This window comes from Cervus canadensis, chromosome 2 (assembly GCF_019320065.1).
Source record: "Cervus canadensis isolate Bull #8, Minnesota chromosome 2, ASM1932006v1, whole genome shotgun sequence".
Lineage (NCBI taxonomy): Eukaryota > Metazoa > Chordata > Mammalia > Artiodactyla > Cervidae > Cervus > Cervus canadensis.
In genome coordinates this window covers 98165719-98415511 of record NC_057387.1, presented here as the reverse complement: position 1 = coordinate 98415511, position 249793 = coordinate 98165719, and the positions used below count along the sequence as shown (strand labels likewise).

Genomic DNA, 249793 nt, shown 5'->3' with positions numbered 1-249793 from the left:
GCAGAGAGGTCTTCAGGCTGGCTGCAGACACCTGCCTCAGGTGTTTTAGCTTGGGATTTCCCCTCCCCGAGGAAAAGAGCCAGTGAGACCTCCCCTCCCGTTTTCCGACGGTCCACGGTCGTCCCCTGAGACCGTCCCCACTTTGTGTTGCTGACACCCACCTGGTGTCAGGCTGGTTCCCGTTTCACTGCTTTCCCTGCAGCTCTGTTTTTCACTGCAGGAGTTTCCTCAATCAGGGAACGGGCTTCCCCCGAGGATTACTGCTCTTCCCCTGGCCTCAGATCTACGGCACTCTTAGTGAATCACAGCTCGTCAGAGCTCCCAAGAGGCCTTGGCTTCTTCATTTGTTAGGAATTTTGGCTGAATCCCTTCTAAGTCAGACAAGATTTGAGTAGCAGGACCTTGTGTCACATCTAAAGGCCTAAAGAGGCAGCAACCGGATGTTCTGCTTGCTCAGGGATGTTCTCTTGTTCTAAAGTGAGGGTCCTCAGCGCCAGGGTCTAGTGCCTGATGCTCTGAGGTGGGGCTGATGTAATAACGATAGAAATAAAGTGCATGAGAAATGCAATGCCCTTGAATCATCTCAAAGCCACTCCACCCCCTCTTGTCTATGGAAAAATTTCTCTCCATGAAAATGGTCCCTAGTGCCAGAAAGGCTGGGGATCACAGCTCTAAAGAACATCATTATGACAATGGGTGATATCTGAATTAAAGTCTATATTTCATTCTTTGACAGTATCCTACTAATGACTAATTTCCCAATTTCAATGATTGTACTAATGAGAATATGTAAGAGAGCGTCCTGGTTTTTAGAAGATCCATATTAAGTATTTAGGGATAAAGGAGCACCATGTCTGCAACTCACTTTCAAACAATTCAGAAAATAATGTGTATTTATGGAGAGAAAGTGATAAGGCAAATATGATAAAATGTTAACGTCTGGGGAATCTGAATGAAAGACATATGGGAATCCTTTGAATGAATACTCTGGATAAATCTGAAATTATGTCAGCCTCTTCTGCTGGGTTCACCTCTTCTCCGTTAAACATTCTGTTTCAGGGCATTTCCTGAGGTTCTTATCCTTCTTTCTCTTTCCTTCCCTAGGTTGTCTCCTTCATTTTCAGAGTATTAATTACCATCCACATGATGCTCTTGATCTCTCAAACCCAGGCTTCTTTTCCTAATGTCAGATGGCGTGTCCAGTTTTCTGCCTTTTCATTGCCCCTCAAATGTTTCGTGAGTATCTTTAAACTCACCATGACCCAAGCTGAATTCACATTCTTCTCTCGCTCCCACAAACCTGCTCCTTTTCCAGGGCCTCCTCAAGTGAGGGCACAACCTGACCGCATGTTCAAACCAGAGGAAAGGAAAACACACGCCAGCAGTCATTTACGGCTGCTCTCCTGCCCCTTCATCCAGTGCTGTTTCCTGTGGTAAAGTTTGACTTTCAAGGCCTGAATAGTCTTTGTTCATTGAAAACTTTTCTTCCTTATTCTTGAAGATGTTCTAGGATTGTTTCTTGTTTGTAAGCAAGGGACAACATTTATAATATATAATCTTGGTTTTATATCTTGATCTCAATAGTAAGATTGCTTACATGCTTTTCAAATCTGCTGTTTATTGAAATATTTATTAATTATTGAAACTGCATACGCATATATATTAAATTAAATATTTATCTCCATCTCATCATCATCCATCTGATGAATATCAGGAAAGATGTACTTTTTCTAGCAAACAAAATGATGACATTGTTTGTCATTCAAGTAATGCTTCATTATCTTTTCTGAAGCATCTACTTGGCCAGAAGTGTGTTCTGTATGACCTCTTGTTCCTGAGATATATTATGCTTCATAGAGCAGTTGTGAATACAGAAACCTCACTTGCATGGCGTACATCTATAGTAGGACCTACTGGTGGCAGAGCACTATGGTGTGCTAAAGTTGTGCAACGATAAAATATTGGTGAGTGGGTACTCAGAGCAACTACTCAATGTCAATCTTTGTTAAATAAAGGTTCGTAGACAAAATGACATAATTTGTAACAGTGCATATGTACTTGCTAGTAGAGAACATTTATCCAAGCCTTTCAGAAATGATCCCTCAGCTCCATACCTGCAAATTCTATTGAAGATGCTTAGGGAAGTTTACCTGGTGGCAAGATAAGAGATACTCTTATTTCCCAAGAACTGGTTCTCTTTAACCTGTGTATACCTTTTTGGGTCAGGGAAATCACATTTTGGTTTCCCAACTGGTGCATTGGTAAAGAATCTGCCTGCTAATGCAGGAGATGCAGGAGACGTGGGTTCGATCCCTGGGTTGGGAAGATCCCTTTGAGTGGGAATTGGGGACTTACTCCAATATTCCTGCCTGGAGAATCCCATGGATAGAGGAACCTGGTGGGCTACAGTCCATGGGGTCGCAAAGACTCGAACACAACTGAGCATTTATGCATGCACACAAATCACATTTCATAGAGAGCGTCAGAATTGAGACTATGTCCTGCATCACTGTATCATGTATGAACGTGAAATACATTTTCATTGAAGAGTCAAAAAAGAGGGCAAAATAAAACATTTTTGAATCAGTGAAAGAAAGAAAATTTGAGAATTTTCCATCAGCAAACTCTTTATTATATATAAAATAATAATAATAATTGTGATTTGTGGGTTCAAGATACACATGAAATAAGTAAAAGTAATGATACATAAGTTGGGGGAAGAAAATGCAGTTTAAAGGTTTTAAAGTTCTTATATTGTCCAGGATAAGGGTAAACAACCTGAATAACTTTAGACTTTGATAAGATAGGGATGAATATTTGAATTTCTGGAGTAATCACTTAAAGAATAGAAATACAGTGTATAACCTACAAACTAGCAGATGGAGATGGGGGAAGGTAGAAAATGGAATGAGAAAAAAATACATAATCAGTCTAAAAGAAAGAAGAAGGAAAATAGAACATGCAATACAAATAGAAGGCACAGAATAATAGATTTAAATCCAAAAACTTTAGCACAGAAATAAAATGTAAATTGACTAAATGATTGTTTTTAAAATTACAGATATAAAAATATCTAACTATGATACTTGTATGAGAGGTACATACAGAACGTAAGGGTACAGATTGCTTGAAAGTAAAAGGTTGTAAGAAGAAATAGTGTTTAGTCAGAGTTTAGTTAGGAAAAAGGTAGTTTCCTTGAGCAGTTTGAGTAAAGAGACTGATTTTATATAAGGAATTAGAATCTTACATGATCTTTGAAATGGTTGGATAATCAGGCAGCCAAGGTCAGCAAGGTTCTTTTATAGGAAATCTGCTTTCAGGAAAGCAACCGGTGGGTGATTCTCAGGAAGATTAAGGGCTCCTCCTTCTCATGTGGCTTCCAAATATTGTGCAATTGCCCCTCATTGGCTGAATTTATTCCAGAATCATCAAAGGAAAGAGATACTGGGAACTGTAGTTCCAAGCTTCCCCTCTGAAGCAGAGGTAAGTGCTTAAGCAGAGGTAAATGATAACACCTTGCTGATAACAAGCTATCCAGCCCCAAGGGAAATAGGCATAGCTCTGTTAGTATGCAGGTAGGGCTCATTTGGGCTTCCCTGGTGGCTCAGCTGCTAAAGAATCTGCCTGCAATGCGGGAGACCTGGGTTCGATCCTTGGGTTGGGAAGATCCCCTTGAGAAGGGAAAGGCTACCCACTCCAGTATTCTGGCCTGGAGAATTCCATGGACTATATAGTCCACGGGGTTGCAAAGAGTTGGACACGACTGAGCAACTTCCACTTTCACTTTCATGTTAGTATCAGAACAAAATATTCTGAAAGAGGAACTCCCCAGGTCAGTAGGTGCCCAATATGATACTGCAGATCAGTGGAGAAATAACTCCAGAAAGTATGAAAAAACTGAGGCAAAGAAAAAACAACACCCAGTTGTGGATGTGACTGGTGATAGAAGCAAGGTCCAATGCTATAAAGAGCATTATGGCATAGGAACCTGGAATGTTAGGTCCATGAATCTAGGCAAATTGGAAGTGGTCAAACAGGAGATGGCAAGAGTGAATGTCGACATTTTAGGAATCAGAGAACTAAAATGGACTGGATGGGTGAATTTAACTCAGATGACCATCATATCTACTACTGTGGGCAGGAATCCCTTAGAAGAAATGGAGTAGCCATCACAGAAAACAAGAGTCTGAAATGCAGTACTTGGATGCAATCTCAAAAATGACAGAATGATCTCTGTTCGTTTCCAAGGCAAACCATTCAATATCACGGTGATCCAAATCTATGCCCCAACCAGTAATGCTGAAAAACCTGAAGTTGAACGGTTCTATGAAGACCTACAAGACCTTTTAGAACTAACACCCCCCCAAAAAATGTCCTTTTCATTATAGAGGACTGGAATGCAAAAGTAGGAAGTCAAGAAACACCTGGAGTAACAGGCAAATTTGGCCTTGGAGTACAGAATGAAGCAGAGCAAAGGCTAATAGAGTTTTGCCAAGAGAACGCACTGATCATATCAAACACCCTCTTCGAACAACACAAGAGAAGACTCTACACATAGACATCACCAGATGGCCAACACCAAAATCAGATTGATTATATTCTTTGCAGCCAAAGATGGAGAAGCTCTATACAGTCAGCAAAAACAAGACTGGGAGCTGACTGTGGCTCAGATCATGAGCTCCTTATTGCTAAATTCAGACTTAAACTGAAGAAAGTAGGGAAAACCACTGGACCATTCAGGTATGACCTAAATCAAATACCTTATGATTATACAGTGGAAGTGACAAATAGATTCAAGGGATTAGATCTGATAGACAGAGTGCCTGATGAACTATGGATGGAGGTTCATGACATTGTACAGGAGACAGGGATCAAGACCATCCCCAAGAAAAAGAAATGCAAAAAAGCAAAATGGCTGTCTGAGGAGGCCTTACAAATAGCTGAAAAGAGAGAAGCCAAAAGCAAAGAAAAGAAGATATTCCCATTTGAATGCAAGTTCCAAAAGAAAAGCAAAGGAGAATAAGAAGAGCCTTCCTCAGATCAGTGCAAAGAAATAGAGAAAAACAATAGAATGGGAAAGACTAGAGATCTCTTCAAGAAAATTAGAGATACCAAGGGAACATTTCATGCAAAGATGGGCTCAATAAAGGACAGAAATGTTATGGACTTAACAAGAAGCAGAAGATGTTAAGAAGAAGTGGCAAGAATACACAGAAGAACTGTACAAAAAGATCTTCATGACCCAGATAATCACAATGGTGTGATCACTCACCTAGAGCCAGACATCCTGGAATGTGAATGGAGAAATTGGAGAGACTCAGCATGCGCACAGGACTGGAAAAGGTCAGTTTTCATTCCAATCCCAAAGAAAGGCAATGCCAAAGAATGCTCAAACTACTGCACAATTGCACTCATCTCACACGCTAGTAAAGTAATGCTCAAAATTCTCCAAGCCAGGCTTCAGCAATATGTGAACAATGAACTTCCAGATGTACAAGCTGGTTTTAGAAAAGGAACCAGAGATCAAATTGCCAACATCTGCTGGATCTTTGAAAAAGCAAGAGAGTTCCAGAAAAACATCTATTCCTGCTTTATTGACTATGCCAAAGCCTTTGACTGCATGGATCACAATGAACTGTGGAAAATTCTTAAAGAGATGGGAATATCAGACCACCTGACCTGCCTCTTGAGAAATCTGTATGCAGGTCAGGAAACAACAGTTAGAACTGGACATGGAACAACAGACCGGTTCCAAATAGGAAAAGGAGTACGTCAAGGCTATATATTGTCACCCTGCTTATTTAACTTACATGCAGAGTACATCATGAAAAGTGCTGAGCTGGATGAAGTACAAGCTGGAATCAAGATTGCTGGGAGAAATATCAATAACCTCAGATATGCAGATGACACCACCCTTATGGCAGAAAGTGAAGAACTAAAGAGCCTCTTGATGAAAGTGAAAGAGGAGAGTGAAAAAGCTGGCTTAAAGCTCAACATTCAGAAAAACTAAGATCATGGCATCTGGTCCCATCACTTCATGGCAAATAGATGGGGAAACAATTAGAAACAGTGGCTGACTTTATTTTTCTGGGCTCCAAAATCACTGCAGATGGTGATTGCAGCCATGAAATTAAAAGACACTTACTCCTTGGAAGGAAAGTTATGACCAACCTAGACAGCATATTAAAAAGTAGAGACATTACCTTGCCAACAAAGGTCCGTCTAGTTAAGGCTATGGTTTTTCCGGTGGTCATGTATGGTTGTGAGAGTTGGACTATAAAGAAAGCTAAGTGCAAAAGAATTGATGCTTTTGAACTGTGGTGTTGGAGAAGACTCTTGAGAGTCCCTTGGACTGCAAGGAGATCCAACGAGTCCATCCTAAAGGGGATCAGTCCTGGGTTTTCATTGGAAGGACTGATGTTGACGCTGAAACTGCAATACTTTGACCACCTGATGCAAAGAGCTGACTCATTTGAAAAGACCCTGATGCTGGGAAAGATTGAGGGCAGGAGGAGAAGGGGATGACAGAGGATTAGATGGTTGGATGGTATCACCAACTCAGTGGACATGAGTTTGAGTAAACTCTGGGAGTTGGTGATGGACAGGGAGGCCTGGCGTGCTGCAGTCTATGGGGTCACAAGAGTCATACATGACTGAGAGACTGAACTGAACCGAACTGAAAGTCAAAAGCATTCCTGGAGATAAAGAGAATCACTTCCAAATACAAAAAATAAGGATTCAATTCACCAGGAAAATATTTGAATTTGTACTTGCCTAATAATCAAGCCCCAAAATATGTAATGCAAAAATTGATACAACTGCAGGAAAAATAGATACAGCCACAATCATATTGGAGGGATTTCATATACCTTTCTCAGAAATAAATTAAAAATTCATCAGTAAGATGCAGAGTTTGAAAATGTGAAAAAAAATTTATTTAATGGACATATATAGGGCATGGTTCCCAATAATTCCATCCTTTTCCAGCACACACAAAACAATTACAAATACATATTAACTATGCTCTGAGCCATAAAGAAAACTTCAAATAATTTCTTAAAGTAAAAATTGTACACAGAATATTTTATGATCTCAATAAAATTCAGCTGGAAAACAACAAAGAGGTAATTAAAGTCACCATCTTTTAGAAATTAAGAATCATACTTCTACATGACTCATGAGTCATAAAAAATTAAGATCTATTTAGAGCAAATGATAATAAAAATACTTTTAATAATATGTGGGATCAATGAAAGCAGTATTTAGAGATAAATTTATAGCTTTAAATTCAAACCTTAGAAAAGCAGAAAGGCTGAAAATAAATTACTAGACATGATGCAAAAAAGCAGAACATTATGGGCCATCACCAAGAGGAAAATCAGTCAACAGGAACAATGAATTGAAGCAATAATTTTATTAATATACTCAGTGGAGAGGATTCATGAAGAAGAATTCAGATGTGGAAGGAATAGAAAACAGGGGGGAGGGGGGAAAGAGGCCAGTGACTATAGTAAAGAAAAGAGTTCGAGTTTAATGTAATGGATGTTGAAGGACTTCTTTAGAACAAGGAAGTTCTAATATTTTCCTTTAACTTCTCTGCTGAAGAACTGTTCATCCTTCTCCTCACTCCCCCAAACTTCATTAAAGATCTCTTTGGAAGAGCTGGCTCATATTTGAAGTGAGAATCAAAAAGGAGTTGCGTCCCTAAAGAGATGAAAAAAACAACTACAAGACAAGATGTGGGAAGTGTGAGGGTAACTGAAGCTAAAAATGAAAGCAAGAGCCAGGTAGAAAAGTAAGGCCTTTGGGACTTCGCAGTCTTTGAGAATCCTAAGTGTACCCCAAGGGGATTTTACAGATCCAAAAGGGCAAGGTGTAGCCATCTGACTTATTTTTATTAATATTACATGTGTCTAAGTGAATTAACTTCAGTGAGGAATATAAAACTCTGATAGGTCTTTTTTTTTAGGGGGATAGTTAAATTTTTATTGAAGTATAGTTGATTTATAATATTGTCTTAATTTCAGACAAACGGCAAAGTGATTCATTTACACAACCGTATGTAAGGGAAAATGAGCCATTTCAGATTGTGTTTATCACCTGGGGAGATGATACAATATACATTTAAAAATTAGGAAACAGAGTGTACATAAGACTGATCTCTATTAGATATATTTTTATGTTTAGAAAAAATATCCAAAATGTTAGCTACGGCGTCTCTCTATGAGGAGTTCTGGGTGGTTTCTATTTCTTCTTTATATATAACTGTCCGCCATAAGTATGAACACTCCGTAAGTATGTATTTTTTAAAAGTTATATTGAGGTAACATCTTTTTCTTTTTAAAAAGTTTTTTTAATTGGAGGATAATTTCTTTACAACATTGTGTTGGTTTCTGCCATACATCAACACGAATCAGCCATAGGTATACATGTGTCCCCTCCCTCTTAAACCTCCCTCCCATCTCCCACCCCCATTCCACCCATCAGAGCACCCTGTGACATACAGCAAATTCCCACTGTCTATCTATTTTACATATGCTAATGTATATATTTCCATGCTACTCTCTCAATTTGTCCCACCCTCTCCTTCCACCTCTGTGTCCATAAGTCTGTTCTCTGTGTCTGCATCTCTATTGCCCTACAAATCTCTAATTGCATCTCTATGGCCCTACATCTCTAATGCCCTACAAATAGGTTCATTGGTACTATTATTTTAGATTCCATAAATATGCATTAATATGTGATATCTGTTTTTCTGACTTACTTCACTCTGGGTAACAAGCCCTAGGTTCTTTCTCCTCATTAGGACAGACTCAAATGTGTTCTTTTCTTATGGCTGAGTAATGTTACATTGTATATATGTACCACAACTTCTTTATTCATCTTAAAGCAGACATCTAGGTTGTTTCCACGTCCTAACTATTGTAAATAGTGCAGCAACAAACACTGGGGTACATGCATCTCTCTCAGTCATGGTTTTCTCAGAGTATATGACCAGTAGTGGGATTGTTGAGTCATATGGTGGTTCTATTCCTAATTTTTTAAGGAATCTCCATATTGTTCTCCATAGAGGCCGTATTGGTCCTTCGTTTTTCTAATTTATTTTATTTTTGGCTGCCCTGAGTCTTCATTGCTGCACCTGGGCTTTCTCTAATTGCAGCGAGTGGGGGCTACTCTCTAGCTTCAGTGCGCAGTCTTCTCATTGCAGTGGCTTCTCTTGTTGCGGAACATGGTCTCTAAGGTGGACGGGCTCCGTAGTTGCAGCTCGAAAGCTCTAGAGTGCAGGTTCAGTAATTGTGACACATGGGCTTAGTTGGCCTGTAGCATGGGGAATCTTCCCAGACTAGAGAGCAAACCACGGTCTGCTGCATTGCAAGGTGGATTCTTAACCACTGGGCCACCAGGTAAGTCCTTTGACAGGTCCTTGATTTGCATATCCTCTCCCTGGTTTAGATCTATCCAGAAAGCAAAGAGCTAATGGGCAGGCTGCTTGGCGAGTCTGGAGCAAAAATGTCTGCGCTAAATGACCAGAGTCCTCAATGGGACAAGTTGATACAGTCATGGCCACACCTGGGCCATCTTAGAATGTAATGAGATTGAGTGTGTGGGGGCAGTGAGTGAGGGTCACAGAGCTAGTATGTGAGAAAGCTGGGATGTGAGAACCAGGCATGTCTGCTCCCGTGCCTGCCCTCTGTCCCCTACATCACAGGAGACCTTCCAGAGGACTTCTGCCCTAGACAGTAGAGATGACTCACATCCACTTCAAATAACTCTCTGAGAAAAGAGACACCAGCTTGGAAAGGTAACTTAGCCCATCCATACTGGAGCTCCTTGAAAGGTCCCAGGGGCCTTTTCTGCCCAAGACCTACAATTTATGTCTGCATTTTGCAATTTGCTTTCTATGTGTCACACATCCTTTTTGCTCCTCCATTCCTCCTTTACTGCCTGCTTTTCCATTAAGTGGATCTTTCCTAGTGTGCCATTTTAATTTCTTTTTGATTTTAACTGTTTTTAGAGTAATTTTCTTAGCGATTGCTCTAGGAATCATAATGGGCATTTTAATCACAATCTACCTCAAATTAATGCTAACTTAATTACAGCAGAATAGAGGAACTTTACTCCAGTATAGCTCTAATCCCTACCCCTTTCTTTGGCAAAGAACGATGAAGCATGAATCACTGGGAGACCTCAGAGAAATAAGATAAACTATTTGCAGTTTAATTATGAATACCTTGTTAGTGAACTGACAGCACATTATTCAAAGTTGTACAAAGTCATAATAAGCAAGAGTTTTACTGATCTCTGTGCCAAAAGCTCTACATTCCCCCAACATATGCTGTGTAACAATGAAAACACAGCTACGAGTGCAGTCTCAGGGGAACAGGGTGGGTGCTTCAGCAATTCATAGCACCTCAGTGCTCCTGTGCAAGGCTGAAATACTTTAGATGCTCAGTCGTCCCTGATGCAGAGCTCATGGGTCACTAAGTAATGGGTTGAGCTTCCTTAACTGAGATGAGATTTAGTAAACCCTGAATGGTGTCTTGTTCCTGGACACTGAGCTTCTGTTTTTTGGCTAGGTGGAGGGCTTTCAAGGCATATTCCTCTGCCTGAAAGAGAATTGCAGAGACAAAAGGAAATTGTCACAGAAAAGCATTCTGTTGGAAGCCCCACCTCTGCTCAACCCCAGAAACATGGGCAGGACCCTTCAACTTCTCATACTACCCACTGAGCTCTTTGTGAAAACTTGTGAACACATGACCTAGGTCTTCATAGCTAGCCTCACATGTGGGATGAGGGTGAGAGAGGTCAGGGAACAGGAAAACCTGGATGCTGAATTTCTGAGTTTATAGTGGACAAAGCCTCTTTTCTCCATTTCAGGGCCCTTTGAACCAACATTGAGAGGCATAGAGGTGAGAGGTGCCACAAGTAAATTGCCATCTGGGGAGTCCAGGTGGCCCAGAGTCTTGATTTGGACAGAAGTTTCACAGGACATCCTGAGACAGACTCTGGCTCATCTTTCCTTCCTCCCTACCTTCCCTTCTTTCCTCCCTCTCTGCCTTCCTTCCCCCTTTCCCTCCTTTCTTTCAATAAACATTTATTGAATGGCTACTGTGTTTCAGAGACTGTGACTATAGGCAGAAATTCCTAACCTTGTGAAATTTACTATATAGTAGGAGAGAGAGGCAATAAACAAGACAAATAAGTAGAATACGATGGTATCTTAAATAGTGATTCAAGCTGAGAGAAAAAACTAAAGCAGGTAGGGAGACAGAAAGTATTAGTGATGGCAATGCTCCTGCTGCTGCTGCTGCTAAGTCGCTTCAGTCGTGTCAGATGGGGGGTTGCCATTTCAGACAGAGGACAGGGAAGGCCTTATTCAAGAGCAGATAGCTGATTCCAGACCTGAAAGAAGCAAGGCACCAATCTGAGTAGAGAGAGGTGGCCCTTTCTTCTAAGAACCTCTTGTAGACCTAACATCCTTAAAATACCTTGGAGGAATGACTTCCTTCAGCAGAAAATGGGACCCTGAAATGCAGAGGTTTTGTCCACAGTAAACCTGGAAATGCAATGAAAATGCTTCTCTGTTCCCTGACCCTTCTCACCTCCATCCCATATAGGGTGGCTGTCCCTCCTCCATGCTCCCACAGTGCCCCAGGCTTTGCTCTCACACTCTGTTATAACCCACTGATGGGGAACTCCTCCAGGCCCTGGTATACAGTAGGTGCTTAGTAAAAGTTTGCAGGCAAATGGAAAGAATGAAGGAAGGAATGGAGGAAGGGAACAGGGGAAGGACATCTTAACTTTCCCCATGTCACCTGCACAAAATTGCCTCCTCCAACCAACCCTCTCTCCTCTTTCCTCTTGCCTGCTTTGTTTTTCTTTGTAGAGCTTTTCAGCCTCTGAAATTATGTTACACATTTATGTGTTCACTTGTTTATTGTGACTTCCCCTCCTCCAGAAGAACCTAAGTTCCTTGGAAATAGGCAACTTGGCTGGTGGTTCACCACTGTACCCTCAGTCTCTAGAACCATCCTTTGCAAATGGCAGAAGTTCAATAAATTATTGAATGAGTGGATCAGTCAATCAATAAATTAAGGAACCTGAGATTTGCCACTTACTCTAGAAGAAATTTGGCAAATAATGGATGCACTCTGTGCCTCAGTTCCTTACCTGTAAAGTGGGAATGATAAAAGACTTACTTTGTAAGGTTGATATGGGAATTACATGTGATACTTCATGTAAAGTACTTAGGCTAGTGACTGGCATGTAATAAGCACTCAAAAATGATTACCTTTGGAATTGTTTCTGCCAGGATCCCTCCAGCAACAGGGAACTCACTATCACTGTGTAGTCAGAGTGACTGCTCCATTTCCCCAAGAACTCTCCAGAGCCCTTCTGTCCTACATGCCTCCCAGCACTGTCCCAGCCTCAGTCTACCTGTGCAACCCTAGGGTGGTCCCCTTGAGGGAAGAAGACAATCCTGTTTTCATTGTGCAGTTGGACTTAACACAGGGGAAATGTTGTGAGTGTCTGAACTTTTTTGGAGTGAGGGCTTACTCTGAGGACAAAAGCTAGTGCAGCTGGACAAAACAGCCGAATCCAACCAGAGGAATTTCTCCCTCTGTTTTAGATTTGCTGCTTTTCTAGGGGAACTTGCCTTTGAAGAATTCATCATCAGGAAGTAAAGCATGAACAGAATTTTGAGAACAAAGATTGTTTTTTGGGGGGCTTTGTTAGATGTAGATTCTCGAACGTTCAAGATTGAAGTCAGGATCTGAATAGCTTCTGCTTCCTGGGCTTCATCTGCAATGGAAAGAAAGGGAGAAAAGAGGAAACAGGCCCTGGGGCAGCTGCATCTACCCTCAGGGATAAGCACTGAGCAGTTAGGGCACCCGGCCTTCAGGCAGTTTGCCAGCTTTGTCCAACGTGCCATCATCAGAGTAAACTGAAAGAAAAAAAAAAAGTTCATTCCTACAGGTCCCTGAGTTGCTTAGCTTGCTTTCTTTCAGAGTCCTAGATTTCTCAGGCCCCCGATACAGGGAATTTGTCCTGGTGTGATTCCTTGGGTCCAACTCAGCTTTCATTCTATAGCAAGAGGAGGGAGACAGGCTTCTGGTAGTCACAGAATCTTAATTCTTCTTCCCCAAATCCTTTCCGCTTTCCCCATGTGAGGCTAAGCTAAGAGAAAAAGACAGAAAAGACATACACTGTAATGTTAAAGTTGACGCTCTTTGGATAGCAATGATTTTCAAGTTTTATGCTTTAACATGAACCACTTTTATAATGAGAGAAAAGTCAATAAAGTTATGAATTTTTCTAAGCTTAGCTCAAAACTTCTCCAAGAAGTCTTCCTTTTTCAAAACCATCCAACTGTCCTCATTTCTTCATTCTGGGACTCACCTTGTAATATAATTTGTACTTGTTGAAGTTATCTTTTCTTTCACATAGTTCCTGTCTCACTACACTGTTTGTCTCTTTTGAACAGAAACTAGATCCTGCGTCAATTTTTATGATCTCAGAAGGAATGGTGCTATATTCAGTCCTCAGCTCTTTGCTGAGCTAAGGATACAGAGATGACTCAGAATCCACCATGAGAAGAATCATGCTGCTGAGAAGCTCACGGTCCAGTAAACGAAGGGGATGAGGCTCCAGGACAAATGAGCAATGGGACTTCCATGTGGACACTCATGTGTCCCGGGAGGATAACACATAAAAAACGGATGCTGTGCAAAAATCTCGGGGGGTTCTAGCCGGGTTTTCTTTCCTTCCAAATCTGTCCCTCATTAACCCCACTGGAAAGACTGTGTGTGATGCTGCGGTGCTGTGCTGGGTTAAGTCACTTCAGTTATACCTGACCCTGTGCGACCCCATGGACTGTAGACCACCAGGCTCCTCTGTCCATGGGATTCTCCAGGCAAGAATACTGGAGTGGGTTGCCACACCCTCCTCCGGGGGCTCTTCCTGACTCAGGAATCAAACCCACCTCTCCTGAATTGGCAGGCAGGTCCCTTACCACTAGTGTCACCTGGGAAGCCCATGGGTGATGCTAGGGACCTGAATTTTTCACAACACTGGCCAAATCTCTTTGATTCCTCTGTCTCAGTTTGCCCATCTGCAAAATAGGGAAGATTGCACGGATGCGCCCCAAGACAGGGACAGCTGTTCTCCCTCTGAGGGGCAAAGTCTATGGATCAGAAGAAATGAAGCCACTGCTCTGTTTCCCAGGAAGAATTGCCACTTACCCAAGCCAGTGTCAGTCTCAAATCGTTTGCCCAGTAGATCTATTTGTTGGATGCGAGCCTGTGAGAGGACTTGATAGTGATCATTCAAATATTTGTTCCAGATCTCAGAGACCTGTTGGGAAAGGAGATGGTAATCAGACAAGCAGGCTGGACTTTAGCCATTGGACCAGCCATTTGAGAGGGTGGAACCTCTGGCCAGGCTTTCTGACCATCTACAGACTCCCCATTTCATTGTGCCTGGAGGCAGGGGGAGCCCTAGGAGCCTGGAGGTCCTTGCCCAAAGTAAGTGTGACAAATGCTGGACTGCAAAGGGCACATGGCAGGCTGATCTGGGGACAGCCCTGGTGGGGTCTAATTATAATAGCTGCCATGTATGTACGAATGAATACCAAGAGGAGAAAGAGGATGGGATGAATTGGGAGATTAGGATTGACATATATACACTACTATGGTGGTTTGCCTGAGCACCCACTCACACATGTATAAAATAGATGACTAATGAGAACCTACTATATAGCAGAAGGAATTCTACTCAATGCTCTGTGGTGACCTAAATGGGCAGGAAATCCAAAAAGAGGGGATATATGTATACATATAGCTGATTCACTTTGCTGTATAGCAAAAACGAACACAATACTGTAAACCAACTATACTCCAATAAAAACTAATTTACAAAATAAGGTTTAAATATATTCTTAAATAAAAATGACTGCCGTATGTTGAGCACATACAACTTCTTTTATATCCTCCCAACATCCCAACTGAAGTCTTATTCTTATTACTCCCAATTCACAGATAATTAAACTGAGGCTCAGAAAAGTTAAGATCACACTTGACTCAGTAAGAGCTGCTATGTGGCACAGCCAAGGTTTAAATTCAAGTCTGCCTGATTCCAGAGCTCAATTTTTTTTTCAGCTACATCACAATGCCTCGTCCTCAGAAGTGGGTCTAAAATATGAATAAACAGTCACTGCATGAGAGCCTATACCACATGCAAAAATGGTTATTTGCTGAGTAAAATGTATATGAACATAACCAACATTTTAATATATTAGAAAGAGTTTAAAATCTTTCACAGGTAAAGATGGACATTTTAAAGTACTTTCATGTTCTTTGATCCCTTCACAAGACCTTTCCACAATCAATTTTGCTTAAAAATCTAATCTCCTCCTCTATCCCACACTTCAACATGACCACCTTAGCTTGCTGCTAGGGATATGACAGAGCATGTATGTGTGTATATTAGTTGCTCAGTCGTGTCTGACTCTTTGCGACCCCACGGACTGTAGCCTGCCAGGCTTCTCTCTCTATAGGATTCTCCAGGAAAGAATACTGGAGTGAATTACCATTCCCTTCTCTGGAAGATCTTCCCAACCCAGGGATCAAGCCCTGGTCTCCTGCATCACAGGTAGATTCTTTACCGTTTGAGCTACAGCGAAGTCCTATGACAGAGTATGTGGAAGTCTGTTTGGAGGGGTTTGGTTCTTATTGACCCATAATTTGTTATTTGCTAACTGCTCTATGGATGCTAAGGACTAAACTATTCTGGTAGAGGAGAAACAGAAAGAAAGAGAAGTGGAATATGTCATGCTATTAAGGTATGTGACCTTGGGCCAGTCACTTCATTCTGTCTGTGTCTTGAATTTCTCATGAATGGTCTGACACCAGGTTCAAGATATAAGGCCTAAGTATCAAGGCTCAGCTCCCGTATTCCCAACTCACTTTGGTGTACAATGTGTCTGCCAGGTCCAACTTTTTAAGGCCATTGAAGATGTTGGCCAGGTGGAAGTAGCCACCTGAGGCTCTGATGTGCTCTGTTCCAAATGCACAACTGGCAAAATAAATCTAGAAGGAAGAGAGAGAGTGTTTGAGTTTTCTTTGTAAATCATGTGTCTAATAAAGGACATGTATCCAGAGTCTATAAAGAATTTTTACAACGCTTCATTTAAAAATGGGCAAAGGATCTGAACAGACAAGTCACCAAAAAGATACACCAATGACTAATAAGTACATGAAATAATGCTCAGTATGATTAATCACTGAGGAAATGCAAAATCGAACCCACAATGAGCTACGTCTTTAAACACACACAGTAATGACTCTAATTAAAGACAGAAAATAACACATATTGACAAAGACATGGCAAAAATGGAACCCTCTTGTCCACTGCTGGTGGGAACATAAAATGATGCAGCCTCTGTGGAAAACAGCTTGCCAGTCCTCAAAAAATTAAACATAGTTTAATCACATGACCCAGCAACTCTATCCTTAGGCATATACCCAAGAGAAATAAAAACATTCCCTGACAGCTCAGTTGGTAAAGATTCCACCTGCAATGCAGGAGACCCCAGTTTGATTCCTGGGTCGAGAGATCCACTGGAGAAGGGATAGGCTACCCTCTCCAGTATTCTTGGGCTTCCCTTGTGGCTCAGCTGGTAAAGAATCCACCAGCAATGCGGTAGACCTGGGCTTGATCCCTGGGTTGGGAAGATCCCCTGGAGAAGGGAAAGGTTACCCACTCCAGTATTTTGGCCTGGAGAATTCCAGGGACTGTATAGTCCATGCGGTTGCAAAGAGTCAGACACGACTGAGCGACTTTCACTTTGACTTCCTTCACACACAGACTTATATACAAATGCTCATAAACAGTATTATTTATAACAGGCAAAAGATGGAACAACCCCAATGTCCATCAACTGGTGAAGGGTAACTGTGGTATATCTAGGTGGCAGTCAACTATAAGACAAATGAAGTATTGATGTGTACACAACAACATGGGTGAAACTCAAAATAATTATGCTAAGTGAAAGAAGTTAGATGCAAAAGATCACATATCATTGTTTAAATTAAATGTGTAAATTAAAAGGTAAATCTAGAGGGACAGGAAGTGGCATGGGAAATGGTTGCAAATGGATATGAGGGCTCTCTTTAGGGTGAACACTGGATTATGTTGGTGGTTACAGAACTCTGTAAGCTTACTGAGAAATCATTGAATTGTACATTTAACTGTACATACCATTGAATTTTATGGTATGTATCAATAATTTGGGTTTTTTTTTTTAACTTAGGCTAAGGAATCTGAGCTTGATCTAATGCCAACTGTGTGGTCCAGCTCAAGACAGAATTTGCTTCTGCTTGATCTGTTGGAGGTTGTAGAGTATAGAGAGGAAACACAAATAAAGAAGTGCATGAGCCAAGCTCCTAGGTGGAAGTATATGGTACCCTCACAAGTATTTCCTGAGGACGGTTTAATAAAAGGTTTACCTCCAGAGACGTGGAAGGGGTAAGGAAGCAATGAGAGTTAATGAAGCACTAGGGACTGTGCTATTGAGACTGTAACAGTGAGACTGGTACAGTCCAAACTCCTGAGAAAACCAGGGGAGAAAGCAGGGTTACGAGGGCCAGCAAGAGTGAGAGCTGCGGATGAAGGCTACCTGATGGGAGCTGTGGCCACGAGGAGCACTTGCCCTGCCGGAAGTGTGCTGGTGCAGAAAGGTAGCAGAGAGAGTAAATACCTCAACCTCTGTCTCCTCAGAACCTCCTCTACCATGCCTCTCACTCCCCAAACGCAACTGAGGCCAGAGAGCAATGAAGTCCAGGTTCCACAGTCCATAAAGGCCAGCCTTCCAGGGCAGAGTAGAGCAAAGAATGGATCTGGGGTAAGGGGATATGGAGAATAACCAACGCAACAAGGTTTCTAGCAAATTTAGGGACACTGTGTAGCGGTAGGCAACCAGAGGGAAGGTTGCCCAATGGAGAGGCTCAAGAAAGGCTCAGCCTTCATTGAGACTGCAGTCTGACCCCAACCTCATCCCGATTTCAGACTCAGGAACTCTTCTTTCTGGTAATATTGTCCAATGTGCTGTTCTAGGTTGCTTCAGTCATGAACAACTCTTTGCGACCCTATGGACTGTAGTCCACCACGCTCCTCTATCTATGGGATTCTCCAGGCAAGAACACTAGAGTGGCTTGCCATGCCCTCCTCCTGGGGATCTTCCTCACCCAGGGAATGAATTCGTGTCTCTTACGTCTCCTGCATTGGCAGGTGGGTTCTTTACCACTAGTGCCACCTGGGAAGTCCCAATATGGTCCAATATTGAAATCCTAATAGAAACCTTTGGAAGAATAGCTCAGTCATCACCCACATCATCTTGTCTAACCATGTACAGAGTTCTATAGTTTACAAATGACTTTCACACAACTCCAGGTCATTTAAATGTAATAACCACACTCTGAAGTAAAGATGTTGATGTTACTTATAAAAATAATAGCCAAAGTACTGCACATGCCCTGCTGTCTTATTCATCTCTGCAATGACCCAGTGAGGCAGAGACTGGCTTATGGTTTCTGTCTTACAGGTGATGAATGACATGAAATAATTTATCCAAGTCTATGTGTCTGGTGAAAAGACACCACTAGAATGAGAAGGAAAGCCCATAAAGCATCTTAATCAGGATGCTCTTCTGCCTCCCTTTATCATCCTTGGAGCAACTGAGGCTTGGGAAGTGATGTGATGTGGACAAGGATGTACAGACAAAAAGTGGAAAGTCCTGAACTCAGGTTGCTAGAATTGTGTTCTTGCTAATAGTCCACCAAACAAACAGTTGTAAACAGAAAGTGTCAGAGAAATGCTCAGTAAAAAGAAAACAGCAATAAACAAAAACCAAACAGAGGTGTTCTCAGAAACATTCAGGTGTCGTAATGTAGCTTGTTTACATCATTGGCCAGATGATAGCGGGCTTCCTCATAGTTTTCCTTAGCCATGTAGAGAAGTCCCAGGTTCCGATGCAGTAAGGAGTGGATGGCATAACTACATTCGGTTGATTTGAGGACTGTCCACTGAGCTTGGGATAGATATTCCTCAGCCTGGACGACCCGGCCCAGACCTGCCCAAAAGAAATAAAGATTGCAATTCATATCCTGGCCAGAGAACACAAGATGAAAGATGAGTCATCACTCATACACTCACTCATTGACTTAAATACTGATTGACACACAAAAACCTGTACATGAATGTTTTTAGCAGCCTATTCATAATAGCCAAAATATAGAATTTAAATGTTCACCAACTGATGAGTAAATATACAAAATATGGTCTTTCCATATTCGTGAGTGGCATATCATTCAGACACAAAAGGAATGAAGTACTGATACATATTACAACACAGATGAACCTTGCAAACATTGTATGAGTGAAAGAAGTCAGAGACAAAAAGCCATACATTGTACGATTCTGTTGATAAAAATTTCTAGAATAGGTAAACCCATAGAGACAGAAAGTGGATTAGTAACTGGCCAGGGACTGTACTCCAATATTGTGGCCACCAGATGTGAAGAGCCACCTCATTGGAAAAGACCCTGATGCTGGGAAAGATTGAAGGCAGGAGGAGAAAGGGACAACAGAGGATAAGATGATTGGATGGCATCATCCACTCAATGGACGTGAGTGTGAGAAAACTCCAGGAGATAGCGAAGGACAGGGGAGCCTGGCATGCTGCAGTTCATGGGGTCACAAAGAGTAGGACATGACTGAGCAACTGAACAGCAAAAACAGGGACTGTGGGCATGGGGACTGAGGTGTGACTGCCGATGGTATTGGGTTTCACTTTGGGGTAACAAAAATGTTCCCGAATTAGATGTGATAATAGTTGCACAATCTTGTGAACACACTAAAGCTACAGAATGGTACTTTATTTATTTATTTTTTTTTCAGAATGGTACTTTAGAAGGGTGAATTTTACAGTACGTGGACTATATCTCAATTTAAAAATATATGTATATTCATATTCAATACCTTCCATGTGCCTTGTGTGAAGTGATAGGAATTCAAAGATGAAATTTTACAGGGAATGAATGAGTGACATGGAAACAAGAATATTCATTGTTGTTGTTCAGTCGCTCAGTTGTGTCCGACTCTTTGTGACCCCATGGACTGCAGCATGCAAGGCTTCCCTGCCCCTCACCATCTCTCAGAGTTTGCTCAAACTCATGTCCATTGAGTCAGTGATGCCATCCAACCATCTTCTCCTCCTGCTTCAGTCTTTCCCAGCATCAGGGTCTTTTCTAATGAGTCAGCTCTTCACATCAGGTGGCCAAAGTTTGGAAGCTTCAGCTTCAGCATCAGTCCTTCCAGTGAATATTCAGGACTGATTTCCTTAAGGATTGACTGGTTTGATCTCCTTACAGCCCAAGGGACTCTCAAGAGTCCTCTCCAACACCACATACAGTTCAAAAGCATCAATTCTTCGACGCTCAGCCTTCCTTATGGTCCAACTCTCACATTCATACATGATTACTGGAAAAACCATAGCTTTGACAAGATGGATCTTTGTTGGCAAAGTAATGTCTCTGCTTTTTAATATGCTGTCTATGTTGGTCATAGCTTTCCTTCCAAGGAGCAAGCATCTTCTAATTTGATGGCTGCAGTCACCAACTGCAGTGATTTTGGAGCCCAGGAAAATAAAGTCTTCCACTGTTTGCATTGTTTCCCTATGTATTTGCCATGAAGAGATGGGACCAGATGCCATGATCTTAGTACTTTGAATATTGAGTTTTAAGCCAGCTTTTTCACTCTCCTCTTTCACCTTCATCAAGAGGCTCTTTAGTTCTTCTTCGCTTTCAGTCATAAAGGTGATGTCATCTGCATATCTGAGGTTATTTCTCCCGGCAATCTTGACTCCAGCTTGTGCTTCATCCAGTCCGGCATTTCACATGATGTACTCTGCATATAAGTTAAATAAGCAGGGTGCCAATATACAGCCTTGATGTACTATTTTCCCAATTTGGAATCAGTGCATTGTTCCATGACCAGTTCTAACTGTTGCTTCTTGATCTGCATACAGGTTTCTGAGGAGGCAAGTAAGGTGGTCGGTATTCCCATCTTTTTAACAATTTTGCACAGCTTGTTCTGAGCCACACAGTCAAAGGCTTTAGCATAAGGAAGCAGATGTTTTACTAGAATTCTCTTGCTTTTTCTATGATCCAATGGGTGTTGGCAGTTTGATTTCTGGTTCCTCTGCCTTTTCTAAATCCAGCTTGAACATCTGGAAGTTCTCGTTCATGTAATGTTGAAGCTTAGCTTGGAGAATTGTGAGCATTACTTTGCTAGTTGTGAGATGAGTGCAATTTTGTGGTAGTTTGAACATTCTTTGGCACTGCCTTTCTTTGGGGTTAGAATGAAAACTGACCTTTTCCAGTCCTGTGGCCACTGCTGAGTTTTCCAAATTTGCTGACATATTGAGTGCAGCACTTTAACAGCATCATCTTTTAGGATTTGAAATAGCTCAGCTGGAATTACATCACCACTATTAGCTTTGCTCATAGTGTAAATAAGTACACTAGTATATTTGTAATATATACTAGCAGATTCATAACATACATAATATATTCCTAATATAGTGTAAATGCAATCATAGTAACATTATAAGGTTTTCAAGTAAAGCAGAGTTGTTGTTTAGTCACTAAGTTGTGTCTGACTCTTTTTCGACCCCATGGACTATAGCCCACCAGTCTCCTCGGTCCATGGAATTTCCCAGGCAAGAATACTGTAGTGGGTTGCCAATTCCTTCTCCAGAGGATCTTCCCAACCCAGGGATCAAACACGCATCTCTTGCATCTCCTGCATTGTCAGATGGATTCTTTACTACTGAGCCACCAGGGAAGTGTTTAATTCTGTGGATGGGGTAGAGAGGGACAATGGGGTGGAGAGAGGCGTGGTCAGTGCTTTGGACTGAATGTTTGTGTTCTTGAAATTCATATACTGGAGCCCTAATCCCCAGTGGGATGGTAATTGGAAGCGGAGCCTCTGGGAGTTAATTAGATTATGAGGGTAGAGCCCTCATAAATGGGATTAGTGCCTTTACAAGAAGAGACATGAGAGAGATGATCTTGCTTTTGGCCTTGTGAAGATACACCAAGAGAAGGCAGCTGTCAACAAGTTAGGAATTGGATTCTCACCAGATGCCAGCTCTTTTGGCACCTTGATCTTGAACTTGTAGCCTCCAGAACCGTGAGAAATAAATGTTTGTTTAAACCACCCCGTCTATGGTATTTTTTATACCAACCAAGCTAAGATAGAAAAGTCTGAGCTAGGCTTGGAGGATGAATATGTTTTCCAGATAGTTAAAGAAAAGAGGGCATCTCAGGCAGAATTAACACATATGCAAAGCCTAGAGATATGACGTAGTATGCTGTGTTTAGAGAATTATACATTAGTCTGTGAAGCCAGAGCACAAAGTATAAGGGATCGAGTGGCAGGAAATGAGAGTAAAGAGGCAGGCAGGGCACAGATCATGGAGGGCTTAGTAAGTCATGCCAAGGAGCTTGCTGCATGTGGATAAAAATTAGAGGGTTTTCAGGAAGGGAGAAAGAACTGGATTTAGATTTAGAAGAATCCTCTGGAACTATGCGGAGGAGAGACCAGAGGGGAGGAGGAAGAGTAAAACACTCATCCAAAGACTTTTTAAATCATTCCAGCAAGTACTTGAAGCTAGTACTAAGGCGGTGAATAAGGCTGGAGTAAATAAAAAAGACATTTAGGAGCTAGAATGGGTTAGGTGGTTAACCACGTCACATGGTTAAGTGAAAGTCACCTTTATTTCTGATAGTCAGATATTCTTGACACCTAAACCTTTTTGTTTAGCTGTAAAGATATCTAACGGTTTCCTGCCTACCTGCTTGCCTCCTAGGGAGATTGTGAGAACTGAGCAGAAAACTACTCTGAGAGCATCTGCAGCACAGGAGGCATGACCTCACATGGAGTGAAGTATTCCATGTGCTGAAAGCTGCAGGAGAAATGGTATCAGTAAAGGGTAGGGCGATGAGGACCCAGACCCCTCCAAAGTCAGCCTTCTGTTCTTGGCATTTCCTCCCAGGCATACTTCATACGTAAGCACTGATTTATTCTAGTTGTAATCATACATCACTGAATTACTGGAGGAGAGGTGAGGAAGAAGCAGTCAACAAGAAGCAGCAAGTAATTTTGCCTGAGTGATGCTTACACTAAAATGGGAAAATATTAGAATCGAGAAGCATTGGCCCAGGATCTTGGCTCATGTTAATTAAATAGGCAAGTCACACTTTCCAACTGGATTTTGTCTAGAAATTAAGGGCTTTAGACTGAGGCCTTCTCAAATTTAAAGAAGCAAATGACTCTTAGCTAAGATATTTGCGTGCGTACGTACTCAGTCATTAAGTCATGTCCAACTCTTTGGGACCCCATGGACTATAGCTTGCCAGGCTCCTCTGTCCATGGGACTTTCCAGGCAAGAATACTGGAGTGGCTTGCCATTTCCTCCTCCAGGGGATCTTCTCAGCCCAAGGATCGAACCTGCATCTCCTGCATGGCAGGCAGATTCTTCACTGAGCCACCTGGGAAGTCCAGCTAAGATGTTTAAGCTCAGGAAAAACTGGTAGAGGGTATTGATATCTATTGAAAATTAAAATTTTTCAAGTCCAGGTCTCATTTATGGAGATATTGCTAGAAAAGGAAGGCCCCAGGCCAAGCTGAACCACATCTAAACAAGGATCAGTACCAAAGGAAAAAGTGTATGTGCGAGGAAAAAAAATGACAAGGCTGCAAATTCAGAGAGCAGGATATAATGAGGTGAGCAGATCAAGCTGTGACAAGCAGGTGGGAATTAAGACTGTGACTGGTGAGTGGGTGAGCTCAGGCATGCCCTCCTCCATACAGCACTTACCTGGAGAGGTGCAGGGATAGAGTGGAGGTAACAGAGACATCAGGAAGGGAAACTATCCTACAGGGCAATTTGCAGATTATATGCAGTAGAGAGAGAAAAGATGGCCAGTTAAGGAACAGTGGTACTTGTCTCAAGGGGGAGACAGCAGGCTTACACTGGGTTGTGGCAGATTCAAGAGATATTATAGTGGAAGATTTTGCAGGACTTGGTGCTGAAAGTAAAGAAACCCAGAATAAAAGTCACAGATGATTCAAAGGTGTGACTGGGAATCGCCCAGGGGAAAAAAAAGGAATCAGCATTTAATGAGGGCCTACCTTACACTGTGCCTTCCACTGGCCTTCCACCAGGTGAGGCCACCTGCATTTGTGATTACATCTGCAAACCCTATGAAAGAAATATCTGAGAAGGAAATCATATGCCTTCAGTTAGTCTAAGTGCATCAGATCTGTTCAGTCTCTACCAGTCTGCCAGATGCTCATTGCATGCTGCAGTCCTGACCTCAAGGAGTTTACAGTCCAGTTAAATCGTTACACAATAAAGAAACAAAAAGTGAAGTGCTAGGAAGGAAATGAACAGAACAGTTATCAAAAAAGGCAGAAAGAAACCTACTTTGGATGATTACGGGAGACATCTCTGAGAAGGTGGTGTTTAACCAGATGCCTGAATGTTGAATGGAATCAGCCATGTAAGAGGGAGAAACAAGCATTCCAGGCAATGTGTGAGAGAGCCCTAAGGTAAGACAAAGCTTGATGACTGGGTTCCCACAACTAGTGAGGAGATGAAATTTAAACCTAGGTTCTCCCAGTTCCAAAGTGCTGACTAGAGTGAGGGAAGGTGAGTAAAGTGGCTCCTCTTTGAAGTGTTACTGAAAATGTCATTTTCCAGTGGGTTAAAATTCCAAAGTTTTACTTTAAAAAATAAAAAAAAGATGAATGCCTGTAATTTTTCCATTCCAGTCTGGAGGAATCTCTAAGATGGGAGAGGAATGTGGCGGGGGCGGCGGCATGTGATTTATTTAGACTTTCAAAAAGGTTGGTAAGGTTATAAATCAGTATCGGTGGGAGTTATAATGAAACCTTCCATCTAGACAGCACTTTCCTGCTTGCAAAGCACTTTCATGTTCATTACACACAAATTCATTTAATCCTCAAAACAGTCCTGTGAAGAGGACTCAGGCTCAACAAATGCTTACAGGGTTCCCATTTAGGTGTCAGGTCCTGTGAGAGGGTTTTAGAGTGCCTTCTCTACACTAAGTACTGTTCTCGATGTAAAGACACTATGATGAGTAAGAATATACACAGTCCCAGGTCCCCCTGAACTTATGGTCTATCGCAGGAGAGGGACTTGAATTAAATAAGCTCATCAACAATGTTGTTCTTGTTTAATTACTAAGCCATGTCAGACTCTTCTGCAACCCCATACACTGTAGCCGGTCAGGTTTCTCTGTCCGTGGGATTTCCCAGGCAACAAAAACGGAATGGGCCGCCATTTCCTTCTCCAGGGAATCTTTCCAACCCAGGGATCAACCTCGCATCTCCTGCATTGGCAGGCAGATTCTTTACCACTGAGCCACCATGGAAGCCCCATCAACAAATGTATAATTATTATCAAGGTAAGTGCCCAGAAAAAAGAAAGATGTTTCTAATTGCATACACAAAAAAAGAGAATCGACTCAGTCTGGGAGCTTGGGAAAGGGTTGTAGATGGGAGTGGTGACTCAAGCTGAGCCTGAAGGATGAATAGGAGTTAGTCAGGTGAGGGGGAGGGGAGGAGAAGTGGGGAGAGTAGCTAGAGAAGAACCTTCGAGAACAAGGAAGCATCGCAATGCCAACGAGAGAAGGTCAACGCAACTGAAAGGGAGAGAGAAGATGAGAGGTGAGGTAGAGAATTCATAAAGGCTGGACCAAGCATGGGCTAACAGGTTGCTTTGGGAACTTGGTCTTTATTTATTGGAGTGACTTGGTCACATTTTGTTTAGAGACCAGATTAGAGGGAGGCCGGGGAAGACTGCAGAGGCCAGTTGGCAGGGAGTAATTCAGATGAGAGATGACAGGATTTAGGCTAGGGTGACTTTTCAAATATTCCATAACGAGTCAGTGTCAGAGATAAACAGAGCCTAGGCTGTATTTCCTTGTTCAGGGGTCTTCCACTAGTCATGGAGGAGGGACAGGCCAGAATGGGGAGTCGGACCAAAGCAGGATAAAAAGGGTATTCTTGCAGCTAAGTGGCCTGGGATGAAGAGTCAGAGTGCAAACCAGTGGGGGGGAGGGAATCCATGCAGAAGAGGCACCCCAGAATATGGAGTCAGAGCCCACAAAAGGAGAGGAGGGCATCTGCAAGGGGAAAGAATAGGATTAGAGATGGGAGGTTAACTCATACAGGGTAACAGATTAAATATATAAATACATCAGTGAAAATGAAAGCCAACATTCTCACTCTCAGAGAAGGGGACTACAAATATAGAATGGGAGAAAATGAGATTGAACCCTGTGGATTTAAATGTAGTTCTAGGGACCCAAGATCATATATAGATACAGATGTACAGAGAGATAAAGAGATTCAGTAATAATGTGCATATACATATACACATTCAGTTCAGTTCAGTCGCTCATTCGTGTCCAACTCTTTGCAACCCCATGAACCACAGCACGCCAGGCCTCCCTGTCCATCACCAACTCCGAGAGTTTACCCAAACTCATGCCCATTGAGTCGGTGATGCCATCCAACCATCTCATCCTCTGTCATCCCCTTCTCCTCCTGCCCTCAATCTTTCCCAGCATCAGGGTCTTTTCAAATGAGTCAGCTCTTAGCATCAGGTGGCCAAAGTACTGGAGTTTCAGCTGCAACATCAGTTCTTCCAGTGAACACCCAGGACTGATCTCCTTTAGGATGGACTGGTTGGATCTCCTTGCAATCCAAGGGACTCTCAAGAGTCTTCTCCAACACCACAGTTCAAAAGCATCGATTCATATACACATTATCATACACATATTTCCTAATTCTGTCCACTGAGAAGCCTGGGAATAGCCACACCTCACTAGCAATGAGTATGTCTAGTGCACAATTCATGGCTTCTAAATTCCATTTTCCACTAAAAGAAATCAGGGCTCCTTGCAGATAGGTTTCAGAAAGCAGGAAAAATGATCAAAGAACGATGGGGAGGGAATTCCCTGGCAGTCCAGTGGTTCAGTGCTAATGCGGGACTTCTCTGACGGCTCAGATGGTAAAGAGTCTGCCTGCAATGCAGGAGACCCTGATTCAGTTCCTGGGTCAGGAAGATCCCCTGGAGAAAGGCATGGCAACCCACTCCAGTACTCTTGCCTGAAAAACCCGATGGATAAAAGAGCCGGGTGGGCTACAGTCCATGGGTTGCAAAGCATCGGACACTACTGAGCAACTAACACTTCCACTTTCACTTTTCAGTGCTAATGGATTCCATGCTTTCTCTGCAGAGGGCACAGGTTCTATCTCTGGTCAGGGAACTCAGATCCTGCAAGCCTCACAGCCAGACACACACAGACACACACAACCTCCCAAAAAACAAACAAGAAAGAAAGAAAGAGAACAGTGGGGATGTGTCAAGGGAACACAGAAGCCAGCGTGATGAGCTGCCACTTGCCAAATCAAGGACAAAGATACTAATGGATTGTAACCCATTAAATAAAGTATGAAAACAAAGGTCTATCGTGATATAAATAAATATATTCACTGAAAGTTTGTTGAGGAATGGGATATTTATATAGTTTCAAATACCTCTCTATAACTTATTGATTGCAAAGAGAGGAAAGAGTAACTTTACAGAGAAGAAGCCTGACAGATACCACCTTAATAAAGTAACTTGAATATCATCAATAATGGAACAAACCAAAAACACATCCCAACTTCTAGGATGGGATGAGAAGAACACAGCATCACTTCTGTGATATTCCTGCCAAAGACACATCACCTGAGTTCAGTCATGAAGAAACATCAGAAAAACTCAAATTGAAGGACATTGTATAAAATAATTGGCCTTTAATCTTTAAAAGTGTCAACATGGTAAACATCAAGGAAAGCTTGAGAAACTATTCCAGAATGAAGGAGACTAAAGAGCCAAGGCAACAAAATGAGACTGTGGTTCTGGGCTCTGTCCTTTTGCTATAAAAATGTGATTGAGACAATTGGAAAAAGCTGAATGGGGTCTGCTTAGTAGACAATCGTCGATAATGATTACTGTGGTTAAGAAGGAGACATCTTTGTAGGATATGCACACTGAAGTAGTCAAGGCATAGGAAATCAGGTAAGCAGCTTACTCTCAGATAGCTTAGGGGGAAAGTCCTTTATAGTATTTCCAACAGTTTTACTTTTTAAAAAGTTTTTTTAAAAAAATAATGGCTGTTGAGATATACAAAGCAGTAGTACAGTATTGAAGGCAAAAGGAGAAGGGGGCAGCAGAGGATGAGATGGTTAGATAGCATCACCAACTCAGTGGACGTGAATCTGAGCAAACTCGGGGAGATAGTGGAAGACAGAGGAGCCTGGCATGCCACAGTCCATGAGGTCACACAGAGTCGGAAAAGACTTAGCAACTGAACAACAAAACTACCTAAAATGCTGTAGATGCTCAAAAATGTTCATTCCCCTCAAAAATGCTAATTCTCCTCTTGTAGAAACCACCATGTGTGCTGTCTGCTAAGTCTGTGCTCACTGCTCTCAGAACCGCCTCTCCCATCAGTAGGAGCAGGTTCCTAATTTTGTGTTTGAACTGTGTGACTCCAACACAAAGGTAGATACAGATGGATACCACACTCGAGCTGAGTCAACACAATTCTTTTTTTCAGGAATTTAATATTGGAAATCAGATGCTAATTAGTTTCTATTACCCACCTTGAACCTGGAGGATGTGTAAATTCAATGTAAATTCAGCTACCTATGGTATTTTGAGGTAGCTGTCTTCTGCAGTAAACAGAGGGTAGAAAAAGCTTGTCTGTAGAGATGGAAAATAAAGCAGAATGCAGAGAGAAACAGACAAGACCCAAGAGAGAGAAACAGCACTAACCTTGGCTTCTTATAGCATTCAGAGTCTAGTATCTCACAAAGCCTCCCTTCCTTTAGGACACTCCAGCGTCCTAATAAATTTCCTCCTTTTGCTAAGGCCAGCTAGCATGGATATGGGTTGGTTATAACTAAAAGTCCAAGACATCTCCTTCCCCACCTTGTACCAAACTTTACAGCAATCCTGTTCTTCCACAAAATGTGTCTTGGTGCCATTGCCAGAGATGGACATTTTGGCTATTAACAGGACCCAATATGTACTTACCTGGTGGCTCAGCAGTGAAGAATCTGCCTGCAATGCAGGAGATTGCCTGCAGTGCAGAAGACGTGGATTTGACCCCTGAATTGGGAGGATCCTCTGGAAAAGGAAATGGCAACCCACTCCAGTATTCTTGCCTGGAATCCCATGGACACAGGAGACTACAGTTCTGTAGGGGGGCTACAGTTCGTGGGGTCGCAAGAGTTGGGCAGGACTTAGGTACTAAACCTCCACCATCATGACTCAATGCAGCATTTCTTACTGGTTCCAGGGGGTCTTTGTCAGTTTCACTTACCAAGGCTGGCTTCGGCCAACAGCAAGTAAGCAGGCACCAGCTCAACTGAACTCAGGCCGTGCACATTCATGCGAAAGCGAAGAGAGTGCAAAGCTGCCGGGACAGCATCTTCATGTTTTCCTTCAAAGATGTATTTCTGGGCAACGGTGTAGCAGAGTTCAATCAAATGCTTCTGTGGAAGAAGAAATGAGGCTATCTGAGACATCTAAGGGTAAAAGGTAATGGTGGTTATAGGTACCCCTGGAGATAAGGGCAACACCTAACGACCTGGTCAAGAGCCTGTAGTGAGCCTGCCCACATTGAGGTGGACTTGAGACCCAAAACAGGTGATTAGAAAGGAAAACTGGACTGTGAGTTCCTCAAGGTCCAGGGACAAGGATCTTTTCATCATAGGTCAGTACTTGGTATAAATGAGTGCTCAATATAAAATTATTATGTTCTTAATAAAATTTTAGTTTAGCAAAACTGTAATGTTTCAGGGGAGTCTAAAACTTTCTGCCTTTCTGAGTTAATTTTGAGACAAGCATATTTTTCCTTCTGGAATTATCCTGCTTAGTTAATAGTAGAAATAACTTTGACTCTACATCATTCTAAGGCCACTCTCAAAGTGTCACTATACTAAAATCAATGAATTTTTGTTTTGAGATTTATGCCTTATAAAGCATTATTTTTTCATAATAACTGAGATGCTATCAATGCCATAATAATAATTTTCCCAATCTCCTTTATTTATTAACTAGTATATTCATTCATCATTTCTTGACCTTCTACTATGCACCTAGGCTCTTATCACAATACTTAGCATGTTTGGGAGCTATGGCTGAATTTTGTAACCCCAAAATTCATAAGTTTTTTTAAAGATTTTTTTTTTTTTTGATGTGGACCATTTTTATAGCCTTTGTTGAATTTGTTACAATATTGCTTCTGTTTTGCATTTTGGTTTTTTGGCCATGAGGCATGCAGGAACTTAGTTCCCTGACCAGGGATCGAACACGTACCGCCTGTACTGAGAGGCAGTCTTAACAACTGGACCACCAGAGAAGTCCCCAAAATTCATATGATGAAGCCCTAACATCTAGTACCTCAGAATGGGACTGCATTTGGAGATAGGGCTTTTTAAAGAGGCAGTCAAATTAAAATGAGGTAATGGGGTATCTCCTAATCCAATCTAGTGGCGCCTTTGTTAGGGGAGGAAATTTGGACACGAGGGATGTGTGCACACAGAGGAAAGACCACAGGAGGACACAGCAAGAAGGCGCCGTCTGCACGCCAAGGGGAGAGGCTGCAGAAGAAATCAACCCTGCTGACAATCTACTGTTGATCTTGGACTTCCAGCCTCCAGAACCGTGAGAAAATAAATCTGTTGTTCAAGCCCCCTATCTGTGGTACTTGGTTATGGCAGCAGCTCTAGGGAGCTAATGCTGCAGTGATTCAGTGAATTTGTGGACAACTGAATGAATGGAATTGAAGGAATAAAGACATAAAACCACACCTCTGCCTGCAGAGGCTGCAATTCCGTGGCCTTGCACAGACCGCCCCTTCACTGGGGCCGCTGTGCTGCACCCCTGACTTAGACCTGCAGCGTCCCACAGGCCCTACCTGACGCTGCTGCAGCTGCTGCAGGCCATGCTGCCGTTCTTCCTCCGAGTTGTAGAAGGGCATGGAGGTGCGCAGGGGAATCAGGAGCTGACATATCTTCTCGTGGATGCTGCCCCAATCAGCTCTCTGATGAACCACACCACTGACAACGGAAACACGACTTCGTTATCTCTACCTTGGGCTTGACCGCGGATTCTCCTGGCCCTATTGCTGGCCGGGCCCTAGGGACTAGAAGAGTAAGCTCAACACAGACCAGGCAGGGATCCCAAAGCCATTTCTGACACAAATTGCTCTTCCTTCACATGGTGATTGGGTGGGGTAAAGACCAGGGGTGTGTGGGAGGAGTAGTGGGATGATATTTCTGGGCTATTCTGCTTTTCATCTTCATTAGTAACAACAAAGACAATGTTAACACTGTATTGGTCTAAGGTCATTTTCAAAATACCTGAACAGTGAAGCTGATGAATTTAAGGATCTTTTTCTTAGGGAAAGGAGAGAGCCTCTCATGAGGCTCTTGGAGACACTTTCTTTATAGTTGGGGCATGGCTGGGAAGAGCACTGTGCTCCACGGGGGGCATTCGCATAGAACACACTGTGAATATTCTCCAATCCTAGCAGTGCAACAAGTGGTCTCACAAGTAACTGTTCAACGTTTTGCAAACAAACAAACAAACAAAAAAATTAGTTTTTTAAAGGTAAGGAAGCATGGGTGTGGAGAGTAAATAGCTACTCTAGGCCTGATTCCAAAGCCAGTATTTTTTAGCTCTCCAGAGAAAAGCATTGTGGCAGTTTAGTTTACAGCTTTTCTGACTATTTTACTTGCATATTTAATATTTTTTAAACACTTAATTGGACAGCACAAATGTAGAACATTTGCATCACTATAGAAACATTCTATTGGACCGCACTTCGACAGAGAGTCCACTCCCATTCCTTTCATTTTTTTACTCAAACTCATGTCCATTGAGTTGGTGATGCCATCCAACCATCTCATCCTCTGTTACCCACTTCTCCTCCTGCCTTCAATCTTTCCCAGCATCAGGGTCTTTTCCGAGGAGTCAGTTCTTCGCATCAGGTGTCCAAAGTATTGGAGTTTCAGCTTTAGCATCAGTCCTTCCAATGAATATTCAGGACTGATTTCCTTTAGGATGGACTGGTTGGATCTCCTTGCAAGTCAAGGGACTCTCAAGAGTCTTCTCCAAAAAAAAAAAAAAAAGAGTCTTCTCCAACACCACAGTTCAAAAGTATCAATTTTTTCGGCACTCAGCTTTCTTTATAGTCTAACTCTTAGATCCATTCATGACTACTGGAAAAACCATAGCTTTGACTAGACAGACCTTAGTTAAATATAAATCAAAACAGCAATGAGATATCACCTCACACTTGTCCGAATGGCTATCATCAAAAAAGAACACAAATAACTAATGTTGGCAAGGATGTGGAAAAAAGGGAAATTTATACACTGTTAGTAGAAATGTAAATTGGTACAGCCACTGTGGAAAATGGTATGGAAAATTCAAAAACTAAACAATAGAGTTACTATATGACCCAGCAATTCCACTCCTGGGTATATATCCAAAAACATTCATTTGAAAAGATACATGCATATATATATACATATATATACATATACACACACACACACATATACTTCCCAGGTGGTGCTAGTGGTAAAGAACCCACTTGCTAATCAATGCAGGAGACGTAAAGAGACATGGGTTTGATCCTTGGGTTGGGAAGAGCCCCTGGAGGAAGGCATGGTAACCCATTCCAGTATTCTTGTCTGGAGGATCCCACGGACAGGAGCCTGGCAGGTATACATACACAGACATACAGACACAGACAGACACAGACACAGACACACACTGGAATACTACTTAGTTAAAAAGAATGAAATTTTGCCAATTGTAGCAATATGGATCGACTTGGAAGGTATTATGCTAAGTGATATAAGTCAGAAAAAGACAAATACTGTAAGATGTCAATTATACGTGGAATCTAAAAAATACAAAACTAGTGAATATAACAAAAAAGAAGCAGAGTCACAGATATAGAGAACAAACTAGCAGTTACCATTAGGGAGAGGGGAGGGGAAACAATATAGGAGTATGGAGTTAAGGCAAACAAATTATTATGTATAAAATATGTTGCAAGGATATATTATACAGCACAGAGAATATAGCCAATATTTTATAGTAACTATAAATGGAGTATAACCTTTAACAATTGTGAAATACTATATTATACACCTGGAACTTATGTATTATTGTATATCAACTGTACTTCAATTAAAATAAAAATCTGCAAAAAAAAAGAAAATCTATCAACCATTGATGGATGTGGGCTTCCCAGGTGGCGCTAGTGGTAAAGAATCTGCCTCCTAATTCAGGAGACATAAGAGATGCGGGTTCTTTCCTAGGGTTGGGAGGATCCCCTGCAGGAGGGCATGGCAACCCACTCCAGTATTTTTGCCTGGATAATTCTGTGGACAGAGGAGCCTGGTGGGCTACCATCCACAGGGTCACAAAGAGTTGGACACGACTGAAGTGATTTAACATGCATAGATGTATGTGCTTATTTTTGGACTCTCAATTATATTCCATCAATCTATATGTCTATCCTTATGCCAGTAACACATTATCTTTATTTCTGTAGCTTTGTAGTAAATATTGAAATTGAGAAGTGTGAGTTTTCCAACTTTGCTTTTTTTTTTAGATTGTTTTAGCTATTTTAGGTCCCTTTCATTTTCATATAGATTTTAGGATCAGGGTGTCCATTAATGCAAAAATGACAGAATTTTTACAGGGATTGCATTGAATCTGTGGTGGTGGCTGTGGTGGTGTTGGTTTAGTCGCTAAGCTGTGTCTGATCTTGTGATGCCATAGACTGTAGCTCACCAGGCTCCTTTGTGCATGGGATTTCCCAGGCAAGAATGCTGGAGAGGGTTGCCAGCTCCTTCTCCAGGGGATAATCCCCACCCAGGGATGGAAGCTGGGTCTCCTGCATTGCAGGTGGATTCTTCACCGACTGAGTCACCAGGTAAACTATTTCATATTAAGTCTTCTTGTCTATGAATATGAAATATCTTTCCATTTATTTAGGTTTTGTTTAATTTTATTCAACAATATTTTGTATTTTTCCAGTGTATGTCTTATACTTCTATGATTAAATTTATTCCTTTATTTAAAGTGCTATTGTAAGTGGAACGATTGTCTTAATTTCATTTTCAGATTGTGCCTTGCTAGTGTACAGAAATATAGCTGATTTTTGCATATTGATTTATATCCTATAACCTTGCTTTTTTGTGTGAGGGTTCTTTTGGGATTTCTCTATATAAAGATCATACTTTTACTCCTTCTTTTCCAAGCTGGATACCTTTTATTTCATTGTCTTCCCTAATTGCCCCAGCTAGAACCTCTAGTACAATGTTGAAGAAAAGTAATGAAAGTGACATTCTTGCCTCATTTCTGATTTTAGAGGGGAAAACTTACTGTCTTTGACTCTTAAGTATGAGGTTACTATTGTGTTTCTCTACGGTTCTTTTATGGATACTCTTTACCAAGTTACAGAAGTTCATTTCTATTCCCATTTTTTTAGTGAAAGTCACTCAGTCATGTCCAACTCTTTGTGACCCCATGGACTATACAGTCCACGGAATTCTCCAGGCCATAATACCAGAGTGGATAGCCTTTCCCCTCTCCAGGGGATCTTCCTAACCCAGGGATTGAACCCAGGTCTCCCGCATTGCAGGCAAATTCTTTACCAGCTGAGCCACAAGGGAAGACCAAGAATACTGCAGTGGGTAGCCTATCCTGTCTCCAGCAGATCTTCCCGACCCAGGAATTTTGTTAAGTGTTTTTATCATAAAGGGAGTTGGATTTTGCCAAATGTTTTTCCTATTGAGATGATTATGTGATTTTTGTCCTTTATTAGATTAAGATGGTGTTATATATTGATTGATACTTTTATGTTGAACCAACCTTGAATTCCTGAGAGAAATTCTACTTGGTTATGATATATAATTCTTTTTATATTCTGCTGAATTTCGTCTGCTAGTATTTTGGAAAGGATTTCTGCATCTGTATCATAAGAGGTATTGGTCTGTGGTTTTGATGTTTTTCTGGTTTTGGTGTTAGGATAACACTGGCCTCATATAATTAGTTGGAAGCTATTCCCTCCTCTTTTAATTTTTTCAGAAGGGTGTGTGAAGAATTGTTAATGCTTCTTTAAATATTTGATAGAATTCACCAGTGAAATTGTTCTGGGCTTACTTCGTGAGAAGCTTTTTTTTTAATTACTTAGCTAAATTTCTTTAATTATAGATCTACTCAGATATTCTATTTCTTCTTGAGTCAGTTTCAATAGTTTGTGTCTTATCAGGAATATATTTCATCTAGGTTTTCAAATTTGTTGGCATACGATTGTATGTAGTATTCTCTTATAACTCCTTTTATTTCTATAAAGTTGGTAGCAATGTCTCCATTTTAATTTTCTGATTTTAGTAATTTGATTCTTCTTTTCTTGGTCAGTCTAGCTAAAGTTTTGTCAATTTTAACCATTTTAAAGAATCAACTTTTGGTTTTGTTAATTCTGTTTATTGTTTTCCTATTTTCTATTTCGCTCAGACAGTAAAGAGTCAGCCTGCAGTGCGGGAGACCCAGGTTCAAACCCTGGGTCGGGAAGATCCCCTGGAGAAGGAAATAGCAACTCACTTCAGTATTCTTGTCTGGAAAATCCCATGGATGGAGGAGCCTGGCAGGCTACAGTTCATGGGGTCGCAAAGAGTTGGACACGACTGAGCGACTTCACTTCACTATTTTCTATTTCATTTATCTTTACTGTAATCTGCACTATTTCCCTCCTTCTGCTAGTTTTGGGTTGATTTTGCTCTTCTTTCTCTTAGTTCTTAAAGTGTAAGACCAGGTTATTGATTTGCGATCTTCCTTCTTTTTTAGAGTATTTGTTTACAGCTATGAAGTTCCTTCTGGGTACTGCTTTCACTGCATTCCATCAGTTTTAGTATGTTGTGTTTTTGTTCTCATTTCATTTCAAAGCATTTTTTAATTTCTCATGTGGTTTCTTGACCCATTGGTTGAGTGTATTATTTCTACATATTCATCTATTTCCCAAATTTCCTTCTGTTATTGACTAATTTCATTCCATTGTGGTTGAAAAACATATTTTGTATATTTTCAATCCTTATAAATTTACTGAGATTCTTGTATGATGTAATATTTGGTCTGCCCTGGAGAATGTTCCACATGCATTTGAGAAGAATATATATTCTGTATTCTGTAAATGTCTCTTAGGTCTAGTTGGTTTATATTGTTGTTCAAGTCACATTTCTTTGCTGATCTTTTGTTTAGTTGTTCTATTCATTATTAAAAGGGGAGATTTGCATTTCTATTGCCTATTATATACTTTTATTTAAAGATGAGAGAAAGTTGGCTGTTTAATTCCATTTACACATACTCCAAAATAGGTAACAATAACTGAGGGCAGGGATTAGCAAAGCTCTTCTTGGGGCCAGATAGTCAATTCTGGGCTTTGAGAGCCATGCGGTTTCTGTTGCAACTACTCAACTCGTTGTTGCATAAAAGCAGTCACAGACAGTAATTGCTGCGCTCAAATACTCTCCTGCCTTCCTTTCTTCTGGGACAAAGAAATGAATACAGTATTTGCTTTGTAAACTGTGATGGCTCTCATACAAATGACAAAAAGCATTTTAAAGGGTTTTTTGATAGAGAATTACTGTAAACAAATTAATAAAAGCACTTAACAGTCAGAATAAAGAAATAGGTGAGTTCCACAGGGTATTCATTAAATAGGGGCTTAGTGAGTAATTGTGTGAGCAATGGAAATATTAACTTACTTAACTGCCTGAACTTTTGTTTTGCTGAGCGCATTTGCATATCTTGCCTTTCTAAAGAAAGGCAGCATATTTTATATATTTATGAGCTCTCTGCTTATTCATCTGTATCATCCCTAACAGTTGTCACAGGGCCATGCATAAAGAAGGATTGGAAAAGTATGCATTCAAATCAGGGATCACAAGCAAATAGCTTGTGGGTTAGACATGTTTTGTTTGGCCATTACCAGGTTTTTTAAACTGAAGTAGAAGACTATTAGGCAGAGCCTGAATTCTCCAGTTCACCACAGATCCTACTATTGAATACCACCTGCCTGTTTTCTCTTCCTACACAGTGAAAGCATTTTTATTTGTGCCCCATTTGTTAAATGAAAGGAAAAATTATTGCAAATTACTCTTATCTCTATGCTACAACTTACTAACCTATACTACTAAAGTCTCTTTTACCTGTAATGGTTCAGTGTGCTTTATAAAATTGCCTTCTCTTAAAAACGTCCTATTTCCTGGGAACATTCTCACAGTCCAACACAGAATGATATGCACAAGATTACACAGAATGTAAAAAATAAATGAATTTATAGGAAAAGAACATAAGAAAATTCACCAAAATGTGAAGCTATTAATTATCTGGATTGTGAGGTTATGGATTATTTTTCATATTTATATTTTATATTATATTATATATTGCATTCAGTAATTTCAAGTTTTCTGCACTGAGCATGAATTACTGCTGCTACTGCTAAGTCACTTCAGTCGCGTCCGACTCTGTGCGACCCCATCCCTGGGATTCTCCAGACAAGACACTGGAGTAGGAATTACATTTGCAATCAAAAAATTATTTTGCAAAAAAATTAACTTTCACAAATTCAATTTGACTTCCCTTCCTGATCTTTAAATTTGGAGTGAGGAAAAACAATATCTATTGACTGCCAACTTGATCTCAGGCATGGTGCTAGATGCTTTACATTCAATCGTAAAAACCCTATAAGGGAGTACTAAAGGCCCTCATTTTTGAGATAGAGAACAACTATCACAGTTTTATTTTCTGGAAAAATCATGACATCTCTAGGACACAAGGATATAGATATCTGGAAAAAAGTTAGGGGGAGAGGAGAAGACCTTAAAAATAATTAAAGGGAGTGAAAGAAGAGAAAGGAAATAATGGAGGATAAGGGCATAGGAAATAATAATTTATTCATGGATTCATCAAATATTTAGTTTCAACCATTTCAAGATACTTTGCTGGAGACCATAGGGTATACACAGATGGGTCTGAAACAGATCAAAGAGAACATATGACAGTCTGTCTACATATTAAACATAATACTATTCTGCATTAATGGCACGGCATGCTGTATTAATGGAGCATAATAAAATTGAGCTAACAGGCTTGCCAACAACTAAAATGAGTCAGGGAAATAAGAGTCATCTGAAAGATTACAGAGTAACTGCAAAGTGAGTTGACAGGAAGGAGGAATTACTTCTGGGCTTGAGGGATGAAGAGGACAAAGGAGGAGGTAGATGCTTGTATCAGGCAAAGAAGTCTTATCTCTCTCCAGAATGCCAGTCCTGCACTTAGAAGTGTTTACTCAGGACTTCCCTGGAGGTCCAGTGGTTAAGACTCCATGCTTCCAGTGCAGGGTACAAGGGTTCAAACCCTGGTTGGGGAACTAAGATCCCATAAACCACACAGCAAAAAAAAAAAAAAAGACATTAAACAAGTGAGACAAAAATATAAAAGTACTGAAAAAGTGAAGGAAAAATGTGAGAGAGAAAATGAGATGGAATTTAGCTTGGGTTTAGCAGAAACACCTCTTTGAAGAAATAACATTTCTGAGACGAGAAAGATGAAAGGGAATTAGGAAGAGCTGTGACTGTACAGAAAAATTCCCAACAGAGGCAACAGGCTGGGCAAAGAAACTGAGGGAGGAAAGGAATTGGCAAATTAGAACTGAAAGAAAGCCTCTATAACTGCATCCAGGAAAAGAAGGGTGAGTATGGTGGGAAATGAAAGTAGAGAGGGAGCCAGGGCTTTGTAGCTTTTGCTACAAATTCTGAATTGTATTCTGTATGCAATAAAGAAACAACAGTGAAAACAGAGATGCCGCCCTTGCCCTCATGAAGCATACAGCTTAGTGAGGGATACAGACCACTCAACAAATGATTTCAATCTGTCATAAATGTGAAGATAGGGGACATAACGAGTGCTGTGAAGGCACTGAGGAGGGACACTGGATTCAGTCCAAAAGGTACATTCAGTCTCCACTGGGATCACTGCAATCGAGGAGTTATGAGCCTTTAGTGTCTACTCTCCAGCCTAACTTCACATTGATACCTGTCATCTTTCCTTAATACAAATGAGGGCATGAGAAAACCATCCATGGCCCCCCAGAGGATAAATTCCAAACTCCTTGATCTCATATCACTGTTTGGCCCTAACTTCTATCTTCTTGGTATAAACTCCTACTACTACCTATCACAATGATTTTCAAACTTTTTAAATGGGAATACATGTAACTCCATGGCTGATTCATGTCAATGTATGACAAAACCCACTGAAATGTTGTGAAGTAATTAGCCTCCAACTAATAAAAAAAAAAAAGAAATGAAAAAAAAATCAACCTATAGTAGGAAATACATTTCACTAGTACAAACACATATCCACATAAAACACTAAAACACAACTCTGAAGAAACAATTCAAGTAGGATTACTCTGATACTTGATAGGTTTTCCTTCCCCTTAAAATGCTGGTTGTGATTTATTCATGACCTGCCAATGGGGCCTGGACAGCAAGCTTACAGTCGTAACTGCTCTCTCCACCATTACCTTCTCAACCCACCTCGGACAAAGTCTGTTCTCTCATTGTTTACCAAAGCAGTCCTGGATGCAAGAAGTGCCTTGCCTTTCCTTCTCCATTTCTCATTCACCTAGCAACTTCCTTCTGATCTTTCAAGACTTTGCCCAAATATTACTTCTTCAGAGGAGCCTTTGCAGATACCACCCCAGTCATGCTTCCATCCTTAGAGGTCCCAGGGAATAGCACTCCCTGAGTGACAGCACTTGTCATATACGGTTGTGTTATAACTTACTTTTAAAAACAGGTTAGCCTGCTCTGAACTAGGTTTCTGAACGTCAGCAACCTCACTGTCTTATCTCAGGACCCAAATAGGGTCCGATCTGAAGCAAAGGTCAGGGGATGTTATGCTGAAGTAAATGAAAACTAATATCATACCCTTCCCATACCGTCGCGATCTTGGCTGTGCACCGACAAACTAGCTTTCTATCTGTTCTTCAAACACAGCAAGGTCTTCCCTCCCTCGGAGCCTCACTGCGCCACTGTTCCCCCAGCGTTTCTCGGGCGGGCTGTTCCTATTCAATCATATATCCATAGTCTACCCTCAGAGAGGCTGTCCGCCCAACCTCACATCACATTTTCTTTGTCTTTAAGGCATTTTGTTGCTGTTGACACATGGACTGTAGCTCGCCAGGCTCCTCTCTCCGTAGAATTTCCTAGGCAAGAATACCGGACTACTCTCTGGAATTATTTTGTTTGGTCTGTTGGTTTCTTTATCTAGCTTTCTCATGACAATATTACTTTTCTGGGAGACGTGGTCTCCCGAGTTTCTCCCCAGTAACTTCAGCACCTAGAACAGTGCAAGGCGCACAGCAGGCGCTCCACAAAACATCTGGTGACGAACGAGCGAGCGGAAGAGGAAGCAAACGCAGACACTGATGTCTTAGGGACCTGTCCTGAAGCCTCCTAGACTCTAGAACCTAGAGGGTTCCCTGGCTGAGGGGGAGACGATTGAGGCGCCCAGGGGCCACGTTTCAGGGCCTACCAGTAATAAGTGACTGTGCAGGCCCCGCACACCCGCTCGGCCGGGGCTTCGCACACCTCACAGCACAGCCGGCGCCCCTTGGGCACCGCCAGAGGGTAGATCACGTTCATGCCGCGGCAGACGGTGTTGTCAGTCTCTAGGACGGTTGCCTGGCGAGGACACACCGGACAGCGGTGTCACGTGACCGACACGGCGCAGCCTCATCCCCGGCCTTTCGAGGGGAAGGGCGTGTGGCTCGACTGACAACTCGGGAGTGCGTTTGTAGGGTTTTTTTTTTTTTTAAATGAAGGACAAAAAAAAACAAACAGAAAACCAAGTCACTCCTCCACCCTTCCCCCTCCCGCACCGCTCCAAATCCAAAGGTTAAACAGCCGGGCAATCAAATTTTTAGCCGGGGTCCGAGTCTAGCAGGGTCTGTACGGTGGCCGATAAGGATCAAACACGGCCGGACCGTCACTCAGGCTAGGAAACTAAACAAGGGGGTGTGCCTCTCAGCCGAGAAGTCAAGTGTCAGACTCGCAGGGTGCAGGGCGGAACCAGCTCGTATTTCCAGACAAGCGGAAACCCTGCGCTGACGTCCAGCGCACCGTAGCCAACCGCCCAGTGACTATTGCGGCTGCGCGCGGGCCAGGTAAGGGGACAGGGGGCGTGGCGCCGAAGGGCCTAGAGTTTGCGCAGACGCGGGGGCGCTCCGGGACTGATGGCGGCCGTGGACCTGGTTGCCGAGTTTCCCCAGCCCGCCGGTGCTGCGCGCTGGGCAGAGGTTATGGCTCGCTTCGCCGCCCGGTTGGGCGCACAGGGCCGACGGGTGGTGTTGGTCACTTCTGGCGGCACCAAGGTCCCTCTGGAAGCCCGGCCTGTGCGCTTCCTGGACAACTTCAGCAGTGGGCGGCGCGGTGCTGGCTCGGCCGAAGCCTTCTTGGCCGCGGGCTACGGGGTCTTGTTCCTGTACCGCGCGCGCTCTGCTTTCCCCTTTGCCCACCGCTTCCCGCCCCAGACCTGGCTGTCTGTTCTGCGGCCCTCCGGCCAAGCGCCTTCGGGCTTGCTGAGCCTGGAGGCCGAGGAAAAAGAACTCCCAGGCTTCGCCGCAGCTCTGCAGAGCTACCAGGAAGCTGAGGCTGCCGGCACCTTTCTGGCCATAGAGTTCACCACTTTGGCAGACTATTTGCATTTGCTGCAGGCTGCAGCCCAGGCTCTCAACCCACTAGGTGCGTGCCTTTAGGAGTTCATCGGATGCCAGGAGGCAGAGCCTTTACCCCTAGACACATAGCCCCTTACTATATACCTAGGGCTCTCACAATGGAGGAACCTGAGTTGAAAAGGAGCTGACTCCATACACTTCTCTGATTTATTACACTCTGTGCTTCTTTTTTCAGGTTCTTCTGCGATGTTTTACCTGGCTGCGGCCGTGTCAGATTTCTATGTTCCTGCCTCTGAAATGCCTGAACACAAGATCCAGTCATCTGGGGGCCCACTGCAGGTGATGGGCGCTTCTCTTCCAGAGATCTGATTTCCTATAACCAATCTTGGGTTAATTTCCTTTTGATCTGGAGATGGCCTTTCTGCATTCCGTATGTGCTAGGCACTAGGGATACAGAGATGAATAAGACACCGCCCTCCCTCAAGAACCTCACAATCTGTTGAGGTTGCTGGACACAGACATAATTACAGTACAGAGTGATAAATGCTCTAGTAGAGGTACGTACAAAGTGAAGTCAGAGCATGGGGTGAGTGAATCTTGGGGAAAGTCAAGGCTTTCTGGAGGAAATGGCTTGAACTGGGTTTTAAAAGATGAGCAGAAGGTGTACCAGACCAAGGGAAGATCATTCCGGATAGAGTACACAATTGGAGCTTAAAAGTGAGCATTGTGTTGTGAACTGACATTGTCTGGTAAAGCTGGAGAGTGGTGAGGGTGGAGGGCAGACTGAAGGGACAGCTTCCTTCATAGGAAATTTTGTGTTCCTTCTTAAGGAGCTTGAACTTAATCCTTTGGAGCCAAGGGAAACCTAAGAGAATGAGATAAAGTTTTTGTTTGTGAAGAACATTCTGGCATCATTGTGAAAGGTGAATTAGAGTGGTGGGGGCAGATTAGATGGTAGTTATTGTTGCAGTTTAAGGAGAAGGTATGGGGAGGGTAGTGGTGTGGTGAAGATGCTGAAATCATCTGGCTTCTTGGAACCTGAGGGAATTCTTAGTCTTTTATTGGGTGATACAAGTAGGATTTAAATAGGAGAAACTACCTGTGGAGCATTTGCTGATTCTGTGGGACAGTTCATTTTTTCATTTCTTCAACAAATGTTTATTGAGTACCTACTATATGCCAGGCACTATTGTAGGAGATAAGGCAGTGAAAAGAAACATACTGTGCCCTGGTTTTGCTTATTCTCTGCAGAAGGAAACAGTAAGTCAAATGCATACTATATTAGGTAGTGATAAATTCTAAGGAGAAAAGTAAAATGGGGAATGGGTATGTGATCCCTGTCACTTTTGCTAACTCTTTGAGGGAAAATTCTGATGATTAGCTTAGTGATTTCACACTTTTTAAATTCTGGGAACCTTACTTTATCCTGTAATTCTTAGTTCTGTCTTGTACTTGAAAGTACACAAAACAACTCAACATTCCCCTTAGAAGGGATTGAGAATGATATTGTGGTGTGGATGAATAAAAATAAAATCAGTTCTGTTTCCTCAGTGCTAAGATGTTACAAGTGACAGTTTTTTTAATGGAATCAAATAGCCAGTCCACCAGTGGAAGAAATATTTTAGACTGAGAGATTTAAAAACTCAACCTTGAGCTTCTGCCAGAGTAACATTTGTATAAACAGATTATTTGTATTTGTTTATTTGAGGGTTTGGTTTAAAAAATATAAAGGGAATGTTTGAGAAAATGTAATGCTATTTTTTCAGTTTTATTTATGGTAATGAGGGTTGCAAGGCAGGGCTAATTGATAAGATGTGGTTTGCCCCAGAATATGCATGAAGCTTTGAAATCAGGCATCCTTATGAATCCCACAAAGGCAGGACTTTTAAGTAAGCATTTAATACGCTTTAAACAGTTTGGTAGTGAGAAACCCTACTGAAATTGACATAGCCAAACATCTGAGTCCCTGCTTCCTTAATTTCCTTTGAGATTCACCTGGCTGGTAGGTAGTAACCTTGTTTGCTTATTAAGATTCTCTTTTTCCAATACAGATAACAATGAAGATGGTGCCAAAAATGCTTTCTCCTTTGGTTAAAGACTGGGCTCCCAAAGCATTTATAATTTCCTTTAAGTTGGAGACTGACCCCTCCATCATAATTGATCGTGCACGGAATGCTTTAGAAGTTTATCGACATCAAGTGGTGGTGGCAATATCCTTGATTCACGACGATCTTCTGTGGTTATTATAACCAAAGACTCAGAGACCAAGTTACTGTTATCAGAGGAAGAAGTAGAAAAAGGCATAGAGATAGAAGAGAAGATAGTGGATGATCTTCAGTCTCGACATACTGCTTTTATACATGACAAAAACTGAGGTAAAAAGCCTTTATTTATAGGATCAAAAATTGTTCAGTGGACCAGGGCTCTTATAGGTGGTGAGAAGTAGAATAAATCCTTTGCTTTCATAAAGACAGAAAATGAAGGGGAAAAGCAGTGAGTGGTGGGCAGACTAATGTGGCTCGGCATCTGTCTTTTAAAGGTCTTTCAGTACTCAAAAAATGAAAGCAAAGGCAAATCTGTTATGACCGAACCACCTGACACACTCACCTGAATGTTATCTTGATTTTGAGAATGACTCTAGCTGTTTCTCAGCTTAAAAAAAAAAAAGCTTATTGGGTATCATATTCCTCAAAATATACCTGTGGGGCCTGAATATCAGCCTTCTTCACACTATAAAAAGGATGATGGATGCCTGAATGGCCATGCTTATTTGGTTGATACCTCAGGTAGGTTGATACCTACCTACTATGTGGTAGGCCCTGAGGATTTTGAAGATTCAAAGGTGAATTGTTGTTCAGTCGCTAAGTCGTGTCCAGCTCTGTGACCCCATGGACTACAGCACGCCAGGCTCCCCTGTTCTTCACTATCTTCCAGAGTTAGCTCAACAAGATGAATAAACATGTCTAGTTTGGGAAATGGGTATGTAAAAATTAAGTACAATAAAGTATGTGCCCCAAAATCAATACAATGATGTTGTTTTTTTGGAAATTTAGTAAAAACGGGTGTAGGAGAGAAGGACACCTCCCCAAAGATAGATTAGCTGTAGATTGATGATTATCCCACTACATTTACTTCTTGCTTCTTGTTCTAGACTCACTTCGTATTTGAGTTAAGAATTTACCTTTCAAATATTTTATAACTGCTCTTGTGGGAAAGTTAAGCTGGAGGCCAGGCGGGACCCAGTTGGTGACCACTGACCTGAAGGAGATAAAGAGTATGGGTTTTGGAGGTGTCTTAGCCAGATTTCACCCTTCCAGCTGTGCCATCTATTCACTTTGTAAACTTAGATACCTGACTTAATCTGAAGTTTCCTTATCTATAAAATGGTGGTAATTTCTCTGCAAAGTAACACCATTTGTTGTGGGGATTAAATAAATAAAATGGTGCCGGTAAAGCATGAGTCTGGCATTTGACACATAATTTGCACAATAAATGGTTGCAATTGCTAGTTTTCTTACTTAGCAAGGCAGTGTTACTGCTGGTGCCCTGCTTGATTCCTGAATCCTTGAGAAGTTTTCAAAGCTCGCACTGTCCTGGGCTTTGGGTTGGGAGTGCAAAATAAGTAGACCAGAGAAGTACCCTCAATGATCCATAGGATGGTCCAGAATGCAGTGTGAAAGACTGTCATTAAGAACTAGGTATAAAAAAGTACTTGACATAAATGAGTTAAAATGCAATTCATGGAGTGTGTTGGGAAGAGTAGTCCAATGTATCTGTCTGATAATAGAAGTATAATAAACTTTGAGATGTGCCCATAAGTCCCAAGTTACACCTAAATATGTCATCAGATCAGGAAATGTGACTTCATTAAATTAGGAAACAGGAAAAGTAACTGCAGCAATCAGGACTTCTCTGGAAGCAGCAATCCCATTGAACAAAAATCTTAAATTAATTTCTGATCCAAATAGCAAAATCTACAAAGCAACATACTGTAGACAGTGGCTGCAGTACTAAAGGAGCATGAAGTAAAAGACTGACTTCTTCCGTCCTCTACATCTGTAGGTTCATATGGATGATGGCTGTCATTATCTTTGAATGTATAATGAGGATAAATGGAGCTAGAACTATAAGTGATTATAATGTTTGTTTTTATTAATATCATTACTCCCCTTGGGAACCATTTTCTACTTTGTTAATGCTTTAAAACAACCTCCGTTACCCTAAATGGAATTGTTTAGCGTGTTTTCCAGTTCAGTTTCATTTGCATTCAGAGCATGAAAAAATTCCAAGAGGTGGTTTTTTTAGTCAGCAAATGGAAATGTGTGAAGAAAGCAAGAAAACTAAGAATGAGGGAGTTCCCTGGTGGTTACACTTTGGTGCTTTCACTGCCATGGCCCAGGTTCAGTCCCAAGCCAGGGCACAGCCCAAAACAAAAAACTAAGAATAAAAAGGAACATAAGTCAATAAGAGCAAATAAGAAGGATCCTGAATCTAAATTGGAGGACTAAACAATGTATCCCTGAGGAGAAAATGACGCTTGAACTGTTAAAAGTGGGCTGGGGGAGATGGTGGTGAGCATTTTAGATCAGAGGGGAAAAAAACACTTGCAAGGGCTCTGGTGCCAGAGGGAGAGTTTAGGAAGTGTGAGGGATAAGATCTGTCCAGATAATGCATGTAGAACTGGCAAAGCTTTGGAAAGGAGCATGTGAGAAACTAGAATAAGGTTAAGAAATGTTAAGTGTATGTTCAGGATACCAGAAAAGCATGGGCCCCAAAACATGAGTAAAATCAAGTTTAGGTAAACTAGAATCTTGCATTAAGAGCATTTAAATGAAGAGCATATAAACCAGTCCTTTGTTAAATGTTGTGTCTTTTATATATTTTTATTTTGCCTTACATAGTTAGAGAATACGGTTCACGAAAACCGAATTTTCAGTGCTTAGGACTTCTAAAGGACTTTAGGAATAGTTGTAGTCAAGTTCGGTTTCGTCATTTTTACAATAACAAGTGGGTTCCAAAAGTTGTGATGTGTCTTAGGTGCCCCACCCAGGTAATGAATGACGAGTCCTGACCTAAAATTCAGAACCCCTGACCTAGCTCCCCCCGCCCCCTTTTAAGAATGAAGTTACTTCTAGAAAATTTAATCCAAATTTGTTAGACTGGGGCTCTAGATAAGGTTTGGAAGGAAGCTAAGAACTATTAATGCCCTGTGACAGAACTTGAAGTTGTAAATAGGCGCCACGACGTTACCATGGTTACTGCAGAGCCACTGGGAGGAGCCGTGCCTTCGTTACCGCGGGGCTAACCCAGAGGCCAATGGTCTGCGCCGTAGCAATGATCTCCGGCAGGAAGCGCAGCTCCTGAGCCAATGGTGCGCGTCGTTTCTATGGTTGCCGCCGGAAGGCCAGGCGTCTCCGCGGCGAGCGCGGTTGCTATGACGCCCGGGACTGAGCAGGCACCTGCCGCTCGCACCCTGGATGCCCTGAACCCTCACCGCGCTTTCCAAGAGACAATTTCCGGCTTGGTTCCTGAGGTTCCCGCCGCAGCCCCAAGGAAGAAAGCCGCTATTCTTCGCTCTTTTTCAGCATTCCAGGCCTTTCCCGGCAGGGCCCAAAACGACAGGAGAAGAGCCTCACCTGGCTTGGCTTTTCTAGCCGCGGGCTGGAGGGATTCGGCCTGAGAATAGATTGGTCGGTTTCCCGGGACCCACCCGTCGCAGGCCCTTAGAATTAGGCTGCTGCTTTTCTTTAAAGAGAGTTTAGAACACTCAATCTGCTTAAGTAGGCGTTCCTTTGCTCACTTTCTAGGCGAAGAGGCACCCCTACTCAAGAGACTGCGCGTGAAGGTAGGGGCCATGACAAAGTCCACCAAGCTACGGCATCCTCTGAGCGTCGGCCTGTGAACAAAGAACTGCTGTTTCCTCCCTTTTGCCGTTTGTTCGTCATGCAGAACTTTAATTCCTGATGAAGCTCTGGAGGCCCTTTGTATCCTCAACATCAGACGTCATCAAGTCAGTTACCTTCTGCCTTTCAAGCTACAACCTCATCCACTTCTCTCATTACCCTGAGCGTCATTTTTTTCATCCTGATCATTGTACGGCCATTCTCACCCCTTCTTGTCCACACTGCACATTCCTGAATGTTCATTCGTCTCCATCACCTCTGTTATCTCTACACCCCCTCCTTCTTTCCTGCTACAATGCTTTGGGTAACTAAGCATTTCACATTCTCCAGCCCTGGAATCTTTTGGAAGATTTTCTTTGTGTCTCTGTACTACGGCAAGCTTTCTGTCTTGAGTATACTCAAGACAAAAATGGAAAAGCATACATTGGTAAATACAAACAGTAAATTTCTACAAGTCTAGTGTGTTTTGAAAATGGAGGAGAAAAAAATCCAAATGTATTTTTGGACTTATCTCAGTTTTATTTAAAGAAAGAAGATGTTTCTCCTTAAGTGTATACTGTTTTAGGCATTCATTTTAGTGACGCGTTCACGTATGTGAAAAGATCATTCAGAATGATCATCCTACAACTTCAAGTCCGTATGAACTCAACACCATGACAGGATAGAATTTTCAGGAAAGGAGATGCTTGAAACAATTCTTGTGCCTGCTCTTCATGATAGTTCTTAATCAGAAAACATTCCTTGTGATATAAGATGAGAAACAAAAACAGGAGGAATGATTGAAAATAAATATTTTTGGCAAGGGGGCAGGCTTATAAGTCCTCAAAAGATTGGAAAAGCGGCTGTAAAAGTAGAATATGATTTCTTTAGATCCAGTGCAATTGTAATTGAGCTTGGAAAACTTTAATTTCTCTTAAAGTATGGGTTTCTTCTTGAGTTTTACTACTTTATATATATAAAGTTATTTTGAAGATATGCAAAGTGTACATTTTAAATGGGTATTTGTGGGGATAGAATGCTTTAGATATTTTTATTTCTCAGACTAATTTCATCAGTTATTTGTGATAGTCATGCTCAAAGCCAAGTCAAGTGTCCACACAGAAATTCAGCTTTCTCTTCTATAATAGATTGGAGAAGAAAAATGAGTTCTGTGGCTTTTTAAAACTTTTCATATTAAATGAGAGCTGAATAAATTTTAACTCTTGGTAATAAGTGCTGTTAGATGCTATATGTTAAGGGGTTTTCTTTTCCCTTTCCAGTATATATTTATTAAACAAACATCATTATGGCAATATTAACATAAAATTCAAAAAGCTTTCCTCATACCCCTAGCCTAGTGCTACTAAACCTTGGATGGGGCAGCGGAGGGGAGGATTTTGCTCCCTAAGAAACATATGGGAATGGATGGAGACATTTTTAGTTGTCACAACTGGTGATATATAACTGGCATCTAGTTAGTAGAAGCCAGAGATTCTGCTCTCCATTCTTCTGTCCACAGAACAAGAAAGAATTTCCCCACAAGAACGAGTTAGCCAGCCCTGAATGGCTGGCTGAGTCTGACAGCAGTGCTAAGGTTGACATATCAATAGTTCATTATTCTGTTCTCTGTCAATCCTTGCTCACGTGCATATGTTTTTTACATAGTTACAGTGGACATTTGCTTCTCTATTTCACTTAATTTTGTATTTTAAGTGTTTAAACATTGCTATGTTGTCCTCAACGTTTTAAAAGTATTTTTCTCCTTATTTTATTTGCAAATTGAAAAGAAAAAAACTGTGTAATGGATACTGTATTTAAAACATTTGTATGTTTTAATTTTATATTTGTGTAGGAGGGAGAAAGAAGGGCTAGGATGAATAACCTAAGTGGATTTCTCAGTTTTCATGGCCATACTCTTTATTGTGTTCCCTTATGTCACTCAAAGACCATGGGGTCACAGGCTCATCCTTTGTTCAGCGCCAGGAGATACGCTGTATAGCATGAGGTATGGTCCTGGACCCTGCCCTGTAGTTGGAAGGCACCTACTGCAGCACTAAGAGCAAGTCGAAATGACTGCACTCATTCTTTTGTCCTCTTCCCATTTAAAATTCTTTGCCTCTGTCTCAGTTTGCTCTTACCAGCTCATTCTTTACATCTAGAAGTTTTTAGAAGCTCCAAAAACACCACAGGATGTACTTCTTTCCAGACCATGACTTTTTAAGATACTTAATGACCATGTATTCAGTATCTCCTTTTAAAGAATAGTATGCTTATATACTTTGTTATGTGGGCAAGTTTAGGCACAGTTTAGATGTCAGAGCATTTAGAATTCAAAGAATGAATTTATATTACCTCAAGATCTGCTTTTTTGTAAGTTTCAAATTACTCAACCATCGGGACTCAGTAAATCCATCGGGAAAATGTTAGTTCTGGGATGTCAGAGCAGAACAGGCAGAAGGACCCAGGATTCCAGGCAGAGGGACCTAAATATTCAGAGTCATGTAATGAGCAGCATGATCAGTCCATACACTGGCATGAAGGGCTGTCAAGGTGTGGCAGAAGATGAGACATGCAGGGCTCATGTTGTGAAGACTCCGGTGCCAAGCTGAGGATCCAGACTCTTCCTGAAAACAATGGGAATGTTAAGCAGCAAGTGATTTGCATTTACAAGGGTCAGTCTGAGAGCTTTATAGAGTACAGACTGGATGGGGGCCAACCTGGCAGCAAGAAAATCAGTTAAGGACACTGTTACACTAAGTTGGGCAAATGATGAGGTGAGGCTAAACTAAGAGGATTAATTAGAAAATGATCGAAGAGATGGAATCCACAAATGCAGGGATTGGTTGTCCATGAGAGTGGGATGAATGAGGATAGGCCAAAGATGACTCCCAGATTTCTAACTTGGGAAACTATATTGATAGTGATTTTATTAACTGGGATACAGATGGAAGACCAAGTGTTAAGAAAGATGAGTGGATTTTTCAAACTGAGTTGTACACTAGAGAGTTGGATATGCATTTGATCTTAACTAGTAGATTCATTTGGAGAAGGAAATGGCAGCCCACTCCAGTATTCTTGCCTGAAGAATCCCAGGGACGGCGGAGCCTGATGGGCTGCCCTCTAAGGGGTTGCACGGGGTCAGACATAACTGAAGCGACTTAGCAGCAGCAGCAGTAGATTCATTTTGTATTGCCTTCTTGCCTACATTCTCTGCCCTGGAACTTGTAATTTTCTGCCAATCCTTGCTTAAAGGTTAGGCTTGGTGGCTGTATTTTTATCCCTACTTCCCACCTATCCTAGCCACAGCTGACTGAACAAGGAATATTGTACAACTAACTTTGGAGAGAGGAGAGAAATTGATGGGATGAGCAACAAATAATTGTCTCTATTTCATAAACTTGAACTAAAAGGGATAGATATAAGAAATGACTTAATCTGAAAAATTACATGGGTTTAGGACTAAGATGACTGTTTTTAGCTTTGCTGATGAGCACACAGAGAAAGTCCATCCATGTGGAAAAGTAAGTAATGGGAGCAGGTTCATAGGGAAACGCACAGGCAAAAGACCTTATGGGTCAGGATAGACTAGCAATGACTGTCTATTTCCATGTCCATTTTCCATGTAACTAGGTTTCAGTTCAATTCAGTCGCTTGGTCATGTGCAACTCTTTGCAACCCCATAGACTGCAGCACGCCAGGTTTCCCTGTCCATCACCAACTCCCAGAGCTTGCTCAAATTCACGTCCGTTGAGTCGGTGATGCCATCCAACCATCTCATCCTCTGTCCCCTTCTTCTCCTGCCTTCAATCTTTCCCAGCATCAGGGTCTTTTCCAATGAGTCAGTTCTTTGCATCAGGTGGCCAAAGTATTGGAGCTTCAGCTTCAACATCAGTCCTTCTAATGAATATTCAGGACTGATTTCCTTTACGATTGACTGGTTTGATCTCCTTGTTTGCAGCATATGAACTTCTATCTTATTCTTCCAATAACCCTCCTAAGTAGTTGGAATTGGTCAGCTGTAAAGGCCAGAAAACTCAAAATAATAATGGCTTGAAAAATAGAAGTCCATAAAAGTCAAGAAGCAAGCACCCCAAAGCTGATAGGGCAGCATTTTGAAATTGCCAAAGGTTCAGATTTCTACTCTCATGATAGTATATCATCCGTGGCCTGTGGCTTCCACATCATGGTGTCCAAGATGGATGCTCAAGCTTCAAACTATCTTTGTCTGCATTCCAGCCAGTGGAAAGAAAGAGGATGAGTCCATCCTTTTCCTTTAAGGACATTTGCTAAACTAGGTGGCCCACAATTCCATTTACATCCTATTGGTCAGAACTTAGTCACATGGGTGTATCTAGCAGAAGGCAGGCATCCTTGTGACCAGTACAAAAAAAAATCTTATTTCTGCAGGAAAAAAGAATACAAAATCATCAATCAATTAAATAGATATTTTTAAAAGAATATATATTGAAGGAAAACTGGCAATTTCTGCTACATTTACTTATTTATATTTGTTCTAACTTCAGTGTATTTGTTTCTTGCCAATTTTTCTAGATAGACCTGGGGCTTAGCAGAGATGGATTATTGTTTAATTCTCCTAATAACCCAATGAGATTGGCATTACTATTATATCCATTCTATTTGGAGGCAATCAAAGTTTAAGGAAGTTAGATGACTTGTGTTAGTCACATGACTAGAAAGTGGTGGAGCCAGGATTTGAACCAAGGCATGTCAGACTCCCCTGCCCAAGCTGTTCATCACCATGATAGTAAGAAGGGCGGAGAGCCAAAGACAGGGTTCTTAGGAATGGTGGCATTTGATGTGTCTGTTGAAGAGCCCAGGAAGAAGACAGGAGAGACAAGGCCAGGGAAGTAAGAGTGAAAACAGGAAAAAGTGACATCACAGAACAGAAAGGAGTGGACAGATACCACTCCTAAAAAGAGCAGAAACATAGCCAGTTGAATTTGGCATTTTGAGGGTTGTTGCTGAATGAGAGTATGAGTACAGTAGTAAGAGCAGAAGCCAAAGGCTGTGACTTGAGGAGGGTAAGATAGATTAGAAAGAGGACAGTAACTTGAGAGGGGGATATGGTAGGATCAAAGGAGAGTTATTTTGTACCTTTATTTTTACCATCAAAGACATCTTAACCTAAGGACATGACATCAGTTGGGAGGGAGATAGTGAGCCAACAGAAAAGAAAAAAGAAGCAATCCGAGATGGGATCTGGAACACGGGTCAAGGGATTTGCTTTGGACAAGAGAATGGAAAAACTCTTCCTCTGAGAAGGGAAAAGGAGCAGGGTCTCTAAAACTGGTGGTTAGTGTATTGGTGGTCACAAAAGAAGCTGACAGTTTTATGATGGCCTTAGTTCTTACTAGTGCTGTGGGAGACATGGTCATCTGCCAACAGAGGGGAGAGGTGAGGTTTGGAGTTTGATGGGAGAGGTGGAAGTTCTGAATATTTACTGAGTGAAATGGTAGCAGAAACTAGCCAAGTGCATGGAATGGCCTATGCACGTAGGGAAGCTTGGTTCAGGCGGCAGACCATGGATTTGTAGTGGCTCCAGTTTGCATACTTGTTCGTTTTTTTCTCCCAGCACTCAGCAAACTAAAGTAGGTAGAGACAAATCAAATGGTCAAACTTTTCCCCCAGTTTGGATTTGCAGGGAATATGGGACAAGGGGTTAGATAACTGGAAACATTGATGAGAGACTGATTGAGATGAACCACAGTAGGGTCCAGGCTTGAGGCGGGAAATAAGTGAAGCCAAAGAGTATCTGGTAGTTTGAGACAGGATGTAATGGTCCAGGGACTGGAGGTTTCAACTGTCATTGTAGAATAGTTTAAGAGAGCAACAACTTCACACCCATTTCTATGGCTATTATTTTATATATTTGTGGCAGTTCTCCAAAAAGTTAATATACATAGATTTATATATCCAAAAATTCCATTCCTAGGAAGATGCCCAAAACAACTAAAACAGGGACTTAGATGCTTGTTACATCAGTGTTTCACAGCAGTGTTATTCGCAATAGTCAAAAGGTGGAAACAAATCAAGTGCCCATCAACAGATGAATGAGTAACCAAAATACACACAGTGAAATGTTATTCAGCCTTAAAAAGGAAGGAAATTCTGATCCATGCTATGAAGAGGGTGAAACCTGAAGACATGCTAAGTGAAATAAGCCAGAAACAAAAGGACAAATGTATAATTCCACTCATATGAGGTACCTGGAATAGGCACATTTATAGAGACAGAAATTAGAGAGTGGGAAATGGGGTCTTGTTGTTTAATGGATACAGAGCTTATGTTTGGGATAATGAAAATGTTCTGAAAATGGATAGCAGTGACGATTGTATAGCACTATGAATGTTCTCAGTGCCACTGAGTTCTGCACTTAAGTATGGTTAAAATGGTAAATTTTAAGTTTCGTGTATTTACTATACACACACAAAAGAGCGGAAGGTGGTAGAGTCAGACATTTGGAATTTAGAATTGTGGGATTTCAACAGTAGTTTAGGTTATGACAAGAGCTCAGTGGAAGCCACGGGCTTAGATGAATAAGTAGAGTGGAGGTTAAAGGTCTCTGGCTTTGGAAGGGTGTTTGGTCTAGGAGCTTGGATGAGTCACACTTGGCTATTGACTTGCATCCTATACCACCCTCCTGACCAGACAAGCTTCCTTTTCCTGTATCGCTGCTTACCCTCTGATACCCCAAATTTCCCAGAAGCCAGAATGCAACGGTATTCTCAATATGCCCCATCCACTTCTCCTTTCAGCTTCCTCCAGCTTAAGACTGCCCCGCTCTACCCCACAACATGGTAGGGTGACGGGGGGTATGCTACTCTCTGGGGGCAAGCAACTCACAGTGTAGGACATGTAAGAATTCAAACATTTATTTTCTTATTATTCATAATCTCACCAATTTATCACAGTTGTGTTTTAAAATTTTGATGTATTTGCTTCCATTCTTATGTGTCTGATTTTTACATAGTTGTAATAATACCTTTATGTTCTACTTTTTCTCTTTATTATAACAGAAGCATTTTTCTATATTGCCAAATGTATTTCTAGTGTCTTAGGTCCTCTAATACTCAGAACTAAAACCACAAGGAACTGAATAGTGCTCAGAGACCTTGTGGGAAGGAGGATATGAATGGGGACCAGATGATGGGAGTAGGGTGAGGAGGAGCACAAGAAGACTTTTAGCTATAAGTCATGGGGAAGATGCATGGGGGCACTAAAATTCAGATCTGGATCCTTTTTTTCTTTAATGCATCAGATGGTAATTAACATTTTATATATCATCCACAAGAGCTGTTGATGTGAAAAGAATGAAACTCTGGAAAACTTATCAAGAAAAGATAAAAATAATCAAAACATAGTTTTGCTGTTAAAAAAGCAAAACTGATCATGATTATGTAGACTAACTGCAGTTCAATAACAGTCATGCTTTCCCTATAATCTGGGTCACATTAACTTAGTTAAAAGTCATTAATATATTTGATTATACCAGCAAGTCTTATTCACAATTGTTGTTCAGTCTCTTAGTCATGTCTGACTTTTACAACCCCATGGACTGCAGCACGCCAGGCTTCCCTGTCCTTCACCATGTCCCGGAGCTTGATTAAACTCATGTCCAGTGAGTTGGTGATGCCATCCAATCATCTTGTCCTCTGTCATCCCCTTCTCTTCCTGCCTTCAATCTTTCCCAGCCTCAGGGTCTTTTCTAACCAGTCAGATCTTCTCATCAGGTGGCCAGAGTATTGGAGCTTCAGCTTCAGCATCAGTCCTTCCAGTGAATATTCAAGATTGATTTCCTTTAGGACTGACTGGTTTGATCTTCTTGTAGTCCAAGGACTCTCGAGTCTTCTCCAACACCACAGTTCAGAAGCATCAATTCTTCGACGCTCATTCTTTATGGTCCAACTCTCACATTCATACATGACTACTGGAAAACTATAGCTTTGACTATATGGACTTTTGTTAGCAAAATAGTGTCTGTGCTTTTTAATACACTGTCTAAGTTTGTCATAGTCTTTCTTCCACGGAGCAAGTGTCTTTTAATTTCATGACTGCAGTCACCATCCACAGTGATTTTGGAGCCCAGGAAAATAAAGTCTGTCACTGTTTCCATTGTTTCTCTATCTATTTGCCATGAAGTGATGGTATCAGATGCCAAGATCTTAGTTTTTTGAATGTTGAGTTTTAAGCCAACTTTTTCAGTCTCCTCTTTCACCTTCATCAACAGGCTCTTTAGTTCCTCTTCACTTTCTGCCATAAACGTGGTATCATCTGCATATCTGAGATTATTGATATTTCTCCTGGCAATCTTGATTCTAGCTTGTGCTTTATCCAGCCCAGCATTTCACATGATGTACTCTAATATAAGTTAAATAAGCAGGGTGAGAATATACAGCCTTGATGTACTCCTTTCCCAATTTGGAACCTGTCCATTGTTTCATGTCCAGTTCTAACTGTTGCTTCTTGACCTGCATACAGGTTTCTCAGAGGCAGGTAAGGTGGTTTGGTATTCCCATCTGTTTAAGAATTTTCCACAGTTTGTTTTGATTCATACCATCAAAGTCTTTAGCATAGTCAATGAAGCAGGAGTAGATGTTTATCTGGAAGTCTCTTGCTTTTTCTATGATTCAGCAGATGTTGGCAATTTGATCTCTGGTTTTTCTGCCTTTTCTAAATCCAGCTTGAACATCTGGAAGTTCTTGGTTCACGTACTGTTGAAGCCTAGCTTGAAGAATTTTGATCATTACTTTGCTATCATGTGAGATGAGTACAATTGTGCCGTAGTTTGAACATTCTTTAGCACTGCCTTTCTTTGGGTTTAGAATGAAAACTGACTTTCCAGTCCCGTAGCCAGCTGAGTTTTCCAAATTTTCTGGCACATTGAATACAGCACTTTCACAGTATCATTTTTTAGGATTTGAAATAGCTCACCTGGAATTCCATCACCTCCACTGGCTTTGTTCATTGTGATGCTTTAGTAATTCTCATAACACTTATATCACTCCATCAATCAGCAAACATTTATCTCTTCCACACCATGTAGTGCAAGCTGTTATGTAGCATGACTACTTTCAGGTTAAAAAAATTAAAGACAGTATCAATGGCAGGCTTAGATCAAGAAGTTTTAGAAGTGAGCTAAATGACTTAGATGTCAACAGAAGTTATAAGACACTTTCTAGGAGCAAAATAATTCCTTGATGGTACAGAATTAATGGCTTTCTAGCTCCCAGAGGAATCCTTTTATTTCTAAATACTTAAAAGCCAAAAACTACTTTGGGATTTATAACATTGCAAGGGGCCTTGGGGAGATTTTCAGATTATTAAATTACAAACTTCAGAACTGTGCAGGCAGAAAGCTTGTGTTTTTTAACACGTGCATTTCTTATTTTAGAGGATATAATAGAACTCTTCAAAGCTTTAATTTTTTGTATTTTAGCTATTTCATGTATGTGCTCATTATAACGGAGAAGGCAATGGCAACCCATTCCACTACTCTTGCCTGGAAAATCCCATGGCAGAGGAGCCTGGTGGGGTGCCGTCTATGGGGGTCGCACAGAGTCAGACATGACTGAAGTGACTTAGCAGCAGCAGCAGCTCAGTATAACTTGATAGCATAACTGTTAATTAATAGGGAAACTAAGCTATACTTTGTAAGGAGTCTAACTCTAGGCATATAAACATAACATTTCTTGTATGCTCAGTTGTATGTTTGTATGTGTTTGTTCATACATACATATGCTTATTTCTTTTATCAAGGGAAAATTTCAATTAGAAGATTTAGTTCACCATCCTGAGAAAGAAGGAATTGAACTGCTTGTCTTGACAGAAGAACAACTCTTGTTTTGTCTGGGACTTGTTACAGCAAAGACAGGCTGATGACTGCTTCCAGAAATCTAGAAGAGCTGTCAGCAAAGCACGTGGAAGAAATTAAAGACGTAAGAACTAATATCATACTTTTGAGATAGCCATGGTTTTGGGACATCCCTGGTGGTTCAGTGATTAAGACTCTGTGCTTCCACTGTAGGAGGCAAGGGTTCTATCCCTGGTTGGGGAAGTTCTGCGCAATGTGGCCAAAAAGGGGAAAAAAACCCAAAAAACTGTGGTTTTGTTCATCATCCTTCCATTATGTTAACATATTAAAAGTGATATTTGAATATCACTGTATAATTTGCAAAGCACTCATGTGTACACTATTTTTTTCCATGAAATATATCAACAGTCTGTATTGGTTTCCAATAGAATACATATACAGGACATTGCCCAGAGAGGACTGGTTGAATATCCAAATAGGTCTGCTGAAGGTGGCTTTCATTATCTTAGTAAATGCATCTTTATCTCAATAACCAACCCTCTAGCTGACTTTCTGGCTAGTAGACTTAGAAACCTGACTAGCCAGCCTATAGGGAATGGATCTGCTTCTCAAAGGTGGCCTTGTATTGACCAAACTCACAGAAAAGTTTGTAGAAAAATTGAACCAGCTTTTTAAATAGCAGTAAGAAATATAACTACCAAAGGAACCAGACACATATATCCTGTGGCTGATGCATTTTTCCTCTATAGACACACTACATAGGAAGCCAAATTTTAATCAAATGTTTACTTGCTGAACAAATGAAATGATTCTGAATTTGTAGAGCACCAGCTAAGATAACCATATTTCTACAATCAGACTATCACACCTGCCCTTGCTTCTGGACCTGTTATATCCTAGAACCTCAGTACCAGGCCAGTAGAGGAGTGTATAATGACACTTCTGACACTTTAATCACTCTTTTTGATGTGTCCAGTACTGATTAACCTACATTCTTACATATAAGATACTTTATTTTCTTTACTCCAGATACTTAAATTTCCTTTAATAAAGTTATTTACAACTTCTCAAAATATAAAGAAAAAACTCCAGTATAAGAACAAAATTGTATTTCTCTTTCTAGAAATAAAAGGTAATAAAAATAAGTAAAACAACTCTCTTTAATTCTTTGCTGATCCAACCTTTCCTTGCCTTGGAGGAATGGCTATTTACAGTGTATCTTTAAGTATTAAGTTCAACAGCTGTTAAACATCATTGTGATTTGATTAACAAGGGACATTTCATTGCTTCTCTAATGTTGGGCTTTATATCCTGTTTGCTACCTAGGCAGACATCTTCTTTAGTTTTATAAAGTGCCATTTTGCTATTTGGTATTTCTCGAAAACCACACAAAAGAAAGAAAGGGGGAAAAAAAGAAAAAAAAAAAACTAAAGTAAATGAGCCACCTCAAGAAATATTTTTGACAAAGTCCTTGAGTGTACAACCAGCCTCTTCAGTCTGCCCAGTTAAGCTATTTTCTTTAAATGAGTTAATAAATTCTCTCAGGTCACTTGCAGATCACTCTATTGTGTTCTGACAGCTCAGTTCAGCTAACTTGTTGATTTTTAAAGTTGACTCTTAGAGGGCAGTCTGATTTCCAAACTCTTAAGAGGGCAATTAGCATAGTAGACCATAAAATTTAACGTTAGGCAGATTAGGGTGAAAAATTGCCTTTGGCACTGACTCTCTTGTGTCACCTTGAGCAAGTTACTTCTTTGAGCTTAAAATTTCTCATCTGTAGTTTGGAGCTGATAATAGCTCCTTAAAAAGGATTTGTGAGGTATACACACAATGTGTATCAAACATTTCACATATGTTCTTGGCACCCACCAAGTATTTGATAAGTACTTGGCACCCACCAAGTACTGGAAATAGATAATTCCTGCCATTTTAAAGAGAAGGAAACTGAATCATACCAGGAAGTGATAAAGTTGGGCTGCAGTTCTGTGTTCCTTCTACTATACCATTCAGCTTTTTGTTCATATTCTGAGCAGTTGTCCCAGAAGGCTTCAACACAATTCAGCAAGATGCAGTTACTTTGGTAGTCTACTTCTAAGCAGTTTGGCCTAGCGTGAAGTTTGGTTCCTCCCTTTCTGTCTTGCTTGACAATGCAACTCTCTCAGCCTCTCTCAGCCTCCTCCCTCACCTATAAAGGAGAAGATAACAGTGTCATAGGACTGTGGTGAAAACTCAGTATTTGATGTCCTTAACAGAGTACCTGGAACATATAGTTTGCTTTCAACCTATTATTATTAGCCACATAGAAGTGCCTTTTGTGAAGCTGCCCTATTAATCAGAAACTATTTTTAAAGAATACCCAACAGTTTATTTTAATAAAGCTCCTACCAACATTTCATCATTTTTAATACCTTAAAAAATAATTTATGCAATAATTTTAATTTGAATTAATAGTTAATTAAAATAAGCGATTATTATGAATGAAAAAAATTTTAGACACTGTAATCATGAGTTTTGCTTAAGAGTATAAATAATTATTGTGTAGATATTTCTCTGTTCCTGAGTATCATGACAGTATTTCCTAAGCCATAGATAAGGAGACTTGATTTGAAACCTGAGTTGTTAATGGAAAAAAAATCAGAGACTGTGATTTTCCCAGAAATTTGTGGTGATTTGTCATCCTATCTGTGGGGAAACAGCGTCTGATAACATGACAACAGGAAGTTTAGGGAGAGACATCAAATACTGAGGACATTAGATACTGAGTCCATGCTTAAGCAAAGCTGAGTTTTCTTTTATTTCTCATATTATAAACATTAATAGTATGGTGATCTCTTAATGACTCTTTGACTTAATAGTCTGGTAAGAAAATGTATTATTTTCTTCTTAGGTGGAAAACTATGCAAACCATGTCTGTGACTTACCAGAGGAAAAAGAAGCATTTTCTCGTAGTTATGAAAGGGAAAACAAACAGCCTAGACATGAGTTTAAAGAGCTCCAACTCAAACCAGGTAATTTTTCCTTTTGTAAAAAATGTAAATCTTTTCTCTAATTCTAATAAGTAGAGTTTGACAATTATAGAAAATTCGGGAAATGTATAAAAACAGAAGAAAGGAAAAAAATTACTACATACCCTTCACCTCAAGAAAAGTATTTGTAATGTTTTAGGCTTATTTTCTGCCTATCTTTTTAAAGTATGTATTCTGAAATATCCTGAAATGTATGTGAGAGAGTGCAGAATGGTTATTTTCTTTAATGTCAGTTACAACACTTACCGCCCTAGGTCATCCTTACCTGTGTCAGCTCTCCTGGGGCAGAGGTCACATCCCAGTCTTCCTGGTTTCTATATTCTCAACAGCTCCAGCCTTGTAAAGTACCTAGCATGTTAAGGGCTCAGGAAATGTTTATTAAGTACTCCAAAGCTACAAAGGAAGATACAGACAGGACCCCTTTAAAATATTGTATTTTTTTTAACTCCATAAATTAGCTTTTATTATAATAGTCAGTATTTATTTAGATTTCAATTCAATTCAGTCACTGAGTCGTGTGTGATTCTTTGTGACCCCATGGACTGCAGCACGCCACAGGGTCATTTTATGCCAGTAAATATTTATATTTACCACACATTTATTATTTTCTTTGCTTAGCATTTGTCTTTCATTTCAGATATCCTATATGGAATCATTTTCCATTTTTCATTTTAGAACTTTCTTTCACAAGGGTCCGTGATGGACAGTTTTCTGTATTTTAAATCTCAGGTACAGAGTGAATTGAGCTAATCATAAGATGTAATTCATTTGTACTTCACTCTAGTTTCATTTTTTCCCCCCTTTTTTGTTTTCCACTGGATAACTGAGTTTTCTTCTGCTGCCTCAAAAGCTTGCATTCTAGTTTTGTTCATATTCTGGTTGCATTTTAGGAATTTTTAATTTTTCCTGGCATTTTTAGTTTTTCTCAGCTGCAAGGTCATTGAGTGCTCTAATCTGCCTTACTGTAAGAAGCAAAAGCTCCTCTGTGTTCTGTTACTAGCATAAATTAATTAGCTCATGAAGTATTGAGAAATAGGGGAGTAATGTCACTACAATGGGAGTTACACGTGGAAGTTCACATACCCTTTTCCCCAGCGTATTAATGATTTGTAGACCCCAGCATATTAATGATTTGGGTTCACCAGCAAGCCATGGAGTTTACACCTAAAACCCATTCATCCCACTTTCCTCTTCTGGGCTGTTTGGCCACATATTTTGCCTTGAGAGTGCTTATTGCAAAGATAGTCCTAATCCTTTTCACTTTGCCTTTTTTTTAACCCTGCAGACTCAGCTCCTTCTTGATCTCATCTTTACAGCAAACCTGATTTTTAAAAAGAAGAGAGTCCTATATTTGCTATGTATCTGTGTATGTGTGCTCAGTCGTAGTCTGACTCTGCAATTCCATAGACTGCAGCTGCCAGGCTCCTCTATCCATGAAATTTTCCAGGCAAGAACACTGAAGTGGGAAGCCATTTCCTACTCTAGAGGATCTTCCTGACCCAGGGGTAGAACCCATATCTCCTGCATTGGTAGGCTGATTCTTTACCACTAGTGCCACCTGGGAATTCCCTATATTTGCTGTGTTGTTCAGTTGTTCCATCATGTCCAACTCTTTACTACCCCATGGACTGCAGCCCACCAGACTTCCCTGTCCTTCACTGTCTCCTGGAGTTTGCTCAAACTGAGTCAATGATGCCATCCAACCATCTCATCCTCTGTCACCCCCTTCTCCTCCTGCCCTCAGTCTTTCCCAGCATCAGGGTCTTTTCCATTGAATTGACTCTTCACATTAAGTGGCTACAGTATTGGAACTTCTGCTTCAGCATCAGTCCTTCCAAGGAACATTCAGGATTGATTTCCTTTAGGATTGACTGGTTTGATCTCTTTGCTGTCCAAAGGACTCTCAAGAGTCTTCTCTGGCACCACAGTTCAAAAAAATCAGTTTGGCGCTCAGCCTTGTTTATGGTCCAACTCTCACATCTGTACATGACTACAGGAAAAACCATAGCTTTGGTTATGCCTTTGTTGACAAAGTGATGTGTCTGCTTTTTAATATACTGTCTAGGTTTATCATAGTTTTTCTTCCAAGGAGCATCATCTTTTAATTTCATGGCTGCGGTCACCATCTGCAGTGATTTTGGAGCCCAGGAAAATAAAGTCTGCCGCTGTTTCCATTGTTTCCCCATCAATTTGCTATGAAGCGATGGGACCAGATGCCATGATCTTAGTTTTTTGAATGTTGAGTTTTAAGCTAGCTTTCTCACTCTCCTCTTTCATCTTCATCAAGAAGCTCTTTAGTTCCTCTTCACTTTTGCCATTAGGGTGGTATCATCTGCATATCTGAGATTATTGATATTTCTCCTGACAATCTTGATTCCAGCTTGTGCTTCATCCAGCCAGGCATTTCACATGATGTATTCTGCATATAAGTTAAATAAGCAGGGTGACAATATACAGCCTGACGTACTCCTTTCCCAATCTGGAACCTGTCCACTCTTCCATGTCCAGCTCTAACTGTTGCTTCTTGACCTGCATACAGGTTTCTCAGAGGTAGGTAAGGTGGTTTGGTATTCCCATCTGTTTAAGAATTTTCCACAGTTTGTTGTGATCCACGCAGTCAGAGACTTTAGCATAGTCATTGAAGCGAAGTAGATGTTTATCTGGAGTTCTCTTGCTTTTTCTATGATCCAACGGATGTTGGCAATTTGATCTCTGGTTCCTCTGCCTTTCCTCAATCCGGAGTATACATCTGGAAGTTCTTGGTTCATGTACTGTTGAAGCCTAGCTTGAAGGATTTCGAGCATTACGTTGCTAGCTAGTGAAATGAGTGCACTTGTGCTGTAGTTTGCACATTCTTTGACGCTGCCTTTCTTTGGGACTGGAATGAAAACTGACTTTTTCCACTCCTGTGGCCGCTGCTGAGTTTTCCAAATTTGCTGGCATATTGAGTGCAGCACCCTAACAGCATCATTTTTTAGGATTTGAAATAGCTCATTTGGCATTCTATCACCATCACTAGCTTTGTTCGTAGTAGTGCTTCCTAAGGCCCACTTGACTTCACATTCCAGAATGTCTGGCTCTAGGTGAGTGATCACACCATCGTGGTTATCTGGGTCATTAAGACCTTTTTGTATAGTTCTTCTGTGTATTCTTGCCACCTCCTGTTAATATCTTCTTTTTCTGTTAGGTCCATACCATTTCTGTCCTTTGTTGTGCCCATCTTTGCATGAAATGTTCCCTTGGTATCTCTAATTTTCTTGAAGAGGTCTCTAGTCTTTCCCATTCTATTTTCCTCTATTTCTTTATATTGTTTACTTATATTTGCTATAGTATTCCCTTAATTTTTTTAGGAATTTGACATATCTCTTTAATGAACTGATATAATTAGGATTCTCAATGTTTTTTATAGCATTAATTATGCAATGATAAAGGTTTTGAGTGCTCCAAGCCAACATTTTCCCATAAGCTACATTATTTTTAGTGAGCATTTTTGTGAAATACAGATTCCCTTGTTTATTTTAGGAACACATATGTCAATCACATCAGAAATGTGTCTGTAATTAAAGGATGTCTTTTGAAGGTGGAGCAAACATGATTTGATAATGGGTTTTTTGGAGCCCTATACCAAGGTCTTCCCTTGGGGTTTCCCTTGTAGCTCAGTTGGTAAAGAATCTGCCTGCAATGCAGGAGACTTGGGTTCGATCCCTGGGTTGGGAAGATCCCCTGGAGAAGGAAATGGCAACCCACTCCATTGTTCTTGCCTGGACAATCCCATAGACAGAGGAGTCTGGCGGGCTATACAGCCCATGGGGTCGCAAGAGTTGGACACGACTTAGTGACTAAGCCACCACCATACCAAGGTCATGGGCTTCCCTGGTGGCTCAGATGGTAAAAAATCTGCCTGCAGTGTGGGAGACCTGGGTTCGATCCCTGGATTAGGAAGATCCCCTGGAAGAGGGCATGGCAACTCCAGTATTCTTGCCTGGAGGATCCCCATGAACAGAGAAGCCTGGCAGGTGACTAAGTGCAGCACAGCACATACCGAGGTCACATATTTCATGTTGCGTGGGAGAAAAAGAGAGAAATTACTGGTGACCCCAAGCTCTTTGGCCTGAGCAGTTGGAATACTGGAGATCCTAACTACTCAGATGGGGTAGATGTGGGAGGTCCTATTTAGGGAAGACAGTAAAGAGTTTGCTCTTGGACATCCGCATCTGGATGTGAATATTAGACATCTGAGTGGAAAGGTCAGATAGGCAATTTTGTTTATGTCTGGAATGCATTGTGAACTAGTGATGTAAATTTGGGAGTCATCAGGTACAGCAAATACTTAAAGCCTTAGGATGGTAGGAGATACCCTAGGGAGTAAAGAGAAGTTTCAGAGCTGGGCCCTGATGTGTTCCATTGTTTAGAGGTAAGAAGTCAGCAAAGGAGTCTGAGAAGGAGTGGCATGAAAGGTAAGAGGAAACTAGCAGAGTGTGGTGCCCGAGGTGAGAAATGAGGAAGGTGTTTTCAGAAAAGGAAATGAACAATTAATAGGCTACGTGGAGTGAGGATAGGAGATTGACCATTGGATCTGGTCACGTGGAGCTCATTGTGTTTTTGAGGAGAGCTGTTTCTGTGGAGCAGTGGATACAAAAGCCAATGAGTGAATTCAGGAAAGAATGATAGGAGAAGGAGGGGACATGGCTATGGCTGATCCTTTCTTGAAGTTGTGCGGCAAAGAGGAATGAAGAAGTGGTGGAGGAGCTGGAGGGCGACACACGTGTGAAGCAAAGTTTTTGTGCTTTTCATTACCTTGTTTTTACTTTTATTTTTTTTTTTTTAACTTTTCATTTTCTAATTTTTTGGCTATGCTGTGTGCAGCATACAGGATCTCAGTTTCCCACCCAGGGATTGAACCCATGTCCCCTGCATGGAAGCATGGAGTCCTAACCACTGGACCACTAGGGAAGTCCCTATGACTGTTGTTTTTCATGGGAGATATTATACCATGTCTCTAAGATGAATAGTTGGGAAGAAAGCTCCATGAGGCAGCAGAGATAAGAGTCAACTGCAGGAGCTTTTTTTTTTTTTTGAGAGGAGAAGGAATGAGATCCAGTGCATAAGGAGAGGGGCTGGCCTTAGGAACAAGGGTAGCTTGTTTAATCTCACAAGAAGGAAGAGTACCAGAGAGCTGGCAGATTTGGTAAGGGGAGCTAGTGGGAGCTCTTTACGGAGTACTTCTCTCTTCTCAGTGAAATAAGAAGTCAGGTATTCAGCTGAGAGTGAGGATGGGAAGGAGGTATTAGAGATTTGATGAGAGAGGAGGATGAAATAATGGTTTAGGTCTCTAGAAAATGAGAGAGAAAGACAAGCAGGGGAATGCAGGAGGATTGCTGAGCAGCAGTAGGGGCCCACTCAAGGTTGGTTGGTAGTCATGAGTTTGAAATGAAACCAAGTGCTGTCTGTGCAGTGTTCTCCAGCTACATGCAGCTTCTGGAGTGCACTGGTGAAGTGCTGGGTTTAACAGGTTGAAGTTTTGTCACCAAGTATAATGGAAGGAAAGGAGGCAAGAGAATTGTGAGTGTTTTCAGGGGAGTGATTGTAATGATGGGCTGTAGAATCCAAGCTGGGTAAGAAAGGAAATGAGAATAGGGATGGCATAAGGAACGCTGAAAAGTCTTTATAGTAAATGGATGGAAGTTTCCAGTATGGTCAAAAATTGTTGAAATTGAGCTGCTAGTACAAAGAGGTGGGAGGGATGATTGGAGAATAGGATGTTTGAAATTGAGGCTAGGGAGAGGCTATAGAAACTGTACAGGCTAATGACAAGGTCTAGGGAATTACTACAGAGTAGGTGACTGAGATGGGATAAAGGACCAGAGTTTTGGAAGTTAGCTGGTAAAGGAACTGAAAGGACAGGCTCCTGGAATATAATCATTGACCTGAATATTGAAATCATCAAGAATTTCGGCAGGATTAGCTGAGTGACTATGGACAGATTTCTTGGTGCCGGAGCCCTCATCTCTTAAAAGTGATAATATGATTCCTACCTCACTAGATTAAAACAGATAAATTTATCTCAAATGCTTAGTATAATACCTGCCACAAGAGCAAACACTAACTGAAACAACAATACACTTTGAAAGTTATGCAAGGACAAATTTTAAACTTACATAGGTAGTAATATCTAGAATACCAACCTAGACAGCATATTAAAAAGCAGAGACATTACTTTGCCACCAAAGGTCCATCTAGTCAAAGCTATGGTTTTTCCAGGAGTCATGTATGGATGTGAGAGTTGGCCTATAAAGAAAGCTGAGTGCCGAAGAATTGATGCTTTTGAACTGTGGTGTTGGAGAAGACTCTTGAGAGTCCAAGGACTGCAAGGAGATCCAACCAGTCAATCCTAAAGGAAATCAGTCCTGAATATTCATTGGAAGGACTGATGTTGAAGCTGAAACTCTAATACTTTGGCCACCTGGTGCGAAAAACCAATTCATTGGAAAAGACCCTGATGTTGGGAAAGATTGAAGGCAGGAGGAGAAGGGGACGACAGAGGATAAGGTGGTTGGATGGTAACACCGACTCAGTGGACATGAGTTTGAGTAAGCTTCGGGAGTTGGTGATGGACAGGGAAGCCTGGCGTGCTGCAGTCCATGGGGTTGCAGAGTCAGACACAACTGAGCAACTGAACTGAACTGAAGAATATCTACCTCTTTTGAGAACCTTTTCCCACTACTTTTTAGTTATTTGCCTGCATTTCTTGTAACAGTATTGTTTCTGCTATTTCTTCCTAACAGAAGTGCAAACAAAGGAAGTTGAAATGTATCAAGAAGCCTTGTCTACAGTGGCTCTGAGCAGCCCCCGTGAACAGATCACACACTTAATCATGGAAAGAAGTACACTCTTGAGAAAACTGGAACTTGGGAACCCCAAGCCAGAACCACAAAGATGTCTGAGCCAGAACCTGCAGAAAGACTTTCCCCAGGTATTCCAGAATTACCTACAGAATTGAATAAGAAGCAGGCCAGTTGAAGAATGCATGCATTTATTTAACCTTTCATACATTAAAATATCAGGAAGCCAATTTTGATAGTGCTTAAGAATATAGACTTTAGGTTTGAATGGACCTGCTCTGCCCCTTGTGAGCAGTATGTCCTTGAATAAATTACTTAATTTTTGTGAGCCTCGATGTCATATCTGTAAAATCTGGGAGCAACTCACCTACTCCACAAGATGATCATGAAAATGAAATGAAATTGTTTAATATATGTATAGCTCTAAAATGAAACCCCACATGTTAATTAGCATTTTTATTGTTGAGAACCTATTGTGTGCCAGGTTTTGTGCTAGTAGATGTAGGAACAAAGTTAAATTAAATGTGATCTGGACTTGCAAGGAAAGAAAAATGAAAGAAATAAATGAAGCTAATGAAGGAAAGAAATAAACTAGTGGTTATAACTCAGTGTGGAAAGTTCTTTAGTAAAATGAGGCACAGAAGGCTAGGAGAACCCGGGGGTTCTCAGTCAGGATGGATAGAAAAGGCTTCCAGAAGAAGTGATATTGAGTAGCATTTTGAAAGCTGAGTAGGTGTGAGCTGGATGAAGAAGAAGGGAAAGGCATTTCTGGCAGAGAAGACAGTGCATAATACATACTGGTTCATGTGAGTCAATGCTGAGAAATGCACCTGGAGATATTTTCAGAAACCACTTCATGGTGAGACTCACATGCTAAACGAGAGAGTTTGGACTCAGCACCCAACAGTGTTCCTGGAGCATACTAGAGGCATAAAAATATTTCAAATTGACTAATAACTGACTGCTGTGAGAGATCTGGAGAGTCACTAAATGATTTTAAGAGAAGAGCAACATGCACTTATGCATGGCATGATCTGATTTGTGTTTTAGAAAAATCACTCTGGCCATCGTGGAGAGATGGATTGGCAAGGGGCCATATTGGAAGCTGGGGTTTCAGGAGATGTTAAATAATAAATAATTAAAGAATGAGAACCAAAAACAAGACTCAGAGTGTAAATGGAGAAGGGAAGATGAACTAAGGAGTTATGAAGGAGATGGAATCTATAAAACAAATTGGTGTTTTGAAGGTGAAGTCTTAGATGATCTTAAGGCTAAGATCATAGTTTACTTAGATCACTACTAAGTCATAGTTTTACAACTCATGGACAGGAAGAATTAAAACAGATAGTACAAAGGATTTTGTTACTATAAAATGTAACTCATAACATTTCTGTCACATTCCTGTTTATATTTTGTTTAAGCTAATGTTGTCATTTACCTGAGCATAAAGTAATCAGTAGAGTCACTTTTTTGTAGAAATTGACAAGTTGATTCTAAAATGGATAAGGAAGGCAAGGGAACTAGAATAGCCAAAAAAACTTTGAAAAAGAAGAACAAATTGGATGATACACTCTTCCCGCTTTCAAGACTTACCACAAAGCTGCAGTAATCAAGAAAGTGTGGTATTGGTGTAAAGGTAGATATATAGATCAATGGAACAAAATAAAGACCTGCATCTGTATGGTAAATTGATTTTCAAAACAGATGGGAAGGTAATTTAATGGGGAAAAGATGCGCTTTTCCACAAATGGTGCTGGAACAATTGGACAGGCATATGCAAAAAACAAACAGAAGAAACTCCCTCAACTCTATTGAGTTCCCTTCCCCACTGGTAAAGGAGGGAGTCCCTACCCTAAATACTATGAGATAGTCAAACACATGATACCCAGCACTGGACAGAGATGTGGCTGTTAGTGAATCACACAGACTCACAGCCCAGGGGTGGACGCTGCCTGTCAGGCAGGGCCGCAGGGGGTTGTATTCAGGAACAGAGTGAGCTCACAGGACCCACGGGAGACAGACTTTGTGGTAACAGGAGAGGCGCTCCTTTGTTCCCCTGGGAGGGTATGACTAGCTTGTTTAAAACATTCCATGAGTTGGCGGCGAAATGACAATTGTTAAATAGCTGAGGACCAGGCAGAGTATAGCTGTTCGGGCTGAGAGGGGAACTAGCTGGGTAGGGAATCTTTCCTGTTAGATGGGGGTATATCTGGCAAAAGCAGAGGAATTCATGGTTAGGCTTTTGGTGCACTGTGAGATACAAGAGTGTGAAGGTAACACATGAAATTTTAGGCTTTATAATACCTTTATCCTACCTGTATACAAAAATTAACTCAGAACAGTTCATAGATCATGTAGGAGATAAAATCTATAGAAGAAAATTTTAGTGACCTTGGGTTTGGAAAGATTTTTATCAGACAGGAATAGCACAGAGTATGAAATTGGATTTTATCAAAATTCAGAATGTTTGCTCTTCAAAAGACAAAAATAAAAGAGGAAGGCACAGACTGGGAGATAATATTTTTTTTTAAATGTGTCCAACAAAATCTTTCTATCTAAATATATAAATAAATCTTATAGCTCAATAATAATAACACATACAACCCAGTTAAAAAATGGGCAAAAAATTTAAAAAGCAACTGCACCAGAGAAGATATACAAATAGTAAATAAGCACATTAAATAATGCTTAAATTCATTTACTATTAGGAAAACACAAAAATCACGAGTCACCACTATCAATTTATCAATATCAATGAATGCCCAGAATTAAAGACTAACCATATCAAGTATTGTTGACAATGTAAAGCAACTATAATCCTCATATTCTACTGATGGGAATATAAAATGATATTGCCACTTTGAAAATTGCTTAGCATTACCTTAAAAAGTTAAACATGCAACTGTTACATTCCACTCCTGGGAATATACCAAGAGAAATGAAAGCCTGTGCCTGTGTAAAGACTTACACATGTCACAGCAACTTTCCTTGTATAATCAACTCAAATGTTCATCAACAGGTAAATGTATAGATCTATAGAATGGAATATTACTTTATAATAAAAAAGAAAAAATACACAACAAAACAGATATATCTCAATTATCTGAGTCAAATACGCCAGACCAAAAGGAGTGCATAGTCTATGGTTCCATTTGTATAAAGCGGTAGGAAATGCAAACTGGTCTATAATAACAGAAACAGGTCATTGGTTGTCTGAGGACCATGTTGGGAAAGAATAAATTTAAGAAAGCATATGAAACTTTTGCCTGTGGTGGATATTTTCATTATCTTGATTGTGGTGTTGGTTTCATGAATGTATACATGTAACAAAAAATTGTACTTCTGACCTACATACAGATTTCTTAAGAGGCAGGTCAGGTGGTCTGGTATTCCCATCTCTTTAAGAATTTTCCACAGTTAAAAAGCCAACAACAAAAAAAAAACTAATGTTAAGTAAAATATAGTTCATATTGTAGATCAGGCCTTGCAAAACTTCTTGGGCTTTCAAGTCATCATATGTGGTCCCATTTTCGTAGGAATGATTCTCTCATCTACTTTATGCACAGGTTAGTTCAACATTAGTCTATGTAAAATATAACTGGGGAGGCAATGAAATTTTTACAAGCTACAATTCGTGATAATAAGATCCTTGAAATTTTTTTTAAGTTTTTAAAAGGTATAATCAATATACAATAAACTGAACATATTTACAGTGTATAATTTTTTGTTACATGTATACATTCATGAAACCAACACCACAATCAAGATAATGAAAATATCCACCACAGGCAAAAGTTTCATATTTAAGTTTCCTTAAATTTATTCTTTCCCAACATGGTCCTTAGAACCACTGATCTGTTTCTGTTATTATAGACCAGTTTGCATTTCCTACCGCTTTATACAAATGGAACCATAGACTATGAACTCTTTTTGGTCTGGCTTATTTGACTCAAATAATTGAGATATATCTGTTTTGTTGTGTATTTTTTCTTTTTTATTATAAAGTAATATTCCATTCTATAGATCTATACATGCAGGTCAGGAAGCACAGTTAGAACTAGACAAGGAACAACAGACTGGTTCCAAATAGAAAAAGGAGTACGTCAAGGCTGTATATTGTCACCATACTTATTTAACTTATATGCAGAGTATATCATGAGAAACGCTGGGCTGGAGGAAGCACAAGCTGGAATCAAGACTGCCGGGAGAAATATCAATAACCTCAGATGTGCAGTTGACACCACCTTTATGGCAGAAAGTGAAGAAGAACTAAAGAGCCTCTTGATGAAAGTGAAAGAGGAGAGTGAAAAAAGTTGGCTTAAAGCTCAACATTCAGAAAGCTAAGATCATGGTATCCGGTCCCATCACTTCATGGCAAATAGATGGGGAAGCAGTGGAAACAGTGGCTGACTTTATTGTTCTGGACTCCAAAATCACTGCAGATGGTGATTGCAGCCATGAAATTAAAAGGCGCTTACTCCTTGGAAGGAAAGTTATGACCAACCTAGACAGCATATTAAAAAGCAGAGATGTTACTTTGCCAACAAAGGTCCATCTAGTCATGGTTATGGTTTTTCCATTAGTCATGTATGGATGTGAGAGTTGGACTATAAAGAAAGCTGAGTGCAGAAGAATTGATGCTTTTGAACTGTGGTATTGGAGAAGACTCTTGAGAGTCCCTTGGACTGCAAGGAGATCCAACCAGTCCATCCTAAAGGTGATCAGTCCTGGGTGTTCATTGGAAGGACTGATGTTGAAGCTGAAACTCCCAATACTTTGGCCACCTGATGCAAAGAGCTGATTCATTGGAAAAGACCCTAATGTTGGGAAAGATTGAGGGCAGGAGGAGAAGGGGACGACAGAGGATGAGATGGTTGGATGGCATCACCGACTCAATGGACATGGGTTTGGGTGGACTCTGGGAGTTGGTGATGGACAGGGAGGCCTGGCGTGCTGCGGTTCATGGGGTCGCAAAGAGTCGGACACGAATGAGCGACTGAACTGAAATGACTGATCGGCTTTTTAACTTAATACAGGCACATAGTAAAAAAAGGATTCAAGCAGTATAAAATAGAATGAAAAACAAGCTATCTTCTCACCCCAATTCCTCACTTCCGTACTGCTAAGCAACCACTGCCAACAATTTTTTAACCTATCTTTCCAAAAAGTTTCCATTCTCTTAAAAATTCAAATTATATTCCATTATGCCTGTTGTTTTCACTTTCTGTATTAGTGTGTAGAGATTTTCCTTTGTCTTTTTGATAACATAGATCCTTTAAATGGATGTATCAGAATTTATTTAACCACTTTATTGTTGCATGGGGCAGAGGACAAAGAGATGACTTATAATGCCAGGAATAATCAAAGTTGTTTTTTTTTTAATATTTTACTGCAGAATATGACAGAATATGTGCAGAAAAATGGTAACACTTTAAAAATACAGTTTGACTAATAGTTGTTGAATAAATACCCATGTGACCACTGGTCCTGTTAGGAATACAACATTGCCAACTGCCTAGAACATTTCTTATCTGATCACAACCCCCTTCCTCTCCACAAAGATATGCATCCCTAAATAATATATTAGTTTTGTCTATTTTTGAACATTACATACAAGGAATGAACTTTGGGAAGTGCTTTTTTGTAAAACGTTATGTTTATATTATTTATTTTTAATCAGCTTGTCACTGCTATATATTATTCCATCATGTGAATATACAACAGGAGACTATCTATTCTATGCTAATTTGGGTTATTTCCAATTTATATCTATTTTGAATGTATTTTAATTTTATCAGTTATGCTGCTGTGAGTATTCTTCTGTATGTGCATTCGTTTGTATAGGGTATACACCTAAGAGGAGATTTAGGAAATTATAGAGTTATGTGGATCTTCAGCTTTACTAGATAATGTCAAACTTTCTTCTTAAAGTAGTGGTACCAGTTTATTCTGGCACTAGTATTGTATGAGAATGCCTTTGCTTCTCATCAACACCTGGTGTTTTCAGACTTTTAAATTTTTGCTGAACTACTAGGTGCATAATGATATCCCATATTGGTTTTAATTAGCATTTCCCTGATTACAAATGAATTTAGCATGATTATTTGTCACTTGAATTTCCTATTTTGTTAGTGTTTTTTCAGGTCTTTTGTCCATTAAAAAATTGAGTTGTCTGTCTTCATATTTACATGTATTGTCTGTGTTCTGGTTTCAAGTCTTTTTATTGATTATGTATCAGAAATACTTTTTCCCCACTTTGTGACTTGTCTTTTTAATATTCTTAACAGTGTCTTTTAAGGAACAGAAGTTCTTAAATTTAACATTGTTCAATTTATCAATTATCTGTTTTATAGTTAGTGTTTTTCTGTCCTGTTTAAGAAATTCTTTCCTTCTGGGATTTTGATTTTTGGTTGCATTGACTCTATAAATTTATTTGAGAGGAGTTGGCTATCTTAAAATATTTATGTTATCTGTGATCATAGACTATCTCTTCATTTACTTTTTAATGTATATAAGTAACGTTTTATCACTTTTTTCACAAAATCTTGCCCATTTTTTGTTGTATTTATTGCTAGTTACTTCATATTTTTGGATGCTATTAGTAGTAAATGCTGTATGTTTTTTGAGAATTTAATTTTCTAATTATCTATTGCTAGTATTAAAACTATAATTATTTTCACATATTGACTATACTTAGCAATATTGCTAAAATTTTGCATTCATTTTAATAATTTATTTGAAGATTTTGTGCTTTTTCCACCTGTATCTGAGAATAATGATACTTTTGTTTCTTCCTTTCCCATCTTTATTCCTTTAAATTTCTTTACTTACCTTACTATACTGACTTGGATCTTTAGTATTATCTTGAATAGCAGACATATTTGTCTTGTTAATGATATCAGAGAGAAAGTGTTCAGCTATTCACTAGTATGATGTTTGATTAAGAGTTGCTGTTTTTTCAAAAAGTTGTCTAATTTTTGCAAAAGAGGTTAGATTTTTATTATTCATATTTTCTTTTACAGTTCTACAATTCCATCACAGTATTTTTTTTTAAATAAGTCAGGAGTTATGAGGATATATTAGAAAAGAAAATAAGTTATGTAGACTGTAAATGTTTTTATTTGTAAGATTCTATAAATAAAGCTATATTCTGTAAAAAAAAAAAAAAAGAGTTGCTGTTTTTTAAAGATAGACTTTATTGAGTTAAGAAAGTTCTCTTTTATTCCTAATTTGTTCAGAGCTTCTATTAGGAATTAATGTTGAGTTTAGAAAATGTTGAGTTTTTTCTACAGCTACTGAAATGATGAAGTTATTTAGAACTTTTACCTGTTAATATGAGAATTTCATTGATTAAATTTTCTAATGTTAAACCTATCTTGTATTCCTGGGATAAATCCAACTCCTTCATGATATGTTATCCTTTCTAAATAGTATAGATTCAGTTTGATAAACTTTTCTTTAAATTTTTGCATCTATGTTTATGAGTGAGGTGGCCCTGTAATTTTTCTTTTTGTGTTACCTTTGTCAGGTTTTAATATCAAGGTCCATCTAGGCAGTGTTAGCCAGCCTTTTTTTCATTAAACTTCTATAATAAGATAATTTTTTCTATCACTCTCCCATGAAATCTTGGTGGTACTGATATAAAGTAATTCTAAATATGTACCATAGGCATCTGTACTTTGTACTTAAAAGGGTAAGATTTCCCCCGCTTAGGAATCAGTCTGAACTCCCCTGGGGGCAGTATTATCTCATTGAGAATGCATAGTCTAGCCTCATAAAATTGACTGGATTGTGCTCCCTCTTTCTCTACTTGATTATATATTTTTTAATTTAAATGACATTTTTGTTCATGAAGCTGATTGATATAATTTTCATTCACCTCACTTAGGAGAAACTTGAACAAACCCACCAGCCTCTGCAAAAGGAACATCAGAAACATCAAGGACCTGTGCATCAGTCTAAAAAAAGTCTGAGTGAGGTAAGAAAAAATTTACAATCTTTTGCTTAATAATAATAGGTAATTACAAGTTAGTTTTACCTTGGAAGTATTTTGTTTGAATACATTAAAATGTATAAATCCATGCTGTAAAAGATATCAGTTGTGCATGAGAGTATTATGAACACATCATAGAAATTTGGGAAGAAAAAATAAATTGTTTAACACAATAGCTGATTTTTATTGAATGTATCAAAATTTAAGCAATCAATATGTGTTATGTCCTTTGAAAAATCACCTTGGGACAGCACACACTTCTTTCCAAATATATTCAAAGCTTCTTTTTGGGGGGAGGTCCTTTAAAATGTGTAACACATTATTTTAAATATAAGTAATTCTTTGTGGAAATTATTTTTGATCTAGGGAAATGTTATTAAGAGTTAAATTCAGTGAATAAAGTATATATAGAGAATTTAACAATGGGAAGCAACCAAGATAAATATATGTGGATGAAACCATAATATTACTTTCAATAGCAAAAATGGAAAAGTACCAAAATGTTGAAATGATTATATAAATTATGCTACACCCACTGGTACATTATATAGCCTCTAAAAATTATCATTACAAATCTATACAGCAATGTAGAAAAATATTCCTAATATAATGTTAAATGAAAAAGCTAGACAGAAATGTGTACATAGATTGAGATTATGACTATGTAAAAAATATATGTAAATGAAAAATACTGCAAGGAAATATACCAGTAAGCCGAAAGTAGTTTTGTTATGTAGATTGCACTAATATTTGGTTGTTTTCTTCCTTTTTAGAAAAATTTGTATAATGAAGTTATATTCATATACGAAATACATATCTTGGGGATCAAAAGCCAAATATAATTGAGATTGAATTTCTCACTTAGCTTTTAAAATGCTTTAAAAATAGTTGTAGGAAAGGAGCTCTAAACATGAATTGAGCCTTAATTGTTCCAACTTTGAAATTAAATAAAATTTAATGTAAAGGCATTTTACAAGCTGTATTTAATTACCATATAAATGAGGACTATTTTCCCTCTTTTTTGTCAAAGATTATTTTTATGATTGAATTTCTAGTTTTTGAAATAATTATATAACCATAATCTCTTAAGTAGGTTAGGTTTGAAGGTGAAATTGTATAAAAACAATAAAGTATCACCAATTTTATATGGTTCAACCTAATAAAAGAAATGCACATAAATAATCTACTCTTCTTTATTGGCTTTCAAACACTTATAGGGCAATATCCTAAGAATATATTTACTTTTCAGTGTACTACTAACGACAGTTTTATTTCAGTCCCATAATGAAGATCCAGAAAAAGATAAAACACCACAAAACTGCAGAGAGAGAGATTTGGAGCAAGTAGCATGGAAGCTAGAGATGGCCCATGAGGAGATCCGAAGGCTCACTGTTGAACTGCAAGGGAAGGAGAAGGTACAGAGTAAATTAGGTAAGCTGTGGTGACAGATGAACATTTCTGACCATGTTTTAAATGTAATGGTCCTGCTAAGGGTAAAACACAAGTACACTGAGAAAATAAATCTTCTAAGATAAACACATAAACGTCTGATATATAGTCCCATTTTCTACAGTGTCCAGAAATTTTTGTTGAAGCATATCATAACTACCGAAAGGTGTACAACTCCAATACACCACCCAGTGCAAGAAATTTCCAGTACTCCAGAAACTGTTTCTTCTCCCTATGTCTACATACTCTCTCCTCCCCCAAAGTAATGACTAGTCCTAACTTTTAAGGCTGTTTCTGAGTTTTAACTACAGAAAGTATACATTCTTTAGCTTGTTTCTTTTGTACAATATTATATTTGTGAGATTCATTCATATTGTTGCATGTAACAGTAATTTGTTCACTTTTGCTGTTTGTACTCTAGTATTTCATTGAATAAACATACTCCATTTATTTTATTTATCCCTTCTACTGTTGATAGACATTTATGTTGTTTCCAGTTGCTGTCTATTATGAACAGTGCTGCTCTAAGTATTCTTGTCCTTATCTATATGTTTCTGATCATGATATACCTGAGTAGAATTATTAGATCAGATGGTAAAGGATTTGTTCTGTGTTGGTAGATTACTGCCATGCTGTCTTTCAAATACTTGTATCAATTTAAGCTCTGCTCAGTTGTGTATGAGTTGTTAGTTACTTCACATTCTTTGTCAGTGCTTGGTATCATCAATCTTATTAATTTTACCTTTTCTGGTGAGTTATGTAGTAGTATTTAACTGTGGCTTTACTTAACATTTCCCTGACAGTTAACAATGTTGAAAATCCTTTCATATGTTTGTTGTTGTTGTTGCTTATTTAGGTATCAGTTCAGTTCAGTTCAATTGCTCAGTCATGTCCAATTCTTTGAGACCCCATGGACTGCAGTACCCCAGGCCTCCCTGCCCATCACCAGCTCCCAGAGTTTACTCAAACTCATGTCCATTGAGTCGATGATGCCATCCAAGCATCTCATACTCTGTCTTCCCCTTCTCCTCCCACCATCAATCTTTCCCAGCATTAGGGTCTTTTCCAGTGAGTCAGTTCTTCGCATCAGGTGGCCAGAGTATTGGAGTTTCAGCCTCAGCATCAGTCCTTCGTATGAGTATTCAGGACTGGTTTCCTTTAGGATGGACTGGTTGGATCTCCTTGCAGTCCAAGGAACTCTTAAGAGTCTTCTCCAACACCACAGTTTAAAACCATGAATTCTTTGCTGTTCAGCTTTCTTTATAGTGCAACTCTCACATCCATACATGACTACTGGAAAAACAATAGTTTTGACTAGATGGACCTTTGTTGGCAAAGTAGTGTCTCTGCTTTATAATACACTGGCTAGGTTTGTCACAGCTTTTCTTCCAAGGAGCAAGCATCTTTTAATTTCATGGCTACAGTCACATCTGCAGTGATTTTGGAGCCCAAGAAAATAATGTCTGTTACTGTTTCCATTGCTGCCCCAACTTCTTGCCATAAAGTGATGGGGCCATATACCATGATCTTTGTTTTTTGAATGTTGAGTTTTAAGCCAACTTTTTCACTCTCCTCTTTCACCTTCATCAAGAGGTTCTTTAGTTCCTCTTGCTTTCTTCCATAAGGGTGGTATCATCTGCATATCTGAGGTTACTGATATTTCTCCTGGCAATCTTGATTCCAGCTTGTGCTTCATCCAGCCAGGCATTTCACATTATGTACTCTGCATATAAGTTAAATAAGCAGGGTGCCAATATACATCTTTGACGTACTCCTTTCCCAATTTGGAACCAGTCCATTGTTCCATATTTAGTTCTAACTGTAGCTTCTTGACCTGCATACAGGTTTCTCAGAGGCAGGTAAGTTGGTTTGGTATTCCCATCTGTTTAAGAATTTTCCACAATTTATTGTGATCCACACAGTCAAAGGCTTTGGCATAGTCAATGAAGCAGATGTTTTTCTGAAATTACCTTGCTTTTTCTATGATTCAGCGGATGTTGGCAATTTGACCTCTGGTTCCTCTGCCTTTCCTCAATTCACCTGGAACATCTGAAAGTTCTCAGTTCATGTACTGCTGAAGCCTAGCTTGGAGACTTTTGAGCATTACTTTGCTAGCATGTGAAATGAGTGCAATTGTCCGGTAGTTTGAACATGCTTTGGCATTGCCTTTCTTTGGGATTGGAATGAAAACTGACCTTTTCCAGTCCTGTGGTCACTGCTGAGTTTTCCAAATTTGCTGTCGTATTGAGTGCAGCACTTTCACAGCATCATCTTTCAGGATTTGAAATAGCTCTGCTGGAATTCCCACACCTCCACTAGCTTTGTTTATAGTCATCCTTCCTAAGGCCCACTTGACTTGGCACTCCAGGATGTCTGGCTCTAGGTGAGTGATCACACCATAGTGGTTATCTGGGTCGTGAAGATCTTTTCTGTATAGTTCTTCTGTGTATTCTTGCCACCTTTTCTTAATATCTTCTGCTCGTTAGGTCCATAGCATTTCTGTCCTTCATCGTGCCCATCTTTGCATGAGATGCTCCCTTGGTATCTCTAATTTTCTTGAAGAGGTCTGTAGTCTTTCCCATTCTATTCTTTTCCTCAGTATGTTTGCATTGATCACTGAGGAAGGCTTTCTTATCTCTCCTTGCTGTTGTTTGGAACTCTGCATTCAGATGGGTATATCTTTCCTTTTCTCTTTCGCCTTTCGCTTCTCTTTTCTCAGCTATTTGTAAGGCCTCTTCAGACAACCATCTTGCCTTTTGGCATTGCTTTTTCCTAGGGATGGTTTTGATCACCACCTCCTATACAATGTTACAAACCTCTGCCCATAGTTCTTCAGGCCCTCTGTCTGTCAGATCTAATCCCTTGAATCTATTTGTCTCTTCCACTGTTTAATCATAAGGGATTTGATTTAGGTCATACCTGAATGGTCCAGTGGTTTTCCCTACTTTCTTCAATTAAATCTGAAATTTGCAATAAGGAGTTCATGATCTGAGCCACAGTCCCTGGTCTTGTTTTTTTCTGACTGTATAGAGCTTCTCCATCTTTGGCTGCAGTGAATATAATCAATCTGATTTTGATTGATTATCACCATCTGGTGATGTCCATGTGTAGTCTCTCTTGTGTTGTTGGAAGAGGGTGTTTGGTTTGCTATGACCAGTGTGTTCTCTTAGCAAAACTGTTAGCCTTTACCCTGCTTCATTCTGTACTCCAAGGCCAAACTTGCCTGTTTTATTCCAGGTACCTCTTGACTTCCTACTTTTGCATTCCAGTCCCCTATGATGAGAAGGACATCTTTTTTTGGTGTTAATTCTAGAAGGTCTTGTAGGTCTTCATAGAACCGTTCAGCTTCTTTGGCATTTGTGGTTGGGGCATAGACTTGGATTACTGTGATATTGAATGGTTTGCCTTGGAAACAAACAGAGATCATTCTGTCATTTTTGAGGTTGCACCCAAGTACTGCATATCAGACTCTTTTGTTGACTGTGAGGGCTACTCCATTTCTTCTAAGGAATTCTTGCCCAAAGTAGTAGATACAATGGTCATCTGAATTAAGTTCGCCCATTCCAGTCCATTTTAGTTCACTGATTCCTAAAATGTTGATGTTTACTCTTGCCATCTCCAATTTACCTTGATTCACGGACCTAACATTCCATGTTCCTATGCAATATCGTTCTTTACAGCATTAGACTTTACTTCCATCACCAGTCACATCTGCAGCTGGGCGTTGTTTTCACTTTGGCTCTGTCTGTTCATTCTTCTGGAGTTATTTCTTCATTCTTCTCCAGTAGCATATTGGGCACCTACTGACCTGGGGAATTCATCAGTCAGTGTCATACCATTTCGCCATTTCATACTGTTCATGAGGTTCTCAAGGCAAGAATACTGAAGTGTTTTGCCATTGCCTTCTCCAGTGGACCACATTTTGTCAGAACCCTCCACCATGACCCATCCATCTTAGGTGGCCCTACATAGCATGGCTCATATTTTCATTGAGTAAGACAAGGCTATGATCCAAGTGATCAGTTTGGTTAGTTTTCTGTAACTGGTTTCCATTCTGTCTGCCCTCTGATGGATAAGGATAAGAGGCTTGTGGAAGCTTCTTGATGGGAGTGACTGGCTGGAGGGGAATATGGGTCTTGCTCTGATGGGCAGGGCCATGCCTACACAAATATTAACTCAAATTGGACCACAGAGCTAAATGCAAGAATTAAAACTATAAATGTTTAGAAGAAAACATAGAGTGAATTTTTATGATCTGGGCATAGGCAATCATATGTTAGAAGTAACACCAAAAGCAAAAGTGATAAAATAAAGCCTAATAAATTATACTTAATTGAAATTAAAATTTCTGTACTTCAAAAGATACCAACAGGAAAGTGAAAAGACAAACCGTGGACTGAGAGAAATGTTTGCAAATCATGTGTTTGATGCAGAACTCATATCCAGACTACATGAAGAATTCTTACTTATATATTATTTTATGTTATTATAAAAAGACAGTCCAACTTTAAAATGAACAACTTGAGTAGACATTTCTTTAGATAAGGCATGTGAATGGCTAATAGGCACATGAAAAGATGTTCAAAATCATTGATCACTAGGGAAGTGCAAATTAAAACTACAATAAGATCCCCCTCCACACCCACTAGAATGGCTGTAATAAAAAAGATAATGTCAAGTGTTGGCAAGGATGTGAAGAAACTGGAACATTGTTTTATATTCCCCATATAATGGTGAATATAAAATGGTGCAGACACTTTGGAAAACAATTTGGCATTTTCTCAAGGTGTCAAGTGTAAAATTATCATGTGACCCAGGAGAAATGAAGATATATGTCCACTAAAAAGCTTGTATAGAAATTAACACAACATTATAAGTCAACTATACTATAATAAAATAAATTTTTTAAAAAGTTGTATGTGAATGTTCGAAGCACTATTATTTACAGTACTAGCCAAAACATATAAACAGCTTAATCGTTGGTGAGTGGATAAACAAAATGTATATCCATCCTGTGCAGAAAATAGTTAAAATAGAAGACTTGACCCTGCTGTCCTTAGAAAGTCCTGTTTGTTAGGTTAGCCCTTGGCTAGCATCTGAGAACTTGGATTTGGAGAAGGTTCCCTCCCTCCCCCAATTTATAATAGTGGCTCACCTGTGCCTGACCTGTTTGTACAATGTGGTTTATGCTGAAAACCTGCTTTCCTTCTGAGAGTCTGGAATTTTGGTATGTCGTAGGCAGAAGGTGATGTCTATGTAAGTTCAGTTCAGTTCAGTCGCTCAGTCATGTCCGACTCTTTGCGACCCCATGAATCACAGCACGCCTGGCCTCCCTGTCCATCACCAACTCCCAGAGTTTACTCAGACTCATGTCCATGAGTCGGTGATGCCATCCAACCATCTCATCCTCTGTTGTCCCCTTCTCCTCCTGCCCCCAATCCCTCCCAGCATCAGGGTCTTTTCCAGTGAGTCAACTCTTCGCATGAGGTGGCCAAAGTATTGGAGTTTCAGCTTCAGCATCAGTCCTTCCAATGAACACCCAGGACTGAAGTAGCCCCCAATAAAAACTTTGGCTGCTGAGTCTGTAATGAATTTTCTTGGCAGACTTTTCATGTGAATTGTCAATTTCATTGCTGGAGAAATTAAGCCCATCCTGTATGACTGCTGAGAGACGACTCTTGGAAGCTTGTGCCTGGTTTCCTCTGGACTTTGCCTCATGTACCTTTTCTATGTGATTGGGAATGATCTCTTGTAAGATTCATGTTGGTCCCTTCTGGGAGATTCCTCAACTTGCATTATAGGAGGCCTATCAGCTGTAGCATTGGTGATGAGTAGACCACAGGAGGCAAAGTGATAAAACCTGGGTTAGAGAACACAAATTCAATAGACTCCAGTGCCCCATATACTTTCTCTATGCCATTCTGCAATCCTCATACAATTCTTGAATAGTACCAAAAGTTATTTCTGAAATTTTTCTGTTTTGCTATTTCTAGGAACAGCTGGTGAAATTCTAAGTATTATTAATTTCAGGCATTAATTTTAAGTATTTATGGGTGTAATTTCTTTTTACTAAATTTGTAGTACCATGCTTAAAAACTTTTAGCTATTCCTTTTGTTTACAGTGGTCCAAACTCTTTAGCATAGAATCTGGTTAGGGAAACAGGGAAAGATTACATGATCAGACAATATTAGGGGTAGGAAGAAACCTAAGATGTAGTAGGAACATTAATAAGGGACTCTGGGAAAGCTTCCTGGAGGAGGTGACATTTATGCAGAAACTCAGAGGACAGCCATCAGAAAGAAAGTGTTCCAGAAGGTCATTTGAAATTTATTATGCTAATCATTTGCTCCTTACACAAATATATTGCTCTTTTTTTCTTTTAGATTCTGCACTTGAGAAGGCTCAACTAGAAATTGAGAAATTGAAAGAAAATTTGATAAAGCTGAAAGAAAATGGTGAGTAATTTTAACAGATATTATAATATTTAATAATAAAACATTAAACAATAATATAATTTATGTTAAGTAATATTATTAAATAATATTTAATAAATAATGATATTACTACTAGTTCTATTATTACTATCTCTACCATCTTATTACTGTTACTACCACTTGTTGCTTACTAACTCATACCCTATCAGGCATTTTACATGCATTATCTCTAATCCTAACATCAATGCCAAGTTGTAGTATTATTCTAACCATTTCATAGATAAAGAAACTGAGTTATGGCAAGGTTAAATGAATTATCCAGTAGCTACATTAAGTATTAGAGCTATACGTCTGACTGCAAAACCTTTGATTAACACAAACAATATGTGTTTTACTGGGACCACTGAGGTTAAGACACTGTATAATGCATTTAACAACACCTCACCCTAACTTGGCTATGTATGAATGATACTAGCTACAGTGAAATACAATGAAATTTGAGTGTTATAATGATAGTAGCTACAAAAATAATTTAAAATATGTTTACTGGTTTTATACTTATAAAACTGGTTATATAAAACTGGTTTAATAGTCATAAAACTAGGTTTATTTACCCTGTGATGTTATAATTTATAATAAGTAACATGTATTTGGTCTTCACCCTAATAAAGGTGTCTATTGTCTTGACAGTGAAGACTTCTGGAAAGTCCCTAGGTAACCACAGGATAAGCTTCCCTGGTGGCTCAGTGTTAAAGAATCCACCTGCAGAAGACGCAGAAGATGTGGGTTCAGTCCCTGGGTCAGGAAGATCCCCTGGAGGAGGAAATGGCAGCCCACTCCAGTATTCTTGCCTGGGAAGTCCCACAGACAGAGGAGCCTGGTGGGCTACAGTCCATGTGGTCACAAAGAGTCGGACATGACTGAGCGACTGAACACGCACGCACACACACACACACACGCACATTAACAACATTATTTCAGGTCAGGGTAGATAAGGGTTGGATGAGAATATCCGCTCTGAACCTAACTGTAGAGGTTGATTTTTTAAATATAATTTTATTTATTTATTTATTATTGACTGTGCTGGGTCTGTGTTACCTCACGAGCTTTTCTCTAGTTGTGGAGAGCAGGGGCTCCTCTCTAGCTGCAGTGTGTGGGCTTCTGATTGCAGTGGCTTCTGCTTGCAGAGCACGGGCCTTAGGGTACCTGGGCTTCAGTAGCTCCAGCACGTGGGCTCAATAGTGGCTCCCGGGCCCTAGAACACAGGCTCGATAGTTGCTGTGTTTGGGCCTAGTTGCTCTGCGGCATGTGGAATTTTCCCAGGTCAGGGATAGAACTCATGTCTCTTGCATTGGCAGGCAGATTCTTTAACAGTGAGACACCAGGGAAGCCCTAGCTTGATGTTTTAAAAAACAAAAAGTCTGTATTCCATTTGTGATAAGCAGAACAGAACTAATTTTAGTGACCTATGTAAAATAGGCCATTATTCAACTGTATTTTTAAGATTTATGAAAATTAAAAATACTGGTAATATATAGTATAGAGAAATAGACAATGCCATTGTGAAAACGTAGCTTTGTACAATCTTTCTGAAGAATAATTTGGCAGGCTCTGTCAAATTTTTTATATGCGCATGTCTTCTGATCCTGCTATGTCATTTCTTTCTGGGGATTAACTTTTTTGGAAATAATGTCATAAGGACTTAGAGATTGATGAATAAGGAAAATCCTTGTATAATTGTTTACAAGAATAAGCATTGGCAGCAAATCTAAATCTTCATCAGTAGGAGGAAAGTGAGATTGAAATGGCAATTTGGACAGTGGTTTACTATGCAGAACAAAATCAGATACTGCATTAACAAATCATAGTATATTAATAAGATGGACTCAAAAGGAACAAATTATCAATAAAATACAGGTGAATCCCCTGAATACTGTATATATTGAGTAAAAGTAGCCTGAAATAAACATATATGTTTTGTTAAGATTTAATTTATATGAAAACCAAGAATGAGCAAAGCTATTAATAGTCTCTGTGATAGAAGTCAGAAAGTGACTGTAGGGGTGGGTGGGAGTGGAGAACTAACTGAAAAGGATTTGAGGGTATGTTATGGTGTGATGAAAATATTTTGTATCTTTTTGAAGGCAAGTTCACAGGTATATAAAATTCTCAAAATTCGTTAAACTGAGCATTTATGATATGTTTGCTATATTGTATATAAATTATATCTCAATTTAAAAATAGTTCCACATAAGAAATGAAAAATGACTTTAGGTGAACTATCCTGTAAAGATATCCATGATGTATTCACAGGTGGTAAATTTGCAGACAGTGTTGTATAGCATTGTTCAAATTTTTTTAAACTGCATATGCAAAAGTTAGAACAAATCTTGCCTTCCATATATGTATATGGATTGTAAATTTTTTTTTCTTTTTGGCGTGTTTTCAGCATTTTTCAAGTTAAAAATTCACATGCTAAGGAGAAAAAGGGGATAGCAAGGGAAACGAAAAAATGAAGAAAGAAAAAATTAATACAAGTTAAAAACCAGACAGGCAATGAAGAAGGAAGACAAAGGAAACTTTACGGCAACAAAAGAAAAACAGGAAAAACATAAGTGAAAAAAAGAAACAGCTGCTGATCCAAGAAAATTACCGGCAACAAGTTTATACTATTGAAACTTTGATGAGTGCTAGAAACAGCAGATCTCAACATGAAGTGCTGAGGTGAGAGTGGCCTACAGGCAGAGCTGCTACAGGAGAAAGATGATTTTGATGAATTAATCTGATTTCACTTGGATAGTCTGTCTGTTCGCTGCTCCTAGCTCAGTGCATCAGCTGTCTATGGGGGTCCTGCTGTTAACAAGTGCAAGAGAAGTACCAAGAAATACATGAGGTGTGTAAGAGAGACTTTCCCAGGTGGTACTTGTGGTTAAGAACCCACCTGCCAATGCAGGAGACATAAAAGCTGCGGGTTCAGTCCCTGGGCTGAGAAGATCCCCTGGAGGAGGGCATGGCAACCCACTTCAGTATTCTTGTCTGGAGAATCCCATAGACAGAGGAGCCTTGCGGGCTACAGTCCACGGGGTCGCAAAGAGTTGGACATGACTGACGCGACTGAGCATACATGCATGTAAGAGAGGTGGGACCACAGGAGCTTAGGAAGATGATTTTCTTGGTCATTTAGGTTTTAAATGTTTTAAATTGTTTTAAAAGTCCAGGTCCTGGAAGAACCTCTATTGCTGGAAACACTGCTCTGAAAAAGTCCAACTCATTAGACTGGCATGAGAATTGAAGAAACATTCTGTTCTGTTTCATGAGTTGGTACAACATTCTAGGGTTGGACTTGAGAGTCTAGCAGCTCTTCTTTGCAGAGAATCACATGTGCAGAGACATGGTAGAGCTGACAAGAACAGTAGGAAATAGTACTTCCTCAGTTTTTAGACTTAGTGCCCCCAAATTAAAACTTCAATCCACGGACTTCCTTGGTTGTCCAGTAGTGAAGAATCTACCTTCCAATACAGGGGGCACAGGCTGGATCCCTGGTCGAAGAGGATCGCACATGCTGTGGGGCATCTAAGCTTGTGTACCACAACTACTGAGGCTGTGCTTCACAAGAGAATCCACCGCACTGAGAAGCCTGCACACCTTTGCAAAGAGTAGCACCCGCTCTCAGCAGCTAGAGAAATCCCACGCACAACACCGAAGACCTAGTGCAGCCAAAAATAAATTAATTCGAAAAAACTTCAGTCCAATTGAATCAATTGCGTTTTCTTTGTTTTAGACTCAATTGACCTACAGAAAGCAAAGGAACATAATCAGAGACTGGATGAGGAAATTCTGGCTCTAAGAAATCAGGTTCAATCACTTGACTCAGAAAAAAAAGTACTTGGAGAAGAGGTAAGTTGTTTAATTAAATTTGTTCCTAGAGTTAATTTAAATGTGTATAGACTAACAGCAGTTAGAGCAGCCTAGACGGAGACATCAACCACTGGTCATTAGTGAAGTCTGATTCTGGTGGCTGGAACAATGCAGGTAGATGCCAGACCTTGACCTGGATGCTTTGTATCAGTATTTCTGCTTCATACATTTTAACCACATATGCTGAACAGTAATGTTATTGCTATTGTGATGCTGGGGGCAGGAGGAGAATGGGACGACAGAGGATGAGATGGCTGGATGGCATCACCGACTCGATGGGCATGAGTTGGAGTAAACTCCGGGAGTTGGTGATGGACAGGGAGGCCTGGCGAGCTGCAATTCATGGGGTTGCAAAGAGTCGGACACGACTGAGCGACTGAACTGAACTGAACTGATTGTGCTTTAATTTAGGATCTTTTCTTTTTAATAAGGACTTAGATAATAGTTTATACTTTTCACATTTACCAAAGTTTGAGGTTGTTAATACTAAACACTTAGTTGTGTTATGTTTTTGAACCATTTTTAATGTGTACTTCCAGGTTCTAGATACACTATATATTAGTTCAATTTTAGTTATATTCATTTCACAATCATATCTCTAGTATCTAATACAATGCCTGGCACACACTGTAAGTGTTCAAGAAATTTTATTGCAAGAATGAGTAATTCAATCTCAAAAATATACAAGCAACTCCTGCAGCTCAATTCCAGAAAAATAAATGACCCAATCAAAAAATGGGCCAAAGATCTAAACAGACATTTCTCCAAAGAAGACATACAGATGGCTAACAAACACATGAAAAGATGCTCAACATCACTCATTATCAGAGAAATGCAAATCAAAACCACAGCGAGGTACCATTACACGCCAGTCAGAATGGCTGCTATCCAAACATCTACAAGCAATAATGCTGGAGAGGGTGTGGAGAAAAGGGAACCCTCTTACACTGTTGGTGGGAATGCAAACTAGTACAGCCGCTACAGTGTGGAGATTTCTTTAAAAACTGGAAATAGAACTGCCATATGACCCAGCAATACCACTCCTGGGCATACACATTGAGGAAACCAGATCTGAAAGAGACAAGTGCACCCCAATGTTCATCGCAGCACTGTTTATAATAGCCAGGACATGGAAGCAACCTAGATGCCCATCAGCAGACGAATGGATAAGAAGGCTGTGGTACATATACACTATGGAATATTATTCAGCCATTAAAAAGAATTCATTTGAATCAGTTCTAATGAGATGGATGAAACTGGAGCCCATTATATAGAGTAAAGTAAGTCAGAAAGATAAAGACCAATGCAGTATACTAATGCATATATATGGAATTTAAAAAGATGGTAATGATAACCCTATATGCAAAACAGAAAGAGACATAGATGTACAGAACAGACTTTTAGACTCTGTGGGAGAAGGTGAGGGTGGGATGTTCCGAGAGAATAGCATTGAAACAAGTATACTATCAAGGGTGAAACAGATCACCAGCCCAGGTTGGATGCATGAGACAAGTGCTCAGGGCTGGTGCACTGGGAAGACCCAGAGGGATGGGATGGAGAGGGAGGTAGGAGGGGGTATCGAGGTGGGGAACACATGTAAATCCATGGCTGATTCATGTCAGTGTATGGCAAAAACCTCTACAGTACTGTAAAGTAATTAGCCTCCAACTAATAAAAATAAATGGAAAAAAAATAAATTAAAAAAAGAGTAATTCATTAGGATGGCTATTATCAAAACAATAAAAAATAACAAATGTTGATGAGGATGTTGAGCAATTAGAACCCTTTCTATATTGTTAAGAATGTAAAATGGTACAGACACACTTGAAAACAGTATGTACTCCCTTTAAAAATTAAACATAGAGTTACCAGCCGTTCTGCTTCTGGGTATATACCCAAAAGAATTGAAAGCAGGCACAGAGATTTATTCACTCATGTTCATAGCCAAAAAGTTGAAGCAACTCAAGTATCCATTGACAGATGAATGGATAAACAATGTATGGTGTATATGTATGTGTGTGTGTGTGTGTGTGTGTGTGTGTGTGTGTATATATATAATAGCTCCTTAAAAAGAAAAGATATTTTACCATATGTTACAACATAGGTGAAACTTGAAGCCATTATGCTACTTAAACAAGTCACACAAAGACAAATAGTGTATAATTCCATTTATATGAGGTACCTAAAGTAGTCAAAAATCACAGAGACATAAAGTAGAATAGTGGTTTCTAGGGGTTGTGGGGAAGGGCAGGATGAGGAGTGAGTGCTTAATGATTACAGAGTTTCAGTTTTGCAAGATGAGAACTCTGGAGATGGATGGTGGTGATGGTTACACAATAATGTGAATATGTTTAGTGCTTCTCAACTGTATACTTAAAAATGGTTAAAATGGTAAATTTTGTGTTATGTATATTTTATCATAATTTTAAAATGCAATCATAAGAATGAATAAACACTGTTCAAGTTGTCTAAATCTCTATAAATTTGTACATATAATACTGATAAAATATATTCAATGTATGTTAAACATGTTTGTGTATGTTTTGTATATACATACACATATATATTTATATATGTTTGCTCAGTCGTGTCCAACTCTTTCTTAACCCCATGGACTGTAGCCCATCAGGCTCCTGTGTCCATAAAATTCTCCAGGCAAGAATACTAGAGTGGGTAGCCATTACCTTCTCCAGGGGATCTTCCCTACCCAGGGACTGAACCTGGGTTTACTGCATTGCAGGAGGATTCTTTACCAACTGAGCCGCCAGGGAAACCTCCCCCGCCCCCAAAGGAAAAAAAAATATATATATATATATATATGTATGTATGTATGTATGTATGTATACACGCAAAGAGTCAGACGTGACTGGGCGGCTCAACAACAACACACATACATACATGTGAGATAAAGTTCAGGAAGAGTATATCCCAAACATTGTTACTTCTGGAGAGGGAAATGGAATTGTGGGGCAAAGTTATGTGAAGGAAAAGATCATTTTTTACTCTATATACCTATATGTTGTTTAAATTTTTCACAAAAAGAATGTATTCATGTATAACCTACATATTTTTAAAATAAAGCAACCCCCCCTCACTGTGTATTTAAAATGCTTTTGCATTTCAGGTTGAACGACTTAAAAGAGGAACGTGTGACTCTCAGCAGAATAAGCATCTTGGAAACCACTCTCCTGGAAAAACTGTGGGTGCTGGACAGAAAGTAGAGGTATTAAAGTTCTGTAATTTCTGACTTCTCGTTTTGAAGTGAGCTGCATTTTACACAGTGCACCAGAGCACTGGGTGCTGAGCACAGGCTACTCTTCTCTTGCCTGCCATTTCCTATTGCTTTGCCAGAGTGTGGAGAAAGAAATTTGAGTACAGAGGACAGGATATGTTTCTGTTCACTTCCTCCCCACAGGGAATGATTAATATGAAAAATATAATGGGTTTCTATAAAGAAAAAAGAATCTTACAAAAATACAACCAGTATGGGCATTTTTAATCATCAAAATGAAAAGTTGCTTTATAGAGTCAACCGGTGGTAGGGGAGGGGTAGTGGGAACCACATATCAGAGAGAACTAATGTGGTTTAGGCTCCAACGTGTACAGCTTGCGGTCTTTTCAGCACAGTCAGCCTCTGAAGTGGTGGTCAAAATGATCAAACACGAGGCAGACTGTAGCAAGAGCCAGTGTATCACAGAGAGGGTGGTTTCAGACTTTGAGCTCCAAGAGAGGTGGTTTTGCTGCAGCCTTTCTCTTGTACACCTAAGACGAGTAACGTTCCTTGTTGCTGAGGGATCTCCTTCACTGGAACTTGTCTTTTTTACTGTAACTCCCTGGGCCCTATACCCGCCACCTCCTCAGTATCAAGGAAATTATAGCCACCGGATTTCTTGATGCCCTACCCAAGGAGCCAATGTTCTTCTTGTCTTCCAAAACTCTTTCCCAGGTAATAATGCATTTTGTAGGAAGGAAGGAAAGAAGGAAAGGTAGGAAGGAAAGAAGGTGGAGGAAGAAAAGAATGAAGGAAGGAGGGTGCTGGAGGGAGGAAAGAAAAGGAGGAAGGAAGGGAAGAAGGAATTTCCAGGCAAGGTTTCAGATTGTCTATCAGAATTTCTCCCAGGCAACCCAGAATGGTGGCACTCTGATTTAAAGTTGACTTAATTAACTTCTTATTTATCCTTCCAGTATATCTTTATTCATATAGAAGCATTTTGAATATTTATTCAGATTTCCTCTTATTTATTCAGATTTCCTCCTTTCCTTCCTTTTTTTTCTTTCTTTCTTTTTTTTACTAAAATGCCTCTGGAGATCCTTCCATATCATACAAAGAGATCTCCCTCATTGTTTAAAGCAGCTAGCATTCTGTTGTGTGGACGTACTATAATTTGTTTAACCAGTCTCCTGCTGATGGGCACTCGAGTTATTTCTAGTCTTCTGCATATTTATACAGGTGTTTCTGTAGGATAGAGTCACAAAAATGGGATTATAAGGTTAGAGTGTAGATGCATCAGTAATTTTGGTCAATGTTGCCAGATACTGCTCAGTGGAAATTGCATCATTTTCCTTTTCCCTCAGCAGTGTATGAGAAAGATAGTTTCCCAAAGATTCACTAACTGAATATATTGTCAAATATTTGCATTTAGTAAACATGCAAATGTTTATGAAATCTTTACCAAATGCAAATGAGAATGGGTATCTCAGTGTAGTTTTCGTTTCAATCATCTAGTGGTAGTGAGATTGAGCATTTTTCAAATGTTTAAAACTTATTTGTTTCTTTTATAAAATTAACTTCATTAAAATATTTAATACAGTATAAACATACATATTTTAAGAGTTGAGTTCAATGAGCTTTGACAAATGCATACATCTGTATAACCACAGCCATTGCAATCAAGAAAATAACATATTCATTAACCTAAAATGTTCCCTCACCTTTTGTTATCAGTGCCTCCCACTCTACCACTTTCTATGACCATACCATTTCTAGAATTTTAAATAAATAGAATCATCTAGTATATACTCTTGTGTTTGGCTTCCTTCACTTATTAATATAATAATGCTTTTGAGATTTGTCCATGTTGTTTCCTGTATCAGTAGTTCATTTTTAAACTGCTGAGTAATATTCCTGTATATATAGATATATGATGCATTGTTTATCTAGCCACTGGTTAATAGATAATCAGGTTGTTTTCAGCTATTATGAAAAAGCTGCTACTAGTATTCACATACCAGTCTGTTTTTTTTTTCCCTCTTAGATAAATACCTAGCAGTGGAATTACTGAATCACAGAGCAAGTGCATGTTTAACTTTATAAGAAACTGTCAGATTGTCTTCCACTTTGTGATGAATAATGCTGGTATGAACATCCATGTACAAAATTTTGTGTGAACAAGTTTTCATTTTTCTTCAGTATGTACATAGGAGTGGAATTGCTGTGTCATATATTAATTCTATATTTAACTTTTCATAGAACTGCCAGACTATTTTCCAAAACAGTTGTACCATCTAACATTCCCACCAGCAGTGTATGAATGCTCCAGTTTCTCCATGTCTTACCAACACTTGTTACATTTTGTCTCTTTTATTATAGCCATCTTAGTGGGTATGAAGTAATATCTCAGTATAATTTTGACTTGCATTTCCTGATTGACTAATGATACTGAGTGTATTTTCTTATGCTTATTGGCCATTTCTTGAGTTCATCATTATCTTGCACAGGTCCACATTTCCATCTGGTACCATACTTCTTCAGCCCAAAGAACACTGATTAACATTTCTTCTAGTGCAGATATAGTGATAAGCTTTCTGATTTTGTTTGTCTGCAAAAGTCTTTGTTTTACTTATTTTTTTCTATTTTTTCTTTACTGTAGTAAAGTACATAAAACAGAAAATTTACCTTGTTAATGAATTTTAAGTGTACTGTTCAGTGATATTCAGTTCAGTTCAGTTCAGTCACTCAGTCGTGTCCAACTCTTTGCAACCCCATGAACTGCAGCACGCGAGGCCTCCCTGTCCATCACCAACTCCCAGAGTCCACCCAAACCCATGTCCATTGAGTCGGTGATGCCATCCAACCATCTTACCCTCTGTCGTCCCCTTCTCCTCCTGCCCTCAATCTTTCCCAGCATCAGGGTCTTCACCACCATCCACCTCTCGACCTTTCTTCATCTTGCAAAACTGAAACTCTATACCCATTAAACAATAACTCCTTTTTTGCCAAAAGTTTTCACTTTCGTCTCAGATTCAAAGGATTTGTTAACAAAATAAGCCACTCATAATATACAAATAAATAATACAGAAATATGTTAGAGAATTATCTAGCTTACTTTCAACATAGTAACATTAACAGAAAAGAGAAATAGAAAGAGCAGAGAATACATCACCAAATTGGGTTTTGACCAACATCCAGACTTAAACAGCACTGGGAAGTCCTGTGTCACAGCACATCTGGAGTCCCTGTTGGGAAAGGGTCCCAGGCAGCATGCTGGCTCCGTGGGTGAGACTTCAGAGATTGCAGTTCAGGGTTCTCACTTATAATCCCAGGATGGATGCAAACTGGTATCATCATCAGTCTGTGACCAAATTGCGAGCCTGGTTTCCTGTTAATGCTGTTTGTTTTGTTTTGTAAAACTTGGAAGTTGCTAAGCCTGGGATGAGATGGTTGGATGGCATCACTGACTTGATGGACATGAGTTTGAGTAAGCTCCAAGAGTTGGTGATGGACAGGGAAGCCTGGCGTGCTGCAGTCCATGCGGTCTCAAAGAGTCGGACATGACTGAGCAACTGAACTGAACTGAACTGAAGCCTGGGGCTTGGTTAGCCAGGCCCCCTTCAGGGGCTCAACAATCTCAAGATTCTTCCCCCATCTTATTTATGGTGCTGCAAGTTTTGGACTCACAGCAGGCAGTCACTCCCAGTCAGGGCAGTGTCCAAGCAGGTTTTAAAAGGTTTAAAGGTTTAAAGGTTTAAAACAAGGTCAGAGGCCTTCCCTGCTTTGTCTCTGAAGCCTAAACAAGACTATTTATTTAATTTCCCTAACACTCCTCATTCTGCCCTTCCCTTCCAGCCTTGGCAACCACCATTCTACTTTCTTTCTCTATGGTTTTGACTACTCTGAGTACCTCATTTAAGTGGAATCATACAGTGTTTGTTTCTTTGTGACTTTCTCACTTCAGTTAGCATGATATCTTCAAATTTCATCAGTGTCATAGCAAATGTAATTTTAATATGATGTATTAATCTTTTAAATCACGTAAAAAACAAAAAGTAGAGTTGCAAGCCATTGTTGCAATAGTACTAGCTTTATAATTGCTCATATATTTACCTTTGCTGCGATCTTTATCTTTTCATATGGCTTTGAGTGACTGTCTAGTACCCTTTGATTTCACTCTGTATGAGTCCCTTTAGGATTTCTCATAGGGCAGGTCTACTGGTAGCAAAGTCTCTCAACTTTTGTTGATCTGTGAATGTCTTCATTTCTTCCTCACTCTTGAAAAGACAGTTTTGCTGGATATGGGATTCTTAGTTGACAGGTTTTTTTCTTTCAACATTTTGAATATATCAGCCCACTGCCTTCTGGTCGCTAAAGCTTCTAATGAGAAATCTGCTGATCTCATTGAGGATCCATTGTATATGACGAGTCACTTCTGTCTTGCTGTGCTTTCAGGGTTATTTCTGTCTTTGTCTTTTAGTAGTATGATTCTACTGTGTCTCAGTGTGGGTCTCTTTGAGTTTATCCATCTTGCAGCTCACTGAGCTTGTTGGATATTTATATCTATGTCTTTAATCAAATCATCCTTTTCTTTTGTTTTTAATGGTGACCATGTTTGTGGCCCATTCTTTGTTCTGTCATTCATAAATCAACCTGAAGGAGGCTGCTCTAGGAAGCAACACCAAGATTAGAATTACAAGAGTTGTCCTTCACAGGGGTGGTACCTGTGAAGGATAAAAGGAAGGAGTAGACATGGACAGGCAAAACCTTCAGGTCATAATATAGTTCTCACATCTGTTCAAGAAAAGAGAAAAAGCAGGAAAATTGGTTAAGAAGAGCCTAAGACTATCTTGCAGCCCTAAGTCTAGCCCAGGCCAACAGGGGGCTTTGGCACAATAATAACCTGTAGAGGATCCACACTGGCCAGAAATGGCCAGGCTTTATTATTTTCAATATGCTCAGTCATTCACTGGAGCCTGCCTGGAAAGAATGCGGCATGTTCTTTCTTGAAGTGAGATATGATACCTTGTGGCCCTTTGTATCATGGAATTCTTGACAATAAAGAAGACCCTTGTAGAATAATTGGTTAATCTACCTTCCTCTATGATAGACGTTGTCTATGACATTCTGGGTAAATGAGAATCTATCTTATTTTTAAAGATGTTCCAAAAAGAAGGTCATACAGTTTTTCTCCCTAAAGTACTGGAAAATTTTTTCTGTCTCATCTCAATTGTCTAGGCTATGATAGAAACCAGTTTTCTTTTCCTTGTCATTAAGGCTTGAAATATGTGTGGGTTTCTAAAATAATAAAGCTTTATATTGACCCTCACTGATCCTCTCACCTACTTCATCCCACACAGAGCCGGCTGGAAAGGGGCACTGAGGAACACTGTAAGTAAATGCTTCTTCTCTATAAAGTAGAAGGTCTCTAAAATTAGAGAAGTTACTTAAGAAATAAGTAGTCAATTATACTTAAATGATTTTTAAAGTCATTTCCTGAGGAAAGAGGTTGTAACTATAAATAGATTTTTGCTTTCAAAGTTCTCTCTTAATCTTTCATGAAGAAAAAACCTCAAGCTTCCTTGATTATGTTTAGTAGCTGGATGGATATCAATAAGTGTTAAGTCAAGGGTCTTTTCAGTAGGGGAATGAAGGGAACTGTGTACTGTAATCAGTAGGGAGACAATAGCAGCACTTTTCCTTGAGCTCATTTCCAGATTTTGACCTAGTGCCATGCTTTCCTTGTCATGGATCTTCAGTTTTCAGACAGGTCTTGGGAAAGTGAAAGTTACTCAGTTGTGTCTGACTCTTTGCAACCCCATGAACTGTAGCCTGCCAGGCTTCTCTGTCTATGGAATTCTCCAGGCAAGAATACTGGAGTGGCTAGCCTTTCCCTTCTCCAGGGGATCTTCCCAACCCAGGAGTCGAACTGGGATCTCCTGCATTGCAGGTGGATTCTCTACGAGCTGAGCTGCCAGGGAAGATGCCAGGTACTCAGTGTCTCATGCAGTTATCCTGACCTGTAGCTACTTTATTTTCTGTGTCCTACAGAAAGTAAGTAAAAGGATAGAAACTAATATTTGAGTACCTATAATGTTTCAGTGACTTCACTGGGGGTGGGGGTTTTAACATAATTCACTTAAGGTTAGCAAGCCTTTGGAGAGCTTAGGTATTGTTCAGCTTGCTTTACAGATGAGGAAACCAAGATCATAGATGCACAAATGTGGAAGTCAAGATTTCAGATTTCAACTGACTGCAAAGCTCTTTTTTTTTTGCCACTATGATTTCCAAACTGTGTTTCAGAGATTCTTGCTGTTCGTAGGTGCAAATCTCTAGGTCTCCTACCTCCACATCAGCCAGAGACGCCTCCATTTGTGGGCACTATGTAGTTTCTCCATAAGAATTCTTCTGAAGATAAAAGGAAGCGGGAAGCCCTGTAACTTCAAAAGGACAAATAATTTAGAAAACCACTCCCTTAAGTCAGACAGACTCCTCCATATATGACTATGTTCTTTATCCATTTTTACATGCAGACAGATTCTTAGTGCTGCTAGTATCCATGTTCTCAAAGAAATGCTTAGTTGCAGCATGTAGTATGTGGGATCTACTTCCCTGACCAGGGACTAAACCTGGCCCCCTTCATTGGGAGCATGAAGTCTTAGCCACTGGACCACCAGGGAGATCCCAGAAGATGCTTAAAATGGAAGAAAAGGTAGGTATCTGGCAGGAATAAAAAGTAGTCATGATGTATTTATCATCTGTCATATGTGTGATCTTGTTTTACTAACATAACCTTATATAATCCTTATAACAGTCCTCCCCGAGGTAAGTAGGTATGTTCTGTTTCACACTTGAGTAGAGGAACTTGATAAAGTAAGAGGCACAACCAGGAATTGATCCAGGTCTGTCTGGCCTTAGAGACCATTTTCTACCTCATACCAACTCTCGTGAGGATTCATAGAGGGAGCATATTATAATTCATGGGGTCTACAGCACACCCAGCACTGAGCACGTCCCTATCTGGAGGTGATGACCCGGCAGCATTTTTTTCTCTGCAGGGCCTGCATCTGCCCTCTCCTTTGACTGTGCCCGTGAGAGAGGACAGCATGACACAAGCACGTGGCGGGCGAGGAGGGGGAGGCTCGCGGTTGCTCTCGTCATACGGTGCCTGGGGGGCACAGTTTGGCTCAGAGTGTCAGACGGCCCCCACCCTTCTGATAGTAGAACACTGCAAGTGGGAGATTCTGAGCTGTTACACTGTTCTCCAGAGTTGTTGGCAGCTACCCTGTGCCAGTGAGGCGATCCCTTAGAAGTCTGTTCATTCTCCTCTGCTTACTGCTGGCTGACAGGTGAGGCAGGCTCCCTTCAGTTGCCTAGAGATCACTATGTCCATTGCTTATTTCTCACAGTATTGTGGTCCCTTTCCTTGTTTTTCTGCTTTAAACTTTGATCATCAGTCTCATGAAATACATAAATCACCTAAATGTATGGCTGTATTTAGTATGCCACAAATTATGGTAAATTTCAAGTATATATTCTTTTGAAAAGCTCTCTCTTGGAAGTTATAGCATTAAAGTACATGGCATTCTTGTATAGAGAAAACACAGAAGAAATGGGCGGAGCATTCATTTTTAAGAGTTGAAAACATTTTCTGCACTTGGCACTCGGTCATCTCAGGCTGTGTAAGGGCAGGGCTAAGTAGACTCTTGAGTGTTGAATACATCAGCATGTCATGTGTGGATGTACAGAAACATTAATCAGTGCAGATGGCAGCTGATGAGCAGGGAGACTCTGACCTGGGGATAAAATATATTCTTCCCTGTATCCTTGTGCATTTCTGCTAGGAAGTCAGCATGATTCTTTGATAGATCTTTTGTCCATACCGCTAGATAGGAGGATATGTAAAAGCTACACTTAGGTTTCAGCATCCATTTTTCCAGCAGAATTCCCTGTTTTTCCCAACTCATTGATCTGGAATTTCTATTAATATTTCTATTTTATTGATATTTAACATGAGGAAGATAAATTATTGATAACCAACTTTACTAAACTAGTGGATTTATTTTTTTAATCTTGAGGTTAAGTTAATACAGTCTTGTAGTAAGTTATGAACCTGGGAATATAAGCAAACTCCAGAATACTTTCCCCAAAATTTGATTAGATACAAATCAATTATTTCCTTTCTTCAGCCTAGCAAAGGAATATTTTTATCTCTGAATTGAAAAGTTCAAGTTGAAGTTTCTGTTGAAACCTAATTCTGATAATAGTAATAAGTAATATCAATGTTGGTGTCTCCTGTTTCTAAATTATATCTAAATACTCATAAACCTCCTTTGCATTTAATTTTATTACTGGTTCAATCAGCACTAACCAGGAATAATTAGGGAGTTTGGGACAGTCACGTACACACTGCTAAACTCAAAATGGATGACCAGCAAGGACCTGTTGTATAGTACATGGGACTCTGCTCAATGTTATGTGACATCCTGGATGGGAGAAGGTTTAGGGGAAAATGGATACACGTATCTGTATGGCTGAGTCCCTTCACTGTTCACTTGAAGCTACCACAACATTGTTAATTGGCTATACCCCAATACAAAATAAAAAGTTTAAAGTTTGATGAAAAAGAAAAGTTAAAAAAATAAGGTAAATTATCAACTTGTTTAATTCAGAATCATCGGGATTCTGTAGCATGTTTTTCTAATAGTGCATGTTCCTTTGGTTAAGTTGCCAAACAGAGCAAGGACTGAAATATATCTTAAAGAAACTCTCCAAAGGATCCAAGACCAGATAAAAGATGGAATTGCTGGTAGGGGAGTTTTCAAGGCTGTAGCCTCCGGAAGAGATTCTTAAGAAATGTAGCTTATCTTTTCAGCATTTTTTAAAAATAGCAAATATATGTATGTATTTTAGCTGATGGTTTATTTGGATTAAGATTTCCCTCTTGGAGCCTGAATTATTAGATAGGAAGACAGATGAGAAACCAGTATGAAAGGTCAAGAGACAGTGAAAGTACAAGATTTGAATGATGTAAGAAATTAAAAGGTCATTTTCAGTTACATTTTGTAATACAGGTGAGGCAGACTCTATAAGGATGCTTAAGAATTACTGAAAATAGGTGAACTGTTAGTTGATGAGTTGTGCCTGATTCTGCAACGCCATGGATTGCAGCCCACCAGGCTCCTCTGTCCATGGGATTTTCCAGGCAAGGATACTGCAGTGGTTTGCCATTTCCTTCTCCAGGGGATCTTCCCCACCCAGGGATCAAACTTTGATTTCCTGCACTGCAGTCAGATTCTTTACCAACTGAACTATGAGAGAAGTCCCAAAAGTAGGCAAAAAGAATGGTAAATTTACATCCTATGATCGTGATCAGTGGTTATAGAAAATCTTCCAGGATTAGTCATTCAGGAAGGAGCCCTTTAAAACTGTATTTAGAATAAACTAGTATATTGAAATTGTAAGGATGACTCCTACTGTTATGGCTATAATGTATGTAGGACAAGTGTTAGTTTCATTTTACAGCTGAGAAAAAGGGGCTTAGAGAGAAAAACCCATCTTATGAGCTATGGTACCATGAATTAATTTTGCCAGGTTCGTCTCTCCCCATATGACTTTATAATTGAGTTGGGCAGAAAAGTATTATCAAAGTATAAGATACATGATTATTGTATTGAATATATAGAATTAATGATCTAAAATACTTTTTGCAGATATTGAAAATGAGCCAAGAAAAAATTGAAATATTTGAAAGTGAATTGTCAGAAGAGAGAGAAAGAAAAAAGCAGTTGACATCTAATCTTAATACTGAGCAGAGAGCTTTGGAAGTTGAAAGTGAGGTATTTTGCCATTTAGGATGTTATTTTCCTCTTTTTGCTTTTGTAATTTAGGGATTTCATATTATTTATTTTTATTTTAAAATAAATTATAGCTATAGAATATTATTTGTATTAGGAATAATAGGGTGACTGTTGTTTCTCCAGGCTGAGTTCCAACACTAGCCAAAAAGAGTCCTTTAAGTAGAAGGGATTTGATTGTTATGATGGTTGTAGAGTCCCAGACTTGTCTCTCCTTTTAACTGCTGGTCATACCATCTTGGAAAGGTCTATCAGGAGACATACCAGTCTATATTTGGTAGAGAGACCTGTAAGTGAGTTCATGGAAGTCTAGATCATTAATTCAGAGGATGGTGACAATCAGTTTGCAGGGTGGGTGAGAGCTAGGCACAGTGCCCTAAATCTCGTGCTGCTGCTAAGTCGCTTCAGTCGTGTCCGACTCTATGGGACCCCATGGACTGCAGCCCACCAGGCTCCCCCGTCCCTGGGATTCTCCAGGCAAGAGTACTGGAGTGGGGTGCCATTGCTTTCTCCCTCGTGCTGATGACCAGTAGGAATTTTCCATGGAATGAGGTAGGACACTGATAGCACTTGCCCTCTTCCATGGTTTTGGATGGCCACTCCCTACCTTCTCTCCTCATCAACACTATCCTCCCTTTCTGATCTCAGGCCTTTGGGAATAGTAACAAAGCCTTTTGCATGCTTTGTGCAAAGTGGCTTCAGTTGTGTCTGATTCTTTGTGACCCTATGGACTATAGCTTGCCAGGCTCCTCTGTCCATGGAATTTTCTAGCAAGAATACTGGAGTGGATTGCCATGCCCTTCTCCAGGGGATCTTCCCAACCCAGGGGTCAAACCTGTTTCTCTTATGTCTCCTGCATTGGCAGGCAGGTTCTTTACCACTAGCACCACCTGGGAAACACCATAAAGTAAATTTTATGTTATCTGCTCCCTTTATAGGGAGCTACACCACAGCCTGGCTCTCAGGCCCTGTCATCCACCAGTCAAATGCTGCATATTCTATGTCATCAATGCAGAAATTTAATAAAAATCTACATCTAACTAAAGTATTTTCTCTCATGAATATGGAAAAAAATCAGAGGATTAGAGGAATCCCTAGTTAAGTCACTGAATATGCATTAAGTAAGACAGCATAATTTGTCATGAAGAGCGGTGGTTGTAGTCAGTGAGTTTGAATCCCAGCTTTATCACTTCCTGGCTATGTGAATTTAGGCAGATCATTTACATTCTCTGAGCCTCAATTTCAATAACCCTGCCTCATGGGGTTGTCATAAGGTTAAGGGTAAACAACATAGCACCTGACCTATAAAAAAGAAACTGTAAAAGAATACATTTTAAAGCAGGTAATATAACTAATGCAGGAATTGCTGAAGAATTTATCTCTACGCACCTTGTATAAAGTGGGGATAAATAGAAGCCCAGTCTTTGAACCTATAAATGATAGATATTAAGAATGCCAATGGCACGTGACCCTTCATAGCCATGACTGATTCAGGACTGCTTTCCACTGCCTGGGCACCTAGTCCAGAGCTGGGGCCTTAGACTTGGCCTCCTACAGGCCCTATAGAGCCCAGTTCCTGATGCCTGTGGAGAAGAGCTCTTTAACAAGGCCAACAAATACCACTTCTTACACAGCCTGGCCTTGTTAGGGTTGTCCCTGGATAGAAACCCCCTCTGGGCCAGTTGCTGCTAGCTTCTGGAACTACCTTATTCTGTACTAGCTTGTACTATTCTGTACTAGCCAGGCTCTGAGTGAAGACCCCAGTACCCAGACATAGGCCCCCTATGAGAAGGAGCCTTGGGCTCTCTCTTGGGCTCGCTTGCCTTGACTCTTTGCGCTTCCTCGTGTTAAATTTCTGGGTGGTTTTTGTTTTTGTTTTTTTTTAGCAGAAAGAAGATTAAAAGAGAAAGACAAATTCAGAAAAAGAATGCTTAATTTTTGACTTAAGGAATCTATAATAGAGAAAGAAATTTGTCTGCCAGAGGATAAATTAAAATATTTAAAGTTGTCAGAATCATTTCAAAGATTCCTTTTTTAGCAGTAGTATACATTTTCTATGGAAAGCCTTGTTTTGTTCTACTAAATATTGTCATTTCTTAATCAGGAATTGCAAAAATCAAAGTCAGAACTTACATGCCTTTATCATGAAATTCAAAGTCTTCCAGGTGCAGCAGAACACAGAGACCATTTGTTAATAGCACATGACCTGCTACAAAGAAAGAATTCTGAATTAGAAACAAAGGTGAGACTGAATTATTTAGTATTTAAATGTTCTATATATGACCTGTCTTTTATGAAGATGACATAAGAGGAAATTAATTTCAGTAAGAGATGACTTGGAAATCAGAGTTTCTTTTATTATTATAGAACAAATTGCCACATGGTGTGTTATAAGTCAAGCTGTATTTCAGAGTAAATATTCAGACTTCAGCCAGGACTTTACTCTTAGGATTAACCTATGAATTTTTTAGTTTAAAGAAGCTTCCCAGTGGCTTAGTTTTTAGAGCACATGCTGTGCTGTACTTATTTGCTCAGTCATGTCCGACTCTTTGTGACCCCATGGATTGTAGTCCACCAGGCTTCTCTGTCCGTGGAATTCTCCAGGCAAGAATACTGGAGTGGGTTGCCACGCCCTCCTCCAGGGGATCTTCCAACGCAGAGATCAAATCCAGGTCTCCTGCGTTGCAGGCGGATTCTTTACTGTCTGAGCCACCAGGGAAGCCATAACATAATGTAAAAGGTGAACTTAAAAACAGAACTGTCATATAACCCAGAAATTCTGCTTCTGGATAAATATGCCAAAGAAAGACTTAAACAGATATTTGTACATACACATTGAAAGCAGCATTATTCACAATAGCTAAAATGTAGAAGCAACCCAAGTGTCCATCTGTGAATGAATGATTAAGCAAAACATGGTATATACATATAATGAAATATTGTTCAGCCTTAAAAAGAAGGAAATTCTGCAGCATGCTACAACGTGGATGAACCGTGAGGGCATTATGCTAAGTGAAATAAGCCAGTCAGAAAAATTATTTGATTTCACTTACATGAGGTACTTGGAGTAGTCAAAAATCATAAAGACAGAAAGTAGAGTGGTGGTTACCAGGATCTGTGGGGAGGTAAGAATTGTTTAATAAGTACAGAGTTTGTTTTACAAGATGAAAAGAGTTATGGGGTTGGATGGTGGCAATGGTTGCACAACGATGTGGATATATTTAATACTACTGAGCTGTACGCTTAAAAATGGTTAAGATGGTAAATTTTGTTTTATATATTTTATCACAATAAAAAAAAAGCAAAAACAAACAGAGGTTTACTAAAATGGCTTCAACTTTAAAAACTGAAAGCATCTTTTCTAATTATACTGAACTTAGAATTAGGAAAATGGTGAAATGTCCCAACGCCAGCAAATTCCCCCAGTATAATAATAGCACTGCCAGATTAGGGTCAGTGCAACACTAAACGGAGAGGTTGCCAGCTGTGTAATTTCCAGAGTCCTACCTGTTAGGTTATCACCAACTCCTGGCTAAAAATTCCCACCCTCGGTTACTCTCTTATGTTGATTAAAATGGTAGGGAGGACTAAAGGCTTGAACACAATGGTTAAAATATGTTGATTTACATTTTAATGCAACATGTGAGGTAGATGACTAAATCAAGGCCTAATTTATCCTATCTGAAAATTGTTGCTCTGAAATCGCAGAGTAAGTTGCTGAGGAACTGGGGCACAGATCAAATAGCATGTGACCTAGGGAGGGAAAGGTCCAGCCAATTGGGTAATATGTTGGCACAGCCTACATCTCAGCTTTGTTTGTGGGACCTTGTCAGCAAGATGCATTTTCATCACAGTATACAACGAAAGGACCTTGTCTCTCAAAGTATCATCAGAAAACCTAACATAAAGAATGAAAGGAAGTGAGAAGAATATAATATAAAGCCAGAGATCCAGATCACTATTCTGATAATGGGACTTTCTCTCCCTCTCTTTTAAAAAAACTTTTTATTTTGAAATAATTTCAGATTTATAGAAATGTTGCAAAATAGTATAAAGATTCTCCATATACTTTTACCCTTCCAAATGTTAACATGGTACCATATTTGGTTTTATCAATCTCTCTCACTCTTGCTCTACACACATAGATACACACTTTTTTCCTGAACCCTGGGAATGAGTTGGAGACTTAATACTCCTTTAACCCCAAATGTTTCCATATGTTTGCTAAAAATAGTGACATCTTTTTGTCACAGTACAAGTCTCAAAATCAGGAAATTAATATTAATATAGTACTGTAATCTACAGCTCTTATTCAAATTTCACCAATTGTCCCACTCTATAGCAAAGGTCCCTAGTCCAAGGTCCAATCCAGGACCGTACATTGCATTTAACTGTCATATCTCTAAAGCTCCCTGAATCTGCAACAGTTCCTCATTCTTTGTTATTCATGGTTTTGCTCTCTTTGAAGAGTACAAATCATTTGTTTTCAAGAATGTCCCTCAATTTGGGTATTTCTCATGTTTTCTCACAGTATAATTTAGATTACATAATTTTGGCAAGAATACTGCAGAAGTGATGCTGTATCCTTCTCAGTGCATTGTATCAGAACAAAAAAGGATGTCCTTTTGTTCTATTTACTTTGGGTAAGGTATTATCTGTCAGATTTCTCCACTATAAATTTATTACAATTCCCTTTGCAATTAATAACTACCTGTGGGGAGGCACTTTGAGACTATGGGTATTCTATTTCCCATCAAACTTTTACTTATTAAAAGTTTCAGTTTTGAAACTTTGATTCTTTAATTATTTTCTGTGGCTGCTGCTGCTAAGTCACTTCAGTTGTGTCCGACTCTGTGCGACCCCATAGACCCCACCAAGCTCCCCCATCCCTGGGATTCTCCAGGCAAGAACACTGGAGTGGGTTGCCATTTCCTTCTCCAATGCATGAAAGTGAAAAGTGAAAGTGAAGTCGCTCAATTGTGTCCAACTCTTAGCGACCCCATGGACTGCAGCCTACCAGGCTCCTTCCTCAATGGGATTTTCCAGGCAGGAATACTGGAGTGGGGTGCCATTGCCTTCTCCAAGTCTTGCTAAGAGTGACTAAAAATTGTATTTTATGTATTTATTAAAGCCCTTGTTTTATAGGCTGTTGTTTTATTTGGGCCACAGAATTTTAGAGCCAGAAGAGGGTGTATCAGCTTCCTCAGTTTACAGATAGGGAAACCAGACTTGGAATAATGAACAAGTACCAAGTTGCCTGGTGTTTCTCAGCCTGAGCTGTGTCCTCACTCCTCTAGGGCCTTAAGCAGAAAGTGGAATAATCAACTGAATGCTTTATGGTACTTCGACATGGCTGGTTATGAGATTGAGCTATGTCACCAGGATAAAATTTCGGTAGGGAGGAACCTGTGGAACAGAGTTACTCCTGTTCCACAGCATCTGTGCCATGAAGGGTCCTGTGGACTTAACTTTCTTTGTGATAAAGAGCAAAGCTGACCACTTATAATATCCAATGACTTGGTCGTTTGAGAATCCAGAATATCTAGAAAGTGCTTAGTGTCAAGGTCACCTTCCACTTTAGAAACCGTCAGCAATTCTCACTTTGCTAGAATGTCAAGTCTAAATTCTGTTTGACTTTCTTTACTTCTTAAGAAACTAACATTGACTATTTGTAATGTTTAAATTTTTACAATGACTATAAAAATCAGTGACTTAAATAGCATTTTGGAATCTGTCTTCCTGTTCACAAAAGTTACACAAGTTCGTTAAGAAAATTACTCTTTCAGGTCTCTTCATAATCTGATTCCTCCCCTCAGTCTTGTCTTATTTCCTCGGCTCCTCATCTTATAGCCTCTACTCCAGGAAGACCATCCTCTTCACTTGAGCAAAAATACTCCCTGCTCAGTTACACACTATGCCTTTGACCGTATTGATCATGCTTGAAATATTGTATAGTCTCTTCTTCACCTGTCTGTATCTTCCCACCTCCTAAGGTCCAGTGTAAGATCAAATTTCTCTCCTGGAGAGGTTATAATCCATATGAGATTACATATATAGCTTTATGGGATTATAACCCATATCACACACTGTGGTTTTTCTTCAGAAAAATTGAAAAGGCCAAGAAGATAAAAAAGATTCATTAAAGTAACTTAAACTGTGTTCTTAGTATCAAACATATTAATAATAACTATAAAAACTTTGCATTTTCAGAGAGGCTCAGAATGGGAGTCAGACAGGTTGTTGTCTCTCTTCATGCAATACTTGAATGGAGATTCATCTTCCATTCTTGGAACTATCCCCCGTCCACCCTTTCTGCTGCCTTCTGCAGGCATTCTTTCGTTTTACGTGAAAATATGCATTTGAGGAAAGGAATCTGTTTGTCAAAAAACAAAACAAAGCAACAAAACCTGAGTGAATATTTTGCCAAACTACACAGCAGAACAGTGCCTCTCAAAGCATCCACTGGAATCAGAATTGTCTGGGAGACTTATCTGAAGTGCACATTCCCATTTCCCAGCCCATACCACTGACCTGAATCTCAGGAGTGAGGTGGCGATGTGAGACCGCATTTTTTAAACTCCTTATGTGATGCTCTTATTAGCTAAAATCTGAGAATCACTACAATAGTCTGGGAGTCTTTACATGTTCAAGTGTTTCCAAACAAGTAAAATCTGATTGGAAGACTTATGTTCTCTGCCATGTATAGCTAATATTATTTCTAATGTTTTCTTGCAACAGTATAAATGCTTTTGAATAAATGAAGTACACTCTAAACTTGAGAACAGAAATATGTGATAATAATGCAAAAGCTCTAATAGGGTAACACATCTTTTTGCTTGTTAAAAGAGCACAATCCTAAACATCACTCTAGGAAGCTAATCCCAGAGACCCAAAATACCCTCTTTTCTAAAAACCATGGACTTAATGCACTCCTATGCCTATGGTAAAAATGGGTTAGATTAGGTAACAACTGCAAAGTATTAAGTTGGAATAAGACTTCAGTTTGGATGCAGTTTGTGTTATTTAAGCTAATAATCATTTAAGCATGTAATGAAATTAACATACTTTCTTACAGTCACATAAAAGAGTATGCAAAATAGAATATCTGTCTTTTTACTTAACAGGTCTTGATGCTTTTACAAGAATTTGAGCAATTAAATAATTTTACTGTAGGGAAAAAAACTTCAGCTGCTAATTTAATTACAAGTGAAAATACCTGTAAAGATCTTGTGCCTAAAGTACCAATTTTGGGAGTAGATATTCAAAGCCTGAAGGAAGAGGAAGAGGAACTCTGGTAAATGGAGAAAATCTCATGTCACCTTAATTATTTGGGGGGTATAATTATATAATTTTGATATTCATTTCCAAATGATGTGCATGGAAAAATCAGTTCAAAAAATTCCCAAAGCTTGGCTTTTGATATGTTATTACAATTTTAAACTTTTGTTCCTTCTTTTAAAAATAAATATATGCTTTTTTGGAAAATCTGGAAAGCATGGAAAAGTATAAGGAGTTTATAGTAACCTATAATTTCCACTATGGAAAAATGTTATTGTCCTAATTTTTTCTTTCTTGTCTTTTTTCCCATACACATACATGTATTTGGGGCTTCCCTGGTGGCTCAGACTGTAAAGAATCTGCCTGCAATGCAGGGGACCCAGGTTCAATCCCTGTGTTGGGAAAATCCCCAGGAGAAGGGAATGGCAACCCACCTGAGTATTCTTGCCTGGAGAATTCCATGGATAGAGGAGCCTGGTGGGCTACAGTCCATGGGATCGCCGAGAGTCAGACATGACTGAGTGACTAACACTAACAAATACAAATATGTATGTATTTTTTACATAATTAAGACCATACTTTTCAGAGAGGTTTGTTTTTTGCTATTTTTATTTAACATTACATCTGATAATTGTTTTGAGAATTTTTTTCTTTTTTTTTCACTGTTGTTAATCTTGCCCTGTAACTCTTGTGTTTCTACTTTTCCAGCCAATGTATCTTTCATTTTTGGTTGCGCAGTTCAGTTCAGTTACTCAGTCGTGTCTGACTCTTTGCAACCCCATCGACTGCAGCACGCCAGGCTTCCCTGTCCATCACCAAATCCCGGAGCCTACTCAAACTCATTTCCATTGTGTTGGTGATGCCATCCAACCATCTCATCCTTTGTCGTCCCCTTCTCCTCCTGCCTTCAATCTTTCCCAGCATCAGGGTCTTTTCCAATGAGTCAGTTCTTTGCATAAGGTGGCCAAAGTATCTGAGTTTCAGCTTCAGCATCAGTTCTTCCAATGAGTATTCAGGACTGATTTCCTTTAGGATTGACTGGTTTGGATCTCCTTGCAGTCCAAGGAACTCTCAAGAGTCTTCTCCAACACCACAGTTCAAAAGCATCAATTCTTCTGTGCTCAGCTTTCTTTATAGTTCAATTCTCACATCCATACATGACTACTGGAAAAGCCATAGCTTTGACTAGACTGGACCTTTGTTGGTAAAATAATGTCTCTGCTTTTTAATATGCTGTCTAAGTTTGTCATAGCTTTTTTTCCAAGGAGCAAACATCTTTTAATTTCATGTATGCAGTCACCATCTGCAGTGATTTTGGAGCCCCAAAATATAAAGTCTCTCACTGTTTCCATTGTTTCCCCATGTATTTGCCATGAAGTTATGGGACCGGATGCCATGATCTTAGTTTTCTGAATGTTGAGTTTTAAGCCAACTTTTTTACTCTCCTCTTTCACTTTCATCAAGAGGCTCTTTAGTTCTTCTTCTCTTTCTGCCACATTAATCTGTTTCCCAACTAGGGATGGAACCCAGGCCCCCTGCAGTGGAAGTACAGAGTCTTAACCACTAGACTGCCAGGGAAGTCCCATCAGAAGTATCTTACACAGAAACTTTTGAGATTTAGACAAATGCGTTACTGTGTTTTGGCACAAATGTTATAGATGAAATCAAATTTTGTCTGGACAAAAGCTTAGAATTAGATCATCAAAAGGAAAAATAGATGACATTTTAACTTATATATCATACTATATGATACCTTATCAGTGAGTTGAGAAAATATGGCCTAGATATAGCCAAATTTGTCTTTATTCTAGAATGGAAGGGACTGTTTTGCCAGTTTCAGCCCCCCTGAATTTTATGTCCTCTTAAAAACTGGGTTTAAGTCTATAGTGAGCTCTAAGATTCAAAATCATGAGCCTTAGTTGCAGAAGCAGAATGAGGTACTACGGAGGTGTTGGAGAGCAGGTGTCATAGTGGTCACAGGAGCAAAGAGCCAAGAAGCCAGATCACAATGTGTAGGTCTGTTATAGGAGTAAGAAAAATAAGTCTAGTTTTGAGCACTAAAATAGTGTGTTACAAGACTTTTGAGGGATATAGGCCTAGTAATTCTATTAGATGAATTAAGAGGAAAGACGAGTTAATCTAGATATTAGCCACAGATGAAGAGATGGTAATTCAGAGTGAATAAGTAACAATGGAGATGAAATGGCCAACCTGAATGCGTTTCAGAGTGTAATTTTTTTTGTTTATTTTTTTTTTAGTCTTTTTTTTCCCCTTTATTTTTATTAGTTGGAGGCTAATTACTTTACAATATTGTAGTGATTTTTGCCATACATTGACATGAATCAGCCATGGATTTACATGTGTTCTCCATCCTGAACCCCCCTCCCACCTCCCTCCCCATCCCATCCCTCTGGGTCTTCCCAGTGCACCAGCCCTGAGCACTTGTCTCATGCATCCAACCTGGACTGGCGATCTGTTTCACACTTGATAATATACATGTTTCGATGCTGTTCTCAGAGTATAATTTGATATCAGTAGTCAAAGCTGACGAAAACCCACCCAGCTGATTTGGGATAATTGGCAGAGATACTTGCCATAGGGAACAAGGCTGTGGCCTTAATTCATTTGGAGGTGGAGAACCTTGCCATGAAAAAGGCACTGGACTTCTTTGTAAACAACTTCTTACTGCCACTTGTTTCCATAGCTAGGCTGAAACTGCTTGCCATTGCTGGGATGGTAAGAAGTCCACTTATCTGCCGTATGTTTTCTTCTCTCCTCTTCTCATAATGTTTCCCTGTTTGCTTATCTTCTGTGCCCCACTTCACAGCCCCCACTTATCTCAGATCCATTACACAATCACATTCAACAATAAATTGCTTATCTATCATGTGCCAGCTACTATAGGTGGATGCTGAGGCTACAAAGTAAGACAGACACAGGTCCTATCGTTAGAGGAGTTACTGTGCATATTGCCTTATAGGGGAATATAAATCATTAAACAAGGAGGTCTCGGATGGGAGCACAAAGGAGAGGCTCTGGCCTAGCTAATGAACCAGAAAATATTCTTAAAGGGAACTGATAAATTGAGTCCTGAAGTATGAGTAATCAAGGGCAAAGCAAAAAGTCGGGAGAATAATTTTCAGGGAAGATATGACATTTGCAAGAAAAAGCTTGATTTGTTTGAGGAACTAAAAGTGACATCATTGGTGCCGTAGCATAGAGCATGTAGAAAGGAAATGAGGAAGGAGATGAAAATGAAGAGGAAGTCAGGGATCTGATCTTGAGGGAATATGAATGCCTACCCTAGGGAATTTGGACAATAGGAAACTCCTGCAGGATTTAGTAACATGGCAGAGACACAAATAGATTTGTGCTTTAGAAAAATCACTCTCCCTGCTGTGTGGAGAGTAGATGGTTGGTATCAGAATGAAAGTAGCAAGACCAATTAGGAGGCTGTTACTGAAATGATGTTTGTGAGGATGGAGAAAAGTGGATGAAATTGAGAGGAGGCAGAATCAGTGAAACTCGGGGATTAATGAGTATAGGAAGTAAGGAAGAAGGTCCTCTAGGCAGAAGTTTAAGTATGAGGACAGGTTAAGGAAGATTTCATTTTCTGGTTTGATGGAATCACTCACATAATTTTGAGAGAGAAGAGAGAAGTTCAGCTTTTGAGACAATGACTTTCAAGTGTCTTTGGAACAGCCATGTGTGGATTTTCAACAAATAGTCTGACTGATGGGTTTGGAGGCCTGGGCTGGAGACAAATTTGAGGATCATCAATAGGTAGATGGTAATACAAGTCATATGATGGATATATTCCCATATGTTGCTTGATAAAAACACTCAAAGGCAGAAACCTAAGGAAAACCTCTCTATATGGACAAAATGAGTACTTCTGACAGGTAACTGAGACAAAACAGCTAGAGAAGTAGAAGAAAAGTCAAAAGCGTGTGTGTTGCAGAAGCCAGATTAAAGAGTGTTTCAAGAAAGAAGTAGTCAAGAGTATCATATGCTACCAGTGAGTCAAACCAAATAAAGGATAACAAGTGACTACTAAATTTAGCAACCTTAAGGTGACTGGAGACTTTAATAAGAGTAGTTCCGATGAAGGGCAGAAATTGCTTCCTAGATTGCTTCCTAGATAACACGCCATGGGATGGTGAATGAGAGCGAGTTGAGGAGGGCATATGAGATGAGCAAATGGTGACTGTAGATAACAGTTTCCAAAAAGTCTGGTTTCAAATAGAAGAGAATATGGAACTGAGTTAAGAGGAAATTCATGTATGTTTGAATACTGGTGGGAAAGTCTCCAAAAGGGCAGGTTAAGGACTCAGAAAATGGCTGGCATTAGTCAGGAGATCGGCCTTGTCCACTGTAACAGGAGGAAGAAAGGGAGGATAAACAGAGATCCAAATGGTTTTTTTTGGCTGTGCTGGGTTTTGGTGCCGTGTGCAGCTTTGGCATGATTTCTCTTGTTGCAGAGTGCCGGCTCTTCAGTAGTTATGGCCCATCTGCTTAGTTGCCCCATGGCATCCCAGACCAGGGATCAAACCTGTGTCCCCTGCATCAGCAGACAGATTCTTAACCACTGGACCATCAGGGAAGTCCCAAATGGGTTTATAACTTGAGAGGAAATCAAAGGACTGGTTTGGTGGTTTCTGTGTCCTCTGAAGCAGGAAGCAAAGTTATCTGCTGAAAGTGAGAGAGAAAGAGAAAGAGCAGCGTTTGCAAGAGAATGAAAAATGTTTGAAATAATCACGGTGGAAAATGGAAAAGAAAACTGACTGGGAAGAGCAGGTGGTATGGAGAGCCCAATCAAGGCCAGAGACCCCACATTTATGTTTATTAACATTTAGTATAGACATGAGAAGATGGTTGAATTTATCCAGGGTTGAGGTTTTGCCACAGGAGTGGAGTGGAAGAACAATGGGGCAAGAGAATTAAATATTTTATTTAGACAGTGATTAAAATAAGGAACTCTATAGACTGCATTGAATAAAGAAGCAAAGTAAAGGGAGCTGGGCAAGTAATTTAAGGTACTTATGACTGCATTGAGTACAAATTGTGTAAAAAGGAGAAGCTGGAATCCAGATATTTAATTTTAGTATTTCAGAAGTGGAGCAGTTATTGATGACACTACCCATGGTGTCATGATACAAGTAGTTGGCAAGGTGAGAGAGATGAGACAGTCATTAGAGATAAGGAGACTGAGGAACTGAGATGTCAAGACATTGGTAGGTGATCTCTATGGACCTTGGAATCTTCCAGGATGATGGCAGGACTTGGGGTGAAGAAGATGCCAGAAAGCCATGAACCCAGATCTTCAATTGAAGAGAAGTAGGAGGTGTCACAGCACACCTAGCATGGCCCCATGCACATAAAAGCTGCTCAGTAAGCCAAATTGATCGATTCTTATAGTATATCTCCTCTACTAGATTTTAAGCTCCATTTAAGGTAATGGACTGTGTCTTGTTTTTCTACTGTCCTACTAGGCTTCCCTTGTGGCTAAGCTTGGTAAAGAATCTGCCCACAATGCGGGATACCTGAGTTTGATCTCTGGGTTAGGAAGACCCCCTGGAAAAGGAAAAGGCTACCCACTCCAGTATTCTGGATTGGAGAATTCCATGGACTGTACAGTCCATGGGGTCACAAAGAGTCAGACGTGACTGAGCGACTTTTACTTTTCACTTTCATTAGGCTTTAGTTCATTTTAACTGTACCCTGTCCTTGTAGGCTATCAAAATTCTTTCACATTTTACTTCATAAAATCCCAGCAATCTTATAAGTAAGGCAAGAAACTGAGACTCTGAGAGATTTTGCCTTACCAAACATTGTACAAATGGTAGGTGGAAGATTCGGGACTGGACCTCATCACTCATACTATTTTAGTTTCTTTCTTGAATCTCTATTCACATTCAAGACTGCCATGTATCAGGGCTACTAGAAAAGGAACAGAATAAGGATGCTGCCTAGGCACCTCCTACCGGGTGAAGAGCGGAGGCAATTACAAAATTATAGAATGGAGTAAAAGTAACAGGGGGTTGGTTTCAGTCAGAACTCAGTAAATAAATATTAAGAGCTGTGTTAGAGGGGAGGAGAAATTTGAAAGTCATGGTGGGTTTTCTAGTCCCTAAGCTGTAGGTATACTGACCACAGGACATGTTCTCAGTTCCATGTCATTTTTGACCGATAGTCTACTTTTACCCATGCAACTTTTACATTATTATTATCATATAAAAATAATACAGTATACATAGTAGTATTTGAATAAAGTTTTTTTGCTTGTTTGTTTGTTTTTTAATTTTGTTTTTTGGCCACAAGGAATGTGGGATCTTGATCTTAGTTCCCCAACCAAGGACTGAACCCCTGCTTACCTGCAGTGGAAGCACAGAGTCAACCCCTGGGCCAGCAGGGAAGTTCCTGTATTACTTTTAAAAACCTGTTCAGTTTTCTTTTGATTTCCAAGTCATATTTTCTCTTATACCTTTTAAAAAGATAAAGTGTTTTCTTTTTGGAGAGCATTTATTTTAATGAATCTTTGTCTTAATATATTAAGATTACTTTAAATTAAATTCCCATATTCTTGGGTATTGCAGTTCTCCTTAATTAATTCATATGAATGTAAATAATTTATCCAGACTATTCATAAAGATGTAAAATGGCATTATCCCAAGATTGTCCCTGGGGAAGAACTGCTCATTTCCTCCAAGTCAGAGAAGACTCACTGTCTGCTGTGCTCGAAACAAGGGTTTACAGGCACGTCTCATGGACCTGCCTAAGAGGAGGACCATCTAAACTTGAAACTATGGAAATATAATGAAGGCAGCTTCTCTCCTCCTGTGACTGCATGGCCACAATGTAATTATAGAAGGAAACCATATTCTACTAAGTCACTTCAGTCATGTCCGACTCTGTGCGACCCCATAGACGGCAGCCCACCAGGCTCCCCGGTCCCTGGGATTCTCCAGGCAAGAATACTGGAGTGGGTTGCCATTTCCTTCTCCAATGCATGAAAGTGAAGTCACTCAGTCATGTCCTACTCTTAGCGACCCCATGGACTGCAGCCTACCAGGCTCCTCAGTCCATGGGATTTTCCAGGCAGGAGTACTGGAGTGGGGTGCCATTGCCTTCCCCCGGAAACCATATTAGGTCTGGCTAAATTTACTGTTTATTATTCATAATAAATAAATTATTATGATATATTATTAAGTTATTATATGACAAATCAAGCACCTTCATAAATAATAAATGGCCAGTTTATAGATTTTTCATTTTTTTAACTTAACTTTTGAGACAATTGTGTATCCACATGCAGTTGTAAAAAATAATAGCAATCCCCGTTTATGCTTTGCCAGTTTCCCCCAATGGTAACCTCTTAAAAACTGTAGTACAGTATCATAATCTGGATATTGACAATGATACAGTCAAGATACAGAGCGTTTCCAGCACTCTGAGCATACCTCATGTTGTCCTTTTATAGCCACCCCCACTTCCCTCCTACTTCACCGCTTCCTTAACCCCTGGCCCTGTTCTATTCTAATTCTAACTAGTCTATTCTCCATTTCTGTAAGTTTTTCTTTTCAAGAATGTTATATAAATGTAACTATATAATAAGTAGTATTTTAGGGTTGACTTTTTTCACTCAACATAATTCTCTAGAGATTCATCTGGGTTATTGCATATATCAATAGTTGGATACTTTTCATTGCTGAGTAGTATATCCTTGGTATGGCTATATCACAGATTCTTTTTTAAGCTTTCATCCATTGAAGGACACCTGGGTTATTTCCAGTTCTGGCTATTGTTAATAAAGCTGCTGTAAATATTCAAGTTTTATGGGAACATATTATTTTTTCCCCTGGGATAAATCCCCAGCAGTGCAATTTTGGATAACTTAGCTTTAATTAGTCTTTTTAAAATAATTTGCTGAACTTTTTCCGGAATGACTGTATCATTTTACATTCCCACTAGGTATGTATAAGTGACCCAGTTTCTCTGTATCCTCACTAGCATTTGGTGTTATCACTTTTAAATTTTAGCCGTTCTAATAGGCATGTAGTAATATCCCATTGTAGTTTTAATTTGCATTTTCCTAATGTGTAACATCTTTTTGTGTACATCTGTGTATCCTCTTTAGTGAAGTCTCCTTTGATATGTTTTGCCTATTTTCTAACTGGATTTGTTTTGTTAATGTTAAATTTTGAGAGTTCTTTTTAAATTCTAGATTCTAGTTTCTTTGTTGGTGATGTGACTTGCAAATATTCTTCCCAGTCTATGCCCTGTCTTTTCATCCTCTTAACAAGGTTTTCTCAGAGCAAAAAAATTTTAATTTTGATGAGGTATCAAATTTCCCTTTTACAGATCAAAAGTATTTTTGACGTTAAATCTAAGAATTCTTTGCCTCACCTTAAATTTTGAATATTTTCTCCTATGTTTTATAGTTTGCATTTAAGCTCATGATCTATTTTGAGTTAATTTCTCTATAAGGTATGAGACTTAGATGGGATTCTCTTTTTTTGCCTATAGATATTCAGTTGCTTTAGCATCATTTCTTAAAAATACTGTCTTCATTGAATTGCTTTCACATCTTTGACAAAAATGAGTTAGACATGATTGTGAGCTTCTGTTTCTGGTTTCTCTAATTCTATTCCATTGATCTGTGTGTCTATTCCTCCACTAATATCACACAATCTTGATTACTATAGCTATATAACAAATTTTGAAATTGGATAGACTAATTATGTTTATTCCTTTTCAAAATCGTTTAGCTTTCTAGTTCCTTTGCCTTTTCATATAATGCTGGAATAATCTTATCTGTAGCTGTAAAACATCTGACTGGAATTTTGATACAAATTGTTTTAAATCTGCATATCAATGTAGGGAGAATTGACATCTTTCCTATGAATAATCCTGCAATCCGTGGACACAGTATTTCCTACATTTATGTTTAGATTTAGATATATTCTTTTCCTTTTTTTTATTAGTATATTATAGTTTTCATCAGACGAGATTCATACATGTTTTGTGTATATATACCTAATTATTTTATACTTTTCTGACCAATTGTAAATAGTACTTGAAATTTCAGTATTTATATGTTCATTGCTAATATACAGAAATAACAATTATTTATGCTGCATTCTGTGACCTCACTGAACTTGCTTATTTGTTCTAGGTTTTTTTTTTTTTTAAGATTCCTTGGAATTTCCTTCATAGACAATTATGTTATCTGAAAATCATGACATTTCAGATTATTTCATCTTTTCCAATCTGTATGCCTTTTATTTCCTTCTTAGCCAACTTACATTAACTAGGACTTGCAGCAGTATGTTGAATAAAAGTAGTGAATATGAATCTCTCTGTCTTGTTTCCAATCTTATCAGGAAGGCATTTGGTTTTCACCATTAATATAACGTTAGCTGTTGGATTTTGGTCAAATTAAAGAAGTTATATTTCTGTTTCTTTAAGATTTTATCATAAATTTTTACATTTTATCAAATGCTCTCTTATTGTCAACTGATATAGCTGATTTTCTATCTAGTTGTCCTATCAGTTTTTGCAAAAGGATTGTTAAAATCTCCAACTGTAATTGTGATTTGTTTATTTCTCCTTTTAGTTATTCAGTTTTTACTTTTGTAGCTTTGTTGTTTGGTGCATACACATTTTAGGATTCCTATGTCTTCTTGGTAGACTAACCCTTTTTGTTGTTGTTGTTGTTAATTGTTTCTTTATTGAGAGACTATTTCTCACCCCAGATAGTCATAGTTTCATAGTTCAGGAACACAGGAAAGTGACAAACTTCCATGGAACTCAACCCAAGAAATTCTTTATATTCCAAATCACTTTGCACTCTGAAAAATACCAGCCTTCCTCATCTCCTCAAAATCTTTCATGGAATCATAATTTCTGTAGAAATCTGCATATGCCTTCTTTATTCGTTCAGCCACAGCAAACTTATAGAAAGTTGCAAACCCCAGGGAGACCATGAATGCTCCAACAATATGAAATCGCAGACGTTTGGCCAGGAGGCCACGCATGTGAGGTTTTGCCAAAGCAGTGGACATGGTAGTTCTTCTTCTCGGCGGCTCAACCGCAACGTCCTTCCAGGCTGATGGAGAAATCTAGACTAACCCTTTTATCTGTAATGTCCTCCTCTCTTTCTTTTACTTTTCTTATTTTTGAAATCCATTTTATCTGATGTTAATATAGATTCTCTTGTTTTCTTTTTATTAACATTTGCATGATATATCTTTTTCATCTTTTTGCCTTCCACTTGCTTTTATTACTACATTTGAGATGAGTTTTTGTAAACATCATATAGTTAGGTCTTATTTTTTAATCCACTCAGCCAGTCTGTTTTAATTGGTGTGGTTAGGCTATTTATATATAATTTTCGATCTATTAGAGCTTAAGTTTGCTATTTTTTCATTTTTGCTTCTCTATTCGTTCTCTCTGTTGTTTGTATCAGTTTTCTCTTTTCTGCCTTCCTATGAGTTATTTGAACACTTTTTAATAATTCTACTTTGATTTTTATAGTGTTCTTGAGTGTACTTCTTTTCATAACTTTACATTGGTTGCTCTACATTGTTTTACACACACATACATACATACACACAATTTTACCAATTTGAATGAAATGTAGAAACTTTACCTCCCTTTATGTCCCTTTCAGTTCAGTTCAGTTCAGTTGCTCAGTCGTGTCTGACTCTTTGCTACCCCATGAATTGCAGCACGCCAGGCCTCCCTGTCCGTTACAAACTCCCGGAGTTTACTCAAACTCATGCCCATCGAGTCAGTGATGCCATCCAGCCGTCTCATCCTCCGTCGTCCCCTTCTCCTCCTGCCCCCAATCCCTCCCAGCATCAGGGTCTTTTCCAATGAGTCAGCTCTTCACATCAGGTGGCCAAAGTATTGGGAGTTTCAGCTTCAGCATCAGTCCTTCCAATGAACACCGAGGACTGATCTCCTTCAGGATGGACTGGTTGGATCTCCTCGCAGTCCAAGGGACTCTCAAGAGTCTTCTCCAACACCATAGTTCAAAAGCATCAATTTTTCGGCCCTCAGCTTTCTTCACAGTCCAACACTCACATCCATACATGACCACTGGAAAAACCATAGCCTTGACCAGATGGACCTTTGTTGGCAAAGTAATGTCTCTGCTTTTCAATATGCTGTCTAGGTTGGTCATAACTTTCCTTCCAAGGAGTAAGCATCTTTTAATTTCATGGCTGCAATCACCATCTGCAGTGATTTTGGAGCCCCCAAAAATAAAGTCTGACACTGTTTCCATTGTCTCCCCATCTATTTCCCATGAGGTGATGGGACCAGATGCCATGATCTTAGTTTTCTGAATGTTGAGCTTTAAGCCAACTTTTTCACTCTCCTCTTTCACTTTCATCAGGAGGCTTTTTAGTTCCTCTTCACTCTCTGCCATAAGGGTGGTGTCATCTTCATATCTGAGGTTATTGATATTTCTCCCGGCAAACTTGATTCCAGCTTGTGCTTCTTCCAGCCCAGCATTTCTCATGATGTACTCTGCATATAAGTTAAATAAGCAGGGTGACAATATACAGCCTTGACGTACTTCTTTGCCTATTTGGAACCAGTCTGTTGTCCCATGTCCGGTTCTAACTGTTGCTTCCTGACCTGCATACAGGTTTCTCAAGAGGCAGGTCAGATGGTCTGGTATTTCCATCTCCTTCAGAATTTTCCACAGTTTATTGTGATCCACACAGTCGAAGACTTTGGCATAGTCAATAAAACAGAAATAGATGTTTTTCTGGAACTCTCTTGCTTTTTTGATGATCCAGCGGATATTGGCAATTTGATCTCTGGTTTCTCTGCCTTTTCTAATACTAGCTTGAACATCTGGAAGTTCACAGTTCACGTATTGCTGAAGCCTGGCTTGGAGAATTTTGAGCATTATTTTACTAGCGTGTGAGATGAGTGCAATTGTGCGGTAATTTGAGCATTCTTTCGGATTGCCTTTCTTAGGGACTGGAATGAAAACGGACCTTTTCCAGTGCTGTGGCCACTGCTGAGTTTTCCAAATTTGCTGGCATATTGAGTGCAGCACTTTCACAGCATCATCTTTCAGGATTTGAGACAGCTCAACTGGAATTCCATCACCTCCACTAGCTTTGTTCGTAGTGATGCTTTCTAAGGCCCACTTTACTTCACATTCCAGGATGTCTGGCTCTAGGTGAGTGATTACACCATTGTGATTATCTGGGTCGTGAAGATCTCTTTTGCACAGTTCTTCTGTGTATTCTTACCACCTCTTCTTAATATCTTCTGCTTCTGTTAGGTCCATACCATTTCTGTCCTTCATTGAGGCCATCTTTGCATGAAATGTTCCCTTGGTATCTCTAATTTTCTTGAGGAGATCTCTAGTCTTTCCCATTCTGTTGTTTTCCTCTATTTCTTTGCATTGATCACCAAGGAAGGCTTTCTTATCTCTCCTGGCTATTCTTTGGAACTCTGCATTCAAATGGGAATATCTTTCCTTTCTCCTTTACTTTTAGCTTCTCTTCTTTTCAGAGCTATTTGTAAGGCCTCCTCAGACAACCGTTTTGCCTTTTTGCATTTCTTTTCCATGGGGATGGTCTTGATCCCTGTCTCCTATACAATGTCACGAACCTCCGTCCATAGTTCATCAGGCTCTCTGTCTATCAGAACTAGTCCCTTAAATCTATTTCTCACTTCCACTGTATATTCATAAGGGATTTGATTTAGGTCGAACCTGAATGGTCTAGTGGTTATCCCTACTTTCTTCAGTTTAAGTCTGAATTTGGCAATAAGGAGTTCATGATCTGAGCTACAGTCGTGTCCCTTTACCCTCCCCTATTTACAATTGTCTTAAAATTTTTCTCAACACACATTTAGAACCACATCAAACAGTGCTATAACTTTTGCTTCATCGATTATACAGAATTTAGGAAACTCAGAAGTGGAAAAAGTGAAAGTGAAAGTTGCTCAGTCATTTCTGACTCTTTGTGAGGAGCCCACCAGGCTCCTCTGTCCATGGAATTCTCCAGGCAATGATATTGGAGTGGGTTGCCATGCCCGTCTCCTGGGGATCTTCCCAACCCAGGGATTGAACCTGGGTCTCCTGCACTGCAGGCAGATTCTTTAGCATCTGAGCCACCAGAGAAGCCCCTCAAAAGGAGAAGGAAAATGTATTTATCCAGATTTTTACTCTTTCTATACTTCCTTCCTTCCTGATGTTCCAGTGTGCCTTTTTTAATCATTTCCTATGTGTATAGAGAGTTTCCTTTAGCCTTTCTTTTAGAGTACTTCTGCTAGTGGCAAATTCTTTTGATTTTTCTTCATCTGAGAATGTCTTGATTTCTTCTTCATTCCTGAAGAATATTTTCCCTGGGTATAGAATTCTGGATCAGCACTTCTTTTCTCTTTCAGCATTTGAAAAATGTTATGCAAATTCTTTCTTGATCTCTGTGATTTCTGATGAGAAGCCTGCTGTCATTTGAACTGTCTTTCCCTAGTGTTTCTCTCCTGTTCCTTTCAAGTTTCTCTTGCCTTTGTTTTTCAGAAATTTGACTTTGATGCATTTTGGTATGGATTTCTTTAGGTTTATCTTGTTTGGAGCTCAATCAGCTTCTTGAATCTCAGCTTATGTCTGGGGAAGGCTGTAGCCATTATTTCTCTATGTACGTTTTCAGCCCTACCTATTCTCTCTTTCCAAGATCCAATAACAAATGCATTAGATCTTTTGCTATAGTCTCACAGTTCCCAGAGGCACTTTTTTCCCCTCTTTTCCTCCCGGTCTATTTTCTCTCTGTTTTTCAGATTGGGTAATTTGTATTGTTCTGTTTTCAAGCTCACTGATTCTTTTCTCTGCCTCCTCCATTCTTCTATAGATTCTATCCAATGAGTTTTCAATTTTTGGCTATTGTATTTTTCAGTTTTAAATTTCCATTTTGTTTTTTTCCTATATCTTCTATTTCTTTACTGAGACTTTCTAGTTCTGTTCACACTTTCTACCTTTTCATTTGTTTCAAATGCTTCATAATTGCTCTTTGGATTATTTTATGAGATCTGATTTAAAATATTTGTTAAATAATCCTGATATCTTGGTTTGTCATCTATTGTTGCCTTGTCTCATTCAAGTTGAGATTTCTGGTTCTTGGTATGATGAATAATTTTAGAATGAAATGTGAATATTTTGGGTATTATATTATAAAACTCTACATCTTGTTTTATTTAACCTTCTGTTTAGCTGGCTTCTTCTGATGCCACTCTGGGGCAGGTGACATGGAGGAGTATATTGTCTCATCACTACCCCAGGTTACAAGCCTAGGTTCCCCACTCAGCCTCTATGAACACCCAAGGAAAGAAGGACTCCTCATTACTGCTGGTAATGCTAGAAACTGCTGCTCCTCACTAGGCCCATACTTGTACTGCAGTGACTGTGATGGGAGGGATGTCCTGTTCATGCTCTCTACTTGGCCCCCATGATATCATGAGCAGGGCAGTGGTGAAAGTCCTAACCCTCAACTAGGCCTCCTCTGAAACTACCCCAATAGACAGAAAGGTACCTCCTTACTTCCAGGTATGGGTGGAAGTCCATATTCCCCATGTCTAGTACTACCTGGAAGGGATGAAAACCCCTGCTTCCCACTGGCCTTTGACCCTATCCCCAGCAGAGGAGTTGAGGTACCTTCTTATACCTGGTGAAGGTAGAAATTTGGGCTCCCATCTTGACCTTTGCTGACATGAGTGAGGTAAACCACAGTTTTGTTTTGTTTTTTTTTTAATGACATTTGGCTGGGGTAAAGTGGATAATGTCCAAAAGTTTTCTTTCTTGCTTGCATGTCTGTTTCCTGGCCCTCTGTACAGAGTAAAAAGCCTTTCATCTATGCTTCTTGGTGTTGTCTGGGTTGCCAGCTTCTTTAGCACTAAATCTTGAATATACACAGCTACAATAAAACCCAGGAAACTCATAGACATGTCATTCTTCAAGTCCTGAGTTCCCTAGCTGATTCTACTTCTTCCTACTTTTCAGAGTCTTCTTATATTTGTTTTAGATATAATGTCCAGAGTTTTTAGTTGTACTTGTTGGGAAAAATAGGGAAAAGTATGTCTACTTTATCTTCCTGAATGCAGAAGTTAGTCTTTCCATTTTTAGAAAATATTAGGTATATGTTTGCATTTTCCCAGTCTTCAGCTTCCTTTAAGAGTAAGAAAAAGAAAAGAGTTTACAGAGGATGGAAGGAATCATTATTTTATCAGAAATTTATTTTTAAAACGCTTTACTCTTTATCTCATGTTTTTAATCATTTGAATATATTACCTTTAAAAAAACTGCTGAGTTCAAGGTAAATTATTTAATTCTTTTCCATACAATATTAAATGAATTTTAAAAGGGAAAAAAACTCCATAGATACAATTTTTCCTGTATTCTTTTCCAGTTTTTTTCTGTATATACCTTTCCCATATGTATGATGTTTACACACAATACATATATATTATTCATTGTTCCACCATTTTACTTTAATAAGTATTTAATGTTGATGAATAGTCTACATACCACTTTCAAGTTGGTTTATCTTTAATCATCTTAGCCATTTCTGTGTCTCCACTTAATCACTGTTTTAAATACTGTGGTCATGAGCATTATTATATATTCAGCTTTTTTCTTCTTGCCAACTATTTTATACCAGCAAATTCAATGGAATGCCGTTATTCAGCCAAAAGATCCGAACATGTTTATGGCTGTTGATCTGCATTGCCAAATTGCCTTCTTAGAGAATTTGAGCACCATCTATAACTTATGAAGCATCTTGTGCTAGACCCCGAGGTACTGGAAACAAACTTAAGATTAATGGAATAAAAACAAAATGGACTTGTTTGTGTTCACTTTTCATTCACACTCTCTAACCATGGAAGGTATGTTCCCTCCCTTGGCTTCAGTGGCTCACAGCCTTTTGGTTTTCCTCCCCCTACTCTGGCTTCTGAGCTTGCTCTTCAGGCCCGTTTCCTCTGCTTGTTCCTCACAAGTCTTTAGGCTTCTATCTAGATTGATCCTCTTCCTCTTACTTTCCTCCTTCTCCCTGGCTCATTTAATCCCAGGGTTTCTGCTCACATTCCTCTGTATCTGTAATCTTCACCCCAAGCATCTCTCCAGTGTATACCTACATTCTGTCTTCTTGGGCTACCATCCACTTGCTCATTTGTTCCTGTCAGAAATCCAGGTGTCACTCATTGTTCCCTTTTCTCCCTCACCTGCCACACCCAATAAATGACAGATCTTATCAATATCATCTTCTAAATATCTCTCTAAGACCCATTCTGCCTTTTCATCCTCACCATCCTATTCTAGTCACTGTTGGTTAGTAGGCAGATCACAACAATCTCTCAACTGACTTCCCTGACACACAGACTCCAAATAATCTTCCTAAAGCACACTCTCTCTTTTGCCTCTGGGCTTTTACTTATCTTATTTATGAAGTCTTCCAACATCCCCCATCTTCAACATATATATACACACAGGCAAGTATGCACATATCCCTACCTTTACATCTGCCTAGCCTGTACCAGCTCATCCATCAGGCCTCCAATTACTTATTACTGGCTTAATATAGGAGAAGGCAATGGCAACCCACTCCAGTACTCTTGCCTGGAAAATCCCATGGATGGAGGAGCCTGGTAGGCTGCAGTCCATGGGGTCGCGAAGAGTCAGACACTTCACTTTCAGTTTTCACTTTCATGCACTGGAGAAGGAAATGGCAACCCACTCCAGTGTTCTTGCCTGGAGAATCCCAGGGACGGCAGAGCCTGGTGGGCTGCCATCTCTGGGGTCGCACAGAGTCGGACACAACTGATGTGACTTAGCAGCAGCAGCAGCAGCTTAATATAATCACTTGTTAACTTGTCCTTATTTCTCACTAAATTGTAAGCTCCTTAGGGACAGGATTTTGTCCTATTGTAGCCCTAATGCCTGCCAAAGTGCCTGGTGCTTATTGAGTGATTTAAAAAAAAAATCTTTATAAGCTATATCTGCCCAGTGCCATACTAAAAGTTGAAAAAGTGAAAAATTCACTAAACTGGTTATTTGTCTACACCTGTAGACAAAAACCTATGATGGGTCGTTTCCCTGAATATGAGTAAAAAGGATACGACTGATTTGTTTTAAAAGTGTATTTCCAAGCATAAGGCAACTGCTCCGCTGTAGAATTCAGGTCAAAAATCTTGCTTGCAGCACTTTCTTCACTGGTACATATTTTTCCTCCATATTCTGCTACTATAAGGAGCATTTTGATAGTTTTTTTATTATTATATTTGTGCTAAGTCCCGAACTAGGAGAAAATAAGCAGAAGGAAGTTCCAGAGAAGGCAGTAAAGGAGGGCACTTTTCCAAGAGAGGGACAGAAGGAGGAGGACTCACAGCAGAACCAAGAAATGAGAGGCGAAGAACAGCAGTTGACCTTGCAGCCTGAGGAAGTTATGAGGCTCAGAGAAGAGCTGAGCCTTATGAATCAGAGCCTTCTTCAGTCTCAGAGCTCTGGGGATACCTCAGAAGACAGTAGTGCCCAGGTAGGTGTGATAAACATGGGGTCTGACTGGCTCCATCTCCTCTGATCAGCTGTGGATAGAGGTTTAATTTTTAATATCACTGTTAACACATATCTGTTGAGCAATATCATAACCATGCCCCCAATGTTAATAAAGTAGCAATCAAAATCTCAGCTGAGCCCATTCATTGATGCATTTCATTATAAAGGGTTCTTAGGCTCCGCCAATTCTCAGCAGGAAAGAATGCTGATTGTCATTGTCGGCGCTAGGCAAGTAGAATAGGGGACAGCAGGATTTGTGCCACATTTTGTGTTCCTGGTACCTAGCTTGATATACAAAACACATTGTTTTGGTGGGGGAAAGGCCACAGACTTGAAATTCTTTGAAATATGGCTATAGCTATTTAAAGAGGAGAGTGAAAAAGCTAGCTTAAAACTCAACATTCAAAAAACTAAGATCATGGCATCCAGTCCCATCACTTCATGGCAAATAAATGGGGAAACAATGAAAACAGTTACAGACTATTTTCTTAGGCTCCAAAGTCACTGTGGGCGATGACTGCAGCCCTGAAATCAAAAGATGCTTGCTCCTTGGAAGAAAACCTAGACAAACCTAGACAGTGTATTAAAAAGTAGACATATCACTTTGCCAACAAAGGTCCATATAGCCAAAGCCATGGTTTTTCCAGTAGTCATACACAGATGTGAGAGTTGGACCATAAAGAAGGCTGAGTGCCAAAGAATTGACGCTTTCGAACTGTGGTGCTAGAGAAGACTCTTGAGAGTCCTTTGAACAGCAAGGAGACCAAACCAGTAAATCCTAAAGGAAACCAACCCTGAATATTCATTGGAAAGACTGATGCTGAAGCTGAAGTTCCAATAATTGGCTGCCTGATGTGAAGAGCCAACTCATTGGAAAAGACCTTATGCTGAGAAAGATTGAGGGCAGGAGGAGAAGGGGGTGACAGAGGATGAGATGGTTGGATGGCATCACTGACTCAGTGGACATGAATTTGAGCAGACTCTGGGAGATAGTGAACGACAGGGAAGCCTGGCATGCTGCAGTCCATGGGGTTGCAAAGAGTCAGACATGATTGAGCAACGGAACAATAAACAGTTGCTATTTATTAACAGTCTGCTTGCAGGAGAAATAAAAGGAGTGGCTATATCTCAATTCTTTTACCTCAGTTCTACTGATTCCCTCTTGTACAAATTAAGATTTCCCTACACACACCTTTCTAGGAATTATTTTGAGATCCACAGAAGGAGTATCTCAAAAGTAAACCAACTTATAAGTAAACCAACTTCAAAAAACTGATAATATACATTTGAGGAGTGATTCAGTATACATTTAGAAAACAAGAAAGAAAGAAAGTGAAGTCTCTCAGTTGTGTCCGACTCTTTGTGACCCCATGGACTGTAGGCTTCTCTGTCCATGGGATTTCCCGGGCAAGAGTACTGGAGTGGGTTGCCATTTCCTTTTCAAGGAGATCTTCCCACCCAAGGGCTTGAACCTGGGTCTCCCACCTTGTAGACAGACACTTTACTGTCTGAGCCACCAGGGACGTCCAAGAAAACAAGGAAGCGTATTAATAAAAGAAGTCAAAAACATACTTGAATAGAGGTTTGGCTATAGAGTGAAAAACAGTCAAATCATCGTAAACCAGGAAAATATATACCTGAGAAGGAGATTCAGATACCTTTGAATGAGAAGGAAGTCACTGGATTTGTTCAGAAGACCACAAGGAAGTATGACATCACAGAGTCAAAAAGAAGTTGAATTTTCATACCCAGACGAGCCTTTTATTGGACAGTGGGCCAGTGTAGGAGGCTTGAGTGGAGGCTGAACACTGTGGTCACAAAGATGATTAAAGTTTACTTATGAGCTTAAAATGATCAGTGAACTTTTAGAATAATAAAATCTAGAATATGAGAACTAACACCTTGCTTAATTTATTCAGTTCAGTTCAGTTGTGTCTGACTCTTTGCGACTCCGTGGACTGCAGCACACCAGGCTTCCCTGTCCATCACCAACTCCCAGAGCTTGCTCAAACTCATGTCCATTGAGTAGGTGAGGCCATCCAACCATCTTATCCTCTGTCGCCCCCTTCTCCTCCCGCCTTCAGTCTTTCCCAGCATCAGGGTCTTTTCCAAGGAGTCAGTTTTTCGCATCAGATGGCCAAAGTATTGGAGTTTCAGCTTCAGCATCAGTCCTTACGATGAATATTCATGATTGATTTCCTTTAGGATTCATTGGTTGGATCTCCTTGCAGTCCAAGGGACGCTCAAGAGTCTTCTCCAACACCACAGTTCAAAAGCATCAATTCTTCAGCGCTCAGCCTTCTCTATGGTCCAACTCTCACATCCTTACATGACTACTGGAAAAACTATAGCTTTGACTAGACGGACCTTTGTCAGTAAAGTAATGTCTCTGCTTTTTAATACGCTGTCTAGGTTTGTCATAGCTTTTCCTCCAAGGAGCAAGAGTCTTTTAATTTCATGGCTGCAGTCATCATCTGCAGTGATTTTGGGGCCCCCCAAAAAATAAAGTCTGTCACTGTTTCCATTGTTTCCCCATCTGTTTGCCATGAAGTGTAATTTATTAATTTTCTCTAATTTACCCTTTCCCATTACTTGAAGAATCTTTTCTCAATACTTGGTGGTGGTGTGTGTGAAAAACTATTAAATGTATAAGAATTCTATGAGAAATCTGGGGAAATAGCCATTTTGTGAATGAAGAAATCTATATACTGTATAGCCACAGAAACAGTAATTTTCTTCCATAACAGTGAATCTGGTATTGAAAGAAGTATACGTTTTTCTCATTCATTTATTCAACCAGTATTAACTGAGTATCTGTGATGTGCCAGGCCCCATGTTAAGGTACATACAATAGTAAATGAGGTAGATATGGGCCTCGTGGGAAAAAAATAACATATTTGTGTTTTAAGATTCACATTTCCCAAAACATTCACGCACATAATATTTTATTTACTTCTTTAAGCAAGCAAGGAAGAAAATACATTTTTAATATTTACCATTTTTAAAATTACTTTTGTTTGTTTGCCTGCACGGGTCTTCATTGCAGCATGCAGCCTCTCTAGTTGCAATATGTGGAATCTTAGTTCCTCAACCAGGGATCGAATCTGGGCCCCCTGTATTGGGAGCATGGAGTCTTATACACTGAACTACTGGTAAAGTCCCAGAAAATATATTTTAGTCAGATTTTTGTCTACAGTGCACTGTGCAGTGATAATTTCAGAACCTCTTTCTGTGTATGTAGCTCTTTGAGCATATGATAGCTATAGATTGTTCTACTTTTTAGTTCTTGTGTGTGTGTGTGTGTGTGTGTGTGGTTTTTAGACTTCACTGATGTTGCAAGATTATGGTGCTGGTACTTTGCTACTTTCCCTGTGTGCTGTAGTTTATTAATCTCATAACATGCAAATTTAGGTAGCTATAAACACCTAAACTTTAAAGAATGCTTATAAATGGCAAATACATAGTAAAAAAAAATTGTGAGCGTTTCTATTATGAGTAAGTATGTGAGCTGTATTGCTCATATATCTTTTGTGACATCATTTGTGGCTGCTAATGACCTTTAGGGCTTAATTTCTGTTGTTCAACACTATTCCAGGTGAGGTTGCAATAGCTGAGTTCTAGATATTACTTTCCCACTATTCTTGAAACACATTTGAACCACTGTTAATTGTCTTAATTTTGTAGATTTAATATGTAGTTTCGCATTTTTCACTATGCCCTAGGCACTTTACTTAATACTCTGTGTGTATTAAGCAATACAATGAGGCAGGAATATTATTGTTGCCACTATATAGATGAAGAAACTGAGGCTTTAGAGAGGTTAAATAATTGGCCTAGTATGACACTTTGTGGTGGAACCTGGGTCTGTCTCCATTACAGCCTGACCTTTTAACTGTTTTGTCATCTGCTTCCTCTTGCTGACAGACTCACAGAAAGCATATAGTTCTCACGTCAAGCTAATTTTCTAAGGAAGGCTGGCAAGCTTGCTCCCAAAAGCCTTCCCAAGGTGTCTGTCTTAGATTGAAAATAAAAGTGTTAGTCACTCAGTCATGTCTGACTCTTTTCGATCCCGTGGACTGTAGCCTGTCAGGCTCCTCTGTCCATGGAATTTTTCAGGCAATAATATTGGAGTGAAAAAAAAAAGAATACTGGAGTGGTTAGCCATTCCCTTTTCCAGGGGAACTTCCCGACCCAAGGTTCGACCCAGGTCTCCTGCATTGCCGGCAGATTCTGTACCATCTGAGCTACCAAGGAAACCCCTCTCTTAGATTATTGTGGTGAATTTATCTGGAATTGACCCTTAGGCTTGCCCTGTTCAAAACTTTAATGTAATACTCCCCTAGAATAGATCTGAGTCGTGGGGATACATTTACATTAAACCAAATCTTCTAGACTACTAGATAAAATTAGAATGTCCATCAGTTATTCTTCTGTAACAATGAATAAACATCACTTGACCATGTTTAGATAACAGTGCATTTATCCATAGCAAGCTAACTAGGGATCTTAGACACTTGCAGCTCTAAGACAAACAAGTTGGATCCAGATTGCCTTTTTGACTAACCCAAGACCAGAACCAAAAGGCTAACAAGGACTTGGGGAATTCACTGTGGCAATTCTGTTATAGCAAGATAAACTAGAATAATGATGTGACCTTATCAGAAAGTCTTGAACAGGAAACACACTGGACCAGGACTCAGGGAACAGTTAGTATCTTATCAATTGAACTGAATAAGGTCGAATTCTTTATCTACTCAGCACACCTATATGTGCCTACCTTTTAGAAAAATCTAAATAATTCCTCCTTTGGTCACGAGTTTTATTGTGCCAGAGAGGCCTGGCAGGAGAGTGTGTTGTTCAAAAGTAACTGAAGGGGAATCATCATGGAGTAAAAGGAAAGCGATAAGGAAGCCTAGGAATTTAGTATCTCTTGCTAAACATCCTCTTTCCCTTTACCAGCAGACACTACACACAAGCAAACGTGTGCACATGTACGTGCACACAGGCACATAGCTTCCACACACACGTTCACACTCCTTCATGTATTGATAGTTTGTATTTTTAGAATTTTATTTATTTCTTTATTTTTGACTGTGTTGGGTCTTCGTTGCTGTGAGGGCTTTTCTCTGGTTGTGGCAAGTAGGGGATACACTCTAGTCGTGGTGTGCGGGTTTCTCATGCAGTGGCTTCTCTTGTTGAGGAACACGGGCTCTAGGGTGTGTGGGCTTCACTAGTCGTGGCTCCTGGGTTCTAGAGTACAGGCTCAATAGTTGCTCCAGGCATGTGGGATCTTCTCAGAGCAGAGGTCGAACCTGTGTCTCCTGCAGTGGCAGGCAGATTCTTTACTTCTGAGCCACCAGGGAAGCCCTGTACTCCCCGTTTAAAGCATGTTTTGCTCTAAAACTGTCCACACTTCTGTTACCCTTCATTAATGTGAAAAATAAGAAATTTAATTTTCTATTCTTAATTGCTTTTGTTCACATAACTTCTTCAATATTTTCACTCTGAGTTAAATAATATGAACACGTACAACTAGCCACGCATGTAAAAAGAATAATTGATTATAGTGAAGCTAACTCCAAAAACATTTACTCGTGACTAATCACATTCTGACAGCTGGAACCCATGTTTTACCAACATTCTTTCAAATTGTCCATGTTTCCCTGGTAAAACGTTTCTTTTAGTATCCATCATCTGGAGAAAAACTGAAATACCAGCAAGAGGAGGTACAACAACTTCACCAGAATTTGCACCGGCTCCAGACTCTATGCAGCTCAGCAGAAAAAGAGCTTCGATATGAGCGAGGAAAGAACTCTGACTTAAAGCAACATAATAGTTTACTTCAGGAAGAAAGCATTAAGGTAATTCAAGTGGGGGTATCCTTCATTTAAGGGTCTCAATTGCTCAACTGACCCCAGGAATGAAGGAATCTAACTTCTGCAACTTGGTAATTTATGATTGAGTCCCCAGATGGGTAGACAGCGTCAGCGATCTGGTAACTCCATCCTTCAACTTCTCTTTACCAAGTAGATGCACACTTCAGTTGTTTCTCTGCTGCTAAAAGGTGTGTGCTGTAAATGTGAAAAACTTTTAAGTTTTTTTAAATCATTACCTAGGACATTTAGCACTTAATAATTTCGATGACCTGAACCAAATCTCTGGTAGCACTTCCCTGGTTCTCTCTCTGGACATATTTATTCCTAGTAGGTGCATTCATTTTTTAAAAGATTATTTTTATGTGGACCATTTAAAATGCCTTTATTGAATTTATTACAGTATTGCTTCTGTTTTACCTTTGGTTTCTTGGCCCCAAGGCATGTAGGATCTTAGCTCCTCGACCAGAGATCAAACCTGTACTCCCTGCATTGGAAGGCAAAGTCTTAACCACTGGACCTCCAGGGAAGCCCCTAGGTGCATTCATTATTATTGGTTGAATCAAATATCAATGGCCCCAAGGTACAAACCATGAGAGAGAAAAGTTGTTCTTCTTGATGTGAGTGTATCAAAAAGTTAGAGGAACATCCCCCAAACTCGCTTATTTTACAATGATCTGTATAGAACTGCCACCCACAGATTCATCTAAATTTTATGAACTACAAAATGTTCAGACTGAACCACCATGTAAAATGGTATTTCCTTTTAATTATGGTTCAATTCTGTAAACATATATTAGGGACCTAGTTTCTGTAAGCCCCTATTTAAGATTCTGGAGTTCAACATTCAACAAATATTTATTGAGCATCAGTCTTAACACAAGGCAGGCCATCTCGTCAATACTGAAGATTTAATGATAGGCAAAATTGACGCAATTCTTATCCCCTGGTGCAGGGGTCAGCAAACTTTGGCCTATAGGTAAAATCCATAGGCAGGATTTGACTTGCCTTTTATTTCTGTAAATAAAGTTTTATTGGCACACAGCCATACCTGTTCTTTCACATATTATTGATGGCTGCCTTTGCATTGCAACAGCAAATGTAAGTAGTTCTGACAAGAGACCATGTGGCCCACAGAGGCTAAAATATTTACTGTCTGGCTCTTTATATATAAAGCTTGCCACCCCTCATGTGGCAGGATCAATGACCTTATTTAAAAAGTGACATAAAAATGGATTAAGAAAGGTCCCTACTTTTTAGGAGCTCACAGTCTAGTAGGGGTGATATAGAGGAAAACAGTCATTTATCTCAAACTTTTAGAAAAGCCCTTCTAGAGAGGTCTAGAATTCCAGAATTGTTTGGATACACTTCTTCCCTATCCTCTTCATTCACAGTTTTTAGAATACTAAATATCATATTCTCTCAAGCCTTTGTAGTTTGAAATCAAATTCCAAGTCTTTCTCACATTTCAAGACAGCCTTTTACCTTTCCCTTCAAACACCTCTCTTAGATCATTTTAATTGTCCACTCTGACTACACCTTTGTCAAGGTACAATGACCAGAGCAACAGATCATAACATCTTAAATATGGTTGGCACTCTATAAATATCAGTATTTGTTGATTAATGAACAGGTCCTTCAGGGATGGGTAAATGATAGCTTGATAAAATGAGAAGGTACTTTTTCTTGTTTTGAATCTCCTTCATGATAGAGTAAAATTTTGGCCATTTCATTGATAAGACTTCAGTCTTTGGGCTGATGCCTTAGCCCAGGCACCTAAGCAGAGTTATATGCAATAGCCAACTACCTTATAGTGACAGTTTGTCCACTTTATCTATTATAAACCTCCCGGTCCTGAAGGGTCAGCATTTTATGGATGAGAAAATTGTTCAAGGTGGCAAAGCTGACAAATTGCAGAGTCAGAATTTAGTACCAGGCCTATTTCTGTCTTTCCTTCTCTTCAGTTTGGGGCACTTTAGAAACTCAGCTTTGCAAACATAGAACTTTAAAAATCCACTCAGAGATGTTTGAACTCTGGGCCTCTGGCTGATATTCGTCATGCTTATAAGACTGGCTAAGGAACCAGAATGCAAATGTGTTGCTTTTAAACCATTTTATTGTGAAATGAACCACTCAGAAGGCTTCCCCAGTGGCTCAGAAATAAAGAATCTGCCTGCAATGCAGGAGACATGGGTTCGATCTCTGGGTTGGGAAGATCCCCTGGAGAAGGGAGTGGCAACCCACTCCACTACTCTTGCCTGGAGAATCCCATGGGTGGAGGAGCCTGGCGGGCTACAGTCCATGGGGTTGCAAAGAGTCAGACAGGACTGGGCATGAGCACACATGCACATACCACTCAGGAAGTACAGTTCAACTTCTGTTTTTAAAAGAACACTGGCTGCAGTGTGGATAACAGATTAGAAGGGACTAAAAATGGAGGTGGTGCAACCAGTGCTATTGGTGTGGTCCAGGCTGGAGATGATGATGATCTAGCAGAGGTGGTGACACAGATGACAGAGATGGACGCGAGGTGTGTTGTAGGGGTGGAGTGATAGCACATGCTGAACAGACGTACGACGGTGGAAGAGGAAGGCTCGAGGGTGGCTCTCAGGTCAGTAGCCTGAACAAATGCTTGGGTGGTGGCATCCTTTACTGAAATCAGGGAGACTGAGAGGACAGTTTTGGAGATATGGGCAGAATCCAGGTGTTCCACTTTGGCATATATTGGCGTAAATGTGGTATTTTTAAATCATGAAAATGAATCTAGAGAGAGAATGCATCACTTACAGGGAAGGCCTAGAACAGTCCACTAATATTCAGAAGTTGAATTCACTAGAATAGTCTACGAAAGAAACCAAGAAGCAACAGCAGTGGTAAATGAAAACCAGGAGAGGTGGGTATCACAGACTAAGAGAGGAGAACTTTCTGAGATGGAGGAAGGAACTGCTACTCACAGGTCAGTTGCCCATGGGACTTAAATTCTGGCAATGGGAAGGTCAGTAGTGCCCTTAGCAAAAATAGTTTCGTGAAGCAGTGGGATTGAAAGCCAGCTTGGAGTAGACTGGGGGTAGGGGGTGGGAGGATGGAAACTATTTAGACCACGCATGTATAGAAACTCTTAGGAAAATTCCTTTGTCAAGCTGCCAGAAGCTCCAGAGAGGTAACCAGCCACATGACATTGGTATTTGTCAGCTCTTGGGGGAGACTACACTTCTTTGAAAGCTGCTTATTTTGGCTCACATTCACATTCATCCCGTGCTTATTTTTGTCACTTGTCTTTATTACCCACCTCTAGATCAAAATTGAACTCAAGCAGGCCCAGGAAAAGTTATTAGACAGCTCAAAGATGTGCTGTTCACTCACGGCTGAGTGGAAGCACTGTCAGCAGAAAATCAGGGAACTGGAGCTGGAAGTACTTAAACAGGCTCAGAGCATTAAATCACAGAACAACCTACAGGAAATGCTGGCTCAGGAGAAATCTAAAGTTGCTGATGCAGAGGACAAGGTAATTATCCTCACACTTAATAAATATCATGCCCTGGATACTACTACTGAAATTCTGTTTCCCTGAGGATTTTAAGAAATAGATACAGTGCAAATGATAAAATTCTAGGGGTTTTTTTACTCTCCCATGCTTTCCTCTTTTGATGTCACCAGTTCCTACGGTTCCAGTAAATCTGAGATAAAATTACTTTCATTGTATACTTTCAAATTGTAAAGGACTTAGTCTCCTGTCACTTGGATTGTCTATGATTTTTAGTTTGTAATTTTTGGAGGGATAGGTGTTAAGAAATGAACCCTTTTGAAATGTTACCCCTGCATTTTAGCCTGCCTAACACCAGGTGGCAGAAGTATGTAACACTTGCACAATTTCTTGGTGGGTTTGTCTGAGAGTCAAATCTCATGTAAAAAATAAATCATTTCATCAAACCACATAAAGCAAACATCAAAATTAGATGATAGCAATCTGTCTTAAACTCAAAAACTCAATGTTGAGCTAAAGAAGCCAGCACAAAAGAGTTCATACTATGTAATTTCATTTATATGAGGTTTAAGAATAGACAAAACTAAGCTATGGTGATAGAATAGTGGATATCCTTATGAGGGGAACATGAGGAAATCGTCTATGGTGCTGGAAGGATTCTTTATCTTGGTCTAAGGTGGTGGTTATGTAAGTAAAACTTCACTGAGTATGTGCAAGTTATGGGCATATTGTCATATGTCTGTTATTACTCCATTAAAAAAGTAACTGGCAAAATTGATAAAGATTAGTAAAATTTTGAAATTTAGACAATATAAATATTGGTACTGGATTTTGTGCAACAGGATCACATATTCTGACTGCAGTTGGAAGAGTAAACTAGTATAGACACTTCAGAAAGCAATTTGGCATTAGTATCTAGTTAAGTTAAAGTTGTATATATAACTTTAACCAACCCAACACTTCTACTACTAGGCATAAAAAGTAGGGGAATTCTGCTGCATTCTGCTGCACACGTGTATCAGGAGGCATCATGCGTGCTCAGTCACTTCAGTCATGTCCGACTCTTTGCAATTCCATGGACTGTAGCCCTCTTGGTTCTTCTGTCCATGGGATTTTCCAGGCAAAAATACTGGAGTGGGTTACCATTTCCTCTTCCAGGGGATCTTCCCAACCCAGGGATCGAACCCAAGTCTCCTGTGTCTCCTGCATTGCAGGCAGATTCTTTACCACTGAGTCACCTGGGAAGCCCCAGTATTTGTTTATATAAACATAAATCAACCTCTAAAAGGGTGGACAAGAAACTAATACCAGTGATTACCTATTTGGTGGAGGAAAACTGGAAAGAAGACAATATAAGATTGGAAAGGAGATTTTGTAGCTTAGTTTACCCACACAAACTAAATCATGTGAACCTATTGCATATTGCAACAATTAAGTAATTTAATTTAAAAATTAAATCTAGTCATACTCTTCAGATGAGATTTTTATGTTGGTACTATTGTTTGCTATCTATATGGTATTTCCCTAATTGGAAAATAAGTCACACTTAAAGTTTTATTTGTAAATTCTTTTCACTTAAGATTTTGGATCTGCAGGAGAAGTTAGAACATGCTCATAAAGTCAATCTGACAGACGCTTGTATTTTGGAGAAGAAGCAATTAGAGGAAAGGATAAAAGAAGCAATAGAAAATGAAGCTAAAATAAAGCAACAGTATCAGGAAGAACAACAGAAGAGGTAAGAGGAGCAAAGACGTCATTTTTCTGTGGGCTAACCACCCCTGAGTTTACGAGCAGTGTCAGTTTACCACTGCATTTCCTCTGTGTCCCCACTGAAGTAAACTCAATTACAAAACTGCATATATATATATGTATATATATGTGTGTGTATGTACGTGCTAAATGGCTTCAATTGTGTTCGACTCTTTGTGACCCTATGGACTGTAGCCTGCCAGGCTTCTCTGTCCATGGGATTCTCTAGGCAAGAATACTGGAGTGGGTTGCCATGCCCTCCTCCAGGGCATCTTCCCAACCCAGGGGTTGAACCTGCATCTCTTACATCTGCTGCTTTGGTAGGTGGGTTCTTTGCTACTAGCACCACCTGGGAAGCCCCACATCTATACGTGGTGATATATATGTATATGTGTATTGTGTGTGTGTGTGTATATATATATGTATCACTATATTCTGATTGTTTATTTTCTTGCTTGCCTTTCATACTAGAGTGTGGAATTCTCAAGGGCAGGGATTATTTCTTGTTCTGGAACATGCTTGGTACACCAGCAAATCTTCTTGAATGAATGGATTACCTATGAAATATGATCCCCTGGGATCTGCTTTTCTAACTCTTAACACGATTGGCGCAAAATGCAGAGTAGAATGTGGTTGCTATTTTGTATTTATCAGCTGATTTTCTTTAAAGAAGATCCGAGTACTTCATAGGCATCTTAATCATTCACATGCTGATAGTAGTTAAGAGCTGTCATGTTTTTTTCTAGAAGGGTTTTGATTATTATTAGGATTCTTACTAAAATGATCTTATATACCCTAAACTTCAAGTCATGGGCATATTGTCATATGTATGTTACTACTCCATAAAAAATGTAGCTGGCAAAATTGATAAAGATTAGTAAAACTTTAAAATTTAGACAATATAAATATTGGCACTTCTGTGGCATTCAGAACATGTGTCTTAAGAAGCTACTTAGTAGTTTTAACTACTGAAAAGATATATAGCCATTCACATAAATTGTTAAGCTCAGAAGCTTTACTTTCAGCTCTAATTGAAACCTCTAGTATAAGACTTCCCTGGAGGTAACAACAGTTAAGACTCCATGCTTCCACTGCAGGGGTCGCAGGTTAGATCCCTGGTCTGGGAACGAAGATCCCACATGCTGCTTCTCAGCACATTTCAAAGAGAAAAGAAACCTCTAGCATAGAGCCTGACACTCAGTAGGTGCTTAGCAAATATGTTGTAAATAAATGACTGTTTGAGTAAGCGAATAAATGAATGTTTGAGTGAATAATGGATTCACTCAGGTCCGATAGAAAAATACTTGTCTCACTGCTGCTTCTACCAAGATGACACCCTTCTCCTGTTTTAATACAGCTAGTTCCTGAATAAACTACAATAAGCACACCTTTTAAAGCACTGCTCACAAAGTTAGAGAAAGCCCTAGGACAAACATACAATGAGGGAAAACAAAAATAATGAATGGTAAACAAACTTCTAAGTCAAGGGACAAATAACACGATCAGCTCCAGGTTCAAGAGAACCCGAGGAAGTTTGCCACAGGTGTGTGTCCTCACTCGCTCAGTCGTGTCTGATTCTTTGCAACCATGTGAACTGTAGCCCGCCCAGCTCCCCTGTCCATGGAATTTTCCAGGTAAGAATACTGGAGTGGGTTGCCATTTCCTACTCCAGGGAATCTTCTCGACCCAGGGATTAAACCTTCCTCTCTTAGGTCTCCTGCATTGGTAGGTAGGTGGATTTTTTTTTACTGCTATGCCACCTGGGAAGCCCTGTAAAATACATGTAGTTTACAGTAATTTTAAAATTTATCTTTGACACCTACTGTTTAAATAGAAATATGTTTAATATCCAAATATTGTGCTTTTCCATCTATTTTTCTGTTATGGATTTATGGTTTCATAATATTAAATAATCATATAGCATTTTGTTACATAGCCATATCATAATTTGTATAAAATGTTTTTAGACTTTTTGCTGATATAAAATATTTTGTAATTAACATCCCGACACATGGGGCTTCCCTGGTGGCTCAACAGTAAAGGATCCACCTGCCAATGCAGGAGACGTGAGTTAGATCCCTAGGTCAGGAAGATCCCACGGAGAAACGGCAGCCCACTGCAGTCTTGCCTGGGAAATCCCACTGACAGAGGAGCCTGGTGGGCTGCAGTCGTGGGGTCACAGAGAGTCGGACACATCTCAGTGACTTAACCACCACCACCACCATCCTGACACGTTAAGACTTTGCAACTATAACGAAGTATGAGAAGGGTTATACTAAGGGAGATTTAGTATGCTCAGGTAACACACAGCAGGGACACCTAGTTAGGTCCAGGAAGCTCAAGAAAGCCTTCCTCAAAGAAAACTATGCAAGTTGAGAGTAAAGTAGTTGTTACGGGAAGGCTAAGTAGAAAATACCAGTTAAAGGAAGACCTGGAAGAGGATAGGGACAAGGCTGGAGTTGCAGGGGATTAATAAATGTGGAGGATGACTTGTTTGGAGAAGTGAAAAATTTTCGTTTTGCCTGGAACAAAATGTTTGGGGGTAGAGGAAGTGGCAAGAAAATGGAGCTAGAAAGGTAAGTTAGCTCACAAGTCATATTAAAAAATTTGGGGGAATTCCCTGGTGGTCCAGTGGTTAGAACTCCATGCTTTCACTGCCAAGGACCCAGGTTCAATCCCTGGTTGGAGAACTAAGATCCCACAAGTCCAAAAAAGAATTTGGACTTTTTTCTTAAGAGTGAAGGAGAACGTTATAGCAGTGTTAACACATGTGCATTAGTATCAAGTGTTTGTAACTGACAGCCCTTTATTAAAGCAAGGAGATGAAGGGATTCAACTCATAAAGCAGTGTGGACAAGCACAAGGACTATAGAATTCAGAATTAGAGCCCTGATGCTATTCAGCCTTCTCATCCCGTGCCACCCTCTTATCCTTTTTGCCTTCAATCTTTCCTAGCATCAGGGTCTTTTCCAATGAGTTGGTTGTTGGCGAGTTCCCTTCTCATTGAAATAAGGACAGTTATTTCTTCTTAGGGTAGTTTTCAGGAAAGAGAAAACTAAGAAAAGCTTCCATCACAAAGGAGGTTGCTTTGATGTTGGCCCATTACGGACCGCTACTTTATCTCACTGAACAAAAAAATTCCCCTGTGCCCAGTCTAACAATTCTAGGTCAAAGAGTTTCTTTTGCAAAGCTTTGCAATTCACAGTGTGATTTAATATACATTAATTGCCTTAAGGAAACTCCTAGATCAGAATATGAATGAGCTACAGAAGCAAGTGAAAATCTTACAGGAAAAAGAGAATCTACTGGAAATGACCAGTTCTCAGCAACAAATCAAACTTCAGCAACAAAAGGCCCAACTTAAAGAACTGGAAAATGAAAAAAGAAAATCTGATGAGGTAAGAAAACAAATAGGTATGCTTCTCAGTTTTCCTATTCCCTTAGACCTAAGTAATAGTTAATAAGAGCTAATAATTCTTGAGTGCCTAGCACTTTACCCATTAAGTTTAGTTAGGATTCAGACAGGGAAGCAGAATCTACTCTAGATATTTCAGGCAAGAAGGAATTTAACACAGGGAATAACATGCTTACAAAACTGTTGGAAGGGAGAGGTAGGGGTGAGTAGGTCAGAAAGAACTGTTGCTAGCTTTCAATAAATCCAGAAGTTCAGAAACCACAGGGAAACCAACCCTTGTAGGAGATTAGCAGGAACTCTCCCAAAGCCCTTTCAAAAGTTTCCCTCTTTGATCTACCTGATAGTGTTACCAGAAACTGGATTTGCCTCTTGGTGGATGTCAAGCCAAGAGACACAGCCAAGTCAATAGATCAGGAGAAAGGATCTATTTGCAGCAAGTGAAAACACCAGGGATCTTTCCCAAAGCAGTGTCTCCTCAAACAGCAAAACTGGGGAAGTTTTAAGCTAAGGATACCTGCATATTCATAAAGGAGCTTGAGCAAAGGAGAATTCAGCATAGAATTGGGGCAAAGGTCCAGAGTCCAGGCTTTAGTTGATAGAAGTCATGAGGGTCAACATCATCCTTCTGTCCCCCTAAGTGGGGGCCTTAGTTCCTGCCGAACTCAAAGACATGTATCAGATTACTATATATTTCCCTTGAGGAGGAACTAGGGCTAATTGATCACTGAACTATTGTTTCTTGACTGCTTTTGCTTTTTCCTGCACTTCTTCACTTCCCTTAAAATCATTAACTACTGAGACCTGTTCAGGGACAAGCATTGTGGCCAGGTTTAGATCACAAAATGGATTAAGCCAAAAATGTCTTCTCTTATGTCAAGAAATCATGCTTGGTTCTTTCTCTGGAGACTCCCTACCCTGTCTGCTTACAGTAGCACAAGAGGAGCATGGTGGCCTCTCCTGTGCTTTCCGCCATGCTTTCCAAACTGTGTGCAAGTGCCTCTGATTTGCAGAAACCCAACTGGAACTCTGCTGTCAAGGGAGTTTAGAAAATGTCATTTTCAGACTTCCAATCTTGCAGCACAGGGCAGAGCTTAGAAAAAGTAAGGGTCCTGGTGAGCAATGTCACAGTCTACTTTGTATAAGCAGCTTCCATCCAAACCCTTTTACCCATATTCAACCTTATAAACTACAAGAAGAATAGTATGCTTCCGCTGAGTCGAATGCCCTGTCACTCATACAAATGACGATGAAGCGGCACAACTCAGATTGGGGCTTGAACCCGTTGTCTTAATTGAGATCACACACCTGTTCTCAGGACTTAATGAAGCTCAGGTTCTTCTGTCTTATCTCAGAATGGATTCAGTGAGAGACAAAGTGATAGGTAAGAAGTGGATTTATTTAGAGAGATACACATTCCATAGGTAGATTGTGGTCCGACTCAAAAGGCCAGAGTGGCTCTGAAGGAAACACACTCCACAGACAGAGGATGGACCATCTCAGAAGGCAAGAAGTCCAGAAATATGGCATAGTTAGTTTTTATGGACTGAGTAATTTCATAGGCTAATGATGGGAGGATTAGTCCAACTGTTTTGGAGAAGGGGCAGAATTGGGCCATACCCACTGACTACTTTTGGGCCTTTTATGATTGGCCTTGGAACTGTCTGGCACCTGTGGGTGTATCACTTACCTAATTACAGTGAGCATATAATGAAGCTCAAGGTCTAGTGGAAATTATATCTTCTGCCATCTTGACCCTAATAGTTTCAACCAGTTTTTGTCATATCTTCAACAGTTATGTCATTCTTTGAAAGGTGGTGCTCTGCTTCCTGTTTCATTGATTCACTTAACTTCTGAAAGTCCCAGCAGCATCTGTGGTCATTTATGGATAATGTAATTGCTACTTCTTCAGTCTCAATCCACATGGATATACTAACTTTAAAACTTAATTATAAATTAACTACCAATAATACAATAAATTAACTACCGATAAACATGTTTTGGGATATAGGTTTGAAAAGCCATTCCCATTCCAGCTCTTGGTTTCTTTTCCATATTCTGCCTCTGAGAGAGACCACAGCATATATCAATCACTGGTTGAAAGTTTAGACATCATCTTATAGGACAACACAGAACCTCAAAAAGATGTTGTCCCCTGGCCAGCATCATACCTACATCTTCCATAGGTCTTTTCACTGTTTTGCAGGTTTCTTTTTTTTTTTTCCTGGATAGTAGGATATATGATGAGAGCAATGACTGAGACTTTGTTTCACCTCCCTTACTTTAAAATGATTTTCTTGTTCAGGAACTATGTTGAGTAGTAGTATATCATGACAGGAAATAAAGAATTTGGAAAGCCCACAGATGGTAGTCCTGGCAAAAGCACTATGGACAGAGAAAGAAAATCCAGGTCTAAAATGAGTGTCTTTTTCACTGAGGACGCATTGTTGTTCTCTCCATGGTGGAAGAGGTCCAGTATAATAAACCTGCTATCCGGTGACTGTTGGGCCCCCTGCCTAGTAGATGGTCCCATATCAGTAGCTCAACATTGATCTTTGCTTTTGGCAAGTTGAGTAGATTAGCCTTGGTGACCCCTTGTCCACTTTGTACATGAGCCCAAGTGAGTGAGCACATAAAGAATAGAAAAAGAGGCTAAGTGACATCTATAGAATGTACTGTTTTTTTCCACTTGATTATTGAAGGCCACCTCTTCTGTGGAAGCCCTCTGCTGTGGAAGAGCCCATGAGGCACATATATGTTCACACTCTAGGCTGTGCTGTCTAATATTGTGTCAACTAGCCACTGTGGCTATCTAAATTTAAATTAAATTGAAATTTTAGTTCCTGAGACATACTAGGCACGTTTCATGTGCTCAGTAGCCGCATGTAGCTAGTGACCACCCTGCTGGAGAGTGCAGGCATAGAACACTTCCACCAGTAGGACACATTTCATCAGTCTTCCAATATTATTCTTTCCAAATCCCTGATCATCTGGCCAAACTATTAAAAACTTTCCATGAGTTAGCATCAGTCCATGCCTCTGGACGTCTCTCTTTCCAGGCAAAGTGAACATAAACTTTGCCCACTGAGATTTCCCTTCCCACTGGTCTGAAGGACCACCCCTCAGTTGGGGCTATCAGGCCTCAGCAGCCCTATTTCAAGTGGTTGCCATATTTTGTACAGAATCATAAGTACATCAGGCCCAAATTAATCTTTCTCGGCTAACTGGTGATACACAACTCCCCGTGAGGCCATAGGTTTGGGTTGAGAGAGGTGGTGATACAACAGAGGTAAGTGTCACTTGCCCATGCAGCTTGCTCAGTATTTCCCATAGCAGTTCTGTTTGAGGACGGAGTACTACTGCACATGCCGAACTCAATGCTCGGTGGATAATAGAACACCTCGTTTCAGGGAGGGCAGCTCAGGTTACTCAACCCTTTCTTTCTCGTGGCCAACCATGAGAGATGATTGAGAGAAGAGATGACTCTCCTCCCAAATCCTAAGATTAAACTAAAGGTTTCCAGAGGCTCTGTGTTGTTTCCTCCTCTGCCACAGAAACTTGGGGCAAATTTGGGTCTGCTGGATCATAAAGCACAATGGCAGAGCAGTCTGCACCACAGCCTGGCATAGCGCAGCTCTTTGTCTTGCTTTGGGCACCACTAAAACCATACAACCCTGATGGTTGCTTGATAAATGGGCTGAAGGAACAAAGGTGGTATAATTTGATTCTAGACTCAGAAGAGGCTTTCTAAGAACTTGGCCTTTTCTATCATCAATAGCCCTCATGCCTCAGGTTGGAAAGCCAGCGAGAAGTATCTGCTCTTCCATATTGTCTAAGCTGACTGCACACTCAAGAACTGGGAAATTCACAACCTGAGGAGCTTTATAAACCCACTAGACCCATCGTGAAACCTATACTGAGCCAATGAGTCTCTGCAGACACACTCTAAGACACTGTGGATTCAAACTCCATTTTCCACCCTCCTTCCTCAAGTCTCCACTCTGAATTCTGAACCTCAGTTGCACTTTGGGCTCCATGGGCTAGTGCTGATGCAGAACCACTGGACTGTATGGAATTCCCCCCAAATCTACATAATCCCCTTTCTCCAATGCCCTGTCACCTGGGTAAAAGGCCACAGATCTCTTTGGGAAAGGCTTGGGAGAAGATCACATGCTTGTGGCAGAGTCACACACAAGGTTCTTCCTGAAGAAAACCTGGCTAAAAGGACCCTGGGTCTGAACTGATTCAGGTCTGAGGACTGAGTAAGGGCCATTACTCTCTGTGTTGTCATTCAAATTGGACCTCTGTTCACCAGACCCAGGTGCATTTATTTATTTAAAAATACGACTCAAGTAAAACTTTAATAGGCTGTTCATCTATTTTAGTTCTGTAATCACTGTGATCAGTTAACTACAACCAATGATTGCTACGAGTCTAGCCATTTGGTTTTATCTCTGGCCCTATTGTCTAATAGCAGTACTAATGCCCACCTTGTATCGGGGATTAAGCATTGTGCTTGACTTTTGACACTCTGCAGTAGCATCACCTCCCATCATAAAATCAGGGCTCAATTCCAATGTTGGCATCTTCCACCATCATCCTCACAGGAGAGCATTATGGAACATTTCAAGGAATCTGGTGCTCACCAGTGTATTTGGCAAAGCCTTTGTGAAAGGAATGTCTTCTGAGTCATGCAAGGGTCATGATGAGTTGGATGAGCAGGTCACCTATGATAAATCTACTCCAAACTTCCTATCTACTTAAGACTCTGGATTCTTTCCTCTCACTTAGCATGGTGTTTTATTTATTTATTTTTCCATTTATTTTTATTAGTTGGAGGCTAATTACTTTACAATATTGTAGTGGTTTTTGCCATACATTGACATGAATCAGCCATGGATTTACATGTGTTCCCCATCCTGAACCCAGTATGGAGTTTTAATATCATTTAACCCTGGTCACTGTTGAGTCCACCAACCAAGCAAACTATTAAAGTCACTTGAGATGTTTAAATTAACACATTAAACCCTGAATCTCTGTAAGTGTATCCATCAGGTCAATAAATTCAGCCTATTCAACATTATGTTCCTTTCTCCCTAGTATAAACACAGTAGGAATACAGTCCTATGTATATTCCTCAGGTTTCTGCCGATTTAACTTCATAAAATCTTTCCATTCTTTCAGTATGGCAGTCCTCCTAGGTCAGTGACTATACTAACTCCTTTTCCCTGGGATGTGCTGGGATCTGACTCTTGTTGTAGGATTCGAGGCAAAGAGAAGTGGTGGTGATAGTGGAGGGGTGGGTCTTAAGAACAATGGGCATCATTGCACAGATAAATGCCCCAGGTGGAGTCAGTAGAGTCCTGGAGACAAGGGTGCCTAATGCCCTGAGACAGTAGGACTGCTTATGCTGATAAGAGGGGCTCAGTAGGGTTTTGAGGCCCAGGGTGCTCAAAGTTATTGGGATCCTGTCAGATGTTCTTGTTCCCAGTTCTCAGATTTGCATGTTTTCCAAATAAAACACTATTTTTCATATAAGAGATCTAGCAAGGCTATGAAGTCAACTTGTGCTTGCAGTTCTGCAACCTACTTGATGAAATTTGGATTTGGATTTTGGATATATTGACCTGCTGCCTACATGAAGGAAGTGCCCTGAGTCTCTGAGTATGCCTTGTTCCAGTAAACAAACCCTGAGTTGGCCATTTTCTCCTCTAGGGCTCATTAACTTGATCAGATGTAGCTAACCACCCCACACACCTTAGAGTTCTCAGACTTTTTATATAGGCTTACACAACTGTTGGAAGGGTTGAGGAATCACAAGTAAGGAAAAGGAGCTACTAGCTTTCAGAAATTCTGGAGGTGCAAAAATCACAGGAAGCTGCTATGGTTTCTGTAAGCCTTTTTTAGCAGAGAGGCTTTGCCCGTTTACATTCTCTCAACATCACGCCTTTCTTCACCAGTGTATCCTCATTTTTTAAAATGTTTTTCAGCATCTCAAGAGCAACCAGGAATTGTCAAAGAAGCTGTCTGTGTTGCAGCAGGAGAAGGAAGCTCTATGTGAAGAAAATGAGCAGCTTTTGAAGCAGTTTGACCTCTATGTGAGGTAAACAGAAATAAGTTCCCTTTAGAAGAACACTGCATAGAGTAACGCCCCTTCTTACAGAACCAGCTCCGGAGCTCAGCAGGGGATGCTCGCTGAGGTGACTTTTCAAGAACGCCAACACCATTGTTCTTCCTTCCCAGAAGTTCTATCTATCGGGCTTTTCCTAGGGAGGTGTGGGGCCTTATTTCTTCTCAAGAGAGGGAGGGGGAAGGGAAATGCTATTTATTGAGCTCTAGTGGTATCTAACATCTTGCTCTTCCCCAAATACATCCCTCTGACTTGCCTTCAGGCTCTTTCCCCTCACATGCTGTCCTCAGTCTGAACCATGCTCTCCCCATTTCAACTCTTCCTTCTCAGACAAGCCTTCCTTGACACCTTCAGCCTGGGCTGGATGAGGTGCTCACTCTTTGTGTCCCTATAGCCTTCTATACGTGACTGTGATTATTTAAGAACTCACCATGTTGTTCTGAAATAATGTGATTCACACCTATCTTCCTCACCAGACTATAGGTTTTAAAGGACATGAGCCACAGTCTTATTCATCTTTTTATCCACAGTCCCTGGTATATAGAAGGTGCTCAATAGAAATCTATGTTCCCAGACTTCCTACTCTTTCTTTCATTCACTGGTCATCATTCCACCAGATTCCTCCCACTCTCCTCCTCTCTGAAGTGTAGCATGGTAGTTCAGAGTATGGACTCTGGAGCCATATTGCCTGGGTACAATTCCTGGTTCTACTAGGAACTAGCTGTGTGACCTTGGGCAAGTTAAGTAACCTCTCTGTGCCTGAGGTATCTCATCTTTAAAATGGACAAAATAGCCATTCCTTTTGCATAAAGTTATTGGGAGAATTAAATGATGAATGAATACATGTAACAGAGCAGTGTCTAGCACAAAGCTGTTACTATATCTACTTATTTTCAGTTTTCCTGTATGACACACCTCTCTGCTTCTAGCTCTGCACATCTCATCTCTATTGTTTCTTTAAGTTGAAGTTTCTTATTCTCTTATATTCTCACTCACTTCCTATGTTGATGGTAGTAATAATGATTTGAAAACCACTTTCTGCTGTACAGTGGAAAATTCTTCAGTCATTGATATTCAGTATCTTGCTTTGATTATCATATCACTGAGAAGTATAGAAACATGGAAAGGAACATGTATGGCTCAGCTCATATTAAAATGACAAATCTAAGACTAGAACTCAGCCCTCTACTAACCTGCACAGAGCTCTTCCCACTTTGTATCTGCCGTTAGAGGAGGAGAGGGCATCCACAGAGCCCATGGTGTCTTACAGCAGTGAGTCCAGGAAGGCCAGGCAGGAGCTCCAGGCCCTCCTTCTGTCAGGACCAGGATGCACCCTCCCATCCTGGATCAGGAACCCCCAGCATGTGCACTGACCACCTCAGAGCCAGGGATCCCAAGACGGATTCTCAGTGGAGATGTCTTACGTTCTGCTGATCGTGTAAGCATATTCCTGCTCTTTAACCAGCCTCAGGAGCACAGCCTTCTTGGGGTCTCAGTCAGATCAGGTATAAATCATTAATCTCATTGTTATCAATAAACAATGCTGATAGTTGGTGCGAACTGCCATGAAACTCCAGACTTGTGGTTGCAAAGCAACACTGTTTTAATTGGTATATTTCGTTCCTGGACCACTGGTCAGTGCCAAGCAAGAACTTTCACAAAACAGTTCAGGCCTGATTCTAGGCCTGCTGGACTCAACCCTCTAACACAGCCCCGATTTAGTTAAGAATTACCCACTGGTCCTGCAATTGATATTTTTATGCAAAATAACTTAAAACCGCTTTTGTACATATATTTTTCATTTTAAAAAATTATCTTTATAAATTCCTAGGTGTGGAATTACTAATCCAAAAGCTGGAGCTATGGATCTCAAAATGTACTATCAAACATTCAGAAGCATCCTACCAAAATTTTCTGCCATTATTGTGTGAGAGTAGAAATTTCACTACATCTGTATTTGCATTGGGTGCTACCTTTGTGGGGGGAGGGCTCTGATGAAATTTTTCCCAATGCTCTTTCTTTTAACTGAGGTATAATTTACATGTACACAGATTTTTAAATGTACAATTTGGTGAGTTTTGACAAATGTATATGCCCACTAAGCACAACCCCAATCAAGATACAGAACATTTCCTTTATCCCTTAGAGTTTGTTCCTTTTTACAGTCAGTCTGTATCTCCTGATCCCTCACCTCCTCCCAGGAATCTACTCTTCTGATTTCTGTCTCTACTAGAATGGAATTATACTACATGTAATCTTTTGTGTCTGACTTCTTTTGCTCAGATTATTCCATTAATTTTTATTTTGGAATAATTCCCTTCCGTTGTTTTCAATGAGCAGTTATAGTCATAAATTACTTGTTATTTTATTTTGAATTTCTTTGATGGCTAGTGAGTCTGAATAGTTTTCCATATTATTAGTCCATAGCCTTTAGAACAGTGAATCCTAACCCTAGATGCACATATGTGGGCCCCAACATAGATTAATTAAATCAGAATCTGTGAGGATAGGGCTTAGGGATCAATATTTTTCTAAAATCATGCCCATGTGATTCTGATGGGCGCCTAGGAAAATTATAGCTTTAAGAAAGAAAATGAAAAAAAAAGAAAGAAAATGGAAGAAATTGTCAAAACTCTAGGTTCATTTTTTTCATTCCCCTGATCCTACTCCTGACCTTTACAAACAATGCTTAATTTTTTCCCCATATTTTCCCAGCTACTCTTCCAGAGGAACAAATTCCTTGCCATTTTTAAATAAAAATCAAGGAAAAACCATCTGGTTTTACTTAAACATAACCCAAAGTTGTCCTGAAATTTTAGAACATGAGTATTGTGCTGCCTTATCATGCATGCAGTTAACCAAGCCAACCATAAACTTAGAAAATCCACATGTTCTTTGGCAAGTTGGCCAGCAGAACTTCTGACCAAACTGATAGGTGTGCCAAATAGCCAGCGAGCTATTTGGGAAGGTCTAAACTCCCATCAGCTTTACTGCATCCATGTACTTTTCATACCATGTAGTACTACTGGAAGAAGCCTGAATATCTAGCAATAGGAGCTAGTTAGGTCAAGTATTGTACATTCACTTGATGGAATATTATACAGCTGTAAAAGATGGTAGCCATGAACATTAGAAGCGATGTGGGAAAATGCTTCTGATACAATAAATGAAAAGAGCATAAAATAATTTTAACCTAGACAATGTTTAAACAGAAGATACTTACAAAAAGAGTGAAAGGAAAGACAACAATATCATAAAATAGATCATATGGGAGTTGGATTTTTCCCCAAGTTTTCTATAATTTATCATTTAAAAAATAAATAATTTTTTTATTTTTATTAAAATTTTTAATAGTCCAAATGGCAGAATAAGAGAGACAGCAGCTGTCTGGCATGGAAGCTGCAGATGTGGGTTTTAATAACTCAGGGCAGAATGTGTAAAAGAAATTCTAGAAATCCATGTTGTATTTCAAATGATGTCAAAACATCAGAGGAACTGTGAACAGCTGGGAAACTCAGAGAACAACAGGTGTACCATTAGTGTTTAAACCTCTGAAGCTATGGACTGGGAGATGCTGAAACCCAGTGATATCTTTTGACAGACTCTTCCCAGAATAAGGGAAAATGAGAACATTTGTGAGATGAAAATATCTTCCTGTATAGAACCTTAGTCAATTCATAAGAATATATATTTCCTATTATATAGTGGGTGCTACAAGGGCCACAGAACTGAACAAGCCTAAAGCAGTTTTATAAACCTCAGTATCTAGAGTAACTCTGTTGAGTTGCTGTAGCAGAGACATTGAATAAGAATGTCTTTAGAAAGGGAGGGGGTTTCTCTCTTACCTAAAAGTGCAGGGAGCTCAATGTTTCCAAAGTCTAGACTCCTTTCTTGTTGTCGCTCCAGCATCTTTAGCACTTATCCACATAGTCCAAGGCAGTTCATTACTATATTCACATTTTATCCAACAAGAAGGGGAAAAGAGGGGAAGGCAAGGGCATTCTGTTTTCCTTTAAGGCACATTACTTCCACTCCAGCTACTGGCCGGAACTTACTCACATGGCCTCATCTAGCTGCCTCATTTAACTACAAAAAAACTACATTTTCTTGTAGTTCATGTTTGAGCAACCAAGTGCCAAGCTAAAACCAGGAGGTCTATAATGATATAAGAAGGAGAAGGTGTACTGAGGACCCATCCCCACAGTCAGTCACTGCCACCCAAACTGACAAGCTGGTGACAAGGGCCAGTGTGCATGTCTCTGACCTACAGGAATTCAAACTTCTCTGCTTGGTATCTGGCCAACAGCTGAATTAATCTTCTAAGGGAAAAATATGCAAAATTATTCTTTTGTTTACAATCAACAGTTAGGAGAGAGAGGGGCACTATTTTGGAAAATGGAAGAGTCTTGCAAAACACACTTAGAGGTAAGATAATAACTTAACCAGAGCAGAAGACTCTCCTGGAGTCACTAGACTAAATTACCATCTAAATAAGTCTCCTTTGCTCTTCCCCTGCCATCCAGCTCCTAGTTCTTAAAAAAAGTGTTAATCGCTCAGTTATGTCCAACTCTTTGGAATCCCATGGACTGTAGCCTGCCAGGCTCCTCTGTCCATGGACTTCCCCAAGCAAGAATACTGGAGTGGGCAGCCATTCCCTTCTCCAGGGGATCTTCCCAACCCAGGGATTGAACCTGGGTCTCCAACATTGCAAGCAGATTTTTTAAACCATCTGAGCCACTAGGGAAGCCCTTATAATAGGTTATTAAGATATAATTCACATACTGTACAATTCACTCATTGAAAGTGTACAATTCAGAGGCTTTAGTTATAGTCCATCACTGCAATCAATTTTAGAACATTTCATTACCTAAAGAAATCCTTTAGGTATACCCTCCATTCCTGGTTTCTCTCCTTACTCCCAGCCCCAGGCAACCACTAATATACTTTGTTTCACTCTATATTTGTCCCTTCTGGACATTTCATATGAATGGAATTGTATAACATGTGGTCCTTTGTGACCGGCTTCATTCACCTAGCATAGTGCCTTCAAAGTTCATTCATGTTGTAGCATGTATTTGTACTTCATTCCTTTTTATAGCTATATAGTGTTCCATTATACAGATACTCCATACTGTGTTTATTTGTTCATCAGTTAATGGAAATTTAGGCCGTTTTCACCTTTTGACTGTTATGAATAGTGCTACTATGAATATTCATGTACAAGTTTTTGTGTGAGTGTACATTTTCACTTCTCTTAGGTATATACCTAGGAATGGAATTGCTAGGTCATATGGCTCTCTATATTTAACCATTTGAGGAACTGCTAGGCTTTTTCCATTTGACAGTCTAACCAGCAGTATATGAATATTCCAATTTCTCCACTTCCTTGCCAGTACTTTTTAAAAATACATGTATTTATTTATTTGTTTGTCTGTACCAGGTCTTGGTTGCATCTTGTGGGATCTTTGATCTTTGTTGCAGTATGCAAACTCTTAGTTGTGGTATGTGGGATCTAGTTCCCTGACCAGGGACCCAGCCTGGCGCCCCTACATAGCAGAGTCTTAGCCACTGGATCACCAGGGAAGTCCTTCCAGTACTTCACTACCTTTTATTTTTTATTTCAGCCATTCTCCTGTGTGAAGAGGTATCTCACTGTATTTTTTATTTGCATTTTCTTAATACTAATAATGTTGAACATCTTTTCATGTATTTATTGGTGGTAAGTTAAATTTATGTCAGAATCAGAATAAAAGTCTTGAGCAAAGATCGAGATAGAATTGGCATTTAGAAGTCTAAACTCAAGAGTGAAAGCAAACCCAGTTGTCTGGAAAATCGACAAGACAGAGTGGGTTCTATCACTGTCCAAGGGTATAGCCCAGAACCAGAAAATTTTAAAGTAATGACTAGCTCAGTGGAGTAGGATTCAAAATTTTTAGATGTCAGGGATCAGAAGTCAAGGAGTTTCCTGTGTTGGGGATGACTGAACCTGGTGTCATGGGGGAGGTTCTCCTTGGTCCATTTCCCCCACTTGGGTGAGAAGTCCTATGGATGTGAGGCAGGATAAGTCTTCGTCTCTGGGACCCACCCTGACAAAGCAAGAAGAGGAGCCCCAAGAAAGGTGCTAATCGAGGAGCAAAGTAAATTTTCACTGTGTTTAGGTGCATCTATATTTAAATTTACTTTTGTAGAAACTATAATCAGAAATATCAGTACTACAAAGTCAAGCTGCACAGAGTCAAGGATCGTTTAGTTGATGAAGTAGAACTCCGAGATGAGAGAATCAAACAACTCGAAAATGAGGTTGGAGCCCTGCGGCAGCAAATGGAAAAGGTGAGGGGGAAGGTGGAGCATTCACTGGTCCTGCTGATGCTGGGCATCTGGGGAAGCCCACTTGATGTTTAATGTGTTTGTGGCCTCTTCAGAGCCCAGGTTTCCATTTCTTTTCTTTGCACCCTTTTTCAGTTTGAATAATTGCTTAAGCCCTGCCCAAAAGTGTGTAAGACTCATTGTGATGCTAGATCAAAGTGGACACTGAAAATACTCTGCACTGCTGCTTAGGGCTAGCATCTTGCCTTCAAATGAAAGTGCCTTTTCATATATATATATATTTTTAATTAAAAATTTTTAAATTTATTTTTAATGGGAGGATAATTGCTTTTACAATATCATGTTGGTTTCTGCCATACATCAACATGAATCAGTCATAGGTGTATATATATGCTCCCTCCCTCTTGAACCTCCTCCCACCTCCCACTTGATCCCACCCCTCTAGGTTGTCACAGAGCACCAGTTTGAGCTCCCTGCATCATCCAGCAAATTCCCACTGGTTATCTGTTTTACATATGGTCAGTCAGTCAGTCAGTTCAGTCGCTCAGTCGTGTCTGACTGTTTGCGACCCCATGAATCGCAGCACACCAGGCCTCCCTGTCCATCACCAACTCCCGGAGTTTACATATGGTAGTGTATATGTTAATCACGCTTTAGCTGAGACTTCCAAACCAGTCTTCACAACTCATTCCTGCTTTATGTAGCCCTCATTTTGCCTCACATTTCTGTCCATTTTAAATGGCAATGAAAACAGGTGACCCCTATTCTTCTATCTGACTAGCACCTTCAGGCTGTTTTCTAAATCTCTCTGGTTTCTTTGTCTTGTTGCCCCTGTGACTTTCTGGTGTTGGCAGAAAGTAAATGGAACAGATGAACGGGACCCAATGCAGAATGGCCTTGAGAGCAATAAACTACATCAATTCAAAGGGGAGAGCAACTGATTTGGCCAGAAATGTTTCCCTTCTGAAGATACCCAACCCATTTCAGAATTTTGAAAACATTGTCCTCAGTCCTAAATTACTCCTTTCTACACCCACCAAATTTTTATCATATCACCACTATATGCCAAGGATACCAAAACAATGGATATAAATTCAGTTATTCCATGGGCTATTATAGGACTCCACAAGAAGACTCCCTCGGTGACTGTAATAAAACATGTGAGGATTATAAGAGATGGGTCACCAATGTTGTGTTTTTAAGTTTTTTTTTTTTAATCCTTCTGTTACTTTAAACTGTAGTGAGAATGGAAAACAAGTTAGATTTTGCAGTACCCTCCTATTGTGGCACTAACTCACCAAACTTTGGAAGACTCAGATTCAGGTTAGACTTAGGGTCAGATCCAGGTTAGGAAGGCAACGCAGAAAGTATAACAGAAGAAAGTAGCAGCTCTTGTGCACGGGCCCACCAGAAATACCATCAGCCTATTCTGCACTACCCATTCTTCCTGGTGGTGCCTGCCTTCCACTTCCAAGCTTACATGGCAAAACCACCCTCCTGCTTTCAGCAGGCATGTTTCCTGACTGTACTGTGTTGAAGAGTATACCCCCCAAATTCATGGCCACCCGGAACCCCAGAATGTGACCTAATTTGGAAGTTTGCTGGTATAAACTCAAGATGAGGTCATACTAGATTAGCGTGAACCCCAAATCCAATATGACTAGTATCGTTATACGAAGAGGAAAAGACGTACACAGGGGAGAAAGGCCATGTGATGATGAGGCACAGATTGGAGCAATGAAGCCACAAACCAAGGAGCACCAAGGACTGGTAGCATTCATCAGTTAGGAGGGAGACATGGAACAGACTCTCCCTCAGTGCCCCCAGAACTAACCCTGTCAACAACTTGATTTTAGACTTCTAGGAATTCAAACAACAAATTCCTGTTGTTTTAAGCTGCCCAGTTTGTGGTAATCTGTTACAGCAGCCCTGGGGAACTAGAACATCTACCCCGAGTCACAGGTCTCCATGAAATTTACTGGAGGCTGCAAGTAACCAGAGGCGAGGAAAGAGTGGTTGCGGTTGGCCTTGGACAGGCTTGGATGCAAAGGCTAGCCCTGCCACTTAATAGTTCTGTGACCTCTCCCGAGCCCCTTTGCATCATTTTCTTGTGAAAATATGAATCCCTACCTCACAAGGCTTCTGTGAGGATTAAAATACAAAATGCCTAAAGTGGGACCTCCTGGCACATACAAATCTTCATAGATGTTACTTTCCTCTTAGTGTAAAGTCTCTTGTTGGTGGTGGCGGCTTAGTCGCTAAGTCATGTCCAGCTTTTGTGACCCCATGGACTATAGCCCATCAGGTTCCTCTGCCCATGGAATTTTTTCCAGGCAAGAATACTGGAGTGGGTTGACATTCCCTTCTCCAGGGGATCTTCCTGGCCCCAGGAATCAAACCCCGGTCTCCTGCATTGCAGGCAGATTCTTCACTGACTGAGGTATGATAAAATCTCTTAGAAGCATGTTAATCAGTAGATGTACCACAGAGGTACAAACCTGGAGCTCTTGATTCTACTTATTTTAGGGCCTGTGAACCAGAGCCCCAAGCATACAAATCCTGGACTCACTTTCTAAGCACAAAGTCTCCAGAAAATAATGCCACTTTGGGGGTGCTTCATTCCTTCAGCCTTCTCTTAGTCAATGAGCCAGTTGAGTCCTCTGACTGTGTGACCACCTAAACCAGGTTTCCACAAATATTTTATCCTATTATTACAGCAGGTGTTCTGGTTCCTAAAAAATACAGTATTTTCAATGGACAGGGTGTCAGTAGCCGGTCCCACTCAGTTTCCTTTCTAATCCAGTTATAACTGCAGAGATTATTTGTCGGGTGGCTGCTTCCACTGTCAATCCTTACCATAATGTATTTAAAGAGTAACAGGTGAGACTGTTGTTAGACACTGAAGGGTCCTGGATGAAGGACTTTAAAATATGGAAGAGTTGTTCCAAAACATGCCGTGATCTCCTTCCTTACAATTCCTTAGTAATAGACTGATAGGTGAACAGCCTTCCTTCTCTCCCTCCCTTCCTTCCTCGCTCTCTTTTCTTCCTTCCCTTCTTTCTATTTTGAATTATAATTGACATAATATTATGTTTACAGCATTATTACATTATTTAGTTATATAGCACAATGATTCAATATTTGTATATATGTCCACCACAATAAGTCTAATTAACATCCATCACCACCCATAGTTACAAATGTTTTTTCTTGCAATGAGAACTTTTAAGATCTCCCGTCTTAGCAACTTTGTCACATGCAATACAGTATTACTAGCTATAGCCCTATGCTGTACATTACATCCTTATAACTCTCTAATAACTGGACTTTATACCTTTGACTACCTTCACCCATTTTGCCCACCCCTCTCCACCTCTTGTTGTTCAGTTACTCAGTCATGTCTGTCTCTTTGCAACCCCGTGGACTTCACCTCTGGCAGCCAACAATCCAATCTGTTCTCTGTATCTATGAGTCTGTTTTTTTGTTGTTGTTTGAGTTTTTTTAGATACCACATATGTGGACAATCTTTTCTGAATGATCTATATTATTAATAGTGCCTTATTGAAAGAAAGAAAGTTGCCCCTCCTAACCATGTGATTCACCCATCTGCCAGAGGTCCTTACTCTCCTGCCACTCCCATTCATGCCCATCCCACAAAGGAAGGTGGGAACCAACACAAATAGGAGAAGGCACTTACCTGTTACCACTAACAGGTCCTTGGTGAAGGGAGAAGGGCAGTTCTACACTTGTGAGCTTCTGAGCTCTTCACCAACTGTGATATTTACTAATATCTGCTGACTCAAGGTAAGGATGTTAGTGTTTTTTCACAAAATGTAATCCTGTATTATTTTAGCTATAACTTCACTAGCTATTGCTTTCAGGGAAGATGTTGGTAGAAAATGAAACATGATGTCAAGCTAGAAATCATTTCAGCATCATCACTGCAAGAGTACTCTCGATACCTGGCTGACATGCCAAGCAACCGAAACCCTGATGCTGGTTTTCAAGTGAGGTGGCTAGATTCCCATCTTCCTTCGCCTTAAAAAGACTGTAACTACAAGGCAGATGGAAATGTGTTATATGGAAATCTTTCTCAGTATGGAGCTTCAGAGAATTTAGTTGTATTTGTTAGTGACTTGATGCCTATAGAATTAGAATACAGACGAGAGCACTGGGACCTTATTGGAAGTTGAGTGTTCAGACATTAGAAAATTTTAACCCGAAAGAATGAATAAATGTCAAAACAAATACATAGCATAAAATAACCAAGATAAATAGGAGAATGGTCTAGCTGACAATGTCAGCAAACAGGTAAAAGACAGACTAAGAAGACAGGAGAAAAAGATGTTTGCAAGACAATTTACTGTTGAGTTTAGAAACAGGCTGATGCTCTTAAATGTGTAGTTCTTTCTCCTGCTGGGGTAATTATGAGGACTTATTATCTCTAGGAAAAGGCATTCCAGCACCAAATCACCACCCAAAATGATATCCTGCTCCTAGAAAAAAGGAAACTTCTGGAGCAGGTCACAGAACAAGAAACATTGATTAACAGCAACAAGTGGATGATATCTTCTGTCCAGAGCAGGTAGGTGCCTGCCCCAGTGGCCTGTGAGCTCCACAAAGAGGATATTTCTCCCTCCACAAAGAGATCATTCCAGAGGTGGTCCTTTGAGTTTGCAGACTTGTCTCATAACTGTTTCTCTGCCATTTGGGTGTTTGCAGCAGTTCATACAAGTGGCAGAAGTTGTAAAATTAAAGAGAACAGTATCATGGAGAAGGTGAGCGGGGCACTCAGATAGGCTCTTTCATGGCAGGATTGCCTCCCAAGGACCCAGCTGTGTTCATCCTGGTCCATCCCGTTTATGTGTGTTGACACTCATGTTCATGTTTTGGCATCTACGGAATCAAGGTAGACTGAGAGAGAATAAGGCTGGCATCTCAGCTGTATGACTTTCTGGTTTTATCTTTTTACATAAGTTACTTTCCCCATTCTGAGCCTCAGTTTCCTTACCTGCAAAATAGGCTTCATAACAGTATCTATTTCATGGGCTCGTTGTGAGGATTAAAGGAGCTAATACATGAAAAGTTTTAAGTGTTTACTGGATAGATGGGCTTCCCAGGTGGCACTAGTGGTAAAGAACTCATCTGCCAACACAGGAGATGTAAGAGATGCAGGTTCGATCCCTGGGTCAGGAAGATCCCCTGGAGGAGGGCATGACAACCCACTCCAGTGTTCTTGTCTGGAGAATCCCATGGACAGAGAAGCCTGGCGGCTATGGTCCATAGGATCGCAAACGGTTGGACGTGCCTGAAGCCACTTAGCATGCATGTGCTGTATAGATAGTTCACAGTGGCTGCATACACGGTAAGTCCTTGGTAAAATGGCTGCTGCTGCTACTGTTTTTACTTCTACTACTACTGAAATAAAAGCATGGGGTGACTGAGATCAGAGCCAGATGCAGGCCGTGTGGCTACAGTGTTAGAAGGGATGCAGAGTCCCGCCCCGAAATGCGATCATATCATTTCTTAGGTTTCTCAAGGGCTGGAACTGTGCCTTTCCTATTCTTGCATAGAGTGTGTCTCTATTCTCTATTTAATGACTGTGTATAAGCCAGAAGCTTACTCATTTTCACTTGGTTTTGGAATATGGTGGGAATTATTCTGGCAAAGTTGGTTCTAAAATTTGGCAGTGGGCTAAGACCCAGAGCTAGTGGGAAGTGGAAGAGCATTTTTTGGATGATCCAGAAATGTTGAGTTATGCCTCTGATCTATGCCATCCTTAGAGTACTTGTCCTGGATGAAGAAAATAAGCAGCTACAGAAAAACAGTCTCCAGCTCACACAAGAGGTTGATCTCCTAGAGCATATCATAAAGAGCATCCAGATCCACAGAGGGGAGGTAAGGCTGCTGTCTTCTCTTCCCTTCACCTTCTGCGTGAAGCTGTAGCCTGAACTTGGCCTTGGTGGACTATGGCAGAGGTTCACTGGCTGCACAGCCAGGGAGCAGGCCTTGAGATAGCTCTTGACCAACTTGCTCTTCATCGGGTCAGCTTTTGTTCGACTGGCTCCTCCAGTGTGATCCCAGAGCACTCTGTGTATGCCTCCCAGCTTCTTCCTTAACACACTGTACTGTCATTGCCTTTTCACTTCTCTCTCTCATCATCTCAGCAGTGACATCCTGAAGGAAAAGGGTTACATCTCATACGTTGCTGTATCTATGAACAGGTGCTCCATAGATATTTGAGAATGAAAGGATGTTAAATGTCCTCACACATATGCCTCCTTCTCAGTTACCCTGTTTGCCTTGTATTATTCCATCCCCATCTTGAGAGATGAGCCCATCTGAGGCTCAGAAAGGTAAAGTGAAGCTAGTCTGGGCTGGCAAGGAGTTAAGTCTAAGGAGAACATCTGAGTCAGAGAAATGCAATTATGTTACAAAAGTCCTGGCAGGCAAGTAGCCAAGTCCAGAGAGATGCAGCAAATAGTCTACATTCAGATGAGATCCAGGGTCTGGCTGGTGACCAAGTCAGCCAGAGGGACTTCAGTAAGCAGAGCTGAATTCTGAATCCAGGATGGAGCCTACTTGCTTTCTTCCCTGGCTTATATCATCTGCTAGGCCTTTCTTCCCAGGATACTTCACAGTAGATCCTGCTTATTGGTTTAGGGCCCATGGAAAGACATGTCTCATCTACCCTCTGCCATCTTCCCAGCCTTTGTCTTATAAGTCCTGTTGTTCTTAGTCTGTAGCTGAAGGGGTCTTTGGAAAATACATGTAGTCTGAGCAGAAGACTCAGTGCTGCGCAAGAACTTCCTGCAGTCTTCAGGGTAAAACTCCCAGTTTCTGACATGGTCTTTATATGCTCTGTGACCACGTCTCTGGTCTGTTTTGGTCTATATTTTCCTGAGAAAGAATATTTGGTTTTTAAAGTCATGGAGGACTTCCCTGGTGGCGCAGTGGATAAAATCTGCCTGCCAGCGTAGGGAACACTGCAACTACTGAAGCCTAGAGCCTGTTCTCCACAACAAGAGAAGCCACTGCAGTGAGAAGCCCATTCACTACAATGAAAAGTAGCCCTCGCTTGCCACAACTAGAGAAAGCCCACACAAAAACCAATGAAGACCCAGTGCAGCCAAAAGTAAACAAATAAATAAATGAAAATTTAAAAGATCATGGAGCTAAAAACAGGTAACTTTTTTTATGTTATAAAGGGACAGAAAGTGTTTACCAGAGTATTAAGTAAAAGCTTACCTAGGTAAATATATTGGAATGATTACATCAGCTAATATGAGGTTATTCATGTAGAAAAGCAGACATAATAAACAGGCTAGCAGTTATATGTAACTTTTTCTGTATTTTCCAAGTCTCCTATAAATGTGTTATCATAATTTCATAATTAAAAAAAATAAAATCAGGCTAGCAGTGAAAAGCACTAATATAGAAAGTCTGGCATTTATTTATTATTTTAAAAATAATTTTATTTATTGAGGTAACATTGGTTTCTTCCCTTGTAGCTCAGTTGGTGATGAATCTGCCTGCAATGCAGGATATCTAGGTTCAATTCCTCAGTCAGGAAGATCTGGAGAAGGAAATGGCAACCCACTACAGTATTCTTGCCTGGAGATCCCATGCACAGAGGAGCCTGGCAGGCTACAGTCCATGGGGTCGCAAGAGTTGGACATGACTTAGCAACTAAACCTACCTACCCTACCCTAACATTGGTTTATAACATTATATAGGTCTCAGGTATATAACAATTATACCTTGACTTCTGTATACACTACAGCATGCTCACCACCAAAAATTTATAGTTTCTATTCACCACCATAACAGTAGAACACTTCTGCCCATTTCACCCTCACCCACTTTCCCCTCTGGTAACCACTACTCTGTTCTCTGTATCTATCTGTTTATTTTTGTTTGCTTATTATTCCACATATATTCCACTGTTTATTTTTGTTTGCATATTATTCCACATATGCGATATATGCCACATATTCCACATATTATTCCACATTAAGTGAATTAAGGTAGGTTTAGTCACCAAGTCCTGTTAGACTCTTGAGACTCATGGGCTGTAGCCTGCCAGGCTTCTCTGTCCATGGGATTCTCCAGGCAAGAAAACTGAAGTGGGTTGCCATTTCCTTCTCCGGGGGATTTTCCTGACCCAGAAGTTGAACCCAGGTCTCCTGCATTGCAGGCAGATTCTTTAACAACTGAGGTGTGAGGGAAGCAACCATATGGTATTTGTCTTTCTCTCTGACTTACTTCACTTAGCATAATACCTTGTTGTTCACCCACGTTGTTACAAATGGCAAGATTTCATCTTTATATATTTATAGTCTTCTTTATCCACCATTCATGCATTGAAGGGCACTTAGGGTGTCTCCATATCTTGACTATTGTTATTAATGCCATAGCTTTTCTTTTTAAAAAAATTTTATTTATTAATATTTATATAGGCTACCCTGGGCTTCATTGCTGTGCAAGGACTTTCTCTAGTTGCAGTGAGGGGGGGCTGTTCTCTAGTTGTGATGCACAGACTTCTTACTGCAGTGGCTTCTCTTGTTGAAGAGCAGGGGCTCTAGAGTGTGGGCTTTGGTAGTTGTGGCACATGAGCTCAGCAGCTGGGGCGCACAGGCTTAGTTGCCCCCCAGCATATACAGTCTTCCCTGATCAGGGACTGAGTCTGTGTCCTCTGCATTAGCAGGCAGATTCTTAACCACTGGACCTCCAAGGAAGCCCACATATACTCTTCAAATTACTGTTGTCATATTCTTCAGAGAAATACCCAGAAGTGGGACTGGAACATGTGGTAGCTTTTAGTTTTTTCAGGAGTCTCCATACTGTTTTCCACGGTGGCTGTACCGATTTACAATCCCACCAACAGTGTACGAGGGTTTGCTTTCCTCCACATCTTGCCAGCACTTGTTATTTCTTGCCTTTTTAATAACAGCCATTTTAACGGGCATGAGGTAATATCTCCTTGTGGTTTTGATTTGCATTTCCCTAGTAATTTAAGTGTTGTTCGACATCTTTTCATGTGCCTGTTGGCCATCTATATGTCTTCCTGGGGAAAAATGTTTCTTTAGCTCTTCTGCCCATTTTTTAAATCCAGTTGTTTGGTCTTTTGTTGTTAAAAGTATGAGATGTAGAACTGTCAAATATTCCATAGATATTAGGGATTAAATCCCCCCAATTTTGATGATATAAATTACATATAACATTTAAGTTTAAAGTATACAATATAATGATTTATTATATGTATTTATTACAAAATGATCACCACTGTAAGATTAGTTAACATCCATCATCTCATATAGGTACAATTTTTTTTCCCTCATGACGAGAACTTTTAAGTTCTACTCTCTTAGCAACTGTCAATATATACAGTGCAGTGCTGTTAAGTAGTCATCATGTTTTACATTACATCCCAAGAACTTATTTCTCTTACAAGAGAAAGTTCATACCACTGATCACATTCACCTAATTCCCCCATCTCTGACAACCATAAATCTGGTCTCTATTTCAAGAAGGTTAGTTTTGTTTTTTTTTTTAAACTACAAGTATATTTAAGATCATACAATATTTGTCTTTCTCTCTGACTTATTTTACTCAGCACGATGACCTCAAGGTCCATTCATGTTGTCACAAATGGCAGGATTTCCTTATTTAAAATTTTTCATTTTGCTGAATAGTATTATATTGTACACATATTTTTTATCCATGCGTCCATCATGGACACCTAAGTTGTCCATATTTTGGCTATTGTAAATAAAGCTCCTCTAAACATGGAATAGGTGCATACCCAGAAGTAAGACAGCTGGATCCTATGATAGATCTCTTTTTAATTTTTTTAGGAACCTCCATATGTCTTCCACAGTGGCTGTACCAATTTACATTCCCATGAACAGTGCAGAAGGGTTCCCTTTTTTCCATATCTTCTCCAGCATTTGTTATCTCTTGTTTTTTTGGTGATAGTCTAATAGGTATGAGGTGAGGGGATTACACTTTTAACCAAAAATATGTATAAAAAAATACATATCACCAATGGTCTATGATTATAATTTAATACTCATCCTTTCTTTTAAGGAAACAACAGTTAGTGACATCCGTGAATCTGAAGTATTGAATAAAATCATGTACTTACCAAACTCCAGGTTAGTAAAATCAAGACCATCATTTGCATGCCTGAGAGTCATGGCTGCCTAGCTAGTCCTAGTTGCTGGCCTGAGAAAGCATAGTATTTAGAGGTAATTTTCTCTATATTTAGTATCTAAATCTTCTTGTAGCTCCTCCTCCCCTTGCTACCACTTCACCTTCACACTTGACAGAATCCTGACTTAAGGTAGAAAAGAATCCATTTTATATGGTCCTCACATAAGGCCCTTCTTAGTTTTTCAGGAATGGGTTCAGTAGAGTCCGCTGAAAGTCTTCAAGAGACTGAAGAACAGAGGTTAGAAGAAACAGTGGCAGACCCCAAGTCCCTCAAGTCCCTTTCGTGTTCACAGAATTCTGGAGCTGGATACATAAACATGGCTTCTCTGAAAGAAACACATCTCATTCAAAAGTAAGACGAAGTCAGATCTAGAAAATCATCGGTGTCTAAAATAGACTGATCAAAGCTGCTAACCTGAAGCTTGGGTGTGCAGGTGGAACATGACATGGAGAAGAGTTCAGGCAGATCCTCACTGGACATCAACCAGGAATCTTCAAAATTGTTGACAAATTCATTAAACTTGTTCTACAAATGGATTTCTCAAGTTTTTTTGGTATCCTCTAATGCCTTGTATTGATCAATGTCATGACATAAATTCAGTGGTTTAATAAGATTGTTGTTCAGCAGAGCACATATACGGCTAATTCAGCATTCTATCTATCCTTATTATCATGGGTATTATTTTTTAATTTAAAACAAAAAAATAATGTAATCACCTTAAAGCAAATATTTGAGAAAGAAAAAAAACCTATAAAGCCCACATTTTTGACACAACTACTTTCATTTATCCTTTCCTGGTTCTTATTCAAATGTATATATTTAAAATGATTATACTGTATATTCATTTTCAGTCTGATTTTAAATTTAACATATCATAAAACATTTCCCCATATTTCATCAGTCTTCATAATTATTCTTTTAGTAACCATATGGTATCCTATCATGTTGTCCTACAAACTGGCCTGTTGTTTGACATTTGTTTCTACTTTTTTACTATTTAAGATTATTGCTGTGATGAAAGTCTTTGTAAATGTAGCTCTTTTCTTGAGTTATCCAGAAAACGCATTTACAAGATGGGCATGATTGGGTTAAAGGATATAAATGATATATAGTTTTGATACATCACTTGCTAAATAGTTTTAAAAAGATTGTGTCAACATGTTCTTTCTATAGTTTAACTCTTTAAGCCTCAATTTCTTGATCCATAAAATGGGAGCAATAGTAGTTCCTATCCTATAGCGCTGTGAGGACCAAATGAAATGAACCATGTATGCAGCACTTAGTAACGGCTTAATAAACACTTAGACATCATTATTTATTTTCAATAGCTGTTTGGGTGTACTAGTTTTTCTGTAACCTCATCAACATAGGATATTATCAATATAAAAAAATTATTCTAAATAGTTGGTATAAAACTATACTGAAGGATGATTTCTGCTGCTCCTTCTCCTCTTTCTTCTATACCTTCAATTGGAAGTACAGAGGGAGTACCAAATGGAGAGAGAAAGTAACCAGAAGTTATTTTAAAAGACCCCTTAAGTTGAGATCAAATTGCCAACATCCGATGGATCATCGAAAAAGCAAGAGAGTTCCAGAAAAACATCTATTTCTGCTTTATTGACTATGCCAAAGCCTTTGACTGTGTGGATCACAATAAACTGGAAATTTCTGAAAGAGATGGGAATACCAGACCACCTGACCTGCCTCTTGAGAAACCTGTATGCAGGTCAAGAAGCAACAGTTAGAACTGAACATGGAACAACAGACTGGTTCCAAATAGGAAAAGGAGTACGTCAAGTATGTCAAGTATGTCACCCTGCTTATTTAACTCACATGCAGAGTACATCATGAGAAACGCTGGGCTGGAGGAAGCACAAGCTGGAATCAAGATTGTCGGGAGAAATATCAATAACCCAGATATGCAGACGACACCACCCTTATGGCAGAAAGTGAAGAGGAACTAAAAAGCCTCTTGATGAAAGTGAAAGAGAGTGAAAAAGTTGGCTTAAAGCTCAACATTCAGAAAACTAAGATCATGGCATCTGGTCCCATCACTTCATGGCAAATAGATGGGGAAACAGTGGCTGACTTTTTTGGGGGGAGGGGCTCCAAAATCACTGCAGATGGTGATTGTAGCCATGAAATTAAAAGATGCTTACTCCTTGGAAAGAAAGTTATGACCAACCTAGACAGCATATTGAAAAGCAGAGACATTACTTTGTCAACAAAGGCCTGTCTAGTCAAGGCTATGGTTTTTCCAGTGGTCATGTGTGGATGTGAGAGTTGGACTGTAAAGAAAGCTGAGCACTGAAGAATTGATGCTTTTGAACTGTGGTGTTGGAGAAGACTCTTGAGAGTCCCTTGGACTACAAGGAGATCCAACCAGTTCATCCTAAAGGAGATCAGTCCTGGGTGTTCATTGGTAGGACGGATGCTGATGCTGAAACTCCAATACTTTGGCCACCTGATGCAAAGAGCTGACTCATTTGAAAAGACCCTGATGCTGGGAAAGATTGAGGGCAGGAGGAGAAGGGGATGACAGAGGATGAGATGGTTGGATGGCATCACCAACTCAATGGACTTGGGTTTGGGTGAACTCTGGGAGTTGGTGATGGACAGGGAGGCCTGGCATGCTGCAGTTCATGGGGTTGCAAAGAGTCGAACATGACTGAACTGAACTGAACTAAGTTGAGACACACTGAATTTTTATATGTAAGCTTTGCTTCCTCAGACCAAAAGGGTGGTCATAGGATATAGGAAATAATAGCTCTGATATTAAATCCAAGCCTTACCCAACTCATTCAAGTCATTGAATCTATTTATTGAATAGTGGGCACGCCTGTGAAGACAGACGCGGAAAGTGTCATTTTTTGTTGACAAACCCAAGTCGCAGTGCCTGCAGAACAGTGAGAACAAACAAATAGAAAAATTAGAATTTGGAGGAGAGAAAGTTTTATTGCACGGGCCATGCAAGAACAGGTGGTTCCTGCTGGAAAGACCCAAACTTTCCATGAGTTTTCAGGGAATAGTTTTTAAAGGCATCATTTGGGGGTGATGACTGTAAGGTGTATGACTTTCTTCTGACTGGTTGGTGGTGAGGTAACAGGGTGACGTTCCAGGAATCTCAATCATCAACCTTCCAGTTCCCACCAGTCTGGCTTCTCAAAAGGTACTTACCATCCTCCACCTGGGTGAGGGCTTTAGTTCCTGCAGCACTCAAAGATCTGTATCAGATTATTACATATATCCCATGAGGAGGGACTGAGGCTCTGTTTTATCACTGAAATACATTTTTTTTACATTTAATTGTAGTTGATTAACAGTGTTGTTAGTTTCAGGTGTACAACAAAGTCAACTAAAATTTTATTTATTTATTGCTGTGCAGCAGACAGGATCATAGTTCTCTGACCAGAGATCAAACCCATGCATGTGCTGGAAGCATAGTCTTAACCACTGGCCCATCAGGGAAGTCCCTGAACTGTAATTCCATGACTGCTTTTCCTTTGTTTTTGCATTCCCTCATGTCCCTCATTAGGAACTGTTTGGATCTGCTCTTTGGAACAAGGTCCAGGAGGCTCAAGTCTTTCTACAAACAAGGAATCAGGTACAGAAGAAATGGTTTTATACACAGTAGTATCCTGCAAGGGCCTGCTGTCTCAATCCCTTTTTCTTTGGTACTCCACAACCTCGAGGGAAACAGGTGGACAAGAAAGGGAACGTTTTAGATAGGTTATTCATAGGCTTTGCAAAGGAACCTGGTTTTTAGGAAGGACCCAGTTTCATTTTCATGGAGTTAAAACAAGTGTGAAGCAGCTGGTGAGGTGGGGAAACCATATAATTTTGGATGGTGAATGGCATGAAGACAATCAGTAATCTGTCCAAAAGAGTGGCAGAGGGCTACTTTAGATTGGGTGCAATGTTCCTGACTGATAACCTGAGCTGAGACTTGACCTACAAGGCCACTCCCCACCCTCATGAAGATCTAGAAGAATATTAAAGTCAGTTAACAGGCCCTAAATAGAATTCGAGTCTCCGTGACCTACAGGAACAGGCTAAAGTCCCAGGTAGGTGGCCAGATAATGTAATGTAGGTCTTTTATGTAAGGAACTGGATTTTATTCTAAATAAGGGAAGCCAGGAGTGATCTATAAGCAGATTCATTTAAAAGCTCTAGCTGCTCTGCAGTAAGTGACTTGGAGATGATGAAAGCGGAAGCTTGTGGGAGAACTGGAATTAAAAGTCTAGTGCCTGACTTCAAGAAAGTGCCGAATTTACTGAACGAGCCTTATAAGCCAGGCTGTTTTAAGCTCTGAATATAAACACGGTTTTTGCTTCCATGGGCCTCCAGACTAGTGAAAAGGGGTAAGAAGCTGCACATACGATGGTTCAGATAGGTCTTGGCTGCAAAGGCTGATAAGGATCCTGAAGGGCCTAGTCCAAGGCTGGTAGCCTGAACAAGAATAATCTGTACTGCACTTACTGTATCCAAGTGAATGGGATGCCCGTGGGCCTCGAGCCAAAAAAGGCCGAGGACTTCCTCCTGTTGTACCCGGATCGCGGAATGCCACCAAACACCACAGGAGCCGAGGATCGATGCAAAAGCAGTGAGGAACTTTATTACAAGCTTGGGCAGGGACTCCCTCCACACAACCTAATGGCCAGGTGCGGACAGGGCCCCGAGTGATGGCGGCAATCTATTTTTATACCGTATAGTGGGGGAAGCGGGAAGCTTAAGGGGATTGGTTAATTCTTTAACTAAGGAAGTCTTGTAAGCTACTGATTGGTGGGAGGTGAGGGGCTTTCTTGAGGAACTTTCCTGCCCTCCCTTGATTGGCTCGTTGAGTTTCTTTCTCTTTAAATTTCGTTTTCTCTCCTCCGGAGGGGGTTTTACTCAAAATGGCGGTGCTATCCTAAAATGGAGTTGTTTGGGTTTCACATTTCACATTTCCCCCTCTTCTAGTTCCTATGGAAGGCCCAATCATGGGTCTTCTACAGAGTCAACTATATCATCTTTATAAGGGGGTCTGTATGTGGAGACATGTCGGCTATGGGACGAGTGTGTGGAGTAGGTCCAGTATCCCGACTTTGGTTCTGGGAGGGAGGTTTTGGGGTTATCTCTTGGGAAGAAGGTTTTGGGGCTATCACCTGGTTTGGTCCCAGCTTTAATTTAAGCTCAAACCGGACTCCAGTGTCATATCCGGTCTTGTAGAGACGGAGGCCCCAGGCTCGGCCAAAATCCCACCTGGTAAACTTTTTCCCTTTATCTGTGAACTCAATCTGTAATGGAAAACATTGTCCAGGTTTAGATTTTACTCCCTGAGAGGGGCACTTTTGGGTGTTCGGGGGTGATTTTACCTGAATGAGGTCTTCGTCAGAGTTGGTGAGCCAATGGACCGTTCCTGTAGTTTCACATCCCCAAGCGGCACAATAAAAAGAATCAACTCCCCCACATTTATCAATTTGGTTCTGATCCCTTCCTCCCCCGGGGCAGACATAGACAGGCACTTGTTCCTAATAATGTAGGCCCTTACCCTCACAATTACGGGTGAATAAGCCATAGGAGCCATGAGCAAAAAAGTCGGTCAGTTGGTGGGGACCAAAGCCGTTACCGTTGGCCACTAGGACGCATAAATCAAAGGTCAATATGGGCCACCATGTCCCTTTGGGGGCTACGTTGGAACTCGAATTAAGTATTTCTCCGGTCTCAGGGTTGTAGACCATCCAAGTCATGTTAACCGGATGATGGGGATTGGCTGAGGTAAGCCCCTGGATGGCTGCCCAGAGCACAAAGTACCTTAAGAGAGAGATAGTCTTTTGGGGCGTTTCTGAAGTTTTAGCTTGAGTGGATTGTCCGGATGCTTGGAGACTCTCCATTGTGGCAGAACCTCGTGGATGTCGGTGAAAGGATCAGCAGGCTTCACCCGCGAGAAGTGGACCCTCGTTGAGATACCGTCTACCTTGAGGGCCGTTGGTGTGACTAAGATGATGGAGTAGGGTCCTTTCCAGCGTGGTTCGAGGGTGCCTGAGTGGTGTCTTTGCACATAGACCCAATCTCCTGGCCAAAAACGATGCGGTTCAGGAGGTGGCTTGGTGAGGTATAGGGCTTCTAGCCGTTTCCAAATGTCCTTGTGCACCCGTTGGAGGAGTCTGAGAGAGGAAAACAGAGCATCAACAGGTAAGTCAGCTATTAAATCAGTCTTTAAACTAGGTGCAATAGGGGGAGGTCTCCCGAACATAATTTCAAAGGGGGTTAACCCCAACATGTAAGGTGAGTTCCGCACCCAGAACAAGGCAAAGGGGAGGAGCGCCACCTAGTCTCCGCCAGTCTCTAGGGTTAATTTGGTCAAGGTCTCTTTTAAAGTTCTGTTCATTCTTTCTACTTGTCCTGAACTGTGGGGTCGATAGGCACAATGTAATTTCCAATTTGTCCCCAGAACCACCACCAGTCCCTGACTTACCTTGGAGACAAAGGCGGGACCGTTATCGGAACCTACCTGTGCAGGGAATCCGAACCGCAGCAGGATCTCTTCTAAGAGTTTTTTTGTTACTACCTGGGCTGTCTCTTTTTTTGTTGGGTGGGCCTCTACCCATCCAGAAAAAGTATCAATGAAGACTAGCAGGTATCTATATCCGTATTGTCCCGGTTTTACTTCAGTAAAGTCTACTTCCCAGTAGGCTCCAGGGCGTGTTCCCCTTTCTCTGGCTCCTTTAGTTGCTCCTGAAGTCTTGGTTGGGTTTGTTAGCAGGCAAGCCTTACAGTCCGAGGCAATTTTCTCTGTTTTCGCCTGGTAGTCTTTGATGACAATCTTTGCAGTTCTGACGAGGTCCTGCATTTTTTTTTGTCCCTTGTCCATTTTGTACGAAGCTGCTCCCATCCGCGTACCAAGTCAGTTCAGCATCCAGAAGGGGGACGTCTTTCAGATCAGCCCGGATCCCACATACTTGAGCCAGGATGTCAGCACAGTCATGTAGTGGAGCGTCCACGTCTGGATCCAGCAGGAGTGAGGCTGGGTTCAAAGTAGTTGGCGGCTGAAAAATGATCTTGGTAGGATTTGGTAGTAGTCCCTGGTAATGGGTCAGTCTAGCGTTACTGATCCATCGATCTGGAGGCTGTCTCAATATACCCTCTATGGCATGAGGGTTTGTTATTTGCAGTTCTTGTCCCAGGGTTAATTTGCCAGCGTCTTTTACTAACAAGGCCACTGCAGCCACCATACGCAAGCAGGGGGGCCATCCACTAGCCACTGGGTCCAGTTTTTTTGAAAGATATGCCACTGGTCTTTCCCAAGGTCCCAGTTTCTGGAGTAACACCCCTTTGGCTACCCCTCTGTTCTCATCTACATAGAGAAGGAAGGGCTTAGTGACGTCAGGTAGACCTAGGGCAGGGGCTGACAGGAGGGCTGCCTTAATGTCCTGGAAGGCTTTATCCATTTCCTCTGTTCAGGCAAATGGTATAGTCTCTTTTGTTGCCTGGTATAGTGGTTTTGCCATTTCAGCAAAACCTGGGATCCATAATCTACAGAATCCAGCAGACCCCAGAAATTCTCTAATTCCGCGTTGACTCTGGGGCTTAGGGATCTTTAACACAGTCTCTTTTCTAGCTTTGGACGGCCACCGCTGTCCTTCTTTTAATAGGTATCCCAGGTAATGAACCTCTTGTCTGCCAATTTGTGCTTTCTTTGCAGAGGCCCGATATCCCAGCTCACCTAAAGTATACAGCAAGTCTCTGGTTGCCTCCAGACAGGTTTGTTGGGATTCTGTGGCCAACAAAAGGTAGTCCACCTACTGTAGCAAGGTAACCCGTGGGTGTTGGATACGGTACTCACCCAGGTCCTCATGTAATGCTTCATCGAAGATCGTGGGCAAGTTCTTGAATCCTTGTGGTAGTCTCGTCCAAGTTAGTTGCCCATGAATGCCTTCCTCTGGATCTGACCATTCGAAGGCGAAAATATTCTGGCTTTTGGGTGCCAGGGGGAGGCTAAAAAAAAGCATCTTTTAAGTCCAGTACTGTATACCACTGGTGATTGGGGTTCAAGGAGCTCAAAAGAGTATAGGGGTTTGGTACTGTGGGGTGGATGTCCATCACCCGTTGGTTAACTTGTCTCAAATCCTGCACTGGCCTGTAGTCATTGGACCCCGGCTTTCTGACTGGGAGAAGCGGGGTATTCCAATTGGATTGGCATGGGCGTAAGATGCCCTGAGCCAACAGCCTGCGTATGTTGAGGGCGAATACCCCTTTGAGCCTCTTGTGGCATCTGATATTGCTTGACTCTGACGGCCTCTGCTCCTGGTTTTAATTCAATATAGATTGGGGGCCGATGTTTGGCTAAGCCTAGACCTCCAGTTTCTGCCCAGGCTTGTGGGTATTCATTAAGCCACTGATGCATATCAGCCTCAGGGGCTACTTCGGAGGGGCCTTGGTGTAATCTGTACTCATCTTCTATTTGCATGGTTAGAACTTGTACCGGCCTACCAGCCGGGTCCATAACATTCACCCCCTCAGGTGAGAAATGGATCTGGGCTCCTATTTTGGTTAGAAAGTCTCGGCCAAGCAGTGGGTAGGGGCAGTCTGGTATGACCATGAAAGAGTGGGATACCCGGCCTGTGCTCAGATCTAGGTTTCTTCGGGTAGTCCATGAGTATTTGTTCATACCAGTGGCCCCCTGCACCCATGAAGTCTTTGAATAGAGTTTTCCCCGTGGGTCAAGCAGGACAGAATGTTCGGCCCCAGTGTCCACTAAAAACTCAATTGGGGTCCCCTCCACTTTTAAGGTTACCCTGGGCTCAGGGAGGGGTTCCGGGCCCCGTCTCCCCTAGTCGCTCAGGTCCCCCAGAGCCAAAACGTTGGTTCCTTGTTTGAACTTTTTAGGGCAATCCTTAACCCAATGTCCTTCTTTTTCACAATATGCACACTGGTTCCGTCCTAACTTTGGTTTTCCCTGGGGGTTAGGTTTCGGCTTACCTTCTGCCAGTTGTCTCAGTCTCTTCTCTTGTTCATTCGGCTGGGCGCTGGTGGCGGCCAGGAGAATGCGAGCCATATTTCGCGTCTGCCGGTCGGCGGCTCTAGTCTGCTTCTCTTCAGGTGTCTCTCGGTTATTATAAACTTTCTCTGCTACTGCCATCAGATCTTGAATAGATCTTTCACCTAATCTATCTATCTTCTGTAACTTCTTCCTTATATCTGGGGCTGACTGATTAATAAAATGCATCATTAAGGCTGACCTAGTATCCTCCGCCTCAGGGTCCATGGGAGTGTACTGACAGAATGCGTCAATCAGCCTCTCCAGGAACGCCGCAGGACTCTCTTCTCTCCCTTGCTGTACATTACCTACCTTAGCCAAATTAGTGGGCCTGCGAGCGGCCGCTTTGAGACCCCCCAACAGAGCCTGGCGGTAGACCTGGAGCCGCTTCTTACCTTCCGCCATGTTATAGTCCCACTGTGGCCTAGACAAAGGGAAGGAAGAGTTAATCGTCGCAGGGTTAGCCGTGGGTTGCCCATTATCTCCTGGCACCAGTTTCTGCGCCTCTAGCTGGATCCTTTCTCTTTCTTCTGTGGTGAATAATATCTGGAGTAGCTGCTGACAATCGTCCCACGTAGGTTGATGAGTAAACAGAACAGTTTCTAACAAATTAATAAGCTCTTTAGGTCTCTCTGAAAATGGGGCATTCTGGGTCCTCCAATTGTATAAATCACTAGTAGAAAAGGGCCAATATTGAAGGGGCTGATTTCCATCAGCATCAGGGGGACCCAGAGCCCTGAGAGGAAGAATAGCTGCTGAAGTAGAGTTGGCAGGCCCCCCGGGGGAGGCGGCCCTACGATTTCGGGTGTTCATTGCAGGTCCTCCCCCAGCTGCTTCTGGGGAAGGTTGGGGGAGTGGGGGTTCGAGCTGAATAGGAGGAGGGAGAGAATATGGTGGAGGTGTGATAAGGAGATCAAGAGTCGACTCTTCCTGTAAAACAGGGGCAGAGGGGGCAGCCGGAGGCTTTTTCTTTTCTTCAGCCACTAGGATCTCCGTGGCTGCTGCTGCCTGTGGAGGTAAAAAGGGTTGGATCCAAGGGGTTGGGCTGACTATTAAATCTTCCCAAACCAGGATATATGGGACCTGGTCTGGATGTCCGCTTCAAGGTCTAAGGATGATTTCTCGGACTCTCTGGACAGTCCTTAAGTCGAAAGTCCCTTCAGGAGGCCAGCCCACGTTAAAGCTGGGCCATTCAGCACTGCAAAAGATAACCATCCGAGATTTTTAAATTTCTACACTCAGATTATGAGCTCAAGCTCTAACTTCTTTGAAATGGTCAGTTATTAAGGTAAGCGGAGAGCATCCAGATTGGGTCTGTCCCATCGTCAGTCAGTCACACTGAAGAAGGAATTCATAGGGCCTGGACTCCATCTCAGGCCTGTCCGTGCTGATCATGCTCGGCCACCTCTCCAGTGGACCCTGAACTCTCTGCTTAGTGCCTGTGGGAACGACAATGGAAGGAGAAGACCCCCTCCGGACAGGGGAACCTTGAAGATCGTATCCAGGTTACTCATCACCTAAGAGAAAACATACCATAATCACCCCTGCCTCTGGACAGGTCATAAATTTTTTCCGTATCTATCAGGATGTAATCACAGGTTTATCAATTATTAACTGGTTGGAACGTGACCACAGGCTTATTGATTATTAACTGTTTGGAATGTAACTGCGGGCTTATTGATTATTAACTGTTTGAACACATAACACGTGAATGATGGGGTTATTGTAGTTGTATTTACCCTTCCTTTGTTTATGTAAGTTTCAAGGAATTTGGGGTGGTGGGTTTGGACACATACACATGGGGTATAAAAGATTTTCACAAATGCTGGTTGGGGTCCTTGGCTAAGAGGAGACTCTGCCTTGGGCCCGCCGGCGTAATAAACTGCACTCCACTATCTGCATTGTCCTTCTGAGTGAGTTTGTTTCCCGGAACGCGCGTGGCTATAACATTTGGTGCCTTGGCCGGGAAACTCCTCACTTTGAGGAGACAGGTCTCATTTGAGGCCACCCCGAGGCTTTGTAGTTTGAATCTCCTAGAGGGGGGAAGGCACCTCGCCCCTCTGGAAGAATTCGGCCTTTCAACTCCCGAAGAAACTCCCGGTTTCTTCGCTTTGGCAGGTAGTGAACGGCAGCAGGGAACTGAGCGCTCAGGTGAGGAGGAACCCACCCGGCAGGGTGGAAGAGGGGGCCTGATCACCCCCCTGGGAGGGACTAGAAGGAGCGGGGACCCACAGGAGCCTGGAATAGGCATGCGGCAGCGATTGCTTGGTACACTGGTCGACGAGTGTGCTAGGGTTTAGGAAGGAAATTTGTGAAGGTCATTTAGGAGGTGTGTCCATGCCGTCTAGGGGAAAATTATTACCAAGCGATCGCCAGGGGATTTTTAGGATAGGAAACTGGTCCTTGTATGCTCGTATTCTGCCCTCCCCCAGGAGGTGTCCCGTCTGCTGTGAAATTCTTGACCCCCTCGGAATTGTTAGGCTAGAAAGAGGGGGGATACAGAAGTGAGTATAAATTGGCTTTTCTGGAGATGGCCTGGGACATGGGATATTTAACCCATCTGTGTTTTCATCCTCACCTGATCAGGCCCACCAAGGCAGAATGGACTTTAAGGGAGAAACAATCTTGGACCATGTGATGTTCTGGTTCAACTGTGCTGACTGGCAGGTGAAGACACGCTGATCCCCCTTCTCCCTCTGGGATCTGGCAGGTAAGGCTCTTCTCACCCCAATTAGGAAGGAGGCAGAATGGCAATTTAAGTGTCATTGAGTGGAAATATCAGAAGTACATAGGGTACTGAGAACTTCATAGACAGAACGAAAAAAAAAAAGTAGAAGAAGGTTCGAGAAGGTAAGCAAGATGGGGGGAAGTGAATCTAAGGCAACTGTATTGGAGTACATGATTAAAAATTTAAAGAAGGGATTAGGAGGAGACTATGGGGTGAAGATGAAGCCTAACCACCCCCACATACTCTGTGAGGTCGAATGGCCCCCTATGGGAGTAGGATGGCCACCAGAGAACACCATGAACTCAAACATAGTGGAAGCAGTCTATACAGTAGTCACAGGAGAGCCAGGACACCTGGATCAATATCCATCTATTGACTCATGGCTAGAGTTAGCTCGAGACCCTCCTACTTGGACAAGGTTCTATATCCAGAAGGGAAAGGAAAAAATGTTAATGGCACAAAAATTGACTGATGATAAAAAAGGAAATTCTACAGGATTTGGACGGGGATGACCTGACTCCTCCCCCATGCTGAATGAGGCGCCTGCCTCTCAGTGCAGCACCAGGACCGGAGGCCGCCTTAATGCCCGATCCAGGGCCAGGTGAAGTTCCTGCAGCAGCCGCTGCTCTTCCACCAGCTCTCCCGGAGGTCGTAGAGCCGCTGTTTTGGCAGGCTCCGATCCCGGTGACAGAAGCCTCTGGCCAACACTTTCAGGAAACAGCTCCAGCCGCACCACCAAGCTATACGCCCCTCTCCCGGTGAGTACTGACTAGAAAGGGAGGGAGACGCTGGAATTAAGCAGAGACTGCGCTCTGCCAGAGAGCCAGAGGGAATGAAAGAGAACAGACAAGAGACTTACAGTGCAAGCTGCTACTCTGGGAGTCTATCTCGGGCCCTCCGGAAAACCTCATCTGCCCCAGGGACAGGACAGTCCTTCAACCGGTCCCAAGGGAGGCCCTGGGCCCATTACAGCCAAACCAGTGTGCCCGAGCTTTTGGCCACTGGAAGGATGAATGCCCTAAGGCAAGGAAGGAAGAGGAAGCTCCCGCAGTTGTGGGGCTTGCTGACCTGGAAATTAACTAGGGCTGCTGGGGCTCAGAGATATCATGTCCCTGAGAGCCCATGTTAACCTTACAGGTGGGGGACCAAAACATTGACTTCATGGTGGATACAGGAGCAGAACTGTCGGTGGTAACAAAACCTGTGGCACCACTGTCCAAAGACTACCGATGTAACTGGGGTATCGGGAGAATGATTAAATCGTTTTGCCAGTCCAGAAAATGTCAGATTGGGGGGGGGGGGCACCAAGTGATTCATGAATTCCTCTACATTCCTGAGTGCCCAGTACCCCTGTTGGGAAGAGACTCGCTCTCCAAACTAGGAGCACAGGTGACTTTCTCCCCTGAGGAGAGGCCCACCTTCTGGATGGACTCTATGACTTATTTGCCCTCTCAATACGCCCCCAAGATGAGTGGAGGTTGCATGAGCTCTGAAGGAAGAACCGGGTGGGCCAAAAGAGCATGAGAGAGCTAACTCAATTATTCCCTGAGGTCTGGGCGGAAGACAACACCCCTTCCCCCAGGCTAGCTAAACATCAAGCCCCAGTGATAACAGAACTCAAACCAGACCCCGCTACCGACAGAGGCCTGGGCCGGCATACTGCCCCACATCAGTAGATTGAAACAAGCAGGTATTCTAATAGAGTGCCAGTCGGCTTGGAATACACCGAGCCTGCCACTCAAAAAGGAAGGAGGACAGGACTACAGGCCTGGACAAGATCTCAGGCTAGTAAACCATGGTTACTCTGACTTTACAACCCACTGTTCCAAACCCCTATACCTTACTTAGCCTCCTCCTGCCGAGGACTAAAAAGTTTACACCTGCCTAGATGCCGGGCCAGCCGGAAGATTTCAGCGAGCAACACGACGCGTTCCTTTAGGCTAAGAAATAAAGACACAGAACAGATGGGGTCGAGAGGATTGCTGCAGTCAGCGATGATTCTTTATTTCTCAGGGTTACATTTATACTAAACCAAGAAGAGAATCTTAAGCAGAGAAAATATTTTTCCATAAACATCACTTTGAGATAACAATCACCAGAACTCTCTGACAACATCAAGGGATAAGAAGGGCATCCCGTTTATCTTAAGGGTGGTCGTGAAAGGCTTATCCATCTGCGTCATGTGTGCATTCAAGGCTTGCTAATGTTCTGTTAAGATTTAACTTGGATAATAAATTCCAGAGAGGGGTGGCGGGACAGAGAGCTATGTCTGCGAACAGACCCTTGAGGATCAAGGCAGCTCCCAGAGTCAGCCTTTTGGTTCAGGCCGCTCCCCGCAGCTCCCCCTCTTTTATTTAATAAGAGGAAATGCCTGATTTTTTTGGCGTAAGTAATTACTGTGTAGGACAGCCTTGATGTCCCACAGCTCTTTGACAAATTTCTTTATGATACAAGGAGCAATGCACACAAAAAGCGCTAATACCAGAAATGCGGCCACGACCCCCGAAAAAAGATGCCAAAGTGAGGTTATCGAGGGAAAATTGGAAAACAAACTGTTAACAAACTCTTCAGCATTTTTTGCCAAATCCCTACTAGCCCGAGGAGCATTTTCTATATCAAGAATTTCCTGATGAAGTTGTAATAGATCCAAGGAAATGTTTTCATTATGCCAAATACCATCTAAATGTAATTTTATCTTATTCCAAGGGGTCTCGGTATTATTATAAATTTTTGGCGTAACACAAATCCAACGATAGTTAGCATGACATCTAATTTTGGTTCTTAGCTTTAACCCTTGCACCTCCTCCCCCCAAAATCTTACTGCATCATAAAGCACGTTTAGTCTATCCTCCAACTTTCTATCTATATCTTCTTGAATTCCTAAAGCTTTAGAAGTATTTTTTGCTAAATCGTCTACAATGCTAGCAGTATGCACAGATTGAGCTAAAGATACAGAAGCAGTAACAGCAGAAGCAATTAAAGTTACAAGCGTTACTATTCCTAGAATTATTAATCCTATCCCCCTTCGTGGCCTAGCAAGGGCTGTACGCATCTTATTCCACAGCTCAAGCCCTGACTCCTCATACCAAGGTTCAGTGAGGTTCACAGGCATCATGACGAAGGGCGGTTGTTTGACTATCAGAGCCCCAAAATTATTTTTCATACCTCTTATACAATTAGTCAGGGTACAATTAAAACAATGAGCATGATATAGGCTAGCATTTTTAGAAAGAGTCACAGAGCCAACAAGGATCATAAAGGGACAGGGTACACAGGCCCGAGGATATCTCCAAGTCTCATTCCACCAAAGTGCTCTCCAGGATCGTACTCCTTTGGTCTTCCCTCCGGTCTGCAAAAGGGACCCATCTGTTCCGAAAGCGGCCAACAGCTTCCATATCTCGGTCTGGTACACCATGGTACCGCCAAGATTCCAAATTCTGGCTGCAAATTGTCTGCTGCCTTCCTTTCCGGGGTCCCTGTTGGAGTCTGGCGACCAATCCCAAAGGGAATGTGTGTCATTAGTAATAGAATATACAGTAGCAGTCTCATCTCTACAAAGTTTCCATGGCACAGCTATATATCGTCCTTTTACCCCCAGGCCACAAAATGGAATGTCTTTAGGTCCAGTTCCATTGACTCGTCATGCGTATCCTGTGGATTTCGTAATGCTAGGAATATCCATTATCCAACTACTGCCATGGTCATCATCATAAGCAAAGTATCCTGCATCTGTAACAGTAAGACATCCTGAAACATTATGATTTCAGAAAAAGCACATTGGTAATTGTGAAGAGGATCCCGTATAAGAAATGCTGGCATTCTGTGGAAAAATATGCTTATCAGAAAACCCCCCCAAAAGTATTGTGTCATTCACATACACAGGAACGGAACTCATTTCCCATCCAACAGGCTGCAAAAGAGGGGGATCAGGAACATATGCCCAGAAGACACTGGCTTCCATGGAACTTACCTGGTTTAAAAGAAGTAATAGAGAAATCAATATATTAGTAGGCGAAGCGGTGGGAAGATTCGGAGAATTCTCACACGCCATTTGTAACAGCGCCTGTATCTGCTGGGCTGTTGGTAGCGGGGCTGTCTCCTGGATCGTAAGTCATCTCATTTGTTCCACCAGCGATCGCCTCCACCGCGCGTACCAACCTTTCTGGGAGCCAGCGCGGCGCTTCGGCATTCTGTGGGAAAACACAAACATGACCTCTCCCCCATATTAGAACTGGATCCGGCCCATGCCATCTGCCTTCCAGCGAGTCTTTCCACCTGACCAATGGCCGAGCCTTTTTATTATCATAGTGCCAAAAACGTTGAGCTGCTGATTTGCCATTTTTATCGAGGCTCAGAAAATTTAAAACAAACAAAGCACGACTAAGAAGATTGTTAGGCGTAATAGCATACAAACTCCCCCTTTTTAATTTTTTCAATTGGTGCTGAAGGGTTTGATGTGCCCGCTCAACAATTCCTTGGCCCTGTGGATTATATGGGATTCCAGTCTTGTGTACGATGCACAGCTGGGCACAGAAGGTTTGAAAACTGCGGCCAACATATCCAGGGCCATTGTCTGTTTTGATGCATTTAGGTAGGCCCATAGCAGAAAAACTCCGTAAGCAATGCTGAATACAATGTTTACTAGCTTCTCCAGATTGAAGTGTGGCCATGATAAAACCAGAGAAGGTATCAAGAGTAACAGGCACATATTTCAATTTTCCAAAATCACAAATATGTGTAACATCCATTTGCCACAAATCGTTGGGGAGTAAACCCCGAGGATTGACTCCATAAGTGGGAAGAACAAAAAACTGCGGGCAGGTAGGACAAGTTTTTACAATGTGACGAGCAGCCTCTCGGGAAATTCCAAATTGTAACCATAAAGAATTGCTATTCTGATGGTGTATTGCATGAGAGGCCTGTGTCGCAGAGATAGGGGTTAAGGAAGAATAACATACCATACGGGTGGCTTCATCCGCCAGAGCATTCCCAGCCGCTAAGGGCCCAGGAAGGGCAGTGTGAGCGCGTATGTGCCCAAAAAAGCAAGGATGAGTTCGGGCTCGAATGAGATTCTGAATTTTCAAAAACAAGGTTTGAATAGAGGCCTTTGCAGCTCCAATGAGGGGTACTGTTTCAATGACTGAGAGAGCTCTGACAACATAATGACTGTCAGAGTATAAATTAAAACTTTGAGGAACACGTTGCAGAGCTTGGAGTACTGCAAAAAGCTCTACTTCCTAAGCTGATGAATATGAGGTTTGACAATAATAAGATTCATTTTCGATTACCAAGCTGGCTATGCCATTGGAAGATCCATCAGTAAAGACAGTTGTCCCCATTTTCAAAGGGCATTGCTGCACGACTTTTGGAAAAATAAACTGATGCAGCTGTGCAAATTGTAACAATTTATTAGCAGGATAATGTTTAATCTCCCCTGCATACTGTGCAAGCGCAATTGCCCAATCATCAGAAAATTGAGAGAGCCATAGTTGCTGTTCAGTTGAAAAAGGAATACAAATAAAGTGGGGATCTCTTCCCAAATAGGTCACAGATTCCTGTCTTCCTTTTGCTATTACTTTGGCTACAAGAACATGGTAAGGACTTAACACCCGTAAGGGAGAAACTGGTAAGTAGATCCACCTTAGAGGGTTATCTTGAAACAGGACACCGGTAGGTGAATGTTCTGAGGCAAGGATATAAAGTCCCCAAGGCCTTTCATAATCACAGTAACTGGAATGCTGCTGTGATAAGGCAGTTTCCACTTTCTGAAGAGCTCGCTCTCCAGCTTCTGTGAGGCTGTGTGGGGAGGTAGGATTATTATCTCCCTTTAAGATATCAAAAAGAGGCTTTAATTCGTATGTAGCAAGATGTAGATAGGGTCTAATCCAATTAATGTCCCCGAGCAACTTTTGAAAATCATTAAGTGTTTTCAGATTATCCCTTCGTAAAGCAATGGGCTGAACTCCAAATGTTTCCCTTTCTAAAGGAAAGCCAAGATAGGAATAAAGAGGAAAGGTTTGTACCTTTTCTTTGGCTATTATTAGCCCTACTGCTTTTAAGGCAGGTTCCATGAAGGCATAAGCTGCTAACAAATACTCTTTATCAATATGCACTAGCAGTATATCATCCATGTAATGCAGAATATAAGCATCGGAGAATTTCGCCCGAGTTTCCTGTAACGCTGCTGCAACAAATTTCTGGCACAAGGTCGGGCTATTAGCCACACCCTGTGGCAAAACCTTCCAATGATACCTACGCATTGGTTGGGAAAAATTAACAGAAGGAACACTAAAAGCAAATCGAGGGCAATCTTGAGGTGCTTGGGGAATAGTATAGAAGCAATCCTTTAAATCTAAGATTATTATGTGGGCGTTCCTAGGAATAGCCATGGGAGAAGGCAATCCTGGTTGTAAAGTTCCCATGACTTCCATAGTTTCATTAACCTTTCGCAGATCCTGCAAAAGACTCCATTTCCCAGATTTTTTCTTAATAACAAAAATGGGCAAATTCCAAGGTGAATTAGACTGTTCAATATGTCCCAATTCCAACTGTTCCTGCACCAGTTGTTGGGCAGCGTCAATTTTCTCTTTGGAAAGGGGCCACTGATCAACCCACACAGGCTCCTCAGATTTCCAAGTAATAGGATCTGCGTGAATTACAGGCGGATCAGAGGTCCCTTCTAAAAATACCCAAGTCCACTTTTATCAGGCAATCTCCTAGGCTGGATGGGTGTAACATTTCCCTGGTTATATTTCCCAAGCCCAGAAGTAGGAAGAAGTCCCTGATCCAAGAGTTGATTGCTAACCTGTTCACTGGGGCTATACAGGTATACTCCCAATATGAGTCATAACATCTCGTCCCCACAAATTTACAGGGAGGTTTGGGAGGATATAAGGCCTAATGTCCCCTTCGTGACCCTCATGGTCAGTCCAATGTAACAGTTCTGTACTTTGTTCAGGGTTATTAGTTTGACCAATTCCTTGCAATGATGATATAGCTATCTGTTTAGGCCATTCTCGGGGCCAGTGTCTCTCGGCAATAACAGAAACATCAGCTCCTGTGTCCAAAATACCTGTAAACAACTTTCCATTTATTCTTAACGTTAACTCAGGACGATTATTAGTTATTGCCTGGACCCAATAGGCATCATAGGATCCGAAGGCACCTTCCCCTCTCCTGGAAGCCAGTGCTTTTCCGGTCTGCACCGCAGGGACCAATATCAATTGAGCTATACGCTGTCCGCTAGCTATGGTGGTAATGCATCTCGGGGAATGGGCCATAATTTTGATTTCTCCTGTACAGTCAGCATCAATTACTCCAGGAGCTATGAGCAGCCCTTTTATGGCAGAGCTACTGCGTCCGAGCAAAAGGCCCACGGTTCCATCAGGCAAAGGGCCGTATACCCCAGTGGGCAGAGCTTGCATTCCCATTTCGGGAGTTAATATTGTGTAGGAGGAGGAACAGAGGTCCAAGCCTGCGCTCCTTGAGGTGGCTCTGAACAAGTCTGTGACTCGCCTTCTACCATCTGATTTCCCTGGATTGCCCCATAACATTGTTTCGGGGCCAGGGGCTGGCCCCTCACCCAGTTTCCCGACTGCAAGGGAAGTGGGTTGCCCTGGACATCAATTTTGGATTTACAATCTTTTGCCCAATGTCTTCCTTTTTTACACCTAGGGCATAAATTAGGAGTTTTAATATTCCCTGAATTGGCTCGTTGGGGGCAAAAGGCGGCACGATGTCCAGGCTGGCCACAAACAAAACAGCCAGCATTTCCCCTACTAGGTAATCCTCGTTTATTTTTCATTTGCTGTTGATATAATACTTCTTTTATACTTTTACCTTGTAAAGCTGCAGCCAGGGTAATACCCTGCATATAGGAAGGTCCGATATCAGCACATATACGAATGTAATCTGATAGACCCCCCTTTTTTCTGTACGGTCTAAGCGCAGCCTGACAGGCAGAATTTGCATTTTCATAGGCTAACTGTTTAGTAAGCACCATTCCAGCCTGCTCATCAGCCATAATCTTACCTACTGCTTCAAGAAGACGAGCCACAAAATCTTGATATGGTTCATCAGGCCCCTGACGAATTTTTGAAAGATCCTCAGTCTTATTACTAGAGCAAGGGAGCTTTTTCCAAGCCTGCCGAGCAGCATTAGAAATTTGAGCATATGCCCCAGGCAGATAATTTAATTGAGCATTCGTATTCTGATAAACTCCTTCCCCTATCAACATCTCATATGTAGTATTAATCCCTTGTCGCTGATTCAATTCAGCTATATGACTACATTGTTCTGTAAATTCTGATTTCCATAATAAATAGTCCCTGCCAGATAAGCAAGCTCTCGCTATTTGTTTCCAGTCACTTGGCGGCAAATTTTGACCTCCTAGATTCTCTATCATGGCCTGGGTAAAAGGAGCCGTAGGTCCATATTGAGCACAGGCAATTTTTAATTCCTTTAGTTGTTTGAAAGGTAGGGCCTCATAATACCGTTGGTTTTCATGCTCAAATACCGGGAAAGCAGCGGAGAATCCCTGAACAGTTTCTCCAGCTCTTTGGGCCTGTTGCATAGCCTTTTGCAAGGGGGACAAGTTGTGTGATTTACGAGTTATATTCAATGAATTTTCAGGTTTAGAAATAGGCGGAGGATCTAATCCAGCAATAATTGAGGGTGCATAGGCAGGAGGCACAGTAGGGATTGCACCAGCACCTTCATCCCTACCTTCCCTTTTTATTTCTTCCTTTATTGTTATTAATAATTGCTGCATGAGTGCCTCCAGACTCTTTGTCGGAGGGGCAGCTGCTGCCTGTACATTCAAATCGTCAGTTACAAGTAATTCCCAACGATCATCCTTATGGTAAGCAGCTGCCTGTTCCTCTAAACTTTCCTCATCCTTTGGAGTCAGCGTTCCCTCATTTTCCTTCAAAGGTTTGGCAGATTCTAATTCAAAGGTTGTGGGTCCTTTCCCTTCAGGAGTAGCATAAATTGGTTCTTCGGGTGGGAGCATGTGTTTTAATTTACTCCCTTCCTCATGTTCAAAATGAAGGCAGTCTCTTATTAAAGTCCATAATGAAAATGTTTCCACAGGAATCTTATTAGGTCCGTGGAGAGTATAATATGTTTGAATCTGTTTCCCTATCTTTTCCCATATCTCTAAACTCATAGTCCCTTCCTCTGGAAACCAAGGACATACTTCCTCAACAAAACTGAGAAAAGTCTGCAATTTTGATTTAGTAACTTGTATTCCCCGATCCTTCAACATTATCTGTAACATATGCACAAACAACTGACGGCTATGATCTTGTCCCATGGTTTATACTCTCGACAATATTCCTTCCTGCCCCTCAATATACAAGTATATACACTCTTACTCACCTTAATAGTTTCAACAGGCAGCGGCCGCAAGGAACTTTTGTCGAGCCCCACGCTGGGCGCCACTTGCCGGGCCAGCCAGAAGATTTCAGCGAGCAACACGACGCGTTCCTTTAGGCTAAGAAATAAAGACACAGAACAGATGGGGTCGAGAGGATTGCTGCAGTCAGCGATGATTCTTTATTTCTCAGGGTTACATTTATACTAAACCAAGAAGAGAATCTTAAGAAGAGAAAATATTTTTCCATAAACATCACTTTGAGATAACAATCACCAGAACTCTCTGACAACGTCAAGGGATAAGAAGGGCATCCCGCTTATCTTAAGGGTGGTCGTGAAAGGCTTATCCATCTGCGTCATGTGTGCATTCAAGGCTTGCTAATGTTCTGTTAAGATTTAACTTGGATAATAAATTCCAGAGAGGGGTGGCGGGACAGAGAGCTATGTCTGCGAACAGACCCTTGAGGATCAAGGCAGCTCCCAGAGTCAGCCTTTTGGTTCAGGCCGCTCCCCGCACCTAGATCTCTAGGATGTCTTCTTCTGCATACGCCTCGCCCCAGTGTCACAGCCCATCTTTGCCTTTGAATGGGAAGATCCAGTCGGGAGCACCAAACAACAGCTCATCTGGACTCCCCCACAAAGATTTAAGAACTCCCCAGCCATCTTTGGGGAAGCCTTGGCTTCTGACCTGGACTCATTCCATCCGGAAGAGTGTGGATGTCGGCTCCTACAATATGGGGATGACCTGCTGCTGGCTGCATGAGACCAAGGAAAAATGCTGGAAAGGGACAAATGCACTGCTCCAGCTGTTGATGGAAGCAGGTTACAGGGTGTAGAAGAAGGCACAGATCTACAAAGAGGAGGTAAGGTATCCGGGTTTTGTTTTAAAGAAGGGCTCAAGGTTCCAGACCCTAATTGGGTCCTATATACTGATGGCACTAGCCTGATAAAACAGGGACAACTGCTGTCAGGTTAGCCAGAGTGGAAGGGGCCATCAAGACTAAAAAGGGATGGTGGGAATTGCCAACTGGCAAATTATTGGTACCGGAGGAGCTGGCACACAGTCTGGTAAGCCAAACACACCAAGCAACCCACCTAGGCCATGCTGCCTGCTCACAGGTTAATGCTGCCTCTCGGGTATTCAGACAAAAACCTCCGGGTATTCAGCTGAAAGGCACGCTGCCCCTTGAACACCTGGGAGTGGACATCACTGACATGAAACCTCACCGATACTACCATTACCTGCTGGTCATGGTATGTACATTCTCGGGATGGGTAAAAGCTTTTCCTACCTGAACTGAAAGAGCATCAGAAGTAGCCCGGTGCCTGCTTAGGGAAATGGTTCCCAGATTTGGGTTCCCTCCCAGCATTGGATCAGACAATGGCCCGGCTTTTGTGGCTGATTTAGTACAACAAGTAAGCAAAACTTTAAACATCAAATAACAACTGCACACTGCATATAGGCCCAGAGTTGTGAGATGGTGGAATGAACCAACCAGACACTTAAAGAGACTCTCCAAGTGGATCAGAGAGACTGACTGCTCCTGAGTGGACTTTCTTCCAACGGCTCTGCTCAGACTCAGGATGACCCCACAGTCCCAAGGCTATTCTCCATATGAAATTGTGTATGGGAGGCCTCCTCCCATAATAAAACAGGTGTCAACAAATTTGCCTCAGGTAAGGGGGGGGATAGGATTTCACAGCAGATGGAACTGGGTAAGGTAATAAATTGGGTAACTAAGTTTGTACAAGAAAGGGTGCCGTTCCTCCTTGGGGAACAGATTCATGAGTTTACACTTGGTGACCAAATATGGGTCAAAGATTAGAAATATGATTTGCTAGCCCCTTGGTGAAAGGGTCCTTATGTTATTCTAACTACCCCTACTGCAGTTAAAGTTGCAGGTATTGTCCCTTGGGTCCATCATAGGAGAGTGAAGAGAGCATACCACGCAGACCCAGAAAACGCTGAGTGGACTGCACAGAGGGACCCCACTGACCCTCGAGAGACCAAGACTATCCTTAAGAAGAAGGAAAAGAAGATCCCAGAGGAGCCCCTCCTCAGGATGAAGTCACACAATCAACTCCTGCTGCTTGGCCTCATCAACGTGATTTTGAATTTAACTTCCGACAATGTTTTCATCTCATGGGCACATTCCTACGCGGACTTCCAGAACACCTACAACTGCTGGGTATGTGGGGCTATGCCTCTGTCTGTGATGGATGGACTTCCTTGGTGGGTGACACCGCTCTGCCAAGGAGATTTTAAACCACTCTGCTCTTTTCTGGGATGATAAAAAGAAACTTTCCTCTCTTTTGTCAATCATAACCTCTCCTTGCTCTCTTGGTGTAAGACCTACAGTCAATAGACTCGGGTCATGGGGCTACATTTGATATAAACGCCAGTGTAACAAAAGCCTAACCTACAGCAAGCCCCAGTAAATCTACCTTATTTACATGCTAGGTGGACAAGATCTGTGTTTCAATGGTATGAGTATATTGCTGCCTTTTTCGTACCCTCTATAGGGACAACAAATATTATGATTAAAGTAGAGGCCTTGACTAATTTCACAAACAGGCCCTCATAGATAAAACAGAAGCCATCCAAGCCTTAAATGAAGAGCAAATCTAAATGAGAAAAACAGTAATTCATAATAAAATGGCTTTGGACATACAGCTGCTCAAGGAGGGACCTGTGCTATAATTAAGGTTGAATGTTGTGTATACATTCCTGACTTATCTGACAATGTATCAACTGCTTTAGATGACATGAAAAACCAGGTAAAAGCAATGTCAAATGAAAACATTCCTTTCTGGACTTTGGTCCTATCTTGGGTGAAGGGCGATTGGTAGAAAACGATACTTACCACTGTCATAGTTGCCTTGATAGTTCTGCTTTGTGGACCCTGAATTTTACAATGTATTATGAACTTCGTAACCTGAAGGTTGATGTCATTCTCCCTAATTGGCAGTTGGAGAGCCAGGGTGCAATATATCCCTATGAATGATGCTCATAATATGAGTTAAGAGCATCAAGAGGGGGGAATGAAGAAGGAATTCATAGGGCCTGGACTCCATCTCAGGCCTGTCTGTGCTGATCATGCTCGGCCACCTCTCCAGTGGACCCTGAACTCTCTGCTTAATGCCTGTGGGAACGACAATGGAAGGAGAAGACCCCCTCCGGACAGGGGAACCTTGAAGATCGTATCCAGGTTACTCATCACCTAAGAGAAAACATACCATAATCACCCCTGCCTCTGGACAGGTCATAAATTTTTTCCGTATCTATCAGGATGTAATCACAGGCTTATCGATTATTAACTAGTTGGAACATGACCACGGGCTTATTGATTATCAACTGTTTGGAATGTAACTGCGGGCTTATTGATTATTAACTGTTTGAACACATTAACACGTGAATGATGGGGTTATTGTAGTTGTATTTACCCTTCCTTTGTTTATGTAAGTTTCAAGGAATTTGGGGTGGTGGGTTGGGACACGTACACATGGGGTATAAAAGATTTTCACAAATGCTGGTCGGGGTCCTTGGCTAAGAGGAGACTCTGCCTTGGTGCAGTGTAATAAACTGCACTCCACTATATCTGCATTGTCCTTCTGAGTGAGTTTGTTTCCCGGAACGCGTGGCTATAACAACACAATGAACAAACAAGACAACACACCAGACAAATAACAGAGCGCGCAATTCCAAGAACAAGAGGTACAGAGTATATCAGATGTATATCAGAGGTGTATATATATATATACACGGGACTACAGAGTGGGAGCTGGAAGACGTCTCTTCCTGCTGCCTGCTGGAGACCGTATCGGAGCGTGCGCCTAGGTTTAAGTCCAGCTACAGAGAGGGGCCCCGTTACAGATACAGATGGAGCTGCTGCTACTGCTTACCGGCTGTTCGTCCTCTGAAGCGCGGATCCTGGAGGGCCCGGGGGATCCCGGACAAGCCCCCAAAATGTTGTACCTGGATCGCGGAATCCCACCAAACACCACAGGAGCCGCGGGTCGATGCAAAAGCAGTGAGGAACTTTATTACAAGCTCCGGCAGGGACTCCCTCCACACAACCTAGTGGCCGTGCGGACAGAGCCCCGAGTGATGGCGGCGATCTATTTTTATACCGTATAGCGGGGGAAGCGGGAAGCTTAAGGGGATTGGTTAATTCTTTAACTAAGGAGGTCTTGTAAGCTACTGATTGGTGGGAGGTGAGGGGCTTTCTTGAGGAACTTTCCTGCCCTCCCTTGATTGGCTCGTTGAGTTTCTTTCTCTTTAAATTTCGTTTTCTCTCCGCGGGAGGGGGTTTTACTCAAAATGGCGGTGCTATCCTAAAATGGAGTTGTTTGGGTTTCGCATTTCACACTCCGAACTCAGCGCTCAAGGAGACTCAGGTGAGGTAACACGTTGTCAAAACAGAAGGAAGCGCCGGCCACCCACGCAGCGCCCAGTTTGGCGTCGAAGGCGGAGAGCTTCCGGGGGCGGGGCCGGCCGTCCCCGTCTCTTCCTGCGCCTGCGCCGGAAATAAACACCTCCCTGCCGAGCAGGGGCATAGAATCGCCGGAACTCCGCGCTCCCGATTTCTGCTTCCGGGTCAGAGGCATGGCGGTGGCAAATTCAAGCCCTGTCAATCCCGTGGTATTCTTTGATGTCAGCATTGGCGGCCAGGTGAGGTCTTGGCAGCCAGCCAGCCCGATGCCAAAGAGAACGTGCACGCGGTCTGGCAGGCAGATCTCACCTCCTCAGGTGTAGCAAACTCGGGGAGCCAAAAAGTGAAATTGAACCAGCACCTACCGACCTGCGGGGCGGGGGTGAGGGAGGAGGAAGAGGAGGAGTCTTGCGCAGCCTAGCGCCGCGCTGGTGGAGGGACCGGGTGGAAAGGAAGAGTAAGCTATGGAGGCGGAGGTAGGACAGACCTAGCGGCATGGGGGCCCGAGGGTTCCCTGTTCGGTGAGGCCTTCACGGGCTTGGACTGGGCTTTCTGAACGTCTCTCGCCGGTTGCAGGAAGTTGGTCGTATGAAGATTGAGCTCTTTGCAGACGTTGTGCCTAAGACGGCGGAGAATTTTAGGTAAGGAGATGTTCTAGCTTTGCAGGATAAATCAAACGAGAAAGCTGGGCCTGTCTGAAATCTTCTGCCTACCTCTATCCGTTCATTCACCGTCCTTGAGATCTGACTTCTCTGGGTATCGCTCTGAATAGTAGTTCCCTTTTCAGTTTATGTTGTTAATCTGTATGCCTGGACGTCTTACCAGCCGATTGGTGGGCTGGCTAGCGCCGACGTCTCCCCTTCCCGCCGAGGGTGGGGGCGCTCAGAGTTGTGATGCCATGGCGACTGAATCGTTCACTCTTCCTTTTCAGGCAGTTCTGCACAGGAGAATTCAGGTCAGTCTCAGACGTGGTTGATTTCTCTGCTTGCTCCTGAGGGGTGTCCTGAGTATGCAGTGAGGGTATTGGGGAATCACCGGCAGGCCTTGAATGATTGCTGGTGACAGTAATAGAAGGTATTACTGTGGGTAATAGAAGGTATTACTGTGGGTCTGTCCTCAGTTCATTTGCGTTCTTCGTCCCTCTCCTCCCGACCGTCTTTAGAAGAGTATCTCTGGCTCGACTGTGTGGTAAGCTTGAAAAGCCGTGTTTACCTGTTGTCATTTGAAGTCTCTTTCTTTTTGCTTATAGAAAAGATGGGGTTCCGATAGGATACAAGGGGAGCACCTTCCACAGGTAAGACTTTCAGCAAGCCATCCTGGGGGACTTTTAGAATTACTATTAGTATTGTTTAGAATTACTTCCTTGAGTCTCTTCAGAGGAAAACAAAACCATAGCATAATTCTTAGTTCTTGAGAAGGGATGTTTTTGTGAACTCAACCATTAATTTGAAGACTTACTTAAAACCAAAGTGATAAACATTATATTTTGAAAAAAAAAAAAAAAAAAAACATTATATTTTGAAATTAATGTTATTCCAAACCACAGAATCTTCTCCCAGGATCCTTTGTTCTCTGTTTCAGGGTCATAAAAGATTTCATGATTCAGGGTGGAGATTTTGTTAATGTAAGTATTATTCCTTTCCTATTAAGGACCTATAAGTTTTGTTGTTGTTGTTATTGAAGCTGCTTCTCAGGGACCTGAGAACAATAGCCAATTTGCTGGGGGAGGAGGTGGGAATGGGAATGTCCTGTGATGGCTGCTACTCACTGCATCACTAGATGACATCAGTACTTTGATTAAGTCACTGACTTCCAAATCTCAGCCTTTTGGGCTTCGAACTGACTTTCGCAGCATACCTATAGGTGATCCATGACAGACCCAAATTAATTGGTGGCATGGAATTTAGCTGGAAATCAGTTACAGTTATTTTTTTCTAAATGGGGTCAAGTCCCTTTCCAGTGAGCTAAATGCTTGTGCCCTGATTTCCCATCCGCTTCTGGTATCCCAGTGCCTGGAAAGGTGAGTTATTATTTTTTTAATCAGGTTCATTAGTGGGCAAGGCATCAGAGACAGTTCTGGAAGGATATTTTCCCTATTCACTAGGAGAACCCATTGAATTAATCCTTCATTGCTAAGCATGACTTTTCTTGCAATGAGACTATGCATCCCCATTTCAAGCCTCCTTCACTTCCACCAACCTTGCAGGCTTCTGAATAAACCAAATTTATGCTTTCTTAAAGCTACGTTTGTCCTTACCCATCCGTTTCTGTGCATGATCTTTCTTATTAATATCATTTGGTTAGTCATGTTGCTGTTTTCTTGGATCTGGGAGACATTCTTTATCCTTTACATGTATATTTAGTTTGACTCTTAGGAGTTTTTAAGATCTCTGTCTTTCCTCCCCAGATAAGTTTACAAAGTGGCAGATTTGGGGCTGAATCAGAAACAGATATGCTTTGTTTCATCTGTATAATGTTGTAAAACTGGGAAATTTTACTGGAAAGTTCTGGAGTTTTGTTTTCTCTGTTACAAATGAAAAGTAGGGGTGCACTTGGTCTGTGTTTCTCATGCAGCAACAATTGGTTGAGTCAAGTAACAACTGCCTTTAGACGGGTATGTCCTTATTATTTCACCACAGTTCCCACTACTTGCTTCCCTTCTTTATGTCACCTACTCCTATAGGCATTTAAGTTTGCAACCCCTGGCCACAACTGATTGGAGTAGGGCTTGGGGTGACCATAATCCTTTTTTATTGACAGGTAAGAAGGGCTAAGATGCTATTCTCTGTGTTCTTTCTTTTCTTCCCAAAGGCTTCTATACTGCTATATTGTCTTAGCAGGGATAGGACCAACTTTTTATGGGTCATATGTGCTCACTTGTGCCAGGCACATGTGCTCACTTGCTGGTAGTTCTAGAGTTAGCAGTTAGTCAGCCAGAAGGCTGTCAGAGAGAAGAAATTACTCAGAGCCACCCTTAGGGCAGAAAAAATAGAATGAGCAACAGGTAGAAGCGGAATTTGAGACCTTCTAAAGTTGGACTAAGAATATTTGCTTGCTTGTTTGTTTTAATAATGTGTTTTAAAATTTTTTAAATAATTTTTTTTCTGGTTGCAAAAGAAGAGTACAAAAATGAAAATAAATTGTCTCAAAGAATACACTCTTGGCATTTTACTCTACAGTTGCCCATCTTATTGTTGCGTACATTTGTGTGTCAGATATCTTTTAACAGACTTAAACTTTTAAAAATTTGTGCTCAATCATTGTGTTTTCGCTTGTCACTGTCTTCTTCCAAAACATTCTTGCTAATTACTCCCTACTGTTCCCTTAGTGAACAGTATTTGTTCACTAATTTGTTCACAGTGAATTTATTTGATCAGTCCACTATCATTGAAGATTTAAATTGCTTTCTGTTTCTTGTCCTGCAAATTAATTTGGTCATTTTCCCTATTCTGGCTTCTAGAGCACAGTAGACAGTGTGATTATAGAGAATGATGCAATAACTGATCTTTTCTCTAGGTTTTTTTTGAAATTGGAAAGGGACATGTTTTCTCTTCCTTCTATATGTATGTGTGTATTTATGTGTAGTTAAAGAAATCCCATGGACAGAGGAGCCTGGTGGGCTACATCCATGGGGTCACAAGAGTCAGACATGACTTAGTGACTGAACAACAATAACAACAAAGATACAATAGCTCACATTTACACAGAGCTATGTGGATCGCAAAAAGTTTTTGTCATAGACACTATTATTGCATCTTTTTGGCAATGTTGTAAGGAGTAGGTGATTTCATTTTCACTTGATAGTTGAGGAAACTGTGGCTCAGAGATAGGAAGTGACTTCCCCAGCTCATAAATGATAGATCTGGAACTCAAAGCCCATTTTTCCACTATACAGAGCTTGGTTGTACCAATAACTTTTAATCAAACAGTTTGAGAGTTTTTTTCCTTCCCTGGCTTATGTTAATCCCCTTTAGTGGTCTTTGCTCCAGTAAGGGCCCCTTGATTCTGCACTGAGTCAGTGTTCTCACATCCCATCATGTACCGAATATTCTTTTTGTTTGCTAACTGGCTGGGAGAGATTGGTCTTTGGTAGTCTCTCAATATTAACTCTAAACCCCTGACAGGTGTTTCGTGGAAGCCAAAGGAAGAAATAGGTCTAGGAACTGGAGAGTCACAGAACCAAGCAGTCCTTTCTTTCTGTTTCTCTAGAGCTCTCTATACATGTGTATTGCAGTGTCTTTTTCTTATCCAATCCACCTTGCCGAAGGTAGTCACCTCGAACTTCCAGGTTTACACAGTACAAATTCAGCCTCCAGAGGGCATATATTCTATTTCATGCTTCCCAGAGAAGGAACTCTGGCCCTACATTCTCCCCTCAACTTCCCCTCATCTCAACTTTAGCCAGAAGGATGGTATCTTGTCATACAGACTAGACTTCCAAGAGCCCACCCACCTGCATAGTTGAGAGGAGAGGGGAAGTAGTCAGTTAAATGGATTCTCATATATGACTGCAGGCAAGAGAGTCTTTGGAAAGGGCATTGATTACATATGTAATTACTGTTTCCTATCCTCTGCTTTGCTTGTGTCTTAATCCACCTTTCTAGAGGCCCAGCTATGTGACCTGTTGTTTTTTTCTCAGTGAGGTGCCCTAGCCGAATTGGGGGCTGCATGTGCCTTGGATGGGCTTGTTTTGATTACAGGATAGGGTTAAAGAGGTGTGGCTCCCAAAGTGACCTGCAGGAATAAGAGGACTTGAAAGTAGCGAGGCTTCGGGTGCAGCAGCTGCTTCCTGTGAGCTCTGAGAGCCAACACTCACAAGTCACTAACAGTTCCTTCTCTCTGCTCAGGGAGATGGTACCGGAGTTGCCAGTATCTACCGGGGGCCGTTCGCAGATGAAAATTTTAAGCTTAGACACTCAGCTCCAGGCCTTCTTTCCATGGTAAGTGAGGACCAGTCAATGTGTGGAGCTAGGTTTGCAGCCAGCTGGATTCTGGGCCCTCTGGAGGCCCAATGCAGTCTTTTGGGACGAAAGGAAATGCTCTCCTAGCCTTGCTTAACCCAGGACTCAGCTCTGCCCTGCCCACCTCTTTCCTCAGTCTGGTTTGGTTTTGGGGGGCTGGACCCACTAGCCAGCCAGGGAACCAAAATCGAACTTTGCTGTGTGTTTTCTTACTTTGTGTGCCCAGGACTTGTGGCTGGGCACTCGGCCTTGCTGCTTAGAATGCAGCCAGCTGTGCTGTCAAGACCCAGTGTTCACACACCTGTCACGCCACTCACCCCTGACCCTCCCTCACATTGCCTGCTGGCTGGTCTCCCTGTTCAGGTCACACACCACTCCTCCTCACTCCCAGGACCCTCTCTGCCCATTTACAACCCCACTCAAACATCTCGCTCCTCTCTCTGTCCCCCTGCCCACCTCCTTTAGCTCCCCCATCTACACATCCCTGCTTACTCCCCCTTCATTTCTCCTTACTTACCCCTCACTCCTCATTTTCCCTTACCCCTCTCACCTTGCTTCCTTCTCACTGTCCAACCCTGTCCCTCCCTCTTGTCATCACCTATTTTCCTCTGTTAGTTCCCCAACTCTTATTCCCCCAGACCCACTGTTTACATGCACATTCTTTGTCTGCTTGCCCATTCTTCCACTCATCCACTCAGGCATCTGTCAAGTAAAAATTGTTGATATCCACTGTTTTAGGCCTTGTGGTAAGGCCTGAGGATACAGACCTGATCCCTGCCCTCTAGGTGGGTAGCACACATGCTGAATGATGAGTCCAGTGTATAATTCCCGCCATCAGTGTACTAAGGGGAGGTCACCTCAGTGTTTGTAAGAGTACTATGAGGGCCCCAAAGAATGAGAGTAATTGCTGCGAAGATCCAGAGAAGTTCTCTACCAGATAAAACAGCCTAGACAGAAGACGTGTGACCAGAACATAGATTGTGGATAGGGGAGGGAGTGAACTAGTAGAGACCACTGGAGAGACAGGTGGGTCTAGCTCCTGAAAGGCTCTAAATGCCAGAATAAGGATGAGGTTATGTGGACTTGATTTCATGGAATGTGGAAAGCCATACACTTTTTTGAGCAGGGCTGATCGACTTTGTGTTTTAAAACAAAGATCCTGGCTACAGTGTTTGAGTGGCAGATAAGAATGAAGAGGATAGGGCAGAGAAGCCAATTAGGAGGCTGCCATAACACTCGGGTGAGCCTAGTGTAACAGACAATGTACAAACCTCCTTTTAGAAAAGTCAGGCTGGGCAAGCACTGTACCGTGCCGAAGGGGCTCAGGTGGGCTTGGGTCATCGTCATGAGAATTGGAGCCCTTCCAGGTGTGTGCCGCTATGTCAGCATCTGGGGAGGGGTCAGAAAAAAAGTGGAAGGAAACTTTGCTTTCTGCTGCTTTCAGGCTGACACTGGTTGTGTTGTCACCCACTTTGTAGCACAATTGTTCTGTTCCTCAAGAGCAGAGACTGAGTTGCATTGATCTCCTAGTCTGACTACCTGATACAGAAAGGTGCTGAGCAGATACTGATGAATGACTGAAAGATAATCAGAATAAAGTCTAATGTTGAGCATATTATCAACAACAACTTGTTTGCATTAATTCATTTTAATCTTTAGCATCCCTTTAAGAGAGTGCAAAAAACCTCTCTATGCAGAGAGGTTATCCAGCTAAACTAGATCACAGGCAGTAGTGGGGCTGGGATTCAAGATAGATCATCTGGCTCCAGAGCTTGTTCTCTGAACCAGTAAGCTATTCTGCCTGAAAGACTGGATAAATGGCAGATGAAAAACACATGTTGTATGACTGTTTTCCCGCCTGCCTACTGATAAATGTTTATACATTGAGCAGCAAGGTAGGTAGATAGGAAAAACAAGAGGGAGGGAGGGAGGAAAAGAAAAGAAGGAAGAAGAAGTGGGACCGCTGAGGAGTCTGCCCTCATTCCAGAGTTAGCTGTGTTCCCACTGGCTCAGGCAGTCCTTGCTAATGTGAGATGTTCCTGCATACATGAACAAAAACCAAAAATAGTCTCATCTCACATGGGGAATTTCTAAAATATAATGTGAAATCCCTTCTAGACAAAGTCTTTAATGTATTTCATACACATTTTCATTCCTTCAATGTTAAACACAGACTCAACTAATTTAAATCCACTAAACATCCAGTTAAGGCTAGTGACCTACCTGATGATTTCCAGTGTTGTTTCCATAGTATTACTTTTGTGAGACCTGTGCTTTTAATAGTACTAGCACTTTCAGTTTTCCATTTTCTACTCAGTTTTCAAGACAAGGGAAGTATGCAGTGAAATATTCACGTAGTTACACAGACGCTGTGGTAAGGTCGTGCTGCTGAAACATGACATGGGTTTGCTGATTGCTTTGTGTTGTCATTATATAATGCATTGTGAAGTGTGATGATACAAAAACAACTTCAAGAGAGGAAAAGGAAAGGGATATGGCTGGAGAATTTCAGATCCTCAATTTTAAAAGATAATTTTTCCTATAAAATTCAATAATAAAGGATTTGGGGTGTAGCTGTAAAAAGCACGTCGTTAATTAAACGGAATCTTTTTTCTAGCATAGCACTAGTATGGCAACTTCTTGCACCTTAAATTTTTTTATTACCATTATTTTGGGACAGTACAGAGCCATGCAGACAAAAAACAGTTTACGGCACAAGTGACAGGCTTTTTGTGAGCTGGTAGCTAATTCGTTAAATGTGATCCAGTTATTACCAGTATTGGCCTAAATACAGCAAATCAGATTCTGTAAACAATTTTTTCCATTATAAAAATTCACACTGTAGGAGACATGTGTAGTTATTGAAGGGTCTAGCTCTTTGAGGGCAGAAATTGTGTATTCTGTTCCTCTCTGTGTCCTTGGGTCCTAGATCAGACCCTGGCTTACAGTCGATGCTCAGTCAGATTTGCTGAAATAGCACGGAGGAGTCAGGGCTACAGTCTCTTTTAGGGAGTTTGGCCCTTTAGCTAATGTGGCCAGGAAAACTCACAGTGTGTCTGTTTGGTTTCCATCAGGCAAACAGTGGTCCCAGCACAAATGGCTGCCAGTTTTTCATCACCTGCTCTAAGTGTGATTGGCTAGATGGGAAGCACGTGGTGTTTGGTGAGTCCTGTTCCTGTCCTAGTCCAGGTCCCCTCACCCAGCGTGGAGCTTCTAAAGGAACTGGTCCCCCAACTCTTGTGCTCGAAGGGTGTAACTGCCCTGGGTAGTAGTTAGGAAGGTGGAAGCCTTGGTGGGTGGGGAGGATATGTGGTTAGAGGGGATGACGAAAGGGCCAGATGATGTAGTGAGTAGCCACCTGGGCAATGTGTCTGTGTGGGTGTAGGTGTGTCTGCGGGGGGTGGCAGCATTAAGAAATACCACACAGGCAGCATGGTACAGTGGGGCTTTGCAATTGCTCCGACCTAGGTATGAGCCCTAATTCTGTTCCTTACTACCTATGACCTGGGAAACATTTCATTTCCACTGAATATTAATTTTGTAACGTTAATCTGAGGTTCAAATAAGATGATGGCTGAGAATGGGCCGTGGGGGGCTGGAAGATACTATGCAAATGAGAATAGTCAAGTCCAGCTCATACTCTTCCCACAGGAAAAATCATTGATGGACTTTTGGTGATGAGAAAGATTGAGGTGAGTCCTGTGGTGGTGATCTCCTCTGTCTCAGCCATTCTGGCCTCGTACTACCTGACTAGTATTGAGGAGCGGGAGAACCTGTTCGGCCAGGCTTCACAGGGAGGAGACACTGTGTGCCTCCGAAGGGTTCTGGGCCCTAAGTTAGCCTCTCTTGTGCGAACTGAGCTTTGGCCTCTGCTGACTCTTTCACCTACTTGATGCAATCCTCCTCAGCGTTGTATTCAAGGTTCTTCATGACCGAGTCCCTGCCTTCCTCTCCGTGACCTCTTTTGCCCCGTCTGCTGCTGCCACTTCCGTGTTCTAGTCACATCAGACTACTAGCCCTTCCTTAAATATGCATACACATCCCTGCCTCTTGCTCCTTCCTGCCCTGAGTCTTTGCTCATGCTGTTTCCTCTACTCTGTCTTACAACTTACTGCATTTTTATATGTCATGAGTGTGATGGTTTTTTTTTTTTTTGAGATTGTACATTTTCTCTTTGATCTGTATTATATTCCTGTCAGATCAGCCCATGAGTCATCAGTCCTTAGCACAGGGGCTGGGAGGCATCAGTAAGTGTGGGGTGAGGGGTGTCAGAGTGGCGGAATCACCACTGTGCTTTCTCTCCTAGAATGTTCCCACAGGCCCCAACAATAAACCCAAGCTGCCTGTGGTGATCTCACAGTGTGGGGAGATGTAGTCCAGAGGGAGACTGAAGCAGGTAAGTGTGTCTTTCCTGATCAGGAGTCAGGATCCCAGAGAGGGCAGCACAGTCTGGTGGAAAGAACTTTAGACCTGAAGATGCGGGATTGAGCTCATTTTCTCTCTGTGTGACCTAAAGAGAAGTAGATTCCCTTCCCTGAGCCTGTTTTTCTCATCTGTCCAATGGTGATAATGCCTGTCTCCCAGGGTCACTGTAAGGATCAAAAGAGGAAGGTTGAGTGGGACACTTTATTTTTCTAACACTTTATAGTTTACAAACTATCAACCTGAAAACCATCAGGCACTTTCTGACAGCACTGTTAGACACTCGTTTCATTCAGTAGTCCCATTTAGAAAGCTCTGGCTGCAGCCCTGGGTGATTGGGAGCAGCCTGGGCAGCCAGGAGACTCTCTTGTCAAGCCTCTCATCAGAACTGACGCTGTAGTCCCAGGCCCTGACTTTGTGTTTGCCAGACTCAGAGGTGAATGTGACACGTTTTTCAGTCCACAAAGACTCACTTCCTACCCAGGCTTACTACTCACCGCCCAGTCTGTGCTGGACATTGGACATGGAGAATGGGAAAAAACATTGAAAGATGCCTCCACCTTTTAGGAACTTATGGGGACTAAAAACACATTCTCAGAAGTGATCACTAGTAATATGAGTGATGTTGTTAAGTGTTAGATGAGTTCAAGAAAGAAATTGAGCACTTCCAGCTAGGTAAAGAATAGTAGTGCTCTGCCTTTCTTTCCTCTTTTTTTTCCTTAAATTTTCAAACCTGCAGGGTAATTGGAAGAATAGTACATTGAACACCTGTATACTTTTCCCCTAAATTTGCCAATATTTAGCATTCTTGTTTTAGCATTTTGCTGAGACTTTTTTGTCTTCTCCCCTCTCCTCCCATTCCCATTCCCTCTGTTCCTCTCCTATTCCTTTTCTTTCCTTTCTTTCCCTTACTTCATTTCTTTCCCATCTGGAAGTTTCGAGGACTTCTTGACACCTTACCCCTAAATACTTCAGCAAGTGACTGCTAAAAATAAGAACATCGTGCATAACCACAATAATATTGTCTGATATACAAATTCAAACTTCCCCAGTTATCCACAAAGTAAATTTTCTAAGCTCTTAAAAAAAAAAGAAATCCAATCACGATTCACGTATTTCGTTTGGTTATTTATTTTTAGTTAGGAAAGCAACACGTGAAAATTTTCACACAGAACAGCTAAAACCCCCCTTCTCCTTGACAGTTCGCCCCCCACCCCCATCTGCATCCCCATCCCACTGCTCTCAGAGGTAACTGCTATATCAGTCTGATGTATGTCCATAGGGCCTTTTCTTTGCCAATCTAATTTGGGGAGGTTTTGTTTTTTCCTAAATGGCATTATGCTATTGAGTTGGCCAAAAAGTTTGTTCAGGTATGTCATATGATGTTACAGAAAAACCATATGAACTTTTGGGCCAACCCAATATTTGTTCATCATTTTATTTCCATTTGACATATGTCTGGAAGACTTTTCCTGTATGATTCATGTAAAACTATGTAGTACTTAAAACAAAACTGATATGCAATATATTTGTAGCATATATCTGAATAATTACAAATTTTTAATTATACAATTAGACTTGAATTAAGTGTACATTTCTGTGTCTTAGTTCTTATTTTTTATGTTGTGGCCATTTTGTCCCAAATATATGTTAAAAAAATTGGCAGTGGGTTGCTTATTTTAACTTTGGTGATATCCTTTGTTAAAGAGAAGTTGTTAATTTTGATGAGATCAGAATTTTTAATCTTTTCCCTTGTGTTGTGTTTTAATCTTGTTTAAGAAGGTCCTTACTACCTCAGTCATAATGCCTAATGTTTCTGTAGTTTTTCTTACAAAAGTATCTAGAATTTATTTTTCTGGATTCTGCCATTTTTTCAAATGGAGATCTAGTCAAATACCAGAGCATTAATATGCACATTAATGACTGTGCATACCTCCATCTGTGACTTACTTTGTGTTCACAACATCTGGCACTTAAAGGCATTCAGTTAAAATTTATTACATGAGTTAATAGAGAGGGAGAATGTCAGGCATTTTGGGCATGGATCTGGTGTGAGCAAATGCCAGGGCAGGAATGCACAAGTGTGTGCTGAAAGCTCACGTGGACCCTTGTCCAGCCAAATGCTTCCTTCTCAGGCCCAGTTGACACGCTGAGCTGTCTTTTCTGCTGGTACTGGGGGCCCCAGGCTCAACCTGCCATCCCCATGCTCTCACTGCTCTTCATTCCCTCTCCCCCTCTTTTCTGGGCTGAACTAAAGTTGAACTCACTGGCCCTTTTCCTTCTAAAGACTGACCAGTGATCACCACTGGAGGACAGATCATTAAAAACAGTAAAGTTTAGAAATCCTTTTATGTTTGCGGCCTATTCTCTACATTTTTCTGAGTCCCTTACAAAAAGTTACTGGAAATCCATGTTAGGAATTTGTCTTCTGAAGGTGGCAATCATCAACCCTCCTCTCCTCACTGCTATGAGCGAACGTCATGTAAACCTTTGCCTCTGTGAAACCCCTTCTTTTCAGCCTATACAACCCCAAGCAGGACAAATCCCAGGGGTGCCCTTTGATGCTCCAGAGGTCCTCTACATCCATACTGTCCAGGAGGTATTCCTTTCTGTGATGGTGGAAATGTTTTGCATCTGTGCTATCCATTATGGTAGCTTCCAGCTACATGTGACCTTTGAGCATTGGAAATGTGGCTGCTGTGACTGAGGGACTCAATTTTTTATCTTTATGTAACTTTATTAAATTTAAAGAGCAACACGTGATACCTTCAACTTAGTCTTCTAACCTTGACTTGCCCAAAATTAAATCTTTCTTAGCTTATATTTAGAGACAATAGAGTAAAAGCAATTCTGTCACTTAGTGAATATTTCTGGTGCTCAAATTCTGAGCTAAGAACCTTACTTTAATTATCTCATTTAACTTTACCAAGTTGAAAACTTGTAGGTTTTAAGGTGTAGGGAATCTAAGTGGTAGTCTGACCTTAAGGCATTCCACAGATGGGGTCCTCACTTTGGGTTTCTGAGTAATGGATTTGGGAGAAAGTGAGGAAAAGTGGTGAGTAATTCCCCCAGAAGTATGGTTTCCTTCCATCATGTTTTCTCCCCAGCTGTAAAGTTACAAATATCTCTCAATTTCTAAAGGAGTATTTCAGATCCCTCAGGTAGTGTCTGGGCGGAGTAATGTTTCACAGCCAGTATAGATGTTTTTAAGTCCTCCTAGGCAGTATTTCTCAAACTTTAGTGCACATATGAGTCACCGAGAGGTCTTGTTACGGTGCTGGTTCTGACTCAGTCGGTCTGGATGGGACCTGAGGTTTTGCATTTCTGACCAGCTCTCAGATGATGCTGACGCTGACCTGGAGTAGCAAGGCCACAGGGAAATAACAGCCTGTCTTTTAATTGTGAACTCACCATGTTCCAATCAGAAAAGACACAGGAGGAGATAATCTTTTGTTGCTATCAGTCCAGCAGGAATCTACTGCATTCAAATCAGTAATTCACTTATCAGGCATTTGAGGCCTTGTGCCTAGGCACTGGAAACAGAGGAATGTAGGAAGGAGACAGAAGACAGGTGAAGTCACTCAATCAGCTGTACCTCCTATGAAGCCCTTCCTTTCACAACTTCTGTGCTTTACCTTAGGTCCTGACCTTGGTTGTAGTGAAAACGAAGTTTTCTGTTAATATACAACTCTAGATGCAGAAACCTAGGTTTTATCTCAGTGGGTCCTTTGAAAGCTTTTTATTATGAATTTGTTTGAAAGTGAAAGTTGCTCCGTCATGTCCGGCTCTTTGCGACCCCAGGGACTAAACAGTCCTTGAAATTCTCCAGGCCAGAATACTGGGGTGGGTGGCCTTTCCCTTCTCTAGGGGATCTTCTCAACCCAGGGATCAAACCCAGGTCTCCCGCATTGTGGGCGGATTCCTTACCAGCTGAGCCACAAGAGAAGCCCAAGAATACTGGAGTGGGTAGCCTATCCCTTCTCCAGCAGATCTTCCCAACCCAGGAATAGAACTGGGGTCTCCTGCATTGCAGGCGGATTCATTACCAACTGAGCTATCAGGGAAGCGTGAGTCTTATCTTCAGGGGAATTTGGGGGCCAGTGAATTTAAAGAAAGATCTCTACTGCTTGACAACACCAGATCTGAGGATCACAGAGAGACTAGCAGGGCTGTCAGAGCGCACAGCCACTCTTTTCCAAGAGACTGTCAGGCTTTCAAAACAGGATTCTCCTGCTATAGAGTGAACTGGGTTCTTGGCTACTTACAGCCACATGGTGGAGGTGTGGGGGTGGTGGAACCTCTGTTTTGAAAGCCTGAGAGTCTCTTGGAAAAGAGTGGCTGTGCCCTCTGACAGCCCTGCTAGTCTCTCTGTGATCCCCAGATCTGTTGCTGTCAAGCAATAGAGGTCTTTCTTTACATTCATTGGTCCCCAAATTCCCCTGAAGATAAGAATCACATAGGAGAATTTATTAAGCCTACTAATTCCCAGTCGCCCTCCCCCATCCTTCAAGAGTCTGAGTGAATTTGAGGTAGGATCCAGGACGCCGTGTTTGTTACAAGCATCTCAGAGGCTTCTTACCGGAGAAATGTGGCTAACCCTGTTTTAGGTGGTGCTGGATGAATGTTTTTTAATATTTGTCTTTTAAGAGAAAATATAATTAGCATAGCACATAATTTTACAGCTATCATAGCTTACAATGAGGTGTTATTCATGTTCAGATAGTCAGTAGGTTAAAAATTAATTGCACCTGTGGATGGTGGCTATGATAAGAGATGTGAAGCTTCTGTTGTGATGACTGAGTTTAAGTCCTCCCAGGCAGTATTTCTCAAACTTGAGTGCACATCCCAACCTGGGATTTCCTATAGATTTGATACATTCCTGTAGAGGAAGATGCTGAAAGACACCTTGGCTAACCCTTCATTCATTTCACAACTAAGAACTAAATAATTAAGATAGGCTCCATGCTGCAGATGAGGCTACAAACTTGGAAAGCCCAGTTCTTGCCTTCAAGGAACTCAGTCTCTTAGGGAAACTGAAAATTACAGTAAAATAAAGCACCAGACTGGAGATTTTAAGAGGAAGGACAATGAATGCTCGTGTCTGCCTGGAGTGTTCAGGAAGACTGCAGGAGAGATGTTTCACCTGAGTACAAGAACGGAGCTTGTCGGGTAGCTAAAATGGGAGAGCATTCCAGGCACAGGGAATAGCATGAGCAAAGGTGCAAACCGCAGGAAACAGCAGGAAGTGTTAGGGAGACTGCAAGTAATTCAGTACAGCCAAAGCAAGGTGTGAAAAGCAAATAGAGGCGAGGCTAGAGGAGGCCAGGACAGATGTGAGATCCAGCGCGGGCTGACGCATTCCTATGTTAACCTCATGGTGGGGGTGAGCTTTAAGGCAGTATGTACATCTCCCCCCAGCCCCCTCCCACCCCAGGGTGAGAGTCCACCATGCTTCTGAGATTCCAAACGGTGGCCTGGCTGTCCAAAAAGAACCAGGCCAGTAGGAGCCACTCAAGGTTTTTGAGCAGAAGAACACTGTAACTGACTTTTTTTTATTCAGAAGTGTGGAGGATAGGCTAGAGGCCAGTGAGATGTCCACTGCAGCAGTCTGGCCAGAGGAGAGGTTCCACATGGAAATACAGGTCTAGGGAGCAGGGCAGCAAATATCTGTATACCTGCTGGGTGTGTAACACTGTTTGTTCCCTGCCCTGAAAGTCAGAAGCCCTGCCAGCTATAAAGGGCAGGGAGGAGAGAAAGGCTCTATTCCAGCTCCTCCAGTACAAAGGCAAAGCTCCCTGCCCTGAAACCCGGTATACAGAGTGATCCATCATGTCCATGGAATACTATATAGCTGTAAAGAGAAAGAAGTAGATCTGTATGTGTTGGCAGATTTCTAAGATACATTAAGGGACAAAGTCAAGATAGATCACATTATACAAATGATGCTGTTTATTTTAGAATTACTCTTTCAGAAATTAGTGTAGCGATGGATTGCTGAGTGGTGGTAATGGTTACCTCTGCAGGGTAAAGGTAGCTGAAGATGTTCTTTTCAGTTTATGTATGTGCTTGAATTTTCTACATTGGGCATGTATTTTATAATATACAATTCAGATACACAGAAATGCATACTGTGTATCTGCAGTTTTAACTAATCCTAGTTCCTCCAGTACTTCAGGGGCATGTGGCTAACATCAGATTGTGAATCATTCCCTGGTCCCCTCCTGGGTGTACCCAGAGTACTTGGTTCACATCTCTAGTCCCACATTTAACACAGTGTATCACGAATGTGTTGGTCTGGTTTTCTCTAGACTCAGAATTCCTGGAGGCAGGGACCATGCCTACTCACACAGTGCCTGGTCAGGGATTAGAGCTTAGGTCCCGGAGCACCATGCAACTTGTAAAGTGCAATCATACATTTTTGTACATTCTCCTTGAGGACCTGGGATTAGACTTCTGTCTGAGCCTGTGCTGTGACGCCAGGACCCACTGTGCTCTGGAGGAGGAGGAGCGTTAGCCATGTTTGGGGGGAGGGGGCAGTGGCAACTGAGTGTACTCACCCCATTCTTGTACTACAGCCAACTCCAAGGCCATAAACAGAGGGTGTGGACTTTCGTTTCTTTATAGCCCTGGGCCCAAAAGCTTCAAGGAAAAGGGATTGCTCTTTGTTCTTGCGCTCCAGAGAGCCATCAAGGTCTGGCAGAAAGCACACAGACTTTGGAGCCAAGTAGACCAGGAAGCCCCATCACTGTCAGGCCATTAAACCCCTGGGAACCCTAGTTTTGCCCTTTGCTTAATTATATATACTACACAGAATTGTGAGGGATAAATAATAAATGAGATAGTGTATTGGCTGTAAATATTATTAATAGCTTCTTTCTTGGTTCTTATGTAATATCCCTCTCCACTCTGCTGTAGGGCACCAAAGGTCTGTCCGGTGGCAAGAATCAGAGTGGTTCTGCTTTTTGGGGACAGGAGGGTTTGGGGTGCAGAGAGCTGCGAGTGTTTTCTCTCGTGGCCTGTCCCCTCTGAGCGGCTTCTCTTCCATCCCTCGCAGACCCTCCACCTCTGCCACTGCAGGCCTTCCCTTGCTCGATGGGATACTCTTGAGTAAGACAACCTGGATTGGCCCCTGTGTTGGCTTCCCTGCTGGCTGCTGCCCCATTTGATCAAGAAAGAGACCTTGGAAGCATCACAGATTCAAAACCCAAAATTTTGTGTTTAAGTTTTAAACTGTAAATAAAGTTTTTTTTTTCTTTGTATGTTGTGTTCTTCTTGAATGGTTGTAATGATAGCCCTACCTCCTCATGCCTTAGCTTCAGCTAGGAGAACTGGCTCTCCCCAGAGACCAGCATGGACCAGAGGCAGGCTTTTGCTATGCAGAGTTGATGCCTCAGATTTATAAGCAGTTGTAGCAGTCCCCTCTTAGGTTAAAGCTAATCAGGCAAAGAAGACAAAATTCCAGGGCCCTTCTAGCACTTCCAAAGATGTTTCCAGTAGGTTCCATTTGGTTAGTTTTAGAGCCTGTAGGTGAAAGGTCACTAGCTTGAGATATTTGGGGATGGAAGGCCATTTGGTAGAATGTGTCTTAATCATGATGAAGTGGGAATAATTTAGTTAAAAATCTTGGTTTGAATCTGAAGTCATTTTTTAAAGTTGAGGTCTTGAGACCTTCCCCTTTCAGAACCTTGGTTTCCTCATCTGTAAAATGGGGATAATATTACCATTTTGCAGTATTGTTGAAAGGGTCAAACAAGAGAATGAATATAAGAGTAACTTGTAAACAGTAACATGCGTTGGAAGATACTTGTTTTGAAAGGAAATAGCCCAGCATAAAAAGATCCCTTTGAGTATCATGTTCAAGAGATGAAGGGAACTCCCTGGTATTGCTTTCATGAGGCAACGTGTGTGTTATCCCATTCCTACGTTCTCTTGGCTCATGGCAGGGATGACTCATAACTACTAGCAGCAGGCTACTGTAGCAGCAGAGTAGCAGAGAGCTAAATTCTCTGACAAAATAGAACCAGCTTAAAAGTGCCATTTCACTGTACTAGGGGACAAGGAAGATGGTGAGATAATCAAGGGCCTCTGTTGTGTGGATATTCCCAGCTCTCTCTGGTTAAGTAAACAGGATTCAGGGAACACAGGAAAGAAGGGGCTGTGATCCAGTGGAGGAGAAATCTTCAAGTAACTAAAAGGAGTAGGATTATAAAGAGACAGGACGGAGGATGAGCAGCTGGGATCCCGAGTTGACAGTCCCCTGATGGGACACTGAATTTAATTAAACTACACTTGGCACCTATATTCTATGCCAGTGTCTGTCCTGGGCACTGGAGCTGTAAAAATGAATAAGATGTGACCCATGCTTGTGACAGGGACTAGGCATGGTTTGGATTCAGTGCGGTGTTAGAATGTGAACCCTTATGAGGGCAGGAAATTTGGTCTTGTCTTTTTTTACTGCTGTCTCCAGCACTAGAAGAGGTAAGCACCCAGTAGCCAGTAAGTGCTCAATAAATACTTGTTCCATGAATGACAGTGTTATGTTTAAGGTGCTATGGAAGCAGAGTGGAGAGATCAGGGTGAAAGGAAGAGACAACATCTGAGGTAAGTATTGGCAGATTGGTTGGAATTAACCTGGAGATAATACTTTGGCCACCTGATGCGAAGAGTTGACTCATTGGGAAAGACCCTGATGCTGGGAGGGATTGGGGGCAGGAGGAGAAGGGGGCAACAGGATGAGATGGCTGGATGGCATCACCGACTGGATGGGCATGAGTTTGAGTAAACTCCAGGAGTCGGTCATGGACAGGGAGGCCTGGTGTGCTGCGATTAATGGGGTTGCAAAGAGTCGGACACGACTGAGCGACTGAACTGAACCCAATGGTGGGGAAGGCTTTCTAGGAAAAGGGAACTATGTTCTTGGGCCAGAGTCTATTAGAGATGGGGACCCAGTGAGTTTTGCAGAGGAGATTCTTGGAATGAACCCACTGGCTTTTCACATCTCTTAAAGGTACACACCAGAGCTGTGGTCACTCCACTGGGCTCTCAGGGTGACAGGGGGACTAGCAGAACTATGGTGTGGAGAGCTCCCACCTTGAAACAGGAGATGAATTTTGACATGAACTTTCTCCTCAGTGCTTCAGTACCATCTGCAGTGGTAGAGATGTAGTTACGAGGAAAACTAGTTTCTTATTTCTTAAATCGTTCATCTATCTTCATGTGCATTGAGCATGAAGAGAGAGCTTAGTAAAGTAATTGGATGAGTAAGTAAAGATACTTTTAAGTAACAGTTTAAAGACAAACATTACAGAATTTATTTTTCTGCTTGAGAAGCCATCCCTTCAAAGCAGTTATAGGGAAGGTTGCTCACTTATTCTCAGAGGTGCTGCTGCCATTATTCTAAGTGACTTTGTAACTCCACTTTGCAAAAAAACTCTCAAGTCTATAGGGCACACTTTTAAATATCCTCAGTGTTGGCAGAATTGCCTCTGAGGAAACATTTTCTTTTTAACAGTCAAAAGTCACCTGGAGCTGGAACAGATGAATAGCAGCTCCAGGGCCGCAGACCTTTTCCTCCTGGATTACTGGCACTGCTGCCAGTGCCGCCACCTCCGATCCATTTTCTACGTCACACCGTGTTTAATGCATTAAGATACCATGTGTCAAGGACTATGCTGGATGTCTCAGGAACTCCTAGTCCTAGAGGGAAGATGTAGTGAGTGCAGTACTGTGTGTGAGGAGAGGAAGGGTCTCCTAATCTAGTAACACCTGAGGCAAGATGTAGAGGATGAAGAATTAAGCAGGCAGAGAAAGGAAGAACAGAGGGAATAGTCTGCAGTAATTCAAAGGAAGCGATTGTAAGGTCACCTGGAAGCTTGGGCAGGGGATGTGAAAGAAGAGTGGAAGCTACGTTTAGAGGTCATGCAAGGTCCTGCCAACCACGTGAAGGAATCTGGACAATCCTGTGTGTGGTGTGGTCACTGAAAGATTTTAAGTAAGACAGTGTCATGATTGGTGGTTTCAAAAGAACACTGGATGTTGGCGTGGGGACTATTAGAGTAAGAAAGAGCAACACTGCCTAGGCCACAGCGGTGCTCTAAGCCAGGGTTTGGCAGGCCAGGTATTTTCTATTTTTCAGTGGTTCATGAGCTAAGGATGTTTAAATAGCTGGGGGGAAAGGGTTTAAGCAGTTGGAAAATCTAAATATTTTGTGACAAAAAATTGCATGATATTCAAATTTCAGTGTCCGTAAGTTACTTTTTGGGCGGAACACAGATGCACTTGTTTACTGATTGCCTGTGGTTACTTTCAGGCTCTATAAAGTTGAGTGGTTGAGACAGAATCATCTGACCCCTAGAGAAAAAGTGTGCCTACCCCTGCTCTGGGGCTTCCCAGGTGGCTCAGTGGTAAAGAACCTGCCTGTCAATGCAGGAGACATGAGTTCAATCCCTGGGTTGGAAAGATCACCTGGAGAAGGAAATGGCAACCCACTCCAGTGTTGTTGCCTGGGAAATCCCACAGACAGAGCAATATGGGCTGCAACCCACAGAGGTCACAGAGAGTCGGACACGACTTAGCAACTAAACAACCACCCCTGCAATGAGCACTAGATGATAATGGCCTACAGTAGAGTAGCAGCAGTAGGAATAAAGACTAGATTGGTATTTAGAGATTTTCTATGACTGATTCAGGGAGGCGTTTAGGAGGTGGAATTGACAGGATAAATGATACGGATGGGGTAAGGACTACCACACTAGCCTCCTAGTTGGCTTCCCTACTTCCAAGTTTCCAACCCATTCTTTACTCCCTAGCATTACAAAAAAAAAAAACCCCTCATTCCAGTCCCTATTTCAACTCTAAAATTACCCTTCTCACTATTGCCCTTAAGTTTCAGATAAAATGTTCCTAATTTAACTCTGCCTTCCTGTATAACCCAGCGTCTTCATTCTGGTCCTATGTAACTACTTGCATTTCCCCCAGACCCCGTTCTCTTCTTCCCTCTATGCCTTTGCATAAACCTCCATGTGCTTTAAGTCGACCCTACCTTTTTCCCACGGCCACTCCCAAAACGCTTTGTGCATTAACAGCGCTGGGGTGTTTTGTATGTCGCATTTTGAATTTGTGCCTTCACCCCTAGGCTGAGTTTAAGAAGGCTGCAACTGGCGAACTTGTTCATCCCCAGGAGATAGCAGACGCCTAATAAAGAACGAAGGTGAAGGGTTTCATCTACATCATGTAGCAACTTCAATTATGGCTGTTGTAAGAATAAAATGCCTAGCTTGCTCAATAAACGTGAGTTGAAATTAAATCATTTTTGTGGCCAATACAAAAAGACGTGAATACTTGACAAGACAGTCCTCCTGTGCTTGGAAGGCAGGTCCCCGTGGAGTACACCCCCGCCCTCCGCCCTCAATATTTTTAACAGGGGCTTCCTAATAGCTAGCGTGATCCCCCCTCCCCCCCGCAGAGTGACCGGTTCGCCGTAAACCGACGCTTTTTGAATGCAGACGTTTAAGTCTGTTCCAGAAACTCTCGGCTATGCCGCGAGTACACGGCCATTGTAGAAAAGACGGCTCTATCTGCAGTAATGGTCTGAGGTCACAGGGACCATATTTGGAGCAGGACGGGAGGGAGGCCTTCTCCACATGCAGCTACGGTGTCGTCGGGCCCCGTTCCAAGCCCCCAGGTCAGGCCGGGTAATCCCGGGGTGGGCATCTGGCCGTACCTTTCCTTCAGCCAGGACACAACCCTGGACTTGGAGCCGGCCCACCCCGGCTGCAGCCTCGTGAAAGTCACGTCCCCTCTTGCCCGTCCTCTCGGGTTCTCTATGGTTCTCGTGGTGACTCTACTCTAATTCTAGTTCCGGTCTCTATGGCGGCAGCAGAGGCAGGAACGGTTGTAGGTCGGCCGAATTAGCCGCCTAAAGGCCAATGAGAGTGGAGGAGTGAAAGAGTATTAGCCAATAGAAACTAGGAGTTGTGGTCAGGTGGTGAGATTGACAACACTACTGACCAGTGAATGATGCTTAGGGCGGGTCGATCTCAGGGCTTATCCCGCCCGTCCCGCCATTCTCGCTAGTTCGATCGGTAGCGGGAGCGGAGAGCGGACCCCAGAGAGCCCTGAGCAGCCCCACCGCCGCCGCCGGCCTAGTTACCATCACACCCCGGGAGGAGCCGCAGCTGCCGCAGCCGGCCCCAGTCACCATCACCGCAACCATGAGCAGCGAGGCCGAGACCCAGCAGCCGCCCGCCGCCCCCCCCGCCGCCCCCGCCCTCAGCGCTGCCGACACCAAGCCCGGCACGACGGGCAGCGGCGCAGGGAGCGGCGGCCCGGGCGGCCTCACATCGGCGGCGCCTGCCGGCGGGGACAAGAAGGTCATCGGTGAGGACCGGACGTGGACGGGGGTGGGGCAAGGAGGGAAGTCTGGCGGCGGAACCGTTACCCGAAGCGGGGCGAGCCGGCGGGCGCGCGGCCGGCGGGGACCGACTCGGCCGCGCGCGGCCGCCCCTCCCCCAGGCCCCCCCACTCGCGCCCTCGCGGACGCTGGCCCGCCCGGTCCGCGTGCCCAGAGCGCGCGCGCGCGCGCGCCGCCTCCCGCGCCCCCTGCGGACCCCGCGCGGCCGCGCGCCCCTCCCCCTGTGCGGCCGCGCGCCGCCGGCCGCGTGTGCGGCGGGGTCCCTCCCCTCCGTGCCCGCCGGCCGCGTGCGCCCGGGCCCGCACGCCGTTGTTCCGTCCCCCACCCGCTCCCTTCCGCGTGTACCCTGAGGGCGCGGCGCGCCGCCTACGCAGGCCGGAGTGGGCTGGGCGGCTTCCCCCTACTCACGTGCTCGCCGCCGCCCGCGGTCCCCGCGCACACCCAGCTCGGGCCCGCGCCCCGGGCCTGCCCCGGAGCCTCTGCTGCGGTGGGTTCACCCACGTGGACCGCGCGGATGGCCGGCGGGCGCTGGGGAAAAAGGCTGTCAGGTGGCCGCGGGCCGCTGCCAGGGAATGCGTGAGCCACCGGATGCTGAAGCGTGGCGGTTTTAATAAAGGACGTCTAGTAATTGTGGGTTTTTTTTTTCTCTCTCCTTCAGCAACGAAGGTTTTGGGAACAGTAAAATGGTTCAATGTAAGGAACGGATATGGTTTCATCAACAGGTGAGGTGACCGCCGCTGAAGCCCTGTCCTGCCTCTTGCATTGCTCTCCTCCATCTGTAGGCTTTACGAACTTGGGGTTGTTGGCGCTTGTGCAGGTTGCCAGCCCTGGTGTAGTGCTAGTGGGGTTTTGTTTTCCTTGGTGACCGAAAGGATTAGGAGACCTAGAGATTGTCTTTGTTTTGTAGCTAAATGTTGATCTCTAGCTAACTTGAAAGGTGCAAAGCGATTTAAAAGGCAAGCGGAGTGAGTGAGCCATCTCTTACCAGTAAGGGGGAACTGGGAAAGCTAAGATCTGGTGTGATTCTGTTAGGCTTAGACCCCTCGCATTTTTATCCGTCATTTTCTATGTTACTGAAAATGGAATTTGAAAATGTGAGCCGTTGATTATTGTGTAGGTTATTTACAACTTGTTAACCTTTGGAGGTAACGTGATTTGACAATGCAAGTATGTTATTTGGACTAAGGTCTTATTGCCTTATTCCTCCTACTTCCTTGTCCCCCCAAATCGTACCTGTTAAAGCTTTGGTTGTAGCTTACAGTGACGTTAGTCCACGATAACATTATTTCTTTGTATTTGAAGGCAGAGCTGCAAACTGCATCTTTAGGAGTAATCCTTTGAGTTTGTAGCAGTAGTGATGGTGACGGCAGTTCACTCGCAGTGTTCTTCGTGGTCCCTGTCAGCCGGGCATCTTTTCCAAGATGGCTGCCCAGGCTGGTAGTGCAGTTAGAGGGTGTAGAGCGCTGTGCATGCTAACAGCAGTGTTGGCCTTTCAGGTATGATGCGGTCATCTTAGCATTTTCTTTCTTACACCCCTGTTACACTGGATGTTTGAAAGAACTTCAAGAGTAGGAAGTAATACCAAATATTTCTGAAATGGACACTACTGAGGGGAAACCAAGTGGGCAAGATCAAGCCTAGGCACACAATTGGCTGGCGAGAACCCATTAGTTACTCAAACGCTCAGAGAGCAAAAGAGATTGTAAGCATTTGATGGTCTGTTTTCCACGTTTGCAGTTGAGGGGAAACATTTTGTTTTTTCCAAAATCTTCAGGAATTTTCCATCTGTTCTTACACTGCCTTGGGACAGGCCAAGGCCACAGTTTCTCATCAGTTTTTTGATAATGGGTTACTAGTGAGGAAGGAAGGGACTGCTTTGATGCCGGTGTTTGATTGACCACTTTTTAGGTGATCTCTAAATTTGTTAGTATTTGAGTCTTACTCTGATTCTCCTTACTGGCCTCACCCTTAAACCAGTAGTTTTCAAATTTGTGTGCTTGCTTTGAAAGGGTAAAAGTGCTCATTCCTGAGTTCGTTCTTTTCAGCTTAGATTCATTAGGTCTGGGGTACATTTTTTAAGGGGAATTTCAGGTGATTATAGCCTGTGAGCCTTAGCTTGAGAAACACTGCTTTTGACCTTTGACCCAGTGTGGTGATAAGCTGTCTATCACAGGTGTGCCTATTAGGAGTGATCTATAATTTGCAGCCTTTTAAGTAATTTGTGTGTGTGTTTTAAAGATTGTAGCATGTATGTGCCTTCTGTTTTGCTGCATTTGTTAAATGGATCTAGATTATATTTGTAAGTGAACAATTGATAATCCAAGATAAAAGCAGTTCTTCCTGTTCTAAGTTTATTCTGTGAGATACCATTCCTTTATCCATCTAACTTGTCATCAATCGTTTTTGATCATCAGATAGGGCAAGTTAAATGTAAGTTGGCTTTTAATGATCCTTTGTTTGGATCGTCTTAACCACAGTGTTTTGTCAAACTAACTGGTTCAAATAAATGTGCTTCACATTTCTAAACTGATCGTCTCAATGATTCAGAGACTTGAACAAGACACTGTAAAACCTAACAAATTAAGTTCAGGAGAGGTTTACCTTGCTTAAGGGAAAATGTATAGCAAGTGGTTCAGGGCTGTAGGCACCTGGCTTTCCTGAGAGAGAGAGTGTGTGTGACGTGTGCTGTTTTTGGGGATGCCATGTATGGGATGATTGGTATAGCTCTAATTTTAACCTTGGAATTCTATGAATTACGTATTGTAGGTTCTTAAGTTTTTACAGTTTGTTAAAAATACATTTTTAATGTAAAAGTCCCCTTTAAAGGAATGTATTTTCATTATAAACTTTTTTCAGTCTGTTATTGCTTGTGTAATTGTTAAAGCCTTGTTAGAATTATTTTTTTAAGGATTGTATGAAAGGTGCCAAACAAAGAAGACTATGTTGATTTTAACACAGCAAATTTTTTGGGTTTGTTTTCTTAGGCTATATAGTCTAGGAATTCATTGTTATTCCTTTGTGTTCTGTGACTGCGGAAGATAATTGGATTATGTGGCTAAAGGGGTTTATTAACCCCCAGAATTATTTTTCATTTTATAATGAAAAACTTGACTCAAAACTATTGGACATAGCATTAGAAGGATGGCATGGGGTCAGTGGTTTCAGGGTTTGATTCTCTGATTTTGAATCTAGAAACTGTTTCCTCTTTTGCTTCCAGGTGTTGAGGATTAATCCGTGCTCACCAAATTTAAGAAAGATTGACATGGATCAGTAACAATTTATTTTCCAGTTGGACATGCATCTTTTAGTGACCAGAATAGAAATATGTTCCTGTTATCCAGAGTAGTTAAAATGCTAAATTAATTGTAAGGGGTGGCCAAGAAATTTGGAGTGAAGAAAATAAAATACAGAAGAGATCACAAACTGGTAATGTGCTTAATCTGTGAGTTTTAATTTTAAGAGCTATTATTTTAGTTTGGGGGCCTTTAGTTCCATATAAATGAAAATCAGCTTGCCATGAGAGTTACCACCTGTGATTGGGGTGTGCCTTCTCTTTTACCACATTTTTCAGGCTTAGTTTTCTCCTGTTGTTGACTTCCTTTCCTGCCTGGCCTCTGTTAATCTGCATTTGTGTTTATTACTTATTACCCAGGGCCTAGGAAAGGCTCAGCTGTCCCCCCGCCCCCCCCCCCCCAGAAAAATACTGTATCATGGCTCTCAGGTTTGGTCTCCCTTCAGGGCGCCTCCCTATTGGGGATTTCATGTGTATATAACTGATTCTTCATTATAGTGGTGGTAAGAGTAGCTAGTGTTTATCAGATATTTATGCCAGGAACTATAGTAAATGCTTAAAGTCAACTAATAGGATTTAATCCTCGACATTTCAGGTATAGGTACTATTCAATGGCCCAGAGAGTAAACTTGCTCCAAGAAGTGTGGTTAGTAAGTAGCAGAGGTCGGATTTGAACTTATTTTCTCACATTGGAGTTTATGTGCCTTAATTGCTATTATGCTGTCTGCCTAGTCTTCAATTTGTTTGTTTCCATATGGTTACAGATTGGGGGTGGGGGTGGTATTCTTGGCCATTTGAAAGGTTCTTAAATGACATCTATCCTGTCACTAGGGCTCCTGTATGCTGCTAGTTCCCCAGATTTGAAAAGCTTTCTACTTCTCACTGCCTGTTTCATGTAGTTAGGGATTGCCATAGGATAGTTCTAGTTTAGTGTGCAGATTGTTTACCTTATATTGGGAGGCAATTAAGGAATTAAAGGAGAAAGTACTAAGCTTTATCTTTAAACTCACTTCTGTTTTTATGTGATCTGTGAATCAGGAACCAGTTTTGCCTTTTAAATGTTGTTTAAGAAAGAGGAAAATATACAGCAGTCTGTGACCCTACAAAGCCTGTTTTGTTTTAAATATTTACTTGGCTGCACTGGGTCTTAGTTTTCATGTGGAAATCTAGTTCCTTGACCAGGAATCGAACCCAGACCCCTTTGCATTGGGAGTGTGGTGTCATGGCCACTGGACCACCAGGGAAGTCCCACAAAGCCTGTTAATTTTAAAAGTTTGTAGACCTGTAGAAAGATGATTGCCAAGCCTCTTAGGCTATTAAAGTCAAACTGATTATAGCTTGGTCACATGGGAAGAGCCAAGAAATCATAGGTAGTCTGTAACATAAATGAGTAAATGCTGTGGCACCGGAGAAAACTTGAAGATTTGATGGTGTGCTAAGGAGGCTGGAGGCATTAAAAGACACTTGAGTGGTCCCCAAAGTCTGATGTGTCATTGGCAGTCTTTTCAAACACAGACTGTGGTTCTTAAGGCAGTCGCTTGTATGCAGAGCGCTTTAGGATTGATTCCTGTGCTGATTGTTAGGCACTGATCGTGAGTTGGCCAGAAGTCATTTCACCAAGTTGTTAAGTTGAAACTTTTGTTTTTATAGCTATAGGATTATAAATTAATTTATGCTCTTGGGCATGTTAAATTATTAATGGCTTGGTGTGGTGGCCATTCAGATAATGGCATAAGAGCATTTGTTGACAATTGTGGCTAGATAGGCTTACGTATGGTATGTCTCCTTTCAGGCAATACTGTGGATTGGCACCTAGTAAAAAGAATGTTTCTTAAAATTTGAAAAGTTGGCTCCATGCTTTTTTACCTTCATTGTGCTACATTAGGGACTTTGAAGAGCCTTTCATTTTCTTTAGATCCCTGCAGGACTTCCTTTTTCTTTGGCATTCTCTTAACTTAAAATGGCATCCCCTTTTCTTCAGTCTCGTGCTGTCTGTGTGATTTCTTTTTCCTTGATGTCACTACTGTGTTATATGCTGAATGAGAACAAAATTATATCAGTACTTTTAGATAGGTGAAAAGGCTGTGTTTTCATTTAGAAATTTTTTTCAGTAGTGACTGTTCTGTGAACACCAAGAAATAGAGTGGAAGAACACAGTACACACTCCCTTGACTGCTGGGGAATGGAAGGACTGGTGTCTGGTGCATGGAATGACGCTGTTGGAATATTGTAAATCTGTGCTGTCCGATACAGTAGTAGACACATGCGGCTGTTGAGCGTTTGAGAAACTGAATGTAAAATACTTCAGTAGTGAGTGTTGACCATGATATTGAAATGATCGAATTCATTTTATTTTCCTTTTTTTAAAGGCCACTAGGAAACAAACTTAGATATTTGACTTCACAAATAACGCAGCTTACCCAAGATTATGTAGTTAATAATGGGAGTAGCCAGGATTCCAACCTTGGCTCCACTGATTTTGGTAAGGCGCTCATAACCGTTGTGTTCTATATCCCATCTTGCCACTCTCTCCTCCTCCTTTGATTGATATGCCTTAACATACTCTAATATGCAGCTGTGTTTGGTAATTCAGCTGCTGTATTAGACTGAATGGTGGCAGCCTTCTAGATGGAAATTCTTGAGGGTAGACCATGTCTTATTTTTATTTCTGGTGCTTAGCACAATGCCCAGTTAGCTAGCACAGGTAAATACCCAGCGTTATTAAAGAATTGGATGAGGCCCTTTGGGTTTGCTGTTCTTCACTGTCAGTCCTGTGGCTTGTGGTAGATCAGAGGAGGAACTAATAAGGCGGACTAATAATATGAAAGAATAAACTTTGGAAAAAAGCTAAAAGTGGCAGTAATTGGGAATCAACAAACCCACACAGAACAGAACTGGTTTTATGTGGCTTGTGAGCAAAGAATGGGGTTTGCATTTTCCATGTGTTGACGGTGGTGAGGGGGCAGTATGTAGCAGATTCCTGGTCCAGTTACACAGAATATAACTGTACTGCAGGTGAGGGTGTGTATGGGGTGCTTGTTATTTATTACTATCCTCTCCCAAAATTAGAGAAACCATATGCTATAATCTACCTGTAAAGCAGAAATATGTAAAGATTTCCAAACAGGTCCTTTTTGAGTTCTCAACATGATAAGGACCAGGGCCTGTAGAATCAGATTCTACCACTGTAAGCAGATGACCACAAACTTCATTTTCCTAATTTGTAGAATGGGTGGTAATATAAATAAAAGCACCCACCTTGGCATTGTGAGGATTGGTATGGTAAAATGCTTGCCAAAGTATCTGGAACTTAAACCCTCACAGTATAAACTATTAATGTATCTAAGCTTTCCCCCTGTATAACAAGTTGCAACTAGATCAACTGACTAGAGAAGTTTTTGGTGAATTTTTTAAAATTGTTTTTACAACCCAAAGTAAAATTCATAGACAACTGCTTTTCTTTTTATTGTGTGTATTTTCAGTCTGTAAATGCCTCTTTGCAGCTACATTAGAAAAAATGATATATTGGCTACCCAGGTGCATGGGCAGCAGCATTGTTAGTAATGAAAAATCCCTCTCTTAAAAGTTGCCTTCTTTTTTTTCTTTTTTTAAGGAAATTGTAACGCATATTAAAACCATAAAGTACTTTTTCCCCCCAAAACTCAAGTAATAAATTTATTTACATGAACGTCCAGTACTAAATATCCTTTACCTTAGTCATCTAGCAAGTCTTATATCCTTTACTTCCATTAGTGAAAGTACTATCCCCCTCTCTTTGGAACAACCTTAGAGCTTGAAATTCAGTCGTGATGCATTTGAAAACTAGTGGTAGCTATGGAATTGTGTGATGTATGTGGACCTATTTGACAGATGGATACTCCAACTGGCTGTTAATTCCTGAGTGTTCTAATACTCAATGGGGCTTCCCTGATGACTCAGTGGTAAAGAATCTACCTGCCATTGTAGGAGACTCTGGTTTGATCCCTGGGTTGGGAAGATCCCCTGGAGAAGGAAATGAGAGCCCACTCCAGTTCTCTTGCTTGAGAAATCGCATGGACACAAGAGCCTGGCAGGCTACAGTCCATGGGGTTGCAGAGTCAGACACGACTTAGTGACTAAACAGCAATACTCAACTAGTTTATAAGGTCAGTTTTCACTCACCCTGCCTTGGGTGGGGGGATGGGGGTGTGTTTGAAGATCTTAAATTAATCCTGTTTCCATAAATGTCCTCGTGTTATGATAATCCCATGCTATATGGAGTCTTTGGTGCATAAACACTAGAATATTGAGTCCTTTCTCAACTCTGACCTCCTGAAAACAGGGTGGGGTGAGTAGGTAAAGGTCTAGAAATGTTGCTCCTAATCTCTAGAAAGTCAAATCATTCACCACTGCCCCCTCACTTCTAACATCCACTCATTCACAGTTTTTCCCCTATTGAGTTAAGAACAACAGTATCTCAAATCTACTCCCTCACCCACACAGCCACAAAAGCTGGGTCATATTCTCCAGCCACTTTGAACTCAACTTGAATTTGCTAGTTGTTGGTTTTACTCATGTCCATGACCTCTCCACTGGGAACATCATTCTCATTTTTTAGTGAATTCATTCAAGACTCAGGGCAAATGTTGCTTCCTTTAACACTTACTTGTGAAGCCCTGAAGCAGTATTTCAACCATATTTGCTTAACAACGGACTAAAGATTGGTGTGGGTTTCCCTGGTAGTTGGGTGGTAAACAATCTGCCTGCAGTGCAGGAGACCTAGGTTCAATCTCTGGATTGATTGGGAAGATCCCCTGGAGAAGGACATGACAACCCACTCCAGTATTCTTGCCTGGGAAATCCCATGGACTGGTGGGCTACAGTCCGTGGGGGTCACAAAAGAGACAACTAAACAACAACAAAGATTGGTGTAAAAATGATGTCTTGAAATGAAGTAAAAGAGGGTTGTGTGCTAGTGAAAAGTTGCGTTCATCTTCACTTCCCTTGGTTTTCTGGCACAAACAATGCTTGCCATGTGAATGACGTTGGTATTGGTAGTGTTCGTATTTGTACTTCCACTATGATCTGTCGCTTTATTTTAATCAGTACTTTATTTTTAAGAGCACTTTCTGTTCATGGCAAAGTCGAACAGGAAACACATAGTTCCCATGTACCCCAGGCCTACAGATTGTATCCATGACCACCTCTGCTATACTGTACCAAGTGATACATTTGTTAAAATTGATAAATCTACATTTGACACCATTATTGCTCAAAGTCCATAGTTTATATTTAGGACTCACTCCTGGTATTGTATATTCTGAGGTCATCCTTATGACCCTCAGTGAAAGTTGAGAATTGGGAATGGTGAAGATGAAGTAGGAGGGAAGCTAGCAATTGATGAGAGTATGTTCATGATCTCTTCTCCTTAAGGTAGTAACCATGCTGTTAGAGGTATGAATGGCTTGTGCTGGAATACTTTGTGTTTAGTAGAATGAGAAGTGACAATATATGTTGCTAGTCACTCTTGTCCTCTTAATGGCTTTGTAGGTCACACTTTTTATTTGTCTTTTTCCTTTTTTAATCCTTCTAAGGTAGGTGGTGAGACAATTGTTAGTAAAAACCATTGTGACTTACTGGTACTGGTTGTGTTTTTGTTTCTATTCTTAATTTACTTCCTAATGGCTGGTTGGCAGCCAGGAAAGTCTCTAAAAAGGGGAGGGGAAGGCCCAGAGGATCAAGTGTATTCTTAATCTTTGACAACATGAAATGTAGTGTTCAGTTTTCTAACTTGTTCTACTTGGTTCTGTCTTGTAGGAATGACACCAAGGAAGATGTATTTGTACACCAGGTGAGTGCTCCTGTGGCTGTTTACACTTCTGGCTTAACGCTTGTGAGAAGAAAAGGGTGTATGTCTTCTGAACTATTGTTCCTTGTAAAAAAGGTTTATTAAGTCCACTTACCAAACAATTTAGTTCCCACAGGAAGAGGAGTAGTACAGCTTAAATGTGTACATTAAAACATTGTGTTGGCAGTTCACTTAACTAAAATAGGCCTTTCGTGTTGGTATTTTGTTTTGTTACTAGCTGTAGCTTTTTAAAAATGTTGAATCTGCTTGATTCCTTACACTGAATTTTCAAACCTTATTTCAGACAAACTGAAAACCTCCATTAATCTAAATTCGAACTATACTGTTGCTGTCCATAACACAAAGTTTGACATGTTCTCAAATGCTGTTAGAATTACCTCTGACAGATGACAGTAATGATGGGGGAAATAGGCCAGAGCTGCAGAATATGTTGATTTGAGACAAATGTTGAAAAACTGGACATTATAGCATAGGTCCTTCTGTTTATTCTAAAGTACTTTGACTAGGTAAGATGTTTTTATGTTAGGGGAATTTTTACCAGCTTGGGAAATTTAGAAATCCTTGCTCGTTTAAGGTTAAGTGAAAGGGTGGTATGGCAAGGTTGGTAATTACTTATTAAATAGTTTTTAGATTAGCCTCAGTGTTTGAGAGGAAAAAACTGACAGGATAGGTGCTACATGCCAAACTTTCCTCCACAAGTACTATTTAAGGAAAGTATTTTGGGAAACTTTAAACATTAAGAAGTTTATTGTTTAAGTAAGCTTCTGCCAAATGAACACTAATATTTCGACCTTAAGTATATCATAGGCTTAATTGGACTTAATTTTCTTCAAAGGAATGCAATGGGTAGGAAAAATGTTTAGGAATGCATACTTCTATGAATTCTGCGGGAGCGGTGGGTGGTTTTCTTTTTTTACTAAGACTATTGAAATTTTATTGACTTGTATTGAAAATCACTCTTTAAGAACTTTTTAACCACTGTACAGTAATGTAGACATCAAAAGACAAAGTCAGTCTCCACACTGGTGCCGTTATTCAGGCAGGTGCTTGGCTGGCAGCATACTTCCTTGGAAAGGCTGCCTTAAGTTGGTGTTGTATAGCTCTCTGCATTGACCTGTAGACCACTCAGTGGCAATTGAGGGGGAAACCAGATCAGTTTCAAGGTATATCCAAAACCCTGTTGAGTAATCACAGGGTCAAATATTAAGTATGGAAACATTTAAATTCTAAACAAATACAGGACTGCTCAGGCAAAATATTGTATTAAAAAACAAATGTTTGTTTTATAAAATTGAATACCAGTACTTAATCTGTTTCTTACTTCCTTGTGCATATTCGAAGGAATTTGCATACTTGGGTACAAGAGACAGACAGCAAGGCTTGCCAGTCTTGCTCCCTGTGGGCAACAGTGAAGTATCTGGGAATGTGCAGGAGAGAATTGATACTGACCAAAATAAGAGTTTGGGATTTTAATTAACCCATATTTCTGCTATCCCCTATGACTGCAGATAAATGAGAGTTACATGAAAGGTATGAAAACTTTGTGACAGTTTAGATGACAGATGAGATCAATTATTTGGCTAAACACATGTCACCCACTTGTACCAACCCACAAGTTGTCACCAATATGCTTTCCTCTTTATTTTGGAGGTGGTTTCAACATTTAGTTGTTTCTTAGGACTTTGGCTGCTCAGGTCTTGGTGGTGTTACAAGGAGACTGCAGTTCTGGGCAACTTTAGCTTAATTGGCTTCAGATTTGTTGGTTGTCCTCCCTCCTCTGGAATGGAAATGCATGGGTGATCCTGTAATGGATACTGCTGTGATATAGTAGAATGAACATGGGATTTGGAGTCCCGAGACCTGGATTTAGAAAGTCCATACTCTGCCACTTACTGTGTGACCTTGGGCAAGTCACCTGACTTTTAAAGCCTGTTTTATTACCTTAAAAGAGGAATGAATAATGATGCCTCACATCATCTTCATAATGCGATTGAGTGGGTAATGCATGAAAGTACTTTATGGAAATATTACAAATGTGAGATGTTATTCTTCCCCTTTAGTTTTGTTATGCAAGTCTGGAGAATGAGTAACAATGAGAAATTTAATGTATTCTGGGGAGGTAATAACCAACAGAATATTAAAAGTGGCATAGTTAATTCATGGGAATTGCATTTCCATTGAAGTATTCCCACAATGAGGTTGGAAGGGATTTTGGTTGACATTTGTAACAGTTTGATATGGTAACACAGGGACAAAGTTGGTTTGGTCAACTTAGAAGCATGCAAAACTACACTCGCCTGTCATCTAAACTGGCCCTGTGTGGGGCTAGCTTCTACTATCCAGTGCAGTCTTTGGGGATAGGTGGATATCCTCATTTTGTTCAAAGCTACATATAATGCTTTTCCAAAAAGCATTTTAAAATATATGTTTATAGTTGTGTTTGTCTTGCGTGTTAAATTACTTGTTTTAGTTTGGAAAATAGTGATAAAATGCTGGGGCCTTGTAAGATTGGAGTATTTTGATTGAGGTTGGGGGTAGCACTGGTCCTTGTTTTCCTAAATTTATTGATGGTTTGGTCTTATTTAAAGCTAATTTTACGTGTATATCCAAGTTAAAATAATATTGACTCTGGTACATTTTAAATGAAAAAGCACATTATTCTCCCCTGTTAATCTATTTTTGGAATGTGATATTACTAGACTGCCATAAAGAAGAATAACCCCAGGAAGTACCTTCGCAGTGTAGGAGATGGAGAGACTGTGGAGTTTGATGTTGTTGAAGGAGAAAAGGTGAGGATGCTTTTTGTGTAAAGGTTTGACTTCAGTATGGAAATATTTTGGAGATCTCATCCTTTAGGATGGTGGCTCTAAGGTGGATGGATGGGTTAGGTGACCACTGAACACAGGTGCACCAACCCTAATGTGCTGGCTGCAGTTAGAGGGCTACCTCTTCAGAACAGTGAGGAACTAGTTAATCGTTTCTATGTACCCCTGGCCACAGAGACCCTTTTGTTTTTTGTGTGTAAGTTTTGTTGAGTGTACTTAATTCCGTTGTCACTGTCACTATATGATGGCTTTTGTAGGGTGCGGAGGCAGCAAATGTTACAGGCCCTGGTGGAGTTCCAGTGCAAGGCAGTAAATACGCAGCAGACCGTAACCATTATAGGCGCTATCCACGTCGCAGGGGTCCTCCACGCAATTACCAGCAGAATTACCAGAATAGTGAGAGTGGGGAAAAGAATGAGGGATCGGAGAGCGCTCCCGAAGGCCAGGCCCAACAGCGCCGGCCCTACCGCAGGCGGAGGTTCCCACCTTACTACATGCGGAGACCCTATGGGCGTCGACCACAGTACTCCAACCCTCCTGTGCAGGGAGAAGTGATGGAGGTAAACGTGATTTTATTTACTTTTAACTGCTGCTGTATTCAGACTTTTGTCTGGTTGAGTTTTGGTGCTAATGTAAATTGAGTAAAATTTGGCTTGATTTCCATTGCCTTTTCAGGGTGCTGACAACCAGGGTGCAGGAGAACAAGGTAGACCAGTGAGACAGAATATGTATCGGGGTTATAGACCACGATTCCGCAGGTATGGTTTGCATTTAAATTTTTTTCAAGCATGTATTACGACTCAGCAGCAGCATGCTTCTTCTGCAGGCTTTTTCAGTCATTTGTCTGTTAACACTTCACATTTTCTTTCATCAGATGCCTAAGAGGTGAACGTGAAGTCAGTTATCTTTGAGAATGTGTTCTTTGCATCTTTGCTGGCACTGGTTAAAAACAGCTTTATAGATGTGGTCTACTTTTTGCAGTTGGTTTTGTTGTTGTTTTACTCTAATGAGGGTATGGAATTTCCCATTTCTGTCCTTTAACAGGTAAGAGAATAGTAGTTTAAACTGCATTGTATTATAACTTTAAGACCTGATTCATTGGGAGGGAGAAAAGTAAAGGTAAGCATACCTTTTTAATGGAAGGTGTTTAATTATTAGAGGAATTAGGGTAGAGCTTCACAGGCCAGACAGGTTTAATGCATATACGTAGTAAAAGGTCTTAGAATATTGAGTCTCCAGATGTGATCCCTAAAACTAACAGGTAGCATACTATTGTAAACCTAGACGTAGATACCTCGTTGAAATACTGCAAACACTCACAGTATCAGCTCTTAGTGATAAATGCTTATCTGTGATAGTAATAAATGACCTAAAATGGGCTTTCATGCTCTGTCCCTTTAAAGCCCAAGGGCAGTATCCTTGGTCTACTTTTTGTTACGTTGCAGAACTTCTCCAATTTTCTACCTAGTTTCATTGGTGTGTTTAAAAACAGCACATGAATTTTTGTTCAGTGTTTCAGTTTTACTCTTTGCCTTTTGGTTTAAGTTAGTCTTCATGGTCTCATTTGAATATGTTTATTATAATGAATGCAGGGCTCTCCAAACTATATTTAGTCAGGAATTTTTTGTTTTGAGTAGTAAATGACACATGCTACTTATAATCCAGGGGGTGAAATGATTGATGCAGATCTAAGAGCAAATTTTGGGAAATCTGAGATCAGTATAGCAGGAGTTTTGCTGAAAGGAAGACAGATGAGTGGGCAGTAAAGTGAAAAGAATCATTAAGAAAGGATTTTTTTTTTTTTTTTTTTGAGAAGTAAGAGCTTATTTGTAGGCTGAAAAATGCAATTTTATTTATTTATTTTTAAGTGCAATTTTTTAAAAAGGATACTGGTCAGAATTATCTGCTGCAGCTATCTTCAGTTAGGATTGGGTTTGGTCCACGTAATGGGTTGGTCTTTCGCTGGGAACCGTGGATGTTGCATATGTAAAAAGCCAGAGTTTATGGGCACCAGTGTGTTGGTGAAGTCGAAAGGGGTGAGAGGTCTGGGACAAATATATGAAATTATCTCAAGAAGAGAAATAGGGGAAATCAAATAACAGTGATCACAGATTTAAAGTGGGTCCACCAAACGTGCTTGTGTTTTTCCAGCCATTTTGAGCAGCAGCTTCAGGTTAAGCAGGGTTGGATTCATTCAGCATTTGTCTACTCAGAGATAACTGGGTTTGGGTTTGGTGATAATCCTTAGTAGTAGACCTTATACTTGGAGACAAAGGAGAGAAAAGGATTAAAGAAGAGTTAAGGGACAGAATGAGTGATAGGATTGTTGGATTATAGGTCCTAGTGGAAATGAGAGTGGGAGAACAAGACTCCTGGAATACACCAGGAAAATAAGTAAAGGGTGACTAGAGAGTGGATTGCTTGAAACTTGAGAACCTAAGTAGCAAACAAGAATTGCGTGGGAGGTAAAGAATCTAAAAGCTCATGTTATATGGAACTGTTGTGATCATTACAATAGCAAAAGGGTAATAAAATGGAATATGACATTAAGATATGAGAGGTGGGGTTTTAGAATTCACTTAGAAGCCACAGTGATAAGGGGTGGGACAACCACCACTGGAAGGCTACAGGGGAGGGCCAGGGCAGTTTTGCCAAGGACTGGTCAGGAGTTCCCAAAAATATGGGAAAACCATTTCAGAAGAGGTGGCGGGGGCTGGAGGAGGGGTAGGTGGAAGATTGGAGGGGTTAGAGGTGAAAAATGGAATCTTAAATAGGAAGTTAGAGCTGGAATGAGCTATACAGGTATAAAAGGCATGCTAATAATCTTGGTGTTTAAAGTGTGTGACTCAGTGGTTTTTAGTGTATTCACAAAGTTATCCAACCAGTGGCTAATTCCAGGCGTTTTCATCATGTTCCCCCTCCAAAAGGAAAAAAAAAAGGCCCTGTATTCGTTAACAGTCACTCTCCATTCCCCTCTACCCCAGCCCCTGGCTACCACTAATCTGCTTTCCTTATCTCTGTATTTGCCTAGTTTGGACATTTTTCTGTCTGGCTTTCACCTCGTGTATTTTAGTCATTCATGCCTTTATCATTAGTACTTGATTTCTTTTCTTTTTTATTTTTTCATTTATTTTTATTAGTTGGAGGCTAATTACTTTACAATATTGTAGTGGTTTTTGCCATACACTCACATGAATCAAGCCATAGATTTACATGTGTTCCCCATCCCAATCCCGCCCCCCTCATTAGTACTTGATTTCTTTTTATGACCAAACCAGGTTCCATTGTATGGATATCACATTTTGTTCTTAGTTAACTTGGTTGATGGGCATTTTCGCATCTTGTTGTGAATGTTAAAATAATGCATGATGGATATTGTTTTGCATACAGTTCTAGAAGTAGAACTGCTAGGTCATTTAGTCGCCAAGCTGTTTTCCAAAGCTGCTGCACCATTTTATATTCACACCAGCCAGCAGTGCATTGAGGGGTTTCTCCACACCCTCCCCAATATGATTGTTTTCAGCCTTGGGATTATGGCTTTCCTGGTGTGTATGAAGTAGTTTTGATTTGCCTTTCCCAAACTAATGGTTGCTGTGTACTTTGATTTATATGAAGAGAATACCTTTTCTCTGGTTTTGATTTCTGCTTTTTTTAACAAATGTTCATTTATAAAGGTTAGCACTTGTTTCCAAACCTGGTTACTTTAATACTCGTGTTTTTAAAAGGCATCAGGGTATTGATGGTGTTGTACAGCTTTAGTCCTTTCATGGCTAACTTTGGAATAGGTTATACTGTGGGCATTTTGAGTAATATGAGTGTATTGTTCAGTCACTAAATTGTGTCCAAGTCTTTGTGCCCTCATGGACTGCAGCACTCCAGGGTCCCCAACCTTCACTTCACTATCTATGAATATATTGGGTATATATATGGATGTATTGGGTAATATGAGACTATTAAAATCAGTTTTAAATGGTCATCTTAGTTTACATTTCCATATCCTTTTACCAAGTCGTCGTGCTCAATTTGTGAAGTAAAAACCAAGTTTACTCTTTGACTTTTGATAAATTGCCTGCATACCACTTGATACACAGAAAGGGCAGGTGTGTTAACCTGGTGACTTGATTAAAGAAAGAAGCTTTTATCATTGCAAGTTTCCGCAATGTTCATTCCAGGGGCCCTCCTCGCCAAAGACAGCCCAGAGAGGACGGCAATGAAGAAGATAAGGAAAATCAAGGAGATGAGACCCAAGGTCAGCAACCACCTCAACGTCGGTACCGCCGCAACTTCAATTACCGACGCAGACGCCCAGAAAACCCTAAACCACAAGATGGCAAAGAGACAAAAGCAGCCGATCCACCAGCTGAGAATTCGTCCGCTCCCGAGGCTGAGCAGGGCGGGGCTGAGTAAATGCCGGCTTACCATCTCTACCATCATCCGGGTAAGTAAGATGGCCTTCTGGCCTCTAGGCAGTCATGAGTGATAACTGTTAATGAAAGAGAGGAAAACCCAGTTCATCAGGTAAAGTAAGCCACTTAAACTTACCGGTGTCTTCTACCCAAACTAATCTTAAGATGATTTGAATGTCATTTTGTTAATGGACTATATATCAGAGCCATACTTTGGCCTAGCTTTACATTGTATCTTGTGTATTAGGGCTTTTTGTCAACTTTCTTGTATGATTTTACCAGTAAGTTGGAGAAGGAAATGGCAACCCACTCCAGTATTCTTGCCTGGAAAACTCTATGGACAGAGGAGCTTAGTGGGCTGTAGTCCATGGGGGTCACTAAGAGTCATGACTCATGACTGAGTGCACACACAAACACCAGTGAGCTGAGGAAGGTCTTGCTAACCTTACCCTAACAAAGTAATTACATTGTGACATTCTTCATTTTCAAAAATCAGTGGGATAGCTACTCAGATTAAAAACGTAGGTGATGGTGACCAGTATGGTCTGTTTGAGGAAAGTGGTGACTTTGGCATTACATCATCAATTCTAAAATTAAGAGGATTCCCTTTTTACTTGATTCTAGGAGACATGCATTTGTCTCTGTTTGGGTCTAGAATTACCATTTTCAGCCAGTGAGACTCCCCCCCCCCCCCCCATTTTGAGTGTCAAAAGGTCATTCAGAATCTACGAGTAACCATTCTTATTATATAGCAATGCCCACTCCTGTTATGAACTGCTGTGTAAAGGTAAACCAATATGAGATGTGTTAATACCTTCCCTACCTAGCTCATTTGATCTGGAGCAATTTGATATACTAAAAGATTGCAGTGAACTGTGGAAGGTAATTTAAAAACTTTTTTTTTCTCTTGCAGTTTAGTCATCCAACAAGAAGAAATGAATATGAAATTCCAGCAATAAGAAATGAACAAAAGATTGGAGCTGAAGACCTTAAGTGCTTGCTTTTTGCCTGTTGACCAGATAACTAGAACTATCTGCATTATCTATGCAGCATGGGGTTTTTATTATTTTTACCTAAAGACGTCTCTTTTTGGTAATGACAAACGTGTTTTTTAAAAAAAAAAAAAGCCTGTTTTTTCTCAATACACCTTTAAAGGTTTTTAAATTGTTTCATATCTGGTCAAGTTGAGATTTTTAAGAACCTCATTTTTAATTTGTAATAAAAGTTTACAGCTTGATTTTTTCAAAAAAAAAGTCAACAAACTGCAAGCACCTGTTAATAAAGGTCTTAAATAATTGTCTTTGTTGTATATTTCTGCCTTGCTTCATTTTAGTGTGTAAGTACTCAGCTGGGTATTAGCTTAAATCTTTGCAGATAGGTGATACTCAGTGGTATTTATTCAAGGAAATGTACTTAAAATGTGTGATCGTTTGTTGAGTAGCATACCTGTACTGAAAATTAGAAAAGATTTGCTCTGATAATCCAGCCTTTTTCCTTTCGGTGAGTTCCTTTTACTGGGAGGCAGTGGTAAAGGGAGGACGTGCTCTAGTGGAGACTAACAGGACTATGAGTTATTTCAGCCTGCAGGTTGGACACCCACCTTAGTTAGCAGATGTCTGCCACAGAGACTGCTGTACTCAGTAAACACAGCTCAGCTGCTTTACTTGGGTACTAGAGATGGTAACCACAAATGATGGAATGCTTGTGGGAAGGCTGCTTAAAGAATATAGAGGTCAGTGACATTTCATTTTGTTTTCGGCACCGTTGTAACCTAAGCATGTTGTATATTTTATAGTGTCTTACTTTCCTTTATGGAGTAATTTAATGATTGCTATCCAGAGATATTCTGGATCATTCTGGCCAGTTTTTGAGACCTTGGGGATACACAGTTGGCTAGAGAGGCATATCTGGGAGTCATGAAGTGCCGTGTGCCTGTCCAGAATGGGCTTGGCATTCACAGAACTGAGAGTTGCATTGCAGTGGTAGTTTTAGTTCAGGGGACTGGTGAATAAAGTAGGAAAAAATAGGCAAGTAGCTGGGCTTATATCAGTTAACACTTTGAAATGCTTTTTCTGGATTTGGGATATATGTTGTGGAGAATGATTTAAACATTGCTTATATAACCCAATAATGTAAGAATGTGATTTTGAAAACCATGGCAAGGAAGAACGCTTTTTGTGTTGTAGTTTTTTTGCCAGTGTTGCAAACAGAACAATGTTTTTCTCGTGTGTATTTTTCTCATGTCACCCAGCACATCATGAATTCACTGTGTACAAGGACTGGGTAGCCTAGAGAGGGGCGCTGGCAGCAGTCCTCTGCCGCAGTGCTTTCCTCTGACAGCTCTACCCTCGTTGCTTACCCGTGAGTCTGGTTTTCTCGCTGTAGCAGTTTGAATACCTCATATTCCTGAAGACCTCTGTGGCTGGAGCACAGTGAGCACAGAGGTGGCAAGGAGCTGAGTGCCAAGTCAGTCAAATCAAGTTTGTTGTCTGTTTTGTTCTGTAAAGTCAAGTTAGGATGCTTTTCGTTTCTGTTGAAGCTTGTTCTGGATGGCCCAGGCAGTCAGGTAATACTTAAGGAATAGGTGATAGTGGTAACAAACCAGAAGAGCTTGTAGTGAAGAATGGATAATTTATTAGTAAAGAGCTAAAATTTATTTCATATAATAAGAGAGATAGTAGTATCAAGGAAATGTAGAACTAAGTAGCATTTTCCAAATATCTGGGAGGAAGCAAAACTATTGAAAGATGTTAAAGCAAATGATGTTGATCCATCTATTCAAATTCAGTTTCTTAAAAAATAGCATTTTTGGGTTTTAGAAAAGATGAGAGATTGGAGATTAGAGGAGAGAAAAAAAGATTGGAGAATAGGAAAATAAGTATACGAAGGAAGTAGAACTGCCAGCAGATGGAGGGTTGGGTTTCACTTGAGCTTGGCCAGCTGAATCCAACAGAAGGGAAAGAGTCAAGGTATTGAAAGCAAATGCAGAGGGCTTCCCTGGTGGCTCAGTGGTAAAGAATCTGCCTGCCAGTGCAGGAAGTGGGTTCGTCCCCTGGTCTGGGAGGATCCCACGTGCTGCAGGGAAACTGCAGCTAGGACGCTCACATGCTGAAATGACTGATGCCTGAACACTCCAGAGCCCGTGCTCTGTCACAGGATGAGCCACCGCAGTGAGGCGCCCGTGCACTCACCACAGCTAGAGAAAAGCTGACCCAGCACAGCCAAATAAAAAATTTTTTCAGGTGAATGCAAGGTTAAAAGCTGATGCTGTTGTCCACAGCATCCACTTCCCCCATCCCCAGATCTGGGAGGTGTATCCTTATTAGTGAAAGTCACCGAGAGCACATAGCTTGCTTTGGTGATTGGAATGAGTGTGAGTTGACGTGGTTCCAAAGTGATCTGGTAGAGTAAAAGTACTAGTTTAAGGAAGCTGTAAGAATGAGGTCCTGGCCTTAAACCGACAAGCTTGGAGACCTGGGGCACTGGTCGTGACAGTTCAGGTTATGATCCTGTGTGTGGAAGACGGTACTGGAGGTAAAGGGGTCAAAAATAGACCATGGTGTTCAAAAGGACCCTGAGTGTTGAAATTCCCTCAGGTCAGTTGATAGAAGTAGGTGTGGAGAAGGCCCTGGAGTGTCAGGGAATGCTGCTGGATAGTGAGCTTAGTTTGAAGGCATGGGCTTCAGGGAAGTCTGAATTTAAAAGTGGCAATGGTGTAATAGAATTAACCCACCATCGGGCACCACAGTACTCTGGGTTTAGAAAAAGAAAGCCACTACAGGAGGTTCAAAGAGAGTGTCCTCAGCACAAGTCTACTGAGAAAGAAGTAGGCTAAAAGAACATTCAGAAAAGCAGCTGGTGACTAAATCCACAGGGTCTGGCACAGTGGGGGGTTTGAGAAGCGATACTGAGTAGAGGAGAGCTAATAGAAATTAAGGTAGTGGCACTGAATGGGAATTGAGCACCTGGCAGAAGTAGACAGGCAAGTATAGTTCATGACAGGCTCATTTCTGAGGTTCTGTAGTGGCACTAAGCCTGGGAAGGCTGCTTTTTGCCTAGGGAAGGAGCATTTGTTAGGAATTCACCTCTCCCTGCTCTGAATGGCACCTCAGATACTGGAGAGCCTGCTTACATCCCTTCAGTCTGGCTGGCTGTCTTTAAAAGCTATAAATGATAAAAAGTCATCTTGCATAAATACCTATCCAGGTGATGTTTAGCACCTCTTACTGGCTTGGGGCAGCCAGCTGTACAGCCCTTCTGTCTGGGCTGAGAAGCTGGTAATAAGGGGTCTGAATGATGTTTGTATGTTTTTGGCGGGCTGTAGCTTGTGGGATCTTGGTTCCCTGAGCAGGGATCGGGCTTGAGCCCTCAGCAGTGAAAATGTAGAGTCCTAACCACTGGACTGCCAGGGAGTTCCACTGGATGATTTTTAAATAGGATAGTTACCACTTTAAGTTACTCTGGGACAGAAAAAGGGAACATTGTTGTAGAAGTCCAGATGAGATGAGACCATAGATAAGGCAGTAGGAAAAGGTCAAATTTGAGATGTTCTCAGAAATGGGGTGCCAGTTTGAGGGGACTAAGCTGAATGTGGAATGAGGAAGAGGGAAGAATCTGGCATGATTATAGAATGGTGATGAAGATAAGAGCTATTTGCTACAATGGGCTGCACAAAGGGGAGGGGTCCATTTGCAGTGTCTGGAGCATCCATAGGGAAGGTTTGGGGGGCTGACCGCCCGTCACGTGGCTGTTGAAAGCTGTGATTGTGGAGAATAGAGTGGAGGCCCAAAGATGTGAGGAATCCAGGAAGAGGAGCATCATGGAATCATGGAGAACCAAGAAGTGGTTCAGTGGGCATCAAAACCAAACAGTCCAAGAAGCGGGAGACTGAAAAGTGTCCCTTGGGCTCAGTGGCAAGGAGACGAAAGGTTGAGAGCAGGCTTGTGGAAATGTGATGGTGTCCCCAGACCCAGCAGCTGAGTGGCGACAAGGGCTGCTGCATGCTCAACCTTCCACTTCTCAGTAACAGTCCATCCTTACAGGTTCCAGCCAAAATCCTCAAGTTTATCCTGACTTCTCACTTTTTAGAACACTCCACATCCAGAGAGTCTGCAAATCCTGTTGATTCTGTCTTTGATATAGCCAGCATCTGACCACTTCTCACGACCGCTGTCCACATGGATTCAGGCCTCTTGTCAAGGTACAACAACTTGGATTGTTGTATCTGCAAGGTGAGCTCTCAGCTACCAAATTCCTGCCCCACCTGTCTCCAGCCAGTCCTCTTAAAAACTGGGTCAGACTCTGGGTCACTTCTCTGCTCAAAACTGTTCAGAAGCTTCAGTCTCACTTTTGAACAAAACCCTACAGGAGTCTTAACAATGTGTCCCACACCCACTTTTACTGCTTTCTCTCTGGTCTACACCAACCTCACATTTCTTTAACATGAATGTGCCAGCATATTCCAAATCAAGACTTCTACACTTTCCCTTCTTGACAGGAAGATTGTTTCCTCCAGGAACTAAATGCCTTTCTCCCTCTGTTATTTCAGGGAAAGATTAGGAAGGCTTTCCCTGACCACTCTGTTTAAAATAGCAGCCTGTCTATGCCCACATCTTCCAACCTCCCTGCCCTGCTTTTCTCCATAGTGTGTATCATCATAGGCTAATCAATAGTGCATATTCTCTTCACCAGAAAGTAAAGGGCAGATATTCTTGTTTGTGTTTTGTGTTTGCTTTTTCCCTGATACATCTGAAGATCTACAAGGGTACAGAGTGAAAGCTCAGTAACTGTTACTACGTTGGGAAGAAGTGGGATGGCGGAAGTGAGGCCCGCCGTTGGAAGGGCAAGATAAGTTAGTAATGTTAGACCGTATAATTTATGTGTTAGCCAAATAGATGCTCTTGAGAGTGACAGGGATTTGATTGCCAATTACACTGGGATGAAAAGACTGCCCGGGAGTTCTGGTCATTCCAGAGATAGCAAATTTGAAGGAAGGGTTTTTTAGTATGAGGAAACATGTTTATGTGGGGTTAGGGGAGAAGGGGCCAGACAAGAAGAGCTTTGTGATTCTGTGGTGCTACCAAATGTCTCACTTACCCTATGCATAAAATTCAGTTTTCATAGATCATTTTGAGACACCAGGATGGAAAAGTGATTTGCAGTCAGAAAACCTGAGTTCCAGTCCTGCCACAATGAAAGTAGAGGTAAATAGTACCTACTTCCCAAGTTTCTTGTGAAGATTAACTAAGAATACATTATGTTTTGTTGTTCAGCTGCTAGTGAAGTGAAGTCGCTCAGTTATGTCCAACTCTTTGCGACCCAATGGACTATAACCTTCCAGACTCCTCCATCCATGGGATTTTCCAGGCAAGAATGCTGGAGTGGGTTGCCGTTTCCTTTTCCAGGAGATCTTCCCCACCCAGGGATTGAACCCGGGTCTCCCACAGACCGTCTCTCAGACGCTTTATCATCTGAGCCACCAGGGAAGTCCTGTTCAGCTGCTAAGTCATGCCCTATTTGCAACCCCGTGGACTTTTAGCAGGCCAGGCTCCTCTGTCCTGCAGTACCTCCCAGGGTTTGGTCAAATTCATGTCCGTTGAGTCAGTGATGCTATCTAACCATCTCATCCTGTCCACCCCACCTTCTCTTTTTGCCTTCAGTCTTTGCCAGCATTAGGATCTTTTCCAGTGAGTTGGCTCTTGTTACCAGGTGGCCAAAGTATTGGAGCATCAGTTAGTGCTCAGTAAATGTAGTCTGTTGTTATAGTAATTTTAAGTATCAACTAGACAGGAGCTGAACACTGTAAACTGAAATTGTGGTGGCCATGAGAGTATGACTTGCACTGACCCAAGATGCTTTGCTGTGAAATCTGCCACCATGTTTGCCTTGAGACTGTGCTTTCTAAGTGCTACCGAGCCAATCAATGAGTAAGCTCAGCAGTTTCTAAAACAGTCCTGTTCCTGGAAGATGTTGAACTCCTCTGACAGCTCACTGACTTAGACTCCATGGCAGTCTATGGTTCTTCAACCCAGTATTCCTTCACTTAGGCTTGATGGCTCCCCCAGCCCCCTACCCATTTTTTAAAGGTGTTTCCATAGTAAAATTCTTGCATTTTAATCCTATTGTGGGGAGGGTGGGGGTCTACTGCTTGGAGAACCCAGACTAACATAAGCATCACAGAAAAGTAAGGAGGTGAGAAAGGATTCTGGGAAGATGACCGAGTGTGAAGCACCAGGAATCTGTCCTCGTAATCTCAACAAGTACACTGGTAGAATTGGTCTGATGTGACCCTGATGCTGGGAGGGATTGGGGGCAGGAGGAGAAGGGGATGACAGAAGATGAGATGGCTGGATGGCATCACCGATTCAATGGACATGAGTTTGAGTAAACTCCGGGAGTTGGTGATGGACAGGGAGGCCTGGTGTGCTGCAATTCATGGGTCACAGTGAGTTGGACACAACTGAGCAACTGAACTGAAACTATTTTGAAGGCTTGCAACATCCAAGGAAGACATACAGTAAACTGAGATTAATTGGGTATTTTGGCTCTTAATTCAGCAGTGACTACCCAGCTCAGCCCTAAGGCATGCAGTTGTTCCTGGAGCACCTTGCACATACCTTGCAGCAGCCAAAGAGCAATAAAGACCCTGTCCCCTAAATACTGGGATTGTGTTCTGATTGTAGTCAATCAGCTGTTTCTGATCAAGGAGGTGCAAACACAGAGATAGCAGTCATTGTTGTTCACCTACCCTCATTGTTGCAAGCCTATCCCCTTCAGCTGAAGGGACTTTCAGGGAATATAAAAAGCTGGTGCCTCCCCCCTCTTCATTTTAGTCTAAAGGACAATCAAAAGCACCCACATATGAGGGAGGGGGGAGTTAGTCACCGCACATACCAGGATGGTGGGGGTGGATGGGGGAGACAGCTCAGAAATGACCTGAAGATACCTTGAATATACACCTTAAGCTGATCCTTGGCACAGATACAGCCTAGAGTAAAAGAAAACAAAAATACAGCAAACCCTGGAGATGACAGAAATGTGATTTCTAGGATTATTATTAGTTTCAATGTCAAGTTTTTAATGACAACAATAACAAATCATAAGGCATACAAAGGAAAATATGGCTCAATCAAAGGAAAGAAAACCAACAGAAACTATCCCTGAGAAGGACCTGGTAGCAGATCTAGACAGCTTTTAGAACAAATGTTTGAAGATACAGGACTAAAGATGGAAAAACAGCGTATAAACAGAAGTGATGATAGTGGTAAAGAACCCACCTGCCAATGCTTAAGAGACATAGGTTCGACCTCTGGGTCAGGAAGATCCCCTGTAGAAGGAAATGGCAACCAAATCCAGTTTTACTGCCTGGAGAATCCCATGGACAGGAGCCTGACTATATTCTCTAATCGACCTCCACACCCCCACCCTAGTTGCTGGCAACTGAAATAAAGCAAAATTTCCACCAAAAAAAAAAAAACTAGGCAAAATATGTAATTTTTTTAAGCTTTTAAAGATTAAAATACAAACTACTAGGCTAGGTCCAGGAGAGGATGAAAGTGTAGAAAAGTAAGTGATTTTCAGGGCTTCCTTTTCCCTGGATATGTTTGAAAATCTAGAAGACACAACAGAGACTGGGTTCTTATCTGGAAGCTTAAGTTTGCTGACCTGGAGGAGGCAGTTGTAACTGCTAGAGGGCCCGCAAGCATGTGAACCCTTGTGTATTACCCCATGCTTTGAGTTGAGGACTTTGAATGGTTACCATGGTAGTAAATTAACCAACCCTCACATAGATTGCCACCTGACTTGGAGTCATATGGGGGCCCATATCTCAAGCCCTAGACTTCAATAAAGGTGATCCTGAAATGCTGGTTCCACTCCCCAACCCCAGGCACCCAGCTAAAGCAAGTAAAATATTATTTGTGGAAAATAATATAATCTGAGGCTTTGAATTATTTCTACAAATGTTTTACAAATGCCAAATCAAGCATATGTTCAAAGATTATTAGGTCTACAGGAGACAAGTCATCATGAACAAGAACTAGTAGAAGGTAGAAGCAGCAGACAGTGGAAAAAGACCCACAGGTAGCCCAGAGGCCAAAAATATTAGACGTAGAATGTAAAGCAACTGTGTTTACTGGATTAAGACATAGACACACACACAAAGAAGGACCACGAAGGCGCCAGAAGAGGACAGGCTTCCACAATCTAAAGACGGAGTGTTCAGAGAGAAACTAACTGCCTACACCTACACCTGCAAGAATGTGGGGAAATAAATTTCTATTGTCTAAGCCACCCAACATACATTATTCTGTTATAGGATCCCTGGCAAACTAATAAAGCAGGGAACCAGAAACTATAAATTGACAGCAGATTTTTTTAAATTAACCGGATGGGAATCTGAGACTATAAAAATACAATACACCAAAGAAATCAATAGACAGGTTCAGAAGCTAGTTAAAAACTGAAGATAAAAAGGGAATTCCCTGGTGGTCTAGGGATTAGGACTCCACGCTTTCACTTTTGAGGGCCTGGGTTCAGTCCTGGTCAGAGAATGAAAATCCCACAAGCCATGCAGTGCAGTCAAAAAATAAAAATAAATATTAACTGAGAGATAGATGAAGGAAATCATTTCTAATGAAATACAGAGAATAAACAATGGAAAACAGAGGAGAAAAGCTAAGAGGTAGAGAATATAGTAAGAAAATCAACCAGTCTGTAATTGTAGCCACAGAAGAAAGAAAAAAGGAGAAAATTGAAGAGATAATGACTAAGACTCAATCAGAAATGACTGGGGTGGGGAGAGGGAGAGACACCAGAAGAGTCAAGAGTCCCAAAGAGGTTAAAAAGAAATCCACATCTAAACACATCAAAAATTATACCACTTTTTTTTTAATGGCAAAAGAATATATTGCAAGTAGACAGGAAGAAGAAAAGGTTACTTTCAGAGGAGTGACATTTAAGCTGATATTTCTCAACAGAAACAATGGATGCCAGAAAATAGTAAAATGATAGTCTGAGAGTAGAAAAATATCTTCAGTGACCTGAAAGAAAATAATTGCCAACCTAGGATTCCATACATGGTAGGATATGAAGGTGAAAAAAAAAACAACAGACATTTAGAGATAATAACTAAGAATACTCACAAGCAGCAGATAGGCATTAACAAGCAGAAGATAATGATCCTATTTGAAATATTAGGAGATAAAAAAGGAATGAAAAGCTAAGTAAGAAGTAAGTCCTAAACCAAGGTTGCCTACCTCTGAGCTGGGGTTGAAGCAAAAGCTGCCTAACACTAGAGAAAAATAGGAAACTCCTTACTAAGATCCTGAATTGATACAAAACAGAAATCTGCTTCCTGATGGGAGGGCAGGAAACTCCCACCCAAGACCCACTGTCATCACAAGGCAGAGGTCAGATGCTCAGGTGCACAGGGCCGGTCTATGAGTAAGGCTGGGGCAGAACTGAGAAAACCTCTGCCACCAACATGAGCCTTGTGTCATAAAGCAAGCAATGGCAAGCTGTTTCTGGGGAAGGAACAAGAGCATGGAGAGACTGCCTTTGGTGCCAGCATGCAGGAAGTGTTGAATGCCAAAGCTCAGTAGCACTAAGAAAAACTCTGGATTCCAGGTCTCAAACTAAGCACAAGATATCCGCAGAAGTGAAGAACTGCTTAGATGTGCTCATCAAATGATGACACAGCAGAGGAAAACGTCTTGATCTTAAAGATATGTCCGTAGAAATTGTACAAACCAAAACATGGGGAAAACAGACCATTGAAGAGCTGTGACACAATATCCAGCATGTGACTGAAGTAGCTGCTGAACATAGGAAAAATGTAGCAGAAGAAACATTTGAAAAAATAATGGCTGCAAATTTTCCAAAGTCAATGAAAGTTAATACATCACACATCCAGGAAACTCAGAAAACATGAACCAAAGTGAATACAAAGGAAAAAATACATCCAGGCACATCATAGTCAGATTTAAGGAAACCAAAGACAGAGAAAATCTGACAAACAGCCAGAGAGAAACAAAGGAACTACAATATGAACTACAGCAGACTTTTGATTTTAAAACTATGTAAGCTAGAAAACACTAGCAAACACTAGCATGACATCTACAAAGTGCTGAAAAGGGTGAAGGAGTCAACCTAGAATTCTATACTCAGCAAAAACATCTTTCAAAAATGGAAGTGAAAGGTTCTGTTTTCATCATAGGTGAGTTCAAAGCTTCCATCTCTATCTTAGGAGTCATCTACATTTGTCTTGTTTCATTACTGGTGGTATTAACTCTTATCACTTGATTAAGATATGTCTGCTGTGCTCATCACTGCAAAATTAAGTATTTTGTACTTCTTAGTTAATAAATTACACGTATTGCCATTTTACTGTAAAGCTTTTTCTTTTTCCCCACTTATTTAATTATTCATATCTCTAGGAACTAGTGGATTCTTATTTTTATTCACAGTTAAAATCCATTACTGAAAAATAAAATAAAATCCATTGCTGTCACTATGAATTTTGATGATCAAACTGTTCCAGATAAAATCAGAGGGAACCCTTTAATCTGGTTTCTGAATCCTTTAGACACATCTCCATCATTCCTTGAGCACATTCTTACTTTCTGGAACAAGACGCTCCAAGATTATTTTGTACTTTCCTTGAATCTCCCTGGGGTTCTGCATGGTATTCAGAAATCAAGATATGAGCTTGCCCTTGGGGGTCATTGCTTCTTGGCCTGTCTAGGGGATGTACAGTCAGCCCTCAGTACTCATGGGGGATTGGTTCCAGAACCACACCTGTCCACCCCCTCCCCTGCCAACCACAACCATACCAAAATCCCTGAATGCTCAAGTCCTTTATATAAAATACTGTAGTACAGTGGGCTCTCTATATCTCCAGTTCCATGGCCGTGGTTACAGAAGGCTCTGTGTATGTATATTATACACATGTACATATACAACTGTATTTCTACATTTATCTACATATATTAAAAGCTGTACGGTCATCCGCATACCTCCAATTCCAATCCAACACCTCAAGATTTATTCTAGTCTTCCCCCTTTCCAACTCTGTAAATCCATTCTCTGACAGTGAGAAGATGCTTCAATTACCTCCAGTGTAGATACTTATTTGGGCTTCCCAGGTGATTGGTAAAAAATCCTCCTGCAATGCAGAGGATGAGGGTTTGGTCCCTGGGTCAGGAAGGTCCCCTGGAGAAGGAAACGACAACCCACTCCAGCATTCTTGCCTGGGAAATCCCATGGACAGAGGAGCCTGGAGGGCTACAGGCCATGGGGTCACAAGTCAGATATGAATGAGCGACTAAACAACGACAAATTTACTTATTTGTTCAATCCCCTTATATGTAACCAATCTCCAAACCCAGCAACCAAGGACTCCAGCTTTGTGGCAACCACATGGGCCACCAACACAGAGAGGGAGAGACAGTGGTTCAGGTTTTGACTCCGTGACTCCATAGCATTGAGTCAGTCCTCTGATGCTCAAAAAAAGAATTGGTAAAATTGGTAAAAAAGAGAATTGTTTACCCTTTCCTCAACATTTTTTTTCTTTTTAAAAAAGTTTTACTGAAGTACAGTACCCTGGAGAAGGAACTAATAATACCCACTCCAATATTCTGGCCAGGAGAATTCCATGGACTGTATAGTCAATGGGGCCACAAAGAGTCGGACACGACTGAGCAACTTCACTTACTCACAGTTGATTTACAACATAATGTTAATTTCTGCTGTTCAGCAGAGTGATTGTTTCCTCCACATTTCTTGTTGGTTTTTTTTTTTCTTTTTTTTTTTTCTTGTTGTTTTTAACAAGACTATATAGTATCCAGAATAAAATTGCCTACAATATTCTCATAAATTGAACTAAGTATTAGTTTTACGTGCTCTCTGAGGAGAGATGGTCAGGAAGCACTAATGGGTGTTGTCCATTCTTCATGTCCAATTTTGCCTGGATCAGGTTTAGTTGTGTTCCTGACAATCTTTCCACCTCTAGACAAAATCTTAAATTGAACCACTTTCATTATATCCAGTTAGTCAATGGTAGCTCAGTTGAAATTCTCATCCAGAAAAGGAGAAGCAACACACAGCTCTCACTAGCCTACACCTGCCTTTCTGAAATGCTCCAGAATCACCCAGAGATCTCCTGAAAATGCTGAATCTGTTTCCCCTAGTGTGGAGTGGAGCCTGAAATTCTGCACTTCTAACAAGGTTTGGGGTGATGTGATGCTTGTGGCTGGAAGACTCTGCTTTGAGTGACAAGAGTCTTCATCACCTTTATTCGAATGGGAAGTATATAAAATTACAAACCAGCAAAACTTAAATGTATTTTTAACATTTTGATTTTTTTTTCATTTTTAAACACACAGAGAAAAACAGAGTGAACCCCTAAGTATCACTGGCATTTACCAATCTTATTTAAAAAATTTTCCCTGCCCCTGACTTTTCTATTCCTAGAGTATTTTTAAAGAAAATCCAGCCATTACATTGTTTCAGTGTGCATGTCTGACAGACAAGGCTTAAAAATGATAACCAGTGTCATTATCACATAAGATGAATAATACATATGACACAAAATTAACCATAATTCCTTGACATCATCTAATACTCAGTTCTATCTATACTCTCAGATGCAGGCAATAGATGAGTGTCTGGTCAGATACTCCAGCACCTGGTTCACACCCCTCAGCTGAACATCTGTTACCTTGGTACTCTGGCTTTCCTTCGAGGCTGAGGGCACAGGTATATCCCTCCCCAAACCATCTTTTATGGCCTGCCAATTTCATTCTTAGCTTCTCTGATGGCTGAGATGGTCAAGAACCTGCCTGCCATGCAGGAGACCTGGGTTTGATCCCTGCCTCAGGAAGATCCCCTGGAGAAGAGAATGGCAACCCACTCCAGTAATTCTTGACTGGAGAATTCCATGGATAGAAGAGCCTGGATGGCTTCAGTCCATGGGGTTGCAAAGAGTTGGACACAACCGAGCAACTAACACTTAATTTCATCCTTGAAAGAACTCTGCTAGTAAAATAATAACAGCACAACCTACCTGGGTCTCCTCTCAGTCCTCTAGCCTTGCGGCTGGGATAGGAAACAGGGGGCCTGGACAGTTGACCCTGTCACAGGTTGGCAGACAAGGTGACCATGATGTAAACATTTGAAAGAGAAGAGGCCTGGGGGGATTAGGCTTCCCAAACTCTTCTAGCTGCAAACTCTGAGTTCTTCCCAGGCATCCTCCCATTGCCAGGAACCATTGGGTTGTGAGCGGTCACCTGACTCTCCACCTGTCCAATCTTCGGCTATGGGCACAAAAGGCGTCCCTTCACAAAGGATCACACCGAAGTTTGCTCCCGCCCAGCTGTGGGGCCACCCGCTGGCCTGGCGCTTGTCCCCCGCACAGCCCAGCCCTGAAGCAGCCAGCACACACTGTCCCAACATTTGCCTACCAAGCCCTAAGCATCTGGTGGTCCCTGAACATGGCTGTGTGTGACAGAAGTCAAACTCAAAACTGTTTCAGCGGAAAGGGGTTTATTTATTTACTGGGAGGGTGTGGTGGCCTCACGGAATGGCCTGGTCTCGGGAAAGGCAGAGGAAGAGGGGCTTCCTTTCGTCTTTCTCGCCTCTTGTTTTACCTGCCTTTCGAGACTGCCTCAGAGGGGCAAGAAATGTGGCTGCCACAGCCCCGAGCTTCAGGCCTCACAGAAGTGCCCTCATGTGCTGACCTCTGGTGCCCAGGTCCACCACGTGGCCACCTCAAGACCATTAGGTTGGGATGCCTGGAGGCGGCAGAGAGGGCTGGACATCAGCTCCCCAGGTGACTTGAATGAGCGAGCAGAGCCAAGAACCCCTACGTTACAATGTCAGGCACCCAGAGAGGCTCTTCCGTAGCTCTCGTTCACCTCTCACCTCGTTCGAGATGCAGGGCTCTGGTGAACCCATTTAGGCGCAGCCACCTACCCCTTCTAGCCCCTCAGGTGCCCCTATGTATGCGCAGCTGCCGCCAGGCCAGGCTGCCCGTGGATGATCCCACGGCAGCTCTGCCGTCTGCTTCTCCCCTCCCTTCTCCTGGAGCCGGACGGTCATCTCGTCTGACTTCACCTCTCAGAGGCACGTCAGGGGGAGACGGTTGAGCTGCGTCCTTGGGATCTGTGACTGGGTAGGAGATGTCACTGGACGGGTGGTGGAGGAAGCCAGAAGAGAACTGGCTGAGGAGGGCAGGGGAAGGAAAGGGACAGTTCTTTCCAAGAGCTGTGGTCAGCTCCTTCTGGTTGGGAGAGACAGAGGGCAGAGGCCAGAGAGAGGCCCAGGGTCCCGGGAGGATGTCTCAGGTGGGCAACACCTGAGTATGACAGCAGGGGCTCGTCTGGGTTAATTTTCCCTATATTCCTTTGAGGACTCTCGCTTCTATTGGAAAAGGAAATGGCAACCCACTCCCGTATTCTTGCCTGAAAAATCCTATGGACGGCCTGCAGTCCAAAGGGTAGCAAAGAGTGGGACACGACTGAGCGACTAAGCCCGCGCACACACTTGCTTCTGTATGAAGGAGGTGATAACTGTACTTCAAGACCTAAAGTCCTTCCAGCTCTGCCCACAGCCCTGTGTGAGGTGAGAGCTCCAGCCGCTGACTCAGGCAGCCTCAGGCTGCCCCTCCCTACTCTGGTTCCAGGGCAGAAACAGTGGGGTCTCAGCAGACTGGAGACAAGAGGGGTGGGTATGGGAGAGGACGCAGCACTGGGCTGGGAGCAGAGCTTCCGACACTCCTGCAATGCCCTAACGTCCTTCCCTCAGGCACTTCTCCAGGCAGCCAACTCCTCCTTCGTGTCCTGTCACCCGGCTCTGGCCCCAGCACCAAGTGAGAGGGTCTCCCTGGGATCACCCCCTTTCCCAGGAGGGCTCCAGGACAGCCAGAGCAGCAGGGCTGCGTCTCTGACCAAGGAGGTGCTGGTGCCAACCTAAGGACGGTCAGGGAGGATCCTGACCAGCTTGGATGTGCTGTGTAACCCTTACTGGACCTGTCTCCCCATCTTTGTGCCCAGAGACGGATCAAATGACACCACACTCAAGAGCTGGATGTTCACTTTTCTTTCCAAAAAATATCAAGCACATAGTCTAGGTGTGGCAAGGCGGGGCAGAGCCAGGCTGGGGACCTGGACATTACACACCCAGGGGGCCCTTGGTGGAGGCGGACAATTTAACAACTGGTCTGAAAGTCAAAAGAGAGGAGAGCTAATTAGTGGGGTGAACAGAGGGCAGTGGGGCTGGGGCAGAGGGGCTGTGGGATTCAGGCCCAGACTCAGGGACTGGCAAGTGGAATTCACAGCAGCCCTGCAGCAGGAGCTCATTTCTGGGGCAGGAGTGACATGGCCTGGCTCAGCCATCTGTGTGTGTCCACGCAGCTCCAGGCATACTGCAAGACCTGAATTCAGAGGCAGCAGGGCCACGCCTCCTGGTCTCTCTGAACCCACTTCCTTGTGTGTAATCCGGGACAAGTGTCATCTTGGCCTTCCTTCCTGGGGTTGTGAGAAGCCCCGTGGGGCAGAGGGACAATGGGCTCTGGCCACCCCCAGGGCGTCTTTATTGCTGCGTCCTCCAGGCCCAGCATAGAGAGTAAATAAGTGGCCAGGAAAGGAACTGCAGCTGGCTGGGGTGTGGACAGGTCCCTGCCTGTACCCGGCCCTGGCCCTGGCCCCAGCGGCGCAGGAGGGCTGGGGCCGGCCTCCCGCCTCTCTCTGAATGTCCGGGTCTGAGTCTCAGGACGCAGACTGGGTGCCTAGGTTGGGGACAAGCTGCTCAGAGCCCTAGCCGACCTGGGGGACCCCCTGAGCCCTCCTGGCCCCACCCGGGGTGCTGCACGGGCCAGCAGATGCTGGGCAAGCTCAGACGTACTCTCGGGCAGCCGCGGAGGGACCCGGCCGGTAGGGCTGCGGGCTGTTGTTGGCTCGTTCGGGCTCCGGACACGTGCAGCAGAGGAAGGAGCCGCCCAGCAGGGCCAGGCCGGCGGCCGCCCAGCCCACGAACAGGGCTGGGCCGAACTCGTACCTGCGAGGGGTGGAGGACACCATCAGGTGTGACTGTGCCGACCCTGCCCCTCCCCGACCTCCCCCGGGGGGCTCCCAGCCTCTGCCTGGCAGAGCAGAGGGTGGGCAGGGCGTGGGGAGCGGAGGCTGGGGCCTCACAAGCCTCCTCGGGCTCTCTGGGGAAGCTGGGATGAATGAACGCACATCTGGGGAAGTTGGGATGAACACACACCCTTTCTTCAGCCCCTGCCCCAGCACATCAGCACCACCAGCTCAGAGCGACCCAGGTCCAAGCTGGTCTGCTCCGTGTAACCTCGGGCCCCTTTCCTCCTCTGGCCAGTGCAAGGGGGTGTGGGGGGGGGGGGTACCCGCCAGGCCGCCAGGGACGGGAGGAACGGGGCAGTCCAGCCACCTCTCTTGGTCATGGTCTGGCCCACGGAACTCGTCACTGGGCTCTCACCGCCCTCTGAAGAAGGCCAGACTCCTCCGCCTGCTCCACCTAGCACTCCCGCCTCTCCACCCCTAGGCGGGGCGGGGCAGCCCGGCTTCCCCTCTGCAGCGCCCAGGTCTCCCCACCTTAGGGCCCGAGGCGCCCCCTGCTGGAGCGTCCCGCTACCTGCGTCCCCTCCGCCTCTAGGACCAGGGCAGATGCCACCTCCTCCGGCAGCTTTCCCTGACTCCTCTTTGCTCGCCACCTGGCATTGACTCTCACATGGTGGCTGATCATTTCTTGCTGGTCTGGCTCCCCGGGGAGCACCTTGAGGGCACACAGTACCAGATTCGTTCATGTCCCCAGGACCCAGCACAGGGCCTGCAATTCGGGCAACCTTGAGGAGTGCTGAAGGGGCAGGGTGAGTGCCAGCCTGGCATCTCTGAGCTGTGCTACCTCTTGCTGGGCAGGTTTTCGTGGTTACAGCTGCCAGCCTCGGGGAATGAACCTCACTACTGAAATCTTTTCCTCCCCTCTCCATATTGCTGCCTCCTCCAGGGAACCTTCCAGGCTGCAACCACCCAGCCATCTCTCCTCATCCTCCCTCCACCCCAGGCCTCAAGGTCTGTTGGGATAACTGGGGTTGAGACTGTCCCATTCTCTGCTCCTGGCAGAGCTGAGAGGTAAGGGGAAGGGTCAGTCCCTTCACAGAGCCCCTTATTTGGCCCCCACACCTTGACCTTACAAGTCTTGACCATTTTAGCCTCCAAATATCTCTGCCACTCAGCCCCAAGCCCTCTGCTCCAGACCTCTACAACAGAACGTTACTGGCCTTGCCCACTTCCCATCATTCTCACACCACAGCCAGAGGGATTGTCCTGCCTTCCACCTGAAGATGGGGAAAAGAAAGCTTCCTATGGCTGCAAGGGCCTCTGCTATCTGCCCTTAAGACTTTTCCAACCTCATCTCTTTGGCTCCAAGTCCCTGTGCCTCCTACAGAAATAACAACCCCCCCCCCAAAACAAACAAACAAACAAACAAAAAGAAATAACAACCCAGTAAGATGGTGCCCTTACTTGCACCATCTCATAGAACCCTCACAATCACACTGAGCTGCATCCCTGGTCCTAGCTGCATGTTCCAGGGCAGGAAACCAGGCACAGAAAGATTAAGGAATTGCCAGTCACACAGCCAGCCTGTGTGGAGCTGTGATTTAAATCCAGAGCCAGGGCATTACCCCTTGGGGTGGCTTCCATCAGCTTCCCGCCCTGTTGGAGGGCCCAGCCACCCACGCCAAAGAACTTCTCAGCAACAGCCCCTGGGGCCTGTCCCTAGTTTCCCCGCCAGGTGCCCTGCGGGACGAAGGCCAGTGGCCTCAGAGAAGGTGGAGCGGGAGGCCCAGCCATGGCTCAAGCCATGCCCCGGCACTCACCTGGCATTGACAGGTGTGCTGGGGTTGAAGAACTCCTGGGTCACCAGGGTGGCATACCACGAGACGGCTGTCAAAGTGCAGAGGCCTAAGGACAGGGGAGGGAGGTCTCAGCTCTCTCCGGCCCCCAGATGGCCACCCAGCATGGGGCTGCTGGCTATGGTCAAGATGGGGGGGAGGAGCTGGGCACTTACCCGCCAGGAGGAAGAGGGCACCCCCAGCGATGGCGACACGGCCCTTGGCGATGGGGTTGCTGTCTCCGACCCGAGTGCACTTCATACCGACAACACTGAGGACCATGGCCACGAAGCCCAGGAGCACAGCCACCACCATCAGGGCTCGCGCCGACTGGATGTGACCTGAGTGGAGTGGGAGGGACTGAGCCGGAGCCCAAGATGGGGGGCCTGGAGCTGAAGCTGAAGGTGCTACTTGCTGTAGGTGAGAGGGGATGGGGAGGGTGGGAGAGCAGGGTGTGGAGCTGAGCCACACCCTCGCTTGCGGGTTCTTTTGGATAGTGTGTGGTGACGGGGGGCATGAGTTCTCCCATCTGCTGCTTTCTGGCCAGGTGACTCCCTTTGGGGCCTGGCATAGGCCTTGCAGGCAGTGGGGTTGGGAGGCAGCTTCTCCTGGGGCCTCTCAGATCCGGCGGAAGGAGGAGCTGAGGGATCTGACGCTGGTCAGCTTTCCCTCTGCCCCTTGAGTCACCCATGGCAGCTGGATGCCTGCTGCTGGGGCCAGTCCTGGGTCCAGGGGCAGCTCAGGGCATCTGGGTCCCTGATGGAGGCCAGATGACCTGTCTGGTCTGCAGTGGCGGGGGCCATGTGACAGCAGCCTGGCTCAGGCCTGTGGGGCCCTGGGCAGAGGGCGGTGAGTGGGCTCCCAGCCAGGGTAGAGCTAAAGTGATGTCTGTTTATGAGCCAACCTGTCAGGCTCAGCCCCACACCTCAGGAGGAGGACTACCTGCCTACTCAAGTGCCTGTGTGTGGACGTGCATATGTGTTAGTCGTGTCCAACTCTTCGAGACCCCGTGGACTGCAGCATGCCAGGCTTCCCTGTCCCTCACCATCTCCTGGAGTCTGCTCAAGTTCACATCTATTGAATCAGCGTGTGTGTGTGTGTGTGTGTGTGTGTGTGTGTAGGTGCACCCAAGGGCCCACATACTTGTCTACGTGGCAGGACTGTCACGTAGATATGTGCACACAGTATGTCTGCAGAGGGTGTGGGGAGAAACAGAGGGAAGGGTCTTGACTGAGCCCCTCTGTTGATGACCGCTGGCAGTCATCTCTCTGATCCTCCCAGAGTCCTGCGAGAGTCCTAGTCCTCTCCTTTCCAGATGAGGACATAGAGGGTCAGTGACTCCTTCAAGGTTACAGTGGCAGAGCTGGCATGTGGACCCACAGTTGCCAGAACCTAGAGCCCCTGTTCCCGGTCAGGGGACAGGTTGACCTGGTTCTTCACGAGTGCACGGGGGCAGGGGCTGGCGAGTGCAGCCCAGGGCAGATGGCAGACTGTGGGAAAGCCTGCTCTGGGCCCCTCACCCCCACTTCCCGCCTCCCCATCCCAGCGGGCATGAGGCCTACCTTCCAGGGCGAGCAGCGAGTCATAAAGCTTGCACTGCACCTGACCGGTGCTCTGGGAGGCGCAGGACATCCAGAGTCCTTCGTAGAGGCCCACGGCGGTGATGATGGCGTCGCCCGCGTAGGAGGACTGCTTCCACTGCGGCAGGGCTGTGCTGGCGATGATGCCCACCCAGCCACCCATAGCCAGGAAGTAGCCCAGGAGCTGAAGGCCGGAGTTGGCCATGGCCAAGGGAGGGGACTGGGGGTTCCAGGGCTCAGGGCTGGGCCAGGATCCCTGGGGGGGCCGAGGTCATGGCCAGGTGACAGGAGCAGCTGGGTGGGGGGTGGGGTGCAGCAAGTGGTCAGAGGCTGAGGAGGAGAGGCGGCAGCCCTGCAGTGGCAGCAGCAAAGGCAGCGGCTCCAGGCTCTAGAATGCAGGGGGAGGCCCAGGCTGGAAAGGCCAGGGGCCCGCCCACAGTAGCCGCCTAAGCCAGGGCAAGGTCCCCAGTAAAGCTCCTCCTGCCCAGCCCCCTGGGGGTGGGGGGTGGGGTGGGGCGTGGCCAAGGTGGGTTCCCCTCCCCAGGGATAGAGAAAGGAGGGGCTGGGAGGAGTGACCTGGGCTGGCTCTCAGGGCCTTTCCCCTAGGGGAACCCCTTTAGAAGCTGATACAAGTGCCCTAAAATTCTAATTCCTACCCCAAGCATCAGCCCTGAGATGATGGACGTTGCCACCGCACAGTTGATCTGAGCCTTGGGGTTTTCTGTCCCCTGCCTGTAGGACGGAAAGAGAATGGGATTCCAATGTGCAGGAGGTAAGACTAGGGTTAGACATCAAGGAGAACCTTTTGGAGCGGGTTCTGAGGTCAGCTATGGAGAGACTGGGCTGGGGAGGGGGTGTTGGGGAGAGAGGTCCTGGGTCCCTGGGGCCATGTGTATCAAAACAGGGGAGGGCCAGACTCCCTCAAACAGGAGTCTGTTTGAGATCTGAGGTGGGGGGCAGAAGAGGGACCCCATGAAGGCTGGGACAGAGCTGGCCGCCAGCCAGCCAGGAGCCTGGCAGGGAGGTGGGAGATATCACCAATCTTTGGCATCAGCCTGAAGGAGGGCAGACTGCTCAGGCTGCTAATCCCTCTGCTGGCTAGCTTAACACTCCTGCTGGGGCCTGAGGCACCAGGCCCTGGCCCCCAGCTCCAGAACAGCCTGGGGGGGAGCAGTGGCCTCTGCACATTCCTGGGGTTCAGGTTGCCCCCTCCTAGCGCCCACCCCCTCCTCTCACCAGTCCCAGCTGAGCCCTCTGGAGCAAGGGAATGTTTAACTCTCGTCGACCTCATTAGCAATCCCCTCACGTTCAGTTCGGCTCGCCAGGCGTGGGTGCCGGGGAATGTCAAAATCCTGTTCCCGCTCCCGCCAGCCCCCGCCAGCCCCCGCTCCCGCCCCCGCACCCCCTCCTACCCCAGCGTCCCACTCGCCTTTCCCCATGCTGCGCTGGGGGAAGGCAGGGTCCTGCCGCAGACCCTGGGCTCCAGGCACCCTCCACCCAGAACCCCTCCGCGGGGGCAGCCCCGCCCGCTCCCTCGCATTCTTCACGTGGCTATGCAAACGAGAGGGTGCCAGGCGCTGCAGACAATGCCGCCCTGTGCGCCCGCTCGGGCGTGGGCGCTGGTATGGCCCGCGGCCCCGCGGCTGCCAGCTGGGGGAGGGGCCTGCACTCAAGGGGGCGGTGGGCGCTGCTGGCCCTGTGGTTCCCGATACTGTTCCCCCCCACCCCGTCACCGCCCACCGCGGTCCTCGGAGCTGGAAAGTCCAGAGCCACGTGGATCTGGCTGTCCTGGGGCCGCCTGCGAGTCCCCCAAAGCTAGCCGGGCCTAGAGCCATGGTACAGTCCAGTCCCTAATTCCGATCCCTCCACCACGGACGGCGAGAGGGTGATGTAGAGGAGCAGGGGACTGCCGGCGCCCAGAGTGGAGACTCCGGGCGAGGGTTTCTAGGCCTTATCCCTCTCTAATCGTAGACAACCCCTCACGGTGGGCGCCGCTTCACGGATTAGGAACCAAGACTGAGAGAGGTGACCTACCCCAGGCTAGGAAGCCCGGGGTCAGGGTGCTTTCCTATCAGATCTGTCTAGCCCACACCCCACCTTTCTTGCAGCACTGGGAGGGACAGGCCTGAGCTGGCTGGCTGTGGAGCCTGTGTCCTCACCTCTAAATCATGGAATTAGATTCATGGACTCTAATTAGCTTCATGGAATCACCCAGAGAGCTGCCCAGTGTTTGAGAGAATGCAGGCTGCCTGCATGGGGCGGCCACTCAGCAGTTATTCCCAAAGGACTGACTGCCCTCTCCAGGTTGGGCTTGGCTTTTCCCAGATAAGTTGCTAAGCCATGTCCAGCTCTTTGCCACCCCATGGATTATAGTCCTCCAGGCTTCTCTGTCCATGGGATTTTCCAGGCAAGAATACTGGAGTGGGTTGACATTTCCTCCTCCAGGGAATCTTCCAGACCCAGGGACAGAACCTGTGTCTACTCTGTCTGCTGCAAGGCAGGTGGATTCTTCACGGCTGAGCCACCAGGGAAGCCCCCTCCCAGCCTCATGCAGGGCTTCCTCTGTAAGAAGGATCCAGGAGTCATTCTGATCCCGAGGAGCACCTGAGTCAGGTCTCTGAGCCTTAGGATCCTCAAGGCCACACAGAGTGTCAGAGCTACACAGCCCTGGAGACCACGGACTGCAAGGCCCTCCACTGAAAAATGAAAAGCTGAGAATCAAAGATGGGAAGCGAGCTGCTCAGGGTCACTCAGCTGCCCCCAGGACGCTCACTCCTCCACCCTGGCTGGGCCGCGCCAATCCCAAGCCCTCCCTACACTGGACCAGACCCACTTTAAGATCCAGAATGATGCTCACATCTCCCTTGGAAACTCTTATCCCTTCTGTTACTTGTGGTCTTGAGTCTGTTCTACCAAAACATCCTCTCCTACCCCAATGGCCTTCCCTCACCCATGTCCCAAAGCCCTTTGGAATCCAGATCCTGCTTCTGGAGTAGAGTTCCCTAGCCAGCCGCGGCTTCTCCACCCAGGGCTTCTGCCACCTCTATGGCCCCCTACAGTCCAGCAACTCCCAGGCGTGTGGGGAGAGCAACAAGGCTCAGGAACCCACCCCAGCCTC

General features: G+C 42.0%; 8 protein-coding genes and 2 pseudogenes across 23 annotated transcripts; 5 read left to right on the top strand and 5 right to left on the bottom strand.

Moving 5' to 3' along the window:
• Positions 1 to 10200: 10200 nt before the first annotated feature.
• Positions 10201 to 41089, bottom strand: ZMYND12 (zinc finger MYND-type containing 12). 5 transcript variants are annotated; one of them, XM_043461688.1, is made up of 8 exons: positions 40838 to 41088; positions 31128 to 31269; positions 29529 to 29700; positions 18960 to 19129; positions 15966 to 16088; positions 14244 to 14355; positions 12659 to 12804; positions 10201 to 11403 (listed from the first exon to the last, which is right to left on the bottom strand). In XM_043461688.1, the coding sequence occupies exons 1-8, from the start codon at positions 40945 to 40947 to the stop codon at positions 11374 to 11376; spliced, it is 1005 nt and encodes a 334-aa protein (XP_043317623.1). In that variant the 5' UTR covers positions 40948 to 41088; the 3' UTR covers positions 10201 to 11373. The 5 variants fall into 5 exon arrangements, with proteins under 5 accessions (XP_043317623.1, XP_043317621.1, XP_043317620.1 ...); XM_043461686.1 differs by having other exon boundaries at positions 10201 to 10607; positions 40838 to 41087; XM_043461685.1 differs by having other exon boundaries at positions 10201 to 12804; positions 40838 to 41089.
• A 402-nt stretch (positions 41090 to 41491) lies between these two features.
• Positions 41492 to 44704, top strand: PPCS (phosphopantothenoylcysteine synthetase). Its single transcript, XM_043461691.1, is given in 4 exon segments — positions 41492 to 42045; positions 42214 to 42317; positions 44030 to 44183; positions 44186 to 44704. Coding segments are annotated over 4 exon segments (933 nt in total). The 5' UTR covers positions 41492 to 41537; the 3' UTR covers positions 44353 to 44704.
• A 2707-nt stretch (positions 44705 to 47411) lies between these two features.
• CCDC30 (coiled-coil domain containing 30) lies at positions 47412 to 164050 on the top strand. Of its 5 annotated transcripts, none has more exons than XM_043461681.1 (19): positions 47412 to 48308; positions 57638 to 57816; positions 60580 to 60700; positions 67504 to 67691; positions 75449 to 75538; positions 76831 to 76984; positions 83387 to 83458; positions 87219 to 87334; positions 90480 to 90578; positions 130961 to 131137; positions 134445 to 134654; positions 136214 to 136368; positions 139618 to 139780; positions 145785 to 145897; positions 152113 to 152254; positions 156700 to 156836; positions 158035 to 158149; positions 162341 to 162408; positions 162645 to 164050. In XM_043461681.1, exons 2-19 carry the CDS (start codon positions 57757 to 57759, stop codon positions 162820 to 162822), a joined length of 2358 nt encoding a protein of 785 aa, XP_043317616.1. In that variant the 5' UTR covers positions 47412 to 48308; positions 57638 to 57756; the 3' UTR covers positions 162823 to 164050. The 5 variants fall into 5 exon arrangements, with proteins under 5 accessions (XP_043317616.1, XP_043317617.1, XP_043317615.1 ...); XM_043461682.1 differs by having other exon boundaries at positions 47430 to 47823; XM_043461680.1 differs by having other exon boundaries at positions 47430 to 47988.
• Positions 164051 to 167089: 3039 nt separating this feature from the next.
• Positions 167090 to 172581, bottom strand: LOC122437131. The gene is given in 4 exon segments (XM_043461679.1): positions 167090 to 168613; positions 170293 to 170452; positions 170454 to 170687; positions 170689 to 172581. Coding segments are annotated over 4 exon segments (2046 nt in total). The 5' UTR covers positions 172300 to 172581; the 3' UTR covers positions 167090 to 168572.
• A 3620-nt stretch (positions 172582 to 176201) lies between these two features.
• LOC122437127 lies at positions 176202 to 181905 on the bottom strand (annotated as a pseudogene).
• LOC122437125 (endogenous retrovirus group K member 7 Env polyprotein-like) lies at positions 176202 to 187862 on the bottom strand. 2 transcript variants are annotated; one of them, XM_043461668.1, is made up of 3 exons: positions 187493 to 187862; positions 183593 to 183707; positions 176202 to 178404 (listed from the first exon to the last, which is right to left on the bottom strand). In XM_043461668.1, the coding sequence occupies exon 3, from the start codon at positions 177627 to 177629 to the stop codon at positions 176565 to 176567; it is 1065 nt and encodes a 354-aa protein (XP_043317603.1). In that variant the 5' UTR covers positions 177630 to 178404; positions 183593 to 183707; positions 187493 to 187862; the 3' UTR covers positions 176202 to 176564. The 2 variants fall into 2 exon arrangements, with proteins under 2 accessions (XP_043317603.1, XP_043317604.1); XM_043461669.1 differs by having other exon boundaries at positions 176202 to 177943.
• LOC122429233 lies at positions 185653 to 186695 on the top strand (annotated as a pseudogene).
• Positions 187863 to 188104: 242 nt separating the features above from the next.
• Positions 188105 to 208669, top strand: PPIH (peptidylprolyl isomerase H). 7 transcript variants are annotated; one of them, XM_043461674.1, is made up of 10 exons: positions 188109 to 188261; positions 188599 to 188663; positions 188954 to 188977; positions 189272 to 189316; positions 189604 to 189646; positions 192870 to 192962; positions 196058 to 196145; positions 196635 to 196675; positions 197290 to 197379; positions 204460 to 204664. In XM_043461674.1, the coding sequence occupies exons 1-9, from the start codon at positions 188196 to 188198 to the stop codon at positions 197356 to 197358; spliced, it is 534 nt and encodes a 177-aa protein (XP_043317609.1). In that variant the 5' UTR covers positions 188109 to 188195; the 3' UTR covers positions 197359 to 197379; positions 204460 to 204664. The 7 variants fall into 7 exon arrangements, with proteins under 7 accessions (XP_043317610.1, XP_043317609.1, XP_043317607.1 ...); XM_043461672.1 differs by lacking the exon at positions 204460 to 204664 and adding an exon at positions 208540 to 208669 and having other exon boundaries at positions 188181 to 188339; XM_043461671.1 differs by having other exon boundaries at positions 188181 to 188339.
• Positions 208670 to 209407: 738 nt separating this feature from the next.
• On the top strand, positions 209408 to 227484 carry YBX1 (Y-box binding protein 1). Its single transcript, XM_043461670.1, has 8 exons — positions 209408 to 209783; positions 210476 to 210539; positions 218906 to 218939; positions 221657 to 221746; positions 222040 to 222342; positions 222458 to 222540; positions 225955 to 226220; positions 227102 to 227484. Exons 1-7 carry the CDS (start codon positions 209618 to 209620, stop codon positions 226187 to 226189), a joined length of 975 nt encoding a protein of 324 aa, XP_043317605.1. The 5' UTR covers positions 209408 to 209617; the 3' UTR covers positions 226190 to 226220; positions 227102 to 227484.
• Positions 227485 to 242268: 14784 nt separating this feature from the next.
• Positions 242269 to 248181, bottom strand: CLDN19 (claudin 19). The gene is made up of 7 exons (XM_043461667.1): positions 248088 to 248181; positions 247332 to 247407; positions 246658 to 247087; positions 245272 to 245436; positions 245081 to 245165; positions 243088 to 243240; positions 242269 to 242404 (listed from the first exon to the last, which is right to left on the bottom strand). The coding sequence occupies exons 3-7, from the start codon at positions 246878 to 246880 to the stop codon at positions 242356 to 242358; spliced, it is 675 nt and encodes a 224-aa protein (XP_043317602.1). The 5' UTR covers positions 246881 to 247087; positions 247332 to 247407; positions 248088 to 248181; the 3' UTR covers positions 242269 to 242355.
• Between the last annotated feature and the right edge of the window lie 1612 nt (positions 248182 to 249793).

Coding starts and splice junctions, on each gene's coding strand:
- PPIH (XM_043461672.1), top strand. CDS start 188,196: ATGGCGGTGGCAAATTCAAGCCCTGTCAATCCCGTGGTATTCTTTGAT. Junction 188,340..188,598: donor GGCAGATCTCACCTCCTCAG/GTGTAGCAAACT, acceptor CGCCGGTTGCAG/GAAGTTGGTCGTATGAAGAT. Junction 188,978..189,271: donor TTCTGCACAGGAGAATTCAG/GTCAGTCTCAGA, acceptor TTTTGCTTATAG/AAAAGATGGGGTTCCGATAG.
- ZMYND12 (XM_043461685.1), bottom strand. CDS start 40,947: ATGAACGTGATCTACCCTCTGGCGGTGCCCAAGGGGCGCCGGCTGTGC. Junction 16,089..18,959: donor GCTATCATCTGGCCAATGAT/GTAAACAAGCTA, acceptor TCTTCCTTCTAG/ATTTATTTTGCCAGTTGTGC. Junction 12,805..14,243: donor TGAGACTGACACTGGCTTGG/GTAAGTGGCAAT, acceptor TTTCCATTGCAG/ATGAAGCCCAGGAAGCAGAA.
- YBX1 (XM_043461670.1), top strand. CDS start 209,618: ATGAGCAGCGAGGCCGAGACCCAGCAGCCGCCCGCCGCCCCCCCCGCC. Junction 210,540..218,905: donor GGATATGGTTTCATCAACAG/GTGAGGTGACCG, acceptor TCTGTCTTGTAG/GAATGACACCAAGGAAGATG. Junction 221,747..222,039: donor ATGTTGTTGAAGGAGAAAAG/GTGAGGATGCTT, acceptor TGGCTTTTGTAG/GGTGCGGAGGCAGCAAATGT.
- CCDC30 (XM_043461681.1), top strand. CDS start 57,757: ATGACTGCTTCCAGAAATCTAGAAGAGCTGTCAGCAAAGCACGTGGAA. Junction 131,138..134,444: donor TTCAGGAAGAAAGCATTAAG/GTAATTCAAGTG, acceptor ACCCACCTCTAG/ATCAAAATTGAACTCAAGCA. Junction 134,655..136,213: donor TTGCTGATGCAGAGGACAAG/GTAATTATCCTC, acceptor TTTTCACTTAAG/ATTTTGGATCTGCAGGAGAA.
- LOC122437125 (XM_043461668.1), bottom strand. CDS start 177,629: ATGGTGTACCAGACCGAGATATGGAAGCTGTTGGCCGCTTTCGGAACA.
- CLDN19 (XM_043461667.1), bottom strand. CDS start 246,880: ATGGCCAACTCCGGCCTTCAGCTCCTGGGCTACTTCCTGGCTATGGGT. Junction 245,437..246,657: donor CTCGCTGCTCGCCCTGGAAG/GTAGGCCTCATG, acceptor CACTCCACTCAG/GTCACATCCAGTCGGCGCGA. Junction 245,166..245,271: donor TGCCCTCTTCCTCCTGGCGG/GTAAGTGCCCAG, acceptor CCCTGTCCTTAG/GCCTCTGCACTTTGACAGCC.